The sequence below is a fragment of the Nymphalis io genome, chromosome 6, assembly GCF_905147045.1.
Source record: "Nymphalis io chromosome 6, ilAglIoxx1.1, whole genome shotgun sequence".
Classification (NCBI taxonomy): Eukaryota; Metazoa; Arthropoda; class Insecta; order Lepidoptera; family Nymphalidae; genus Nymphalis; species Nymphalis io.
In genome coordinates, this window is record NC_065893.1 from 4842351 (window position 1) to 5110458 (window position 268108).

Here is a 268108-nt window from a genome sequence, read left to right on the forward strand (position 1 = left end):
ATCTCGGCTTTTTATATAATAAATATAATTAATTGCTTCAAAATTGATTTGTGGTACTTTAAACACACAGGTTGCTTTCTTGAATCATCTTCCTTTTTTTTAACGCTAGAAAAACGCGTTACGCTTTTCCCCCACGGGAACAGTAAGGGGGTATGTGGGGCTCGCCGGTGTCCAAGGCATCGAGTGCGCCCCGAACATCGGAATACTCACTAAAAAACCAGCGGTACCCTTTCCGTCTTAACGAGGAGCGCCACGGGATCGCTTTCGCATGCTACCGTGACTTGAATCAACTTCCTGCTTTAAGTTTTTTTAAGGACATAAGCTTTTTTGGTTGAGCAAAATAGGCATTAAGTTGAATCTATGATTATTTTACACTCTGCAGGCAGGTATCGCTATCGTTAGTTTCTAGTGTATATTGTATTGTGTAGTGTATTTGTTTTTAATTAGAACCATACTTTTTTTAGTACTTAGTTTTCTCTTGGACTACAGTATAGTTCCATATCTTTGCATTTATATAAACAAATGTCAAACAAAACGCTGCTATTCTGTCTAATGTATTTTTCGGATTAGTATCCGTTGATTAGAAAAAAACTTTTTTTAAATTTTTATTTAAAACAATATTACATGCTAATAATAAATATAGTTTTCGCGATGACAACCATTTCAATTAAATAATGTGGATGGGGTAATTTATTGAATTTAATATACAGAAAAAACTATTTCATGTTAACATTCTGTCGGTAATTTAATAGTTAGTTTTAGTTGGGCGATACTTGAATAACTAATTCATTTTAAGCAGTTTAATGATATTTGATATTCATAGCGTCGCCGAAAGATGTTGACGCTTAGTAAGAATTACAAGGAACCTGATCAAAATAGCAAAGAGTTTACAGCGGAGGACGCTACGATTCTTTGATAGGGAGCGAGTGGTGAGGTGGCGAGGGCGGGCGGAGAGGTCGCGGGGCGTGAGGCGTGTCGACCGGCAGTCGGTACCGCGCCGCGCCCGGGCCACCCGCTGCCTCCGCGGCCTTTACGTAACGATGCTCGAGCCCGTGAGCTGATGGCCGCGCTCGTCTGGTGGCTGGCGGCCTGCTGCCTGGTGCGCGCCGTCGCCGCCGGCAACCCCGACGCCAAGCGTCTCTACGATGACCTTCTCTCTAACTATAACAAACTCGTGCGCCCCGTCGTCAACACCACTGACGTCCTTCGTGTCTGCATTAAGCTCAAACTCAGTCAGCTCATCGATGTCGTAAGTCTATAAAAGCAAATGTAAACATACTTTGTTTTCCATTATTAGTCGTGAAATCCCGCTGACCCAAATCGACAGCCGAGGGTGCATTGCGAATGCATTCTTGGTTGCACTTGCGCGCCGCATTTGGAATTTAAATAGACACAAATCACGACTACCGACCCATTTTCTGCAAAACAAAGCGGTATTACACAAATCTTATAAAAGCTTTGAAGTGGGAATATTCAGTAAGTGCCGTCTTCGCGCGTCTTCATATCTCCATTCTCGCAAGACGTCGCGCTGTCTCTCGTTATGTATTTTGAATCCAATTCTATAAATCTTCCGAAGAGAGGGGAACTGCGGTCGTCTTTGGTATCATTTGCATTTCTATAATATAGCAGCAAGAGGACGTATTTGTTGTGTGTTGCGTGAAACCATTTTATATTTTTAAAGTGATCTTCATATAAAGTTTAGTATAAAATTAAATATATATATATATATATATATATATATATTTATTTCATATTAGCTAAGTAATAATCTTCTAATAATAAAGTGATTAGGTCTTCAACATTTTTCTAAAGATATTAAGCAAAAATCTAGTTATCAATAAAATAAATCTTTAAAATGTTATACAGTTTTAATTTAGGCTTTATCTAATTAATTTTTCATTATAATAATTAATCTTAGGTTAACGGGTTGTGTGACGTCACCTCTACCAATCGCTCTAGGCAAACGCTAGACTAGTGCAATGGTTTTTTCGCGCGAACACATAGCTAATTAAATAGCACATAAACATTGATAATTAGGTTATTTTTTCTGTGTGTTCCAAATGAAGAATGAGCCTGGCTTACAGTATAATTACATACATAATGGGACATACCGTTTAGACGCCATGGTTGGGAACGAGGTATTTCTGGCAGTAGCTTCGCTCATTTGATTTCCTAGAATCCATACTAATATTATAAATGTTAAAGTAAGTCTGCTTGTCTGTCTTTCTGTTACGCTTTCAAACTAAACCACTGAATCGATTTGGATGAAATTGTGCTTCAATCCCACGTAAAGACAGAGGCTGCTGAATAGACCTAACACCAGATCTTTCTCCTCTAAAATCTGGGTGAAGGCGCGGACTAAACCTAGTTAATCATAAAACAATAGATTCGATTAATTAATAAGTCGATTGATATCTACTTGATTTTATTTAAAATATATTACATAAATATCTATATTATATTATATATTTAAAAGGAACTAATTTGATTCTATTTAATTGGATCAAAAGTCTGTTTTTTTGAGTTTTTATTAGAATTAAAATGTGGAAATTAAATGTGATAAAGTACAGACACAGTACATAGTAGATGGCAACCTACATCCCATTTCTGAATTTAATACCTACAATTTTATAATTATATTTTGTTACATATTATTTCTCTTATATTTTGTCGATTAGTGTACGAAGGATATGATAAGATCGATACTTTTAATCCGATTATGAAAGTTATTGGCAGATGTCAAAGTTATAAAAAGAAATATATCAACTACAATACATACACAAAGTTGCCAGTTTTTAACAACTCCCTATTAAACTATTCATGTGTATTTCACATTATTTAAAAGCATATATAATACCTTAATGTTGAGACCATTGATTTGTGATCATTGAAAGAGAAGTTTCCTGTATCGTATCGTCCAGATTATAAGCAGCGATTAAACTCCTATCATTTAATGTAAAAATTAGAAAACATTTAATTTAGAGTATCAAAATATTAAAATTACAATACATTTTTTTGCTTATTTTTTATTTTCTTATATAACTTATTGTTGAACGCTAATTCCGCCCTTGTGGAAATCAAATAAAAATATACGCTTCTTTTTTTATTTTTGATAACTATTTCTTCTAGATTGAGTTGATATTAATAATAAAAATATGTATGTATTAAGACAGGTTAGATAATAATGTTTGTATTATATTATTTTTAATTTAAATTAATTTTAATGTATTTGACATTAGGATTATAAAATATCACTGTTTTCTTGTGCTGGATTATACATTCTCGTATTATAATGATTTGTGAAGATTTGATATTGTCAATGTAGTATTCGTAAACTTTAGGATCGGGATACCTTTCATACTTAAATACGTAAATAAATAATTACAAAAGTAAATTTATAGAACAGTCAATATTTTAAATTAATAATTAAATGAAAGTTTTAGATTACATTACATTAGTTCATACAAACATATATTTATCTGTAAATCTACTTGTAATTCATATTCCTAAATGTAATTTAGAATTAAATTACAATTCATACAGTTCACTAGTCTAAAGTGTTCAATCTTAATTCGATTAATATCCGTAGAAGTCGGTTCTCGGTTTGAAATAAGATTAGAAAGCTGAATTCTCTTAGTTTAATTAAGATTACATTTGAGTTAATACATTTCGATAATAATTTTGTACTTAATAGTAAAAATAATAGTTTATACAAATATATGTAGCAAGCAATTATATGACTGAAAATTTAATTTTTATCATTATAATGATTATTTTTAAATTTTGATTAAGAATATTTGTATAATAAATATCTTTACAATAGATTACATCAAATTTGTAATCGACAATAACACATATATAAGTATATATCATCCTAGTTAATTTCCGTTCTGACAGGATATGACAATAATTTTGGAAACTATATTATTCGCTATGATCGACAACAAACAAATGTAAACATTGTTCTACTTTTTATGTAGTTATATTTTCAAATAAATTAAAGTAGCGAGTAAATATTTTTACATTTATTGATGTTGCAATACAAACAAGGAAATAATAATTAAATTATGACACTAGAGAAACCACGAAAGTTTAGCTTGAGCGCTTTGCCCATGAAGAGAAATATTTCTAACTTTCCATTTTGATTTCAGAATTACAAGGTTGTAAAATTCTGGGTTTGAGCTTATGTTTTGATTGTGTGTTTTGAAAATGATTTCATGAAATTTATGAATAGGACCGAGTTTAGAGGAAATCCATAGGCAAGGGAAGACCCAATCTGATATATTTTTATAGATAAGAAAAATATCATCATTTCTAAAGTACTTTTTAAAACATTTTCAATTTATGACTTTTAATTTGTGTAAATAATTGAAAATATGAAAAAAAAATTGCCAAGTTCAACAATTATTGCGGGCCTCCAATTCGTTGTCGTCCCAGGGCTTAAGCTTTTAAATCCGGACCCGTTTGTGAATACGAGTCAGCTCTTTCTTGCCCCGTTGATCTATCGTTGGCGTATCGTTGGATAGTTATAAGACTACGGATCCTGAAGCCCTGTATCCAAATCTAAGATTAGATCATAAAAGATATTGTGTTTTTCTGACAAAAACCACAACAGTGACATGGAGTTTGTAAGTTGGCAGTATTTATCCTTTACTATTAAAGCACGTAAAGTCGTTGGTCCTGGGCGTAAAGCCATTCTGTTCATGTTGCATTTGGCATTAAGAATGGTTCAAAAAACGCAACAGCCATTGAGAATTTTTCAAAATTAGTCATTCGCAAGATCGACCATTATATGTATGCTAATTTTGCCTATCTTGAAAAAAAAAGTACGACATCGAACTTAAACTATATGTAGAATTATCTTTTAAAGTGACTTTATTACTATTTTTTTTGTATATAGATAGTTGGACGGGCAAATGGACCATCTGATGGTAAGTGGTCACCACCACCCATAGACATTTTCACCGTAAGGAATACTAATCATCTCTTATATTTTTAACGTGCCACAAATTTAGGAACTAAGATGTTATCTCCTTTGTGCCTGTAGTTGCACTGGCTCACTCGCTCTTTTAACTGGAACACAATAATAATGAGTAATATACTGTTTGGCGGTAGAATATGAGATGAGTAGGTGGTACCTACCCAGGAGAACTTGCACAAAGCCCTGCTACATATTAAATATATCAAATAGTACAATGGGTATCTGTTTCTAAGGCTTTTAATTATTGCTAATATTCCCAGTTTCTCCCAGAAGTAGGCGTATAGCGTTTGTTAGATGTAAGTATTAAAATATTCTATAAAGGGTCTAGATGTGGGTAGAAGAGGACAGAATCGAACCAGCGAAATTCACGTCGCTTGGCTGTCATCATGTATGTACATGAGATAGTACGAAATGGGTACATTTCAAATTTAATTTATTTCTGTTTAAAATATAAAATACGAGTATATATAAAACTAAAATTTTGTACGTGTTTTAGTACTATAACGATGGAATTCTTAACGTCGCATACGTTGAAATAGTAGACAATTTCGGCTATGGATTTCCGTCATAGTTTCCTCAGAATTTCGGATATACCAAACAAAATTACTGTGGGAATTAAATTAATTCATATCTTCACTCATGACTTTATTATCACATGATAAAAAGTTAAAGGTGTTTGTGTAACAGTGCAAAAGTGTTTCCGGTCCCTCAACAGAGGACACGTCAGAGTTAAACTTTAGAAAGCCGCATTTAAAAAAAAATTAAATCTTATATGTGAGTATTCAATGGAAAAAATAATAATAATAAAATAAAATCAATGTGTGTGTGTGTATTTTTTGTTATCCTATCAAGTTGTTTTGCAAGTGTTTTATTTTTAATAGGCTTCGAAAAAAAGTTCACAACTTCATATCAAGTAGATAAATAATTTATGTTGTACATAAATAAATTTTATTTTGTAAAATATAATATCAACATTTTTCATTTAATATTACCATATAAAAAAAACTACTACAAACAAGCAACATTCATAAAAATATAATTATGCAATTAAGTCGTATCTCGTGTAACTAGTTATTAACATTCAGAGTGAGGCGAAAACTTAAATTTAGATCTAACATACCATCAGACTATAAATCGATGGCCATTATGCAAAACATGTGCCGAATACTTGACCTAATAGCCGCCTCTCTACGATCGTTTGCAATGTATTCTCATCTTCCGGACATGATTTTTCTTTAATTTATCTTATAATTCAAGTTGTCTTTCTAAATTCGACTATATTCATATAATATATTATAATAAACATTTTATAATTAACTGTCTGACATATTCCACAGAGCCTCCATCGGGAGATGTAGCGGCATGAAATCCTTTTTTTATGAAATTCTTATCTCTCCGAAATTAAATAAGAGATGAAAATTTGTATAGAAGATCGTCAGTTTTGAAGTTAGAAATGTGAAATCGTAGCTAATGAATCTTCTTTTTATGAGTAAAATACAGTTTTTACAGCGTTTTAAAGCCCTCTTTAAAGCATGAAATTTCAAAAACCTTTTAGTCGGTTTTTGCCTTTATAAGTTCGCATGAACTAATCTACAGTCGCCTCAAAATAGTGAAAATGTCGTGTACCCAGGGGCTTCTCCAAGACTCCTCAAAAACTCTCAAAAATTTATTTAAAAGAGTCGGTTCATTCCAGCATTTCCAGCTATTATTGGAAAGCCGTTTGCCTGCTGGGAATCAGGCAAACGGCTAGTTTTCAAAAAGATTTTTAGGGATTTTTATTTTATAAATAAATAAGTATATATATTATTACTTTAATTTATATCAAAGTCGCTTAAAATAATATTTTTTATAAATATTTGATAAATTTATGGGAAGTAATCGCTGGAATTTTTACTATACGAATATAATACGAAATGAATATGCAAGTTAAAAATATTAATAGAATACATTAAAAAGATATATGTTTTATTTTACTTGATATAATAAGGTAAAAAGAAAGTAAATTAAAATTGATGCATTATCTAAAACTTTTGACTTTGTATATAACACGCTAAAAGCAAAATAAACTGTATTATCAATTGATTATGTCCCCGCAAATTTTGAGCACCATTAGTCTTAACGACATGGATAAAACGTTGGAAACGAAAGTGGGAAAGTGAAAATCTCTTAGCAGAAAACATTTTCATGAAACGTAATTTTTTTTGCAAAATCTATCTAAAATGAAAGCAAGTAAATACATCACACGGTAAGCAAGGAGCATCATTGAAAGTTGGACTAGGCAATACTAAAACTGTTAAAATTATAATCATTCAGATTCGTCCATAAAAAACATAGAGCAGTACAGTGTTGGTAAATAATATAATTTTGGTTGCATTAGTCTTTCAGAACATAGAATAGCAAAAAAATGGGGCACATTAAAAAACCTGCCAGCGCTTGATTTATATTGAAACACTTAGATAGACACGTAGAATGCTCCGTATTAGCTGGACACAGAAAGTTTCGAACGTGAGAGTACTCCAGCGCGTCGCCAGTAGCCGGAAGTTACTGCAAACCGTCAAGAAGAGAAAAACCGAGTATTTGGGCCACGTCTTGAGACACGAGCGATACCAACTGCTCCAAATTATAATGATGGGCAAAGTAGAGGGCAAACGACGCGCTGGAAGAAGAAAAAAGTCCTGGTTGCGCAACCTCCACTAATGGACAAAAATCGCCAGCGTGGAAAAACTATTTCGCTTGGCGCGAGACCGCGAAAAATTCGCTGAGCTGACGGCCAACCTCCAGTAGTGGAGAGGCACAAGAAGAAGAAGAAGACTTAGATAGTTTGAAAGACAATATACACACTACTACACTTAAAAAAACCTTTATATATATTTTAGAAAATCCTTTCCTAATACTATTTTTATTAAAACCAAGCACAAGTCATTGTGCTACTCGTTTACGTCAGTTCTGTCTAAAGTTACCACTGGTAAGCATTATAAAATCATTTCATTTGACAAGAAAATCAATTTAGACCATTGACAATAATTTAAAAAAAATGTATCGAACTTGATAGATGATATTTGATATTACAAAGGATGGCGATTGGTTAAATGTCTGATCGTTGTGCTTATGATCGATTTAATACAGTGTCCTTAGCATCACGGCCGACATAAAACTTTCACGCATGTTGTAGCGAAGAGGGCGATGAACTATTTCATTGTAATACAATCATCTCTGACCGTAATAATATCTATTTCTTGTTTAGATTAATGAAGCGAAACATATAAGCGATAATGCGGTATATTGGGCGGATACTTGTAGATAACATGTCTCGATCATGCCTTTAAGATAATTGTTGAAGAGATCATCGTTACTATGTCAAAGTCATATCCGGGTACCAAACCCTTGAACAAGCAAGAATACTCACTTAGAAAATGGTTTGTTATTTGCTTTTTGTTTAAAGTATACCCTGGGTATACTTTAAACAAAAAGCAAATAACAAATTATATAATAAGGTATATTAATGTATTCCACAGAAACATAAACAAAAATTATTAAGTGATTTTAAAGTGAATTTTAATTTATTTTTATTTATTTACACTTTATTGTACATCACTAGAAAATAGTATACAAAATTCTTAGATCTAAATAATGTGTAGTACAAGGGGCACATAATACAAGTCCATGTGGTTATTAGAAATTTCTTTCAGCGACCCAACCGCAAAAGATAAATTCAGAATAGTAGTGTGTGATTTCCAAATATATCCAAACTATACGAGAAATGTGACACTTTTTTTATAAATGCACTTTATCGTATGCTTAGTTAACGTTATATTTATAAGTTTCATTAAAGTGAGCCGCCATTCTGAATCAAGATGACGTTTCAATTATACTTTTTTCTTAAATAAGATTAAACTGTAGGTCAATTGTGTTTTTATGGAAATATAAAATTAAAAATAATTTTATACCAGCTCTGATGTTGTAAAACATATGTAGGGATTCTTTCTAAAAAAAATTGCGTATATTGATTATCTGTACCTATATAAAATGTATTGTACGTTATTGTCAAATTATCAAATAAAATTCAATTGATTAATTTATCGTGTAATTTATACGTATAAGCATGTAAGTAATTGATCACTAAATATTAATATTTTTTTTTTTAATAATAAATTAATATGATTAAATTCAGGATGATATGTCGGTAAACGGTGTTTTGATCCACTTTAATAATTATTATAATTCATATTGTTATTGTAGGCTTTAAACATAAGCAAGACATTTATTACAAAACTACCCATACCGTCGGCAGATGCCTTTCGATACAAATTGCTTTACCAGAAGTGCTATCTGACAAGGATTTTGAGAGAGTATGTGACGTATGGTTTATTGGTACAAAAAATGGGTTGGTTTTGTGTACGATTTTCTGCAATATTTATGAGAAATATAATTTAAAAAAATGAATGCGAATTGCTGCTAAATGCTAATACTGAATGTTCAATATTGTTTATTTAAAATCGATAGTAATTTTGGCTATAAGGTAAAATAAGAGTTTTGCGTTGCGAGCTCAGAAACTGAAACTGATTTAAACTTTTGTTTAATAATTGTTTTTATTTTATTTTACCTGCAATATATAATATATAACATATATCTTTTAAAATTAATATAAAATTACGCATAAAAACAAAGAAATATATAATTCCTTACTTTATCGTTCATTCGTTAACCCAATCATTCAGTAATTTACTCCTCACTAGTCTAACTCAAATGTCATGTCATTTCAAGGTCAAAGTTGTTTCTTTACCTTCTTTCCTATTCCCATTTGAATAGACTTGCTCTTTTTATCGAACGCCCTGTAACTATCCTATGTTAAATCTCATCGATATATTATAGTTTGCGTGTACCGTGGGAGATGTTAGTTTGTTTGAGATGTCTATGGAGGATATTCGTAAAACTATTTGTAAAAGTAATAAATGTTGTATGTGGCGATTTCAATGGAAATTTGTTAAAAGTAACTACGTTAAGTTTAAGTTTGCCTACAAATCACACATAAATATTGTGAACCAATCAGGATAGCCAGTCAGACTTCTACATGTATTGACAATGTATTTGATACACTTGTCATTTGTAAACAGTCTTACCTGTACTGTGATAAAAAATATATGTAGTAGATAAAATAATAACTTATTTACATAAAAGTATTTGAAGACCAATATTACAGTTAAAAAATGTTTTGGGGATATCGTGAATTCATAATATTATTAATATGATATTTAAACTAATATATTTGACGTTAGATCGACACAGACACTGCTTCTTCTTATAAATCAATATAAAATGAATTTAGAAATATATTTATAATTAAAACATTTGAAATTGCAAGTTTATAGTTTAAACTCGTTAAAAAGTTTACATGTGTAATCTACATTTTATCATAATAGCGTCTTTCTGAATATATTAATAATAAGCTACATCACATAAACTACATCACATAAACTACATCACATAAGCTACATCACATAAACTGTCATTATGCGGACTTTCTTTCTTAACGGATTAGCCGATATTACGTGAATCTATAACATAGAAAGAAACAATAAAAAAACCCTTTTATTTATATTAGTTTAATTAAATCTAAATCCCCAAGAGCACACTATGCCTGTAATAGAAATTTGTCGACAAAACAGATCTGATTAGAATCAAACGCGTAAAGAAGATACAAGTAGTTTTATCTAGATGGAGTACTCATAAGTTCTCACGTATTTAATAATAATACTTAAGTTGGCAATTGAAGCTCATAGAACGACGCGGCGGCCATTACTGTGGCTAATCATTGAAAAAAGACCGCAATTTGGCTATGAAGAATAAATATTTTCTCAGTCACCCTTTATCTACCCGTATATTTGTAGTACATTAGTTTTAAAAAAATAAATAGGATTTACTTGAAAAGTTTGTAATATAAATGAAATTCCAAAACATTTCATGAAATATATAAACGCACAATTTATTCTTACCAAATGCAATGAATTCCAAATGAAAAGTATATTTAAGCTGCTTTTAAAAGCGACACTTTAGCGTTCACATTTTATTTTTATATGTGTAAAAATAATTCAACTGAAACATTTATTTTCTACAGAAATATTCATTTTTAGAAAAAATCCTTCAATTCAGAGCTGTCGAGCCAGCTTTAAACAACGCAACTCTTTTGTATGATTTTACTCATTTTTACTGAAACTAATATTTTCGTAAAAACAGTTAGAGATTATTAAAATCATTTTTATTAATATTATATTTTTTATTATGGTAAAACTTATAATTTATTATGGTAAAACTTATTAAATATAACAAGCAGGTTTTTTTTTCTTTCTAATGTCGCTTGGTAGATTAGTTAAGCCACGTATAATAATTATGTTTGCTATGTAATGTAGCGTGTGAAAATGTGACCAGCTGCGGTGAGTGAACTCGACCATTATAAAGCATTAATAGCATAAAATAGCACAAGTATATTATGAAACCTTTCTACATGAAACTGAAATTGCCTAACTAATATATTTGTTCATTTTGTAACATTTTTTAAGTAGTTTGTAATTTTCATTGATTATGTTTCAGTGACATTTGTTTAGAATATTTTTTTTGTTTCGAAAAGCATATAAAACGCACTTCTTTATATAACTTTCATTTAGTTCGTTTTTAAGAAGTTTTTTAGATGTTAGAAAACCGTCTTACCGTCTTATCCGTTTACAAGTAAAAGACAATAATTACAATATGGTTTTTGAAAATTCATCACTTAATTTTCGCGAATGAATCTATCTCTAAACAAAACTGTGCTTCCATACCAGTCGAGAAAGAGTCAATTTTCATTAAGATACAACAAAATTAGTCTTTATCTTGCAGCTGCAGCTTATGGAAGTGATCAAACTAATGTCAAAACAAATTTTTATGGTTTTTTCCTACAGTATACACCAAACTTTTAACCCTTTTTATTCGCAAAAAGCTTTAGACGAACGATCTTTAAGAAGAGAATAATAAACGGTTAATGCAGTGTGGGCATTTCAAAAGAACGAAATTGAGACCGTCTTTAGAATTTAAATTGTTTCCTTCGAACAAAAGGTATGAATTTAATAAATTTTATATATTAACTATCTCAATTATTTTATGAAAAATTACTATCATTATTAATTACTTTATACATATGTTTTTTTTTCTATATATATTTGACGGGAAGGCAAATGACTACTCCACCTGATGGTAAGTGGTAGTAGAGTCCAAACGCGACGACGGTCAGTACAGTCGGGAAGAATGTTCTGCACTAGCCGGCCCGCAAGATGCCTCTTCACACCTCATTTGAAAGAACCCGGGTTGTAAGAAGAGAGGTACACGTGAGCTGGTAAAGAATTCCATTTTTTGGAAGTGCGCAAAGAAAGGAGTTGCCAAATATCTTTGTGCGCGATGGAATTGATGTCACAGAAAATGAAAAGAAAATTTGTTAAATAATTACATTACGTAAAACTTCCTTTTGTTTTTATATATTTCGTGGCACGTTATACTTACTTCAATCACGATATACTTGTGTATGTTTTCGTATTATTTATTCGTCTTAGTTTGAAACAAATAATGTCATTTTGAATGTGTTGACAGTCGATTGGACGAAGTCAAAAATTAAGGCGCTAAATACTCGATTGATGGATGTGCTAAGCAAAAATACTTAATTGGTGGTTTTATTCAACTTTGCTAGAACAATATATGAGCTATTAAAAGTAATCGATATTAATTATCAATTTAAAAATGGATAAAAAATATTTTATTTTACATAAATAACAAAGCACTTTGTATTTTTTGCATACATTCGACAATTCCTGAACTTTATATGTAAATAACTGAATTTTATAACAAGAAGTCAAAACATTTAATTGCACATATTTCCCGATCCGGAACTCATAGTCGCTTAACCAATGTACGTAGTTTTTTCGGGTCGAGTGTTATTAAAACTTAACTATAACTGTAGCTCAATATAAAATGTTTTGCTCCCATTTTCACTTTTTGATAACGCATACTCGTAAGTCAAGTTCTGTGTAATTAAGCAATAAAGTAAAAGATTAAGAACCTAATTAAGTAAATTATAACGTAGAAGGTTATATTTAACTAGCTGACCCGTGCCCACTTCGTTAGGCGGCAAACATTTTTACTCGTGATGAAGTTATACTTCATCACAAGTAAAAATGAAGTATAACTTCATCACAAGTAAAAATGTTTGCCGCTCATAAGAGTGTGGTTCGGTTAGGTTAGGTTAGGTTACTGAGTGCTATGATTTATTTCCTGACTGTCAAAAGTCGCGTTGGCCGAACATTAATAAAATTGTATTGCATATTTGATGTATTAAATTATCTCTTAAACTATGCAACCAAAAACATACTGAAAATAACCGAATTTTATCTAAATAAATATTTCCTTGGTGAAGAAGCAATTTATTTCTAAATTGATTGACGTGTTGTATATAAAAAAAACCGTCTAGTAGAAATATCACTCAATTGATTACGACACGGTCGCGGTTCCATACCTATGTCGTAATATCTTTAACCATAACCAAAAAGGAAGAGTCTTTTGTTCTGAACACGTGAGACGATAAGTTTACTTAATTTGATAAGATTTCATAATTGTTGATAATATATGACCAATAAACATGACCAATAAAAATAGCGATTTAAATTATTTTTTTAATACAAAAATACTACTTTTGTGACTTAAATATAAAAGTTAGAAATACGCTGTCGCTGATTTTTTTGTAGGCATCATCATCGTTAAGGTAGCGTTCGTAAGAAACGTTTTCGTTCGACTGTTTTTTCTCCGACTTACTTTGCAAATAATTTTTAAAATCGGTTCAGTAGTTTTAGAGATTACCCCCTACAACCTCACAAACTCACAATACCTTTACCTCTATAATATTAGTATATATTAAAATATGTAAATGAATGTTACTCATGTATATGCATTTCTTTGTTTATATAAAAATCAGGGCATATACTGTATAGCACAAGTACTATTGCTAATTACATACTCTCTAGCACGCACAAGACGTTTCACGAAAAATATATTGCATCCGCCAAGATTTTCTTTAATTGACTGTATTTTATGCTAAGGTAAATTATATAGGCAACGAAAACATGTTAAAATATTAATTTTGAACAGTTTTAAGAACATCATTATAAAATCAACATTATAAAACAAGGCTTAACATAGACTTGAACTTATAAATTAAACTCCGACATTCTAAAGGAATTTTAGACAAACTTGAATGTATTTGTTATTTAATAATTCCGCAATAATTTAACTTTAAAAGATAAAAAGCTTATTTACACTGAAGTTAATTGTTGTTATAATTTACTTTATCGGATCGGTTTAATGTTTCCTTTTCGCCTTAATGTTTTTGAATGTTAAAATAGTTTGGGTATGTCTCACATTTTTATAATAATTAGTAAAAATATTATTTTCAGGCATTCTGCTATAGTATTTGTTGCGAAATACTAATTATAATAAAGGCGATGGCCAAAAATCCTGATATTATCTAGGACAGATAATATCAGGCATTCATTTAATAAATCATAAATTCTTTATAAGAGAAAGCATATAGCCGTGGATTAAAATTATTAAGATTTAAAAATGTTCATTTTGTCATCCCTTTTCGTGATATTACATTAATTTAACTCTTTAAACCAATGGTCGCAAGTATGTTATATAAGTTATTAATATATAATTGCTTCAGGTTATAGGAAATTGTCATATTCAGTAATTTATTTGGTTAAACGATATTCCTTTTTAGCCTCTTACTTAAAAGATTCAATAATTATTTTATGATTTTATACATTCCATCAACAAATCATATTATACATCACCTGATAAAAATACGAAAATAATAGCAGTAGGCCAGAAACGACAATAAACGAATATGACATAACAAAGTGGATAGCTTTAAGAGTAACGGATGTAAGACTGATGGATGTAAGTAATTTTCTTTGTCTATATTTTAATACTACAATATTATTATATATATGTTATACGCTGCTGTGTATTTTATTAATAAATGTGTTATATTTTACGAGATGATCATTGTGAAAATGCAAAAAGTGCTCAATATTTTTGTATAGCTAACGCTCTATATATTTATTAAAGCTATGCCCTCGGCTATGAATTATTATTAACTGTTTGTTATATAACATCATAAAATTGTATCAATGTGATTATAAACGCGGTGATAGAACGCCAGCACAAATTCTCGAAATTGCGCTCTGAATAATTTATAATTTCGCTAACAGTACAGCGTTACTCTGTTGACTGAACGATCATCCCTTCAACCACAAGTTGTACTCGTAATCCATGACATCTACACGTGTATTTAAAATGTACGGGGTTGTGTGTGGATTTGATATGCTTATCAAGAAACGTTTTCGTATTCTACGAGTAATTTACATAGAAATACACAAAAACTAAACAGTTCTATATTAATTGTATCGTTTATCGTAATATACGTCACTTAAGAGCGGATATAAAGAAAAATTGTAAATCTTCTACTTGATTCGGCAGGGATAAAATATTGTATGTATATACTAGTATTATTATTTGAAGGGTTGACATTGATCAAATTATATAGGCAAGAATACCTAAAAGATTTTTTTATCGATAGAAATGACTTAATTTTTGTAAATTGTATGTTAACGTGTAAATTGTAATGCGAAAGTATTTATTTTTCTTTTTTTTTATTATTATATTTATATTTACTCAAAATGTTGCACGTTGTTGAGACCAAAATAAAATAGTTAAACAGTTACACGTAATTTAGGCCTGACATTATCAACTTTTTTAAATCATTTTCATTTATATGCAAAAAAAGCTATTCGTACTTTTTACGTTTTCTTTTCACGAAATATCACATCTGTCGCATGTCACGAAAACTTCAAATAAATGTCTGTTGCTTAAATCTGGCATTACCACTTCACTGAAAGGAGAGGAAAAAATTGTCTGTGATTGCGCTTTGTAATATTTGTTTAAGTAGCCGTACATTTTTTTTTTAATTCACGCGTTTCCTCCACATGAAGTGGGACTCACCTATGAAGTAGTGCTCCTTCCGACGTAGACCATTTCCAACAAGCACGAGCATGGCGTTAATCATGCTCGGCAGAGTAGTTCTCCGCCGACTATAGTCATCAGGGAATACCTCTGGGCACGCAGCACACTCCATCAGGGTGTGATGCGCCGTGTCCAGTGGCATACCTTCCGCCTCGCTATCCCGTGCAGGTACTTAACGAAAGAGCCATGTCGGGTAAGCGCCTGCGTCAGACTATACATTAGTGCACCGCTTTTTCTTGCTACCCAACGACTCAAGTAGGTGTGGATCGACTCCACTGTCGCCAGGACTGCTAGAGCAGCTTATTAAAATAAACATTCTTTACATTACCATAAATGACTATAAATAATAATATAATGAGCAATTATTATTTTTAATCTATAAATAATTAATTTTTAGAATGCAACTGCTTCTATGGCTAAATCAATCGGAAATTTAATCAATTGAGTCTGTTGATATTATGCTTGTCGATGAGCTTAATTGAGCTTATCAATGTAGAAAATTAGATTTAGAAACAACTGTTAATGCGTTATACAATATCAAAACTTGTACAAAATTAATTTTAATTTTATATTTCCATTAGCATACTTGACGTAAATTTATTTAGTAATATCTTATTAAAAAAAAGTTAATTTATGTAGAATTTTCCGCCATCCTGATATCAGAATGGCGGCTCACTTTAATGTAACTTTTTCTAAACGTCATACGGCAAATAACATTTATGAAAAAGTTTAATACATTTACATACATTTCCAATACATTTATTTAGTATAGTTTGGATCTATTTCGAAAGCATGCACACGCTATTCTGACGGACACAAATCAAAGCACAAAACATTCATAGCTTGTTCAATTCTTGAATTAAAATGTTAATACGTAGTATAAATTTAATAGTAGTATATACAACCTCCTGTCAGACTCAGTACTTTAACTACATATCATTGAATTTGTATAATATAAAATAAGAAATAATCATGCCACGACTACTTCAGATATTATATTATACAAATTCAATGTTTGTATAATTTTATGAGTTCATCCCGATAAAGAGTTCTATATTGATTTTATCCTTAGTGCTTAAATGTTTTAAAAATTATGAAAAGTAAATTAGATAAACGGTCCTTGTTTATGAATATCTTCTATTTGTGCTTCTTTTTGAATGCAAACCTCTTTAGAAGGTGACATATAAGTCACCCAGCACTGAACTTAGTTGCGCACGTCTAATTAAAAGTTACCAAATTAAATTTAAGCTATTCAACAAGCTTTGTTTTATTAATTAAGTCGTTTCAAACTTTAGTGATCGTCGAATAAAAACAAAAGTTTGACGTTAGAGACCAAAAATTCTGTCTTTGTTATTCAAAAATATTTCAAGTCTTTTTCTAGCCTTATTCGATTACTAACGTTGTGTAAATAGAGCAAGGTTAAATATAAATATATATTTATGTTCAGAGATTGAAAACTAATAATCGTATTTCAAGTTGCCGTGCAATCGATCCATTTTCTTCTATTAGATTGAGATGCAACGACCGTCTGGATCCAAGTGGTCATTGCCTTCTAGTTCAGAAGATGTGATTTCAATTTCCGTTTACAAGATAGTTTGATATATTTCTATTTGAAATATAAAATTATTTGTATTTAAAAAAAGTTATCTGTCTTTGTGATGTTTCCTCCGACGTGCCGGAGAGAAAATATAACGTTTATTGTATTACTATTAACAATATTGACGTGAGATATTTTAAAGTAACTTACAATGTAAATGGAGATTTAAGTATTTTAAAGTGTGAGAATAACCTTTACTGTTTTTTTTTTCTAATAAAAATTTATTTTGTAAATAGTATTAATATTATACAAATCAAACAGAAAGAGGAACTAAGTACAGATGGTAGATGTTGCATTCAACGTATTTAATTTTGAAATTATAATATCTTGGAATTTAGCATCGCGTCCAAAGAAGAGTCCATTAAAATCATATTTAAAGTATAATTAATTAAACATTCAATCCTACGCTTTCTGCTAAAGATCAGAATATTAAATTTTCTCATTCGGGTTTTACAGCTTAGATATCTTACAATTTCTTTACGGTTCGCTTTTAAATGGAATTTTTTGTAAGCTTTATTAAGCTTAGAGTATAATATCTGACAAATGAATATTATAATAAAAAAATATAAGCAATAATTGTCAAAAAACAGACTTTATTTGGACGTTTGAATAATGTGTACGCAGTGGCCATACTACCCGTTCTTTTCCACTGGTAACGACTTGCCATCAGTTAAACCATTACCCATTATTGCAAAAATATTTAAATATTTATTATATGTTATTATATATTTCGTGCAATATTCAATAAAAACGTTAAAAGTGAGAACACAAGAGTACTCTTCATATTCAAATTTGAGCTGTAAGTACTATATTTGATTATGTGTTGTGATTTGTCACACTTTGTATTTGTTTATTTCCAATCTAATTTCGTGTCGTGTCATGTCGTATCTTTATTTATCTTATTATATTATGTTATTAAATTATTTAAATTATTAAAAAATAGTATTCTTGCAGATCACTGCATTTCATTTTTCTGAAAAATGTTAAAGGTGTGGATGTTTGTCTACAACTAGACTGTTTTATTTGTTTCTAGGTTTGTTGCCTCAAAATAACATCGAACTATATCTTCATCATTACATTGGATCATTCTTTCATTACTATTTGTGTGGTCTATGTATATGTGAGGGGCTAAATGTTCAGTATGAGAAGATTGTCTGAGTGAAAAATCTACAATTCCTCTCTCTGCCTATATTTTATCTGTCACGATCGGCCTGCAGTAACATATTCTTCGAAGGGAACCCGCCTATTCAGTCCTCTATCGTCAATGGTTCGCATGCTGTGACATCTAGCGTCGGCTACAATTTGGATTATTATTATGACACGTTATTCCTCATCTTAATAAATATCGCTAGCGAAAATGTCAACTACACTCGCATAATAACGCGTAGTGTTAATAGGCATAATGACAGTATCAAAGAATTAAAAAATAAATGATTTTATAGAAGAAACTATTTTAAAAAGATTCTAAAAAATGATCCAATTTTAATATACACATTGGGATCAATAATATTTTTAGTAAAATAAAAATATAAAATTCTGCAATCGGCCATTTTATTTGAAACAACAATCAGAGCGAATGACGTCACGCCTCAGTATCTATAACCGATTCTCTTGAACAGTTGTTGTCTTTACGTGTTTCAAAATTAATTTTGCATCATTTAATTAGTTGAGTCGTTGGTTATTCGCATTTTTGTGAAGAAAATAAAACATCCAACATCTATCAATGATGGAACAAGGTTTTGTTAAAGCAAATTCTTCTAATTTGCCCAGGATTTGTTGATGTTAGGAGAGTTTTTTTCATCAAATAAAGACTTTTGCTTATCTGAATTTCGAAATGTGAAAATTTCTTTGTAAGTACATTTTTATTTATCTTTAGTGTTATCATAGGTTTTTTTCTGTTAGCTATATAGTGTTACTCGCATATGAAGAGCCCTAATATTTTTAGCAGTAAGAACTTTTAAGACAATATTTCAATTAGCTCCACTAGTACTGAATTTGTGAATTTACATATTTACGAATAATTTTATATATCTATATATATCATAAATATATAATAAATCTTTATTACTCTCTGCCTCAATTTGCAATTTCTTCAAAATGTTCTGTGACCATACTTTCTTTTAATTGCTTTTCACATTCTTCAAGAACCATCATCTTTCGTTTCTTACTTATATATATGGTCGTTCTGATTCTGTAGATTGTTCTTCGATCTGGTTGGCATTCGAATATATTTTTGCACAGAGAGACCGCACACCACTTGTAAAATTTGGAATTCATTTTAACCTTAGGAAATACGCAATACTTTCTGCCTTTCTTCGTTGAGTATAGACACAATACAACGTTTACTGAGGCGTGACGTCACGTGCAGGCGCCATGACACCTGTAGGTGTTTTCGAGCGAAATTCAAAATAGGTAAATGAAAATGCAATTATTTGCGTAAACAGTTAGTTTATTACAGAAATAAAATTATTTTCAGTAATAATAGACGTGTACCTACATTATAGAAGGTTATTTCAAAATCAGTCATCATGCCTATTATGACAGTTGGATTGTCTATGGTTTATCGAAATAAATTGTTCGTTTTTTATTTTTATTCCTTTATATTGTTAAGAGTGCGAAAAGCGAAAACTAATATTTGATAATTTGACTTGTATTTGAAATTGTGAGAAAATCTGTAAATATAATTTATAATAAAATTAAAAAATACGTAAATTTTTAAGCTATATATAGTCATTTTAATAATTTATAATCTTAAAAAAAAACAATATACGCATTACAAATTTATAGAAACACGTCGACTAAAAGATTCTAAATTAATAAATTGTATTCGATTTTCTGAAACAATTTTTCTCTTAAATTTTTAGTTTATTAACGAAGTCTGGCAAGGAAACATGTCACTAGATGGTAAGTGTTCACCTTTGTCCATAGAGAACGGCATTTAAATATATGTAAAATACTTCTTGCATCAACAATGCACCAAGATGTTATATCCCTTGTACCTAATTACACTGGCTGACTCTTTTTTCATACCAAAAACAGTATTACTTTATAAATGTGTTTACACTACCACTTGTCTATGACATGCAAGTTTTCTGATGTAAGAATTGGCCGAAGAAATTTCGCAACAAAATGATTAATTACTTCTTGTGTTGTGCTTAAATATTCTGTTGAATCACGCTTTGAATATATCATGAGGTCTAAATATGCATCCACGTTTAAATAATATACCATATCAAGTTTGGTATATTATCTTTGTTTCATTTAATTATTATTATCTCAAAAATGTAAAGGTAAATTTTTATTTCTTGTATATAAAGAGTTATTAGTAAGTTTTTAATTTTGTTAATACATTTTATTTGACGAAATAAGGTCATAATAATGTTTTCCTTACCAAAACTTGTCTTCCACAACCAATAATAACAAAAGCCCATGTCCTTCCTTGGGGATCAAGCTTGTTTCATACCAAATTTCATCAAAATCAGTTCAGTGATTTAGTCGTGAAAGCGTTACAGACATACAGACAGATTATATTTACTCAATTCGAGCGTAAGATGGAATTAAAACAATAATTGTAGAATTAGATATTACTGCCAGCGGAATAAAGTTAAATACTTAAATACGTTACCTACCATAAAATACGAGACCCGTTTTGTTACGACATTCATTTTACGCAAAAATAAAGAAATTATAGCTTGAAATAATCCTGAGAACAAAACGCTTTGTTTGAGTTTCGTGTATTACTGGACGGAAGGCAGCTGTGAGACTATGTTCACAGATTTTATACTTTACGGTTATTAATAAAATTTACACACTTTTATGGTTTAAATACGGTTTACATAATATATTATATCCGTGTAATGGTCTCTTTGTTTTGGGAAAGAGTTATAAGTATGATATTCTTGGATTAATATTTCAATATTTTTTGTATTATAAAAATTGTTGATTTACTAGTTCATAAATAATTGTATAAGTAATAAGAATTTCGAACAAGCATATTTCTTGTTTCTTAATTTTCAGAGCGCGATATTTTCCGTAGTCAGGTTTACGATAAACCATAGACAATCCAACTGTCATAATTAACACTACGCGTTACTATGCGAGTGTAGTTGACATTTTAGCTAGCGATATTTATTAAGATAAGGAATAATAATAATAATCCAAAATGGAGCCGACGCTAGATGTCACAGCATGCGAACCATTGACGATAGAGGACTGAATAGGCGGGTTCCCTTCGAAGAATATGTTACTGCAGGCCAATCGTGACAGATAAAATATAGGCAGAGAGAGAAATTGTAGATTTTTCACTCAGACAATCTTCTCATTCTGAACATTTAGCCCCTCACATATATATAGACCACACAAATAGTAATGAAAGAATGATCCAATGTAATGATGATATAGTTCGATGTAATTTTGAGGCAACAAACCTAGAAACAAATAAAACAGTCTAGTTGTAGACAAACATCCACACCTTTAATATTTTTCAAAAAAACGAAATGCAGTGATCTGCAAGAATACTATTTTTCAACCATTTGATAAATACGACAAGACACGACACGAAATTAGATTGGAAATAAACAAATACAAATGGTGACAAATCACAACACATAATCAAATATAGTACTTACAGCTCAAATTACAGCAAACTCGAAACCATTTCATGTATTTATTATTTACATTATTGTAACCTAGCAATAGCAATATCTATCATATTATCAGCATATGCCACTATTTTAACATTGTGTAAAGTAAGTTTAGACGATTAATTTATATAGAGGAAAAAGAACGTTGGACCCAGTATACTTAATTGAGGAACGCTATGTATCAAGGTTTCATCTTGACTTATGCAGTTGCCGATTTTCACACACTATCATTACTTACATATAAAGTTCAGTCAAATTTTTAAACGATTTAATTTTTTCATTTTTTACAATACAGTATTCTTTCAGAACTTGAAGAATCAAATAATGACAACAAATCTGTGGGTGGAGCAGTCGTGGTACGATTACAAGCTGCGTTGGGAGCCGCGAGAGTACGGCGGGGTGCATATGCTGCACGTGCCATCCGACCACATATGGCGACCGGACATTGTGCTCTATAACAAGTGAGATAAAAAACTATTTGTGATTGATAACTAAATTGTTAATTAAAATATAAATTTACATTGTTGGAAAAGCGATCGGTACATCTACAAACCTGCTTTGTTCGGTTGTTCTTACTTCTACTTTTATAAGTGAGTTATTGATAATTATAATTATATGCTTATACAATTAATAGTACAAAGTAAAAAAAAGTTATACACACCTGTTGAAACGCTTTTCATGTTGCGAATACTTTTTCCTATTTTTATTTCTTTTTTTTAATAACTCTAAAGCTCTTCAATAGCTACCGAACAAAAGAAAATCGCTCGAGAAACTCTGGAGAAGAAGGTACTGAACACTTTTGTCTTTGCCTATTTATTTATGTAAAATAATAATATTTTTAACATAAGTTTATTTATTTTAAGTATATATCGATTTTTACTTTATCCTATGATTAAAAACTTTCAACTGAATGTCAAATATTGACTATTATGCAACTTAACTAACCTAACCGAAATATCCTTGTAATTGTTCTTCGCTTAGATCTGTTCAAGCTCTGATCAAATTCTTATAACACTTTGACTTATTTTAGATAACAGTCGTAAGGTAGCGATAACATGCTACATCTGTAATTTTTTTTTTCGGTGAATCAAAGTTTTATAAAACTTCTAGAATTGTTCTAAATAGAAAAAAAAACAAACATAATTATGAAGTGCCGTCACAAGCAATTTAGTATTCTTCGCTCCGGTACGCCGTATCGCTTCTCCATATGCAATTAAAAATATATAATATTTAAACTCGGGTTCCTTCAAACGAGGCTTGAAGAGGCATCTTGCGGGTCAGCAAGGCGGAGGCGGCTAGTACACAACATTCTTCCCGACTGTACTGGCCGTCGTCGCGTTTGGACTCTACTACCACTTACCATACATCAGGTGGAGTAGAGTCATTTGCACCCCTTCAAATATAAAAAAAATATCTCTCATTCTACATTAAACTACTGTTCTAAAATTTTATAGCCATTTTTATTTTGTATTAAGTACCAAAACAAACATAACATTTAACACGCTTTAAGAAACCAGTTCCCTCGTCCATTATTATTAGTATTTTTTTGTAATCCTACAAATTGAAAAAAAAAATACACATATTCTTAATTCGTCATATTCATACACATCGCTACTTAATCGCTACTTAATAATAATAATTTAAAGACACATGTTAAATAACTAAAGTTAAAAGGTTCACATAAATGTAACGCTGGCTTTATATCAAAGTATATTAGAGCTTTCATAGTTCCCGTTATCTGTGCTTGAATGCGTTATTGATCGTTGCGCCATTAGTATAGATACGTCACTTTATTAGACCTTCAGCCTCATTGACGAGGCAGTACAAAAGTCTGATAAATGCTTTTCGACGTACTTTATGCTATTAGATAGATGTTTTTTGAATGAAATACTATAATATACCTTTTTATTCATTAAATATGGTGAAACAGGGCGTGATCAAAATAAACTAGAGTTAATTTTTCAAATTATAAACCTAATGATTATTATTGTAAGCTAAATTTTATTTACTTATACTTTTTCTTATATACTATTTACAATTAAGTTAATTGTTATTACGTATTGTTAATTGGAGCTAAAATTAACTGTTATAATAAACATACATAATTATATAAGCAGTTTCAAACTCGTTAAAAGATAAAAGTTTCCAATCTTAACTAATTTGAAGAAGTTTATAACTTGGTGAGCGATTTCTCATGTAACATTGAACAATAATGAATTTTAGAGTGTTTCTAACACAACTGATTGAAAACTCATTTTAATATGATGTAAGTACTAACCCTTCATTTATAAATGTATAACGTTAAATATTTGTTGTATGTATAACAGCTCGTATCGTATCATGGTTATTCACCAGACGTAAATTATAAGCGCGTCGGTAACACAGTAATTTAAACGTTTTTTAAATATTTACTGTCATGATTCCTATTAGCGTTGTTAATGTCATATACTTTAGTTAAATTGGTAAATTTGATTTCAAAACTAATATATTTGATAGTAATATATTCATGGTTAATACATTTTTATTTATTTTTAGGTCAAAAGTGATCCAACGTTTGTAGACGGTCTTAATTTAATATTCGATAGAGTTAAATATGGAATCAGTAAACTAATTATATATAAATAATTGATACGTGCAAATGACTAAATATGCTATTATGTGTTTTTATTTTATGATTTATAATAGACAAACATTCCAAATTGTGTTATTTATTTCTTGATTAATTTATAATAATGATAGATGATTTCAGTGGAGGTCGATTAGAAATAATTCTGAAGAGGCATTCGATTAGTCTTGTGCCGCATGAAGAGGCGGACTTTGATAAATGACCTCGGCTCATTTCCGGCCGCTCCCTTCTTAGATCATGTATCTTTCAAATGTGATCCTTTAACCCTATTCCTTCAAAACAGTTCCAATTTATTATTATTTTATTTAAATCACGTGATAAACACTAGCAAGCTACGTACAATAAATATATTTTAATAAAATACACGTTACGAGTATATGTTAATAAATATTGAATTTATTATTGTAAATGTAACGGTTTTATCGTTTGTACTTTATATCTACGTATTAATTTTATAATTGTATTATTTTAGTTCACATAATTAAAACATTCTGACACTGTAAACATTTACTAAACTATTATTATTTACTTTACTAAGACGTAGCCACACTTGTACAAACAGAACAATTTCAATTTTTGCGTGTGTAAACAGAAATATTATATTACATTTTGATACTTGTACGTAGGTATCAATTTACACTTTTAAATACATACAAGGATGAAACAACCGATGACGCCACAGATAAACACAGTATCGCGAACCAAAGGGCTAACGCGTGAGGCCCATGCCGGCTTGTGTAATGTGCGTTAATATTGCAGTGCCGACGGCAACTTCGAGGTAACGTTGGCGACCAAGGCAACCATCTATCACCAAGGGCTGGTCGAATGGAAACCGCCTGCTATTTACAAGTCTTCCTGCGAAATAGATGTGGAATATTTTCCCTTCGACGAGCAAACATGCGTTCTTAAGTTCGGTAGCTGGACGTACGACGGATTCAAGGTAATTTACCGGGTCTCCCATCGCTATGGCTGACCACTCTGTTTGTCCGCAGCGCCGACGGAAACTACGAGGTGACACTGATGACCAAGGCCACGGTGTACCACAATGGCATGGTGGTGTGGCAGCCGCCTGCAGTCTATAAGTCCTCCTGCTCAATCGACGTCGAGTTCTTTCCTTACGACGTGCAAACCTGTGTGCTTAAGTTAGGCAGCTGGACGTATGACGGCTTCAAGGTGACGCCCCGCTATACGCCGCTTGGCGCCGCGCGCGCGGGCTGTAGCGTAGGGCCCGCCGCTCCGGCCCATGTCCATGCAGTAGCTTGTTGGCTCGTTTTTCGTCGTGTAATTAATATTACTATTCTGTCTGTGTGGTATGATAATAATGTTAAAACATTGACTTTTCGCGTCGGTGCTAGTGCGAAAGGCGACGAGCGTGCGACGCAAGCCGACGCCCGCTTGCCGCCTATATCTCGCTCTTTAGCATTAACAAGTTGCAAGTTTACATAACATTTGCGATGGTGATGTTTTTAAGTATGTGGAGTAGCAGTTTGTCAACGTGCGTGTCCACGAATGCTCCAGAATATCTCCGATCGGTTCCACTTAGTTCGATCGGCCTTCCTCGCTCGACACGGAAAGGTATAAAATTTTAAATGTCAGGTGATATGGGATGCAACGTCACTTAACTTGATCCCTACCCAATTTCCTTACTTTTACTAAATCATTCCGCTCTAGAGCTTATTTTTGATCTAAAATATTAGATTGACTCGTAGCGTGGAATGATTTTGTTCCGTTTAATCTCTCCAGCTGGCTCCGCTCGCGCCTATACACACTTTCTGAAACACAAACAGCTAACACAAGTGCTTGCTGCATGCCTCCTCTGTGTTACACGGTGCACACACTGCATGTCTCCGGCTTAGTTCCGAACCAATTGCATTCCCGATCACAACGGCCGAGAACCACAAAACGTAACCACGTCTCTTACACAGCTTTACACTAAACTACACGCGGACAACTTAAGCACAACACGACGTCTGAAAAAGATAGCGTCACATTTTGATTCGTTATATTTTGGAGCATTAACGCCCATCTTATTGCATATTTTATACCTTTCCCTATTAGCGACTTTAGTGGCTGTATGAATTCGGTGTCGTTGGTCATTGCATGTAATCATTATTATAACAAAACTATAACAGACTAAAACGATACACAATAAATAAATATATGTCAACATTAGAACGGCCGTTTCGTGGATTGAAGTGTAATATGGACATCGACTTCACTCGACGACACAGTCATGCATGCATTCGCTACACAAGAACAAAGCTCGTGCCTCACAGCAACAACGACCGTGCTTAGTATAGACTATAGAGTCTGCATTGCGTGATACTGATTTGTGTTAGTGATTAGCTGCTGGCCATTGTTGTGGTGAGGCGGGCAACAAATGGATAGCCTCGCGGCTTCGCCTCCACGCGACAGACACACTCGCGGATTCACGCCGTTCCCGCGCGACACACACATGCGCGGCGGAGCCGGTGCTTCCGTTGTCCTTGTTTTTTGACGAGTTATACACAATGGAGTCCACCCTGGTAGATGATGTTACGCTGATGTAAATGAGAATTAAAGAAACATAGGGGTCAGCCTCCATTACGGCTCGTTAAAAACTCAAAGCTCATAAAATTGATCTAGGTGTTGTGTTTCGCGTTGTTACTATTTCGCATGATTCGAGAACTTGTTGCTCAGTGTCTTTCTAAAAAAATGAACTAAAAGCGATTTTATACAGGTACTTGACACACTTTGTGGTATGATTTCAGTAATAACTATCTCGAAAGGCGTCTACAAGGAAGTCGATGTCATAAACTCTTGTTACAGATCACTAATTAATTCTTGGTTTTTAGGTACCTACACATTGTGTGACAGGGAGCATGTATCTGATAAATAAAATAACTAAATAATGAAAAGTGTTATTAATATTTAAATTAAGAAAATATAAATAAAATAACTAAATTTATTAACGCATGAGCAAAAATATAACATATACATTTTGTAGACAATTCGTAATAAAAAATAAGATATCAAGAATAGATTATATTTTTGCTCAACGTAAATATTAAATAACTATAATATGATTTTAAACGCTAATTTCAAATAAATAGTGCTCAAAATTATGCCAGATAGTTAAATGTCAGTATATTTGCTGTGTGTTTTATACTAAGTGGATTATATTTGATGCTTCGAATATTAAAATTAAATGTAATTATTGATTAATTTACAGAATATATAATAATTTATTTATCTCTAAAAGTATTCTCAATTTATAACACATTTTTCAAGTTATTGGTCCTTTTCAAGTTATTAATGCAATTCCGTAAATGTATGTTACTCAAGGAAAAATAAATAGAAAAGGTTTTGAATAATTAGTACCAAACTTCGCTTTCAATACTAGTAAAATTCGCTTAAATTTTGGAATGAGAATGTGTGTACAGGTGGACTTGAGGCACATGGATGAGCAGTCTGGTAGCAACGTGGTGTCCGTCGGTGTAGACCTCTCCGAGTTTTACATGTCAGTCGAATGGGACATACTGGAGGTGCCTGCTGTAAGGTTTGTTATCAATTATTACCCTTTACATATTAGGACGAATCATAGCTAATAAGGCCGAGAATTCCGAAGACCTATACTCAAACTCCGGTTCAGGTCAATAAAAAGTTATTTGGTTTTTTGTCGATAAATTCTTAGTAGCAGGCCAGAATTAAATATCAGTTGAATATGCCGGATATTAGGATATATTGACGCTTATGATTACTGTTCCACTCTATATGAGTACATATAGCCTTTATTTGATTTAGTTATTATAGAAAATATTATGTAATGGGATTTTAAATTCTTGTGATCAACCATTCGATTTTTTAACATGACATAATTTGTTTAGATTCATGGACTTGGTTTAAAAGAACGATAAGTTTTAGCATTTTACATTCATTTATAACATATGAGAAAAATTTAAAAGTGTTACGTCGGCTTATTCAAAGCGGTTTAAGTAAAAAAAAATTTAAAGTTATTATTACCATACCTTCCAGATGAGCATGATTATTTTTGTTCTTTCTTGTTATCATTTGTTTTTTTTTTGTTACCGTGCTTCTTAATATTCCTGTGGTATATAATATTATTTTAATTAAGTTTTAATATTCTTTAGGCGATTTTATTTTATTAAAAGTACCGTTGTTACACAATATTTCCATGTTAACGTAGTAAAATTCATTTTGTGATATACGAAGCAAAGATTCACTTCTCGGCGTAAATGAGATTAGGTTTTATCTCGTCCTGAAAAAACGGCAAAAATTGTAATGAAGCGAAATACGACGACGTATATCATGACAATTTAATTAACTTTAGTAATATATTGTAGTTCTACAAAACAGTAATAATATACACAATATTTTTCATACTATTTTGTATAATTAATTAAATTTTTAATATACTTTTATGGTAAAACTTAAACTATGGTGTAACTTTTTAATAAATAGATGTTAATTGGCTGCAAAAACACAGCCACGCGATAATAATAATTATAAATTATAGTGTTCGTATGGTTGTTTCTCTTTAAGTACTTCCTTAACGCAATATATAAATTGAATACACAATTACGGGATACAAATTACATTTTTGAGAGAGCTGAAACCAATAGTCAGATTTTCTATCACTAGACAGAAAAAATCTTTAAAAAGGTTTCGTATGGCATGTTGTGAGGGTTGCTTAAAAATATATGTTTACATATATGAGCATGCTGCTTTCGTATCAACTAAATTACTTTTGGACTCTGTCAAATCTTAAGCATAAATTTATGAAGAGTAAACAAATTTGGTGTACATTTTATATACAGAAGATAAAAATGCTGATAATGAACCCTTGAAACTTTGCGTACACCAAAACCATCGAACCGTATCGGAAGTGATGCTTGAATTCCCCCCCGCTTTGTTACCTAAAGGCCAATTTAGGAATTTGTTTAAAAAAAAATTTAATTAAATGATCTTCTACACAGATGTTTTCCTTTGAAACGAGGCAAGACATTTGATTATTTATATTTAGAATATATAACATAACGGTAGTTTTTAACAATATACTGCCTTAACTTCATTGTCAAATTCATAGTCAATTTGGATTAAAAAAATATACAAACATCTCAAGTGTTGTTGGATAGTTTTCTGTCTGTTTATTTTTTTTATAATTAATGAAAGGCCTCTTAAGCTTGTTATAGGAGCTGTTATACTGTGTGTTTTACTCTTGCTGTTCTTCATCGATATGATGAATAATGTCTGTATTACAATATCCTCCAATAAGATCCTAATCATACGGCTTCAAAAGTGATCAAACATGTCAACATTGTGGGTATGTAGATTGCACATACTTTTGTCATCCCAATATTATTATATATAATTCACAAAATGATGGTTAGCTTCATTTAATACGTAATTGGTTTCTTTTTTAGGCCTGTTATCTTCTAATACTAATGTTTCAACTATGTCTAACTTCCTCAAGTGTCAAACCTCGAACCTGTTTCAATAAAAAGAATGAAACAATGCATTTTAATTTTTATTAAAATCGGCCCCAAACTATTTTGGGTATGTTCCGATACTATTTATAGCACCGGACTTAGCCATGACATACTGACAAACAATCAGCCTGCATATAATTATTTATACAAAAATCAAATAGTAAATATTAACAGCATTGATGTTTTCTTTTTCATAATTTTCATCGTATATTTCACTTTGTTCATATATATATGCTTGATGGTATAATGTTGCATATTGCTCGCTGCTACAATTGTTACAGTCGTCATATTCAGCAACTTATAATAAATTAAGAGTAAAAGTTGTAACAGAAAATAAACGCACTGTTGCAGTTCTTATTGCATGAAAATACCTTTTTAGATTTTAAAATATGCAACAACGTTTAATTACTTCTCATAGTAGGGGTAAAGCACAATAAAGATAATATATGTTTAAGCATATGTGTATACGTAAGTTTTATAAAGAGTTTTTTATTATTATTTATGTTTTGCTACTCGATCATACCGTAACCGTAACAGCCTGTGAATGTCCCACTTCTGGGCTAAAGGCCTCCTATCCCTTTTTTTGGAGAAGGTTTGGAGCTTATTCTACCGCGCTGCTCCAGTGCGGGTTGGTGGAATACACATGTGGCAGAATTTCAGTGAAAGACACATGCAGGTTTCCTCACGATGTTTTCCTTCATTTACGGTGAACACAAGATGAATTATAATCACAAATTAAGCACATGAAAATTCAGTGGTGCTTGCCCGGGTTTTGAACCCACGATCATCGGTTAAGATTCACGCGTTCTTACCACTGGGCCATCTTGGCTTCACCATAAGTTAATAATTTTTAAATACTGAACGAAAGTATGTATTTTAGTTTGTAAAGATACGAGATCAACAGCATTGTGTTAACTGGACCATAACATTGATGCTAAAATACAAAGCTTGTGATTACAGAACGTTGTATATCCATTACAGTGGCTTTCATCGCACAGCGTTTGTTCATTGTTCATTTCAAATTGTAACACAAAAGTGCTTCAATAATATCTCGCAATATAGACCACATTTCCACCCACCCTTTGTTATGATTTCTTAAGCCCTTATTATATCAGCTTAATGTATCACAGAATATTTGGTAGGGAACAATCTGTACTTTATTAAAAAAATAAATTGGTTTACTCCGCAAATTAGTTTTAACGAAATTAAAAAAATATATTTATCATAAGCATCTTGAATATGAAATTAAAAACCTCTGTATGAGAAATACTACAAAATAAATATTACATATTTTGTTGAAAACATTAACAATGTGGCTGAAAAGATATTAAAGATAATATAAAAAATTAAGCGAGAATCCTAAATAAAATTTAAAAAAAGAAATGAGTTCAATTGGCCTAGTGGATACTAGAAACGCCTACTCACACAATGAAAGAGAGTTCAAATTTTGTGTAAATAAGTTTTAATATTACGTTAAGCTGTTTTACAACTTCATTTAACAAGTATTTAATTTTTCTAAGCATTTTTTTATTCATTCATTTACACATTTTTATTTAACTTCAACTAGTTGATATGTATGTGTCATGTCTTGCTAGTGAATTTTAAACCAGTTCTACCTTACTGATACAACTGAAATTTTTCACATGCTTTTGGTGATGGTGACAATACAGTTTAAGCTAATGTATATATTTTTTTTAACTAAGTCTTATTTTATCCATTTGTAAGAGTGCACCTTACCTTTTTTTGGATTTTAATTTTATTATAACTATGCTACCTTTACACTTGTTTCAATTGTAATAGCACAAAACTGTCTTCCCGCGAGTTTTACTTGACTTGATATTTAAATATAATCATTACACATATGTATAATTGAAACCATTATCAACATGATATTGTCATTGAAGCCGCTGTCAAAATTTTCTTCTCATTTATCAAAAATAAACTACTTTACTTTTTACTTATATCAAAAATATATTCATATCTCAACATAATATTACCTAAAAAGTCGATTAAAAAAATTTATCTCAGTAAAGTATCTCATTCCTCCGTTGTCCCTTGCATGTGTTTCATTATTACAGAGGCTAAAATACAAAGTGACCTCGCTCGCCCTGTATAAACGGCTTAGCATGTTTGTTTTGTTCTCTACTCAACTCTTGTGTTCCAAATTGATTCAAAGTATTTTAAAATGTTGGAGCTTAAAGGCGACTGTGTTTTATCCAAAGAAATAAAATAAAGAAATAAACATCAGTAAAATTTTCCATTTTATTTTTATATTTCACTACCGTCAAAATAAATTTTTCAAAGTTAATTGCTAAATATTATTTTATTATGGTAAGTCTTGATATTTATGTAGACATATATTTGAATTAAAATATATTTTAGTTTAATAACAAAAAAAAGTTAAAAATACATATTATATTTTACTTTTATGTGATTTTTTTTTTGTATTTATATATTTAACCTGAAACTCGATTACGTTGATTTGCATATTTTGAAATTAAAACCTACTTCGTTTTGGCTTGAGAAGCTACGCGGTCTACGTTACGTAGACCGCGTAGCTTCTAGAAGAATTTCAAGATTGTGGTCTGTTTTAATGGTGTGATTGTTGCCTTATTTATAGTCGTCGCACTTTATAAGAAGTGAAAACAAATTTTACTTTAATTTATGTATAAATGCTTTGACAACGGATTTACGTGCTTTCTTAGTCAGTGAAGTGTTAACAATGTTAACTTTTAAGTTCCGCTGCTACAGCGAGGCTGAGCATTTCTTGACAGAAGTAAGTATTTTCGTTGATCCAATTAGTGGTTTCAACCCAGGATCTCGGAAAATATGCCAACGACTAATACTTTTGATATACTGATTCACCACAAGATTTCCGAAATTATAGATACGATACGATATTCGGAAACACATCAACTACTCTTTTAAATGACCCAAAATTAATTGACCTTAAAAGTAATTTTTTTTACCAACATGTGTCCAGAGCTCCAAAATTAAAAAATGTTCTTTCAAAACAATTTATTCCCTTATCAAACCACCAAACAGAAATATTTAGTAGTAGTATGCTGGACACAACATCTTAATTCCCTAGGTTGGTGGCGCATTGGCTAGGTAAGGACACGCTATTGACGCTTAAACTAACTTTAATTAATAACAGCGGATCGTAAATAATATATTAAGGTAGCAACAAATATTTCTTGATTTGTTAATATTTCGTGTGATAAAAAAGTGCGACTTTTATCTCACTTTTGTAAATATTATTTTATGTTGAAACACGCTAATATTCTAAAAAGATAAGTTTTTGATCTTAAAACTATTTATCCGATGGATATGGAACATTCATATTATATCTCCGACTCGGAAAGAAAATTGGTAGTCTAAGCGGCTTCCAAGCGAACTGTGCCAAAACTATAAGATATAAGAAAACTTTGTTTGAAAGATTTGTACATCTCCAAAATGTCTTCAGATAAGTGTGGCCAAATATATACTATAAACTAGTATAAAAATATATTGATTTGACTAGGCACAGTAACCATTTTTATGTTTAAAAATGAGAAAAAAATAAACTATAAACTTATTCAATTTGCTCGACACACGGTTCAAATATTTATCTTTATAAATAACATTTTAATTTCAACTTTTGTTATAAATTCCCAGTTACACTTTGTAATTTGAATCACTAAGTTTAGAGATAGAAGACATTTAAATAAATCTATAACAAAACGTGTGGCATGCGATAAGATGTAAGAAAGTTTATACTAAATAAGGTTATATTAAATAATTACTATACGTTACAATATTTTTTTTAATTATTATTATAATCTTAATTTTACCAGATTAACGTCAGGACATGTAATTAGTGTAATAAATTCGAAATTTTAACGTCTACTTTGCTGTTAAGGATTTATTTTAAGTTCCTTGTAATATTTTTACGAGTCACTCTACAAAATTGCTCTTGCATGCGTATTTATTTTCTCATCATCAAATATAAAATTTACGGTCACCCCGCAACTAAAATTTATGATTGCTATAGCTCGGATACTCTGTAAGTTTATAAAACTATGTACGTTTTCTAGACATAATAATATAGAGGAATATTAATTCGTATATCAACTTTTATATAAACTTCTGTGTAATCTCATATATTATATGAAATGGAACTTAAGAAAATCTTAATCAAGATATGTTTACCTACGCATAAATTAACTTTAACGCTTATCTCTCTTCTCGTATGGTTAATCTTTGATATTTGTAACTTATAATAGTGATGTCTTAATCGATTTCAGTCACAAAAACCATAAATCAGTCAACCTTTGGACTCCAAACAACTCCTAAGAATTTTTCGAAAAAAAACCTGGGCATGAGGTTCGGCCTGCGACTTTTTATGCTAACCAATACATTAAACGAGACACTTAATGAAAAAAAAGTAACTTGCGCTAATAAATACTAAATACTTTTTATGCAGAAATGAGAAGTTCTACACGTGCTGCGATGAACCTTACTTGGACATCACGTTCAATATAACGATGCGAAGAAAAACCCTTTTCTACACCGTCAACATCATCATACCCTGCATGGGAATCTCTTTTCTCACCGTACTCACTTTTTACTTGCCTTCAGACAGCGGCGAAAAGGTAAGACAATCAATACTACTACTAATGCTAATTAGTAATGTTCCGTTTAGTTACATTCAATCTTTTAATATGACGAACTATCCATTTGTTTGCATTTGTGTTGTGTTACTTTTTCGTATCCCAGGTTTAAGATGTTTATTTAAATAGAGACGACACGACACGATAAATAATTGTTCTAATACTCAAGATACATTATTATAACCGTGAGCAATATAAAAAACACAAAATAAAACAACATCACTCCGCGATCTGTGAAATATTAGTTGAATATTTCTGCCTTAGTTTTTATATTTCTATCTCTAAAAGTATAGAGATACTTCTAGATGTACTTAATAAGATAAATATATATTTAAAAAAAACAGTCATATTTCTTTAATATTTGCATGATAAGTATATAACGTTATATAATAACAGAAATCTAAATGTAGTCTCGCTCCTTGCTCGCTAACCGTGAAAGGCTTTGTTGAGAATTTAATGTTTCATTTTATTATTAAACAAATACATAAATTTCTACTTATAATTTATATAACTTGTGTTATTCTAATACCTACATATGTATTCTGTCATGACACGCTTTTATATCATATACAATTGTATAATGTAACAAAATTATGGGCTTCATTTTCTTCAAAGTTTATTTTCTTCTTCTAAATACTCCGAATTTGTGTTTCTTTTTAGAATTTTTAAAAAGTTTAAATAGCTAACATTTGTAATTTCCTTGTGTTTTAATATTAATTTTTTTTTCAAAAGGTAACGCTTTCCATCTCGATTCTCATCAGCCTCCACGTGTTCTTCCTGCTGGTGGTTGAAATCATACCACCGACGTCACTCGTCGTTCCTCTCCTTGGAAAGTATCTTATTTTCGCGATGATATTAGTTTCTATAAGGTAAGATATTTCATACATAATCAAACGGTGTATCTATAATATAATAATCGTCAGATATTTAAATTTAAAAATAACCTACGAAAAGGGAGCTTCTTAAGTTGTATATATTATATAGTATGTATTCTACTGTAGTCATTATACACAAAGACACAAACACCGTCAGGCCTATGAAAAGAACAAGCGATGATTTTTAAGCAACTCTATTTTAGCATTAGTATGTAAGTTTTATTTAGAATTTCTTCGCTGAAGATTCTATATTAAATGGTCAATAGAGCACTTTGGCACTAAACTTTATCAATCGTTTTAGAGATCGCTTAGATGCTTAATCGTGTATTTTGCCAATTGTAGAGACCCTAACTATCGACCAACCGCTTAGCTTAGTTTGTAGCAGACTTTAAGCTTAACTGAGACCTAGACGAGTAATGTTCTCTATGTTAGGTGGCAATCTTCCTCAATTTGAAGTTTTGCTTTCTCCGGGGCCGTTCCAGTAATGTAAGTTCGAGCACATTCGAGGAATTGTAGAAACATATTTGAATATGTCCATAATTTAAACCCCAGAAGAAAAATATTTCACGTATAGGATAAACCCTACTAAGGAACAGAATTAAATCATGGCATATAAATTTTTCTTAGTAAGTATTTTACTTATATATTCTGAAATAGGAACCAGCAGTCAGTAAAATTTCTACATTCTATTGGGGTATTATTGAAATCGTTTTAAACTTAAAACAAACATGAATCTTTAAAATCCCGCAAAGATTCAAAATTTTAGTCTTATGTGCTTTTTAAATGCGCGATATGTGACGTTATATAACGTAACGCAATATATTTGTTTATGGCAACATATGGGTATGCCTCAATTTCGGACTTAGTCGAATCGATGGCATTTGTTGTCATTTGTCATTTTGAACAAGGTTTCCACCTTTGCCTTTAAATTAAATGAATTCATTTTAATAATAATATAATATTTTAAAAATAATAACAAGCAAATTGGGTCACTGTCAGATAGTGTTTATTTTAGTAGTTAATTGTGTAGAATCTAGGGTTTGTTATTCTTGACCCGGGCGTGAAGTTGACTAGGTGACATGATCTTGTAACAAAACAAAGCTATAATAGTGACAGTAGTTAGCTATAATACTAATATTTGACATATATTTATATGTGAAGTTATGGTATTATTATGTAAGAAATAGTAATTTCCTTCAAATGGTAATATAATTGAAAATAAAATAATCCAAAACGGGCATCAGAACGAGTTGGACTTTAACAAAACTGAGCGTAAATTTTACATCTTATGAATTCCTAATCATGTCATGACGACTTAATATCAAACGTGATAGATAACCAATGAAATAATTATTTATCTTAAGTTAATATTGCGTGAATTTAACGGAGTATTTTCACAATAAAAGCTTCGTTTAATTTTAACGCGACAGTAGCTGCGTGCCAACAAAATACCAACGCCAAACGTAACTCCACCGTGTTCGCACAAAACTTATTTAAATACCGATAGCTGAATTCGGAGCTTTAACAGGCCGCAGAATTTCCATATAAATTAGAATTGGACGTTTAAACCAGATATTTGATTGCATAACTTTCTACTCAAAGAAAATGATAATCGCCGAGCCCCTTTTCAACTTTCACTGTAGTTATCTTTTCAAAGAGATTTGAATCTCGGTGATTGTGTTACAAAGATAAACTTCGAATCAGACTTTATTTACAATTCAAATCCACGTTAAGCGCCCATGATAATATTGTATTGATAATAATTAACTCGCTAATAGAACTCTTAATACAATCAAGTTGTGTCGTAACAAGATATCCCTCGTATCGCATACAAGGTAAATAAGTGAACTGCTTACTCAGCCATTCGAGCGGCCCGAACATAATTTTATCCCTACATCTCGTAGGATTAGGGCCATACATCTTGATTAACTGCGACCATTTAGATAGGCTCCTACGCCAAACTGCAGATGGAGATTGGTAGTGTGTTGAAATTGTAATCATTAATATGTAACACGAACATATTCTCCATTTAATATATAAATATCACTTTCATGAAAATAGGTACAGGGACGGACAAATGGGTGCCTCATGGTAAATAGTTACCACCGCCAATAGACATTGGCACCGTAAGAAATTTTAACTATTCTTTGCATCGTCAATGCCGCCAATCTTGAGAATATTATGTCGTTACACTCAAATCAAAATATTTTTTATTCAAATAGGCATAAAAGTACTTATGAATCGTCAAGTGCTACCACCGGTTCGAAATGTGGATTCTACCGAGAAGAACCAGCAAGAAACTCGGTAGTTACTTTTATTTTACAAAAATACAAATTTGTATGAATTATATACACTATTTGAATAAAAAATATTTTGGTTTGAGTTGCTGCACGAGATCCAGCAATCATTCAGTCCACGCATTTTTGTCTGACATAGTCGTTTATTCAGTAACAGTAATAGGTAAACTAATAAGATTATTTTTTATAACTAATTGAAGCCTGTTATGTGCCAACTCAAATAAACTGTGGAATTTCATTAAAAATGCTTATACCTAGCCGATTAATTACCGAGCTATTAATTAACTTTATTAAGACGGAAGCATGAAACGATTATTTTATTTTTATTTCGAGTATTAAATTTATGTATGTCACTTTTCTTTGTATAATGATTAATATTGTTACATATATATAAAATATTTGTATAAATTTACTGTGAATGGCTCACTCACCCTTTTAACCGGAACATAACAAACCTAGACAAGCTTGCACAAGCCCCTACCACCAAGTAAATTGCTTTCCTTTATTGAATTAAGGGGAGTTGAAAGATTACCCAGCATTCCGACATTTTATGACATGTTACTTATCAAATCGTTTGATAAAATGTTGTCATTTAAAATGCTTAGATTTAATTTTTAGCATTATACAATGTGTCGAATAAATAAAAATAAAAAGCTCTGGAATGAGGAAGACTTTCAATTGAATTTATTTTATAACTACGTTATCATAAGATACATATATACCAAAACACGAAAGGAGCAACAAAAGTTCAACATCCATTTTGTTACAGCATATGCGTCACAGTTGTGGTACTAAACGTCCATTTCCGATCGCCGCAGACCCACAGAATGGCTCCGTGGGTGAAACGCGTTTTCATACACATCTTACCGCGGCTACTGTTTATGAAACGACCACAGTATAAGTTCGATACAACGAGGTAAGATAACCTTTCACTTTAAGAACAGTTAAGTGTCCTCGGTCGATCCAATTCTTTTGTCCCGTTTGATCGAATCGTTGAACAAAACGTCATTGTGCTTTTGAAACTGAGTGGACAATTTTTCAAAAGACGATCGGGCAATAGAAATCATAGCCACTACGAAGTTTCTTTACGACTAGTTCTACTTGCGTTTCGAAAACTAGATGCTTATTGAGCTTGAGAGCAAAATAGTTACTTATGGTTTGTATTTGAAAAATATGGGTCGTCTCATGGTTGCCATAAAACGCTTTCAATTGATAGTGCCACGACACACTTGAATTTGCATGTTAAAAACTCCGTGAGGGTCATGTTCAAATTATGAATGTTGTGCCTACGCGACAAACCTAAATTGTTCGATTAAAGGTAATGTTAAGAAAAACTACTGAAAATGTAATTTATTTAGCCTGTGTGTTGTCTCCACATTTTTAATGCGAACTTCCGTCGCTTCGTTTCTTTCAGAAATGTTTAAAAAATATTTTATCATTCATATGTCTATGTTTGAAATAATATTCAGATGACTTATAAAAGCGAAAAAAAACATAGGAAAGATCAAAGCTCAAATGCTCGCCAGCACACCAGGAAAGTCAAGTCGTCATATTTTATAGCTATATTGGTTTAGTTGGGCAAAATTATATTAAATCAATATATTTAAGTTATAATATTAAATATTTATAATTAGTATTAATCTATTTTTATCTTTTTTAATATTTATAGTAATTACACTGTTGCTGTATTTAGTAAAAAGAGCAAATGATTACATGATACACAGCATTTACTGTATAATAATTCTTTATGAGTAGCACATACAATGATACCGTACGTAATTAATTTAATTATAACATGTATTACTTAAATTATTATCATCCCGCATGGTTTTTCTTCTTAGATTTATAGAATTAGTAGAGTAAGGTTGTTAAGTAAAAGATAGTTTTGTTAAAATGACGAAACAATTATAAGCTGACGTAAAGCAATTATCTATTTGAAGACAAAATTGAGTTTATTATTTCAATCGCAATTGCGTTTTTTTTTTATATTTTTTTACAGTTGCGAAATAATTTATTTATGATTTGCGTGTAAAAAAGATGAATCAATGTTTATTCTAGTTTAAAATTAATGTTAATCTTAAATATTGTTATTATACAATAGTAAAAATACATATACAACATGCGATATAAGTTTGTTTGTGTCTAAATTCTAATAACAAAATTAACAGCTACAAGTTAATTACAAGTTGCTGGCGACTGAAGTACGGTAAACTTAAATATTTATCGCCGCACCGGGAAACTTCAACATCTTAACAGTAATAAGCTTAAACCAGCTGGGTTAACACAATTTTCAGGTATGTGAATTAAATTCGGCTTGGAGCTGCTTTAACGTTTTGCCGGTCAAAGTTCAACGATCAAATTAATTAAACAAGTTTTTTACACCAGCTTTATTATCGAATTATATAAGTCTATGATAATATTTCATAACCTATATTTTGCAACCACTCGGTTTTTACTTTTAACGGTGTTATTTTGTCGTATAGTTTAACGTTGTAATTTAAAAGTTAATAATCATTTTATATTAATTAATTTATTGAATATAAACTCCAGATTATTTTCTTTTTCTTGTAAACCAATTTGTGTAATAAGTCCAGCGTTAATAACAGTTATACGAAGCGGGCTGTTTTTTGTAGAAGTGCATCGCACCGCACGTCCTATTTCGCCCATTACGTTCTCTGTTCTTTCAATCTATTGACTCATCGGGTGTGGCTCCAATACGTATTCCATTGCCATCCTCAGCACGTGAAGCACTTTTATTTGCAGTTCTTCAATATCTTCTACATTCTCAGAAATAAATAAGGCAACATTTGCTTAAGAAAAAGTAGAATATAAGTAACAAGCAGACACAGACATATTAAAAAACATAGTCACACCTTCAGCTTACCAGTCTTGAAGATTAAATAAATTTAGGTTTTATTTAACAAGTTATTTAGTAGCCGAGGATAAAGAATGGTTACAATATTGGTTAAAACGCGAGCATGTAAAGAAGCGCTTCTACATCACAGAGACTTACTTTTACTTCATGGAGAAAAGTATCACAATATCTAGCATATAAGCTGTATATGTAAATACATTATTCAGGTTTATTTTTTTGTAACAGATTATATCATGGTTCATTAAATTTCACCCAGTGTTCCACATTCATAGAAAGCAGGCACTTATTTTAGGCTTTTTTCTTTTAACAATTCTTAATTATATATAATGATTAACGATTATTTGACTATTTTGCGATATTGTAAACTGACCGATTTTCGCCATGGCGACCAGTCTAGGTAATATTATAGTGCACAAATGTGTGCGGAAACATAAGTACATTCTCTATTCGCACACTTTATCCGATGAAGCGCTAATCCGCGAGGACCGGAGAGAGTTCACGCACAGCACAGTAGCAACGGCTTGATGGGGATGTAAACATTACCAACTTCGAAACTCCAGGCTGCTACTTAGAACTTCTTGGCAGAAAAAAACTTATACCTAACTGTAACTCTTTATCGACCCAAAATCGCTTTGTAAGCTAGCCACTATACCATAAGGCTTTAATTCATATGTGTATTTAATCATCAAGCTTATTACAATCGATGTTTATATCAGATAATAAATAAATAAAAAAGTCGATTATTATATATTAGATAAAGAATAAAAAAGTAGGATATCGGAACCTATTTTGTTGAGCGCTAAAACTTTAATTGAACTAAACTGATTTTACAACTCACAAACTTACTATCTCTTTTAGCCGACTACTCTAAAAAGTAAAAGAGAGTATAATATATATGTACGTATTTCTATCTATTTCGTTCGGTTCGCTTTGTAACCTAATTGTCTTGACTGATTTTGACAAATGAAGTGTCGTTGGAGTCGTCTTATTTAACTCTACATTTGAGAAGGATATATTAATACACCTGGCAATTTAATTGAGCCTAGCCAATAGATTGTGTACAAGAGAGTTGGTTACATTAAAAAGCGATGATATTTTTAATTGAAGCTTAATTTTAATCTGATTTTGTATCGATATTTATAATTTGATATGTAGTTTTCGATGTTTCAAAAAAATTGTATATCGGTCACTAGCTTTGATATATATTTTAGTGTATATTCCGTTACAAAGTATTAAAAGAACCCTCCCACTATGTATCAACTCTCGAGGCTATTGTCGGCGTTTTTTGTTCACTAAAAGTTTAGGCTTAAATATAACCTACATAGGCATTCGCGTTTTAAAACAACCCCACTTTGACAAATTTTTATAAAATATATTCTAGAGATAAAACAGACCAAATTTATTTTAATTTAAATCTAGGTAACTAATCTTAAAGTGAATATCAAGAATTGATTTATTAAGAAAATAAAAATGAAAGAAATTATTTTTACTATATAAAATAAATATTTATTTTTTAAGATTAAATACGAAACAAATATAGAACAATTATTAAAAAAAAAAGATTGTTTATGTGTAACTTCGCATTCTTATTTTAAACCTGCAGTAGTCATTGTTACGCTAATAGGTTACACAGTTACTAATATTCATTATTATCTGTATTAAGAACAATTCTGCAATATTTTTTCTGCCTGCAATTTACTTCATCAGTCTAATGACTATCTAATATGTCTCCAAATTAAGGAATCCGGGGCTTCAGTACTATATCGGAACAATAAAATTTATAGGCTTTTTTGTCAAGGAACTCTCAGTAGTACACACACACACACAGTAAGCCAGTCCGGGTTATTGTTGCTAGGAAAGTTTCTCCATCGAACGTCCTATCCGATTACGAAATTTCAAAAATAGAGAGTGCATAGCAACAAAAAGATCAGTAATTTGACTTTTCGTTCGTAGAGGTGTTTTTTTTGGAATTGTTGGGTAAATAAAAAAAATATATATCGCATTTGAAAAAACCATTTGTGTTCTAATAAATGGCAGTTGTACGAGTAATTCCATTAAGAATTTCGTCTACTATTATGACGAGAGATACAATAGACAAGTCGGTTGCCACTGCGGCCACAGATCGTTACGTAAATAGCTTTCTGAGGGAGCTTTAAATAAGGTTCAGCCTCTTTAAACAAACATTATGAAACATTCAGCAGAAACATACATAAACAATTTATTATTGCAATGTAATAGAATATAAATATCTTAAACCGTGATATATAAGCCAAAAGAGTAACTAATGCGAAACTTTGTTCTTGTTACTTGTTCATTATTGATTACGAACCAAATAACTAATGTAATTGATATAATATTTAAAAAAACTATTTAGAAAATGAAATGGAAAATATGAATCAAATTTTCAAAGTTTACCAAAATGACGCAGTATAATATATAGAAATAGCCGAGTATAGCTCTTTTCCTAATTACCTGGAAGAATAATAATAATCAAAAGTATTCACTTAAATAGACTCAATAATTATATACTTGTACTTATATAGCGAAATTGTTGTAGTTGTATACTATAATATTATTTATGTAATATTACAATTATATTCATATTGTTGTATGCATTTTATTTAACTTAAATTAATTTAGTGAGAATATATCTTATTTTCCTTTTTTTGCCTATTTATAGTATCGACTTATACAATAAGTCTGTGCTTACTTATCCTTTCGTTCAGGTCGCGCTTCACGCCATGCGGCATGGTGGTACGCTGCGGCGGTGCGGCTCGGCCATTGTATCCGTACCGGCTGGCGGCCGCGGATGACGACTGCTGCGCGCCTGGCGCGTGGCCGCCACCCGCCGTGCCCACACGCCCCCTCACACGCACGCCCAGCAAGGAAGACCTTACACACACGACTTATGTGCAATCGGGGTAAGTACGAGTGTAATACACATATATAAAGTTTATTTGGTACACTTTAACGTATTAACTACACAATCGATCAACTTGAAATTTTGCATACACATTGTCAGGGGTACAGAAAACACCACCCCTCTATACTCATGCGAAGCTGCTGGCGAAATGTAATATATATAAGGAAACGATAAACCACTGACATTACATTACTCAGAGTTACATTTATGTTAGGTAAGGGTTTGTTGTGTTATGAGAAAAGTTTATGCGAGAAAAACAAAGCAGGAGCTCACGCGAACAATATAACCCGATAAGATATTGTCCTTCAGGGAATGGCTGACAAAGTTGATTAATTGCTTTATCGGAGGAAATACATAATATGCTTTGTCTATTATTATACACTTAAAAATAAAAGATGGAAAGATGAGAAATGAATGAAAGGAAAATATCAAGTTTTCTATAAAATGGATGGTGATTATCTTTTGCTCATTTTTCTTTTTCGGTAAGCGAGCCGCTCTGGTCTTCTATCGTCTGTTTTAATAAACGCTAATGAATCTTTAGCCCTCTTTATATTCTGAAAAGTTTTAGCCTGTCACTTTATAAGCGGGACGGCCCGGCCCTATTTTATACTAATAGTGTTCAGGTTTTAAGCGGCACTTTGTTAATCCCCATTTTCAAATTAAAAAAAAACTATAATTCAAATATAACTTTCATAAAATCGTATTGTATGTATGCTTTTACATTTTAACAAAAATTTTTTTCAAATTTTTTATGTGTTATTTCTAGCACACGTTTCTTCCACTTTTATTTGTTATAATGTGAGGAAGAATTCATTTAAATTTTATATTTAAATGAAAACGTTACAAAACTATGTATATGGATTATGTAGATAAAAGACTTCCAACCAACCACCAACGGCTTTACGTGCTTTCCGAGAAATTTCATTACGGAAGTGCACTACTAACATCCTAACTACGCACTAACAAAAAACGAATTTACATTTTATTACCCCTACTAGGGATTGGACTTGGAACTTCAGGCTCCGCCTTTTTAACCAAATTTAAATTTTATTTTTGTCATTTCTTCTTAAAAAGTAACAGGCTAAAATTTTTCAGTAAATAATGATTAAAAAAGTTTTATTCGTTTTTGTTAACGTTATGACCAGCTTTTGAACAAAATACTTTTGCAACATTGGTAAATACAAAGCAATTAAAAGCCTTAATTTTATTTTATTATCCGATTTATGTAACCCAGAGGAATAATAAATACTCTGTTCAATGGCGACAAACAAAAACATAAGAAAACTTTCCTGTAGATCAGAGCCATGTATATTGTACATCTATTAAATATAGTAATACCGCAGGCGATCAAACTACGATGCCTTGCCCAGCAGTTAGAAAAGCCAGGACAATTAATTGAAAGATATATTGCAGATTGGGTGAAAGCAATCGTTTCGGGGGTAGTTGCGTGGTGCATGGCTCCAGCGAGGGCGGTGCGTTAGCCGCGCCCGAGGAGGAGGCATTGAGTCCCGTGCCAGAGCCGCCGCCCGGCTTCAGCCACTCTGCATGCCCACCAGAGGTGCATCGAACTTGCTTTTGTGTTCGCTTCATCGCTGAGCACACGAGGATGCTTGAAGACTCAACTAAGGTACGAGTACTCTTGTATTGAAATTAAATAGTAATTCAGTATAGATATGAAACTTTCCACTTCTACAAACATATCACTTCAGCATATGATAATGTATATAAATAAATGACTAATATATTTAAATATCCATTGGTAGATGATAAATATGTAATCAAAAGTCTATAAAATAAATGGAATGTCTACAATATTACAATGGAAAGGAAGACAAGCAAATTGGCCACACAGTGATATGCGACCTACGAACTTTGTTTTGTAATTTCTTGCAATTCGTTAATAACAATTATATCTACGATGTTATATCCTGTTGCTTGTAACGCTGGCTCATTCGCCCTTCAAATAACAAAACAAAGTATAACTATTTATGTAAGAATAAATGATGAGTGATCCCTTTTACCTAATGGCGCGAAGCCCTCCAGACATTAAAGGAAGTACGGTAAACCTACATTAAAAGTATTTGTTAATGGTCGATGGTGGTTAATGGTCCTGAATAATAGTTGCATAATACATGCTTTTGGAACGCTGCCAGTCTCCAATAAAATGTTATCACGTAGATTCTTCACCGCGAGAGCCAAATTGTATCAGGATTTTCTGTAGTCAAAATCAAATGGAAAATACATTAACAAGAAATAGTAAGATAAGGCTTTGTATTAATGAAAAAACAAAGCATAATTGTTTGTTTGTTGTTTTAATATATTTTATTTCTTTAGCTTTGGAAGTTTTTGTTGAACTCAGGAAAGTCAGTTACCATAAGCTATTTCTATATACATATATTTCGAAAAAATTCTAGCAAAGCCTGTTTATGAGGAATAACTAATTTTCCTAATTACCTCTATATTATATAGTTTTTTATATGTAAGTGCCAGTAAATATTTGTATGAGATAGAATAAATCGACAAAATGTAACAAAAATTAAATTAAGCTTACCAAAATAAATAATTAACTATTAATAAAAATTGTCATTTATACTTTGCAATTAAATAAAAAAATATTTGATTTAGCACTTGATTAGGCAGAGATTGCGTATTACAAGCTGATTTGCTTGTAACAAGCCGATAAATTGAAAATAATATCAGAGCGCAAAACCGTTAAATCCAATGTATCCATGGTAATAAATTGCTAGTAATAAATAATAATAAATTATTTAGACGTGACTTAATATTAAATTATAATATTTTAACGAAATACACATTTATGTTAATTTTACCAATAGTTACCAAGAGGCTGGTTGACCAAACGATTTTTTATATTTTTAAAATTTTAATATTACTAACTTAAAGCCATATAAAAACCTTAGAATATAAAAGTATGGCTTAAAAATATAAACAAAGTTATTCTTTCATTTTCACTGAATTTTCACGTGCTTAATTTGTAATTATAATTTATCTCGTGCTTTACGGTGAAGGAAAACATCGTGAGGAAACCTGCATGTGTCTAATTTCACTGAAATTCTGCCACATGTGTATTCCACCAACCCGAACTGGAGCAGCGTGGTGGAATAAGCTCCAAACCTTCTCCTCAAAAAGGGAGAGGAGGCCTTAGCCCAGCAGTGGGACATTCACAGGCTGTTACGTTATTCTTTCATTTATTGTATTGTTATTACGAATTTTTATATATTTTAAAGATATTTTAAGATAATCCCTTAGACAATTTACTACTTTTTAACTAGTTTGACATATTCCTAACATTTCCCATGTATGTTCTGTTAGCAAGCAAAACCATTACTATATAACTGATTTCTAAAATTCAACTCTTATGGAGGATAATTTTAAAAATAAAGTAAACGTTTTATACCGAAATTATCAAATCGTCATTTTTTAAATATGTGGCGTAGAAAAGCATTGCCCACACAAAAAATGAAAAATAGTAATAGTATAATAATAAAATATAAAATAGTATAGTAAATACCAATACTAACTTTTAAGAATGTGTACAAATTGGCAAATAGCCATATTTACGACTTTCGTTACAATTTATTGAAGCATAATTTATTGTGGAATTAAAACGAACTATACCTACATACATTTGAATTTAAACAGATATAAAATAGTGCATTGGTTATATGTTAAACAAATTACATTTAAATAAGTTAATAACATACAACAACAACAAACATACAATGAAATAAGATCCCTTTTTCGTTGGGTAAATTGTATTGTGAAAGTGTTTGAAATGTATGTCACGTTTTGGCGCAAAATTTAATTAAGGTTTGTTGATACGAATGGATGCAATACTGTGGACTAAAAAACTAGAAAAAGAAAATTGATTCTTTGTTAGTTGAAAAGCCAAATATACTTTGGAAATATTTTCTAGTATATTTTTCTATATAATACATTTACATATTATGTGAAAATCTTGTTTTTAAGAAAAATACAAGAATCACAAAAAAACAAGAGTTTAGACGGCACTGATAATGCTCTCAACGTAAGGTTAGGCCGGCAACGCACCTACAAGCCTTCGGGTGTTGCAGGTGCATGGGTGGTGTTAGTCACTTTCCATCAAGGGAGCCTCCTACTAGTTTGCCCCTTTTAAATAAAAAACAGCACAAGAGAACAAACATTTATATTTAGTATTAAGGCAACATCGTAAATCCAAATAAAGATAATAACCTCCTATTTCAGGTTAAAGAAGATTGGAAATACGTGGCAATGGTGCTTGATCGTCTATTCCTATGGATATTCACGCTTGCCGTCCTAGTCGGGACGGCGGGCATCATCCTGCAGGCTCCCACACTCTACGATGACCGGGTGCCGATAGATAAGCACTTCAATCAAATCGCCACATCGTCCTTAGTCCGATGTCCGCCGCCTTCGTAATGGACAACAGTTGCTACAACTGATCTTATACTGTAATTTGTTTGTAATACAATGGAATGATAAAATTGGTGGTATAAAGTATACCTACGTGCCTATTGTTGACAGACATCAATGTATCACGCTCAATATCATCGAGTAAGTTATTTATTTCACCTTTTATTATGTATTTCATGTAGGTATACATATTAATACGGAAAAATATAATACACTAAAACGGTTCGCTCGAACAACAAACAAATTACAGTCATAAAAGTTGACGGTCACCGCAGCATCGGACCTTAACGCACACCCGTCCTGCCCGGCACCTGTTCTATTCCACGACACGTATTTCACTCTAGGATATGTGTAGTAGTTCTCTTCTATCTTATATCTATATCTTACTTCCGTAGTACCATAATGTCATATTTGATAGTAAAGTAGTATTATATAAATTAACTTACACCCTTGCTTTTGCATCATCAACAAATGATTTATTTATTTTTTTCAAAATATCTCCGATCATATCGTATCATGCTTTACAGTAACTATTTGATTTTATAAAAATAAAAACATAAATAAATTTATTTATTTTTAGAAATTTAAATTTTAATATAACACTGAAAGATTAATGTTTTAAAAGTCGCTCGTTTAAGTAAATAGCTTGTAGATATGGTATTCAATGTGCTTATAATAGCGTATTATTAGAATATATTATATGTCCTTTGAATAATTGTTTGCTAAAATACTTATATTTAAGGTAAAAGCGAAAACCACCAAATTAATACTGTCTGTGTTCAAAAATATACTCGTATTATTAGATAGTCATATCATAGCAGTAGTCGTCATAACACTATCAACAATTAGAATCTTTAAAAGTAATTTCAAGTGACAAATCACTCTCAATTTATTCATTATTTTCTTTTTACTTCTTAATGCTTATCGTCTAGATTAAGAAAATACGTGTTATACCTTTACTATTATGTAATATTGTATTGAATGCGTGAGCCGTAATGTCTTCAACTCTTCTGCGGTGTCAACTTACTTACTATCTTTGTCGTAGAATAGAACATGTACATTGAAAACTTAAATATATCGATTTTATTACTTATAAGGGAATATGAATCAAAAAAATCATACTAACAAAACAGGAATATTGATTAGTTTTTATTTTATGAAATAAATCAATTATCATAATAATATAACATAATATTCTAATTCAATTATGAATATTTGTACCAGTAATTTATACATTAGATTTTTACTTATTTTTTTTTCACTTTAATTAAGAAATATCTTTATGATAATAAGTAGGTACAATATAAAGATTTTATTTAGGTGATAATTGCTCAATTTTGTCAACGAGTGTCTAGATTACAATTAAAATGTTGCACTGTTGTGAGTCCTCACTAGCAAGGAACAAGTCACAAGACAATTCAAGGCTTTCTTTTTTATTTTTAATAAATTATTATGTAATAATATTAATATTTAATATTTTAATACGCTTTAGGCACACAAAAGCCATGTTTCGAAAAGGAATTGAAAAATAAACAATGCATAACTAAAAATGATAACTAAATAATTATGTACAAAAATAAAATCGAATAAAAACCTGATGTTTAAAAGCCTTTTGTGTTTTATGTACTCGTAAGATGTACGACGAATATACACTTATGATATGTACATGATGATGTACATATATATATTATATTCAATGCTCATGCGATCTCTTATCATTATAACATTATATCAAACTTTATATTATTTTAGAATTTTAATGTCACTTATTAATCGACTCAAATCTTGTTTGCATCCTAAAAATTAAAAAATGAGCATTAACTTTAAAAAATAAACTTGGTTGAAATGATTTATATTTAAGTGGATGCATCCAAGAGTCGATTCCTATGTATGTACCTACATATATGGCGGTGCATAGTAAAAATATAGACCCACAGCGGGAATGAAAAAATGACATCGTATATCTAGAGTAAATTATAATAAGCACATTGGACTGCTCGCAGTAGAGTAGCGCAGCTCAATTGTAGAAAAGTAAATTTGTAATTTATCTATTTATATTGTTAATAAAACCGTTATAAGATATGTGGCTGTAATTATTTCTTTTCCGTTAAACCCCATCATCACCTTTTCATTTACATTTTAAGCCTTAATATCATCACTTAAGTAGATGTCCAATATTTCTTGTCTCGCTGCCTCTTTGTTTATTGGCTAAAACACAACGCTCCAGTCTTGATTAAAGTTCAATGACGTTTTTGAAAAGTTAAAATAGAAGTTACGAAGATGACAGTAGAAGATTACATTCCTCATCTCCTGACGGTTAGTCTTTGTGATTGGTCGCCATAAGCGAAATTCGGTCAGGACTAATGATATGTAATATTTAAAATCTAAAGTAATTTAATAATAAATCTTTTTCATAAGTAGGCGCAGCGCTTACTTGCGCTTTTGAATCGTCATTTTTAACTAATAACTTTTAATTGATAAAAGAGCTAACCCCAATTAACCTGTAATATACATTGTAAATTGGGATGCACTACAAAACCAAATTAAAACGTTACCTTACGTATGAAGCTATTTACAAAGTAATAAATTAGATTTAACATTAACCAATAATAAACATATTTTTAATACCGTTTTAAATAATCGTGTTAAACTGAAATATAGTTTCAATTAATATACAATTCAGGATTACTAAATACACTGGAGGTTTCTCGATGTTCATTAAAAAAGTTATTCAATACTTTATCTGTATGTTGGCTGTCTTCAATAATTTTCTTAGCGTCATCTATGGTTTTCTTACTATTATTATCTGTTGTCGAAAATGGTGTAAAATAGTCAAATGTATTCAGATTTAAATTAAATAGGGAATTCCCTGAATATGATGGATTACTTTTAGTATTTTTTATCTCTTGATTAAATACTTTTTTGCTAACGTCTTTAAAAATTTTTGGCGGCATTTTTGTAGACGGTTTCATAAATGTAATGTTTCTGAAATTATCGCTATTGTTTCGGATGGATTTTTCATTACTGTCAGAATATTTTTCTAGTGTTTTTCTTATTTCATTTAAATTATAGCGGCCGAATTGTTTTTTATTTTCAGATTTTAAATGCAACTTATCCACAACCTTATCTAAAATGTTACGTATTTCACTTATCTCTGTGTCATTCATACTTCTCTGTTGAATGTCGTGTAATGTTTTAATTTCATCCCAAGCCGATTCAAAATTAGATTCTTGTCGATCAAAAAGCAATTTTCGTATTTTAAGTCTGATGTTACTCGATATATGTTCCAATTCTTGCTTAAGTATTTTACTTATTTCAGTTAAACGGTTAGTTTCTTCTTTCATCGTCTTAGATACAAGTTTTAAACTGCTATTGGCTTTTTGGTGACCTAGAATATCGTTTATTGTTTTATTAACGTTGGCTATAGACTTTCCCAATTCCATAGATAGTCTTGGTGAGTTACGATAGACCAAGGCACGATTAGAATGTTTCAACCGTTGAAAATCATCAAGCAAACTTCTTTGATCTCGAATTTTCGGTGGCGGGGGTGGTGGTTGAATTGGTTTGCTTACACCTTTACAATTGTAACTATAAGTTTGATCCAAAAGACCGTTTAATACCAAAACTTGTTCAACTGCTGATATGGTACAATGTATAGTATCCTTTACATCTGTTACGACATCCGTTACTAATTTACCAAAACCACTTCCGACGTTAAATACCGCACTTCGGAAATCATCAAGTAGTGATGAAGAAACCTGAAATTATTATTTTTTATTTTTATTTTGGTAACCCTAACTTTATAAATGGAAATTATTTAAAAAAAATACTTACTTGTATGCACAGAGAAGCGAAAACAATTCCAAACAACTTCATAGTTACTTTTTGTTTTTTAATAGACACAACTGTCACTCGTGAATTATTACAAGAAATTGATTTATACGCATCAGTTACTACTAAGGTATATATGTAATAAATGGCGACTATTTACTCAATGTATCCACGGGCCATGATCGAAGAGACACTTGAATCAATATTTGTTCTACATTACGTTAGTTATTCAAAGTAGGCTTCGATAACTAATACAATTTAAAATTTTAAAATAAATAAAACTTCTGTATAAATACAAGTACAGATTATTTATTTAAATATATCTACCCCATACTCTCTTATATCACAAAGGTTAAAATGTTACAAATATTGGGCTTATAATATAATACTAAAATATATTGTAAAAAAAACTGATTTTAATTTTAAATAAAATAATAATTTAGTAGTATACTATAAACTTACACTCAATTTACAAATATGTATAAATTACTAAAACAAGACAGTGGGAACGCACTTACATACCTGACTATGAGATCTTTTAAAAGAAAGTACAATTTAATATGATGAATATAAAATATAATTATTACTATCGCTATTGAATATCATGAAAATATAATACGTTTAAAATGCGTTCTCACTCTCATTTCAAATATTTTAGTACTACTTATCTAGATTTAGTATCAATTACAACAATTTAGGCAGTATATAATAACGTCAGGTTATGACAAGACGGGACAAAATGGAGTGCTTATATACTTTAGAAATCATGATTTATTAGAATTAGACCAAATAAATATGAAATCGATCCTTTAAAGGCTTCTATATCATATATATACTTTCTATGTTTAAATGCGAAAACGGCATGTATGATAATAGGCCGAACTAATATTACTAATCAATGGCCAGGGTGAAAAATAAAGACAGAAGCAATGAAGGAAGAAAGAGAGTTTGAGACATTTAAAATATTATAAAACACGAGTTACAAGTTAAGCCATTCTATCCTCTATAAACGTAATAACGGGTCATTTACAATATATTTTAAAAATGTCACATTGATTGCTATTTTAATAATTAGTCGATTTCATACAATATTATAAAAAAATATATTTTAGATCAGCTTTGCTATCCCTTTTATCATAGATAATTTAAAACAAATAATAATAAATTTTGAATAAAATAAAATATATTCGAGAACGCTTATAAATGTGGGATACCATTTATATGAGTCACAATATTAAAAAAAATATATTAGTCATTACGCCAATCTAATCAACTATAAAGATGTACGGCCTTACTTATATACGTTGTTAAGCGGCTGATTAGTTAAACAATGTTCTGTCTTTATCTTTCGAATGTCGACTCAATATTGACAGAAAGAGAGAAATCCGCGTTTAACTAAAGTCGCTCAGCAACGTTTATAAAAAGTAAAGTCGATATATTTCGATTAAATTTGTTTATTGTTAAATATAATTATTTTAAGTAAAATAAATTGAAATACGATCACATTAAACCGTACATATTAATTTCGAACCAAGATAAAGCCATCTCAAGCTGCTAGTATGAATCACAATTCGATGTTACCGTATTGGCACGTGTTGAGCAACTTCTTATAACTTAAACACACACAATGGGAACAAAATAAAAACTTGCAAATATACGATTAAATAACTCACTTTCAAATATTTAAACTGACATTATTTATATAGAATGATTCCGAATTATTAACAGAAATGCATTAAATAGTAAATTACGTATAACAATATATTATATCAAAAATTATTGACGAATCGTATATGTTTATTGAAACGAACATTATATAATAAACAATATAAAACACATTAAACTTTATGAATAAATTATATTCATCAAATAATTATATTGTTCCCAAAACAACATATATTTATGAATGCTTATAATATTCCAATATCTAATATTTTTATTACATACAAATTAAAAATACGTATTTATTACACTGTGTTTATTGAATCATTACAAGAATAAATTTTTGAACTATTTCATCTTCTTATTTTGAATACTATCCGTTTACGAATTGAAAGTAAGAATATTAAAACGCTTAAAAGAAAACATACTGTAATCTCCCAAACCAAGATTTATCTCTTGAGTATTTCTTACACTGATGTATTTAATGAACATAATAACTTTATTTACTGTTATGTGTTAAAACGAGAAGCGAATTTAATTCAAATAATTTGTTACGAATACATAATTAAAACATGTAAAATAAATTATAAGTAATTTCGGCAATTATTTTAAAATAAAATGATAAAATTTATACAATATAGACAACATTTAAAAAATATTTATATTAAAAAAAACCTGTCAGCTAAAGTATGTGATCAGTGGAATGTAACAGGTGCAATCCATGATATTCATTTAACTTATAATAATTATTCTAAAATTTCATGTTTTTTACATAATTTAAATAATACGATTATCAACAGATTTTTATAATTATTTTTGATTCTTTTATTGTAAATAATTTGGGGATGAACACAAAAATGTTCAGTATCATCTGATGCGAACCGTATTATATTAAAGCGTAACAATGCGATAACCAATCACAATTACTAAATTTGTAGTACGCAATCGCTTAAAATTGTTGTATGACTTAATACTTGATTTGAGAATTTATTAAAATTCCAAAAATAGATGATAAAAATAACATTTTTTTAGCTTTGAAACAAAATAAAATTTATTAATATTATAAAAATAAAAAACGCCCTTTTTCTGACTGATTCGTTAATTTATGTAACCCATACGCACTATTACTAAATAATTGTCTGGCAACAAAAATATATCTTAATACATTTCGAGGTAGAGACGAAACTATGAATATTACGGAATATTCCACGCGATACGAAGAGTCGTGTGTAAATTTGTCTGTTTTCATGGTCAAATTAAGCATATTGTAAAAAAATATTATAAAAAGAATAAACATATTGACTTTGCTCAAGAAGTACTCTTCACACGAGATATTTTATTCTATTTAATTATCGTATGTTCGTTTACATTTAAACGTCGAATAAATCTCGCCGAAAGAATAACGGCGTAAGTTATGTTGAATATATAATCGATATTAATTTTGAATTTCATTATTTATATCTAAAATTAATTCTAGTACTTGAATACGGAACGAAACAATATTTACAATGTAACAAAGATATGTTTAACTGCCCGTTTAATATAAATTCTTATACATGTATGACGTAAAGACATTTTTAACTATTATAACATTTCGTTTTTTTTGTGTCACCTCAAATCGTTATCGGTAAAGTAATTTACATAACATACAACTATTTTACCAACAATATATTCATCCAAAAGGAGCTTTCAAAAGACATATCAAAATATAATTTAATCCGACTAATATATTGTTCAAATCAAAAAAAATCTAATTTAGGATCTCATGGTAAAGTAGCTAGACAGCTACTCCATTTTGGGCGAAAACTCCAATATTGTTTATAGTTTATAGTCGTAAAATCACAACCGCATAATGATAATTTAATTTTAAAACAAAGTTATAATAATGACTAAAAATGAGTTCAGATTCTTCGTAATTTAGAAATATACTGAGTTAAAATGGCTACGAAACGAGAACGAGCCCGCAGCGTCACGGCGCGGGGCCCGCGTCGCGCGGCTCGGCGTCGGCGGGCGCGGCGGGCGCGGCGGGCGCGGGGGGCGCGGGGGGCGAGGCGGGCGGGGGGCGGGGGAGCGGCGAGGCGGGCGCCGCGTGCAGCTTGGGCAGCGGCGGGATGGGGGGCGTGGCCGCGTCGGGGGCGGGCCCGCACACTCCGTTGTTCATCCTCTGGTAGTGCGGCTTCCAGGTGTTCGCCGGCGGAGTGTAGTTTAGGTGGTCATATTCCATTTCTATAAGATAAGACATTTTTTCTGCATCATTATATACATGTTATACTTAATAAATAAATAAAGTAAAGCGATTACTTCACTAAAAAAGCCGAGGTGGCCTAGTGGTTAGAACGTGTATATCTTAACAGATGATCGTGGGTTCAAGCCCGGGCAAGCACCACAATGTGCTTAATTTGTGTTTATAATTCATCTCGTGCTTGGCTGTGAAGGAAAACATCGCGAGGAAACCTGTATGTGTCTAATTTCATTGAAATTCTGCCACATGTGTATTCTACCAACCCGCATTGCAGCGTGATGGAACAAGCTCCAAACCTTCTCCTCAAAAGGGAGAGGAGGCCTAAGCCCAGCAGTGTGATATTAACAGGCTGTTACTGTAGTACAGATTAACTTCTCATTTATAATATAAGCCTGATCAAAACGGAGATAGGCATGAAATACACGCGTTACAATTACGTAAAACGTTTAAACGTTAAATAAAACGTACTCTGTATTATCAGTCAGCGTCAGACCTTTGCCAAATAAATATTTGTGTCGCGCTTGTGCAAAAATTGCTATTTAATTCACTCTCGTACTTATCGTATTTGCTGACTGTATTATCAGTCAGCGACACTGATGACTTCACTCTTAATCTTCCTATACAAACATAGGAAGAATAAATGAAGTATATACATATTTTTTTATAATATGTAATATCAACTTACCGAACCCCTCCTTGTGTTTTATCTCATCATAGACGTGGTCCAACTTATTGTCTTCATCTATGCAATGGTACAAGTTTGGATTAGTTAAATCGGCATCCTTATTCTTGAGTGACATTGGATCATAGCCTAAAAGCATAAGTGATTATTTAACCATGTTTCTCAGAAACGCTTTCATAACGATTATGAATAAACATGTGTATTTGCTATAAGGAAAAATATATTAATCTAGTCAGCCAATGTGGATTTGACTAATGTCATTATTCAATAATTTCATGGTCATTATCATGGTCGGAGGCAGAAGGGGTTTGGGGATTCAAAGATAATAGTCATCGCGGACGATACTTACTTCCGTTCGAGCAAGTCGCTGTCATTCTTAACCTTTCCAGAGTGGCGTTGTTTAGCTTACTGCCGGTGCCCAGGTTGTTGATGATGTGCGTCGCGTTATTGAGTAGCGTCGCAGAGTCTTCGGCGCGCGCGGAGCTTTGGAACGAGTAGACCGGGTTGTCGAAGTGCTGCTGGTCCGGCTGTGAACCGGGGTCGGCGGTGTAGTGCACGTGCGCGATCTCCCGTTTCAGGCTGCGCACGCGCTTGCGGTAGTACAGCAGCAGCAGCACCGCACCCGCCGCGCACGCGCACACCAGCACCACCATCGCCGCCGTCAGCCCCGCGTTGGAGCCGCCTGCCGACATACATGCGACACGTACAGACACAGACTGACACATCAACGAGTTAGCGCGCCGGACGAGTACTGACCGTTGGCGCGGTCGATAACGATGGCGTCGCTGGCGGTCTGGTCGCAGTTCTCGCCGATGAACCCACGGTGACACACGCAGCCCTTCACGGGGTTGCACACCCAGTTGCCCACCGACGAGCAGTTGCACGCTTCCATGCAGTGATCGCCGAAGTAGCCTTCCGGGCAGACTACAGACGGTAACATAAGTACATTATTTATTGTATTAAATTAATTTTATAGGAAGCTTCTGGTTCAACTGCTTTCAACATTGTAGGTGGCTTTACTGGATGAACAAATTATATGATTAATAGTCGCCGTACTCGAATAGGAAAATATTGTCAAAAATTTATAACCTCTGACCCGACTTTCAGGTGTTAAGTTTGATTTCCTTTTTAAAATCATGTTAAATAACGTACTTGCTATAACGGTCAGCGCAAATAATTAGCAATATGTAAATATGAAGATCACTGTAAACCAAACCGAGATTACTTTCAAAGATTCAAGCTCGTTTACCTTTCGTATCACTTGAAAGTGAATCATGGACATAATTTGAAATGATGTCGAATAGGGCATATTACAGAAATAAAGCGGGTACTGACACTGCGTGCAGTAGCTGCCGGTGTAGCCGGGCGGGCAGCGGCAGTAGCCGTCGTTGGGGCGGCAGGCGGCGCCGCGCGCGCAGCGGCACGGCTGCGTGCAGCCCGCGCCCCACCAGCCCGCGCCGCACGCCGCGCCGCACGCCGCGCCGCGCCAGCCCGGCAGGCACTGGCACGCGCCTGCGCGCCGCAGACGATCGTGTTCACATTCATATTATAATTGTCGAATCGTGTACTTTCTAGTGATATATACATATGATAGTGTATATGGTACAGTTACCGGTGACGTGGTGGCAGTCCGCGCCGTTCTTGCAGTTGCACCGCTGGCTGCAGCCCTCCCCGTACGTGCCGAGCGGGCACGGGTACTCGCAGTTGACGCCCGTGAACCCACTCGGACACGAGTACTGGCCCGTCACTGGGTCGCACGTCGAGTTGCCCGCTACGTGGTACGTGATTAATTAGCGGCTGTTTGTAAACAGTATTATGGTGGCTCGACTGTTTGTACGATTATACGTATTGTTCTAGAATATTGACTTAAACAATCTCGATTATTTGAAAACACGAGAGCTAGGATGTCAACGTAAATAATCTACTCGATTGTGTCATTTGTTAGTGCTGCGGAATGCGTAAATGTTTGTTATTCATACAGACTGAGAGCAAAAGATAGATTATATATAGTCTATTTTTCTTATTTTCCTTGATTTTAATGTATGAGAGAAAGATTGTGACCGTTTTACAGATTAATTATGTCTGGTCCAGTAAAAAATCGAATAGAGACCATCCAATCAAAGTGTTATCTTCCTATACTATAAATTTGGTTAATGCAATTGCAGACACGGCAGAATCATCTATTTCTCCGGGACCTGTCCCGGACTTAACGCCTCCCAATATAAAAAAATGTGGACAACATTTCAACGTAAGTATGGCTACGGATATACCCAGCGGATGGTAGGGGCAGGTCTGCTTGCAGGCCACGCCGAAGGTGCCGGGCGCGCAAGGCAGGTCGCAGCGCTCGCCGCGCCAGCCCGCCGCGCACTGGCAGCGCCCGCTGGCGGCGTCGCACGACGAGTTGTTGGCGCACGGGCAGCGCTCCGAGCACTGCGCGCCGAACTGCCCCGCCGCGCACTGCGTCTCGCACCGCACGCCTGCCGACCCGCGCGCCCAGTTTTATATTTGTTACTTATTTGACAATTACTTATCGTCGTTCAAAAAGAAAACTTCTATCCCGATATAATCATATACGAAACCAAAATAACTGAATATTGCTAATTTTAAAACCGAACTCGACTCATCAAAATTGTACATGTTCATATATTAATATTTACACATTACGTGCAATATGTGTATATACATATGTTATGACTTCTAGTAGTAAGGTGTGTTTAACTACAGTGTACATATAAATATAAAATAAAAACAACGGCAAACACTTTCGTATTTACTTTTAATCTATTTAAAACTCTATCTCGAATACAAATGATGGAACTGCACTGATTCATCGTCAATATTGACACTCCACAGAGTTGATATGGCAGCATCAGCGATGACAACAATGGCCTTCGCTTTTTTAATATCCAACATATGAAAAACTTGTCTTAAATCCGAAATGGTCATGTTTGCCATGTATCTGTCTGTATTCATTTCCATGGCGTAACAATTACTTTTAAATATTTTAGAAACATAACTCTTTGAAAAAAAATCTCGAGTTATAGTATTAGCGTCGCTGTTTGTAGATTTTAATATATTGTTCACGATTTCAGTTGCGTTGATGTATTTGCCGCGTCTTTGCATATATGAACCTTGCTCATCGTTTAGTATGTTTTTGGTAATTTCATCGATATCTTCGTAAGATTTCGCTTTAGATTTATCGCATGATGTATCGTAAATGATTGTATTTTGAATAAAATCTGTTGTTAAAAAATAAAAACAAATTAAATATAAGTTGTTTTTTATGTCCTTCATACGTACCAATCCTTCGAGAAAGACCTGCACATGAATATATGATGTAATTATGAATTTATTAGCTAATTTAACACATGATAACATAGCCTATGTGTTGATTCACCGATATTTATCTATCGTAGTAATGTTTTAGCCTACTACTAATGTGCTAACTAATTCATAGGTTTCGAATTCATTATCCCCTAAGCCCCTTATTAATATACAAACTCATGTCCTTAACCAAATCTTAAGCTATCTCCGAATTAAATTTCACGATCGTTTCGAAGTACAGATAAAAGCCGAGATGGCCTAGTGGTTAGAACGCGTGAATCTTAACCGATGATCGTGGGTTCAAACCCGGGTAAGCACCACTGAATTTTCATGTGCTTAATTTGTGATTAAAATTCATCTCGTGCTTGACGGTGAAGGAAAACATCGTGAGGAAACCTGCATGTGTCTAATTTCATTGAAATTATGTCACATGTGTATTCTACCAACCCGCATTGGAGCAGCGTGGTGGAATAAGCTCTAAAACCTTCTCCTCAAAAAGGGAGAGGAGGCCTTAGCCCAGCAGTGGGACATTAACAGGCTGTTACTGTAGTACAGATTAACTTCTCATTTATAATATAAGCCTGATCAAAACGGAGATAGGCATGAAATAAACGCGTTACAATTACGTAAAACGTTTAAAAGTTAAATAAAACGTACTCTGTATTATCAGTCAGCGTCAGACCTTTGCCAAATAAATATTTGTGTCGCGCTTGTGCAAAAATTGCTATTTAATTCACTCTCGTACTTATCGTATTTGCTGACTGTATTATCAGTCAGCGTCAGACCTTTGCTAAATAAATATTTGTGTCGCGCTTGTGTAAAAATTGCTATTTCCTTCACTCTCGTACTCTCGTACGAATCTTATAATACACATGTCGGCAATGGATTGCATCGCGAAAGATTTTTTTTACATCGCAATAATAAAATATTCTATTAGAGCAATCAAACGTGGAACTATCATGTATATAGTCTATTCCATCCACAAAAGGAGTAATACCAAATAAACAGGTATTGGCATTGATTTGACTCGATTCGTTTATTGCTCGAGATCTTGAATAATCTGTGATATTCATCACGTATTAGCTAAAAAATGGGGTTTAGAATGTCGGCGACAGTGTTCTGTTGCATAATATAGCTTTGTTTATCTTTACTCCTTCTTCGATTGTTATAAGCTTAAAATAATAAAATAAAGCTTGAAACTAAATATATACATATATATATATAAATATCGTGGAAAAACAATATTTTTAATTAAAAGTAGCTGAATTGACTATAGTAGTAACGGGTAAACGCGGTGACTTCTTTCGTTGTTGAAGTCACGTGGACAGAGTCGTGTTGGGGAGTGGGGTGACTGTTTATAAAAACACTTGCAATCGAGAAATGGAGACTTGCGTTTGAGAAACCGACCAGTCTACACCTCCAAGGCGAAACTGTCGGTTTACCTATTTAGTACCTAATTATACTTGTGTATTGTGATCTGTAACAATAAATCCTTGTTATACCTACATTAAGTTATTATTGATACAATATCGTGATGGACCCCGTACCACCGAATTGAGAAGAAGACAGCTCTATCGCTCAGCCACCGCTGCCGCCGACATATATATATAAAGAAAATATGTTACCATTATTAATTATTATAATTCCACTGCAAAGGTTTTATAAGTATGCAGTGGAATTATAATAATTAATAATGGTAACATATTTTCTTTATGTACATTATTAGTTTTCAGCCACGTGTGAAGGGGATTATTAATAATAAAAATAACGACTTCCAGACCGATTTCGGTCACGGCGGCCAATCTCAAGAGAGATTAGTTAACTGCGCAGGAGATATTTTAGTGCACAAGTGTGTGCGCAAACACAGGTGCACTCTCTATTCCCTAACTCGCATAACCCGATATAACGGCAATTCGACACGACCGCAAAGAGTACAGGCGCAGAATCAACGGCTTTACGTGCTTTGTATTTTATATGGCAATATATCATGTGGCTTCTAAGCAAACCATACCAGACGATACAAAACGAATTCCTGAATTAACCCTGTCAATTTTTTAATGTCCATTATTTATTACGTGAGTGGTTAAGCGAGTCCAAGGTAAGTCTGAACAAGTAAGTATAACTTAAACTTAGGTTTGGGGAATAGGACAAAAAATACAAAGACTAAGGGTTGATGTTGACTCTGACCTCTCCAGCTGCTTTCACAAATGCAGGCCCCGGTGACGTGGTGACAGCCGACAGCGTTGGCTGAACAGTCGCATGGCAAGGAACAGTTGTGTCCGTAGAACCCGCTTCGGCAGCGATGCTCACAACGAGCGCCTTCGTATCCAGGACTGCATACACACTCGCCTGGGAAAAAATATTCAAGTAAACACCTTGTTTTTATTTTATTTGAGACTCGAGAAAAAGTTTAAACATATTTTTGGTAATATTTGTACCATTATATGTAAAATAAAAACATACCATTGATTGGGTTACATGGAGCGTCGTTTTCACAATCACAAGGCTGTAGACATCTATGGCCAAACGTTTTTCCATTACACGGTCGATCGCATTTCAAGCCATCGAAACTATAAATAAAAAATATCTTTTAGATATAACGACAAAATTTTATATATGTAATACTAATTTTCTCCCGTGGTTTCCCACGTGTTGGAGGGTTACTTTCGCATTTACAATATTAGTACATATAGCCTGGTTTAATAATCTACATTTTAATTATAAATTATATATATTTTTTCATATTAAATTATTTATTCCTACTTAACTCTTCGGTTCACTGGCTAGCCGTACAAGACTGCAGATCATGAGATTTGAATCATGTCAGGTTAACCTCAGTAGTGAGTTAATCAGTTTGTGTTCCAATCCCATGTATCAGAAAGCGCGTAAAGCGGAGTCTTGCAATTTGGCTGATCAATTGATCTGTCTTCGTTCGGCCAGCGTCCCATTGAATCATAAGAGTGAAGGAACAGAGAGTGCAATTGATTTTGCGCACACCCTTCGCCGGCGGCCCATATCAGGCCGGTATAGTTAGCGAACTGACCCGGGCTTGCAGTCGCACTGGCCGGTCTCGTGCGAGCACGTGGCGTTGTTGTGGCAGTCGCACGTGTCGGCGCAGTGGTCGCCGTACAGCGGGAAGGGGCACGGCTCCTCGCAGCGCAGCCCGCGGTAGCCGGGCGCGCACAGGCACGAACCTAACGGGTATTTTACTCCATTAAACTGACGTCTTGATATCTCTGGTCAAGTGAGATATCAAGAAAATATGCCATACATTTTGACGTTTGTTCTAATGAATTCGTTAATCCAAAGTCATATGCTTCAAAGAAAATTCTAAGTAATTTGCTACAAGCTTGATGATCCCTCAGGGTTCAAATTACGTAATCATTTAAATCAAAATAGTGGTCACAGTGCTGGTTATTGGAGCAGAAAGATTATTGCGCAATTCAAACACTCTGAGCCGCCGTACTTGTTACAAATTAATTGACATTTTAGTAAGCAATATAAACAATCCTTGCACCGGCAATGTCCTGCCAATATTATATTCAGGATGTTATGAATGTTGAATACTCAAACAAGTTTGCAATACAAAGAATATCCAATAACAGCTAGTTTACATTTATAATTATATTTAAAAAACACTTTCATTTTTGACTGTAACAATAGATAGACATAAATTATTATCAAAAATGTCTTTAGTCTGAGAGAGTCAGAGCGTCGACTACCGACCGTTGACGGGCGAGCAGTGTCCGCTGTTTTCGCAGCGGCACGTGGCGCGACAGCCCTTCCCGTACGTGAGCAGCGGGCACTGGCGCGTGCAGAACTCGCCCAGCCAGCCCGCCGAGCACTCGCACGCGCCGGTCCACGGGTCGCACCTGCGGACGGACATAGCTCACACACACGCCGAGCAAGAAGAGTATTTACTGATACCCAAACGTTTTAAATCTATTACAACAGGCTACTTGGCGAACGCACTCACTATCCCAATCATTTTCAAGTCGATATAAATTTGATGATCGGCACAATGCACTAAGTCGTTCCCGGTCGTCCTAAATGCAAATAAGAATGTGATTGCAAGTCATCTTGGCAAACGTCAAAAGATCAGCCTTACAAGAGAGCAAGAGATAAATAGTCACATGTCCGTGGTGGAGGGGTTGCACTCGCAGTCGCGGTCGCAGCGCGGGCCCCACGTGTCGTCGGGGCACGCGCGGCGCTCGCACCACGCGCCGCGCCAGCCCGGCCGGCACGCGCACGAGCCGTCGCGCGCCGAGCACTCCCCGCCGTGCAGGCACGCGCACGCGCCCAGGCACTCCACGCCGAACGTGCCCAGCGGACACGCCTCCAGGCACTGCGAGCGGGACGCACTAGATTAATACTAAAGATCACCTCGTCAAACGCTCGGAACATACGTTACACTTAACAACACAATCTAAACTGAATTGTGCTTGCTAAATTTTAATTCGTAATTTCCGTTTAAGATTTCTTTGGTCACCAAAAGAAAGGATATATAACCTCTCCCTACAATGGCCTGGGTCATTTCGGCTTAAATGCTCGGAATCATCAGTTAAGGCGAACAAATATAAAAACACTAAACCTTTTCTCCTGTAAAACCAGCTTCGCACTGGCATTTTCCGGTGACATGATGGCAGCCAGCACCGTTGGCACATTCACAAGTCTTTTCGCACTTATCGCCCCATCTACCTGCGGGACATCTGCACGAAGAAAGTATAATTAATACTGTTTTTTTTTCTTTGTTAAACAAAAAACAGTTTTTTCGTTTATTCATTCATTAAATTATCATCAAAGATTAACACGTAACTTAAGAATAAAAAAATACTTGTAATTAATTACACAAATTACATCGCATATATTGATACAGTACGTACTTGTTAGCGCACACCTCCCCGGTCCAGCCGGCCGTGCACTCACACTCGCCAGTGAAGAAGTTGCACTTCCCATTGTTCTGGCAGCGACATCTCAACGGGCATGGCTCATCGCTCGGACATATTTCATCGCATCTAAAAACAAAAACACAAATATATATTAGGTCGTTTTAAACAAATTGTCTAAGTTTATAATGAGGATAGAAATATTAGAAATTAGCGAGTGGTAAGTCCGACTTGGTCAAGAAATATCCATTAAATTTACTTGTAAAATATAAAAAGTTTCAACTTCATTAATAAATCCTCTACAAATTGATGTTTGAAAAAAATAGTCCGTTTGTTATAACAATTTTCTAATAATATATAACACAAAAAATATGTATACATAGGACATTCATATTGATTAAATTCAATTAATATTATCTGTATATGATCGTAACCTTCTACCGTTCTTACATGCGTTTATTAAGAAAAGACAAAGATCTAAATGAATTGACCAGAACAGAGCTAACAAACAATACAAAGGAATCAATCAATTTATTATACCAGACATCCTATTACAGATGATAAAACCTTCGACGGACGATTGAATTATTTTATTGTTTTACACGGCCTCGACTAATCGCAGAGGTCATGGAGCGTTTGTTTTTATTTTTGTAGAAAGCCTACATTGTACATCTTAACAAGAGGAAATTATAATACAAGAACTATTACATTTCATTTCAATAACATTTCTACGTTATTACGTTAACAAGACAAATGATATGACGTAAACATCCATATCATCACTAAGGGTGATGATATAGTTGTGAATGTTTATGTTACTGGGAATGCGTGTGCGTGTGTGTGTGTGTGTGTGTGTGTGAGAGAGAGAGAGTGTGTGTGAGTGTGTCTGTGTGTGTCTGTGTGTGTGTGTGTGTGTGTGTGTGTGTGTGTGTGTGTGTGTGTGTGTGTGTGTATCATGTAACAGCATTACGTACAATCGACTAGACATATTTGAATGAAAATAAATTGCGTGAACAAATAGATGGTCGGTGTGGTATATTTTTATTTTATTTCATTTAGATATTTATATAATTGGTTAACGAACGTATGGTGGCTGTTGGTTTGTGGTCAGGACTTATATACATTGTCACTAATATGTAGGTATTAATTAAACAGCAAATGCCAAACATGGAAACTAGGATTTAACCGATAATCGTGGGTTCAAACCCGAGCAAGCACCACTGAATTTTGATGTGCTTAATTTGTTTTAATAATTCATCTCGTGCTGACGATGAAGGAAAGCCGTTACTTACTTACTTACTATTCTTAGTGTGTCACAAAATTGACAAAGATAAATAGTATAATACTGACAATATTGCCATAAAAATATTATTTAGAATTAACCTCGATATATGTTTTAAAACAGTTAGTTCCCTAACAATATAACTTATATATAATTAGGGAACTACGTTTTAAAACAAATTTTAAAACTTATAACATCATCAGATCAGGTATCGTTTAAAAAACTTACAAAGCCCCAGTGTAACCATGAATACATTCACAGGCTCCACTAGCAGGATTGCACGTAGCATTGTTCTTGCATTGGCACTTCTGGTCGCAATTGTCACCGAAGGTGGGCGGCGCGCAGGCTTTCTCGCACGCGTCGCCGCGCCAACCGGCCGTGCACGCACACTCGCCCGTTAGTGGCTCGCACGTGCCGCCATTCATACAGCGACACTCATTTTGACAGTTACGACCCCATTTACCGTCGGGGCAAGCTGAAAACGTGTACATACTTCAATACAATACAGCCAAATACAAATTACAATAACATATATATACAGAACACGCTGAACGATCTAGAATATTACTGGAAAAATATAGCGCAAGACCAATTTAAAATAAAATACCAAATACCAAATTAAAATTGTAATATTTAGAATAATGTGATAATAGAAGGATAAATTAATAATTATTATAAAATACATATAAATTAGTATACTATGCAGTAATGCTTTAAACGCCTAATGACGTTTAATGACGTTATAAGCGAGCAGAAAACATGTAACTAAGTATATAGATATATTAATATTATTATATAGTCGTGTTATTGATACTTTGTATTGAATAGTAATTATAACCAACGGAGCCCTTTGTTTCGACACTCGCGCCAGATGATATTATTTTAATATACTTTATTTCTTTGGTCGGGTTAATTTTTTAGTAATAAATTTTTTTAATTGTTTTGCAATATGCGTAAAATGGAAATTATCAAACGCGATGTTTCCTCAATACAAAAATATTTTTTCTATTATTTCAGTTTTAGAAAATATACGCCGTTCATAGTCGCGTCGTAGATCTGCATTATTAAAAAATCAAGCTTATTGTAGTAAGAAGTAAAAATCGCAGCAGTATAAAACAATCTTTTTTGCGACCTCATTTTTGTAAAGGATCAATTGTTTCTGACGATGAATAACGATAATTGACTTAAAAATTGAAGCGAAACTAAAAAAAAATATTACGTACATATATCACACGCGGGTCCCCCATATCCGTGCGAACACGCACACGTATTCGGCGCCACACATTTCCCGTGTACACACGACTCGACGCACACAGGCACACATTGTTTCCCCTCGGAATCCGGCGCGTAACCTTCACAGCATTCTTCGACTGGTCTCTGTTTCACCAGAGTCTGAGTTTTCAACACCTGCTTGAAATTGATCTTGTATTTGGAACATCGTGGGGGTACATTGAAACACCAGGCGTATTCTTTAACTTGATATGGTTTCTGCTCGGATACTCTGATTGTTGTCGTATACCTAAACATATAAAATTGATTTTAATTTACAGTGTCATTCGAGTTTATTGTTCTCACTACTGAATAACTCATACATAGGATTATATTATAACGAAAGGAGATAAGGACACGCAGTAAAAACGTGTAACATGAACTGAAGCATTATCATTTATCGACTAAAATAACAATTATGAACACTGACATTTAATATGAGCTTATAATAAAGTTATAATTATATTACTATCGAAATAAAAGACAGAATCCACTTCTAAAAAAATAGCAAAATACGACGCTTTGAATTTCAACAAAATTATTAAAGAAAAACGATTGGTAGCGCTTTGGCGATGTAAGCACCGTTGCGCTAATGTCTATGGGCGTTAGTGACCACTTACCATAAGGAAGTGGTTGTCGCTTGCCGCCCATAGACATTGGCATTGTAAGAAATATTAACTATCCTTTACCACCATGTAAATCTTAATTTGCTTATTGATTTCGATTGTGTTTATCAACTGTAATGACATCAATTCGGTAAACGATTAAGACGACAATATCATCAGTATATGCGTTGAATATGTTACAGGATTTATATTAAACAAAATATTAGTACATACATTTTATTATACAATTATCTATTTATTAATAAGTGCAAAGATCGATATTACTTGAACATTTATTTAAAATAGCATATAAGCATTACACATAAAAAGTAAAGTAAATTAAAGTAAAGTTCTATAGAAGTCTATAGAAGTTTGATTCAGCGACACAAAACAGTGTTGCTGAGTCAAAATCTTTTATATATTATGTACGAATAGGGAAATTTACCAGAAATCAATTTACTCATTTGTGGTAAACTCGTTTTTAAATCTAGGGACTCAATGGATATCATGCGTTTGTTTGCATTTAAATGACGCAAACAAATCGAATCGGAACAAGTTTAATGGACGAGTAAAAGGAAAACTAAATAAATAATATATTGTACAATAAGAGTGAACATATATAATGCTGCCTGAGATGGCCTAGTGGTTAGAACGAGTGAATCTTAACCGATGATCGTGGGTTCAAACCTGGGCAAGCACCACTAAATTTTATATATATTATGTGCTTAATTTGTGTTTATAATTTATCTCGTGCTTGACGGTGAAGGTAAACATCGTGAGAAAACCTGAAGTGTCTAACTTCATTAAAATTCTGCCACATGTGTATTCTACGAACCCGCATTGGAGCAGCGTGGTGGAATAAGCTCCAAACCTTTTCCTCAAAAGGGAGAGGAGGCCTTAGCCCAGCAGTGGGACATTAACAGGCTGTTACTGTAAAGCTATACATAATCTAGGGTTAAAATTGCGTCGGGCCAATACAACTTATACATTCTGCAATAATATAATAAATTTGTTGTTCGAAATCCACTCAAAGCTTTTTGGGATTAGATTAAATATAAATTATATTTAAACAAATATCTAAAAATTATATTTATATTTTTCGCATAATAGCCTATTTATTTATTTGAAAATGTAAAGACCAAATATATACTTAAAACGTCAATTTTTATTGATAATAATTAGCCTTCTCAATATTTAATATAATTGTTACACGACAATTAACATAGCTAATAAGTATTGAACAATTAATAAATATTATATACTTTATTAATTCTAAAAATAATCTATACATTCTTAGCAATTACATAAAAGTGAATAGTCATCAATGAGCCGAGATAATCTTTGTATAAAACATGTGGGTCGCAGTTACAAATACGGCCAAGCTCCAATGAGGTTTCATACGCTTTATTTGTGTATATAATATAATAAGGAATCGTGAAGAAAACTACCACGTGTTTATTTAACAAATCGATTGGACCAGCAAATGCAATAAGTTCCAAACGAAAATTGGTGGTGCATTGGCGATGTGACCGATAATATTTCTTACAGTGCCAATGGGTCTATGGGCGGTGGTAACCTTACAATCGGGCAGGGTATATTTTGCCTGTCTTACTAACAACTATAAATGAAAAATATTGCAACAATTAATAATCTTTAACATTTAGCAGTTTTATGGTTCACGTATTGCAAACTCCTTAATTTGACTCTTTTATAGTTTCATTTAATTAAACACAACAATAAGGTTTCATTGTTTACATTGATTTTTATAAATACCTTTTTGCGTTCTCAACCTTAAAACAAAGAATCGTAACAGCACGCAATCGAGATCTTTTAGAATTTATGTGGTAATATTTAAACATTTGTAGGCAATAATTTTTGTCAAATAGACAAGACCGAAGACCTAAGAATCGTATTGCTAATTAGTTTACAATAGTCAGTAAAAGACATGAAGAGTAATACTCACGTCTCCTGTCTGGTGCAAACGTTTGGTCCTTCAAGCAGGGCGCTGGCTGTTGCAGCGAGCGACAGCAAAACAACAGTCTTCCACATATCGGCTACCGTTCAAACAACGCTAAACCGCAACTCCATAACAAATGTATTGTTTGCGATCGTTTACGTGACGATATGCATTCAGCGCTTGTTTAGCCTTTCCTCTCGTTGCCTGTTGTGGCAAATTATGAATTGCTTTGTCTAGAACAAAGAAAAAAATAATATGTATAATGAATGGATTCATCGAATAGCATTAATTTTTATAATGAGTGCTCTTAGTTTAGGCAAATGAAGGGAATTTGTTATTTGTTTTATTAATAAATCAATAATTTATACTCCGACATCAAAAACACAATTTATCACTGAACTTTATTTTATTTTTAAACAATAGATAGAGGAGAATGTGTATCTGATGAGAAGAAGTCGCCTCCCGCGAGCATCAGTGTTGTAACGACATAACTCTGGGATTAAATATGTTATATGTCATACCATACCATAATACTGGCTCACTTTAACTTTAAACTGTAATACAAAAGCGATACAGTCTAAATTAACTGCTGTCGTTTGACAGTAGAATATCTAAGAATGGTATTAAGCCAAACAGGCCTACACAAACAAATACTTATTATTATACAAACCTAATGTTTGTTTCTTTAATCGATTGTATCTACGTTTTTATATCACTATAAAGAATGAAAAAGAAATGTTATAGATTATATAACATCACGTTATGACCTATTTACCGTTTAAAGAGCATCTAGCATTACAATTAAATTTGCTGTTTGACAATTATTTACTTATTTAAAATATATTTAAACCGTTATTTTTTTTTTGTATTATGCTTACTTCGTACTGTTTTACAATATTTCTTAAAACTAAAGATCCTAAACACAAGTTACGAAGACTAATTTTAGTTTATAGAAAATGTTTAAAATTACAGTCATGCAATTTTTATAGGAATTAAAACTGTCTTATAAATAAATAATGCCAAAATCAAATATGTATGATACATATGGAAGCGTTTACGACACATGCTATTTATATATACGCTTTCGAAATCTGTCGATCGCGTTAAACTTTTGAAGCCTTACTTATAAACTTTGTTTAGCAAGTGAGTAGTGAAACAATTTCTTCTTCTTCTTTCGAATTTCAAATCAATAATGACAAAAAGAGTAAAAACATTTTTGAGTTTAACTAACATTTATAAGTAAGACCGTTGGTTTTTCTATTACGATTGCACTCACAGTATAGTAAAATAAGGCAAACAAAGCTATATATAATACAGCCGGGAATGTTTTTGAAATTCGAAACAAAACAAATAAACATAATAACTTTACATCATATTATAATAATGTAGTTTATAATATGTAGAATTCTTACCGCACTATCCTATACATAAATAAAAACTTATATTAACAAGTGTCAATTTAATTACCCTATAAAATATTCATTGCACGACATATACGAGCCAAATATATGATTAGTTAAACTAAAATAGAAAACTAATATAATGCTCTGCATACTGATGTTATAAAGTGTCAGTGTTTAATTTAAAATTCTGACAATCTCGTATTCTTCACGTCGTTCGTTTATGTTGACAATTGAGAAAGACGTTTTACTGTCCCCTGTGAACAATTTCAAGCTTCCGGAGTAAAAAGGAGAAATAAATATGTCATACAGACATATTATAATATTAGAATCAAACGACCTTATAAACATGGCCCACATAGAGATACAAATTTTAATATAATTGATAGCGTAACGCAATTTTTAATATAAAAATAAGACAAAAAGTGAAGAAAATCATGAAACGTACTAGTTAAATTTTCATTTGTTATTAATTTTTTTTTACCGTAACAACAGCACGATCGTACTCACATCTGAATTTATCGACCTTAACCTAACACCACCAAGTTGTTTCTATTTATTTATGTCAATCCAATAGACTTTTTTTTTAACCGAAATACTATGCGTCCTCAATAATTATTATTATTTAAATATCTTAATATATGTAGATATCACCTTAGATTTTTTTTTTAATAGAATAGGAAGGTGGACGAGCATATGCTTCAAACCGGAACACAACAATATCAAGTATTGCTGTTTTGCGGTAGAATATCTGATGAGTGGGTGGTACCTACCCAGACGAGCTTGCACAAAGCCCTATCACCAGTAACGTGTAATAATGTGTATGTATATATACTATACTATTTTTTGAGTAGGTACCTACACTAGATACACCTACATTATATACTAGTACTAATAGTTCATATCAAAGGAATTACAGCTCTTTGATTTCATTCGCGTAATTAAAGTTCCGCTAAAACCATTCAAGGTCAGTGAAGTCTGAATAATAATCCGTGACGTAAACTATATACATAGTTACAACGCTACCTTATGTATTAAACTAACGCACAAGTTTAATAAACAGGAATGATTAAAGTATTTTTATCATGACACCTTCAGGAACGTAACATGTGGTGAGGCTTCAGTATCTGACTCTATCCGTCTCTATGATCTCAAAATTCGATTTAATAATCCTCTATTTGTATTTACAAAGGGCAGTCTTGATTGCTTACTTATGCTGAAAATATTGCGATGAGGATGAGGTCTCACAGACGTTATTGGATACAGCGACTCCGCGAACTCAATAACTTCTTAAGCAACTATAGATTTCTCGTGACGTGTACGTTTACCATGTGCGTCTACACCATCGTAAAAGTGGAGCAGAATATTTGCGGGTGAGTAAAGCGATATATATAAGCCCATAAATCTCCGACAGCTATACAACGGACTCCTTTCCTAAAGTTACGCTGATAGAACACGTTGAAAAATAAAATAACATCCGACATAAGCTAATTCATTAACCGTCACCAAACACGATAATGTATATATTATTCGATTATACCAGAGTTATTAAAAATATAATTTACTTATTAATATATTTAATGATATGCAATTCGTTATTTCACTATCGTCAATAACTAGAGCTAACGTCTGCACAGAACGTTTCTAACAGAGTATATGTTTGTTTGTATACACATATTTTTATTTTTTATGTTCTTTTTCATAAATAAAAATGAATAAAGTTCATCCGATTGTGATAAAACTATTGTGAGTTGTTCTACGTACGACCGCGAGGTTCCTGGTCTAAAAAAACGAGTTTTCTTTGTATGTTTGTTCTTCAATATAAACGTTTTATGTAGGGGGATTATGTATTCTACCCGTGCAAAGCCTGGACGGTAAGTTTTATATATAATACTATATTATAAAGATTATAAAGATAACAGATATCACATCGGATACTAGGAAAAATCAAACCGCAAGAAGTAATATAACGGTTGAAATAATTTGCATCGGTATGCACAAACACAAACTGGTTGTTTTATAAAGTGAATAAATTATATGTAGGTAAACGATTCAAATCAAGTTCGTTGAACTTAATATAAATATTACGCAGTGTACGTAATGTACGTGTAAGCATGCTTCTGAATGTAGTTAGCCCATATAACGCCTGAACTTTTTTCGTGTACTTGTCGAAAAACATCTAAATCTTGGCAGTAAAATAAAAAAAAACCGTACATATAGATATTGCTCATGATAAAATATAGCTATTTACTAAATAGATATTTTTATATAAACATTAATATTTAGAACTAAAATAACATTAATATATTGATAGCTTAAAAGCTTCCTCTGCCTGACTATATTGCTATGCCCGACATATTTGCCAAACCGTCCATAATAATCTCATTATTATAAGCTTACCATCTCAGTACACATTGTGGACATATGCATACAGATGGACTATTAGGTATTGCATACAATATATGTGTACTAAAGCGTAAACAATCATTTAATGGATCATTAGTTTGTATCATACTAATAGAAGTATAAAATTTAAAGAAAAATAAAACATATAAACCTATCTTTTTAAAATAATTTTAACGAAATTTATTTATATATATATATATATTACCGCACAATGGAAAACATCAAATATCGGTATATTTACGAATACGAGTTCTATCGTGGCACCAGTGCTGCAGAAACAGCTCGAAGGATTAATTATGTGTACGGTGCTGGTGGAAATTTTGACCTTCAGAACCAACCCCGTGGACGGCCGTAGATCAAAGTGGAAAATGAAGAATTATATGGCTATTGTGGAAGCGTATCCATCACAAAGCACTTCAGAGATTGCTGCAGACTTACATTTACCCCGAGTAAGTGATAAAACTGTATTAATCCAATTGAAGCAAATCGGTAAAGTAAAAAAACTTGAACGATGGGTACCTCATGAATTGAGTGAATCGAACTTGCAAACACGCATCGACTGCTGTGTTACTTTGCTCAACCGACACAATAATTAAGGGATTTTAAATCGAATCATTACTTGTGATGAAAAGTGGATACTGTACGATAATCGGAAGCGCTCGTCGCAATGGCTGAACCCTGGTCCTGCCCTAAACGAAAATTGACTCAGAAAAAGTTACTTGTGAGTGTTAAGTGGACTAGCGCCGGTGTCGTTCACTACAGCTTTCTAAAATCTGGCCAAACGATTACGGCAGATATCTATTGTCAGCAACTGCAAACCATGAAGGAAGAACTAGCTGCTAAACAACCGAGATTGGTCAATCGCTCTAGGTCACTGCTGCTTTACGACAACGCAAGACCACACACTGCACAACAAACAACCACTAAGTTAAATGAGCTACGATTGGAATGTCTGCGACATCCACCGTACTCCCCGGACCTTACTCCAACAGATTAAAATTTTTCCGGAATTTGGACAGCTTCTTACAAGGAAAAAATTCAACTTCGATGCGCAGTCCAATCGGCCTTCAAAGAGCTCATTAATTGTCGCCCCCATGGTTTTTTAGTAAAGGGATCAATGAACTACCTATGAGATGGCAAAAGTGCATAGATAACAACGGTGCATACTTTGATTAATTAAATTTATTTTACAAAAAAAAAATTGACTTTATATTCCTCCCGTTCAAAACGCCAATTTCATATGTAAGAACCTAAAATATATATATATGATTTTTAGGTTCTATCAAACTTTTGTAAATGTTTCAATTGTATGAATACCATTTATTGTATGATAATAAAACTTTGATAAAAGTTACTAGGAAAAACATCGTCATCAGAAAGAAGAAGGAACTGTTCAAATAAACGGAAGGCTACTGGTGGCAGCATCCGCCGCACGCTCGTCCACTCGCAAGTTATTCTTCCGACAAATAACAATGCTTTGTTACATCTGATTCCAAATGGCAGTCATTGTATGACAAAATAACAAATGGTTGTCTTACAAACACTCATTTTCATCTGTTGTTATTTGTATAATCAATTGTTTATTGATTTTGCATTACTTTACTGGTGGTAGGGCTTTGTGCAAGCTCGTCTGGGTAGGTACCACCTACTCATCAGATATTCTACCTCAAAACAGGAGTACTTGGTATTGTTGTGTTCCGGTTTGAAGGGTGAGTGAGCCAGTGTAATTACATACAAGGGATATAAAATCTTAGTTCCCAAGGTTGGTGGCGCATTGGATATGTAAGCGATAGTTGACATTTGTTACAATGCCAATGTCTAAGGGCGTTGGTGACCACTTACCATCAAGTGGTCCATATGCTCGTCCGCCTTCCAATTCTATAAAAAAATATATATTTCCGATGTAAAGGGACCATCTGATAACCAGCGCTATGTTGTCTTTTGCCTCACAACATTATACGTGAAATTTAAATTGTTATTTAGTGTTTCATAATAACAGTAAAATCTTCTTTCTGTAATAGTTCGCGCCGTCCTAACGAAAGGTGAAAAAAACAATAATCCAAATGAAAAATAACCTAGCGTCGTCTTCTCTGTTAAAAAAAGAAAATATATATTAAGAAAACTGACTCATCTTGTCGCATCTTGCTAAGGATTGGTGCTGACTAATGATGAGAGCAAAGATAATTTTTTGTTAACATCATAAAAGGAGTTTCTTAAAACGTAATATGTAATATATTTAGTGATACTAAACCGATTTCGATTTTTCAAACTTACTAAAAAAATAATTAGGTTGAAGTACATTTTTTAGGGCACATGGGCCACGTGATAGTAACTGGCTAACAGGTAGCCACGGCCTATAGCAATTGGCGCCGTAAAGGCCACGATAAGAGTCCAAACATTCCTCGCTCAGCGCTGCGAGCCTTTTTAGCACTAATCACTCAGTGTAGGAATTATTTTCCGATTTTCCGAACCAGTAACCAGTTTCTGATGGTGCACACATGGCGACGCTTACTGTAATTTCTTATTTCATACAACGCCCATACACTTTGTCTTCACTATATTGACGCAATTACCAATATCTCAAAAAATTATCAAGCCATCCGAATTAGTTATGACAACAATAAAAGCATAACCAAAGTAATCATGGTAGTCGTACGAATCGGTACGATTGTTACTGTTCGCTTATGTGGATACATTTTCAACAGTTTTTGTTTCTTATTTATATTTATCTGAAATTTGGTCCAATGGTTTATTAACGGTAAATTAACTGCACAAAGTCTAACGGCTTTTCTTAAAAACGTTGTTTAGCGGGTGATTAGTTAAACAATGTTGTCTTCTTCTATCGAATGTCAAAACAATAATGAGAGAAAAAGAGTAATCAGTGTTTAATCACGTTTAACTAAAAAGCCGTTAAGCAACGATTATAAGTTAATAAATACCATGGCTTTTGAAAAAGCATTAAGCACTTTCATGACCACGAAACACACGTGGTGGTTAGATTTATTTTTTTGAAGCTTAATTTGTATGATAAAAAGAAAATTTTTTAATCGATAATTAATTATTATTTGCATCCTTTTTTAATACATTTCGTATTAAATAATTTTAAAACAGAAGATGCAGTCAAATCAGCTTGTATACGTTTTTGCGTTTGTAGTAGTGAATGGTCAGTAGATAATTATTTTAAACAAAAAGTTTTAGGTTTTTATTATGATACACATTAAACGTCATTTATAATCATGAATTTCTTTAACTCTTGACATTACATATTAATCCTCAACATCAATTTCATCCGATAAATCATTTTAATGATAATTCATTCTAATGTGTACCCTCATCTATACCCTGCAATTTATTTTCCTCTTAAATAGCATAAACATTTCTCCATTCCTTGTCAGTTATGGCAATAAATTTTTCCTTAGCTAGATTAATTTACAGCATTCATATTCATTGCGACATTTTTGCTTTACTTTTTTTCATAGTAAAATTTTGAAATACAAACAATAATTGTAAAAAATTAAACAAAATTGGACACACTTGCCTTTGCTATAAAGACTATTTTATTGCAGTAGTACAGAACGCGTACCTACTTCGAACTGGTTGAGTGGGCTGAATCTAAAAATACTAAGTACAATGTGATTGCAAACAGTTATATCTTAGTTCACTCTAGCTTTTAACCAAATGCCACTTCAACAAAATTATACATATTACTATAACTTTAGAACTTTATGGGCAGTCTGTTTTTTATCATCATCAACATCACAATCATTATAATTAGGTTATATCTAACTAAAATATTCATCTTAATTAGTAATAATTTAATAACATAAAATAAAATCTCTCCATCTTTTCGCTACCACTATTTTGATAAATATTAAAAGTACGAATAAATTAACGAAAAAAGAAATAGGGCGCAAGTTAGGATATAATACAGTTCGGGAAATTAATCGCTTGGCTCGATACTGATTATAATATTTGTTAATATCTCATTATTAACAAGACCGTTGCAAGATGAATTACTAACTTTTTCTCATGCGAAACCAGGATGGATTGCTAATTATATCTTATAATATTACAAACATTCTTGTATAATAAATATATAAGTACTTTATTGTATATTTATTTCGTGTAATTATTTAAATTTTGAATTTAAATAAAGTTTTGCTTTTTAAGTTTAAATGACGCATTTTTTTTATAAACAAAAATAAATAAAATAATTTTTAACTAGTTATTATTAAAACCGCCATCCGCCACTACTATTAATGAAACACGGCAATTTGGTTCAGATAATAGAAATAAATAATATCTAAAAATGAATTATCTTCTGTTTATCTAAAACGTAATATTAATATGAGTGAATTGTTAAAAGCTGTTAGAAATCGTTACTTGAAGTCGGATGCTGCGCATCTATCATCGGTAATGTTCGGAAGCACTGCATGCGATGTGTCATAAAATTATGTTTATATGCTGGTCTTATCATTTTCAATGGTAATTGCGGTGTATGATACATTAAGTAAAAATTTTATTGCTATTTTATTTTCATGTTATTATGAACATACAACAATACACGTAGGGAAAAATATTTGTTTTTATTTCTTGAATATTTTTTTATGCTTAATTAATTGATTTTATAATAAATTCATATACCTAATTTGCCTTTTTACATACATACTTTGATAATTTATTTATTAGTAAGTTTTCACAAATATGATGCTATCCTGACCGATGTCGGACACGACAGCAATTCAATGGAGACTAGCCAACTGCACAAATATTATAGTGCTTAAGTGTGTTCTCACAAATCCCACACATCTAAATCGAAAATAGTTCAGGAGCATAGCCGAAAGCGTAATTAAGACCCAGGGGTGTCAACACTGAAAAGCGACAAATTTCAAATCCGGGGGGAGTATTGAGAGTTATAATATAATCACACAAAACCCCAATTATACTCAACACAAGCGACCCCGGGATTTGAACCCACGATTTCAGAATCTGCAACCTTGTGAAGCAAGCCACTTTTATTTTTAGGAATAACTAGTAAGATGAGCAATTCTAAAACCATTGATAATATAATTTCGGTACTCGCAATTTCATTTCTGAATACAGTTACATGAGACGCCGTTGATTAAATTGCCACTTCGTTCTTTATACTTCTAATTATACTGGCTTCATTCACACTTGAGCACATCTGCACTTACATGTCTATAGGTAAACCTATCAACAATTACGCCTATTACAAAAATCTAGACAATCCTAACAATAATTAACGTTACAAGTAATAATAAATACCTGCAACTCTACATTAGAAAGAATAGTGAAAGCAATATATATAAGTAGGTTACCTCGTTTTACGCCACAAATAGCTACGTAGATCAATAACACTACTAAGTATAGACGCTGTGTCAAATTAATTACGGATATTTGCTGTATATTTGTTTAAAAAAATCTACATGAAGCCGAATGTTAGCGAAAAAATTAAACGAAAAAAATTAAATATATGGTTATCATTGCTTACGTTACATTGCAAATAAAAATCGGTTCATCTCATCCCAACATTTCCCTTAGAATAGTAACGGCTATTGGGCTTGATAAACGCTCTTCTGGGGTGGTATTGTACCATCCCAGACTGCATCGCTTTGTACTAGATAGTGGATTTAAGTCTAAGCGCAAGCAGTGTAACATTTATGGCTATCAAGTGTCGCCTTACAATTACTGAACTTCTTTTGCCGGTTCTTATCAGATTTTGATGATTCATTTTCCGTCTTTGAACCGGTGGTAGTTATTACTTCAATTAGTAAATCCTATTGTAGTTTTAAGTTGGTTGCCAATTTTCTAGAAAAATATAACAACTATACGGTTGAAATATGAACGTTAAATTATGTGTACGACAAAAAGTGTTCATTTTATTAATAGCGTTACTTTGCGTTATAATCAACAATTTAAAGTACCTAGCTCTATTGCACTAATAATTATTTCGTTAGACACATTGAAGATGACCTATTCAGTTTAAAGAGGTCACTTACTGGCTGATTCTTTTAATCGGAGTATGTGTATTGTAAACATAAACATATTAAACAGAAACGCTTCTCGTGTTCCATCCAATTGTCACGTATATTGACAAAACACCAGACGGTAGTGAAGAGCTAAACAATTATGACCGTTATGAGCTAAACAGGTCACTACGTGTGGGTATGGCACTGACTAACCTCTTTAACATGCGTTACATTAGTATTCGCGATATTTCTTTACATGTCTATGAGTAAGATTCGTTACAAATAACTAATTAATATAAAATAAATAAAAAATATCTATTTTACTTGAATTATCTAACAGTAGTATCTGGCATGAGTTGTTCGCCTCTAACTTATTTAAATGAGCGCAGTAAAAATTGCCCGTAAGGTTGTAACTTATCTTGTGAGAACGTGCAGACAACGGACGAATAACGCTGACACGTCAACCATCTCATCCCGGATGCAACAATGATAAAACATTCAATTACCAGGAAAAAAGAAATGTTTGAGCGCAGTCTGTTCGAATTACGATATACAACGTTGCTAGGAGTAAATAAATGGTAGTTTAAATAAACATCTGAAATGTATTGTTGATACGAATTTTGTTTTAACCTTCAATATTTTTTCCTATATGTTTGCGTATAGAATTCTCGCATTTCTTAAAACAACATTATGTTTAACAATGACTAAACTTGAATTAAAATTTATTTTGTGCTTGGCTCTCCTATGCTGACGACACCAATAATTTCCCTTTTATCGCCTTTATACGAAACAGACCTGATGCATACTTTAAATATTTTTTATTAACAACTGCTTTAGTTAATATTTTGAAATAACTTTACTGCCTTGTCTAGTGAAGATTTAATAATTATCCTAATGCAGATTTTCTCCGACACAAAGGTAATATGGTTTAATTGTGTCGTCAGCGTATTTTTTTAAACTTACTCGGAAATTACGTCAATAATGTAAACAAGCCCATAATATAATAATAAAAAATCTTATTTCTTTTTATTATTACTATTCCTTTGCATTATATGTCGACACTAATCTACATATATAAATAATGACAAACAATGGTAATATGAAAGTTCTCCTAAAATCGGGTTCGTTTTTTTTTATTTCAAACAATTAAACAGGCAACACTTTATATACTGTTGAGTATGATTGAATTGTAACACTGCAAAGTATATTATTGCCTTGTTGTGTGGAATATTGTGTATCCACAATGTGGGACACATTGGAACAGTGTATATAATGTTAATCATCCAAAATTGTAGGCAGAACAGTAACATAACAATATAACATTAAAATTACTGGAATTTTCATCAATAATGAATATTATTTCATTATAATAAAATTTCATAAAGAAGTTAAATACACTGGAAAAAATATATACCATTTTATTCATAACATATGTTATGAAGTATGTAGAGATTACATTTAAGACTAATTTTCAAACATTTCACTTTTAACTATACTTAATGTTTACTGCGGTAAATATTATGTAATGTTAAAAGTGAACATATGAACAAAATTTTATGCTAAAATATCTATGAATGCTTCATAGAAATCTGGTCACCATATGTGGAATAAATTACTCATAAGTTCCAGTAAACTGATGTATTATAATTTTTAAGTTGAATAGGTAATTAGTACATGTGGTATTATTTATATTTATATAACAGTGATAGTATGACTAATGTAACCTATGATCAAAAGTCAACAGATTGTTTTATTAAAATTCATACATTTTATAATTACGTGTTTATAGTAAGATACTATTATTGTTATAAATGACACAGAACCTACATTTGATTATTTTTTTTACAAAATTATCTACATAATATTATGACTAATACTCATTTGAATTTTAAAACATCAAAAATGAAAGTAATGTAAGTAGAATTTCTGAGATAAATAAATTAATCTTTTATTTATTCATTTTTTAATTAAATTTTATATTTATTCATTACAATTTAATATAAAAGCTTACATAATTATTTATTATTAACAAAATAGATATTACATAAAGAAAACTAGCCTTATCTCTTGTAAATATAATTTCTAATGGCTACTATTTATTATGTAGTATCTTTTAACTATCTTGTTGTAGATAAAGGACTTTGTTGAAGTAAATGTCACATACTGATATAAATATGACATTAATAATTATTTATTACCTAACAACTACCTTACAATACAAACATAAAAATGCAATATTTTTTATATAGAGTAGTATCATGTATGTAGAAATTGTTGATTTTTTTTTATTAAAGAAAAAACTATTTTAATAAAACCTTGAATATAGTATCATTGAAATATAACAGTTTTAATATAATATTGTTTTTTTTATTAAATATTTGATTGTTTATAGTATGATAGAGATTATATAATTACAAATTTCACATAGACTGCATTTGTAGATCAAGAAATGGACAATATTTAATAATCTTTTTAAATGAGATATAATTTAATTAATTTACAAAAAAACATCTGAGTGGCCAACAAAATAATTAATCACAAGAAAAGAAGTTAATTAAAATTTTATGACATAGTATCCTTAAATTTTACACTACTATAACAACAAATGTTTAAAAATGGGTCAGTAAAAGAATCAAATAAGAAACTTTTAACTATGTTAACTAAAAAAAATACTTGTATGACAGAAACGTAGAAAAGGTCATTTAAACTCAAAGTTCATAATATGACCTAATTTTTCTATCTTTTATAGCCATCTAGGCAAAATGTCAATCAAGTTTTAGATGTTATAGATAAATGTTAAATAAACTCTTGAATTATAAAAACTATATAAAAACATTGTTACTGACAATTCTTTTTATGTAAAACAAAAATTTAAGCGGTTTACAAATGGTGTATTATATACATTGTTGGGCACAAGCTTATGAAATTTATTAGTAAGCGAAAGCTACCAAATACCAAGATAAAATTTAATATTATCCTTTATCTCTTACCGGAAACTGCAAATTAGCTAATTGTCTGAAGATATCACCACAATGATTCACAATTCACACTTGAAAACCTACATTACAGTAGCAATAAATTACACTTATAAAATTTTGCAATTAAAAACAAAAATAACCAACAACTATGACCACCGTTCCTTATAAAAAATAGATATACATAACATAAAAATCAAATAAGACCTCAGTCCACTTCCATTCCCTTTTCATAATAAGTAATAGAAAATGCAAGAACAATAAACATTAAATGATATCAAACTTCAAACTCGACCTGAAAGCACAGATAAAATACAATCATCAGTACTGCCAAGGTATATTTTGTTATTCCTCGATGAAATACGTAAACGTTGTCGTTTTTCCCCGCTTTACTACACTGCGATCTTTTTTCGATGATCCATAAAATCATCCATAATAATCTGTGGAATTTTGATGAAAATAAATAATTATTTTCATGATAAAAGTCAAACAAAAAATATTGGAGACACATTAAATAGAAACTTATTTTCAATTCAATAAACATTTTTTTTGTTAAAGCCAAATTTTGGGCAATCGAAAAAAATTTATACGCCTAGATGAGATGGATTGAAAAATTAGTTTTGATTGTTACTAAAAATATAGTTTTATCTTCTGAAAGTGATCTATAAATTATTAATTAAAAATAGATTTATAAATATATTGACCATATTAAAAAAAATTATGTTCGACTATGAACCGCTTCCTTGCTTCGTCGTTGAAATGTATATAGATTTTCGAAGCTATTTTGGTTAAAAGCAATTCGCGTAAATTATAATTCTGTAGCCACATTATCGAATATTCGTGTCAAACATCAGCGATGAAATCTTCATATTCGGTCAACAACGATGTGTCTATCCATATTTAATGTGCCATTTTGATGTGCGCCAACATATATGTCACAATAACACATCTTCGCCGCATCCCGTTAATACTGGCAACGAAGTAATTTCCTGAACTTATTTCAAGTATCAATTGTCAAAATCAACCATAGTGTGCAATTATATCATTAGGTAATTATGTCATAATTGTCAAATGTCATATGCACTTGTGTCAGTAAGCGGGAAGAAAAATTTAATTTATTAATAGCCAAATAATTATTTACGACTCAATTTATTCTTTGATATTTTTTAAGTCTTATAAGCCCATGTTGGATATGCCCTTTTATATGTTATTAAATTAATTCTGAAGATATTTAAATTATGACTTCATTAAAAAGAATGGTAATGTTATAATCGGTAAAAACTTACTTATAGAAATGTAGTTGGGATTTTGAAACGTACATTTTACATTTCTTTCTTGTCTTGTAACGTTTGTATTTGAAATAAAGGAAAACATGAAAATATAAGATATCTAAGTATTATCGAAGCTAATATCTTATCATTACATTAGGCAAAAAATTACATTAGGAGACTATTATTTAAAATATTTTTTTTAGGTACTCAAAAGCTTTAAACAATTACATCGCACTAGATTAAGAGTTTTTGATGGAGATGAACGTGCCTTAAATGCAGCTAGGTTGAGGATCAATGATGAATATCATAAAAATAGAAATGTTGAAAATGAAGAAGCAATAAAAGCGGTAAGCTTATGGAATACATTTTGAATTTTTGTAATGTAATTGGATAACAAGGATACAATTACTTTCACAAAAAGATCAAATTAAGCAAGTTCATGATAATTTTTGAGGTAACTTTTGCACAAAATCTATGTTTATATTTCACAACAAATGTGTTTTATGTAATGATGACTGATTGATAATGAATGATTTAGTTTCCTTTTGTATTAAATATAAAAAACATTTCACATTTGCAATTTCGTACCATATTTTATTTTTATACAGATGATTAAATTTGGAGAAGATGTGGAAAGGGAACTGAGAACTCAAGTTATTCAAGCAAAACAAGTCAAACCAGGCATATTTGGTAAGGAACTATTAGCCCTAGCATATTTTTATTTCACAAATTTTAATTTGATGATGAATAATTATAATGATTAATTAAATAATAAGTTAAGTTTAAGTTATATAATTTTTGGAATTGTCATAATGGTTTGATTATTGTAGGTTTTATTTGCATTAGTGTTTATAGTGAAATCATCTCTTGTTTATTCTTCCACACAAAGTTACTCTTTATCACTTTCTAGCCCATAAAAAAACAAGTAAACCTTATAGAAGGTGGAACCAACAAATATACTTTCATGTAATATGCAATATCATATTAATATCTCTATAAATATAAAATATATAACAGCTCAGTCTGCATGGAATCTTTTGCAAAGGTGCTCAAAACTGACCCTGTGTGTGAATAAATATGTTTTAATGTAATCATATCTTCAAGCTCCCGTCATTGTATCCATACATAAATGAATACCTTTAAGCTTAAGTTATAAACTTTTGAACATAAAAAGCTTTTAATGTTAAAATCAATCTAGTAATTTGTTTCGATAAACATATAGTATAGACAAAAGTTTCAGTCATTCCAGTAACGTCTTAAAAAGTATTGCTTTTAAAGTACCTATAAATAATATATTTTCGTGTAAGCCTACTTCTACTAATCTAACATTACTTATGGGCAATGGACAGTTCAAGTATATTTCGTATATTTGTCTCATATCTTATATTTGAATGAATATGAACTACAAAATGATAATTTAGAAGTTTATATTTTTCTATTCCAGAGGCTAAAATCACAGAAGACACAATTAAGCTTGACAATATTCCATACAATGATGCGGCAATAATAAATGATGGTATAAGTGGAGGCCAACCCTGTTGTCAAGATCAAGCTAATAAAAAATAAATATATGCAGCTATTTAAAACTGTTGTATGTAGTATAGTGTATAGTCATTAGATAAGCTTAAAATATTTTGTTTAATAATAATATTTATTTGTAATTATTATTTATTATTTTCTTGCCTTTTTTAACCTTCAAAAATATTTTTACTGGCATTCAAATCTATACTAATATTATAAAGAGGTAAAGTTTGTGAGGTTGTAGGGGGTAATCTCTGGATCTACTGAACCAATTATGAAAATTCGTTTACCAATACAGAGCCACATCATTTGTGAGTGTCATAGGCTATATATTAACATTGAAAAATGAAAAAATTGAAAAGACTCGTGGTAGTGGGATTTGCAAAGTAAGTCGGTTATGAATTTTTATCAAAATAAGTAAACTTATCGTCTCAAGTGTTTAAAACAAAAGGCTTTTCCCTTTTACTGCATATAATTTGGACAAATGGGTAAAGTGATAATACGACATAGGTATTATTGAGTAATATTTCTATTAGACGTTTTTTTTTCATATACAGCAATCAATCAATCTATTTAGAAATAAATTGCTTTATTACCAAGGAAAATTTTATTTAAATATAGTTTGTTTTTTGGTTGCATAGTTCTAGAGATAATTTAAAATATCAAACTCGCGAGATAACTTTATTAATGTTCAGCCAATCAATCACTAGTAAAAATGTTTACCACCCAACGAAGTGGACACTGGTCAGCTAGTATTTTATAATTACATCATCCAGGGTATACATTACTTTTTCACGACACAAGTTTTAAGATCCCTATGTGTAGGGGCATGGAATCTGATACTAACAAAAGAGAATAGAAACATGATTCTAACCATAACCACTGTTTAAGGTAGCTAATTGTTATGTTAATTGCAATATTTTCCCTTAAATAAATATTGTAATACACAAATCATATCTTATACTAGCGGTTGTGTAGTAGAAAATAAGGTATAGCAATATAATGTCAAATGTTAAATAACTGGTTTAATGTAAATTAAAACTTTATCATTGTAATACAAAAACAATGATTCAGGTAGTTAGTATACATCTTTGAATAGTAATATTAACCTAAGCGGTATAACTTTTAACGTTTTTTTGCGTACCTACCTATCTAAAAAAAAAATGCTATCGATATGTCATAATGTCACTGTCAGTCAGCTGTCTTCTAACAGCTATAAATTCCGTATTTTCAGATTTATCAACCTAAAAAAATCCTAACACAAAACTAAATATTAATTTTACATAAAATGTTGGGACGCACGCTTCTAACAAGGGCTTTATTTACAAAAGCATTGAAAGATGCTGCTTCCAACATAAAACAAGTCAAAAGAAATGGAAGCCATGGGTTAGTATTATATCGTGATCAGTTGTTATGTCATTAGATGCTATATTTTACGATATCAAGAAATTTGTTTTTATAAGATATATATATCGATCTCATAAATTATATATACATGTTATATAACAGAATAACTTTCCTTTAAATTGTGTATAAATGCTTTATACAAAGTTCTGTAATTCAAACCACTTGTACTAAAAAAAAATGATTTTACATTAAACAGTTAGTCATAGTTTATAATAAGATATTTCTTTATGAAAATCAAAAAAATATATCTACTTTAAGTGTTTGGACCTACCGAGTGCCTCCTCCTCCAGCATCAAAGAAAATAGTTTATTTAGCTGAAGTCCTCGGAGGAATTTGTTGGTGGTGGATCCTGTACCATATTGCTACTGAACCAGAACATATTTATGTAAGTTATCTATGGCTTACATGTAGAAAAGAAGCAGTTATTTTATATTACATAGTTGCTGAATACTCCCAATGTTGATATAAGTTCTATTTAATTATATATAAATTACATTTACTTTAAAGTAGTATATTATTAAAATATTTTTTTTAATTTTCAGGGTGAATGGCCATACATAGACCCAAGCACTTGGTCAGATGAAGAATTAGGAATTCCTCCAGATTCCAATGGCCCATTAAAAAATTAAATTAAAATTAAATTATGTTTGATGCTAGTAGTGTAATATAATTTGTGAATAAACCTTGTTAATAATATATAGAGTTATTTAAATACTCAGGAATTCTGCAAGAAAACAAGAAATACTGTTCAAAATAGGGATGGTTTTCCATTTTGAGAAGAACTAAAACTATACAAATTATTTCTTTGACATAATTTTAGTTACACAGTTAATAATTATACAATTTTTAGTGCACAATTTATACATTAATTTATAAATTTCTTTTATTTTCATATTGATATGACTAAAACATGTGATTCTTATAGCCCAAGCTTTTATTACTATAATTATCTATTTTCTTCAGTCATCAATAAATAGCGTGTATATTGTCTTAGTTAAATTTTTAAAGTTTTGTGTTCCCTTTTATCTTCCTTACAACACAATAGATTTTGATGTGGTTTTTGCCATAGTATGGGTAATTTCTTCATATTAAATCGAAAAATTAAGACAAGAAATTTTGTCAATCATCACCAGATGTTACTTAAATATCGCAATCAATAAAATGATATCCTGATTAGATTGCGATGGAATAATTTTTATTATTATTAAATTGTATACCTATACTCCATCTGCTGTAATTTGTGGAACAGGATACCAACTCCTGATCTTGACGCTTAAACTGAAACTTAAAGCGGATCGAATTATCAGTAATTTTCATTAATTGTCAGTAATTTAATAAAACTAAAATTTCAATATATTATATAATTATGTTTATCAATATTCACGCAATTGTTTTCGCAATTAGCGAAGTACTGAAGTATGATATTTTTTTAAGGAGCCGTGACTGTTGATCGTTCGCATAGTCAAATCTAGAGAAATAGTTTTATCTACTTGTAATTATCGAATTGAGATGTTTCCTTCCTTTCTTGTCTGGTGTGGGAACTATAAATTTTATGCTTTTTAATGCTACTATATAATTATATTTTCCATAGAACGAGAGAAAAAGGCAATCATGTGTCGGGGAAGATTATATTATACAAAAATAAAGATTATAGAAATGAAAATTGGAAACATATTTATTTTGTATTAATTTCTATCTTTCTTCACTCTTCCACTTTATTTATAAATTATACCTAAGCCCTAATCTGTTAGGACATCACTTGAACAAAAAATATTTTCTGTCTTTAAATATAAATTTAGTTAGATTAGTTTTTTTATATTGTCTGGGATGGAAAATGACCACCTAATGATAAGTAATAGTAGAGTCCAAACGCGACGACAGCCAGTAGTTAGTATAGTCGGGAAGAATGTTCTGCACTAGTCGCCCTCGCCTTGCCGGCCCGCAAAATGCTTCACGCTTTGGTTGAAGGAATTTAGGCTGTAAGAGGAGGGAAATACGTAAGCTGGTAAATAATTCAATTTTTTGGAAGTTGTGACAAGGAAAGGAGTTGCAAATTTTTTTTTTTTTGCGAGCGATGGAATTGATGACACAGTTAGGCGATGACATTGAGAGCCGGCCCGCGTAGACTTATGAAGGAAAGGGAAAGCAGGTATTAGAGAGAATAATTCCTCAGAGCACTCGCTGTGATACAGTCGATAGAAAGCGCTTAGCGCTGCTGTCTCGACGTAATTGTAAAGGCTCTAGGGCAGTGTTTCCCAACCTTTTTTAGGCCATGCCCCACCTTAACATTTCTAAAATTTTTATGCCCCCCATACATAATTTTAACCTTTAAAAATTGTTTTGTTCCCTTAAGAAATATAAATAATAAGTTTTAGGAAGAAATCACTATAAAATTGTTATCAAAACATCGTAAGTAAAATTTCAAAACATATAATGAAAAACTGTAATTCAAAATAATTTTAATATTGATTTTTCTATATTCATTTAATGCGATCCTTTCGCTTGATGCTTGCTGCACAGAGATTTTATATCAGGTTCCAATTTAATTAGCTTTAATCTCAAGTCTCCACGTTATATTATATCAAGTCGATTTATTTTTTTATCAGTAAATCACTGTAAATGATTTACGAAAGGGTTAAAGTCGTGTCGAGTCCATTTTTAAATCGCCCCCCTTAACTATCAAATTGCCCCTTTGTCCCCACAGGGACCACGTGGGCCCCACGTTGGGAAACACTGCTCTACGGTGTTTGTGACTTTTACATCGCCAATAATGCGAGCCACACGTCGCTGCAAGCGATCCAAGGGCTCCGCTAAATAGGTACTTAGCGGAGCCATCCCAAAGGTGCGAGCAATATTCAACGCAAGACCGTACTTGTGTTTTGTACACACCAGACACAGTTGTTGTGGCTTGAAAAAACGCCGCACCTTTTGTTCGTAACTCCAAGTTTCCATGAGGCTGTTTTTATAACAGTCTTGACATAATCCCTTGGGTTAAAGTCGCACCGAAAGTCAACCCCGGTATGGCGATTTTGCTTTGTATCTCCAGCGTAGTGCCTCAGAAGAAGAAGGAAGAGGGGAAAATGGTGAATTTTTTGCTGTGAGGACGCATACCGTGTTTTCTTGGCATTAAACTCAACAAGATTATCAGAGCCCCATTTGGCAATGAGTTCTAACGTTCTAACAAAATCTCTTCGCCTCTCCTCAATTTTCGCTCGCTCGACTACTGCGCGTCCGTGGTATCTCCCATGTACTGTATTATCATCTGTATAGCAATGTATGTTCCCAAGAGAGAGCATATCATTGATGTGTAAAAGAAAGAGTGTGGGAGATAATACAGATCCCTGAGGGATCCCAGTATTTACTACTTGGAATTGTGAAGTGCAACCATCAACTATAACACGGAGCCTACGCTTATGTTAGCTATCCAGGTGCAGAGCTGAACAGGCAGACCGTATGCAGCTTGGAGAAAAGACTTTTGTGCCAGATTCTGTCGAAAGCCTTGGAGATATCGAAGCTGACAGCCAATAATTCCCTATGCTTATCGAAAGCTTCACCCCAGAGGTGTGTTTTGGTTTTGGTCGAAACCAGTACCGACGAAAATGATGATGAAGATGTAGTATGTGATGACCAGTGTTTTATTTTAACGTCTTAGTTGGTACAGTTTTTGTATTTACACAGCAGTATTTTAATTTATTATTGTCACTGATCACGCTCGTCGTCGATGAGCGACATATAGCAAAACGTCACAATTGGGACGTTGTTGAGTCTGCAATTTGCGCGCGCTAGTATCTGCTTCTTTAACAACATGTATAATATTATAGTTATTATAGTTATAGCACATATAATTATATGTGCTGACTATAATATTGTACAATACTAATAAACATAATAAAGAGTATTTTATATAATGTAATGGGCGGATTGAATATGAATATTATGATGTACGATTTTACACTCTGGCAACTTTGGGATTATATGTGTGTGTTGGGTTCTCAAATGTGATTTGACGTGAGCCGTGAATCGAAAATATTTCGTAGTCGCCCTCGTTTGATTGTAATAAAATTTATTTGAACCATAGTTTCGTGCATGTGATATAAGAAGATTGTTGAAGAAATGAGATGATGTGATTTTAAACATATATTTTTGAAATGGAGTCTATAGCTAATCAAAAGGGTGAGTATCCGTCATCAGTCCTAGTAGGTAATGCTTAGGTCTTGTTTGTATATGAATAACTGTAACTTTGACATGATTTAGGTAGTAGTACGATACCTGCTTTAATATTATTTTAGCATTTTTGTGTCATATATATATATAGTAATATACATGCAAGTCAATCACCTACTCTTTTACGAAAGTTCATGCGTTTCATTGAGTAGCCAGTGTATTTCATTACTTAGTGTATTTTAACATATACATACAAAAGATACTTGAAAAACATACGTGTGTTCTTGAGTATTGCCAAGTTTGTCGTATGGTATGAATCATTTCATGGCATTGTGATGTCATATGCATGCTAATGTTAATAAACAAACCATATGACATTTCTTTACGATTTTACTCACACACAATATTTTTAATATATTAAAAATAGCATTGAATTTGTTGATTTAAATAACTATTTCAAATGTGTGGTGCTTTTTTAAAGATTTTTTATTTTATTTTTATATATGTTTTATTTACAATGTTATTGGTCTATGTTTTTAAATTTACATAAATAAAAATATCAATTGTGTACCACTGATAAATTTTCATTGATTGTCTTTATCAGTTATTATTTGCCTGAATATATATATATATACAATATAAAAAGGATGTAAAAATAAACTTAATATATATAAGGATAAAGCTTTAACTTCTTCTTTATTAATAATTATATAAATTAATATATTTAATAGATGCATTGTAAGCACTCTTGCAATTTATTATTTTACATATTAAACTAAAGAACTGTATTTTGATCAGTTAAAATACTATTTACAAGGACATACTTTGTTGTTAGTTGCATTGAATATTATAAATCTTGCAAAAAAATGTAATCATTAAAAGTGGCTTTTGTAGATCTTATTATATGTTTTTTTTAATTATGCAAATCACAATAAATATATATATATATATATATATATATATATATATATAGTAACTTTCAGTGCCACAAGTCTCAAAATTGTGATATTATTATATTTAGTTAAAATTATAAAGAGGTCTGAAATTAAGTATTTTCTTTTAGTGTCGTGTATAGTCAACTTTGCATATGATGCATTAGAACCAGATGAGTTGACTGTGAGACCCGGTGATATATTAAGAGAAGTAGAAAGACTGCCAGGTGGCTGGTGGAAAGGAGAATTGAAAGGAAGACGTGGAATGTTTCCTGATAACTTTGTTTCCGTCCTAACTGAACATAATAATGCAAGGTTTGTTTTTTCTGTATAATATTCTCACAATTTTAAGATTGGAGGGAATTTATAGAAAAAAAATGACAGTTTTTGGTAATAGTAATAGTGCATGGGAATCCGTTAATAAAAATCATAGTGATGATGTAACACTACTTGTATAATAAAATTTAGCATATATAAAAAAAAATCTACTGAATTTTTGTTTTGACAAGATTAACGAACAGGATTAAGAGATATTTTAAACTCAAATACTACCAATTAATTTAATTGAATTGTAGTGACTAGTTCTTAAATATCTCCCGATTAATAGAATAATAATGATTGTGCATGTTATCTTATCAATTTAGATAAGATTTTGATAATGTTTGCAAGCTATGTTAGTCAAGTTTGTTAGTTCTTTTAATACTTGTCTGTTGATAAATTATAAGCTTAAAACAAGTTAACTAAGCTAGTATTTAAAAGCAGGTCCATATTTTTCTTTTTTCGTAACATTAGATGCCAACAGTAAATGTGTTTTTTTATTATCCTAATAAAGTCTATAAATTTATTATATTATAAGGTCTTACATATAACCTGTTATATATATAATTGCTTAGTGAGTGATTAGTTAAACAATGCTGTGTCTTTTTCTTTCGAATGCCAAGTCAATAATGACAGAAAGAGATAAATCAGTGAATATCACATTCACTGATTTAGATATAGTATATAGTAATAAATTCAGATAATGTTATTTCCTAAAAAGTAAATTGATTAAAAACTAGGACAATTAGTTAACTTAAAGATTGATAGAATTTGTTTTAGAGTTTAAAATGAATTGTGTTGTGTATAGATCGGGTGTAGTGCCAGGGCGTTGTCGGGCAGTGTTTAGTTACCAACCTGCTAACCCTGATGAGTTACCTCTTTGTGTGGGGGACGTGTTGGAAGTACTAGGAGAGGTATGTATTGTTATTATAACATAACAAAATATTTTCAATCATTGGTGCTTTCCATATATAATACATATTATTGTATGCATATTGTATAAATAATATCAAACAAGATTCCTGTTTAGATACTTTTCTTGTTAACTCAGGTCTTAGGTGTGGTTATGTTTATAAATGTTTTTTTTTTAAAACACTATGTTAGTATAATTATATACTTGTTCTTGCTCTCATCGTTTTTAATATAAATAAAATAATAAATGGATGCCTGGTAACATAGTGCCTTTTATCTGCAGAAATGAAAAGTTGTAAGAAAAAAATTGTATCTCCATCAGTCATATTGAATGGTTCATGTATTGCAGCAGAGATTATGTGATAAATAGAATTCAATGTGTCGGGCACAGGTAGAGGAGGGGTGGTGGCAGGGGCGGCGCGCGGGGCGGTCGGGCGTGTTCCCGTCCAACTTCGTGGTGATGCTGGAGCCGCCGCCCGCGCAACCCGCGCCGCCCGCACCCGTCGAGCCAGCGCCGGCGTTGCCGCCCAAGCCGGGTGAGTTACGTATAGGATTTACGTATTCATTAATGACCGATTTCGGCCACGGCGGCCAATGTTGAGGGAAATTTTAATATTTCATTGAAATTTTTCCCAAATACAATGATTGAAAATACAATAAAATACAAACAATTTTGTAATATCACAACTGTTTTATAAAAAAACCAGAATATTCTTGACAGTTTTTAAAGTCGCTTTATGATTTTTGTGAGACAAATGAAAATGTAATATTCGACTGACGATAATTTAGTAAACATGTTTTTTCATTTTCTTAAAATTATATGAATATACATAATAGGTATATTATATTTGGGCGACTTCGAAATTTACGAAGCTATTTGTTTATGGACGTTTTTGAGTTACGCCACGAAGACAATTCTACTGTCTGTATTTAAAACGAAATCGTGGAATAATAAAAAACAATTTCATTTTTTTTTTAAGTCAATGAATTGGTATTTAAATAAAGACTTCTTATGACGTCATATTAGATAGTCCACAACAATGGCACTTAAGAATCGACAAAATCCATTAATGTTAAGTAAAATAGCTAATTGTATTATCATTACCGTTTACCGTGACAAACTATCGTTCACTTCAATTTCGTAAAATCAGCTGGTCATATTATTGACTTTTGTTTGTGGTCTAATACACGTCTTAGGTACTCGTAATTATTGGTAAAACAAAAAAAGCTTGAAGAATTTATTCTCTATAATTCTACATGGTTACAATTTTTCTTAGAATTTCTTATCTGATATGACTAAAAAGAACGATGATAAATCACTTAGTTTTCTTTTATTAACTCGTTTTGCTTAAATAAACTACATTCCTTTTCACGAGATAGTCAATCTTAATATTTATTTATTTTTTCGCTGGAAAAACGCATTTACGTGTTTCCCCCACAATAGGGTATGTGGGACTCGCCGGCGCTGAAGGTGTCGGAATACCCACTAAAAAACCAGCGGTACCACAGCGGTACAGCGGTTAAGTATAAACTTAGTGTTTGTCACTTTCTCTTCTACTTACTGAAATTGTTATATATCAAATTATAATACTTTATTTAAAATACAAACATTACACTTATTGATAATCAAATTAGGAAATACCACCGGTTCGTAATAGAAATACTCTGACCTGAGATCTGGCTCAATTTGGTGAAAAATATAGGACACACCACAAATAAAGAAATGTACATTTTTATATATGACTAGTTCATGTAATAGCTACCCGCCCCGGCTTTGCGCGATTAGAATAAAAGGGCATACGTAAAAACTTATATAATCTTTCATAAATGTATATAGAATGTTGGCTTGTCACATTGGTCAAAATGGTATAGTGCTTTATATTAAGCCAATATTATACATTGATCAGCTCAGTGGTTAGTCGCTATGAGGTAACAAACGTACAAACAGAGGAACTTTAATTTGTTTTTCTTTTTTCTTTCTTATGTTTGAGGACTTGTCGTTTTATTCGTTGTTGCTGTATGTATTTATATCATATAATTGTAATTTTGTATGTACTGATAATATAATTTATTCATTGATATATAATATGTGTACTTTATATTTACATTTATTTATTGGTTTTCTTTTAATTAAATATTAATATTATTTTAATCGTACCACCACCTACCTCATATCCTATCAGTAATTACTTACACCGTTGGTTGCCTGGAAGAGATCGCTATGTAGCGATAAGGTCGCCATAATTTGTACATTTATTTAGACAGTATACATGTTTTGTATTTTTCTCTTTGTGGTGTGGTGTACAATAAAGTATAAAGTAAAGTAAAGTAACTTTCGCGTTTATAATATTAGTATAGATAACGTTCGGACCAAATTCAAGAGCGTAATAATCTCAATTCAATTCAGTCGGGTTAATGTACTTGCGTGGTATGAAACGACAGTCGTTGGTGTTACTAATACAAATTGATTCAATGACTAAACAGGAACATAATTCAGTTCATTCAGTCTGCTACATGTTTATTGCTTGTATTAAGATAATGTGTCAACATTCAACATTGACTCATCCCTCGGTGTATAATAATGACGCGAAGCCTCGATAGCGCAATGGCTTACGGGCTGCCTAGGGATGTAAACTCGTAGGTTCTATCAAAGTTATATGACGTAGACACATTATATAACTTTGTTATTTAATGTATATTGGTATTAAAAAATGAGATGCGTAAATACTAATAGAAATGTCCGTTTTTAAAGAATTACTAATATTCCCATTTACCCATCAAATTATGCGTAAAGTTTATTAACACTCCTAGTGTTTGGCAACAATAGACAATTGACGCTTAAACATTTGCTTTTAAAGAACAAAATTACATGTCAGTTGTCACAGATAGTTCTTGAGTAGCCGCAGACGCTGCTTATTCGCTGACACCCATAGTAAAATCGAGTTGGAGACGTTTTTGCGTTTTGGTAGTGCACCGTCAGACTCGGCAGTCAGCCTTTCTGAAGCCGATCTGTCTTTCGAATGTTTTTGCTGGAGGGTTTTCGAGGCGCTTAGTGCAAGCATTTGCACTTAATGCAAAACAAAGCATTAGTCGGCTCTTAAGACACCCGCCCTTCAAGATCGTCTGTTTTATACTCTGCGGAAAACCGCACGCCTTACTTTGTTACGTTATGATAAAAAATGTTTTATAGATTTTGTTATTATAACTGTTAAAAATTTTATGATATACGAAGTTAATTAAAAAAAAACCGGTAATTAACGCTATTATTTATAATAATTCATCGTTTATAATTATTAAAATGGCCTTTAGGTGTTCTATTTTAATGTGTGTGATTTTTGAAGGATAATTTATACATGAATATTTTTTGTTATAATAATAATGTCCTCCAGACCGATATCGGCCACGGCGGGCAATCTCAAGAGAGATTAGCCAACTACGCAGGAGATATTATAGTGCACAAGTGTGTGCGCAAACACAGGTGCACTCTCTATTCCCTAACTCTTATAATCCGATGAGACGGCAATCCGACACGATCGGAAAGTGTTCAGGCGCAGGACCAACGGCTTTACGTGCTTTTCGAGGCACGGGAGTGTACACAATTCCAACTTCCAGACTCCGGGCTGCCACTGAGAATGCCCAGTGGTAAGAACGCGTGAATCTTAACCGATGATCGTGGGTTCAAACCCGGGCAAGCACCACTGAATTTTCATGTGCTTAATTTGTGATTATAATTCATCTTGTGCTTTACGGTGAAGGAAAACATCGTGAGGAATCCTGCATGTGTCTAATTTCACTGAAATTCTGCCACATGTGTATTCCACCAACCCGCATTGGAGCAGCGTGGTGGAATAAGCTCCAAACCTTCTTCTCAAAAAGTGGAGAGGAGGCCTTTAGCCCAGCAGTGGGACATTCACAGGCTGTTACGGAACTTTTTACTGGCCCGACTTGGGAATTGAACCCAGGACCTCCGGATCTGCGGCCTTACATCAAGCCACAAGACCAACGAGGCAGTTATTTTTTGTTATATTAGTTTAAATAAATGTGGTGTCTTGCCATTGTGGTGTAAGAGTTTTCAATGCACATAGAACTACTTAGTTAACTTTTGTTCTCGGTTTTGTCTTACATTTCTAAATATATATTTTTTCAATTACATTCTCGATCAAATTGAAAGCAATCTTTTGTTTACTATATAGTTAGACGAAATTGTAAAACAACTGTTTTCTTTTGCCAAAATTGTATTATTAAATGTTATTTTGTGAGTTAATTTTATATGAATAACCTTATTAGAAATTTGAATTATAGTATATACTATAGAGGATTATAGTGAATGTTACTTCTACTAAATATGTTGTATTGATCTCAGCCTTATAAATAGAACTCGTAACATGAACAGAGTATAACCTGAAAAGTTGTACTCTATTCAATCATTCATAAAGTGAAGTAATGTCTAAAATAATATATAAATAAGTTGTCACAAATAATATAAATATAATTTAAAAAACAAAAACTAACATTGCAGTACCTAGTTAGCTGGTAACTCAAGTTTTTATAAAAAAAGAAATCAAATTATAAGTGTCGTGTGTATCCATGTGAGGTCACCACTACCCATAGACATTAGCGACGCCAATGCGCCACCGACCTTGGGAACTAAGACGCAAAGTCCCAGGTGCCTATTTTTTTTACATAAACAATTGTTACAGTAAAGGAGCAATGTCGCGTACTATTCCCTTACTCGGCGGTGAACGATGATGAGCTGACGCTGTCGGAGGGCGACATAGTGAACATCGTGTCGAAGGACGCGCCGGACCGCGGCTGGTGGAAGGGCGAGCTGCACGGGCGAGTGGGACTGTTTCCGGATAACTTCGTGCAGTTGTTACCGGCTGGTAAGTTCACATTTATTCATCCATGCAATACTTAAAGCGGCAGCAGAAGTTTATCCAGCTATTAGACAAATTTGTCTATTTACATATACACATGTTCGGCCACATATCACATAACGATACCACGGTATTAGAACCCAAGGCAAGCAAAAGCTGGCCTATGATGTCGATTCAGGCTAACTACGATTTAGGCAACTCGTTTGAAAAGACAGATCGCATAAAAGATTGGAGTATCTATTAAGATAGTTTTGAATGTTCCCTCTGAACATTGTAGTGGGATTTACGAGGACGAGGTCAAAGCCATAAACAGGACTATCACTGGTGATGGAAATTAGGCTCATCAGTATGTACCTGAATCAAAACAGGGTTCATAATCGAGACATTTGTCTCAATAATTTAATTATTTATTTAATTATTTGTTTGCTACGTTTTAACTATTAAATCGATCGGTTGTCATGGTTACAGAAAACGGTATAAGGTACCTAATCGTCACGCAGACGCAGTTGCGAGTGAAAAAGAGTACAATAAACAACAACATTATAAACCTATCAAGCGGTTAATCATTCCGCATTGGGCTAAGACATCTTACCGTACGCACCATGTCTTTCGAAAAGCTTTAGAATTTAACTTTTTAGTATTCGGTTTTTTTTTTAATTTTTGTCAAATTATGAAACTGAAACTTTTAACCGTTTGAACTGAAAATTTATATATTCTTATGCTGCTAGTATAAGATAATATAGTAACATGTAAATAAAACATACTATGTAGGTATTATATATATGGCAATTTCTTCCAAATATAGTTAATATAAATTTTTAATTAAATATTTTGTAATTCGATTTCTTTTACTGACTGACTGAAAATAAGAAAATTAACTGCCAAAAAATAAATAATAAAAAAAGAAGCATTCAATCCGTGACCGATTAGTCGGTAGCTTGCGTAAAAGTTGTTACAATAATGTGTCGTCACAAGGTTAGCTGCAAGTGTGACAACTTCGATAAACGTTCGCTATAAGTCACACTTGGAATGTATCAGTGTTAATCTTTTGTTTATCAAATTATAAATATTTTTACGGCAAATATTTTATTATCGTGATAAATAAAATTTGTTGTCATAACTCTTTGCAGTGTACTTAACTCGGGTAACTAATACTAGGTTTCACCTTAATATTCAAGTTGTATGAGAAACTTAGCTTGTATTAAATATTTGCATTTGCATCCTAAGCTTAAGCAATGGGAAATATGTTTGCGCAAACATTTGTGAGGATGAGAAGTGTCTAAAAATAAAACGGCCTTTTACTTTTTCAGGTAGGATCTTTATTATTAAGTTTACAAGTCTTCAAATTTAATTTAATTTAATTTAATTTTGGCTAGCTTTTTTTTAGAGTATAGGTAGGCGAACGAGCATATGGGCCACCTGATGGTAAGAGGCCACCAATGCCCATAGGCATTAGCATCATAAGGAACGTTAACCATCGCCCACATCACCAATGCGCCACTAACCTTGGGAACTAAGATGTTATGTCCCTTGTACCTGTAATTACACTGGCTCACTCACCCTTCAAACCGGAATACCAAGTACTGCTTTTGCGGTAGAATATCTGATGAGTGGGTAGTACCACCTACCAGTAAAGCTAGATAACCTATAACTTCACAATGGCTATAAAAACACCGCACTGTTTGAGGACAAAGTTATCACGTCATCTTAAGTGCAAGCATTACAAAGATAAAAACACGTAAAAGTTATTGAGATAGTTATTTATTATGAATAGTATTGCAGCCATGCAATTATGTAAATAAATAAATTATGTATAACAAATTTTATTAATAATAAGACGTCGCTATATAAGATCAACGCGTATAATACAAAAAGGCACGAACGAGTGAGTCTGTTGGAAAAGAGATAAATATTATTTAAAAATATATAATGAAAAATCGATTTCGGAGACTTTACAAATAAGCAAATTATTAAAAACGATAAAATTGAGTCATATAAGTACATTTTGTATCGTATGTTTAATTTATCGATAAAAGTGAATATTATTATCGTTTTCAAAAGATTAATGCAGCAAAGTACATTTAAGTTATTAAGCGTAGGACGACAAAGGGCATAGCCGTTGTGGACGTTAATGTTAGTTAGTGAATATATATATTTTTTCTATTTATCTGTAAATCTAAATACCTACATGTATGTAACTAATATGATATTCTTATAATTATGACAAGATATGTAAACTAGCTATTTTTTAATTTTGACTTGAGGTATATAGTAATTTAAGACCTCGATGTAAATAATTCTTATGTTAATACAGTATATTGTTTACTCAGACAGAGCCGAGATGGCCCAGTGGTAGGAATGCGTGAATCTTAACCGATGATCGTGGGTTCAAACTCGGGCAAACACCACTGAATTTTCGTGTGCTTAATTTGTGATTATAATTCATCTCGTGCGTGTTTCAATTCACTGAAATTCTGCCACATATGTATTCCACCAACCCGCATTGGAGTAGCGTGGTTGAATAAGCTCCAAACCTTCTCAAAAAGAGGAGAAAAGGCCTTTAGCCCAGCTGTGGGACATTCACAGGCTGTTACGGTTACGGTTACTGACATAGAAATCCTACTGATATTATAAACGAGAAAGTTTTTGAGGAAGAATGGATGGATCTTTGTTATTCTTTTACTCAAAAACTATTAAACGGATGTGGCTGGAATTTGGAATAGAGATAGTTTATATCTTGACTTAGCACATAGCATACCTAACATCTGCCTCACTCCCGTCACACGCAAGCGTAGCCGCGGGCGAAAGTTAATTTCGATGATATTCGTTCTATATTATCGTATAACGTAGAATATATGATACACTTTTTGCCGCTCAAAGTAAAATGGTTAAAGAACTTTAATCAAACTGCTTATCAATTAGATGTAAATGATAATGTAAACAGTTCTTGAATATCCTACTGCGATACAGCAACGGCATCGTCTTTGTTGTAAAAAAATAATTCGTTGTTTAACCCAATTAAAGCCATAATAGTGCGTGCATTGTGTCTCACGTGTTACGCGTAGATTATATTAGCAGTGGCCGCCCACACGGATAACACACGATGCTATTGACATTTCTTATGAAGGTTGCGACTCGAGAGTGGACGAAGTCGTGATTTTGCGTAACCTTACCTCATCGTGTCGTGGCTTAGCGCTGTATTTTAGTATTTTAATAGTGTCGAGTGAACGTTGAAGCAATATTCAATTCATTTCATAGTTTGTTTTAGTTTTAATTTTACCAACCAAAAATGGGCACCGAAAGTGAGTTGTTTATTGTGTTTATATATTTTTCATAAAAACGATACAAAATATATCTATAACGTTAAAACTCCTGAATTAATCATGATTATTGTTGTCTAAGTAATGGGATTTAAATGTTATCAATCGTAAAGTGTGTACGCGTAAGTAATCGCTTGCGAACGCTAATTTGTGTTTACATTGTAATTATCAATAGTTTTTGCCGTCTTCTCTTCATTGTTAGGTTTATTTTTAAGAATGAGTTAATGAATTTTATGAATACGAAACGATAGACGTACGCACTAGTTTGGTTTCGGCGATTAAATACCAATATTTTTTATATTTTGTTAACTAATTGATAGATACTAACAGATAGTTGATAATATTGCAATAGTTTTTCGCGCAAACTATTGTAATAATACATTATATTTATTTTCAAAAGGCACACCTATGCTATATAATACATACTACAATAATTTATGTTTAACAAATATGAACGAAATAGTATTAAAATGAATTATATTTAAGAAGTAAACATGTTAAATAATATATATTAAAAATATTTCTTGTAAATAATGATTACGGGTTTTCTTATTGTTTTTTATACAAACTATATTAAACTTAACAGTATTTTGCATTGTTATAATTACACAAAACATTAATTACGCCTTATTAATTACGATTTTAAGTAAATTCGAAAGTACGTAGTAACTGATAGTCCTATTACAAATTGTTTGGTTAACTTTATACTTGACGCCTAATATTAAATACACACTTAAAAAAATCCCTGGCATTAATATAGGTATTTTTATATTTACTTTCTTTATATTCGCGTAGAGTAAAACCTAGATCGCACGATAAAAAAATTTGATGAACCTTAGCAATAGCTGGGTGGTCGGGCGTGTTCGGGCGTCAACGACATACAAGGGAGAAATTTAAAATCTATTTATTTAAAAAAAAACCATATCCTTGAAATAGTACCCAAATACATATGCTATATTTGCATAAATATATGTTAGTTTTTTTACTGTTTTTTCTACATATTTTGATAACCCCAATATTATATATTATATATTTGACAAGCCGGTTGGCGTGGTTGGTAGATACTTGCCTTTCACGCCGAAGGTTATGGGTTCGATTCCCACCCAGGACAGACATTTGTGTGCATGAACATGTCTGTTTGTCCTGAGTCTTAGTGTAATTATCTATATAAGTATGTATTTACAAAAGAAAAGTAGTATATGTAGTATATCAGTTTTCTGGTTTCCATAGCACAAGCTTAATTTGGGATCAGATAACCGTGTGTGAAAAATGTCCCAGGATATTATTATTATTATATATATTCATTAAATGAGCAGGTCACTGCGAAAAGCGCCAACACCCAGATTTATATATAGATATTTATTTCCTTAAAACTTATTTTAGTTTTTATAAAGTTCGTTGAAATGAACTTATTGTTGAAATGTAAACAACCACAACAATAAAAAGAATTATTAACCGATAAAAGATATCGATTTTATAAAATAATTGAACTTGTCAATACTTTGTATAAAATAGATTATTGTAGAAGGATATTTTACTTAAAATTTAAATACAATTTTTAATAACATAATATTTGTAATGATGTCATAATATATTTGTTTTACTTTGATTCTTTAATTAAATAAAAGCAAAAACCAAAATTTGTTTTTATATTTGAAATTGGTTTGATTAAATATTTGAATAAATATTTTGTAACTATACAATTGGGCATGTCTTTTGATATACATATTTAATCTATAAAAATATCTGCAGTGTTGTAACCTGTCTGTGGACAAATATTTTGCAACTTTTTCTATAATATAGTATAATAATTTTGTGTCAACGTAATAATTAGAGGAATGTATTTAAATAAATTAATATTATATTTGAATTATACAATAGAGGAGTTTCGTATGAGTATAGAATTTTTATGCATGAAATGTTAATATAATGTTTTTTAGTTAGTTTATTACATTACTTTATTAACGATAACCCAAATTCACTCACTAATGGTGTCGTACATATATTTAATCTTGAAAGTGAACGGCGTTTCTTCCTTTTAGGTTCAAACAACGAGCGCTTGTATTTAATGCCCTTAAAATAAATTTAATGTATTGTTTTGTTATGTTACAAAAATTACTGTTGCCGATAATTCGTTCATTCGTAACTGATCAGATAAATCAATATTTATTCCTATTTAATACTTTCATTCATTTTTAAAACATTTTTAATATAAAATTAAGAGGGATCTCATTTGCTTATGCTGCATAATTCGTTGCGTGCGTAGTTTATCAATATTAATACACTTTTATTAATTTATAATTTCAATGTTTAGGTTATTGGTGACACCCTGTAATGAAACCTAATGATTGCGTAGGACGTCATACAAGATATTGTAATCTCTTATTTGACGTCGTACGCATATATTGTCTTGTGGAAAAAAATTTAGGAAATGTAAATCGGATTAACGCGTGCGAGCTGGTGTTCAGTTTTTGAAATCAATATGATATCAGATTCACATTATTATCAATGGATGCATTAAATGCTTTACAGAGCTCTTTATGTGCGCCGTGCTTGTAATTATGTCTTACGATACTTTTTTAAAATAAATAAAATAAGAATCAATTAACTTGTATTTGTACGTGGTTTTAAATGTAAGGTTACGATGTATCTATAGACTGTATATAATTGTTCCAGTCGCCCAAGAGGTCGAAGAAAAGAAACCAGATCGGCCGCCTGCGAAGACAAGCCCGCTGTATCCCGTACTCAACAAGTACAGCGAGAAAACCGCCTCCGTCAAAGAACTGACTACTTCTAAAGTAAGGTATGTTAAAAAACTTTCCTAGAAAAATATTAAAAAATTGTATGTAGCAGCAGCAGCAGCAGTTGGAAAGTCCAACGATGTTGAAGTTGGCATTCTCGCACTCCTGTGTTGCGACAAACATTTAAATAAGTGAACTTTCACAATTATATATGTGTATAACAAAAAAAAAAAACTTTTACACTCAACGCATACATAAGATAACCAAGAAGTCTGGAAACGCCTATTACCATCAAAAATAATCGAACGCATATTTTTTGTGTACGAACAATTCGTTTGATACTAGTCTCATATCGGTGTTGATGTTTACGATATTTCTAGGAACATTATCTATTAATGCAATCCGAATACAAAACTTAATCATGGATAAGTTGAATATATTTTCTCACTGTATAATAAAAACAGCAGTACTTGGTATTGTTGTGTTCCGGTTTGAAGGGTGAGTGAGCCAGTGTTATTTCAGGCACAAGGGACATATCTTAGTTCCCATTGGTGATGTAAGCGATGGTTAACATTTCTTACAATGCCAATGTCTATGAGTGTTGGTGACCACTTAACATCAGGTGGCCTACATGCTCGTCTTCCTATTCTATATAAAAAAAAAAAACAAATAAATGCAATTTTTAAATTTGTTTTAGACATATTATGGATTTAAATTATATTATTTTTGTTTCGTTCCAGCATGCACAAGGAAAATACATTAAGCAAAGAAAGCAGCGCACAAAGTACAGTCACGCACACAAATAAGAGTGAATCGGAAAAAGTTATACAAAGTGAAACGGTTACAGATGGAACGCTTGAACATGTGAGTTTATCATTATATATTATTAAGCTATTGTAATAATACAAAAAATAGAACAAATTATTTATATTAATATATAAAAATAATGTTTTATTAAAAATCACAAATTCACTAAACCACTTAGTAGTTGCCAAACAACGAGTTAGTTTGCTCTGTACTGGTTTGAATAACAGAGAGCCAGTGTAATAACTGACGCCAGGGACACGACAGGATCCCTAGTTAGCTACTTGATAACGATTACACTATTGTCTATGGGATGAAGTTGAGCAGTTATATTCACACTCGTTAATTATACTATATTTTCAGAAACAAATATATATATATGTGAGTCAAATAAATATATATACAATGTAAGTTTTGTAAAACTGTCTGTTTATAGATAAAGAAACCTCCAGTGCCATTAAAGAAAAGTCCTACTCCCACCTCAGGCGTGGGCGGGTTGTTCAGCGGATTGAAGAGCAAAATTATTCCATCATCAGAGAAGACGTGAGTTGTATTCAAACTATCTTTTATTAATCATCATATATTCCACGTTTATTTTTCTCATATTGTGATCGACATGTTTACTCCAAATATATATACTTTATTTCTATCCAATTTCAATAACTGAACATAAATTAATTAATTGTAAATATTAGTATAACGTATTTTATATACATCAAAACATTTTTTTCAAAATATCAATTGTAAAATTGTTGATTTACAGGGAAAAATCATCAACAACAGTGTCAAGTGGAAGCAGCAATAGCGGCGAGTGGGACCGCACCGACGGCAGTGCGGCCAGCAAGTCCAGCGCCAACGCCAACGCCAACGCCAACGCCAACGCCAGCGCCAACTCCAACAGCAATACCAATACCAATGTGAACGCAGCCAACAATACGTTCGATCACATCGAAAGGAATTCAATTTTGAACGATCCAAGGGCTGGCAGGTGAGACCCGACTCGTGTATTGATACGATAAAGACTTTTAGATTTAGAGGACTCGAGTTATTCAATTTATGTGTGTTTTTATGCTTTTGATTCGTTTTTTTATTGGCCGAGCAATATTTACATATAGTAGTTTTAAACATGTTCTGTTTATATATTGTAAATATTGTAATGTAAACAAACCTGATAGGATAATGAACGTGCCATAATAGGCAACCAAGTGAATTGGTTTTGAATGGGTTAGTGATATTTTTGCTGCCTGTGTTCTGTTACAAGAATAGTCAACATGTTTTTGTGGTGTAATAATATAGTATATATAGTATAACGAGGTGTGACGTAACGTGTGTGTGTGTCAGGGTGAAGGCGCCGCGCCGCCGCCCGCCCAGCCAGGCGCTGCGCGACGACGCGCCGCTCGGCCTCACCAACGGACACGAGGGTAGGCCGCCCTTGCGCTATATCCCCACCACTATTTGGAGCAGGAACTCCGTGTGAGCTGCTACAGCCCGTCTGCCTGACGCCGACGTTCTTAATATGAATTTTTAGAAAAAAAAAAATGCTAGTCGATTTTCTTTCTGCCACCATATATGTATACTGAGTTGCTTATGTGCTCGTTTGATGGATACAATTAAGAAAAAATCCTAGGTCGGTTCTCACGACGATTCCAGATTAGTCTCTGTTCCACTCAGCTAGAGCAAAATATAAAGTTTGCTTGTAAAGAAAACCAAACGTAATTATTATTATACATTGACAAAAATTATGCAATCTAAACGACTTACTTTTTCGAAATGACATTATTGGTCGCCTGCTGTACGTATCTTTGTTTCTGCATTAAAGTAAATAAGTTTATTTAAATGTTTAAATTAATCTCCAGTTCCGTCAGAAAAACCAGCGCCTGAAAAGGCGGAGGAGATTAAACCTCGAACTCGTGAATGGGAAAAACACAAAGCACCCTGGATGGAGGAGTTGAAGTTGAACCAAGCGAAGAAGACGAGCTTCGGGTCTGAAGGGAAATCTAGATCGGTGTCAACTTCTTCTGAAGCTAGCGGTATTGCCAGTAAAGCGGGCGGCGGTAGCACTGACAGGTAATAATAAAAAACGGTATATTCTATAACTTAATACATACTGCGAAATAGTCAAATAATTAAAAAAAAAAAAAAAAACGAAAAAATCTATCCAGAACGGAAATCAAATCTTTGATACTTGTATGAATTTCCGCTACTGCGCCAGGATGGATTTATACATAATCAGAACTACTTTGATAGAGATTAGTCATTAAACCATGACACAATATCTTATAGGTAATATCGCCATTATAATTATATACATTTTTTTACAAGGTCATCGTTAAATGATTCAATCGTGATGTAATTGTTCGTTTTATGAGAATAGAAAAAAAAAAAATCTTATTAAGAAGTGAACCGTTACTAGGAATTAATCTAAGAATTGGTTTTGAGTGAATTTTCTAACATTTTGTTTTCATAATTTACAGAATTCTGGAATGTGGTCTAGAGGAGAAGCGTTCATCTCATTCCATGGAAATGTCAAAGAGTACTTCATCGATAAGCAATAGAATATCTGTGCTAGAGACTTTGGAGCTCAGTATAGAGGTAAATTATTTATTATTTTTAATTACTTCTTCTGATATTTTAATAAACATATAGATTGCTGCTTTTTTATTATTTTTAACGATAAGCATATTCGTTTTGTCCATTCATATATATTTTTTTAATTATTCTTACATTACAGTGATATTTTAATAATTAATTATCTGTTCATGTAATCAGTTAAAATGTTTATTGATATGATTATCGCAAAATTAAAGAGTGTTATTGATACACATAGTTGTCAACTTGTTGTTTCCATGATTGTACTTTTAGACGAAATCGCGCCAATCTACTGAACCTAAGAAAGACGTCCCACCGGAGCTTCCGACGAGCAAACCGCCCACGCTGCAGTCTCCCACCGCCGCCGGTACCTTTGCTACTTATATTAAGAATTTTAGATTTGATTTGACATGAAACTTCCAATAATATTTTCCTTTAATTAAGTTTAGTAACCAATCTTAAAGTCTATCTATTTCCACAAACACAGATGTACCTTATGGCATAGTAATAAAAGCTTTACGTGCTTTACGAGAGTGTAAAACTGCCATCTTCGTTACTATGGTTTTCTACTGAGATTCTTTTGTCAATAAAACGAACGAAACAATTTTAATCTCTTAATGTATATATGATGTTTCAGGTCGAACGATAATCTCGATGTTAGACGAGATCAAGAAACCTCCCGCGCCGGCCCCGCCCAGCGCGTCGAGTCGCACCACCAACGACAACTCCGACAAGTTTCCGAACGTCAAGCCCGACAAGCCCGATAGGCAGTCCATCGTCGACAAACAGAGTGAAACCACTTCGATTAATAAGTTCGGTATCGAGAAGTCGACTGCCGGGGCGATGGAGTCGAGTGAAAGGATTGAAGATAGAACCATGAGCTCGAGCACCCTGGAGAGGCGGTTCCATTCGCTGAAAACTGATAAGGCTGAGGGGTCAGAAGTGTTAATAGCTCAGCTCAATGACAGGGTAAGTTGTTTTCGTAGATTACATCCGTAAAATATATACTTACAAAAATTGTTTAAAATTATCAAAAAATCTTTTAAAACTAACAAACTTAAAACTAAAAAAATAAAAAAAAAAATACAAAGTATACATTCTTATAACTCTTTATATATATTTTCAGATATTAAACCTAGAGAAGCTATTAGAAGTACAAAATGCTAAATTTAACGCTGCAATTGAAGATCTAACACATAAATTAAAACAGGAGTCTGATAAGCGTCAAGCGTTGCAGTCGGAAATAGAAAAACTTGCTCATTGCGTCACACAAGTGTAATGTAAGTGTTGCAAATAGTGAACTTCTTGCGAAGTGGATTAAAATTAGGGGTAAAACGACAATTAAGTAAAAGCGGATGTATCCGACATGAAACCTAATAATAAATGTTAGAATTATTAGTAATGCGATAAATATTACAAGCACCGCAAAATTGCATTCGTGTAGCAAAATAATTAGAACGATTGCATGTCACTGTAGTGTCAATTTATGCTAAGTATCGGTTTTTTCTTTGAACACATCAGTACCACGCAGGCGTGAGAATCCCGCAATTTTTTACTAATTGACGAAATATGATAATAATTTGACTGTTTAAAAATTGTACCTTATTAATCAGTGACAATTCTTTGTGTACTTTATGCAGTTGATACATAATATTCAGTTTAATGACGTCATTATACAATAATTGTTAATATTTATAAACGCTTGTGATATAATAAATTCCTTGACGGTTAAATGAGATAGCTGTACTTAAGTCCGCATGTACATTATAGAAGGGTTAAGGGCTTTAGATAAGATTATTGTAGGGTAATTCAATTTTTAATATTATGTGAGATGTTGTTGAGAATGTTTTTATTTTTAATATTACTCTTTAATTTGTTTTGTTTTTTAAGTGCTAATATTTATACGTACGTAGTCTGAATTTTATACAAGAGATTATGACGTCAGGCTGTAGGTTAGGCGAATATAACTCTGTATCTCGCATCCTTGTCTTCGCGGCCAAACTAGCGAATAAAATATATTTTATTGTGCAACTATCTCGGCTATAATTTGGTCGCTCATATGTAAACGAACTTTAAATATGATCTAACGCTCAACATAAATAAGAAACCGTTCAGCGAGAGATAAAACTTAATATTCAAATGTTAAAATTCACATGATTTGCGGCGTTTTAAATGAAATTATTTGGAAGAATATGTTTGCTACATCGTGGTAGTGTGAGTATGGAATAGTATGCCTTGTTGTCTCGTATGAAGTTTGAATTTGAGCTCTATGAAAATATAAAATAATGAAATGTTCGACACTAAACGGTTTCTTACTAAATGTACTTATAACCGTAGGGTTTCGTAAATTTGTGAAGCAAGTCGTTCAAAATTAAGTTTCAGCAGTCAATTTTGATTACAAAAAAAAAGTGCCATTTTATTTTGCTTTTCGCAAGTGTAAATTGAATTAGTCATCTATAGAGATGTTAAAAAGATTGTGATTAAATAGGTGGTACCATCATGGTGATCATCTATTGTGATTTGCACATTCCATGTTCGTAAGCAAAGTGTACATATTTATGGCATATAAGGCCAAATGTGCACAACGCACATTGCGGTTATCAATTAGTATTGATCTTTAATTTTATATATAAATTGTTATATTACTCATATGTAATAAGACATGAATAAACTTTCAATGTAATAAAAAAATAATTAAAATTAAAGTTCAATATTAAATATAGTATTTGTTATTCTCTTATAATAATGCGCTTTCAATATGAATAGGTAAAGTTTGTTATTGACTAACCACTGCTCCCTTGTAATACGAAGGGTACGCGTAATTATTGCGAAGGCCATATTTTACATGTAGTTAATATATTTTTATATTTGTACAAACATACATGTCCATATGTTTTCATATAACCTCATATTTGTACCTTTTCTTCAAACATATCTTTGTATTTATTTCATGTAGATTATAAATAATTAATATTTACATCCAGTACAGATGAACATACATTATAAAGGAAATGTAATGATAGCGTATATGTAACATGAACTTGTAAGGTTGTGTTGTACCATCCATTATTTATATAAATGTGACCATGATTTGTGTTTTCCAATCACATTTTTGATGTTTATTTAATTCTTCAGTTGTAATTTACTAAATTAATGTCATAAAAATCTACTTATAATATTATACGATAAATTATGTTTTATAATAATAATAAGTAGTGCCTAATTAACTATTTAGCGTCAAAGTTTTACAGACAGCCGGTTAAATTATTAATATCAGATGGTTTCTATCAATATATATAACAGTGGATATCCGGTTGGGTCGTTATAAATCGCTTAGTATCGCTTTAGAGTATGTAGTTTTGGTTATATTGTGATAAATATTGCCTAACGCATATACTAAAATTAATATGTAAATTGTTTCAATGGCTTTAATAGTGCACAAATATGTCACATAATAAACATTTATAGAATTTTTATTACGCAAAACTTTAACGTATAGAAACTGAATATTCACATTTATTATAACATAGGTAGTACAAAATTTAATAGCGTCAATGTGACAGTATTGGATATTTGTAAATTTAATTGTAGACTTGTTTTATGAAAACTATTCAAACTGTCGTTATTATATAGTTCGTATGTATTGAATTGGAAATGTATTGTTAACATATTGTTCGCCCTCGTCTTATTTGTAAACATTTAATTTAAATTTGAAGTGTATGGCAGAGTTTACTTCGTAAACTCATGATTTTAATACTTTTCATATTATTTTTGTGATAAATATTTCATATTCTGTAAACTTATCTATTTTTTACGGTCCTTATCACTTTGCTGATTTTAAAATAGAAATTTGAATATTTTAAAATACAAAAAAAAATGTTTTTTTTTTTTTTTGCGTATTATTTGACAAAATTATTTAACGAATGTGGTTTTTTAAAAGCACTTGAATAAATATCAAAGATTAAAAACGAATTTGTTTTTATTTAATTCGGAACGATCATGTTTCAACATTATTAGAAACAGTTAGCGTTGCGAAACAGATTATAAGGTTAAAGGTTAACAAACGAGGCTATGGACTGAATATATGACTCATTTTGCTCTGTAACCTCGGAGCATTGTGAAATATGACAAAAACATTCAAAATATGTAACAGAATTGTATATTATTTAAAAACAAAACAATAACTACTACTATTTGGCGAAACACTATTTATTCATATAACTGTCGAGTGTTTAAGTCGATTGAAATACGTGTACCTGACATTTTTATATTGTTACATTAGATATGCGAGGTCGCCGCTCGCGTAAAATATTTCTTTACGTTCTTTTTCTTCTTTGAAATATATTGTTTGAATTTCTTAAAAAAAAAAAACAAATTCAAATTACAGATTAAATTAGATTTAAACAAAATCGGGATTGATGATTTGACATGAATGATATAATTATGTACTACTGCTAAAAACTAGGACTAGGCCTAGAATGAGGTAAATGCAAAAACCTTTTATTGTATGAAGTCATAACTCAATTCATATCAATTCTTGTCATGCGAAATTTAGAGGCGGTTGATTATTCACGTCAATAATTGCATTTATTAACTCTCCATGTATATACGTATAAATATTTTGTAGATGTTTTAAATGTACATAAAGTTGTCGGGAAAACGAAATATCACACTTAGGTTTATAAGATAAACCAGAGTTTATGTTGTATGATAAAGAACATTTTTAGTACTTAATTTATGTTACAGACATTGTCCCGTTCCATTGCATTCCTAAGTTTTACGAATATTCGTATTATGATAAATAAATTTATGATTGTACCTTTATGTTTTTTCTTTTATTCCTTCAGATATATAAAATAAAATATTTTTAGGGTTTTCCACAGATCAATAAATATGAGACATGTAACAACAACGCTTTTTGCAGATTACTCCAACAGGTGTATCTTTCATTGAATGAACACTCTTTGTCGTATCAGTGCGCGGATTTTCGTCCTTCGCTATGAAGTCTGCGCAGGCTTTTATTGTTTATTATTTGAGCGGTTCAGACATAAATACTATTTATTTTTATCTGTAATCACACGATAAGGTGTTGGATTCTATGATTACATTAAATCATAAAAATAGATAATAAATTACATGGATATGTAGATCTAGAACACACCATTGTATTTGCTCAAAATTGTGTTCATTTATTTAAAGTCATGAACTAGACATTAAGATTAATATTTTTGGAAATCAATTATCCATAACCTTTATAGAATTTTCAAATTAGTACAAAATAATAAGTTACATTTTTAATATTTTATTACAACACTTTTACTAATAATATTTAAAAAATCACATTGACAATGCACTGCTTACGTAGCACGTATAAGGATTTAATGATGAATTTGGATTCAGCCTGTTTTAAGGATTAATATGTAAAAATAAAACAAACAATAATTGTTTCACTCAACTTTAATATTATATATCGGCGATCACAGTTATAATGGCAGTTTTAGAGATAAAATTTAAGTAAAATTTAAATACTCTACATTTGAACAAAATGTGCGCTTTTGAGTAAAAACACAACAAAATATCAATACAATATTAAATTGAAAATAAGTTCAACAAAAAGTATAACATTTTTGGTGACATTGACCTAAGAATGTTAGCAATGTAGTATTTCTACAACAAAAATGTGTATTGTATTTTAGGAGCTGGGAGCGTATATATATATATAGTTGTTTAAAACGTTTACATATATATATATAAACGTTTTATATAGACCCCTATTCTACTGATAGCTAGTTGTAAATAAAAATATATGATGTAGATAATTTGAAATTTTTAGAATTCACATGTCCACTGCCCAGTATTATGTTAACATTATAAGCAGGAAGCATTATATAAGTTTCAAATTTGTACAAATGGAATTGAAATAAGTAAATATATATATGACACTGCTGCGTGTGTAGCAGTGTGATATATCATTATAATTATACAAATATCTATTACCATCTTACCAACGACATGGCATGACATCTCATAAATCACTATTGACTATAAACCTGTTACCCTCTGAATGCTTGCCCGTATATTTATAAAGGCATTTTCCATATGCACCTAAAACAGAGAAAAAAATTATTTGACTTAGCATTCTCTAGTTTTCGATTACTTTTCCCAGTGGGCCTCTTATGAAGTCAAAGTCAAAGAGAAGATAACAACAGTTTAATAAATAAGTCTCTCAAAATAACAGATTTAAAAAATTAGAAGTGACAATATTAGAACAAATAATATATAACCTTTATGTTTCCCTAATGCATTTAGGTCCACAGGTAAGGGCCTCATAGTGCTGCCTGTAGGTGATATCACGGAGGATTTTGTGTCGCATGCAGGCCTGCGCACGCGCATAAACTCGCCGCGCGTGGCCGCCTCTCTTCTTTCTGCCGTTGAAACTCGCTTTGAATCCAAAAACCGTAAATTTGGCAGTTTGTAAAGTACGAAATATCTAAAAAATGTAATGATTGACATTGTAGATTATTATAATGTATTTTAGCTTGATAAAAGCGCTATTACACAGGCTACAAAAAAAATCTTGCAGTAATTATTTTTAGAAATGATCTTTCGATGATGATGATGAGATCTTTGTTTTCAAAGTGATAAATAATCGAGTTGTATTTACTTCACCTGTATCTTTGGTAGTCTGCGTCGTCTTTATCATTATCAGAAAGCTGGTTCGGACATGCCTTATTACTTAAAAGACTCAGGTATGAAAGTGAAGGAAAATTCTTATGTATTTCATTTATTAATCTATCTAAATCTGCTATCTGAAAATATATTAATTATTGCTTTAGATAAACCATTTTGTAAGGAAGTTCTAGTATTAACTATACACGTTAACCAATCCTGCAAATTGTATGACACAAGCATGTGTCATACAATTTGCCGGATGTGTATCCAACTCTAACGCGGGTATTCCCCGAGTGGCACAGCTAGGTATCAGGTAAAATGAGACATTCTAATATTATGATTTTATTTCTAGTTTATGCTAAAGTAAAGTGGTAAGTTTTACCTGATTCTTATTTATCGATAAAGTCCTTAATTTAGGTAAGTGTGGAAAAATAACAGTGTCGCCTAATTTATTGTTATCTAATATTAATTCTTCCAATCCTCTGAAATTTTCCAGACCTTTTAAAGTTTCAATATTATTGTAACTGTAAATAACAATATCATACATAGAATATAAAACATTAATTATTTTTCTGTAGCATAGTATATCATATTTAATATGATATTTAGTTAATTATACTTACGAGTTTTATATAAAAAAATGTAATATTTCGTTTTAAAAATATTTGTTTGATCACTGCGAGATCAGATAAGCGCGAAAAAAGGAACGTTGTCTAATGTTACTTTGCAGTTTTACCATTTCATATTTGAAGCATTGGGAATGAAAAAAAAATGAATGGATTTTAATTATCAGAATAAAGAAACAAAAATTACAAATTAAAAGTCAACAGTCTCTCGACCCCGTTTCCGCTAAATTACTAATTGTTATATTAATTTAAAAAAAACGTCATTATTAAATCATGCGCTTAAACTCGTAGGAACCCAACATCTTAGTAGATAGGTCAGGTTATTAGTTTTATATTTATTTTATAGAATTTGACATAAATTTAAATGTTGTTCCGTTGAATTTAATCAAATAAATGCAGTATCCCGCTGTCCTGCCAGCAGGATAATTTTTCAATATACTAATAAAAATAATAATTTTACCTGAGGTCAAGATAATTTACTTTAGTTCCATACATATTCCACAAAGATGGCGGTATCCTTTGACAATCTTGGCCGCAATAGCTCAACTGAAACATAAGACGCTTATTTTAATAATGTATAAGGACCGAGATGGCCCAGTGGATATAACTCATAGATCTTAAGCTACATGCACAACATAAGGGTGGTCGTTTAATCTGGACGAGCACTGTTTTGTTTTTTAATACGTAAGACATGTATAATTTATTAGAATGTTTATCAAAATTACAAAGTAGTTGCATATTTTAATTTTCACCCATTCAAGGCAAAGGCACCTGTCACCTGGCAAAACTATCAACTGTCGTGTGTGAAGTAATTTGAGTCACACAAAGTAGTCTTGTAGCTTTTAAAGTAGATAGATGAAACTGTGATTACAGCCGGAAAAGAACTATGATTATCAACTACTTTTTAAAACAACAAATTAATTCTGTGTAGACAAAATTGTTATTTTTTATAATTGGGTGGTAAAGCGGTTGGGCAAACGGGCTAATGGGCCAGAATAACATACGTCAGGCGCCCTAAGCAATATTAAACATCCCTTACATAGTCGGCGCCAGCAACCTCATACTATAACTAATATGTTATGTCTGTTGTGCCTGTAGTTACTTTGGCTCACTCTTCCAAACCAAAAGAACACAAAGATATACTATACCTAAACATAGTTGTTTGGCGGTAGAATGTCTGATGATAGGGATATCTATCCAGACGGGGTTTCAAAAAGCCTACCTAGGTGATATAATAATTTAAATAGTTCTAATCCTCTACGTAGATAATTGCTGGCTGGGACAATTACTACGAACGATGGCACCGTTAGTACTTTAATACAGACTGCATAGAATGGCACTCAATTTCAATCACTACTACTAAGTAAACTAAAGTAGTATCTCCATGTAATTTTGTATTTAAATTATTTATTTAACAGAATAACAACGTTTTCAATTAATTCAATGAATTGAAAACATTATTTTTGTTTGTTGATTTGACAAATGAATTTACGCCTAATTTAGCGGAGGGCAGTAGTCGTACAACTCAACAGAATATAACAAGTCAAGCATATAATAAACTCTTTCGCCTCGCGAAGAACAAGAAGGAAAGCTGACTGCCAACCTACACTACTCAGAGTGGCACTCGAAGAAGAAGAAGCATATAATGAAAATGAAAATCTTTAGCTAATTGGTTTTACACAATGAGACAATTGAGTTAACCCTCAAACTGTTGACTTTTCCTTTGGCTAATCGACTTTGTGCTGTTTGATTTTAAAATGACATAATACCGTAACCGTAACAGCCTGTGAATGTCCCACTGCTGGGCTAAAGGCCTCCTCTCCTCTTTTTGATGAGAAGGTTTGGAGCTTATTCCACCACGCTGCTCCAATGCGGGTTGGTAGAATTCACATGTGGCAGAATTTCAGTGAAATTAGACACATGCAGGTTTCCTCACGATGTTTTCCTTCACCGTAAAGCACGAGATGAATTATAATCACAAATTAAGCACATGAAAATTCAGTGGTGCTTGCCCGGGTTTGAACCCACGATCATCGGTTAAGATTCACGCGTTCTTACCACTGGGCCATCTCGGCTTTTTGACATAATAACTCCATTACAATTTAATAATAGTTTGTAAATTGAAATTATGTAGAGTTACGATATTACAATAATTAAAAGATTGTATTCATATTCGTTATGATACTAAAATTCGGTCTTTATTCCTCATTTATCGATTCCCCCGACGGATACGATGAATGTGTATGGTTTTAGTGTAGTTTCCCCATGAAAGAGGCATTAGAGGTAGTAATCCGATCATATTTGTCGTTCAGAATGTGCAGGTCGCCTAAGCCGACTCAAAAGGTTCCAGAAGGTTTTCTATGAGGGAGGTATAACAGCAGGCCGATACCTGGCTCTCAAAAGCGAGCGCGTTTTGAGGTGTGATCGAATCGATGTGGAATATTTACGAAGGTCGATGTTACGAATATACTACAGCGAGAATGCAACGTAAGAAACAGTTTTGGATCATTTGATTGAACGATTTTTATACAATATACTTACATAAATTTTATATAATTACATATATTAATTACACTACTCTATGCGTTTTTTTGCGATATTATTTGTGTTTTAGAAACAAACCTGTATATACTTTAATCGTTGTCTTATTATTTTCATGAAAAAATATTATTACAATCAACTTGTGCAGTTTAAATATTCGCGCTACATGATGGCCAAAATAAGGAGTTCCACAAGTAAAAGAAGCGACACGTGTATCACTAATTATATTTTATGCTAAAGCTAGCCTACCTACTTAGGATGGATGACAGATTTGTCGTATAAGATGTGCCGTAATTTATCTTTAATAAACAATTAATTATATGTATTGTAAATTCATTGCAATATTGTACTGTATAGTGTAATATATAATAGTGAAAGGCAATCAATAATTTAACTAAATCAGTTTTTTAAATTATTTATTTAATTAGCACGGACTTTATTCAATTACAATAATTATACCTAATTATGTTTATTACTAATTATAAGAAGTACAAATACTGATCATTAAGGCAAAAATAGAATTATGACACAATAGAAATAGAATAACTAATATGATATAACGACACACACACACCCAAAGATAAAATGAAATTGATTTAAAATACTTAACTGAATTATCAACAATTAATAATTATTCGATATTCGTAATAGAAATCATTATTTTACTGTCAGATCGTTCTTTTTGATAAATTGATAAAAGAAAATTGTAATATTATGTATTTTAATATAATAATAATCAACTCATTAGACGTAGAGTCACGGACATGAAGTTTTAAGTCGCAAAATACTTTTGTTAAAGTGCTCGCTCATACTAAGGTTTCAATTTACTATCTTAAATTACATTCTTCTTTTTTATTTATGTTCGCACCATAATTGTTCAATGACAGATTGAATGGGAATAATTATATTTACTTAATGTGATCTGAAAACCAACCACAGCCGCAGATTAAAAAACAATAATGTCATAGCTAAAAATTAAGATTAGGTACATTTAATATTTTCAACTGTTAGACTTAATATCTTACAAAATTAGATAGAAAAGTTTAATCAGAAAAATTAAAATATAAACTATTTTGCCGTCCATAATAAAATGTTTGTCCAGACATAAAAATAAAAAGAGTTGTAAGATACGGCCGTTTAGTGCCGGTAGATTTATTTACATATATACTTTAGTCGCCTTTTGGTCGTAAAGCTTTAAGTAGCCTTATGGTTACATGGTTATATGTTATCGGATTCTAATAAACGTTCATGTTTTGTATTACGTTTGTAGCAACAATTTAATTAGACGTAAAGAAGGTAATTTGCGGGAATCTGTCGTATGCGGTGTTCATAAAACTTAACTACACTCTCTCAAGTTTTTATATCGCGTTCAACGTTATCGTCGCCGTATTCTTACAATTTATTTTGGTATTCGTTGTTTACAAAAAATATTTTTTTTAAACAAACAAGTTGTTTATTGCTCTTGTTGTTTCACTGCTCATTACCTCCTTAAATGATTAAGGAGGTAATGAGCAGTGTCTCTCGGAATTATAATCAAAATGATTCACGGTTCTAATGATGGCCATTTTTCGCAATAGAGCCGACATGGGTCTGTCGAGTTTGTTGTGATCTGCGGTTCGAGGTGCCAGCCTCATAGCGCCCTCACTGGTCACCTGTCTGACGCAGTCTTGATCACTTCCATCCTCAACCATTATTTGCGATGTTTCTGGTCTACTGCCTTTTTTCGTTTAATTCGAGGGCGGCACCCACCCATCAAGGTAAACCCACCACATATCAAAGTGCATCTTTATCAATTATAAGTTAGTTACTCGAAACACCAATCACAACGAAACATTCAAGTCGATATCTTTATCATGTTGTACGTAACTGGGTTTGATTATCTTTTAAATATACTTATTGATTCATAATAAGTACAAGGAGGCAATTAATTAAGAATACTCTTATCTTATTTGTATTTAATTATCAATGCACTTTGACGTCTATCAATATTTAACATCGGATCATATGAGAGTTTATTTAAACAGCAATAAAAAGATGCCTTTGCACACCTCTTTTGAAGGAACCCAAGTAATATGAGGATGGGAATATGTGTGCTGGTAAAGAATTCCATTTTTTGGAAGAGTGACACAGAAAAGTGTCAAGTAAAATTTCTTCTTCTACAGTACAGTAAATGTTGTGTTGGTGAATTGTCTAATTTATAAGGCTGTAGTCGTAATGTAAATGTGTTACAGATTGAGTTTGGATGCTGCCCAATTTACATAGACATACAAATAACATACTTCCTAATAATTATTGTAGAATACTTAAAACAGCGGTTTCCTCTTTAGCTAAAAGTTATAAATAGATGGAAATAGTCATTATGTTAATTTTATACACCATCAAGGTTATTCCTATGTTCAGTTAATTTGAAATAAAATGTTTTGTCTGAGAAAATTAACATAAAATACAATTTACATAATAAAAAACATAAATATAGAAGACATTCAAATCAATAAAATAAATTGACAAAACATTTAAAGTTAAGTTGAAACATATAAATTTTAAATTGCATGAAATTTATAATTAACTGAATAAATAATTACTTGCTACTGTGGCAACTTGCAATGAGTCTATACTTGTTTATTTAAATATTAATGTCAAGATTAAATTAAAAATTAAAATCGACATAAAAAAAAGTTAAAAATTATTTTGATTATTTTTAAGATTTATTGTAAAAGACAGGATTGAAAATTCAATAAATTATACAAAAAATATAGTGGAAAAAAAAGTTTAGGCGAATAACTAATAGTTAAAATAATAAATTATTACATGCTTGATAATAATTATATCACATGCATTTAGAATATTTTTTTTTTACTTACTCGATTTTTTTCGAAAAACAATGCAAAGGCATTAATGTGTGAGGGTTCCATCATCGATGCAAACTCTATCAAAAATTTGAAATTCAAATAAAACTAAAGCAAACAATTTCACACAATCATTTAAATAAATAATACTTTAGAGTTTAGACTCATGTCAAGACATTCTGATCAAAACAAGTCCTTATTAGTATTTAGTTGTCATAATTGTAGATAAACAAGAAAAAAAGAAAAACGTCACAACAGAATATCGATATCTCAAAATAACGATATATCGATTTTGTATTGTTTTTGATTTTCTTGTTTAATTCGCAATGGTGTGCATTTCTATTTAAATTTAATATTCCTGTGTTGTATAATATCTGTAGATCTAACAATTTTTCGTAATGAGCATTTTAAAATGAGTGCCTTAGTAGTGAAATTTGTCGTATTTATAAGTTTTTAGTTTTAGAATCAAACATTTAATTTTTACAGACTAGTTATAGGTATTCGTTTAATACAAACAATTCAGAATTTCAGAATGTTCGTAATAACGGCCTTGATACGTTGAATACCGATAGTGTTGTCATAAGTTTGTATCGATGAATAATGCATTTCAATGTTAATCTTAGGTTTATTGTTAATCTTGAAGATGATTGTGATATGATGATTTGTGAACAACGCCGTGTCGGCAATGATACAAGTTGAAAAAATCAATAATGACTGTCACCCATTGAAATTGAATTTTACCATATTATGTTTCTTTGAAAGTTAAATACGTTGTCTAAGTATATTACATATGATACAAATGCCATTCAAATAGGCTTATAAGGAGACTTTTGAATTGCCATGTTACAGTATATAATTAAACGTAAAGCTGCCACCTACTCTGCTTCTTCTGTATTGTGACATGACATGTGCAAATTAGCATCATTCAATGTTGGTAGACGACAGAACTGTAGACGCCTTATATACCGGTCGCGCTAATATTTGACGGAAACACGTCGATGAGTATAAACTTGTGTCTGAAATAACAAATTTTTAATAAACAAAGCCTGAGATTGGGGCCAACCACACTTGGTACAACTCAACCCCAATACGACACAAGTTAGCGCGATGACTTCTAAAATGACACCTTTTGACCGCGATGACTTCTAAAATGACCATCCCCTCATTTTGAGAATACCGTCTCGCTACCAAGTCCAGCATCAGGAGCATTATTTTCCGCGGTCTATTGGAAGGTAAAGCCAAATTAGTCTCTAAAAGCTATGTGTGCTCAACAAGGTAAGTCAGTACTTCACGTCTACACTCCTGGCTTAAAATTCGAAAAGGCTAAAAATCAGCGCCACATGGAGTACTGCTGTCATTTCTGGGCGGGAAAGATGTCATGTCATTATTACTCTGCATCTCCTATCGCATCTTTTACGGGAGCCAACTACGTGGGCTCCCGGGCCCGCAATTGCGACAAGAGTGAGCCCACTACGTGGGTTCCTGGCATTTCATGAGTAAAAAAATATATATTACTACCCTCATAATTATAATAAGTATTGGCTAAGCAATGATTGTGTTGATGTTGATGTAAACGGATATAAACTCTCTAATTTGTGCAATGGTAATGCAAAGCGAGGCCATGTAGCAGGGTTGTAAGCAATTTTTTTAATAGTATAGGTAGGCGGACGAGCATATGGACTTGCATGTAGAGCTTTGTGCAAGCTCGTCTGGGTAGGTACCACCCAATTATCAGATATTCTACCGCAAAACAGCAGTACTTGTTATTGTTGTGTTCCGGTTTGAAGGGTGAGTGAGCCAGTGTAATTACAGGCACAAGGGACATAACATCTTAGTTCCCAAGGTTGGTGGCGCATTGACAATCTAAGCAATGGTTAACATTTCTTACAATGCCAATGTCTGGGCGTTGGTGACTTACCATCATTTACTATCAGGTGGCCCATATGCTCGTCCGCCTACCTATTATATATAAAAAAACTTACTGTGGCGTAGGGTTAAAGGTAGTTGAGAGTTTATTAGCCTTTTCCATTTCTTTTACGTACAGCTTCTCTCCTTCTGTCAGTTCTAGGTTTTCCGCCCTTCTTTTACGATCTCCATACTCTTTCCCTTTTTCCTTATGTAGCTTGTCTCGTTCTCTAACTTCCGTGTCATCTGACTCATTTATATTTTTAACATAGGGATTTTGTCCCTGTTCAACCTTTTGTAGAAAAGTTCTGAGGGCGACTTTCCTGTGACTGAATGAGGAGTGGAGTTGTACATCATTAAATATTCATATAGTGTATCTCTCATATCTCTTTTTTCACTAGAACCTATTTTAAGTCGTTTTACTATGCCTCGGTTTTGACGCTCCACTTCTCCATTCATTTGCGGCCAATATGGCACCGTATTAAAAAGTTTAATGTTACAATTACGACAGATTTTTTTTGAATTCCTCACTAACGAATTGCCGCCCGTTATCAGCAGTAATCGATAGCAGGTAGCCCAGTCGACTAAAAAGTTCTATTAAAATCTTTATTATTTGCGAGCTCGTTATGGTTCTGGTAATCTTGATTTCTTTATATCGACTGTAATAGTCAATGACTACTAGGATATAATCATTATTCGGTAAGTGATCCATAGCAATATCAACCCAAGTTTCAGATGAAAGTTCTCGACGTTTCATTGGTGCTGGAGGGTTTGGTAAGCTCACTAGGGTGCATCCTTTGCAGCTTTTACCATCAATTCGACGTCTTTATCCATTCTAGGCCACCAAACCTTAGAACGAAGGCGATTCTTCATGGCAACGATCCCCGTGTGTCCCTCATGAGTTGCTAGTAAAACCTGTTTCCTGAGGTTCTGAGGAATAACTACCCTATTTCCTCTCAAAAGGATATTTTCATAAAAACACAATTCGTCCGAAAATATTTATATGATTTCACAGACTCATCCAGCACTGGTCACTGTAAATTCCATTCTTAACATTGTTGATTTCCTGATAGCTTGCTGATTCTTTTATTTCTTGCATTGAAGTTGCACAGGGTCTGGCGAGTTCGACTATTTGGTGGACATAATTCTCTTCCGGTTTATATTTTACGTTGTAACGATAAGCCTGGAGTCGCAAATCCCATCTTTCAACACGGGCGCATGGTTTTGATTTCGGAACAGAAATTCCAATGGCTTGTGATCTGTTATTAAACCAAATTCTTTACCAAATAGAAACGTATTAAAATGCCCATAACAGCACAAGAGCCTCTTTTTCTGTTTGGCTATATTTTCGCTCATATTGACTGAATGTCCTATTTCCGTATGCAATAATTCTTGGTCCTTTACTGTCAATCTGCACTAAGACTGCTCCTAGTCCTACAGGGCTTGCGTCCGCTATTACTTGCATCTTATCTTTGATATCGTAATATCCCAAAGTTTCTATTTTAGATAACATCTCCTTTAGCTTCTCAAATGCTTCATTGTGATCCTCCTTCCAATATTTTTCTGTTTGCCTTTTTTCCAAGTTTCTGTCTTAATATTTATTTTAGTGGTTCTGTTGTCGTGGCCAAATTCGGGATCCATTTGTTTATATAGTTAACTAGACCTAAAAAACTTTGCAATTCTTCTATTGTTTTTGCCAATCTAAATTCAGTTATACTTTTTATACATTTTAGCAGCGGTTTTTATTCCTTCCGGTTTAAGTTCATGCCCTAAGACATTTCTTATTGTACTTTGTAAATACATTTCTCTTGATTCAACAAAACATTATTTTGCTTCAACACCTACATCACTCTGGAAAGTCGATATTTCGTTGCTCCCCCAAATTAATATGTCATCAATAAAATTACCATAAAATTTGTATTGTACTTCTGCATTATCCAGGGAATTTACAGTTGTTTCAATTCGTTGTCGCTCGTTACAGTCTTTTTGTTGATATTGTGCGAGTTTACGCTTTTGTCGAAATGATTTAGTTTTGCAGCTTATCTTTGATAGTAGCCTAATTTACCACTTCTGTTACATTTCTTGTCTTTGGCTGGGCAAGGAAGACCTTGGGCGATATGCGAAATATTTCCACACCTGGTACACTTTGGCGTCTTTTCCTCTTCACTAAACTCTTTTCTTTGTTTAGTCCCTCTTGAATTATCTTTGTTCCTAATTTTTATTGCGTTAATCTCATTTGTCTTTTTGTTCGTAAAAAGTAAGCAATCCAATTGATAATTCACATTTTCTAAGGTATTAGCTACAGTAAGCACTTTATCTAATGTAATTTCAACCTCCATTGTTAGCATTTCTTTCTTAACTTTTATTTTTCTAGTATTTGGTCGATTATATGGTCATCAAGTTTCTCGAATTTACATTTCGCCGCTTGATTTCTTACCTTGATAAGGAAAGTTTAAAAACTTTCCCCTCCTCTTGTTTGATAAGACGAAAAATGTGCCGTTCAAAAGTCTTATTTTGTTTAAGGAGGATATAGTCATCTAGTTCACTAAGAGCTATTCTGAAAATATCAACATTCTCCTTAGGTTCCATTTCCATTTTTCCCATCTCAGGCCAACTGAAGCACTGTCACCCTCAGTATCTAATTTTTTAGGTGGCGGTAACTGATTTCCCATGATTAATTGTATCAGAGCGACCTCTTATTTACAATACTCTTATTTAAAAGATGTCCAATATGTTCTAAATTCAATTTAATGAACTTCTTTTTTCTAATTTAATGGAAATCTAAATTTAAAGTTTATTTTCAATTGAATGAAAATCTAGAATTGATTTGAAATTTTCTAAATTAAATTTAATGAACTTCTTGTTTCCAATTTAATGGAAATCTAAATTTAAAGTTTATTTTCAATTGAATGAAAATCTAAACTCGGACCACAATAAATACTATACCTAATAATTCCTTATTTTATTCACTTCGACACGCTAAGTATGTTCCTTTCAATAAAACATAGTTAGTTAATAATTATCAAATGTATTGAATTTAAGCTTGTAACCTCTATGTAAGTATATTGTGGTTGATTAAATACATAAAACTTGTAGAAAATAAAACGTTATCAAAAAAATCAAATCACCAATAAATGTTCAAACAGGTATTTAATATTTTATTTGGATTACCTACTTATGAACAAAGTGTTAATTAGGTTACAAGAAGAAATTATTGTAAGAAACATACACAGTGTCTAACACCAGACTGCTTGATTGACACCTACCCTCTCCACTCGTGTACATGAGACAATGTATTGTATCTATTGCATAGATACAAACACTACACTTACGTTAAATAAAATGCGATTATATGATGTATGTGTATGTCTCATACATCTCTGTGTGTGTCTCATAGCGCAATGAAGTCAAAAACACGATAAGAGTTATCTTAAACTTAAATTTTCTGATTAACATTTTAATAAGTTGCTGAGGTTTGTGGATAGAATACGTGAACATATATTTTTGTGTAATGTCTCCAAAAATTAAATTTACAAAGGTAAGTGAAATATTTTGTATAATTATAAATATTAAAGGATAGATAAGATAGGCTGAAGATTCTCTTATTTTCATAATTCGGGAAAATCGAAAGATGATGATATTCGTATCATGATATTAATCCTAATACAATTAAATTACTTTGTAATAAAGGTTGATTATATACGTGTTCCCCTTCTTTTACAAACCGGGTTACTTCAAACGAGGCAAGACAGGCATCTTGCGGGCCCGCAAGGCGGGGGCGGCTAGTCCAGAACATTCTTCCCTACTGTACTGGCCGTCGTCGCGTTTGGACTCTACTACTACTTACTATCAGGTGGAGTAAAGTCATTTGCCCTCTCGGAAATATAAAAAAAAATATGTAAATTCCTCTTTAAATTATTCAAATCGGACCTTTCGTTAAGAAGTTAGGACTGGTATAATAACACAAAAAGTAAGAAAAATTGCCACGGTGTGAGCGAACAACGGATAACAGGAGCGAACAGTACTACGCTTGGTCTATTATTCTTTTTAGTATCTGTGAAGTATAAATAGTCAAATAGTACGTCTTTAATTTTTATGTTTTTTATTATTTAAAACTTTATAAAGCTATACAAAAAAATTATCAGACGCGGTGCCCTTTCAAACTTTGAACTTTGGCTTAATAACCAATTTAAACTATATACTTAATTTAAAATAATATTTTAGGATTTACGGCAAAATTAAAATTCACTCGCAAGAAAAAACACGATGGTGGTCAACAATGCGGCGGTGAAGTAGCCGGCGCAATGATTTCGTATGTTCCGTTGTTCGTGTTCCGTATGATTAAGTGTCATAACAATTAAGTTCCCAAGGTTAGTGGCGTATTGGCGAACGGCCACGGCGGCCAATCTCAAGAGAGATTTGTCAACTGCGCAGTATAGTGCACAAGTGTGTGTGCAAATACAGGTGCATCAGGGCGGATGTTTGTTTTCACCGATTGCGCTGCTTGGAGGACCCCTCCTTCTCCATGTTGGTGGTACGTGTGGACCTGGTTCGTCAGAGTCGAGTCTACGTGTGCCTCTACAGATCCCACAATGGTGACTTGGAGACAAGCCGATTATTTGACCATCTTAGTCGGGTGGCAGATGCTGCGCAAGAGCAGTTTCCTAACGCGGAATTGGTGTTTTTGGGGGATTTTAATGCTCACCATGAATCATGGTTGAAATCCCTCAAAACTGACCATGCTGGAAGAACTGCTCATGCTTTTGCTCTCACACACGACTTGACCCAACTGGTTGATCAGCCCACCAGGATCCTAGACATTGATGGGCAAGCGCCTTCTCTATCTTCTGCTGACTTCTCACCCGGTAGAATATCAGGTTGTGGTTCAAGTTCCACTTGGTTCTTCGGATCACGGCCTTATATCTACCAAAGTGCCACAGGCCAAGCTGCCGCCATCAGCGGTATGCAAACGTCGCGTTTGGCACTATAAGTCGGCAGATTGGGACGGTATGCGCGATTACTATGCGTCAGTCCCTTGGAAGGAACGTTGCTTCAGTGGGAATGACCCGACTAGGCGAGTGCCGCTGTTGTTGCTGATGAGATCATGTTAATAATGGAATACCACATTCCTAGCTCAGATCTCATCAATAGGAGTACGCGTAACCGTTGGTTCACTCGTGAATGTGCCGACGCTGTATCATCTAAGCAGGCGACATATCGCGCGTGGATCAACGGCTGCATTAGCGGGGCATCTAACATTGACTCACTGAAAGCAAACTACAATAAAAATTCCAAGTCCTGTAGGAAGGCATACACGAGAGTGGATGCACAGCGCATTGTACAGATTGGTCATGACCTTATTTCGCATCCTACGGGCTCCCGTAGCTTCTGGCGTCTGACTAAGTCTGTGCAAAACAATTTCTGCCAACCTTCGCTGCCACCGCTCAGAAATCCGGACGGATCGCTAGCTCACAGTCCGCAGGAGAAAGCCGACCTCCTGGCTAAACTCTTTGCCGACAACTCTGTGATCGATGATTGTAGTGCGCAGCCACCAACAATACCTTCATGTGGCCACACGATGCCTGACATCAAAATCAGGCAACGTGATATGCGTGCGGAGCTGCAATCACTTGATATACGGAAAGCTAGCGGTCCCGATGGAATACCAGCCATAGTGCTGAAGAAGTGCGCGGCGGAGCTGTCTCCTGCGTTAACGCGCCTGTTCCAACTTTCTCTCTCTTCGGGATGTGTGCCGGAGGCTTGGAGAAGAGCTAATGTGCAAGCGGTTCCCAAAAAAGGGGATCGGTCTGACCCGGCAAATTATCGGCCAATATATCACCCCAGTACTTTGTAAGGTGACTGAGGTCAGCTATGCACCTGGATTGCCAGCTTCCTACACGAGCGTAGCCTTCGTGTTTTAGTAGATGGTTGCGCTTCACAATTCTATGTAGTGAATGCTGGGGTCCCCCAGGGATCTTTGCTATCTCCCATACTCTTTCTTTTGCATATCAATAATATGCTCTCTCTTGGGAACATACATTGCTATGCAGATGATAGTACAGTGCATGGTGGATACCACGGACGCGCAGTGGCTGGGCGGGCGGAAACTGAGGAGAGGCTGGAGAATCTTGTCATTGAACTCGATAGGACGTTAGAGCTCATCGCCAAATGGGGTTCTGATAATCTTGTTGAGTTTAATGAAATAAAAACACAGGTATGCACTCTCACAGCGAAAAAGTCATCATTTTACCCTCATCCCTCCCTCTGTGGCACACCGCTGATGATACAAAGCAAAATCGCTATGCTGGGGATGGACGTTCGCTGCGACCTTAGTCCAAGGGATTACATCGAGGCTATTATAAAAACAGCTTCACGGAAACTCGGAGTTCTGAACAAGGTGCGGCGTTTTTTCACGCCACAACAACTGTGCCTGTTATACAAAACACAGGTATGGTCTTGCATTGAATATTGCTCGCACCTTTGGTATGGCTCCGCTAAGTACCTACTGGAGGCCTTGGACCGGTTGCAGCGACGTGCAGTACGCATTATTGGCGACGGAAAGGTCACAAACACCCTTGAACCTTTGCAATTGCGTCGCGAGATAGCAGCACTGAGCGCTTTCTATCGACTGTATCACGGCAAGTGCTCTGAGGAATTATTCTCTCTAATTCCTGCTTCCCCCTTACTTCTTAAGTCCACGCGAGCTGGTTCTCGATGTCACCGCCTAACTGTGACATCAATTCCATCGCGCACAAAGAAATTTGGCAACTCCTTTCTTTGTCGCACTACCAAAAAATGGAATTCCTTACCAGCTCACGTGTTCCCCTCCTCTTACAAGGTGGAGTAGAGTCATTTGCCATCCCGGCGCATATAAAAAAAAAGCACTCTCTATTCCCTAACTCTCACAATCCGATGGGGTGGCAATGGGACACGACTGGAAACTGGGCAAACGCAGGATTTTATTGGCCCGACCAGGGATTTGAACCCAGAATCTCGGGGTCTGCAGCCTTATATCTAGCCACTAGACCAATAAGACAGTCACTTAGCACTTTACTGTATGGGCGAATAGATTGATTGGCGAATTTTTATATCCATACGAAGTTGGGGCGGGCAGCTAGTTACATTTTAAATGTTTATGTTGTTTATAAATTATAATTTAAATGTTGTTGTAATTACCGGTAGTCTCAGCATGCACTATCACATTACACAATAAATATTAGCTTAACAGTAAACATTAATTAATCACGTAGATCTCAATATAAGAACATTGAAGTTGGAAGAGATAAAATTTGGTACAAGCATTAAGAATTAAAATATAAGTTAGACATAATAAAGTGATCAGAGATGGTCAATTATTTTTTTTTAAACTTAAATAAATATAAATATTAATTAAAAATAATAAACTATAATCAACAGGTACAGATGAACATCAATAAAATTATTAATATTTTACTAATCAAGATGTACAACAATGATAGCCTTATAATGATGGAATTTCTGCTACTTATGTTCTAGATAGTTTAGTATAAACAAAGTTGCTCATAAAATATCGACAGTAAACCCAACAATCATATTTATGCTTTGTTTATGAGCATGTGTTTATATGTATACATAGTCAGATACCTCAGTCTAGGTGCGGAAGCGCTTAACCCGATTGCTTTTAAATGTTTTATATTTCTAATTTCATTTAAACTTTTGTAGCAAGTAATTTTAGACACTGTACAACGGTGTATTAGTGTTACGTTGAAAACCCACTTACGGTGATACGCTATGTTGATAAATGATGCGTGTATCATTTATATGTTATAATTATTTAAATGATTATATTTAAAAAAAATGATGAACGATGATCGTTGGCTTAAATCCTGGGAAGCACCAATTAGTGTATGGCAGGTATAATTACCGTAATTAAACAAAAACGAGCTAAACTCTAAAGAATATATGACACTCATATATTCTTAGTTTAGATTATTTTATTCCTATATTAGAGCAAATATACAATTAACTTTGCTAGTACAGCCAAAGAGCTTGATATTTGATTCTATTTTATTTATTTTTTATTTTATTTATTTTAAGGACCACTAGTAGCTACTACATGTTTTAATGACAAATGTAAAACAATTTAGTGAAAATAGCTAACATGTGAAGCTTTTTAAAGTAGCCACAACAATTACAATATTTGTTTTAAAAATACATTAACACATAATTATAGCAACATGAGTAGAAAGATTAAAAAAAAAAAAGTCCAAATTGGTACAAATTAAAGATCATAAAAAAATAAACATGCACTTAATAAAATTAAAATTAATAACACAAATAGTTTGAAATTGATATAGGTACAAATTAAAATTTAAATAATTCATTAAATTCATGCAAAGTTTACGTTACAAAAAAAAAATACTAAAAATATACTAATTAATACAAAATAAAATTAAGATAACATTATTTATTATTTATTTATTTATTATTTATTTGCATCTCTCAACAATTCTAGCGCCCGTTTACGATAAATCATGGCAGAGTCATTAAAAATATCTAGATCTTGACAAAAACCATTGTACAACCGTGATGATCTAGGCATTGGTGCATTACATCCTAATTTCGTTTTTGATATTCTGACATCAAAAGTGCCCAGAAAACTACGAACATTGCGCCTTGGAATACGATAGTATATCTTTTCAAGTAAGTAAGTACAGTCGATCTCGTTACGAATTATCTTAAATAGGAAAGAGAGATCTAATAATTGTCTGCGTACAGAGAGACTATCCATATTAAAGTCTTTCAAGAGATTGCTGTAATTTTTATTAGATTTATTGTATGAGGTTTTTTTGTTTCTGGATAGATGATATACAAATCGCTTCTGTATTCTCTCTATACGCAGACGATGTACATTGTAACAAGGATTCCACACAACACTACCGTACTCCAGTACACTACGCACGTAAGCGTTATAGATTATTTTTTTCGTGTTATTCGTGAAGTGTTTACCATTTCTAATTAAAAATCCTAACGTTTTGGAACTTTTCGTAATTATTTTATTGAAGTGCGGGACAAAAGTAAGCTTGTCATCAAAAATGACACCCAAATCACTTATTTCAAAAACTTCCTCCAACTTGATGTTATCAATGCTATATATTGTTTTGATTATATTGAGATTTCGCGTAAATTTTATATGCTTGCATTTACTGACGTTTAATTTCATTTTATTATTTTTACACCAATTATATATAGCATTAATATCCACCTGTAAGAGCTCTGAGTCAGCTAAGTTGTTTATTACTTTTGTTAATTTTAAATCGTCCGCAAATAAAAATACTCTACTATAATGTACCGTATCGCAAATATCATTAATGAAGATATTAAAGAGCCAAGGTCCTAAGTGTGACCCTTGAGGAACCCCGGAGCAGGCTTTATATAGACTCGAGCTAAAACCTTTTAAGACAACAAATTGTTGTCTATTGTATAAATATGATTTGAACCACTCAAGCATATTACCATTGAATCCGTACTTACTTAGTTTTAAGAGTAAAATATCGTGCGAAACTTTGTCGAAAGCCTTTGTTAAATCGGTATAAATTGCGTCAACTTGCTTGTGGTTATCAATAGCTGGCACAATGAATTCACTGTACGAAACAAGATTTGATGTTGTAGATCGACCCTTTATAAAGCCATGCTGGTTATTATTATTCATTTGCTTTACATGACATTCTAGATATGGGTAAACTATTGCTTCAAATACTTTGGCAAAAGTGGAAAGTATGGAAATCGGTCTATAATTCTCAATGCACTCACTACCCTTGGACTTATATACTGGTACGATCCTAGCTATTTTCCACTTATCGGGAAAAACACCTGAGCGAAGTGATTCGTTGTATAATAAATTTAAAGGGAAACTTAGTACCCATACACATTTAGAAATAAATATAGGAGGGATATTATCATAACCTGTCCCTTTAGTTGTATCAAGTCTTTTTAAGAATTGATAAATCTGTCTTCGCGATATTACAAAATTAGTGAACGCTCCAAAGTCATGTTTACATTGATTACTATAAGATGGTAATGTATATGAACTTTGAGATTGTGTGTAAACAGAAGCAAAATACAAGGCAAATTCGTTACAAATTTCTGATCCCGATTTCATTACTTTTTGTTTGTAAGTCATTATGCCTGGGAGTGCGGTACTATTATCTTGTTTGCCCTTAAGGTATGACCAAAAATATTTAGGATTTCTACTAATATTTTCTTCAACAATCTTAATGTAATTATTGTAGCAAATTTTCGATAAATCTGCACAACGTTTGCTCAAAAGACGTAATGAAATTTCATCAAGTGGGTTTTTATATATTTTGTATTTATTTAAAAAAACTTGTTTCTCTTTATATAAATTTATCATTTCCTTAGTGAACCATGGAGGATATTGTTTACCTTTTTGTTTCTTTTTTGGTACATATTTTTCGATCAATTTGTTCAAAATTTTATAAAATTTATCGATCATTAGGTTTATTGACTTACAATTACAAAATTCGCTTAACCAATTGATATTATTTAATTCTGAAATTATACTTACGTAGTCAGCTTTAAAATAGTTCTTCTTATCACCAATAACATTACTTTTTAAAGAAGTTCTTGATGAATAAGAAACTAATATATCTAAGGGAGGATGGTGGTGATCTGGAGGCACTATTGGCAAAATAGACTTACTAATTTTTATGTTATTATGATTACTGAATATTAAGTCTAATATTTTATTATTGTTATTACTAATGTTATTATGTTGAACTAAATTATTGAGAGATGCAAAATCAACAAGCAAATTTCCTAAGGAACTATTAGAAATAACATTATCATCAGTAGCGAACCAATTGATATTACTTAAATTAAAATCACCCACGAGCATAACATTTTGTCTATTCTCTGCAATTCTACTATTAAAATTATTGATAAAATTAGATAGCATATTACGGCTGACGGGAGGAGGCAAATAAACTGCACATAATGCAATTGAGTTACACTCATCGTGACAATTTTCTCGTTCAATATTTATCCAAAGATCTTCACACTGACTTTCACAAAAACTGAGTCGCATTGATTTCAGTTTATTTGAGACCGCCACTAAAACTCCACCACCATCTTTTTTACAATGTAAAAGTAAACTATCACGATCTCTTCTGTATACTGTATAACGGTTGTCGAATACTTCATGGTTCTCTATTTTATTATTAAGCCACGTTTCTGTTAATATAATAACATCATAATTTGTACACGATAAATTGCAGATGAAGTCATGAGTTTTAGTACGGAGACCTCGGACGTTCTGGTAGTATATATTAAGACCGTTGAATTTTATAACATGAAACACTAAAATGATCTATGAGTTTAGAGAGCAAAGCAATTTACTGGATATTATTCAAAACAGTATGATTTTTTACATAAATACATTCTGAATGTTCTGTCTTTCTCATAAATACCTTGCCCTGTCTAACCCACACAAATCTGTATTTTTTTTCTTTAGATTTTATTCGAGCTGCTGCATGTAAAGACTTAATAGCCGGTGACAAGTGTTCCATAACATATATTGGCTGCTTATCTACTGCAATACCTATGTGACTTGTGTTAAGTTTATCGTCAGGATGCGATTTATTGTAATTGATGACACATGCTAGCATCGTGTCTCTCATTCGTGGTGTGGATAGCTTTACAATCACAGATCTTGGTCTTTTGTCGCTGTTGTTCAATTTTGCAACTCTAGTACAGTGATGTATATCAGACTCCTTTAGATCACATGATATTGCTTTACTCAGTTGCATTACTGCACTAATTAAATTTTCATTTTTATGCTCAGGAATCATTTGTATTTCAATGTTATTTGATCGATTATACTGCTCCATAGTATGTATTCGTTGTTGCAAATCAGATGTTACATTTTTTAGTGCATTTTTCTCTCTTTCCATTTCCGCAATTTTATCGTCGTAACTTGCAATTATTTTTTTAGTAGATTCGTATTCTTCGCTCAAAAAAGTCATCGAGTTTTCAATAGTAGATATTTGCTCTTTTATAGGTTTAAGATTTTCTTGAACCATTTTGTTTAACATGTTAGTGATATCATCCAATAGTAAATTTTTAAAGGCTTTACGAATGATTTGTTCAACGTCTTGTTTAGTAAGTTGTTCTGATGCAGGCGACCACTTTTCAGACTGTTTGCTTTTTTGCCGATTTGTCACATTGTAAGATTCTGGAGAAGTATTATTTCTTGTTGTTATTATTTTTTTCTGTGGAATCATTCTTACTTAGTAACGACTATAACAGCAACTTCTTAACAGAAAAATAAATAAATTGAAATAGGTCACCAACAACTTGGGTTTGAACCCGTATCGCTCGTGCGTGGAAGTATGGTTCACACCGTTGGGCCAACGATATGATTATCGTTCAAGTAAAAATTGCGAACTGTATGTACAATATTATAATCTGCGCCTGGAGATTTTATTAAACACCCGCTACAAAAAAAGTTATTCTCTTTGTATCTACTCACTTCACTGTATATTTTTTAAAGTATTTCTTTGTTTTAAAATAAATTACTAGAACTTTAGGTGTTTCTTAAAATCGTTTTATAAAGCATTTATTTTTATTAATACACTACTTTCTTAACTTATTTTGCTCGTAAAATAAGTCACTGCCCTCAGTAAAAGTACCTATATTATATAATTATCGTTTCACCTTTTTGCGTATTAAACTTATTCAAACAATAATGTTTTTATATAGATCACACACTGTCTTTGTTATTTACACATATCTACGTTTTATGATTTCAAAACACAGTCCTTATATTTTTAAAACAATTTTTTTACGGAGCTATATAGTTCCGTGCGCTTACGTCGATGACACGATTTTATATTCTAAAGATTTTATATTTTATATTCTAAAGTATTTAATCTATTTATTTAAAAAAAATACTTTTATGTTTATATGTAGATCTTCATTGACAACCAGTGGGTCGATGCTGTAAGCGGGAAGTCGTTTGAAACTTTCAATCCACACAACGGTTCTATCATAGCGAATGTTTCTGAAGGAGACAAGTTAAGTATACTCAATACAATTTAATTTTTACTAGTATATGGCATTCATCTTTACGACTACCATTAAATGACAATTCTATTACGATAGTGTAGTATCATAGTTACATAAGATGCTATTCTAAATACGTTCACGGAACAAATATTTTATGGCAACTCGATTGAGGACATACAGAGTTCTAGATATGGGCATGGCATATTAAAAGTGTGAAAATTAAGTTCGATTGTTTGCCCTGATTTTACGCCTTAAAACTTCAAACCGTTATGATATACCGGACGGCGAATTGGAATAACGTATACGGTAATCGATTAACAACAGTACAAAAAATCAAGGCTTTAATTTATCTTATTAATAGCAATAATAAAATAATTAAATTAAACTTAAATAAAATCCTTAACAAGACAAAGACGTAACATATTATGATCTTCCTTTATAATGTAATAAAATAATGTTAAAATTATTTATAAGTAGTGTTCACCTGCGTTTAGGAGGATCAGGTGTAAAATATAAAAAAATATAAATAAAGTCTAGGTCTTTTTAGATGTGAAAGTGTAACAGATACAGAACAGATAGACAAAATTACGTTCGCATTTATAATATTAGTATAGACAATTTAACAGGAGGATATAGATGCAGCAGTCCAGGCAGCGAAACGGGCCTTTCATCGCAAATCAGTCTGGCGTTTGACAAGTCCGAGCCGACGGGCTGAGTTGCTCTACAAATTCGCAGCGCTTGTACAAAGGGATTTAGAGTATCTGGCCCATCTAGAGACATATAACAATGGCATGATTATAAGAAACAGTCGGAGATTTGTCAAATTAGCTGTGGATTATATAAAGTATAATGCAAGTTTAGCTGATAAAGTTCATGGCAAAACAATGCCTATTGGTAAGATATTTATATATTTTTTTACATATTACTCTTCTTCTGCCTAGCGTTTTCCCGGCCTAGTAACGCCAGTGTCCGCTTTCCTGCATCTATGCCTCCACTTTGCCCGATCTAAAGTGTCCTCCTTAGTGAGATCGTGCTCTCTCATATCGTCCCTCACAACATCGAGCCAGCGCTTTTTGGGCCTGCCGCGGGATCTAGGGCCTTCGACGACAAAGTCCAGGCATCGGTTCCCGACATAGTCTGGTGGTCTGCGGCTAATGTGGCCAAACCAACGCAGACGGCTTTCCTGCAACTTATCCGCTACATCGCAAACTCCAAGGCTACCACGGATGTGCTCGTTACGAATGCGATCTAGTCGCGTAACGCCACATATCCACCGCAGCATCTTCATTTCCGCGACGTGAAGTTGCTGAACGTGTCTCGCGAGAGCTGGCCACGTCTCGCTGCCGTACAATAAGACTGGTCGGATGATGCACTTTTACAAAAGGCCCTTTAATTTCACCGGTATCCTGCGATCACAGATTACCCCGGTGACTTCCCGCCATTTGGCCCAGGCTGCGCTTATTCGAGCTCTGACGTCGTGGTCGATTGTACTAGACTCGTGCAGTACGGACCCTAGGTATTTAAACTTTTCCGTCTTGATAACGGATTCTCCGCCTATCTTTATGGGTTCGGGGTCCGTACTGCCACAGGCCATATACATTTTTTTACATATTACTGATAAACAAAAATTCAACCATTATCATTATTCAACGAAGAATGTAATCTATACTGATAAATGATTAAGCGTTTTTTTGTAACAAAAGCAACTACTAAATATACATAAAACTATACCAGAAGATAAAATTAGTTACTTTGGTTTAATTTTTGTAATAATTTTATAGGTGGTTTGTTCTCCTACACCGTAAAGCAACCAGTGGGTGTATGTGGCATAATTTTGCCCTGGAACGTCCCTCTCTTAGTATTTGCCGGAAAAGTGGCAAGTGCTTTGGCAGCAGGTAATAAAATAACAACGCAAATGTTATTGCACTTGAGAGTATTTTAATTAATCGGTCTTGTTTTAAATTTTTTTATATATTTTGTTTTAGAAACCCTTACTTCATATTGTTGTAAGCTTTTTTTAGCAGTTCCAGCCGTTTGACTCAGATAAAATTTTCTACACAATTTTGGCTTTGGTGCTGAATATAATTCTATATTACATTTTATTCGTTTTAGTACAGGTTTTAAATAATTTTTTTCTTACTAAATTAAGTATCTATAGTTTACTTTTTGAAACTAACAAAGCTAAATTTATTAATTAATCGATTAATTTCGAAAAAAAACTTCTTTCACATATTTTCTAAACAATTTAATTTGTAATATTTAGGTTGTACAGTTATCGTAAAGCCTGCCGAACAGTCTCCTTTGACTTCGCTAGCATTGGCTGCACTACTCGCTGAAGCGGGAGCACCACCAGGTGTGGTAAATGTTGTGCCAGGCTATGGCGAGACCGCTGGTGATGCCCTCGCTCATCATCTAGATGTCGCAATGATTTCTTTCGCTGGCTCATTAGAAGTAGGTCACGTTTTAGTCGTATATTCGTTTTATATATAATATGTTACGCTACTGATTGTCTCCATCTTTGGTGTTGCCGACAGGTGACTCAGAAAGCAAATAATTATTAAAAGTTATGAATATTAAACAATAAATTGCGAATAATAATTAATCATTCATCTTTGATGGGTAATTCAAATGCAAGCCAAGTATTTGGTTAGACTGAAATAAATTGTGTAATTTAACATACAACTTAATATTTTTATTAATTATTAATAATGAATTCCTCCTGAAAATATATGTTTACTAAATACTATGTATATAATTATAGGAGTATAAAAAATAAATCTTAGAACTTTTTAGGTAGGAAAATTGATTCAACAGGCAGCTGGAGCAAACAACTTAAAGAGAGTTGCACTGGAGCTCGGCGGCAAGAGTCCACTTGTTATTATGAATGATGCAGATCGTAAGTTATTTTATGTAAAATCCATATTTATATATTATAATGTCTTCCGGACCGATTTCGACCACGACGGCCAAGAGAGATTAGCCAGGACATATTATACTTTTGAGATTGGCCGCCGTGGCCGAAGTCGGTCCGAAGAACATTATTTTATTTGTTATATCTTATATATTTTGACTGAAGAAAACCATCGCTTGTGGATGAAATATATTTTAAAAGACGTATGTATTTATTATTTTGGTTGTATTTAAATTATTTATATTTAGCCCATATTAATCCACTGCTGGTCATAGGCCTCCCCACCGGCTCGCCAATTCTCCCGGTCCTGTGCTATTCGCATCCATTGAGCACCCGCTACTTTTCCAATTTCCAATAAAATATGATATAGTTATATATAGTGATATAGTCATTGTTTAGAAATATAATGGCTTACATAGAGGAAAACTTTACTATAATTTATTTACAAATTATTATAGACTTCTCTTGCTTTTGTAAATCGTTATCGTTACGATAAATAGCTTTATATAATAATTCATATTTGAATATATAATATTATATGTTTTATATTAAAATGAAGGAAATTAATTTAATTTCATTGATTATACAAATATAAATCAAAAAACACATAGAAAATTCCTGCGGTACACCGTTGTAAGTACTTGACTGACTACGCTGACTACAACGAAAAACTAATTCGTTAATTAAATAATAAATAATTAAATTGCAGTGAATATCGCTGTACCGTTTGCTGCATTGGGCGTCTTTACTCATCAAGGGCAAATTTGCATCGCTGCTTCACGTCTCTACGTTCAATCAGGCGTTTATAACGAATTTGTAAAAAGAGCCGTGGAATTTGCCCAGTCATTGACACACGGAGATCCCAGTGATGAGGACACACAGTACGGTCCACAGGTAATATTTATTTTCATAATTGATTTTTTTGCATTAATACCGCGATTCTCAACCTGTGGTATACATACTCGTTACTAACTATATTGCTAAAGGTAAATTGATCTGAGTATTGATTATAGTAGTAGTAACAGCCTGTGAATGTCCCACTGCTGGGCTAAGGCCTCCTTTCCCTTTTTTTAAGAAGAAGATTTTGAGCTTATTCCACCACGCTGCTCCAATGCGGGTTTGTGGAATACACACGTGGTTGAATTTCAGTGAAATTAGAAACATGCAGGTTTCCTCACGATGTTTTCCTTCGCCGTCAAGCTCAAGATGAATTATAATCACAAATTAAGCACTTGAAAATACAGTGGTGTTCAAACCCGGGCAGGCCCATTTGAACCCATGATCATCGGTTAAGTATTAATTAAATATGTTTATTAAATAAAATGTTATAAATAAAACAAAATAATAAATATTATAAATATTGATTAAATAAGTTTAAAGTAATAATAAGTTTAAAGTTTAATATCCTGAAATTATTATAAATAGACTGATTTTTTAATGTATCAGATCAAAAATCAAATCATTTTTGTCGAAATTAATTGCAAAACCCTGTACAACTGCTATAAGAATATCCTTGAAACAATAAATAAATAATAAAATTTTGCTGATGTACATTAATCGACTCTTACAGTAACTCTCTATAGATCACATGTCTCTAAAGACTTAGACTTAGGTGTATTTCAAAATTAAAATTGACAATAGATAGACCTTAATAGAAACGAGACACATTTTTAGGAGTAGGCATGGAGTTAAACTCATATATGTATGAGGTGTACTCATAAATGAAAAGTTTTAGTAAGGGTACGGGAACGAAAAAAGGAAGGAAAAAGCGCTGTATCACTAGTATAATATATAGTCAGAGATGTTGAGATATAATATAAAGGCTAAGAACAACGACAGTTGCAATCAGTTTATTTAGAGAGAAATGCAATCAAACATTTGAATTCTTTAAATGTTAACTATTTAAACAATTTTATAATTTGATATATCACATAAAAATTAATTGACGAATAAATTGTTCTATTACATTTAATAATTTTATATTTATAATTTAAGAAGTCCTTTTAGCTACAAAATCAGACCACCCTCCACACATCACAATGACAATCAGAAACCCAACGACTACAGACTAAAACACTCGATAACCATTGATTTGCCATTTCTATTTGAAGTACATATTAGATTTCAAACAACGAAGACTTACTAGATATAACTTAATCTATTTCGTTTTGTGCTAGGAATCACTTATTTTATTTGACTATATTGTATTTTATGAACATAGCTTTGTCAGGAATATTTGTTTGTTTTACATGTTAACGAATATTCTAGAATGAAAGTGTCATAATTGGGAATAATATTTTCGTTAAGTTACTTCCATTAGAATTTAAAAATGCTAGAAGTTACATTATTACAGTTAAAGTATGTCATATGCTTTATATTTTATATACTCAAATATCAATACATTATATAATATACATTATATAATATTTGCAAGTATTTTATTTAAGAAAAAAAAATAGTGTTTTTGTTTAGTTATTTGCGAGATAATATTATGTATGTGTTAAAAATGAATAGATTAGAGAAATTGATAGATTGACTGATGATAACAGCTATTTTTTTTTAATTCTATACTTACAGATTGATGAACTCTTGACGACGCATATCCTAAAATGTATAGATTCGGGTAAATTAGAAGGTGCAAAGTTACTGACTGGAGGCAAACGGATTAACAGCACAGGCTTTTACATCGAACCGACTGTGTTTGCTGACGTCACTGATGAAATGACTATAGCTAAGGAAGAGGTAAGACGTAACCCTGTGTATATGATGCATCTATTTATTTAAGGCGAAATTGGCAAGATTGCAGACTCCGTAATTTAGTTGGGTATAATACCAAAAAATAAATTGCATTGTAAATGATTTTGGCACAAACATATTTTTCATGATAAATAATAATATTTATAAAATATTATTTTTTGTGAGTAGTATATGTATATTCGATGATTATTTATTTTATAGGGTTTTTATTTTTCTTATCGGAAGAAAAAATCTGGATAGCAGAAGATGAAAAAATTGAATATTTGCGGTAATTTAAAATTTTATAGACGACATACATAAATCGCAACACAATTTTGTGTTGAGTAATATTGTATTCCAAGAAATTCCGTCGCTACGCAATTACGTTGCTCGTTAATGTGGCTACTCGGTTTTTAGATGTGACAAGAAATCTTTACCAAAGTCTGAGTCGATCGTGTGTTTCTACCTAAGAGTGAATTAGACATTAAACTGTTATTCCAATTTAATATCAAAGTCAAAAATCTTTATTCATTATAGAAGCGTTACACTTACTTATTGATTGTCATAAATTTACCACCGGTTTGGAAATAAACCCCTTAGATCTGAGGTGATGAAATCGGATATTGACTAGTCATAAGTAATTAGATATATAAATGATTCTAGCTTTATAATAAAACATTCAACATCAAAGATATCGATAATAATAAAGATAAAATTAACGCACATGTCATAATTAGAATAACTAAATATAAAATCAAATGATAAAGCTAAATAATAATGAAATTAACAATCAAAACTTATACAATGAAAAAAACACATAAATAGCGATCGTTATTTGTTTTTTTTTTTTTGAGTTCATCGAGGCAGATAGCAATTGTTTAATAGGTGCTCGATTCCAATTTATTTCATTTCATTTTGTGCGGGTCGATTAATAATAATTAGCTATGCGTACAGATTAAATATTTAATTTATTTAATAGTTTTACTTGGAGCATTAAATATATCCAGATTTCTTTCTGCGTAGACAATAAACCAAATTATTAAGTGAGATGGTTAAAATAGGAAGCAAATAATTAAGATAAAGTCGGGACAGATGGCTGACCCAACAGTTTTTCATCGCATTCTGTCGACGCGTGCTTGTCTTCGTTCCAGGTTTAAGGTTCCTAATATACCTTATTTCTTTGTAAACGTATATTATAATCTTAAATGTTATTATTTAATTCATTATTATATATGACGAGATAAGCGACATTTTTGTATTTTTTTGGCATAATATTTACGTATTTATAAATAAAGGCACTTTCTTTGTTTTTCTGCCAATATAAGTTATGCGAAAAATAACCGTAACTAGTACTTTACTCATATTTTGGTCGTTTTTAATTCCTTTTTTTATTTAAGAATGTTATTCTTCTGTAAATAAAATATTTTTTAAAAATAAAGTGTAAGAATAGCAACAATAACCTTTTTTCATTTGATTCCGGCTCCGATATGGATACGGAAGTCAGAGCAGCGGCTAAATGTAGCAGTGCTCGTCTGGGGAAGCTTTTTTCAAGAAGACGCGTAAGCTTCGCTCAGGCTAAGGCCGAGCTTAAGGCGAAGGCTGAAGAGGCCAGGGAGGAGGCTTTCGAGCGCTCACTCCGGAGTAGCGCGTTCCGAAGGGCGCTCCAAAAGTTGTTCTGGACCCCGAAGGGACCGCATCGGATGCCACGGGAGATCCCACGACGTTGGGCGTGGAGGAACTTCGCACGTAAGCTGGCCGTAACGCAGCCCTTATTTTAGAGATGGCGCATAAATCCTCCAACTTGTGTTGACATTGAGGGTTCCACGGCCTCCCTCTAGAGTATTGTTGATGCACCGGCTTCCAGGACGGAAAGAGAGGAGACCCAACGGCTTCACGCAGATAACGGCCGCCTTGTGCTAAATGGTTCCAATGGCACCTCAAGCTCCCATAGCAACAATAACCTGTCAAAATTAATACTTAATATATATACAATATGCAGTATTTGTAGCTTAAGATATTATAACATAATTACTTTATAATATAATAATAATATCCTGGGACATTATTCACACCATCTGATCCCAAATTAAGCAGAGCTTGTACAATGGAATCCAAACAACTGATATACTACATCTACTACTTTTCTTTTGTAAATACATAGTTATATAGATAAAAATTACACCCAACTTTACAACGGTGGGTCTGAAGAAATAATTTGACTTAACATTTTCGAACTTTTTAAATTACCTTAATATTAATATAATTGTATTGGTATTATTGCCATTTTACATTGTATTATGTTATTGTGAACATAAGATAACCTTCTCCTCTTAAAGGGAGAGGAGGCCTTAGCCTAGCAGTAGGACATTTACAGGCTGTTACCTTACCATACCAAGACAAGCGACATGCAATACGAAATTATTGTAGATTTTTTGCCAACAATAAGGATGTGTAATGCTTTCTAATTAGAGTATTTGATTTGCAATTTATGATTATTTTACAATATAACAAGTCTATTTTCATAAAATGTTAATATTATTGTATTCATAACAAATAATAAAAAAAAATTATTTATAGATTTTTGGACCGGTGCAAAGTATCCTGAAGTTTGAAACTTTAGAGGAAGTAATAGATCGTGCGAACGCTACTAACTACGGGCTTGCAGCTGGCATATTTACAACTTCTTTAGAAAATGCTATGCAATTTAGTACACATATCGAGGCTGGAATGGTTTGGTATGTACTTTATTTTATTTAAAAAAAACAGTTTTAATAAAATAATAATAATTTTAATTTGGTACCCTTATTGTATGTACCCGAACTTTAAGGTTGGTACAGAAATGTAAGTTCGTTTTTTATGGGCAGTCTGGACATCCATGCCCAGGTTGTGAATGTCCTGAGCGTGTCACTAAACTAGTTATAACCAAATTAATTTAACTTTCGAAGTTCCGATTACAACTTCGCGGACATAGGGAATATCATAGATTATTCAAGATCTCGATCAATGATATCGCGTCAATTGATATCGGTGACCATTTTTTTTTTTTTTTTTTTTTTTTTTTTTTTTTTTTTTTTTTTTTTTTCGGGGAGGAAAGGCATTTACGCCTGCCGCCCGGTCCGGGGGGACCGGGACGGGTATGTGGGACTCACGGGGCAGACGGCCCCGTCCTACCCACTAAAACCTCCCCGGATTTCCGCCTCTCCGCAATGCGGCGGGGTCACGGGAACGTTGTGACTTACAACCGCAACCCCGCCAGCGGTCGTCGCCATAAGGCGACCCATCTCGGAAAACGCGCCAGGATGTTAGGGCGCGCCTCCCTCCTCTCTGTGCCTCCATCCTGTTACGTGACGGACTCCCCCGAGTCCGCCACTGGAGGCTGGGCGTCAGGGCTTGAAGCCCCGCGGCGGATCAACAGACTGGCTCCGCCGCCAACCACACCTTAACTCTGCGGCAGCGTCCGGCCTGCGAAGGCACGTCGCCGTCGAAGAGGTCTCCTTCTTCGTTGCGGGAGCGAGTCCACGTCGTCCTCCCGCTCCCGCTCTGCCTCCTCCTTTTGCGACATGACGCATGCGCTGAACCGGGACACTGCCGCCCAGATCTTTTCGCTTCCGGCCATCTTCTCGACGACGGCCGGAAGCGACAGGTCTCCACCTACGGCCGTGGATAGGACCGCGCGAGGCTCCGCCCAAGCCGGGCACTCTACGCGCGTGTGTTCCGCCGTATCCACGGCTCCTCCGCCACAATGGTGGCACTCCACCGTCGGCTCCCTACCGACCATCTCACACAGGTACCGGCCAAAACAACCGTGGCGGGTCAAAAGCTGTGTGAGGTGATACGTGGGTGGGCCATGCTTGCGCTCGACCCACTTCCTGAGCACCGGCCGAATGGCCGCAACGAGGTCCCTGCTAGCACCCGGGACACCCAGTCTCTCCGACCACTCGGCGAATACCTTCTCGCGGGCCTCCTCCCGCCACATCCGAACCTCACGTGGGTGGCGCCGGTTCTCCCCCTCCGCTCTCACTGCCGCCTTGATCCGCCAATAGACCCTCGAATTAGCTTCGGCCTCGAGGTCCCATGGCGGGCTTCCAGCGAGCAGGCACGCCGCGGTGTACGACACCGTGCGGTACGCCCGAGCCGCTCTGAGCGCCATCGCTCGCTGTGGACGTCGCAGCGAGGCGACGTTGCGGGCGCTCAGAGCGTCCGCCCATATCGGCGCCCCGTAGAGCGCCATCGAGCGCACGACGCGGGTGTACAGGCGCCTGCAGGAGCCTCCTGGCCCACCCACGTTCGGGAGGATTCTCCCTAGCGCCCCGGCTGCAGCCACCAACTTTGGGGCCAAGCGCCGGAAGTGCTCTTCGAACTTCCACCTGCCGTCGAGTACGAGTCCCAGGTACTTCATCGTCGACCCGACGGCGATGGAAGTTCCGCCCACCGTTATCGCCGCCCCCGGAGGTGGCGCATTCCGAGGCCCGTGAAAGACGAGGGCCTCGGATTTGTGTAGGGCCACCTCGAGGCCGAACGCGCGGATTCGGTGGACCACGTGCGCCACCCCAGCCGTGGCGCGATAGGCCGCCTCCCGGTATGAACTGCCGCGGGCCGACACGAGGGTGTCGTCAGCGTAGCACGTGACGCTGACCCCCCGCAACGTGGCCCCGCGCAGCACCCAGTCGTAGCCGATGCACCACAGGAGCGGTCCTAGTACTGACCCCTGCGGAACACCGCACGACAACGACCTGACGGCCCATCCGTCCGCAGTCGGGAAGGCCACCGCCCTGCCCGAGAAGTAATCGGCCACGGTACGCCGCAGGTAGCCCGGCACACCGTGGAACCGCAGGGCCTCCATCACCGTTTCCCAGGGCAGGGTGTTGAAGGCATTGGAAATATCCAGCGACACTGCCAACACAACCCCGCCCCGAGACACCTCCTCCTCGGCCAGGCCCCTCACCCTGGCGATCGCGTCGAGCGTCGAGCGGCCGGGACGGAACCCGTATTGCCGCTCGTCGAGTCCCGGCTCCATACTGCCGACGAGACGGGCAGCGAGCACCCGCTCGAAGAGCTTGCTCACCTCGTCGAGCAACACGATCGGGCGGTAGGCTGACGGCTGATCGGACGGACGCCCGTCCTTGCGGATCAGAACGAGCGTGCCCGTTTTCCACCGTCGCGGGAACCTACCCTGAGCCAGGCATGCGGTGAAGAGGCGCCGCATGCTCTCGCCGAGCTCCTCCGACGCGATCTTCAGGGCTCGACCGGGGATTCCGTCGGGCCCAGGGGCTGTCTTTTTCGACCCTAGTCTGATGACAGCCGTCTGCAGTTCCGCCTCGGTGATCGGAGTCACCGGTGACCCGTCGTCCTCCTCTTGGGGCCTGCTCGCGGGCGGCACCATGGCCGGTGGCACGAACTCTCCCCGCTCGGGGAAGAGCGTGTCCACAACCCTCGCCAAGAGCTGCGGCTGGAGACTGCTGGTCAGCGGAGGAGCCCAGGGTCGGAGCTTTTGTCTCACGACCCGATACGGACGCCCCCACGGATCGCCGTTTAGCGTCTCCAGCCATTCCTCCCACGCCGCCTCTTTGGCCTGTGCTATGGCCTTCTGTAGGGCCTGACAGGCGGTCCTATATCCGGTGTAGAAGACCTCCTCCGCGTCGTCATCACGGACCCTTCGCCTCCTACACCGAACGTAACGGCGCCGTGCCGCCACGCACGCCTTGCGCAGCCGACGGAGCTCCGGACGCCACCAGTACACCCACCGACGTTGCGGGCGTGGCTTAGCCCTCGGCATCGCCGCGTCGCACACCCGGGACAGGGCGCCGTCGATCCGGTCGGCCTCCTGGTCGATCCGGAGGACCGGGTCGGAACCGGCCCCCCAAGCTTCGACGATGGCCGCCTCCTTCGCCAACTGTCCGTCGAGGCGACCCAGGCACCAACGCGGACGACTTTCCGTTCTTCCGTCAACAGTGGGCCGAACATCCCAACGAGCCGACGCAGAGACATCGAACCGAATATATCGGTGATCCGACAGTGTCTCCACGCCAGTCTCGACCCTCCAGTTTTGAGCACGGCGGGCCAGGGCGTTGGACGCGAACGTAACGTCCACGATCGATTCGCCCTGTCGCCGCACGCACGTGCTCTCCGACCCACTGTTGAGGACCGCCAGCCCCAACGAGACCGCCCACTCCTCGAGCACCTCACCCCGGGCATTGGCCACAGGAGAACCCCAAGCCGTTGATTTGGCGTTGAAGTCCCCCGCGACCAACACCGGTGCGGGCGCCGCTTGCCCGATCAGAGTCCCGACCTCTGCCAGCATCTGCTCAAACTCGGCGAGACTCCGACTGGGCGAGGCGTAGACGGCGACGACCGTCACACCGCCGACGACGGCCAGCACGCACCCCCTGCCCCTGGCCACACCCTCGATGGCCGGAGCGCCAGCGACCGCAGGGGCGACGATCGCCACGACCCGTTCGTGGTCGGAGACCCAGTCGTCCCGCGAGGGAACGAAGTAGGGCTCCGATACCACCGCCACGTTGATCTGCCACTCTGCCATGCTTTGGACTAGGAGGTCCTGGGCCCTGGCTGAGTGGTTGATATTGGCCTGGAGACAGCGCAGGGCCATCACTGCGCGGTCTCCATTGGCTCCGCCTCTATACGTGGAGACGCGGCTACCGGGCCTTTCGTCGCCACCTTCCCTGTCTTCTTTCTCTGCGCGGCGCCCTTTCCGCCCTGGCACGACTTGCTGCAGGCGGCATGGGCAGCTGGCTTACCGGCCGCAGTGCAGACCACGCAGCTGGCTACGGTGGCGGAGCACTCCCGAGCCTTATGACCGGGCTGACCACAGCGGAAGCACAGACGGCTTCGGTCGACGTCCCGGTCACACTTTGCCCCCATGTGCCCCCGCTCGAGGCACCGGAAACAGCGGTCTGGGGTCGAGCAGCATGACTCGCGCCGACACCCACCCGACCCTTATGCGACCTACCTCCACGACCTTCTTTGCGGCCGAAACGGGGCAGCTCAGCCACAGAGAGCCCGAGCCGCTCGAGCCGCGAGCGATGATGCCCGCTTTAATGGCCCCGGTAGGGCAGCCGCCTTGTTCAGCGACCGCCGCCACGGCTTCCGCCACCGTCACGGAGTCGTCTAGGTCTAGTACCCTTAGTTCGACACACTTTGTGGGTCGATGGATCTGGACGATCTCCGGGCTGAGGGCCTCGCGGAGCTTTTCCGCCAGGGCATGCGCCGCCTTCTCGGCCTCGTTGGTGCCCGGCGGCACCTCGAGCATCCGCGCTCCCGTCGCCGCGGTCCGGAACCGTACCGCCGTCAAGCCGACCTCCCGGAGGCTGATCCGGCTTTTGGCCAGGGCCAGAGCCTTCTCGTAGCTCCACCCCTTTTCCTCAGCACCGGGCTTCAGCGTCAGCGTTATCGCTGCGGTGCGAGGGGGGCGGAGTTTCCTCGTAACCGGGACCTTTTTGGTGGCCCCGGAAGAAGTCGGCTTCGCCGCCGCTGGCTTGGCGCCCGGCTTCTCTGCCTTCTTTGGCCTGTTCCTAGCGACCACGGCGCTCCACGTGGCCGGAGTGGCGGCCGGCTCTGCTGACGACTGAGGAGCCACCCTCCTGGCTGCCGCCTCTTGGGCAGCCATACTTCTCTTAGGCCGCTTCGGCCTGACAGCAGCAGGCTTGGCGGCGCTGGCCTCGACGCCCTCCGTTGCGTGGGAGGCGGCTGGAGCCTCCTTTCCCGCCGCGGCTACGGCCGCTGCCTGCGCTACCCTACGGTCAGCGGCGAGTGGAGGCCGTAGCCGAGGCTCCGGAAGGAGGCGGCCCTCGAGGCCCTCGAGGCGAGCGTTCAGCATCGTGCTGAACTGCTCGCGGTTCGCGCGCAGCGCCTCCTCCATGACGTTTTGGAGGTTCGCCTCCGTCGCCGCCACCGGCCGCTGGCGCATTTCGGCGACTTCCCGGCGCAACTCGGCCAGTTGGCCGGAGAGTCGCGTGTTAGCCGCCTCCAGTCGCGCCACCTCCTCCGTCACCGTGAGGGCCCTTAGATCCGCCACCGCACCTTTAATGGTGACGGCGGCGGACTTCAGGCCCCGAACGAACGTACCCTTCAGGTTGCCCGACCTGTCGGCAACCTGCAGAACGACGTCGAGCGCCTCCTTCACCGCCGCGTCCAGCGCGGCAGACGTCTGCGGCACGTCCACGGTCGCGCCGGGTTGGCGTTTCTCTGCTCGGGCCGCCCTTTCTTCAGTGGCCACCTTGGCCGCCGCACTGTACGCGGCCAGTGCGTCCTCCGCCTCGTACCGCCGCTCCTTTGCCTTAGCGGCTTTTAGCTCCTCGCGGGAGCGCCCGAGGCCGACGTATTCGCCCGTCGTGGGCGGTCGACCACGCCCCCTTTTGGGGGAGGGCTTCAGCTATTTGCTGATGCCTGACCCCGAGAAGCCGCCTTCGCTCATACCCGCGTCGCTCTCGGAGCCGGAGTAGCTCTCCGGCCCAGGACGGGGCCGCTTCTCGCCCTTCCGCCGACGACAGGCGGGGTCTCTTGAAGAGACCATCACCATGCTGGTGGCCGACGAGTCGGACTCTGAGAGTCGTTCCAGTCGGACCACCAGTTTTTTGGACACGAGAGTGTCTTTGGTTTCGGCGCGCGCTATTGGGGCGCCCGCCTCCACCGCCATGTTATCGTTGTCCATATGATCGCCGAGTCCGTTGTTTTTAAATGTTTTGTTTTGTTTATTCATGTATAATCCCACGAGTATGGGGGAAATAAAAAGTCCACCAAGGCAGTGCCCCCTGTACCTTGGTAACCCTATATACACCGTGAGGTCGGGTGGTATCACGGGATCTACAAACTAATGTTTTTTATTGAGGTTGTCTCCTCTTGGCCCAGCCGGTTAAGGCAAGGCCCTCGGTCCCACCACGGGCTGCGCGACATGTCCACAACACCCGGATGGGGAAACGAGTTTGAGAGGCGGTGACCTTTTAGTCTGTCCACCCAGCATCGATACCGACACTGGGCGAACCCGCCTCTCCCACCTCCTTTCTCCGGCAGCCCAAAAAGACCCCGGAGACCAACTCTAACTCGACTAACTCCACCATTGGGAGTAACCTCCAATAAATAAATAGAAGACAGGAAAGAAAAAAAAAGAAGAAAATAAAACAAAACAAAATTAACAAAAAATGAAACAGAAGAAAAGAAAACGAAACGAAACAAAACGGAAGAAGAACAAAACAAAACAAAGAAAGAAAGCAGAGAGCTTCTTCCTTCCACCTTCAATTTGCCACAAAGCCGCTCGCACAGTCCAGTCTGCTGAACAGAAAAGTACCAGGAACGGCCCGTGGCATTACCGTCGCGTCAGTCTCAGCCGCGGTCGACAGGCACTCCGAGAAAACATCGGATTACTTGTCGACCCCGTTGCCCAGGGTGCACCACGTGGAGGTGACTGACATGCACCCCTGATATCGGTGACCAATGATATCGGTGTCGATGTTGTTTATTTGAGTTTACTCCTCTTGTGGTTGGAATAGGCTACAGTATTTTTATCAAATTTTTTGCGTCATTTTCAGGGTTAACACATATTTGGAGTTCAGGCCCGATGTCCCGTTCGGTGGATTTAAGGATTCTGGTATCGGAAGAGAAAAGTAAGTCAATTTATTTTAATAATCGTGAATAAGTTATTTGTTGCTAACTATTTTATACATTTCCAGCGGCACGGATGGCGTCGACATTTTTTTGGAAGTTAAAACTGTAACGATGGCATTATCAAAAGACTTTTAACGAATTTATTATGCTGACATTTTAATAAAGTTTTTAGACTTTTTTTGAGTTTTAATTAAAAATAGATCGAACCTTGAACAGGTTCGATGCTGACATGCTCACAGGCACAATTTCGTTATTTTGTTGGATTTGTTCGTCTGTTCTTTCTGCTCTATGATTACGCACGCTTGATGCTTTATTAGTTCGACGGCCCAAACAGGCCCCCTTGTGTCTTGCTGGCATTTTTCACTGTAACACACACACAAATAGACCAAATTGTTTAATTTACTGATAAAAACGTTATACCGATAATGTATTTGATGTTTTAGTATTTTACAAACCTTTTCAATATCATAAAACACGTTTATATTTCTTATCAATTTAAATAAATCGTTAAATATTTTGCAAATTTTTAAATGTCAAAATGACGCGACGCTTCTTCTGAATGACGTGACGAAAGCTCGATGAGATTTACTATAAGTAGTTATTTTGATATTGTTCATACAAAAATACTAAAATCGTGATTACAAAATGGGATGATGGGTTAGGACGCTGAAAATTTGGGGTTGTATGTATTTTTTAAATAATATCAAAAAATTTGAAAAAAACATCTGGATAGGGACACCCTTAACACCTAGCGGTATGAAATATACTTTACGACCGATTCTCATACCTCCCAAATACACATAACAAATTCCATAAAAATTGGCCGTTTCGGAGGAGTTCGACCACAAACACCGTGACACGAGATTTTATAAAAATAATGTCAAAAAATTTGAAAAAAACTACTGGATAGGGACACCCTTAACACCTAGCGGTATGAAATATACTTTACGACCGACCGATTCTCATATCTCCCAAATACACATAACAAATTCCATAAAAATCGGCCGTTTCGGAGGAGTTCGACCACAAACACCGTGACACGAGATTTTATAAAAATATTAGATAATAAATTAGATAATATTAGGTCCTTACATATGAAATTGGCGTTTTGTACAGGAGGAATATAAAGTCATTTTTTTTTGTAAAATATATTTAATTAATCAAAGTATGTACCGTTGTTATCTATGCACTTTTGCCATCTCATAGGTAGTTCATCGATCCCTTTACTAAAAAACCATGGGGGCGAGAATCAATAAACTCTTTGAAGGCGGTTTGGACTGCCGCATCGGAGTTGAATTTTTTTCCTTGTAAGAAGTTGTCCAAATTCCGGAAAAAATGGTAATCTGTTGGAGCAAGGTCCGGGGAGTACGGTGGATGTCGCAGACATTCCAATTGTAACTCATTTAACTTAATGGTTATTTGTTGTGCAGTGTGTGGTCTTGCGTTGTCGTAAAGCAGTAGTGACCTAGAGCGATTGACCAATCTCGGTTGTTTAGCAGCTAGTTCTTCCTTCATGGTTTGCAGTTGCTGACAATAGATATCTGCCGTAATCGTTTGGATAGATTTTAGAAAGCTGTAGTGAACGACACCGGCCTTAGTCCACCAAACACTCACAAGTAACTTTTTCTGAGTCAATTTAATCTAATATAATTATTTTTTATATCAAACCAAATATTTTTAAATTACCATTAATATTTAAAATAATTGTATATATATGTCGCGGATTCAAGTGATACAAAATGCCAATTTCATATGTAAGGACCTGATATTTTGATTTATTGATTTATTATAATGAAACGAGGATATCGTCGAGCAATTCCTAATTCGGGTGCGTGCATAAATACTTCAATGAGTATATGAATTGTTTTCATGAATAATGCATTTAAAGTTTGGCATTATAATAATGTAGGTTAAATTCGTACCTGCTGTCATGAATTATAATAGTATTTTATGTACAAAGGTGAAATTATTATTATTTAAATTCCTTTTATGAAAACGTTAAACATTAAAACTGTTGTGTGAATAATAGAAACGAAATGTGATTAAAAAACCATCGTAATCAACTCAATGGCGAACGAACTCATTTCAGTTTAATTGAGTGAAAATATTCATAAGCTTATCAATTAGCATAGTCTTAAGTAAACACAGTACAACATTGAGTCAAACCCTAATTATTTAAAAAGAGGTGTTTTTCATTCATAATATTATGTTACACTAAATAAGGTTAACTATATTTGAAATCCTACTTTGTTCCTGGCTTTACGAAATTTTACATTTCTTCAGAAAATAAATTGTGTCCACCACTATAATATAAGTACAACGTGAATTTGATAACAGTAAAATATTCGAATAACTCTTATGTAACTTCTTTACGGTCCAACAATAAAAATATTAACGACAACTGTTCGTACCTATATGTAAAGGCTTGTGTTCCCAAAATAAACACGATGTACTTATGGCGTTGTAGTATCCTACGTGGCGACAACCGTCCTAGTGCGCTTTCCGTCTTTAGCCTAAGCGAGATCCTATCAGCAGACCAGCGTCCTCCAGCAGAACGAAAGCACCCCTTTTCTGAGTGCGTGAATTAAAGCGGCGGTAACAGTTAAAGCTCCGAATGGTTCGAGCGCGTCGGTGATGCTCTACAGAGAATCAGCGTGAAGGCCGCAGCCTCCTTCTGTGAAATCACCATGGGCCAGGAGACAGCGGTGCAGGATCGGGAAAGGGTTGTTTCGCTTAGCATGGATAAGAGTCAGAAGATTGTATCACACACACATATATATCACATAACCATCTATGTAGGTGAACATGATGTCACTAATACATACTATAGATCTGAAATATTCATTTTATAATTATAATATTAAAATATTAGTTTCCATCCCTTGATTTCACATGAACTACGTGTTTCACGTATGCATGTACTATAATTTATGTATAATGTATACAATACAGCGATACTTCGTATTGTTGTGTTCCGCTTTAAAAGGTGAGTAAGCCAATGTAACTCCAGTCATAAAGGACATATCGTGTTAGTTCTCAAAGTGGCGCATAACGATGTAAGGGATGATAAATATTTCTTACAAGATTATGTCTATAGTAGGCATGGGCGATACAATATCTATATATCGGTACAAAATCTAATATCTAGATATCGAAGCGCACGCACAGTATTTATAATATTCGGATATCCACCGATATCGGTCTTGTATACTCTGCATACGGTATATCCGATATCGAATATCGTTGTAAATTTGTAAATATCAATTGTCAAACGAGTAGGCGCGAACGCGAGTAGGATTGTTGGTGAAATATCGATATATCGAACTTATTATTTAGAAATATCTATATTTAATACTATTTACTATTATTATGTTATTTATGTTTATTATAATTATGTAATATTTTTGAACGACATATCGATAGTTTATATTGAAGTATAAATATTAAAGTTTTTTATATTTTTTAAATAAGTTTTTATTAGAATTAATCTTTTAGTGTCTAATAATCGCCGAACATATAACATAACAAGTATTTTTTAAAATCTCACTGAAAAATATTGGTACACATAATTGTCTTATTTAAATTAAAAAGTATAAATTTGGAAATTATAGTACAATAATTGCGTCACAGCTATTTTTGAGTATATTTGTAATATGGTTTTTTATTATGTGACGTCTGGTAGCACTATCACCGAGCTCAATAACAAATAGCTTCTTACATTTGTTTACTTCGTCCTGTTCTGGCTCTGAGCGAGATATAAAAGAATGATATATATCTTAGAGCGAAAAGATATATATCTCTTTTTTCTTCTTAATGATATAGTTTGTGCAAGTCTAATATTTAATAATTACATATTTCTATATTGTATTTGATTTAATAAAAATAAAATAGGTTACAGAACGATTCATAAATACGACTCACGCTTAGGTTACTGTTGATATTTTTTTAAATATCGGATATTCGATATCTACGTAGACCGAGAAACAAAGTTTAGTTATGGATATCTAGATATTTTAACCGTTAAGGATATTATGATATTTTTACTGGTATCGGTTGTTTGACCTTGGGTGTCAATTTAGAAATTGCTATTATTTTTATGATCTATTTTATTTGTGTTTTGTTTTCGCGGTCGCGTAGTTAGCTTTGTAATTTAATAACTCGCTTTTTTTCTAAATTTTAGGTGTTTTTCGTAACTCATGTATTTTTTCTTGTTTAGGTAGATGTATATAATAATTTATGATGTGTGTAAAATAATGTACATATTGTTTTGAACATTTCAAGGAAATGAGGTATTTAGGGCAAGTGTTAATATTCATTAAATGTAATTTTAAAGAATGGTTTTCAGTTAGATTAATGTTTGTGTTAAATACAATGAAGAATTGTCTCGTCCCAATTTTGCGGGCCGGCAAGGCGAAGGCGGCTAGTGCAGAGCGTTTTTCCCGTCTGTACTGGCCGTCGTCGCGTTTGGACTCTACTACCACTTACCATCAGGTGGAGTAGAGTCATTTGCCATCCCGGCGATATAAAAAAAAAAAAAGAGCGTAATTTTCGATAAATTCAACTAAATATGCAATAGGCAAAAAAGACAAGGGCTCTACAGATATTTTTAAAAGTTAAATTAGATCAAAAGAGATACGAGTTATTACTCTTTCGTCAACAGTTAAAAGAGATGTATAAACGAAGAAATGAACTTTTAAATACGCCGGCATTATTCATTTCATATTCTATATAGATAATAAATAAATAGAAAAACATCGCATACGCAGTCAGTCATAAGCCTGAAAAAAGTATGAAGGAAAGTTCATTTCACTGATTTTCAAATTCGGAACTGCAACATATCTATTAATAAACGAATATTTACTTATTTAACCATGTTATTATCAATAACAAAAATAAACCAATACATAATATATGCGATAAACACAAATATTTATTAATATTAATCTGATATCATCTGGTACTGATTCGATTTCCGACTACCATAGACTCGACACAATATCTAGATATTAAAATATATAGATACGATATCCCATATTCAAAACCGATATCTAGATACGATACGATATCGCTTCAAAGCGATATTACCCATGCGTAGTCTATAGGTCGATTGCGATTACTATGCGTCGGTCCCTTGGAAGGAACGTTGCTTCAGTGGGAATGACCCGTCAGCTAGTGCCGCTGCTGTTGCTGGCGAGATCATGCTGGGAATGGAATACTACATTCCTAGCTCAGATCTCGTCAGTAGGAGTACGCGTAACCGTTGGTTCACTCGTGAATGTGCCGATGCTGTATCATCTAAGCAGGCGGCATATCGCAAGTGGATCAACGGCTGCATAACCGGGGCATCTAACATTGACTCACTGAAAGCAAACTATAATAAAAATTCCAAGTCCTGTAGAAAGGCATACACGAGAGCGGATGCACAGCGCATTGTACAGATTGGTCATGACCTTGTTTCGCATCCTAGGGGCTCCCGTAGCTTCTGGCGTCTGACCAAGTCTGTGCAAAACAATTTCTGCCAACCTTCGCTGCCACCGCTCAGAAATCCGGACGGATCGCTAGCTCACAGTCCGCAAGAGCAAGCTGATCTCCTGGCTAAACTCTTTGCCGACAATTCCGTCATCGATGATTGTAGTGCACTGCCACCTACAATACCTGCATGTGGCCATACGATGCCTGACATCAAAATCAGGCAACGTGATGTGCGTGCGGAGCTGCAATCACTTGATGTACGGAAAGCTAGCGGTCCCGATGGATTACCAGCCATAGTGCTGAAGAAGTGCGCAGCGGAGATGTCTCCTGTGTTAACGCGCCTGTTCCAACTTTCTCTCTCTTCGGGAAGTGTGCCGGAGGCTTGGAGAAGAGCTAATGTGCAAGCGGTTCCCAAAAAAGGGGATCGGTCTGACCCGGCAAATTATCGGCCAATAGCTATCACCTCAGTACTTTGTAAGGTGATGGAACGGATTTTAAACAACCAACTGATCCATTACCTAGAAGATCACTCTTTAATTAATGATCGTCAATACGGGTTTCGACCAAAACGGTCCACAGGTGATCTTCTAGCGTACGTAACGCACCTCTGGGGTGAAGCTATCGACAAGCATGGAGAATCGTTGGCTGTCAGCCTCGATGTCTCCAAGGCTTTCGACAGGGTCTGGCACAGAAGTCTTCTCTCCAAGCTGCCGGCATATGGTCTGCCTGCTCAGCTATGCACCTGGATTGCCAGCTTCCTACACAAGCGTAGCCTTCGTGTTTTAGTTGATGGTTGCGCTTCACAATTCTATGTAGTGAATGCTGGGGTCCCCCAGGGATCTGTGCTATCTCCCACACTCTTTCTTTTGCATATCAATGATATGCTCTCTCTTGGGAACATACATTGCTATGCAGACGATAGTACAGTGCATGGTGGATACCACGGACGTGCAGTGGCTGGGCAAGCGGAAATTGAGGAGAGGCGGAAGAATCTTGTCATTGAACTCGATAGGACGTTAGAGCTCATCGCCAAATGGGGCTCTGATAATCTTGTTGAGTTTAATGCCAAGAAAACACAGGTATGCGCTCTCACGGCGAAAAAGTCAACATTTTCCCCTCTTCCCTCCCTCTGTGGTACTCCGCTGGTGATGCAAAGCAAAATCGCCATGCTGGGGATTGACGTTCGCTGCGACCTTAGTCCAAGGGATTACATCGAGGCTGTTATAAAAACAGCCTCACGGAAACTCGGAGTTCTGAACAAGGTGCGGCGCTTTTTCACGCCACAACAACTGTGCTTGCTGTATAAAACACAGGTACGGTCTTGCGTGGAATATTGCTCGCACCTATGGGATGGCTCCGCTAAGTACCTACTTGAGGCCTTGGACCGGTTGCAGCGACGTGCCGTACGCATTATTGGCGACGTAAAGGTCACAAACACCCTTAAACCTACAATTACAATTGCGTCGTGAGATAGCAGCACTGAGCGCTTTCTATCGACTGTATCACGGCGAGTGCTCTGAGGAATTATTCTCTCTAATTCCTGCTTCCCCCTTCCTTCTTAAGTCCACGCGAGCTGGTTCTCGATGTCACCGCCTAACTGTGACATCAATTCCATCGCGAACAAAGAAATTTGGCAACTCCTTTCTTTGTCGCACTTCCAAAAAATGGAATTCCTTACCAGCTCACGTGTTCCCCTCCTCTTACAACCCGGGTTCCTTCAAACGAGGCGTGAAGAGGCATCTTGCGGGCCGGCAGGGCGAAGGCGGCTAGTGCAGAACGTTTTTCCCGTCTGTACTGGCCGTCGTCGCGTTTGGACTCTACTACCACTTACCATCAGGTGGAGTAGAGTCATTTGCCCTCCCGGCGAATATAAAAAAAAAAAAAAGGTGGTGGTGGTCTTTATCATGAGATCCAAGTTTACCTACCAGTTTATTTATTATTTTAATTTGTAAGATTACCCCAGTAAAACAATCCTTCACATTTACTTTTAACATTTTATTGTCTTCCACACGTATCTTGTTATATAATTTATTACTAATTAATATTTTACAATTTTTCCAATCACTCTGGCCACCATCGAACGAGTCTATCTTTTGGTGTTTTGTTTCTTTTTTATATATCGCGTAGTTTTTTCGCTCAATAATTTCCAACCAGTGTTAATTTAGTTGAAAATATTACCATTATATTCTAAAAAATCTCATGTCTATGGGCGGTGGTGCTCTTTATCACGAGATGACCGATTTGAATTTGTATTCTAAAAAACTCATGTCTATAGTAGGCAATTTTCAAATTAATATAAAACTCACCGGAAATACCAAAATATTTAAAACAGCAGTAATTGGTTGTGTTACGGTTTGTAGGGTGAGTGAGCCAGTGTAATTAAAGGCACAAGGGACATAACATCTTACTTCCCAAGGTTGGTGGCGCATTGGTAATGTAAGCGATGGTTAACATTTCTAACAATGCCAATGTCTATGGGCGTTGTTGACCACTTACCATCAGGTAGCCCATATGCTCGTCCGCCTTCCTATTCTAAAAAAAACATAAACTCCTAACTTCAAATATTTCAGTGCATATTAATAATACATATTACAATAGAATATTCGATTCATCCAATAATAATTCAATTATGTATATATAATGAGAGGACGAACGTGTAATATATAGTAAGTAATTATGTAACAACCTGTGAATGTCCCACTGCTGGGCTAAGGCCTTCTCTCCTTTTTTTGAGGAGAAATAGAAGAGAATGTGGCTGAATTTAAGTGAAATTAGACACATGCAAGTTTCCTCACTGTGTTCGCTCTCACCATCAAGCACAAAATGAATTATAAACAAAAATTAAGCGCATGAAAATTAAGTGGCGCTTGCCTGGGTTTGAACGCACAATCAACGGTTAAGATTCAAACGTTCTAACCACTACGCCATTTCGGCTTGTAATATAATATTTATACTATATCCAAACTTACACGGCTAACAGGGCAATGGTAACCCACTAACATGAAGACACTAATTTTTGTCTCTGTGTCCGTATTTACCCGCATCACGCAAAAACTACTGCACGGAATTGAATGCGGTTGTATAACGAAACGTATTTCTTGTACCTTACTAGGAGATATTTTCCTTGAGACATTGCGTATTTTGCAATTTATTATTTGCGCCCAGAAATATGTATATGAAGTTTTTTAGCGAATATGTATAAACAAACATACTAATCAACAACATTGATAAAGGCACAACAACAACATTGATAAAAATCCCATACGTTTGGACGGAATTTCCCAAACTATATAAAACATGTTTATCAATTTATTCAAGAAACACAAACAGTAAATTTCACAGATTAGACTACTTTTTATTCTAGTGTTTTCATCCCATTTCAATTGTTTGGGGTAGAATTCTCAAAAATGACTAAATACGTACGCATTTAGTTTTGCTCAGAAGCTTTAATATTGAATTTCATTCTTGTATCTTCAAAAATGATAGACTCCCCATACATACTTTCAACCCCTATTTCACCCTCTTTGTCAAAATCACTGAAATGCATATTTATGTATTTCTAAGACTGTATATAAAATTCCATGCTTCTAAATTTGAAAATGACCGATTTCCATACAAACGTTCATCCCTTATTTCACCCTTTTAGTGGTGGAATGTCCAAAAATTCTTTCTTAGTGCGTGTTTTCATTATACAATGCATTATCTGTCAAAATTTCAAGTTTCTAACCCTTGTAGTTTAGGCTTTGCGTTGATGAGTCAGTCAGGACAAGTCAATTTATATATATAAAAATTGACATTGATATTGAGTGTATATACCAGTTTATATATATATATATATAAACTGGTATATACTGGTATATATTTATATATATATATAATTATTTAATCGGGCATGCGCCAATGGGCGGCGCCTGTCGAGCTGCATATAGTTGAAGGAGGAACGACAAGCGAAACGGCCCATAAATTTTACTGCAAGCATTACGAGAACTTGCTAGGTACAAACATCTAGTCAAAAACATTTCAGATTATCGCAATATAAAGACAAAGGTTTTGTAGAGTAACAGTGTAGTGATAAAATTTGGTTAAACCGCTTATATTTCTCTTGTTTATATCTAAAGCTTGTGAAAATTTATGCGAATGAAACAGTTTTGTGACTTTGAAGAAGTTTTCATTGCATGGATATTGCTTCAGAATTAAGTAAGTCCTTACGATATAGTTTAAAATATAAGTATTGTTTAAGTAAACTGCATTAAAAAAGTAGTAAAATTATGATACATATAAACATATATTAATTATATATTTATTACCTAACAAGTACTTGTTTACAACAATTATATTTCATGGAAATTGCATGTTGTATTTACGTATAAAAAGAAATACAATAATTTTGTGTGTTTAATTATTATGTTTATTATAATCAATAAATACTATAATAATTATTTAATTTATAACAAATATAAAGTTAAGTTATTCGGGGTATCCGTCAGCAGGGATTGGATTTCAATTACGAATATAAACATTTTTATTTATCACTTTAATCGTATGTAACTTGTAATGAGAGTAGTGATGGAGAGGGCGATAATTTTAAAAGATCAGTTTTGATTAAATTTAATTTAAAATTATATCATCATAATTCAAAACAGATCAATAAATTTTCATTTCTAAAAACAAAAGTGCTTTTTAAAACGGTTGTGAAACAGTTCACGGCTAAAGTTGTCAATACAAATATTCTATACTAATAAATGCGAAACTGTTTATCTTTTACTCTTTAAGGTTAAACCACTGAACCGATTTTTTTAAATTTGGTATGGATCAAGCTTGGGTCCCAAGCTTCTTCCCTTATAACACGCGGGCGAAACCGTCGGCGTTTACTAGTATGTAATATTATAATGAAATTTAACACAGAACTATTCTTATTTTATGCTTCATCTTTAGAAATTATCATACATATCTAAGAAATTATAAAACTAAAAGGTTAAGAATTTGTAACATTCACACGGCTGATGTCGTTCTGACAAATTTTGCCCAACTCGGGGTTCGAATTCAGGACATCGGGATCTGCTGCCTTTTAGGCCAGCTATTATTTCACCTAGCTTATACTTCACCAACGAGGCAGGGAACTAATAATATTATGTTATATACCTAAATATCAATATAAATGATTATAAGCTTAGTTTCATTACGAGTTCAATTCCTGGAAACCCGCTCGCTCGATCAATTTCATTTGATCATGTCATTCTCTGAAACACAATAATACAAAACAAGTTAATTCATTTATGTTTTTGCAAATCCGCGAATTGAATCAATCCACCCGGTCGAACTGTTAAACTTTTTTTTATTTTTTATTTATAAGAACTTAGTCACCATTTGTGATTATGACGCTCTGTAAGTTATACAATACACTTATTTCCTTAATCGTAGACATTTGTTAGTTAATTTGTATAATATTTTCGCCTCATTGCTTTTAGGAAATGCCATAAAAGTTATACATTTATCAATAGTTAACGTAGTTTTAAAATACTGATTAAGATTCTGCCTAAGTGACTCGCTCCGAACACATTCCAGTAATATATGATATATGTCTCCAGTTACACCACATTCGCTACAATTGGCAGTTGTTACTTTTTTAAGTAAATACGCAAGTTTAATGGAAGTCTCAAAGCCGTAATAAGGTCTTGACGACTAAGGTCACATTTGTCTATCCATGGCTCATTCCAAGGTTGTGGTTGCATTGTTTTATACCATATGCCCTTTTCTTATAACGTTCATCAAAATATTCTTTCCACCAGAACCTACATTTTTCTTTATACATCCAAATAAGATCAGAGAAATATGGGTCCACAGGTATTGTTCTACCTTATTTTATTTTCGCGCGAGAATTTTAATTTTGCCGTGACTCCTAAGATAATTATTAATTAATCCTTTTATAATTCCAGAGACTCAACCGCGACTTTTTGTTGCCTTTCAATCTATTCAATTATTAGCAACTAACAGTTTCTATTAAAATAGACAAATTGAATTACTGCTAAATATGTTTTAAAATATAGTTTAATATTTTACACAACTCGAGATGATTTATTCCACACAACCTATATAAACAAAAATAGTCTGTTCAAAGGTGGCGCTGCTAACAGAATTCAAATGAAATTTACTTTTACTTATTGCATTAGGGGCATAGTGAACAGCCCAGGCAAAGCGGATACCCTCCATTATTTCAAAATAACGCGCCCAAGTGCGCTTCCGTCGCGTCACGAGGTGCTTCCCGCGCCCTTCAGTTCAGTAAACAAATTAGCTCGAGTCAAGAGTCCTTTGCGAAAAAAATAATAAAAATTAAAAAGTGAACATTGCTTACGACTTTTCAAGGTACTATATTCTGTAATTACTCATGTTTATATCGAAGGCAGCAAAGTAGATACGGAATCTACATAATAGCATTTTTTCAGGAGAGCGCATTAAGTAAAAAATAGTTACCATTTCGACATTTATGTATCAATAACTTGAAATTTTCCGTGATGATTTAAAACAACATTTTTTATTTATTGTATAAGGGGTTTTATCGCTATTTCGCTGTTTTTCTGAAATAATGTAGATGTATTTTTTTACTTTTAAAGACTCAACGTAAAAGAAGACATCTGCCTGATATCCGTTTATTCGTTGTAATCAAAATAGAGCTCATTCTAATTAAAGTATTTAATAAATTAAGGTAATAACCTCCAGAAGTATTTTTAAGGATATTTAAAGAAATCTAAGTGACATAAAAACAGTATTTAACATTTTTAGACTAAAATTTTGTAGATGTCTTCATTTACTTTGCATATAACAATTCACATAGCTTCATCTACGTCTCTCAGTTAAACTCATTTAATTTCCTAAACCACATAAATGTTTTGTTTTAATAAAAATATAGTGCATATAAAATAATAGTGCATATGCAATAATACTGGTTTATTTCTAATTATAATAAATAATGGTCATTGATTTTTTTTCTTTCGATAGTTTTTTTGACGCCTAGCATATGATTATACTATCATTTCTCTGATTATACTGTCAATAGTAAACACTCGTATTATGTGTATATAAGTATGTATGTCATGTATGTATACTTGAATTTATTTATTTTTCAAGATTGCATTATTCACACTTGCTACAATTTCGGTTTTTTGACTTTCCTCCATAAAATTACGATGAAGACACGATATAAGACCCGTGTAAATTAAAACAATAACAAAAAAACAATGTACTGTTAGGGAAGAAGAGAGCCGGGGAGGAAAGAAGTTCTTTGCGATATGTTTTCGTGTGCGAATGGACTTCAGGAACAGCCTTGCTACTGGATACGTGCCGATGAGCTAACCGTTCAATGCTGACATGCTCACAGGCACAATTTCGTTATTTTGTTGGATTTGTTCGTCTGTTCTTTCTGCTCTATGATTACGCACGCTTGATGCTTTATTAGTTCGACGGCCCAAACGAGCCCCTTGTGTCTTGCTGGCATTTTTCACTGTAACACACACACAAATAGACCAAATTGTTTAATTTACTGATAAAAACGGTATACCGATAATGTATTTGATGTTTTAGTATTTTACAAACCTTTTCAATATCATAAAACACGTTTATATTTATTATCAATTTAAATAAATCGTTAAATATTTTGCAAATTTTTAAATGTCAAAATGACGCGACACTTCTTCTGAATGACGTGACGAAAGCTCGATGAGATTTACATAAGTAGTTATTTTGATATTGTTCATACAAAAATACTAAAATCGTGATTACAAAATGAGATGATGGGTTAGGACGCTGAAAATTTGGGGTTGTTTGTATTTTTTTATGCTAAATCTAAGTAAAATACAAAATAAAAATAATGTCAAAAAATTTGAAAAAAATATCTGGATAGGGACACCCTTAACACCTAGCGGTATGAAATATACTTTACGACAGATTCTCATACCTACCAAATACACATAACAAATTTCATAAAAATCGGCCGTTTCGGAGGAGTTCGACCACAAACACCGTGACACGAGATTTTATAAAAATATTAGATAATAAATTAGATAATATTAGGTCCTTACATATGAAATTGGCGTTTTGTACAGGAGGAATATAAAGTCATTTTTTTTGTAAAATATATTTAATTAATCAAAGTATGCACCGTTGTTATCTATGCACTTTTGCCATCTCATAGGTAGTTCATCGATCCCTTTACTAAAAAAACCATGGGGGCGAGAATCAATAAACTCTTTGAAGGCGGTTTGGACTGCCGCTTCGGAGTTGAATTTTTTTCCTTGTAAGAAGTTGTCCAAATTCCGGAAAAAATGGTAATCTGTTGGAGCAAGGTCCGGGGAGTACGGTGGATGTCGCAGACATTCCAATTGTAACTCATTTAACTTAATGGTTATTTGTTGTGCAGTGTGTGGTCTTGCGTTGTCGTAAAGCAGTAGTGACCTAGAGCGATTGACCAATCTCGGTTGTTTAGCAGCTAGTTCTTCCTTCATGGTTTGCAGTTGCTGACAATAGATATCTGCCGTAATCGTTTGGATAGATTTTAGAAAGCTGTAGTGAACGACACCGGCCTTAGTCCACCAAACACTCACAAGTAACTTTTTCTGAGTCAATTTAATCTAATATAATTATTTTTTATATCAAACCAAATATTTTTAAATTACCATTAATATTTAAAATAATTGTATATATATGTCGCGGATTCAAGTGATACAAAATGCCAATTTCATATGTAAGGACCTGATATTTTGATTTATTGATTTATTATAATGAAACGAGGATATCGTCGAGCAATTCCTAATTCGGGTGCGTGTATAAATACTTCAATGAGTATATGAATTGTTTTCATGAATAATGCATTTAAAGTTTGGCATTATAATAATGTAGGTTAATTTTGTACCTGCTGTCATGAATTATAATAGTATTTTATGTACAAAGGTGAAATTATTATTATTTAAATTCCTTTTATGGTAACGTTAAACATTAAAACTGTTGTGTGAATAATAGAAACGAAATGTGATTAAAAAACCATCGTAATAAACCCAATGGCGAACGAACTCATTTCAGTTTAATTGAGTGAAAATATTCATAAGCTTATCAATTAGCATAGTCTTAAGTAAACACAGTACAACATTGAGTCAAACCCTAATTATTTAAAAAGAGGTGTTTTTCATTCATAATATTATGTTACACTAAATAAGGTTAACTATATTTGAAATCCTACTTTGTTCCTGGCTTTACGAAATTTTACATTTCTTCAGAAAATAAATTGTGTCCACCACTATAATATAAGTACAACGTGAATTTGATAACAGTAAAATATTCGAATAACTCTTATGTAACTTCTTTACGGTCCAACAATAAAAATATTAACGACAACTGTTCGTACCTATATGTAAAGGCTTGTGTTCCCAAAATAAACACGATGTACTTATGGCGTTGTAGTATCCTACGTGGCGACAACCGTCCTAGTGCGCTTTCCGTCTTTAGCCTAAGCGAGATCCTATCAGCAGACCAGCGTCCTCCAGCAGAACGAAAGCACCCCTTTTCTGAGTGCGTGAATTAAAGCGGCGGTAACAGTTAAAGCTCCGAATGGTTCGAGCGCGTCGGTGATGCTCTACAGAGAATCAGCGTGAAGGCCGCAGCCTCCTTCTGTGAAATCACCATGGGCCAGGAGACAGCGGTGCAGGATCGGGAAAGGGTTGTTTCGCTTAGCATGGATAAGAGTCAGAAGATTGTATCACACACACATATATATCACATAACCATCTATGTAGGTGAACATGATGTCACTAATACATACTATAGATCTGAAATATTCATTTTATAATTATAATATTAAAATATTAGTTTCCATCCCTTGATTTCACATGAACTACGTGTTTCACGTATGCATGTACTATAATTTATGTATAATGTATACAATACAGCGATACTTCGTATTGTTGTGTTCCGCTTTAAAAGGTGAGTAAGCCAATGTAACTCCAGTCATAAAGGACATATCGTGTTAGTTCTCAAAGTGGCGCATGACGATGTAAGGGATGATAAATATTTCTTACAAGATTATGTCTATAGTAGGCATGGGCGATACAATATCTATATATCGGTACAAAATCTAATATCTAGATATCGAAGCGCACGCACAGTATTTATAATATTCGGATATCCACCGATATCGGTCTTGTATACTCTGCATACGGTATATCCGATATCGAATATCGTTGTAAATTTGTAAATATCAATTGTCAAACGAGTAGGCGCGAACGCGAGTAGGATTGTTGGTGAAATATAGATATATCGAACTTATTATTTAGAAATATCTATATTTAATACTATTTACTATTATTATGTTATTTATGTTTATTATAATTATGTAATATTTTTGAACGACATATCGATAGTTTATATTGAAGTATAAATATTAAAGTTTTTTATATTTTTTAAATAAGTTTTTATTAGAATTAATCTTTTAGTGTCTAATAATCGCCGAACATATAACACAACGAGTATTTTTAAAATCTCACTGAAAAATATTGGTACACATAATTGTCTTATTTAAATTAAAAAGTATAAATTTGGAAATTATAGTACAATAATTGCGTCACAGCTATTTTTGAGTATATTTGTAATATGGTTTTTTATTATGTGACGTCTGGTAGCACTATCACCGAGCTCAATAACAAATAGCTTCTTACATTTGTTTACTTCGTCCTGTTCTGGCTCTGAGCGAGATATAAAAGAATGATATATATCTTAGAGCGAAAAGATATATATCTCTTTTTTCTTCTTAATGATATAGTTTGTGCAAGTCTAATATTTAATAATTACATATTTCTATATTGTATTTGATTTAATAAAAATAAAATAGGTTACAGAACGATTCATAAATACGACTCACGCTTAGGTTACTGTTGATATTTTTTTAAATATCGGATATTCGATATCTACGTAGACCGAGAAACAAAGTTTAGTTATGGATATCTAGATATTTTAACCGTTAAGGATATTATGATATTTTTACTGGTATCGGTTGTTTGACCTTGGGTGTCAATTTAGAAATTGCTATTATTTTTATGATCTATTTTATTTGTGTTTTGTTTTCGCGGTCGCGTAGTTAGCTTTGTAATTTAATAACTCGCTTTTTTTCTAAATTTTAGGTGTTTTTCGTAACTCATGTATTTTTTCTTGTTTAGGTAGATGTATATAATAATTTATGATGTGTGTAAAATAATGTACATATTGTTTTGAACATTTCAAGGAAATGAGGTATTTAGGGCAAGTGTTAATATTCATTAAATGTAATTTTAAAGAATGGTTTTCAGTTAGATTAATGTTTGTGTTAAATACAATGAAGAATTGTCTCGTCCCAATTTTGCGGGCCGGCAAGGCGAAGGCGGCTAGTGCAGAGCGTTTTTCCCGTCTGTACTGGCCGTCGTCGCGTTTGGACTCTACTACCACTTACCATCAGGTGGAGTAGAGTCATTTGCCATCCCGGCGATATAAAAAAAAAAAAGAGCGTAATTTTCGATAAATTCAACTAAATATGCAATAGGCAAAAAAGACAAGGGCTCTTCAGGCATTTTACAGATATTTTTAAAAGTTAAATTAGATCAAAAGAGATACGAGTTATTACTCTTTCGTCAACAGTTAAAAGAGATGTATAAACGAAGAAATGAACTTTTAAATACGCCGGCATTATTCATTTCATATTCTATATAGATAATAAATAAATAGAAAAACATCGCATACGCAGTCAGTCATAAGCCTGAAAAAAGTATGAAGGAAAGTTCATTTCACTGATTTTCAAATTCGGAACTGCAACATATCTATTAATAAACGAATATTTACTTATTTAACCATGTTATTATCAATAACAAAAATAAACCAATACATAATATATGCGATAAACACAAATATTTATTAATATTAATCTGATATCATCTGGTACTGATTCGATTTCCGACTACCATAGACTCGACACAATATCTAGATATTAAAATATATAGATACGATATCCCATATTCAAAACCGATATCTAGATACGATACGATATCGCTTCAAAGCGATATTACCCATGCGTAGTCTATAGGTCGATTGCGATTACTATGCGTCGGTCCCTTGGAAGGAACGTTGCTTCAGTGGGAATGACCCGTCAGCTAGTGCCGCTGCTGTTGCTGGCGAGATCATGCTGGGAATGGAATACTACATTCCTAGCTCAGATCTCGTCAGTAGGAGTACGCGTAACCGTTGGTTCACTCGTGAATGTGCCGATGCTGTATCATCTAAGCAGGCGGCATATCGCAAGTGGATCAACGGCTGCATAACCGGGGCATCTAACATTGACTCACTGAAAGCAAACTATAATAAAAATTCCAAGTCCTGTAGAAAGGCATACACGAGAGCGGATGCACAGCGCATTGTACAGATTGGTCATGACCTTGTTTCACATCCTAGGGGCTCCCGTAGCTTCTGGCGTCTGACCAAGTCTGTGCAAAACAATTTCTGCCAACCTTCGCTGCCACCGCTCAGAAATCCGGACGGATCGCTAGCTCACAGTCCGCAAGAGCAAGCTGATCTCCTGGCTAAACTCTTTGCCGACAATTCCGTCATCGATGATTGTAGTGCACTGCCACCTACAATACCTGCATGTGGCCATACGATGCCTGACATCAAAATCAGGCAACGTGATGTGCGTGCGGAGCTGCAATCACTTGATGTACGGAAAGCTAGCGGTCCCGATGGATTACCAGCCATAGTGCTGAAGAAGTGCGCAGCGGAGATGTCTCCTGTGTTAACGCGCCTGTTCCAACTTTCTCTCTCTTCGGGAAGTGTGCCGGAGGCTTGGAGAAGAGCTAATGTGCAAGCGGTTCCCAAAAAAGGGGATCGGTCTGACCCGGCAAATTATCGGCCAATAGCTATCACCTCAGTACTTTGTAAGGTGATGGAACGGATTTTAAACAACCAACTGATCCATTACCTAGAAGATCACTCTTTAATTAATGATCGTCAATACGGGTTTCGACCAAAACGGTCCACAGGTGATCTTCTAGCGTACGTAACGCACCTCTGGGGTGAAGCTATCGACAAGCATGGAGAATCGTTGGCTGTCAGCCTCGATGTCTCCAAGGCTTTCGACAGGGTCTGGCACAGAAGTCTTCTCTCCAAGCTGCCGGCATATGGTCTGCCTGCTCAGCTATGCACCTGGATTGCCAGCTTCCTACACAAGCGTAGCCTTCGTGTTTTAGTTGATGGTTGCGCTTCACAATTCTATGTAGTGAATGCTGGGGTCCCCCAGGGATCTGTGCTATCTCCCACACTCTTTCTTTTGCATATCAATGATATGCTCTCTCTTGGGAACATACATTGCTATGCAGACGATAGTACAGTGCATGGTGGATACCACGGACGTGCAGTGGCTGGGCAAGCGGAAATTGAGGAGAGGCGGAAGAATCTTGTCATTGAACTCGATAGGACGTTAGAGCTCATCGCCAAATGGGGCTCTGATAATCTTGTTGAGTTTAATGCCAAGAAAACACAGGTATGCGCTCTCACGGCGAAAAAGTCAACATTTTCCCCTCTTCCCTCCCTCTGTGGTACTCCGCTGGTGATGCAAAGCAAAATCGCCATGCTGGGGATTGACGTTCGCTGCGACCTTAGTCCAAGGGATTACATCGAGGCTGTTATAAAAACAGCCTCACGGAAACTCGGAGTTCTGAACAAGGTGCGGCGCTTTTTCACGCCACAACAACTGTGCTTGCTGTATAAAACACAGGTACGGTCTTGCGTGGAATATTGCTCGCACCTATGGGATGGCTCCGCTAAGTACCTACTTGAGGCCTTGGACCGGTTGCAGCGACGTGCCGTACGCATTATTGGCGACGTAAAGGTCACAAACACCCTTAAACCTACAATTACAATTGCGTCGTGAGATAGCAGCACTGAGCGCTTTCTATCGACTGTATCACGGCGAGTGCTCTGAGGAATTATTCTCTCTAATTCCTGCTTCCCCCTTCCTTCTTAAGTCCACGCGAGCTGGTTCTCGATGTCACCGCCTAACTGTGACATCAATTCCATCGCGAACAAAGAAATTTGGCAACTCCTTTCTTTGTCGCACTTCCAAAAAATGGAATTCCTTACCAGCTCACGTGTTCCCCTCCTCTTACAACCCGGGTTCCTTCAAACGAGGCGTGAAGAGGCATCTTGCGGGCCGGCAGGGCGAAGGCGGCTAGTGCAGAACGTTTTTCCCGTCTGTACTGGCCGTCGTCGCGTTTGGACTCTACTACCACTTACCATCAGGTGGAGTAGAGTCATTTGCCCTCCCGGCGAATATAAAAAAAAAAAAAAGGTGGTGGTGGTCTTTATCATGAGATCCAAGTTTACCTACCAGTTTATTTATTATTTTAATTTGTAAGATTACCCCAGTAAAACAATCCTTCACATTTACTTTTAACATTTTATTGTCTTCCACACGTATCTTGTTATATAATTTATTACTAATTAATATTTTACAATTTTTCCAATCACTCTGGCCACCATCGAACGAGTCTATCTTTTGGTGTTTTGTTTCTTTTTTATATATCGCGTAGTTTTTTCGCTCAATAATTTCCAACCAGTGTTAATTTAGTTGAAAATATTACCATTATATTCTAAAAAATCTCATGTCTATGGGCGGTGGTGCTCTTTATCACGAGATGACCGATTTGAATTTGTATTCTAAAAAACTCATGTCTATAGTAGGCAATTTTCAAATTAATATAAAACTCACCGGAAATACCAAAATATTTAAAACAGCAGTAATTGGTTGTGTTACGGTTTGTAGGGTGAGTGAGCCAGTGTAATTAAAGGCACAAGGGACATAACATCTTACTTCCCAAGGTTGGTGGCGCATTGGTAATGTAAGCGATGGTTAACATTTCTAACAATGCCAATGTCTATGGGCGTTGTTGACCACTTACCATCAGGTAGCCCATATGCTCGTCCGCCTTCCTATTCTAAAAAAAACATAAACTCCTAACTTCAAATATTTCAGTGCATATTAATAATACATATTACAATAGAATATTCGATTCATCCAATAATAATTCAATTATGTATATATAATGAGAGGACGAACGTGTAATATATAGTAAGTAATTATGTAACAACCTGTGAATGTCCCACTGCTGGGCTAAGGCCTTCTCTCCTTTTTTTGAGGAGAAATAGAAGAGAATGTGGCTGAATTTAAGTGAAATTAGACACATGCAAGTTTCCTCACTGTGTTCGCTCTCACCATCAAGCACAAAATGAATTATAAACAAAAATTAAGCGCATGAAAATTAAGTGGCGCTTGCCTGGGTTTGAACGCACAATCAACGGTTAAGATTCAAACGTTCTAACCACTACGCCATTTCGGCTTGTAATATAATATTTATACTATATCCAAACTTACACGGCTAACAGGGCAATGGTAACCCACTAACATGAAGACACTAATTTTTGTCTCTGTGTCCGTATTTACCCGCATCACGCAAAAACTACTGCACGGAATTGAATGCGGTTGTATAACGAAACGTATTTCTTGTACCTTACTAGGAGATATTTTCCTTGAGACATTGCGTATTTTGCAATTTATTATTTGCGCCCAGAAATATGTATATGAAGTTTTTTAGCGAATATGTATAAACAAACATACTAATCAACAACATTGATAAAGGCACAACAACAACATTGATAAAAATCCCATACGTTTGGACGGAATTTCCCAAACTATATAAAACATGTTTATCAATTTATTCAAGAAACACAAACAGTAAATTTCACAGATTAGACTACTTTTTATTCTAGTGTTTTCATCCCATTTCAATTGTTTGGGGTAGAATTCTCAAAAATGACTAAATACGTACGCATTTAGTTTTGCTCAGAAGCTTTAATATTGAATTTCATTCTTGTATCTTCAAAAATGATAGACTCCCCATACATACTTTCAACCCCTATTTCACCCTCTTTGTCAAAATCACTGAAATGCATATTTATGTATTTCTAAGACTGTATATAAAATTCCATGCTTCTAAATTTGAAAATGACCGATTTCCATACAAACGTTCATCCCTTATTTCACCCTTTTAGTGGTGGAATGTCCAAAAATTCTTTCTTAGTGCGTGTTTTCATTATACAATGCATTATCTGTCAAAATTTCAAGTTTCTAACCCTTGTAGTTTAGGCTTTGCGTTGATGAGTCAGTCAGGACAAGTCAATTTATATATATAAAAATTGACATTGATATTGAGTGTATATACCAGTTTATATATATATATATATAAACTGGTATATACTGGTATATATTTATATATATATATAATTATTTAATCGGGCATGCGCCAATGGGCGGCGCCTGTCGAGCTGCATATAGTTGAAGGAGGAACGACAAGCGAAACGGCCCATAAATTTTACTGCAAGCATTACGAGAACTTGCTAGGTACAAACATCTAGTCAAAAACATTTCAGATTATCGCAATATAAAGACAAAGGTTTTGTAGAGTAACAGTGTAGTGATAAAATTTGGTTAAACCGCTTATATTTCTCTTGTTTATATCTAAAGCTTGTGAAAATTTATGCGAATGAAACAGTTTTGTGACTTTGAAGAAGTTTTCATTGCATGGATATTGCTTCAGAATTAAGTAAGTCCTTACGATATAGTTTAAAATATAAGTATTGTTTAAGTAAACTGCATTAAAAAAGTAGTAAAATTATGATACATATAAACATATATTAATTATATATTTATTACCTAACAAGTACTTGTTTACAACAATTATATTTCATGGAAATTGCATGTTGTATTTACGTATAAAAAGAAATACAATAATTTTGTGTGTTTAATTATTATGTTTATTATAATCAATAAATACTATAATAATTATTTAATTTATAACAAATATAAAGTTAAGTTATTCGGGGTATCCGTCAGCAGGGATTGGATTTCAATTACGAATATAAACATTTTTATTTATCACTTTAATCGTATGTAACTTGTAATGAGAGTAGTGATGGAGAGGGCGATAATTTTAAAAGATCAGTTTTGATTAAATTTAATTTAAAATTATATCATCATAATTCAAAACAGATCAATAAATTTTCATTTCTAAAAACAAAAGTGCTTTTTAAAACGGTTGTGAAACAGTTCACGGCTAAAGTTGTCAATACAAATATTCTATACTAATAAATGCGAAACTGTTTATCTTTTACTCTTTAAGGTTAAACCACTGAACCGATTTTTTTAAATTTGGTATGGATCAAGCTTGGGTCCCAAGCTTCTTCCCTTATAACACGCGGGCGAAACCGTCGGCGTTTACTAGTATGTAATATTATAATGAAATTTAACACAGAACTATTCTTATTTTATGCTTCATCTTTAGAAATTATCATACATATCTAAGAAATTATAAAACTAAAAGGTTAAGAATTTGTAACATTCACACGGCTGATGTCGTTCTGACAAATTTTGCCCAACTCGGGGTTCGAATTCAGGACATCGGGATCTGCTGCCTTTTAGGCCAGCTATTATTTCACCTAGCTTATACTTCACCAACGAGGCAGGGAACTAATAATATTATGTTATATACCTAAATATCAATATAAATGATTATAAGCTTAGTTTCATTACGAGTTCAATTCCTGGAAACCCGCTCGCTCGATCAATTTCATTTGATCATGTCATTCTCTGAAACACAATAATACAAAACAAGTTAATTCATTTATGTTTTTGCAAATCCGCGAATTGAATCAATCCACCCGGTCGAACTGTTAAACTTTTTTTTATTTTTTATTTATAAGAACTTAGTCACCATTTGTGATTATGACGCTCTGTAAGTTATACAATACACTTATTTCCTTAATCGTAGACATTTGTTAGTTAATTTGTATAATATTTTCGCCTCATTGCTTTTAGGAAATGCCATAAAAGTTATACATTTATCAATAGTTAACGTAGTTTTAAAATACTGATTAAGATTCTGCCTAAGTGACTCGCTCCGAACACATTCCAGTAATATATGATATATGTCTCCAGTTACACCACATTCGCTACAATTGGCAGTTGTTACTTTTTTAAGTAAATACGCAAGTTTAATGGAAGTCTCAAAGCCGTAATAAGGTCTTGACGACTAAGGTCACATTTGTCTATCCATGGCTCATTCCAAGGTTGTGGTTGCATTGTTTTATACCATATGCCCTTTTCTTATAACGTTCATCAAAATATTCTTTCCACCAGAACCTACATTTTTCTTTATACATCCAAATAAGATCAGAGAAATATGGGTCCACAGGTATTGTTCTACCTTATTTTATTTTCGCGCGAGAATTTTAATTTTGCCGTGACTCCTAAGATAATTATTAATTAATCCTTTTATAATTCCAGAGACTCAACCGCGACTTTTTGTTGCCTTTCAATCTATTCAATTATTAGCAACTAACAGTTTCTATTAAAATAGACAAATTGAATTACTGCTAAATATGTTTTAAAATATAGTTTAATATTTTACACAACTCGAGATGATTTATTCCACACAACCTATATAAACAAAAATAGTCTGTTCAAAGGTGGCGCTGCTAACAGAATTCAAATGAAATTTACTTTTACTTATTGCATTAGGGGCATAGTGAACAGCCCAGGCAAAGCGGATACCCTCCATTATTTCAAAATAACGCGCCCAAGTGCGCTTCCGTCGCGTCACGAGGTGCTTCCCGCGCCCTTCAGTTCAGTAAACAAATTAGCTCGAGTCAAGAGTCCTTTGCGAAAAAAATAATAAAAATTAAAAAGTGAACATTGCTTACGACTTTTCAAGGTACTATATTCTGTAATTACTCATGTTTATATCGAAGGCAGCAAAGTAGATACGGAATCTACATAATAGCATTTTTTCAGGAGAGCGCATTAAGTAAAAAATAGTTACCATTTCGACATTTATGTATCAATAACTTGAAATTTTCCGTGATGATTTAAAACAACATTTTTTATTTATTGTATAAGGGGTTTTATCGCTATTTCGCTGTTTTTCTGAAATAATGTAGATGTATTTTTTTACTTTTAAAGACTCAACGTAAAAGAAGACATCTGCCTGATATCCGTTTATTCGTTGTAATCAAAATAGAGCTCATTCTAATTAAAGTATTTAATAAATTAAGGTAATAACCTCCAGAAGTATTTTTAAGGATATTTAAAGAAATCTAAGTGACATAAAAACAGTATTTAACATTTTTAGACTAAAATTTTGTAGATGTCTTCATTTACTTTGCATATAACAATTCACATAGCTTCATCTACGTCTCTCAGTTAAACTCATTTAATTTCCTAAACCACATAAATGTTTTGTTTTAATAAAAATATAGTGCATATAAAATAATAGTGCATATGCAATAATACTGGTTTATTTCTAACTATAATAAATAATGGTCATTGATTTTTTTTCTTTCGATAGTTTTTTTGACGCCTAGCATATGATTATACTATCATTTCTCTGATTATACTGTCAATAGTAAACACTCGTATTATGTGTATATAAGTATGTATGTCATGTATGTATACTTGAATTTATTTATTTTTCAAGATTGCATTATTCACACTTGCTACAATTTCAGTTTTTTGACTTTCCTCCATAAAATTACGATGAAGACACGATATAAGACCCGTGTAAATTAAAACAATAACAAAAAAACAATGTACTGTTAGGGAAGAAGAGAGCCGGGGAGGAAAGAAGTTCTTTGCGATATGTTTTCGTGTGCGAATGGACTTCAGGAACAGCCTTGCTACTGGATACGTGCCGATGAGCTAACCGTTCAATGCTGACATGCTCACAGGCACAATTTCGTTATTTTGTTGGATTTGTTCGTCTGTTCTTTCTGCTCTATGATTACGCACGCTTGATGCTTTATTAGTTCGACGGCCCAAACGAGCCCCTTGTGTCTTGCTGGCATTTTTCACTGTAACACACACACAAATAGACCAAATTGTTTAATTTACTGATAAAAACGGTATACCGATAATGTATTTGATGTTTTAGTATTTTACAAACCTTTTCAATATCATAAAACACGTTTATATTTATTATCAATTTAAATAAATCGTTAAATATTTTGCAAATTTTTAAATGTCAAAATGACGCGACACTTCTTCTGAATGACGTGACGAAAGCTCGATGAGATTTACATAAGTAGTTATTTTGATATTGTTCATACAAAAATACTAAAATCGTGATTACAAAATGAGATGATGGGTTAGGACGCTGAAAATTTGGGGTTGTTTGTATTTTTTTATGCTAAATCTAAGTAAAATACAAAATAAAAATAATGTCAAAAAATTTGAAAAAAATATCTGGATAGGGACACCCTTAACACCTAGCGGTATGAAATATACTTTACGACAGATTCTCATACCTACCAAATACACATAACAAATTTCATAAAAATCGGCCGTTTCGGAGGAGTTCGACCACAAACACCGTGACACGAGATTTTATAAAAATATTAGATAATAAATTAGATAATATTAGGTCCTTACATATGAAATTGGCGTTTTGTACAGGAGGAATATAAAGTCATTTTTTTTGTAAAATATATTTAATTAATCAAAGTATGCACCGTTGTTATCTATGCACTTTTGCCATCTCATAGGTAGTTCATCGATCCCTTTACTAAAAAAACCATGGGGGCGAGAATCAATAAACTCTTTGAAGGCGGTTTGGACTGCCGCTTCGGAGTTGAATTTTTTTCCTTGTAAGAAGTTGTCCAAATTCCGGAAAAAATGGTAATCTGTTGGAGCAAGGTCCGGGGAGTGTCGCAGACATTCCAATTGTAACTCATTTAACTTAATGGTTATTTGTTGTGCAGTGTGTGGTCTTGCGTTGTCGTAAAGCAGTAGTGACCTAGAGCGATTGACCAATCTCGGTTGTTTAGCAGCTAGTTCTTCCTTCATGGTTTGCAGTTGCTGACAATAGATATCTGCCGTAATCGTTTGGATAGATTTTAGAAAGCTGTAGTGAACGACACCGGCCTTAGTCCACCAAACACTCACAAGTAACTTTTTCTGAGTCAATTTAATCTAATATAATTATTTTTTATATCAAACCAAATATTTTTAAATTACCATTAATATTTAAAATAATTGTATATATATGTCGCGGATTCAAGTGATACAAAATGCCAATTTCATATGTAAGGACCTGATATTTTGATTTATTATAATGAAACGAGGATATCGTCGAGCAATTCCTAATTCGGGTGCGTGTATAAATACTTCAATGAGTATATGAATTGTTTTCATGAATAATGCATTTAAAGTTTGGCATTATAATAATGTAGGTTAATTTTGTACCTGCTGTCATGAATTATAATAGTATTTTATGTACAAAGGTGAAATTATTATTATTTAAATTCCTTTTATGGTAACGTTAAACATTAAAACTGTTGTGTGAATAATAGAAACGAAATGTGATTAAAAAACCATCGTAATAAACCCAATGGCGAACGAACTCATTTCAGTTTAATTGAGTGAAAATATTCATAAGCTTATCAATTAGCATAGTCTTAAGTAAACACAGTACAACATTGAGTCAAACCCTAATTATTTAAAAAGAGGTGTTTTTCATTCATAATATTATGTTACACTAAATAAGGTTAACTATATTTGAAATCCTACTTTGTTCCTGGCTTTACGAAATTTTACATTTCTTCAGAAAATAAATTGTGTCCACCACTATAATATAAGTACAACGTGAATTTGATAACAGTAAAATATTCGAATAACTCTTATGTAACTTCTTTACGGTCCAACAATAAAAATATTAACGACAACTGTTCGTACCTATATGTAAAGGCTTGTGTTCCCAAAATAAACACGATGTACTTATGGCGTTGTAGTATCCTACGTGGCGACAACCGTCCTAGTGCGCTTTCCGTCTTTAGCCTAAGCGAGATCCTATCAGCAGACCAGCGTCCTCCAGCAGAACGAAAGCACCCCTTTTCTGAGTGCGTGAATTAAAGCGGCGGTAACAGTTAAAGCTCCGAATGGTTCGAGCGCGTCGGTGATGCTCTACAGAGAATCAGCGTGAAGGCCGCAGCCTCCTTCTGTGAAATCACCATGGGCCAGGAGACAGCGGTGCAGGATCGGGAAAGGGTTGTTTCGCTTAGCATGGATAAGAGTCAGAAGATTGTATCACACACACATATATATCACATAACCATCTATGTAGGTGAACATGATGTCACTAATACATACTATAGATCTGAAATATTCATTTTATAATTATAATATTAAAATATTAGTTTCCATCCCTTGATTTCACATGAACTACGTGTTTCACGTATGCATGTACTATAATTTATGTATAATGTATACAATACAGCGATACTTCGTATTGTTGTGTTCCGCTTTAAAAGGTGAGTAAGCCAATGTAACTCCAGTCATGAAGGACATATCGTGTTAGTTCTCAAAGTGGCGCATGACGATGTAAGGGATGATAAATATTTCTTACAAGATTATGTCTATAGTAGGCATGGGCGATACAATATCTATATATCGGTACAAAATCTAATATCTAGATATCGAAGCGCACGCACAGTATTTATAATATTCGGATATCCACCGATATCGGTCTTGTATACTCTGCATACGGTATATCCGATATCGAATATCGTTGTAAATTTGTAAATATCAATTGTCAAACGAGTAGGCGCGAACGCGAGTAGGATTGTTGGTGAAATATAGATATATCGAACTTATTATTTAGAAATATCTATATTTAATACTATTTACTATTATTATGTTATTTATGTTTATTATAATTATGTAATATTTTTGAACGACATATCGATAGTTTATATTGAAGTATAAATATTAAAGTTTTTTATATTTTTTAAATAAGTTTTTATTAGAATTAATCTTTTAGTGTCTAATAATCGCCGAACATATAACATAACAAGTATTTTTTAAAATCTCACTGAAAAATATTGGTACACATAATTGTCTTATTTAAATTAAAAAGTATAAATTTGGAAATTATAGTACAATAATTGCGTCACAGCTATTTTTGAGTATATTTGTAATATGGTTTTTTATTATGTGACGTCTGGTAGCACTATCACCGAGCTCAATAACAAATAGCTTCTTACATTTGTTTACTTCGTCCTGTTCTGGCTCTGAGCGAGATATAAAAGAATGATATATATCTTAGAGCGAAAAGATATATATCTCTTTTTTCTTCTTAATGATATAGTTTGTGCAAGTCTAATATTTAATAATTACATATTTCTATATTGTATTTGATTTAATAAAAATAAAATCGGTTACAGAACGATTCATAAATACGACTCACGCTTAGGTTATCTGTTGATATTTTTTTAAATATCGGATATTCGATATCTACGTAGACCGAGAAACAAAGTTTAGTTATGGATATCTAGATATTTTAACCGTTAAGGATATTATGATATTTTTACTGGTATCGGTTGTTTGACCTTGGGTGTCAATTTAGAAATTGCTATTATTTTTCTGATCTATTTTATTTGTGTTTTGTTTTCGCAGTCGCGTAGTTAGCTTTGTAATTTAATAACTCGCTTTTTTTCTAAATTTTAGGTGTTTTTCGTAACTCATGTATTTTTTCTTGTTTAGGTAGATGTATATAATAATTTATGATGTGTGTAAAATAATGTACATATTGTTTTGAACATTTCAAGGAAATGAGGTATTTAGGGCAAGTGTTAATATTCATTAAATGTAATTTTAAAGAATGATTTTCAGTTAGATTAATGTTTGTGTTAAATACAATGAAGAATTGTCTCGTCCCAATACGAGCGTAATTTTCGATAAATTCAACTAAATATGCAATAGGCAAAAAAGACAAGGGCTCTTCAGGCATTTTACAGATATTTTTAAAAGTTAAATTAGTTCAAAAGAGATACGAGTTATTACTCTTTCGTCAACAGTTAAAAGAGATGTATAAACGAAGAAATGAACTTTTAAATACGCCGGCATTACTTATTTTATATTCTATATAGATAATAAATAAATAGAAAAACATCGCTATTACGCAGTCAGTCATAAGCCTGAAAAAAGTATGAAGGAAAGTTCATTTCACTGATTTTCAAATTCGGAACTGCAACATATCTATTAATAAACGAATATTTACTTATTTAACCATGTTATTATCAATAACAAAAATAAACCAATACATAATATATGCGATAAACACAAATATTTATTAATATTAATCTGATATCATCTGGTACTGATTCGATTTCCGACTACCATAGACTCGACACAATATCTAGATATTAAAATATATAGATACGATATCCCATATTCAAAACCGATATCTAGATACGATACGGTATCGCTTCAAAGCGATATTACCCATGCCTAGTCTATAGGTGGTGGTGGTCTTTATCATGAGATCCAAGTTTACCTACCAGTTTATTTATTATTTAAATTTGTAAGATTACCCCAGTAAAACAATCCTTCACATTTACTTTTAACATTTTATTGTCTTCCACACGTATCTTGTTATATAATTTATTACTAATTAATATTTTACAATTTTTCCAATCACTCTGGCCACCATCGAACGAGTCCATCTTTTCGTGTTTTGTTTCTTTTTTATATATCGCGTAGTTTTTTGCTCAATAATTTCCAACCAGTGTTAATTTAGTTGAAAATATTACCATTATATTCTAAAAATCTCATGTTTATGGGCGGTGGTGCTCTTTATCATGAGATGACCAATTTGAATTTGTATATATATGTATATATATATATCATATTGAGTGTATTTATATATATACATACCAGTTTATATGTAAATTGACTTGTCCTGACTGACTCATCAACGCAAAGCCTAAACTACAAGGGTTAGAAACTTGAAATTTTGACAGATAATGCATTGTATAATGAAAACACGCACTAAGAAAGAATTTTTGGAAATTCCACCTCTAAAAGGGTGAAATAAGGGATGAACGTTTGTATGGAAATCCGTCATTTTTAAATTTAAAAGCATGAGATTCCAGGCTTAGAAATAAATAAATATGCATTTTAGTGTTTTTGACAAAGAGGGTGAAATAGGGGTTGAAAGTATGTATGGGAAGTCTATCATTTTTGAAGATACAAGAATGAAATTCAATATTAAAGCTTCTGAGCAAAACTAAATGCGTACGTATTTAGTCATTTTTGAGAATTCTACCCCAAACAATTGAAATAGGGTAAAAACACTAGAATAAAAAGTAGTCTAATCTGTTTGAAATTTACTGTTTGTGTTTCTTGAATAAATTGATAAACATGTTTTATATAGTTTGGGAAATTCCATCCTAACGTATGGGATTTTTATCAATGTTAAGAAGGATTAGTATGTTTGTTTATACATATTCGCTAAAAAACTTCATATACATATTTCTGGGCGCAAATAATAAATTGCAAAATACACAATGTCCCAAGGTAAATATCTCCTAGTAAGGTACAAGAAATACGTTTCGTTATACAACCGCATTCAATTCCGTGCAGTAGTTTTTGCGTGATGTGGGTAAATATAGACAGACAGACAAAAATTAGTGTCTTCATGTTAGTGGGTTACCATTGCCCTGTTAGCCGTGTAAGTTTGGATATAGTATAAATATTATATTACAAGCCGAAATGGCGTAGTGGTTAGAACGTGTGAATCTTAACCGATGATTGTGGGTTCAAACCCAGGCAAGCGCCACTTAGCCCAGAGAGAAGGCCTTAGCCCAGCAGTAGGTCATTCACAGGTTGTTACATAATTACTTACTATATATTACACGTTCGCCATCTCATTATATATACATAATTGAATTATTATTGGATGAATCGAATATTCTATTGTAATATGTATTATTAATAAGCATTGAAATATTTGAAGTTAGGAGTTTATGTTTTTTTTAGAATAGGAAGGCGGACGAGCATATGGGCTACCTGATGGTAAGTGGTCACCAACGCCCATAGACATTGGCATTGTTAGAAATGTTAATCATCGCTTACATTACCAATGCGCCACCAACCTTGGGAACTAAGATGTTATGTCCCTTGTGCATTTAATTACACTGGCTCACTCACCTTACAAACCGGAACACAATACCAAGTACTGTTGTTTTAAATATTTTAAATATTTTGGTATTTCCATTGCGTTTATATTAATTTGAAGATTGCCTTCAGAAACTCGGGCATGCGCCGCTGGGCGCCCGTCGAACTGCATATAGTTGAAGTAGGAACGACAAGCCAAACGGGTAATAAATTTCGCTGCAAGCATTACGATAACTTGTTGGTAAAACAACTAGTCAAAATTTTTTTAGATTTTTGCAATATAAAGACAAAGGTTTGGTAGAGTAAAAGTGTAGTGATAAAATTTGGTGAAACCGCTTAGATTTCTCTTATTTATTTGTAAAGCTTGTGAAAATTTATGTGAATGAAACAGTTTTGTGACTTTGAAAAAGTTTTCATTGCATAGATATTGCTTGAGAATTAAGTAAGTCCTTACGATATAGTTTAAAATATAAGTATTGTTTAAATAAACTGCATTAAAAAATTAGTAAAATTATGATACATATAAACATATATTAAGTATATATTTATTACCTAACAACTTGTTTACAACAATTATATTGCATGTTGTATTTACGTTTAAAAAGAAATACAATAATTGTGTGTGTTTAATTATTATGTTTATTATAAATAATAAATACTATAATAATTATTTAATTTATAACAAATATAAAGTTAAGTTATTCGGGTCTTACGTCAGCAGGGATTGGATTTTAATTACGAATATAAACATTTTTATTTATCACTTTAATCGTATGTAACTTGTAATGAGAGTAGTGATGGAGAGGGCGATAATTTTAAAAGATCAGTTTTGATTAAATTTAATTTAAAATTATATCATCATAATTCAAAACAGATCAATAAATTTTCATTTCTAAAAACAAAAGTGCTTTTTAAAACGGTTGTGAAACAGTTCACGGCTAAAGTTGTCTATACAAATATTCTATACTAATAAATGATAAACTGTTTATCTCTTACCCTTTAAGGTTAAACCACTGAACCGATTTTTTAAAATTTGGTATGGAGCAAACTTGGGTCCCAAGCTTCTTCCCTTAACACGCGGGCGAAACCGTCGGCGTTTACTAGTATGTTATATTATAATAAAATTTAACACAGAATTATTCTTATTTTATGCTTTATCTTTAGAAATTATCGTACATATCTAAGAAATTATAAAACTAAAAGGTTAAGAATTTAAGAGTAACATTCACACGGCTGATGTCGTTCTGACAAATTTTGCAATGGCCCAACTCGGGGTTCGAATTCAGGACATCGGGATCTGCAGCCTTTTAGGCTAGCTATTATTTCACCTAGCTTATACTTCACCAACGAGGCAGGGAACTAATAATATTATATAATATACCTAAATATCCATATAAATTATTATAAGCTTAGTTTTATTTCGAGTTCAATTCCTGGAAATTCTCTGGAATGACATGATCAAATAAAATAATCGTGTGAGAGAGTTTCCAGGAATATTGTGTTTCAGAAAACAAAATAAAACAAAAAAATTCATTTACATTTTTACAAATCCACGAATTGAATCGATCCACCCGGTCCGGAACGAAGTCTCAAAGCCGTAATAAGGTCTTGACGACTAAGGTCACATTTGTCTATCCATGGCTCATTCCAAGGTTGTGGTTGCATTGTTTTATACCATATGCCCTTTTCTTATAACGTTCATCAAAATATTCTTTCCACCAGAACCTACATTTTTCTTTATACATCCAAATAAGATCAGAGAAATATGGGTCCACAGGTATTGTTATACCATCGAAACTAGCCTGTTTTGCCAGGTGGTCCGCTATCTCATTCCCAGTTATTTCAACGTGTGATGGTATCCACTGAAGAGACACAGATTTTGTGGTTTTATTTAATTTATCAATTTGATCTAGGATAGTGTAGGCTATTGAAGTACCCCGATAACTGGTGGTGCATTTTGTCAAATGCTGAAGAGCACTCTTGGAGTCTGTTAAAATTACGAAATTCAGAGATTCTATAGAATCAATATATGACAGTTTTACTGGTGGTAGGGCTTTGTGCAAGCTCGTCTGGGTAGGTACCACCCACTCATCAGATATTCTACCGCAAAACAGCAATACTTGATATTGTTGTGTTCCGGTTTGAAGGGTGAGTGAGCCAGTGTAATTACAGGCACAAGGGACATAAAATATTAGTTCCCAAGGTTGGTGGCGCATTGGGTATGTAAGCGATGGTTGACATTTCTTACAATGCCAATGTCTAAGAGCGTTGGTGATCACTTACCATCAGGTGGCCCATATGCTCGTCCGCCTTCCTATTCTATAAAAAAAAAAAAAAGTGCCTCCGAAATTGCGTGTAATTCTATGAACATAATACAATGGTATTTACTAAGTTGAAATTTGAAATGATTTTTAGTTTGCGCATCATATAAGGCTCCACCTTAAGCGTTTTTATCTTTTGATCCGTTTGTAAGTATTTGATAATGATTTTTGTATGTATTGTTAATGAATTGGTTAACTAATGTTTTAATTTCTATTAAGCTATATTTATTTTTTGAATTTTTCAATGGCATAAGGTTACATTTAACAATGTTATTTATATCAATATTGCTAACCCAAGTTTTTAAGGGGAACATGTCTAACTGAACTGTTAACCTTATTAAAACAAATAAACTTGTTTATTTGTATGAGTATGAGATGACCTAGTGGTAAGAACACGTGAATCTTAACCGATGATTGTGGGTTCAAACCCTGCCCGGGTCTTCTATCGCATCTTTTACGGGGAATGCTCTGAGAAACTGTTAAGATTACTATTACTATTATTTACATAATCTCAGGCGCTGAATTTCACCACCGGACATCGCATCTAAATTCTAAATTCCATCCTACCATCTCGATGTTTGGAAATCCACTATTACAACTCTATTGTTAAAGCATTTCCTGCCTCGCATAGCCTCTCTGTGGAACCATATTTCCCGGGGACTTATTGAACCGTTATAACATAAAAACCTTCAAGAAAAGAGCCTACTCATTCCTCACGTTTTTACCTAGTGGTAAAAAACGCGTGAATCTTAACCGATGATCGTGGGTTCAAACCCGGATTTATATATATATGGTTTATAATTTACGATCACATTTGTGATGACCGTCTAAAAGTCTTTTATCTTAAGATAGCCGATAATAAAACACGGTAGCCGATTTTTATGCTGATATTAAATCGATTTTTAGTTATTACGATTTATACGATTAGTTAAGTTACGTTATTTTTTTTATTTTTTTTATATTCGCCGGGAGGGCAAATGACTCTACTCCACCTGATGGTAAGTGGTAGTAGAGTCCAAACGCGACGACGGCCAGTACAGACGGGAAAAACGTTCTGCACTAGCCGCCTTCGCCTTGCCGGCCCGCAAGATGCCTCTTCACGCCTCGTTTGAAGGAACCCGGGTTGTAAGAGGAGGGGAACACGTGAGCTGGTAAGGAATTCCATTTTTTGGAAGTGCGACAAAGAAAGGAGTTGCCAAATTTCTTTGTTCGCGATGGAATTGATGTCACAGTTAGGCGGTGACATCGAGAACCAGCTCGCGTGGACTTAAGAAGGAAGGGGGGAGCAGGAATTAGAGAGAATAATTCCTCAGAGCACTCGCCGTGATACAGTCGATAGAAAGCGCTCAGTGCTGCTATCTCACGACGCAATTGTAAAGGTTCAAGGGTGTTTGTGACCTTTACGTCGCCAATAATGCGTACGGCACGTCGCTGCAACCGGTCCAAGGCCTCAAGTAGGTACTTAGCGGAGCCATCCCAAAGGTGCGAGCAATATTCCACGCAAGACCGTACCTGTGTTTTGTACAGCAGGCACAGTTGTTGTGGCGTGAAAAAGCGCCGCACCTTGTTCAGAACTCCGAGTTTCCGTGAAGCTGTTTTTATAACAGCCTCGATGTAATTGCCCCTTGGACTAAGGTCGCAGTGAACGTCAATCCCCAGCATGGCGATTTTGTTTTGCATCACCAGCGGAGTACCACAGAGGGAGGGAAGAGGGGAAAATGTTGACTTTTTCGCCGTGAGAGCGCATACCTGTGTTTTCTTGGCATTAAACTCAACAAGATTATCAGAGCCCCATTTAGCGATGAGCTCTAACGTCCTATCGAGTTCAATGACAAGATTCTCCCGCCTCTCCTCATATATTAAGATTCAATGGTTTTTATCGAGACAATAGACAATTTTGTATAATTACCTACTATTGAATTCTAATGAATAGAAAAGTTCCATAGGACTAGCTTATTGTTATTAAATTAATGAATAAATAGCTGCATATGCTAAACTAAATTCTGGTAACCAGGATGTTGTACACGGATTGTGTATAGCCAATAATCGGGCCCCCTACCGTGCTGTGCACCGCTCGGATCCCGCGTAGAACACTCCACTAGCAATATCCGGATTACTGTGTTCCAACCAATCACATCACTCACTCAATCACAGCTTAAATTTTAAATATCTAATTAATATTATGATTAAGTTAAGATTAAGTTTTAACCGCGGCTTCACACTCGTGTACATTTTTGGGATACAAAGTGTCAATGATGTCTTAACTCATGCATTATATAGTAAAATTCTTGCTATACTACCTTATTCACATATTAGACACTACCATTATTTTTTTTAAAACGAATATGTTAAAAACGGACTTAAGTACGGAGTTAAAAATCACTATACACGGTACGTTGACAGTCAAAGATATGAGTTTCGTCAGGGAGATTTTGTTTCGATTTAGCCAAAACTCGTTAAAGTGATTATTTAGTATAGCAGAAATTTGGGTGCGATGTTACCCAGGGCCTATCACAAATTTTTGATCGATGTTATTGAACTACCAAATGACAGATTAAAATATTCCTGTAAACTATGATAATAATAAATGAGCAATCTAAATTGAATGATTTCTATTCAGTTACATTATTTAATTATGTAAATAGCGCCTTTTACAAAAAATTACAAAATATTATTCAAGAAAAAAAAAAAAAGATACAGCATCCAATTAGGCAGGTGGTAGTTTTACTCTTGTACAATTATCAATCATGACATTTTAAATACAATTTTATAAGCCAAATTAAATAAATAATATATACTAGCTGACTCGGCAAACGTTGTTTTTCCATATAAATTATATTTACCGAATATTTTGGATTTTAAATAAAAAGTAACAAATTTATTGTAAGTGTGTGGGGATGGGATCTATGACAGAAAAAGGAAAGGAGTGCTGTAGACGATAACTGCCAATAAAAACAAAGAAACACCAACCATTCATTCTCTCAATTCAATATATTTCATTAATGTAATGGACATATTCATTGTTTGATTAAAAGTTAAATGTAAAGTGAAAAAAATAATATATTTTTATCCTAAAGCAGTTATTAATTTCGAAAAGTAATTGAGTGTTCGATATTTTTTGTCAGTCCGTCTTTAGCCAACACAAATTAGCTCGATGGTTTGCCCACCCGAGAACACGCCACAGGTACTTGTCCGTGTAGTAAACATGGTTTGCCCAAATCTAAGCCACAAACGGACATCGTTTGATCTTGCGACTTATTGATTGTCCTTATACATATATGCATAAAGCAACACCCTGCGAATTTTTTCATGCGTTTATTTATTATTATATATTATTATTGTTTACTTAGATTATGTCTACGGATTTTGTGCGTGAGTGGTGAACCACCATATCATACATTCGTCCCACATTATGAGACAGAACTTTTGAAAAAGGTGGTCCGTTATTTGTTTTCTTTATAATATTGGTAAATGGTCACCCCACCCATATACGTTGGCACTATAAAAATATTAACCATAAATCGCGAATGCGCCACAACCTTGGGAACTAAATTGTCCCTTGTTCCTGTAGTTACACTGGCTCCATCGCCCTTTAAGCCGGATCACAACAATACTAAATATTGCTATTTGGCGGTAGAATATGGGATAAACATGGTACATACGAATGGAACATAATCTTTGCGCTTGCTATTTCGCTGTCGCATCGTTGGCCATCACCATAAATTTTCTTTTCGCGCGAGAATTTTAATTTTGCCGTGACTCTTAAGATAATTATTTAAATTATTCCTTTTATAATTCCAGAGACTCAACCGCGACTTTTTGTTGCCTTTCAATCGATTCAATTATTAGCAACTAACAGTTTCTATTAAAACAGACAAATTGATTTACTGCTAAATATGTTTTGAAATATAGTTTAATATTTTACATAACTCGACATGATTTATTCCACACAACCAATATAAACAAAAATAGTCTGTTCAAAGGTGGCACTGCTAACAGAATTCAAATGAAATTAAGTTTTACTTATTGCATTAGGGGCATAGTGAACAGCCCAGGCAAAGCGGATACCCTCCATTATTTCAAAATAACGCGCCCAAGTGCGCTGCCGTCGCGTCACGAGGTGCTCCCCGCGCCCTTCAGTTCAGTAAACAAATTAGCCGGAGTCATGAGTCCTTTGCGAAAAAAATAATAAAAATTAAAAAGTGAACATTGCTTACGACTTTTCAAGGTACTATATTCTGTAATTACTCATGTTTATATCGAAGGCAGCAAAGTAGATACGGAATCTACATAATAGTATTTTTTCAGGAGAGCACATTAAGTAAAATGGTAACTCCATTTCGACATTTATGTATCAATAACTTGAAATTTTCCATGATGATTTAAAATAACAGTTTTTATTTATTGTATAAGGGGTTTTATCTCTATTTCGTTGTTTTTCTGAAATAATGTAGATGTATTTTTTTACTTTGTAAAAGCCTCAACGTAAAAGAAGATATCTGCCTGATATCCGTTTATTCGTTGTAATCAAAATAGAACTCATTCTAATTAAAATATTTAATAAATTAAGGTAACAACCTCCAGAAGTATTTTCCAGAAGGATATTTAAAGAAATCTAAGTGACATAAAAACAGTATTAACATTTTTAGACTAAAATTTTGTAGATGTCTTCATTTACTTTACATATAACAATTCACATAGCTTCATCTACGTCTCTCAGTTAAACTCATTTAATTTCCTAAACCACATAAATGTTTTGTTTTAATAATAGTGCATATGCAATAATACTGGTTTATTTCTAATTATAATAAATAATGGTCATTGATTTTTTTTTTCTTTCGATAGTTTTTTGACGCCGAGCATATGATTATACTATCATTTCTCTGATTATACTGTCAATAGTAAACACTCGAATCATGTGTATATAAGTATGTATGTAATGTATGTATACTTGCATTAATTTACATGATTTATTAATTTATTTTTCAAGATTGCATTATTCACACTTGCTACAATTTCGGTTTTTTTACTTTCCTCCATAAAATTACGATGAAGACACGATATAAGACCCGTGTAAATTAAAACAATAACAAAAAAACAATGTACGGTTAGGGAAGAAGAGAGCCGGAAGAAAAGAAGTTCTTTGCGATATGTTTTCGTGTGCGAATGGACTTCAGGAACAGCCTTGCTACTGGATACGTGCCGATGAGCTAACCGTTCAATGCTGACATGCTCACAGGCACAATTTCGTTATTTTGTTGGATTTGTTCGTCTGGTCTTTCTGCTCTATGATTACGCACGCTTGATGCTTTATTAGTTCGACGGCCCAAACGGGCCCCCTTGTGTCTTGCTGGCATTTTTCACTGTAACACACACACAAATAGACCAAATTGTTTAATTTACTGATAAAAACGGTATACCGATAATGTATTTGATGTTTTAGTATTTTACAAACCTTTTCAATATCATAAAACACGTTTATATTTCTTATCAATTTAAATAAATCGTTAAATATTTTGCAAATTTTATATGTCAAAATGACGCGACGCTTCTTCTGAATGACGTGACGAAAGCTCGATGAGATTTACTATAAGTAGTTATTTTGATATTGTTCATACAAAAATACTAAAATCGTGATTACAAAATGGGATGATGGGTTAGGACGCTGAAAATTTGGGGTTGTATGTATTTTTTAAATAATGTCAAAAAATTTGAAAAAAACATCTGGATAGGGACCTAGCGGTATGAAATATATTTTACGACCGATTCTCATACCTCCCAAATACACATAACAAATTCCATAGAAATCGACCGTTTCGGAGGAGTTCGACCACAAACACCGTGACACGAGATTTTATAAAAATATTAGATAATAAATTAGATAATATTAGGTCCTTACATATGAAATTAGCGTTTTGTACGGGAGGAATATAAAGTCAATTTTTTTTGTAAAATGTATTTAATTGATCAAAGTATGCACCGTTGTTATCTATGCACTTTTGCCATCTCATAGGTAGTTCATTGATCCCTTTACTAAAAAAAAACCATAGGGGCGAGAATCAATAAACTCTTTGAAGGCGGTCTGGACTGCCGCATCGGAGTTGAATTTTTTTCCTTGTAAGAAGTTGTCCAAATTCCGGAATAAATGGTAATCTGTTGGAGCAAGGTCCGGGGAGTACGGTAGATGTCGCAGACATTCCAATTGTAGTTCATCTAACTTAGTGGTTGTTTGTTATGCAGTGTGTGGTCTTGCGTTGTCGTGAAGCAGTAGTGGCCTAGAGCAATTGACCAATCTCGGTTGTTTAGCAGCTAGTTCTTCCTTCATGGTTTGCAGTTGCTGACAATAGATATCTGCCGTAATCGTTTGGCCAGATTTTAGAAAGCTGTAGTGAACGACACTGGCGCTAGTCGACCAAACACTCACAAGTAACTTTTTCTGAGTCAATTTTCGTTTAAGGCAGGATTTGGCTGGGTCTCCAGGGTTAAGCCACGACGACGACGACGACGACGAGCGCTTCCGATTACCGTACAGTATCCATTTTTCATCACAAGTGATGAATCGATTTAAAATCCCTTCATTATTGTATCATACCTTCATTGATATTATATATATATTTATAACATAACGAGAGCGTTTAGCAAACCTCAAGTGTCCGATGTCAAATCATTAACAACTCATAATTCATTAACTGTCAAGTGGGCACTCTGAATTCCTGTATCGACCTTACTCAAACGTACTACTTGACGTTTCCGACAACAGGTCATAGACGGAGTGGTACTTAATTTATGGCGTCTTATCTTTGATTTGATTTATCTTTGATTCTATATATATGATAAGTTGTATCCCACACAAGAACACGTCCCATCACGTCTCTTGCCATCATCTCTGCATAAACCATTTGGTTTCAAAGTAGCAGGAATCGATGCTGTGGCAAAAGTCCGACAAAGAATGTCATTAAGAGATCCATGGCGATTTGCACGGCCAGTGCTTTTGCCGCAGCTAAGTCCATGGCGTCCGAAATTATCCACCAGGGTACCATGTGTGAGACTCGCACATCTTTAAACCTAAGCAAAAGGCATACGGCCTTTTAGAAGGGAGAGCCTGAAGCCATTTTGCATGGTCTGTATCTGAAGTACACTGGGACAAGAGGAAATTGTGTATAAGTTTAATACGGGGTGAATCCCAGTGCTTCTGATAGGATATATATATATAATGTTGATTTTGATTTATACGTTAAAAAGTAATTTCTTAACCATGTTTTTTTTTTAAATTAAAACGATAATTGCTTGAAATACTTTCTTATTAACTTGACGACAATATCAAATTGATGCTATCGTGGTTCCCGATAAATATAATAATTATTACTTCATTCACAAAGGTTAGAAACTTGAACTAGAAGAAGGGTTGAAATTTTGTTTAAGGATTTCGTCATTTTTGATTTAAGAAAAATGATATTTAATATATCTATTAAGGATATTTAATATTATGTATTTCGTCGTTTTTAAAAATTCAACCCCTGATCTACTTGAAATTTGCTTTTTGTGTTTCTTATTTGAATAGATAAACATTTATTGCAAAGCTTTTAGAACCTACTGGTGGTAGGGCTTTGTGCAAGCTCGTCTGGGTAGGTACCACCCACTCATCAGATATTCTACCGCAAAACAGCAATACTTGATATTGTTGTGTTCCGGTTTGAAGGGTGAGTGAGCCAGTGTAATTATAGGCACAAGGGACATAAAATCTTGGTTCCCAAGGTTGGTGGCGCATTGGCTATGTAAGCGATGGTTGACATTTGTTACAATGCCAATGTCTAAGGGCGTTTGGTGACCACTTACCATCAGGTGGCCCATATGCTCGTCCACCTTCTTATTCTATAAAAAAAAAATTCACAAACTGGTGTCAACAAATACCAGAAGTTGGCTTCCGGACGGTCAAATGGACCACCTGATATTAAGTGATCACCATTGCCTATAGACTCGATTATTCATTACTACGACGCGACATAATCAAAAATCCAATTAAACGAGATAAAAAGGCCAAAATATGTTATGTTATATTTTAGCTGTGATAAGGCTTGAAAAAGTAACAAATAATCACAACACACGACCTTTTGTATTTATGATATGAGTGTTGTTTTGGTTCGGTAACTCGCAAATAGCCATATTAATTTTAAAAGAGGCAGTTATTTTGAAATCACAGGCCTTTAATTTTTCATTTTCCACTTTAGTCTCCGGCCGTCCACAGGTTTGATTCTGAATGTCGAAATTTCCAGAACGAAAACGTTGAAACCAAAAACGTACTGTGCTTGTACCAGCGCCGTACATAACATTAATCCTTCGAGCTGTTTCTGCAGCACTGCTGCCACGGTAGGATGTACCAGCTAAATGAATTTATAAATTTAAATTTGGAATTCTGAACCAAAGAGGCGATATTTCAGATCAAAGTGATCAGTACGACAAAACGCTAATTTCAGTCAGTTGTAATGCAAGTATATTATATTAATTAATTCATCAAATACATAAAATTAAAGCAAGTATGCAGCATTTTCACGTGTAACTCATGCCAAAGTTGTCGTTGTCCAAGCAAATGGAAACAGTACATGTAACATATAACATTTATATATACAAAATTAACACATTACAAACCTTGCCGCAAAGCGTACATAATATATATATATATATATATATATATATATATATATATATATATATATATTAATATGTATATATATATATATAGATTAATGGCACACACCGATTAATAATAGTTTCATTGAGTTGAATTGTTTTGTTTAATGTGAGTTTGATAGAATAAAAAAATATATTCGTATGTTTGCTCATTTACAGTATTAACTAAACATTACATATACTAACTGCCTCGTTGGTCGTGTGGCTAGATATAAGGCCGCTAACCCGGAGGTTCCTGGGTTCAATTCCCAGGTTGGGCCAATAAAAAGTTATTGGATTTTTCTGTCAGAAAATTCTCAGTGGTAGCCCGGGGTCTGGACACTGGAGGTCATACTCCCGTGCCTCGGAAAGCACGTAAAGCCGTTGATCCTGCGACTGAACTCTTTCGAATCTTCAGGATTGCATAAAACCACGGTAGCGAAACAGTATAAATTTTACTTTGGTTAACGGAGTCGCGTTGATGAATATTGGAATGTGAAAAGACAAAGCGCCAAAAGATTTCTTTATAATATGTGTAACAAAAATACTCCAATGTCAGGCCTGCATTATGAGTAAATTCAATCAATTTTCAAGTTTTGGTCTCAATAAACTAAAGCATTTAATAAATATCACTGATCCATAACTATGACACATTTAGGGTCACTTCGTATTTTTTTTATCGAGAAAAAATCACTTAATACAGTACAGTAACAGCCTATAAATGCAAGATTTATCAAGTGTTTAACGAAGTATTGGTTTAGGTAGAGGTTAGTTTTACCAATCTTATGTTCGTAGTCAAGAATAATCCTAAAACTTCCGATGCTTAATATTCTCCCAGTCTGCGATATCTTTATCTCACACAATATATATATTTTTTATGTTATTAACCCTAACCGTAAAATCTATGGTATTTTTACTTTGTTTTAAATCTGATACAATTAACGTAATTAAAATTGTGTTGTAACAAATTACAAACAGTCATAATAAATGAGTAAAACACGGAGACTTTTATTCAACAAATATATGAATTTAAAAAAAATTAGGATATCAGAGATAGAGATAGATAAGAGTATACAAAAACTTTTGATAATATTGTCAAAATAAAGTTTACATCTGGCTTTACCAAATCATAGCGTGCGACCTATGAAAGAGACAGAAAAAACTATCACTTTCGTAGGTCGTACGCTATTTTTTTTTTACTTTCATCCGATAAAATCGGTGGCAGATACAGCATTTCCCATAGTGTATGATGCGTCAAGTTCCAATTATTATTCTATCTGTTTAGAATTAAATCAAAATTATTTTATTATAAAATAAATTTTAAAATAATATTATTTTTTCACATTCACACCCATGTAGTAAAAATTTGTACTGTATATTTTATCATTCAAAATGCGTTGTCACAGAGTATTTTTTTTTTCCAGATAAAACCAAGTCAAAATTAGCATCGAAGAAAAGCTTCAGACCAGAACAGAAAAAAAACAGATCAAAATGAATCAACCGAATAATGTAACAGAGAATGTTGTATCTGTATTTGGATGTTCGCAGGCTGGATGTGAAAATAACGGATACGAATCAATGAATGGATCTGAGATCGTTTGCATTTTAGAACCACAACCGGATGATTATTTATCGACATGGGTTTTGCCTTGCGTTTACAGTATTATTTTTCTATTAGCCCTCATAGGTAATGGATTAGTCTGTTTTGTGGTACTCTCGTCACCGCGCATGAAAACAGTGACGAACTTTTTTATAATGAGCTTGGCAGTGGGTGATATATTAATGACTTTATTCTGTATACCATTTACTTTTGTGTCAACGCTTATCTTACGTTACTGGCCGTTTGGTGAATTAATGTGTACGTTAGTGACCTATTCGCAAGCAGTATCAGTGTTAGTTAGTGCATACACACTCTCAACAATATCAGTTGATAGATGTTTTGTGATAACCCGACCTTTGAAGCCAAGAATAGAGAAAAAGACAGCTAAGCTAGTGATATATACAGTTTGGGGTGGGGCTTTAGCGACGGCTGCGCCTATATTAATAGTATCTCAACTGGAGAAACCTTCTTTATGGCATCAAGTTTGCGATTTGTAAGTATAACAGCAACATTTTAAATTTATCAATAAAATTCTACAATGAAAGCGACGGCGAGGGCAGAATGAGGATTTATTTCTAAGTAAGGCTCCAGCGGGGATAAAACTTTTGTGATCAACAATAAGCTACAACAATTTAGGTCAAGACTTTAAATTGAACATTCAAATAACTTTTATTAAGCACAGTATCATTTTTCCTTCTTAAAATTTCCATCATTAGAGTGGCTGTGCTTGTATTAAGCTAAATTACAGAAAGTATAAAAAAACAGGCAGTCATAAGGACTATCGATTATGTAGTGCTTAGTAATGCATAAATCACAACGGACTAACATTTGGAACTTAGCGCTATAGCAATTTTTATTCAGCTTAAAAATACCCTGTACGATGATTGTAATACAATGTATTACACGTCGCTATAGGAGGGTGGGACCCCGGACCAGAGTTCATGCAAATCCTAGCATCATCCTTATCATTATTATCGTCATTAATTTTCACAATACTTAAGTTGCTTGAACCTTCAACGATTTCATTATATTAACATTAGCATTTACTACATGCTACGTGCAAACTTGTGCTATTCCTCTCATTGTATTTGATCTGCAACAACGATTCATTCTTTCGAGAGATCTTGATTGTAAATAAATGCATGTCGTCGCACTTACTCAGCTATAAATTGTCAGTTACAGTGTCAATTAAAGATATTTTAGAATTAATTCTACACGTTATAAAAAAATATTTATGATAAGAACATTTTACGATAAAAAACATTTAAAGTAAAATAAATAAAGTTTTTTTTTTCAATAATTCTCGAATAACACATTATATATAATTTTTCATCAATCAATCAATCAATCAACAGCCAATCGTTGTCCACTGCTGAACATAGGCCTCTCCCAAGGTGCGCCAAAGCTCCCTGTCCTCCGCCTCCCGCATCCAGTTGGTGCCCGCCACCTTCTTAAGGTCGTCGGTCCACCTGGCTGGAGGGCGCCCTACGCTGCGCTTGCCGATTCGCGGTCTCCACTCTAGGACTCGTCTGCTCCAACGGCCATCGGTCCTACGACATACGTCACCAGCCCACTGCCACTTCAGCCTGCTAATTTTGCAAGCTATGTCGGTGACTCCGGTTCTTTTCCGGATAATCTCATTTCTGATCTTATTCTTCAAAGATACTCCGAGCATAGCTCGCTCCATAGCACGCTGAGCGACTTTGAATTTGTGGACTAGTCCCGCAGTTAGTATCCACGTTTCGGCACCGTATGTCATGGCAGGTAAGACGCATTGGTTGAAGACTTTCGTCTTCAAACATTGCGGTATAGACGACTTGAGGACTTGACGAAGGTTGCCAAATGCTGCCCATCCCAAGCGAATTCTTCGATCGGCTTCCTTCTCGAAGTTGTTCCTACCTACTTGTATTATCTGTCCTAGGTAGGTATATTCACTAACAACTTCGAGAGGTTTCCCCTCGACGTATATCGGTCCCGGCACGACATGCCTATTGAACATGACCTTGGTCTTGTCCAAGTTCATACCGAGACCGACACACCGGGAAGACTCGCCTAGGCTACGCAGCATTTCGGTGAGTTGTTCCAGCGACTCTGCTATGATGACGATATCGTCGGCAAATCGAAGGTGTGAGATGTACTCGCCGTTTACATTGACTCCATACCTAGTCCAATCCAGCGTTTTGAAAACGTCTTCCAACGCGTTGGTGAACAGTTTCGGGGATATTACATCCCCCTGTCTCACCCCTCTGCGCAGTTGGATCGCCTTCGTCTTACAGTCCTGGATGTGGACAGTCATTGTAGCGGCGTTGTACAGACTTCTCAGTACCTCGATATATCTCCAATCGATATGACATCTCTGCAATGAGTCGAGCACTGCCCAGGTTTCGATGGAGTCGAAGGCTTTCTCGTAGTCCACAAATGCCATACACAGCGGCTGATTGTACTCTTCGGTCTTCTGCACAATCTGCCGAACAGTATGGATGTGGTCCACGGTGCTGTAGCCTGATCGAAAGCCGGCTTGCTCTGGGGGCTGGAACTCGTCAAGTCGTCTGGCGAGACGGTTCATGACGACTCTTGAGAACAGCTTATACACGTGACTCAGGAGGGAGATTGGTCTGTAGTTTTTCAAGAGGGTTTTATCACCTTTCTTGAAAAACAGTACCACCTCACTCCCGCTCCACGTTTCCGGGGTCTTGCCATGTTGGATGACGGAATTAAAGAGGCTTGCTAGCTCTTTCAGGACCGGAGTCCCGCCTGCCTTAAGCAACTCTGTTGTGATTCCGTCATCTCCCGGAGCTTTGTTGTTTTTAAGCTGTTCTAGAGCCGCCCTAATCTCTCCTTGGTCAACGACCGGGAGCTCCTCGGAGTAATGGCGCATAAGAGGGGCGCGCTGGTCATCAATACTGATTCCCACGGGTTTATCCGATCTTGAAGAGAACAACTGCCCATAAAACCTCTCTACTTCTCCGATAATCTCAGGCCTAGAGTTAACGACCCCACCATTTTCAGTTTTAAGTTTTGTCAGACGCGGCCTCCCAAACTTGCGAGCGAACACTTTCGATCCCCGATTTTGCTCAATCGCAGCCTTGATGGCACGGGTATTGGAGCGTCGGAGATCGCGTCGCGTCAGCGTTTTTATTGTTCGGTTTAAGGCCTTATCTGACAAAAACGATGGTAGTTCTCGTCGTTTTCTCATGAGCTCGAGTGTCTCAGCAGAGAGTTTTGGTGCGTTGTCTCTTCTCTGTGGCGGAAAACACTTGCGGGATGTGTTTTGCAGTATTTTGACCAGCGTGTCGGTTCTCTCATCAATGCTGCTTATGGTTTCCAACGCGGTGAATTGATTTTGAAGTTCCATTTGGAACTTTTCGGAGCCTTGAGCAACTTGGAGCATGGTAGGTCGGAGAGTAGACCTCATCATTCTCGATCTTTCGGCTTTTAAGTTGATATTTAGAGTGCCTCGAACCAAGTGGTGATCACTTCCGGTATTAAACTTGTTGATCACTGAAACATCTCTAAATATGTGCCTTTTATTCGAAATGATAAAGTCTATCTCGTTCCTTGTCACGTTATCGGGGCTTCGCCAGGTCCACCTCCTCTGAGGCTTTTTTTGAAAGAAAGAATTCATCAAAAAAAGCCCCTGCGCTTCGAGAAAGTTTACCAGCATTTGCCCCCTGTGATTTCTGCAGCCCAAGCCGTAAGGTCCGACTTTCGATTCACCGCTATCTTGTACTCCCACTTTAGCATTAAAGTCTCCCATAACAACATTGTAGTGGGCCCTCGAGGTGTCGTTGAGGGCCTTTGCGATGTCCTCGTACATCGCTTCGACCACATCATCAGAGTATGTCGAAGTTGGCGCATATACCTGTACAACCTTCAGGGAGTACCTGTCGGAAAGTTTTAGGACAAGGTACGCTACCCGGTTCGACACACTACTGATTTCCACAATGCTGCTAATGAGATCCTTTTTGACTAGAAAACCGATACCACCCTGGGAGAGGTTATCACCTTCGCGGAAGTAGAGTAAGTTACCGGACTCTAGAGTTATCGTGTCCTCCCCCTGTCTTCGGACTTCAGATAACCCCAGTATATGCCAGTTTATATGACTTAACTCTACTTCTAATTCGGCGAGGTGATGGTCCAGCCTCATCGAGCGTCCATTATACGTTGCCATTTTCAGTCGTTTTATACGGTAGCCTGCCGTGAACCGGTGATTCTTAGCACCCCCTGCCCTGCCGATACCGCGACCGCTACCTTGGTCGGGCCTAGCGGGCTTGCCGGTAACTGGGGGCCTATTTTTTGGGCGCATCTGCCATTAAGGGAGGGGTTTGCCCATACTCGCCGCGCTGGGCAGGCGTGTTGGCGAGCGCAGTAGGGGGTAAGATGTTTATGGGAGGGGGGACGCTGCTGCCCATCCCCCCTTTTCCCCGTCCCTCAGTCGCCTCTTACGACACCCACGGGATGAGATTGGGGAAGTACTATTCTAAGCCGGTACTCCACGGTTTTCATATGACGGTAATAAGCCGTCTAAGGGTCATAAAATTTCACTTGATACGAGGGTTCCATATGACTGTAATAAATGCCATAATAGACACCATCCATCTAAATGATGCATACAAACCGAAAATAATCGTTACTTAGTGTAACATCTAGACATTTATTAATCGACATTATGTACCGTAGTGACGTTAAACCCAATCATTATAAATTAGTCTAACGTCAATCTATCAGTTTTTATAGACGCGAATAACGATGTTGATCTGAATTTTATACGTAACGTACGTACGTGAAATACATATCATGATTGTTAACTAATAGATTTTTTGGATTAGGCTCCAATGGGAGATGAATTTAAAATTCTAGATGAAATTCAATAAATTAAGTATTCTTAAATTCTGAAGATGAGAAGTGTGTTGATTCTTTTATTTAGATAATTATTACAACAATAACAAATAATGTAAAACAAAATATAAAACGTAATTTTAATGACATGATGATTGCAGCAATATCTCAATAACAATAATATTTGTTATGTTTAGAAACTGTCTCACTGCTGGGCAGGATCAGTCAGGAAATGTAGTCCACGAAACAAAACCGGCAATGGAAAATCCTTGTCAGTGATAAAAGATTAAACCTAGGCATGTTGAAAATAACAAATCTTATTATTTGACTACGACATACATGTTCTCATCTTAGTATCAGATTTATACGAAACATATAATATTATTTTTAGAGATTCTTTGTTTAACTAATTATAAATATAATATTTTTTAATCTTGTAAAAATAAATTTAAATATCCTTATATATAAATTTACTTTAATTTTTAGTTGTACTTGGCTGCTCCTGTCAGGTCACGTGTATAAAAGTCTTAGTTGCTTTCCTTTTTTTATTATTTATGTAACATATTACCATCAATAGATTTTATATTTAGGTACATTTGTTATCTTATTTTTTATTTTTTTATTTTAGGTATGTTTGCAGCGAGAAATGGACTTATCCTGGACAGAATGAACACTACACCTGCGCATTACTGATTCTCCAATTCGCACTGCCGCTGACAACACTCATTTTTTCGTACGGTTGTATGGCTTATAAAGTGTGCAATGAGCGGCCGCCTGGCGAGGCGGATATTGTAAGGGATATGCGAATACATCAGTCTAAGCGAAAGGTAAGCGTTTCAATAAAAAAACTTAGTCGACAAAAATTATAGAAATTACTATGATCATGTGATTTAGTTTACGCGTATGCGTTATATTAACACGATCCCGCAGCCTGTCCGATCCGTGCTGAGGACGGCCATCGCAGTGGTTTTAGTGGGTAAGAATCCCACATAACCTGGATCCACCCCAATGGGACCCGGGTACTTTTCTGAAAGTTTCCACTGCGAGAAAAAAAAAGTGGTCTAAGTCATCTTTACATTTTATTAAACGTATGATTCCACACAACACCCTTAAGCTTATAAAACGTAGACAATATTATATACATAAACTTTAACTTTGTTACTGATATATTTACTGATTTCAATTATAATTTATATACTTAAATAAAATGTTTAAATAAAGGTATAAAAATAATTATACAAATACTTTGCATTCATAATTTGCTTATATCCTATGAAGCTAGTTCTAAAGTCTTGCTCAAACGCGTCTATGGTGAACTCAGTGTAAAGAAAAAAATATATTAAATCCAGTATTATAAAAAAACGAACAAGTGAAGAGTAATATTTAATTAACATTATTGAGTGCCGCATATAAATATACTAAAGATCGAAAATAGCCACAAAGGTGGTAATAAAATTCATCTAAAATATTATAAATAATATTTAAAAGAACATTCAATTTGTAAAGAACCTTTTTTAATAAGTAAACAAAATTTTCATTGTTTTATTGATCTTATATTTTTTTTTTAATAATTAGGCGGTTATATATATAGCAAATTGGCCACCTGATAGTAAGTGGCCACCATATCATAAGTATTGGACACTGTAAGAAATATTAACCGTCTCTTGCATTTCCAATGCGCTACCAACCTTGGGAACTAAGATTGTTGTCCCTTGCGCGTGTAGTTACACTGGCTCACCTATCCTTCAAACCGAAACGCAACTATATTAAGTTTTTTGTTTGGCGGCAGAATATGTAATGAGTCAGTGGTCCCTACCCTGACGGGTTGATGGTTTTCACATAGCCTGTATGGCTTTGCGAAAACCTTCAAATAACAGTTGTGTCTTCATTCGATTTACCAGTTAAGCACACGATTGTTTATACTATACAAAAACACTTGGTCGGCTTAGTTATGGCTTAGCAATACGCTGGCTGCGTACTTAGGACTATCTGTATCAGGAAAAAAAATATTATAATAATATTTTATTAATTAAGTTAAATAATTGTAGTGGTTGTAAAGTTGTTGTGTGATTACTCTCGTCAGTCTGAATACGATATATATATATATATATATATATATATATATATATATATATATATATATATATATATATATTGTATTTATACTGACGAGATTAGACGATTATATAAAGACGTAAATATAATAAATTGAAATGCTACATTATGCATGTTAAGTTTCAAATATTTTTTTATTAAAATTTCGTATGTGTGTTTCAAATGTTCACTTCATGAACATTTGAAACAGATTCGTACTAATTGACAGTTAATTTATGATATATTTTGTTTTACAAATGCGTTTCCAATACTAAATTGTTTTCATATCGTCATAGTGGGTACGAAAACAATTTTTATTCATACAATTTGATTCTATTTATTTCTACATTTGAGACGGTCTGCCCCGACCATGGCCGGGTTGAACAATTATTACACCTATATCTTTTTTACGCCAATAACGATTTTTATAGGGACGAAATTGATACCTTGTATTACATTACTGCAATTTTCTTGTGAATTTTTTTGAAAATAGAATATAAGCCGAGATGGCCCAGTGGTAAGAAAGCGTGAATCTTAACCGATGATCGTGGGTTCAAACCCGGGCAAGCACCACTGAATTTTCATGTGCTTAATTTGTGATTATAATTCATCTCGTGCTTTACGGTGAAGGAAAACATCGTGAGGAAACCTGCATGTGTCTAATTTCACTGAAATTCTGCCACATGAGTATTCTACCAACTCGCATTGGAGCAGCGTGGTGGAATAAGCTCCAAACCTTCTCCTCAAAAAGGGAGAGGAGGCCTTAGCCCAGCAGTGGGACATTTACAGGCTGTTACTTACTTACTTACTTTTTAGAATATAGCCAATATTACTCACTGTTAATGTAACGTGATGTAGCTTTTAATAAGTGAAATAAATTTTAAAATATTAAATTTTGAATTTTTCCATTACAAAGAAACAAAAAAAATCAAATATTTTGTCTTATATTAGCATTGTATAAATACGGCAAAAGTTTCAGTCAAACATGATGTCTATAATTTAAAAAAATATGTATCTTACACTTTTTTCAGATGATTAAAATGATGATAACCATTGTGGTCATATTCGCGGTGTGTTGGCTACCACTTAATATCTTTAACGTAAGTATATATATTCGTAACTGATTTATATTATGTAGTTTACATTACATTTTTTTTTAAATGTGACAACCTAAAAATGTTGTTTAAGAAGTAATAAGTGAAACAAAGATGAGTATTATTATGACAAAAAAGAGAAATCAATGTTAAACTAAATACCTGTTAACATCTAATTTAAAAATAATGATTTTAAATCTTGACCGCATCTTACTGTAGTAAAATGTTATTTTCAAAATACTATTAAAATCCTTGGATTAAAAAATCAAAAGGCAGGTTGAACAGTAATATAAAAATTTTACCTTCCAATAAAATTTGTATTATGTTTCCTAAGACGTCCGAAGTCCATTATGAGAGTACATCGTCTGATTTCCGCTGCAGGTCGCACAATTCGCTACTTCCGTTTCAGGCTTTGTCAGGGAAATAGCTTTGAGTATATGTTTCACTATTGGGCTCGATGCTATTTTTATATCCGATAGTTTCGCAAACGGATGCAACCAATTTATGAACAAACATGGTTCGATAGGAGTAAAGGAAAACATCGTTAACCTTGGACGAACGACCCGCATTGGAGCAGTGTGGGAACGGGAATAAACTCAAACCTTCTCCTGAAAAAAGGAGAAGAGGCCGTAACCTAGCTGTGTAGATTTCTTTGGCACACAATCGATGATGGAGCCCATCTGCCTTTCGTTTCATAATCTATGTTAATATGGGGATCACTAAAATGTATAAATCATTTTAAAAAGATATTTTTTCATAAATAGTAAACATTATTCTGAATATATAAATGAAAAAATATTTTTGTTTTAATTCCAAAGATAAATATGTTTTTTTTGTAATATTGTTCCCATGTTCAACTCACTAAATTAATTTGCAAATAGTTGCTTTTACGAATGTTGTATGGCAAATGTTATGTTTATTGACATGCGTTTGTGATTTATTAACCTGTAGTGAAAATAGGATATTTTGGCAATTCAATGACATTGACAGGTTGTTGTAGCTCAAGGATTACCAGTTCTCCGTACTTTAAAGGAATACTTCGATGCTTATTATTAGAATTTTGTCTAATTGATGGAAATCAATAATAGTGTCCGAAAAAAGAATTAAGTAGAGGTCTTATAAGTAATCATCATTCGTAATATTTAGTACTTTCTATCAAATTAAATATATTTTACTATTGTTAACCTTGTTTATTGGCCGCCAGACTAGGTTTATTATTTATCTAATATCCAAAAGGTATTAGTGTATTTTTGTACTAATATTTTATAACCATCTTTCATGTTGTCGCTGCTTAGACTATTATATAAATAATTGTACGATTTAATTTTGTTTTCTTTATTAAACAAATCGTTATTGAACCAATTTTTGAGTTGAAGGTGAATATCCGCTCCTATAAGTTCTTACGTTACGTAAATGCGACTGCGAAACTTACGAAATATATTAATTGGGACGCTTTTGAATTACGCATAATCAAAATAAATTGTTTCATCAATACTTTAATCGGACACAATTATGTTATCACTATTCAGATCGTATTTTATTGCTATAGACCAATAGTGAATTATATTATTATAACGTTTTTATTTTTTATAAACAGTTATTATACAAGGCACACGAATATGACGACTACAGGGGCAGAAGACCGCGAATGCCGTACGGTTGGTTCATAAGCCACTGCTTGGCCATGTCGCATTCCTGCTTCAATCCAATAATATACTGCTACATGAACGAGAGATACCGCAGGGAATTTGTACAGGTACTATTTGATATATTTTTATTTTTTATCTTCTATAGTTTATTCTTCCACGTAGTTTTTAAATTCGGTGTAGTAGGCTAAAATTATGTTAACGCTCGATATTAAATAAAAATCGAACTAAATGAGATGCGCTTTAATTATTCTATTGTACACATAATTAAAAAAGAAAAAAAGGATCTTTAAGTGTAAAACAATTCTTTTTATATGACGCAGAAAAAAAACATGGACCAATCGTAGTAAGATGTAATTTGGTTGCGTTTTGTTTCTGCTGGAATATCCTCTAAATGTCGTACTACTGGGTTGAGCCCTCCTCATACATCTATCTTTTAAGGTTGACTCACTTAAACCATTTTTATGGAAATCAAATTTATTCTAAAATAAAGCATTAATTCTTGAGTAATATATCGAAATGAGATCATAGACAATTTTGTTTTACTTTTTATTGTTTTGGTTGTTTGAAAATACTCATACTTAAGTATTTGTTTTCGGTTTGTAAATAACTTTGTTAAAGCTAAGTCGAAGTTTATAGATTAGGTCTTCGGTCACTTAATGGTTAGGTAGATTTTTCAATTCGTCATCGCATAGATTTTTTTCTCATTGTTTTGTTAAATTTATACTTAGTCAGTTTTTTAATGGTAACTTGATACTAAGTATTTATTTTTTTAATACAGGTTTACTTTTCAGTTTTGAAGTTGTGCAACTTCCGTATAAGATATTCAAGTATAGTCGGAATAGATTTAAGGGAATGCTGTATTTTATATTGCCTTATCTAGATAACTATCATGATTTTTACAAAAATATCAAACACAGTAGCGTAGAAGAATCAATATCAGTTGACGACGCAGAATTTAAAGAATAACTTGGTTTTTTATTTCATACTTGGTAACTAATCTTTACTATTATTATAAAGCTAAAGATTGTTTGGTTTAACGCGCTAATCTCAAGACATATCATTTATCATGTTAGTGTCCCATTTATCAAAGAAAGCTATAGGCTATTATATTTAACATCAAGCTACAACCAATAAGAGCTAAGCATCAATAAAAAATGTTGCAGAAACGGGGAAAATGTATTCTTTTTGAGAGTTTCCGTTGCGTGCGCTGCCTAAACGGTTAAAGTTAAGCAACAATCACGTATGTCAGAATTGTTTTTCTTAAAAGATAAAAAAGCGTCAACGATATCATATGTGTATCATTTAAGGATGACTCACTATAACTTTTTTTTATGGTAATCAAATTAGTTCTAAAATAAGCCATTATTTGCAAATTTGTTTTTATAAAATATTAATTCTTATGAAAGTTATCGAGTTAAGACCGAAAATATCTATCGCATGGGCGAGTTAACCAACGTACAACAGTATAAGCTGAACCCTATTTAATATGATTGATCGTATAGATCTGAGTTCAACTTAAATTGGAAGTACTAAATCTTTGAAACTGTCCATTTTTTTACTTTGTTTTGTTCCTATAAACTTTCAATCATTGTCATTTTACAGACTATCATTTATAGGTAGCTAAGGTTTCAACCAATTCAACTGAACAGTTATTTTATAGCAATATTATCGAATAAATGTTCAACGTGATTCTTTTAATGTACATAACTCTATTATTTATGAATAATAATGTAGAGACAGCGATCAGTTACAGATTTATTATATGTATAGATATAGTAATAATTTATTTTTGTTTAATATTTAACAATTAATTATTTTAAGTAAACTTACTAAGCAACGGTTTCGCAGTTTTACTGTAATTAGTTTTTATTATAAACAAAACAAAAAATCAAATGCCTATCTACGCAATTCAAATAAAAACTAAATAACTTGTTGTCAGTGTAACTAACCACAAAAAAACATTCCCTATTAAATTACATACAAGTATAGTGCGTCTTTAACAAATCGCTAGGGCCTTGAATATCGCAAAACAAACACAACCATCAACGACGTCTGCCCTCACGCATAGCACCGAGCGGCGGGCGCTCACATTGTCATCGTCAACTTTTAAAATATTTGTCCATCATCAGAAGTGATAAAAGTATTTGTTTCGATAAGAATCAATATGTTAATACAAAATATGCATTTTGGAAATAAGTATTAAATTTTATTGTATTTTCGATTCACTATTTTAGCGATAATGGCTTACACGTAAAAAATATTTATGCTGTCGCGAACTTTTTTGTAAGAGATACATTTCCACTATACATTATATTCGTATAACTCTTACGGTTTTGCAGCGAACGCCAGAATGGCTCGCAGATAGGAGATTTTTTCCGACTTACGTAACACTTATTGTTATATGTTCGCCAATTTAATCAATAGCTGTATAAATTATAGCCTATATGTTATTATGATGTATGAGCTCTATTATTGTAAAGTTTCATTAAAATCCATTCAGTAGGTTTTGCGTGAAAGAGTAACAAACATCCATACAAACTTTCGCGTTTATAATATATAGAAGATTATTTATTACTAAAACATAACATTAGCGTTGTTTAGGAATTTAAATGAGTTTAACTGAGAGACGTAGATGATGACCTATATGCAAAGTAAATGAAGACATCTACAAAATTTTAGTCTAAAATTGTTAAATTTTGTTTTTATGTCGCTTAAATTTCTTTAATTTATTAAATATTTTAATTAGAATTAGCACTATTTTGATTACAAAGAATAAATGGTTATTATAAGGATATCTTCTTTTACGTTGAGGCTTTTACAAAGTAAAAAAATACATCTTCATTGTTTCAGAAAAACAACGACAAAGCGATAAAACCCGTTATACAATAAATAAAAAAAATATTTTATTACTTACATCAACTGCTCTTATCATTTTTCCGCTGACGACTTGCAGCTCTATAGTCAAACCAGGCTGGATGATATAAGTGATGCTGTTGCAACTATTAATAACAATCTGGCTAGTGTAAATACTTGGTCTCAAATTAGAATAAAGGTCAATCCATCTTAATGTCAAGCGATCGTTATTGGTTGCTCACGCCTTGGCACTAAACCTGGGCTTAACATCTTTGCCTCCCGTTCTGTTCAATGACATCGATATTCCTTACCGCCATCATGTAAAAGATCTTGGTCTTCATATTGATTCCACATTAAGCTAGTCTTTGCATATATCTGAAATCAGCCGCTCAGTCACAGCCACGTTAAGGTGTCTCAATCGACTTCGAAATTTCCTTCCCATCAAGACTAAGATATTACATTATTATTCATATGTACATATAATTAATAAAAAAAATATACATACATACAAATATATATAAAAAACAGAGCTATAATATATATTATATATATATATATATATATATATATATATATATATATATATAAAAAATATACATACATACAAATATAACAACAACAATTGTTATATTTGTATGTATGTATATTTTTTTTATCAATTACCGCCTTCACGAATTTCTGCTTAGCCTAAAGGTTGACTGGTAGAGAATGCCTGTAGGCGTTAAGTCCGCCTTTTGTCCTACTACACAGTGTATGGTGGTCAAAACAGTATTTAAATAAATAAATAAAAAAAAATCATGTTAATTGGTACATAAATCTCGAAATGTACTATTATTTACTTAATGTGATCTGAAAAATTGCTATTATGTAGATGTTTGTATCTACCTTGCTGCCATCGAATACGTCTTCAGAGTTTAAACTTGAATCACACCAGAGATAAAATAGTAAAATAATTAAAAAATTCTACGATATATATTTTATATTTTTCTGTTAAGGTTTGCTTCCTAAATAAAGTGCGCATTAATTTCGATTATCAAGCAACACTTTTTGTTTCCGTCAGGTACTTCGCAAACTCGTGTGTTTGAAAAATACCAGTACAGACAACCGCTTGTGTCATCGTATGAGAAGATGTGAGAGAATTCCACTATCAGGTAAATTTTATTATATCGTTTACTTTTGGATATGGGGTATATGATAGTGCACAAGTATGTACGCAAAAAGAAGTGCACTAACTTTGGTAATACAAAAACTTTTTTTCACGACCCGAATTTGAGCTCAGGACTCCCGAGGCTTGCTTACTATTATCAAATATAATCACTATTATACTAGAAATATTGTTTAAAAAAACTAATTTAATTAATTACTATATTATATATTAGGTCCTTACATATGAAATTGGCGCTTTGTACGGGAGCAACATGGGGGCGAGAATCAATAAACTCTTTGAAGGCGGTTTGGACTCGCATCGAAGTTGTCCAAATTCCGGAATAAATGGTAATCTGTTGGAGCAAGGTCCGGGGAGTACGGTGGATGTCGCAGACATTCAATTTGTAGCTCATCTAACTTAGTGGTTGTTTGTTGTGCAGTGTGTGGTCTTGCGTTGTCGTGAAGCAGCAGTGGTCTAGAGCGATTGACCAATCTCAGTTGTTTAGCAGTTCTTCCGTCATGGTTTGCAGTTGTTGACAATAGATATCTGCCGTAATCGTTTGGTCAGATTTTAGAAAGCTGTAGTGAACGACACCGGCGCTAGTCCACCAAACACTCACAAGTAACTTTTTCTGAGTAAATGTTCGTTTTGGGCAGGATTTGGCTGGGTCTCCAAGGTTCAGGCATTGCGACGAGCGCTTCCGATTATCGTACAGTATCTACTTATCATCACAAGCAATGATTCGATTTAAAACCCCTTCATTATTGTGTTGGTTGAGCGAAGTAACACAGCAGTCGACGCGTGTTTGCAAGTTCGATTCACTCAATTCATGAGGTACCCATCGTTCAAATTTTTTACTTTTCCGATTTGCTTCAAGTAGATTAAAACAGTTTTATCATTTACTCCGAAGCCTGCAACTATCTCTGAAGTTCTTTGTGATGGATCCGCTTCCACAATAGCCTTTAATTCTTCATTTTTCACTTTGGTCTTCGGACATCCACGGAGTTAGTTCTGAAGGTCGAAATTTCCAGAACGAAAACGTTGAAACCAAAAACGTACCATGCTTTCTTTTGCGACACCAGCACCGTACACGTCATTAATCCTTCGAGCTGTTTCTGCAGCACTGGTGCCACGGTAGAACTCGTACTCGTAATTATACCGATATTTCATGTTTTCCATTATGCGGTAGTAAACGACGCCAAAGAAAAAAATAATGAGGAAAAAACAAATGAGTGACTGTTTTTAAAACTCAAATATACCAGTTAAATGAATTTATAAATTTGAATTTGAAATTCTTAACCAAAGACGAGATATTTCAGATCAAAGTGTTTAGTACAACAAAACGCTAATTTCATATCTAAGGACCTAATACTTAATAGTAAAGGACAATCCCCGAAACACGATACGATTTTAAAAAAATAAATAAATCTAGACGCCCTTTGAACTTGCAATTTTTATTTTATGCTAATCTAAAAGTAATAATAATGATTTGGTTAGAAATTTGGAGAGGTTGGAAATTTAAAGTACTTAATAATAATTTATTTCGTAGATATAAATAGACTTCCATCACAAAGAAGATTCTCCAGCTGCAAATGTAAGATCAACCGAGAAGGTACAAATGATATCGAGTTAAATAGAAAATGTTCTTCGTTACGAGAAACATCGTCTACACCATCAGCACGCGCTACTACACGCGCTGTTTCGTTTCATTCGTATTTCGGCTAGTGCACTAAAAATAACAGTCATTTTTATTTTATTTTCCGACAAACAAATATGGAATCAGATAAACAGGAACAGAAATTCGTTAATAAAATGTATTTTTCTTATCATCGAGGTACATTACATTACATACATTACAAATTTACACAACAAGTGCCGTGACCGTGCGAATGTGAAAAAGCACTAACGGCATAAGAAAGCGTCATTTCAAAAGGTTTCGATATTTTAAAATATTATTATATTATCTTTTATTTTAATTTTATATATTATAAAAATGACTGTAAATAATTTATATAATATTAATGTTGTATCACCTACATATATACTAGGTATATGTACATTTTCCATTGATGTGACCTTAAAAAGCCGGTGTTGTTTTAGAAAGTTATAACCGTTCTCATATATTAAATATATTATTGTAATTAAAAAAATATATTCATTTAATAGTTCTGTGCTTTTATCAATGTTAAACAAGAATGTTAGTTAGACATATATTAATAAATTAATTTAAGAAATACATACGATGTTTGGTGTTCATTCAATATGCTCATTTACGCTAAAAGGTTAACTTTGTACGGTTACGGTATTTCAGTAATAGGTGTCTTTAATGTTTTAATATAAATAAGTGGATATGTTTATAAGTAGGCATGTAAGATTTTATGATAATATCCTGGGACATTAATAATATCCTGGGACATTTTTCACACAAGGCCATCTGATCCCAAATTAAGCTTGTTTATTATCTAATTATCTTTTATTTTAATTTTATATATTATAAAAATGACTGTAAATAATTTATATAATATTAATGTTGTATCACCTACATATATACTAGGTATATGTACATTTTCCATTGATGTGACCTTAAAAAGCCGGTGTTGTTTTAGAAAGTTATAACCGTTCTCATATATTAAATATATTATTGTAATTAAAAAAATATATTCATTTAATAGTTCTGTGCTTTTATCAATGTTAAACAAGAATGTTAGTTAGACATATATTAATAAATTAATTTAAGAAATACATACGATGTTTGGTGTTCATTCAATATGCTCATTTACGCTAAAAGGTTAACTTTGTACGGTTACGGTATTTCAGTAATAGGTGTCTTTAATGTTTTAATATAAATAAGTGGATATGTTTATAAGTAGGCATGTAAGATTTTATGATAATATCCTGGGACATTAATAATATCCTGGGACATTTTTCACACAAGGCCATCTGATCCCAAATTAAGCTTGTACAAAGCTTGTGCTATGGGAACCAGACAACTGAAATACTACATATACTACCTTTATTTTGTAAATACATAATTATATAGAAAACTACACCCAGACTCAGGACAAACAGACATGTTCATGCACACAAATGTCTGTCCTGGGTGGGAATCGAACCCACAACCTTCGGCGTGAAAAGGCAAGTATCTACCAACCACGCCAACCGGCTCTCTTACTACTATACTATATGATACTTATGAATATTATATCATTTTATGAAATTGAAACTTTATTCTATAAAACATGTTTGTTTATAATATTTAAGTATACATACTATGTATAATATATATTTTTGAACACATATGTTCTAGTACCCTTAATCTAAGGTTTTAAAAGATTGTAAATGTTAATGTGTCATATTTTCTTAACAAATATTAATGTTAATATAAATGAATAAAGTGAAAACATCTGGCAGTGCAGTTTAATTTGAAGACTTATTTATTAATTTTCACGTTTTCAGATTAAGAACTGACATTGCATAAATTCATGTTAATGATGCTATTATTGTCAAATGTGCATAAAGCCAATAAAATTGCAGATTTCACCATACACGCCATACAGTAATCCTGAGCATTGATTATTTCTAATTACTTCTTCATTCGTCTTTCGTTCATAGGAACATTTTACTTAGAGTATCGATGACGGCTCAGTTATTCCAGTAATATCTAGAACACATATGCAAGTTTATATGAATGTCTTTAGATATTTATCAAATACTTGTTGTTCAGTTTACTAAAAGAATTGTATTATATAAATTATCTATATATATATATATATATATATATATATATAATAAAAATGTAATTGATTGCTATTTGTACATGGAAGATATTGGAGTAAGTTGAGCTAAGATCTATATGCTCAATCATAATAAGTAGGGTTCAGCTTATGCTAGCATACGTCGGTTAACGCGTCAACAAAAAGACAACAGAAAGAAAAAGAGATGAAATAGTAAAAAACAAAAACAAAAGTTATTTAATTGATCTTAAAATCACACATCACATCAGGTAGCGCACTAGAATATTATAATGAGTATACTGATTACAATATTCTACCGCCATCCTGGATACCCATACGGGCTTGCACAAAGCCCTACCACATAATAAATAACATAACGATATCTACCTAACATTTGGGATATGAACGGTTTTGTGTACGTTTTTACATATTGCATAATTATGTTAAGTCTATAAACAGAATTTGCAATAAAAAGTATTTAAAAGCATAGATTTATTCATGCAAAATCAAATAACAGACTAGCATTATTGCTTTAGGTAAGCTCTTAATAAACTTAATTGTATGCGTAGATATAAATTATGGTTAATAAAGACTAGGGAAGACTCAAAAATATTATATTTTATCAAGATAATATATATAGATAGATAATATTGCAATCACTGAATGGGTTTACGGTATCATTAATTATCAAGATATTTTAACAGACCATAAGAAAATTGCTTTTGTTACATTAACTTAAAATAGCTGTACTAAGACGAAGGTTTGTATTTTTATTTCTTTCCTGTTAATGCCTTGCCATGTGGTCGCTTTGACAGAAACAAGAAAATATGACGTCGGATTTTTTTTTTTCAAAGGAAATTTAAGATTATTTCTTCCTTCTTATTATTATTTTTTGTTTGTTGACCGAACATTTTTTCTGAAATTAATGTTTTTACTTCCATTTGATAAAATTTAATAATCCAGTGGTTTAGCCGTGAAAGCGTAACAGACAGGCAGAGCGACTTGCGCACTTATAATATGAATATAGATTACGCTACGGCCCACGAGAGCGAAGAAGGAACGTTGATAGTGGTTAAAAGCCGCTCGGATCAGCTAGTTAATTTATAATATATTTATTAAAGGTTATGCTATTCGCGCATGTACGCCAGATTATCTTGTCGAAAGTGGGATTATAGCTCAAGATAATAGAAATCGCGATCACTTTTTATAGGTGAGTAGAGATTGTAAAGAACCCACACTCAATAGACCTTCTAAATAAGCAGCTTAATTGAATAAGCTTATCATTACAAAATCTCATAAAAAATATATATCTCAGCTCAGAAAATATTAATTATAATTAGTAATTAGAGAACATATTTATATAATTTACAATAACAAATACATAAATATAATTAAAATATTACTCAGTAAAATAAAATGTTCGTGTTGTCAAATTTTCAAGTAAATTTATGTAATTTTAAAACGATACTAAATGTTTTGTGTAGATGCTGAATCATTCGAAGCGACTGTCACATTATTGACGCATGTAAATTACTGATACTTATGTTATTCTTAAAAATTCTTTTCTTTTTAAAAAATCTTCTTTCAAATAAAAACTAATAGTAAAAGTTTGAATTTTACCCAAATAAATTTTGAATAATAAATGGTAACGAATTTAATAACAAAAATCAGTGTTTTAGTAATCCAGATAAAAATAAATCGAAAAAACGATTGCATAATATAAATAATGTTAAATAAATTATTTCAGTTCGGTAATAATCATATCGTTAGCTCAATTTACCGACGAACTTACGTAATTAATTTTAATCCAAAGTAGATATTTTACATATAAGTATGTATTTTTTCGAAAAGAAATCCTTTATTTATACAATATGCAAAATATATTAAGCTACATTACCAAAAATATATTATAAATATATTCATATTATAAATGAAATATATTTTTATTACGGGTTTTCGATTGAATAGCCAATTTACACAATAGGTGTAAAAGGAAAAAAAGGAAACCCATACAATCTGTTCGCCGTTCCAACTTTTACAGGAAAACATATTATGATGTGCTTCAATATTCAATAATGTACGACTGTAATAATTCTTTCATGAAGCTATAACGGTGAACGTGTAGATTCAAATAACTCTCCACGAATTTGTGAAATTTAATCTGAAGCATATCTTCAATTTTGTAATAAAACCTGTGTCAGGAGTTCTGGTTCATCCTTTAATATATATATATATATATATATATATACTAAGACAGACAAACAGACAGACAAATATATATAAAGACAGACAGACAAATATATATATATATATATATACACGATTTATTTAAAATAATATTATAATAATAATAATAATATTTATTTCAAGTATCATGGACTCATTTTGTTAGTAATACAAAAAACTTAAATGTCTATGTTAGTACTTAACCTAAGGCTATCTAAAAAATATGAATATTTAGATATGTGAGTCACATAATTCATTTTCCAATTTAATCTACTGCCTTATATTTAATATATATACTTTAAAAAAGTAAATATTATGCACTTATTAAATCTATTATATAATAATATTATATAATAGGCTAACTGTCCGCCGACTTCGTACGGATAAAAAAAGGATTTTATCCCGTGCATTTTTTATATATTAAGGTATAAACATGCACCAATCGATCTATACAGTAAGGTCCTAAATGCTTATTATATATTTATATGCATAAAGCGTATTTTTTAATGCGTTTGTTTGTTATTGTTTTATTATTGTCTACGGCATACAGTGAATGGTGACTCATCGTACAGTCATCATCATTCGCATTGCCGTGGTGATGGTGGCCCGTGTGAACCAACCATGTGAAGTAAGTTGTTATGTCCCTTGTGCCTGTAGTTACGCTGGCCGCGCAATTTTTATATAGTGGTAAGTATAGTCCAGTCAGTAAGGATAATAATGGTCCTTTGGCTCGCAAAAGATGGTTAGTTACAATTTTGAAATATGTGGTTTAGGGTCGTACTTTAAAGAAAAATCCAAATTTGTGACCTTGGGGTGTTGCCACTCGCGCCACTATCTTTGATGAAAGGTGCCAAAATCTGTTTTTTTTTAATACCTAACGGTTGATCATACGTTTAAAAACATTTAATTCAATAAATAAAATTTCACACATATTTTTTTTGTAAATTGCATATACCGAGTTATAGCAGCGTAAAGATGAAAAATTGTTAACAAAATCGTCACATTCGTTTTTCTTGGTAAATTTCAAAAGAACTAACACCACCTACCACTTACCCACAACTACAACAAGGTACTACTACTGCTACTGTTCCTACTGTTACTGTACCTACTGTTCGCACCCGATATCCGCGGTTCGTTTACACTTCTTCTTACATTTTGCATTATTACACCATTCCTAACTTCTAAACGAAAGATCGGATTCAAATAATTTGTTGCGGAGATATTTTGAAACTGTGATATCTCCTAAGATATGCATTGAAATCAAATTATGAAATGAAAATTTTATTCATAATTAAATACTTAAACGTAAACTTACAGGCATTTCTTTCTTTTATCATATACTTATTTTACAATTACAATACATTTTATTATTTTATAATAATCAATTGCCGTGCGTTAGTCTCGCAAAAACTTTAAAATGAATTGAAATTGGAATAACACTTGTCCAATCACTCAGCGTGGTAGAATAATTTCCAAACCTTCTCTTGAAATGGAGATAAGACCTTGGCCCAGAATATTTAAAGGCTATTATTTTACGTTTTTATTTAAACAGTTAACTTTGTGTTGCTTGCATCGTTTCATAATTAATAACATGTGAGAAATAAAACTATTCACAACATAACTTTACTTACCTTATATTAAGTACTAACTGTTCCGTTACTGCATACTGCATAGTATGCGCAAACTCTGGTTAATTTTTACATATAAATGTATTTAAACTGATAAAGGTTACAATATAAAAACTATATTTATAGTTAACCTAAATTTATAGTCTATATTTCGTTCTCAATGGGTAACTGAAGAACTTTTTTTTAATTTAACTAAAAGTTTAGCGCGTTCGAACGAACAGTTTTGGTACAGATATATGTATTTTTTTTTTAATTTAAATAATAAAAATAATAGATTAAGCGAATGAGAATTTTACAGTTCATGATATGCCAGTTTTGATATTTTCAATGTAAAAGAAACATTATTTTATGGTCGATGATGATGTTGATGGTTTGTTGATATTTCTGAATATTATGATTAGTAATCAACCAATAGAAGATTGACAGACGACAATCCGGGAAAATCCAGCGAATTTAAATATTTGGTTGAATAGTTGTTAACATCGTTAAGGCTATTAACGGAATATACCAAGTACTTCATTTATTGCTTTTTAAATTATGAAATTTGATTCGTGGACATTACGTTATATTATTTCGCAACCATTATAGCACGTTCGTTTAACCAATCATGATTTGAATTGATGATGGGAATACCTTTATCATGAAGTCGATCTTGATTTTAGGAACGGGCCAAAATCCGCAGGATTTATAATACAGCCAGTCCTAATGTCAAATATCTGACAATGTGTGAAAATAATCGACCAGAATCATTCGGTCTAATGTTTACAAAGATTTTTAGGCACCATTGTTAATTTGCACATTTTTTTGAAAAATAAATAACTGTTGTTGGAAGTTGGAATTTCATTGATATGTATATATTCAAAGGCAACTTGGTTACTAAATTACAAGAACTTTGTGCAAGCTGGTCTGGGTAGGTACCATCCACTCATCAGATATTCTACCGCAAAACAGCAGTACTTGGTATTGTTGTGTTCCGGTTGGAAGGGTGAGTGAGCAAGTGTAATTACAGGCACAAGAGACATAACATCTTCGTTCCCAAGCTTGGTGGCGCATTGGTGATGTAAGCGATGGTTAACATTTCTTACAACGCCAATGTCTATGGGCGTTGGTGACCACTTACCATCAGGTGGCCCATATGCTCGTCCGCCTACCTATTCTATAAAAAAAAATATAAATAAATAAATGAGCAGTTCGCTCACCTATCAATAACGTTGCTGCGATTACAAATGAACCAAACTACAAATTGCCAATATCAATACGATATTGTTTTTCACTTTCAACTGAAGCATTCAAGAATAAAATTCCTCTTGATTCATCGTTCACAATCGACGATCGATCGTTTACTTAACTTTTTCAATAAATATCAATGCGTCGTGTGATTTACTTAACTGTAACAAATCTGGATTTGATGTTCTAGTACGCATCCGATGCAAAATATCTTCCGATGCAAATATCAACATACTTCCCGTATGTTGAGATAATTATCGAAAATAAATTTCTAATTTGATAAGCACTTGAAGAAATTACACTCTGGCACTGTACGTTGGAATGATGTTGGGTTTTGAACGTAGACTTGAAGCAAATAAGCAAACGCAAATAAATAAACTCGTCGTTACTTGGATGGACTCGCAATTACATTAAGGTGAAAATATATGTGGTTTACCTGGAACAGGATTTTTTTTTAAATAAAATATCGAATATCAATTCTTCATTTTCTAGTTTTACGTAATATTCCGTATTCATTTTCCAATTACTTTTTATCAACAAAACAAAAAAAGGATTACTCATATACATCGTTTAAATCGTGTGTAATCTTTAGTTCAAAGAAAAGTACCATGATAAAGATTTACCATTAAAAATTTCATATTTTATGCAGAAGCATAACGTATATGGAACAATCTCATTTTCTCGTTTAAACTTTTAGCTTTTTGAGATCCGAAGTTTATTCTTCGTATGGCCTTAATGGCTTTCCAATCTAATATTTATAAAGCTTTTTGATATTCTAAAAAGCCGGATTATATCAGTATAGTAAGACTTATTAAGATTGGAAGTCGCTAATCCGATTTAAATAATTATTTATGAATGTGTTTCTAACACACATACAAACAGTCTTTTCTGCCGACGTTTAAAACTTGTAAGTGTTTATTTCTTCTTTTCGCATAAAGGTTTCAGTTTCGCATTAGTTTCAGAATTTCGAGAGTCGTAGTCATATTTATTTTGTGGTTTAAAGTGATTTTTGAGCTGATGAAATAATTAGTCGGAGCTTAAATCGTCACATATTGTGCGCAGGAATTTAAAATTATGTATAAATAATAGGTGGACGTCTACGGAGTTTCATAGCTGAGTGTATTCAAAATCCAACTAGTGCTAAACGAAGGATACAGTGTTGTCCCCTTATACATTAGAGCTATCCTCGAAACATCCCGGAAATATGGTCATGTACCCTCTTGTTTTATAAAAGCAACCCTCATAGCCTTTACCGTCCTGGCGAACGGTGTACTAATTATTAATAATAAAATCATAGCATCGTCAGTGACGTCTAAGTAATGATTTTCCGCCCGTGGCTTCGGCCGTGTCATTATCGAAAATCTTATTATACAAGACCAATATAAGGCTAAAACAATCTAATTAAACAAGGCCAAAATATGTTAATTGTCATATTTTGGCTGTGATAAAGCTTGAAGAAGTAACTTATATTCATAATACACACAACCTTTCTTATTTATGATATAAGTGCGATTATTATTATTCTAGTAATTAAGGGAAAATGGCTATACCGAATTATAGTAATCCTGGGACATTTTTCACACACGGCCATCTGATCCCAAATTAAGCTTGTACAAAGCTTGTGTTATGGGAACCAGACAACTGATATACTACATATACTACCTTTATTTTGTAAATACATAATTATATAGAAAACTACACCCAGACTCAGGACAAACAGACATGTTCAAGCACACATATGTCTGTCCTGGGTGGGAATCGAACCCACAACCTTCGGCGTGAAAAGGCAAGTATCTACCAACCACGCCAACCGGCTCGTCGTAATGCCTCCATATATACTATATTAGATGTTGTACTTCCATTTGCTAGGACAACAATATCTTTTTCATGATTTACATGTAAAAATCTTACATGGTAAGCCATAAGTATAGCAGTAAGTAATAGAACAAAATATACAACCGTTTTAGTCAAATTAAACTGTAAATAGGATAAAACAAAAAAAAATGCAAAATTTATTAAAATTAAAGGGACACGTGTTGTATTACTCTATGACAAACTTGTTGTAGCGGCCGGTCAGTTAGCCATTGTTACGCTGGGTTCGTAGATGCACGCGTGGGAATTAACTCAAATTGCATAGCATATCACTACTGGTGGTAGGGCTTTGTGCAAGCTCGTCTGGGTAGGTACCACCCACTCATCAGATATTCTACCGCAAAACAGCAGTACTTGTTATTGTTGTGTTCCGGTTTGAAGGGTGAGTGAGCCAGTGTAATTACAGGCACAAGGGACATAAAATCTTAGTTCCCAAGGTTGGTGGCGCATTGGCTATGTAAGCGATGGTTGACATTTCTTACAATGCCAATGTCTAAGGGCGTTTGGTGACCACTTACCATCAGGTGGCCCATATGCTCATCCGTATTCATAAAAAAAAAATCATATTCTATAAAAAAAAAAATCATCTATTATTTTATCCGAGACATACCCATACAACAAACACATAGTATAGCAAACACTTTACAAAACCATACAAATAAGAAATAGGTTAACTTAAAAATAAAAACAAAAGTAATAATGTATAAAATCCAAAACAAAAATATTAACTTAAGAAGTCTAATAGAGCAAAATTACGACCAAGTTAATAATTGCAACCTAAAGCCACAAAGTATTTAATATTATTATCAATGAAATAATGAAATTAATGAAAAAACCTAAAACAATCTAACAAAACAACAACGACACAAATTTGAACAAAACGCGAATCCTAATATGTATGGCAGATGGTCACTACTCGAGAAAATCTAGACAATTCAGAAATTGAAAAACCGATTTTGATAATACGTATACGTTTATTAGTGATGTACACGGAACTAGGAGATGGTTAGATCATTGTATAGTAACTAAAACGGCTGAGAACTCAGTAGTTAATACTTATGTAAGATATGATGTATTATGGTCTGATCATTTTCCATTAGTAATTCAATGCAATTTAGATTATATTATTAACATTAAAAAACAAAATGTCAAATGTAATAGTCCAATAATTTGGAGTGAAATGTCTTCGGAACAAGTTCGTGCTTACAAAAACAAATGTCGTGAAAAATTACGACTTATTGATTTCCCAGATGACTTTAGAATTTGTAGTGATTATGAATGTAAAAAAGCCGAGATGGCCCAGTGGTAAGAACATGTGAATCTTAACCGATGATCGTGGGTTCAAACCCGGGCAAGCACCACTGAATTTTCATGTGCTTAATTTGTGATTATAATTCATCTCGTGCTTTACGGTGAAGGAAAACATCGTGAAGAAACCTGCATGTGTCTAATTTCACTGAAATTCTGCCACATGTGTATTCCACCAACCCGCATTGGAGCAGCGTGGTGGAATAAGCTCCAAACCTTCTCCTCAAAAAGAGGAGAGGAGGCCTTTAGCCCAGCAGTGGGACATTCACAGGCTGTTACGGTACGGTACGGTATGAATGTAATAAATTAAACCATAGACTAGTCATAGATAAAATGTACAATGATGTTATTAGTTCTATAAGCGAGTTGATCATTCAATGTCGGGAAATAAAAACATTTGAAAAACATAAAAAAGTTATTGGCTGGAACAGGCGTGTATGCGACCCGCATTGTGAAGCCCGGAAACAATTCTTACTACGGATAAATAGTAGAAAGCCTGTTGCGGGTCGTTTATATGAACAAACGTGTGAAGCTAGGAGAATATTTAAATTACGTCTGAAATGATGTCAAGATCATCAAAATCAAATTAAGATGGATATTTTAGCTTCACATCATTCCAGCAAAGACTTCCACACTTTTTGGAAACACTCAAATAATCTAAATAATAAACCTGACATTCGTTGCGTGAGCGTTGATGGCGTTATTGATTCTACTGAGATAGCAAATATTTTTGTATATCACTTTTCTGTTAAATCGCGTCTAGGTTCTGCAAAGTCTACACTTAATTCTCAGTCTGGAGATAAAATTAGAATAAGAGTTACCGCCTTTGACATTGCACAGACAATAAATAGTTTAGCTAGAGCTAGATCTCCTGGTCATGATGGTTTCAACGTTGAGCATTTACAACATGCTGGTGCTCATTTGCCCAGAATCTTGGCAATGTTATTTTCCTTTTGTCTATCTCATGCATATTTGCCAAGTAATATGATAAAAACAATAGTGATACCTATTATAAAAAATAAAACGGATGATAGTTCAGATAAGAATAATTATAGGCCTATATCACTAGCTACGATAATTTCCAAAGGTTTTGACAGTGTACTCAACAATCAAATTAATATATATTTTAAGCCACATGATAATCAGTTTGGTTTTCGATCTGGTCTCTCGACTGAAACTGCAATATTAAGTTTAAAGCAAACTGTAAAATACTATACGGACCGTATAATACCTATTTATGCATGTTTTCTCCATCTGTCGAGCATTTGATTTGGTTGCCTATGATATCCTTTGGACAAAGCTGGAACAGACACAAATACCACCAGAGGTTACGAAAAATTTAAAACATTGGTATAGCAATCAAATTAACAATGTCAAATGGGATGGAGCGCTATCTCGATCATATAGTTTGAAATGTGGGGTAAGGCAAGGAGGGCTAAGCTCACCTACGCTCTTCAATCTTTATATTAACGAGCTCATTGATATACTCAGTAACCAGCATGTTGGTTGCCATATTGATTTTTCGGTAAAAATTAATAATATGAGCTGGACTCAAGTTTTCCAATTTAAATACCTAGGACATATACTAACCACCAGTCTCAAGGATAATAATGACATTGAAAGAGAGAGGAGAGCATTGTCAATAAAAGCTAACATGATTGTCAGAAGATTTGCGCGTGCTTCAAGGGCTGTAAAAAAACATTATTCCGCGCTTACTGTACCTCTTTTTATACATGTAGTTTGTGGGCTAATTATACATTAAAATCATACAATGCTCTTCATGTCCAGTACAATAACGCCTTCAGATTACTGATGGGTTTGCCTCGCTTCTGTAGTGCTTCAGGGATGTTCGCTGAGTTGAATATAGACTGTTTTTACGCATTAATGCGAAAAAAGTTTGCTGCCTTGGTTCACAGAGTGCGGGCCAGCTCAAACAAAATTCTAATCATGGTAGCTAACAGACTAGACTGTATATTTATAAACCGCTGTTGTAAAGTTTCAGCTGCACCAGTAAATTGTATAAGTAGTAGATAGTGTGTTTATTTTATCTTTTTGTAATTTTGTATATAAAACAATTGAATAGAAACGTAGTTCGATAAGACTCCCAGATATAGATATAGTCACGTCATTAATGGGGGAACACAAAATGGTGATGCAAAAAACCTGGACACGCTATTATAGAAATAAAATAAAAAATATCCGATTTCTAGTATGATAAGACTGCCAAGTTTCGTTAGTTCCTCGAAACAGGGGATGTATACGAAAATACAGTGCTGCAAGCCCTCCTCATTGGTCTTATCAGTGGCAGCATGATAAGCGACGCCTCATACCAAGGTATCCGGTATGATCAACCTAGTCAAAAAATCAAATCTCGTCTGAAAGAGCATCAATTTCTGTGTACGAAAAACCACTGCTGCATTTTCCAAACAGTGAAGAAAGTTGTTGCTGCAGCGATTGAACGTCGCTTTTTGCGCAGCTAGATTCGTCGTTTCAATTCAGTTTTGTCAGCAATCACCCGGTTCCTTTCGATTTGTTCTGATTGAATACGCGTGCCACCATTACGTATGTCACGTGTCGTTGATCGTTTAAACAAATAATTGTTAAATTCAAATAAAAATACATTTGGATGAGGGCAATGAAGAAAGAAGATTGGTTATTCAAACAATTTGATCATTTTATCAATATATCTTTTATTTTACTTTTATGTCAATTTAAATAATCACGTCAAACATTTATTCGATAAAAATTGTTTAATATAACTGTTCAGTTGAATTGGCTGAAACTTTAGCTAAGTTTATATTTTTTTTACTTTAGAGTGATTTATTTAAGTGATAAAATAAAACTATCCCTGAAATGTAGTTATTTATTTTTTACCCTCTTTATAATTTATATATTCTTGTATTGAGTATAGCTTTCTCTACATTTTATTTTGTATTCGAATTAATATATGATAATTATGTATAAATATATATCTAATAACTAACCGTGTACCTATATAAATTACATTACAATTAATTACTTATATAAATTACATATATTTTAGTATAAATCGTTACTTTACGTGACGCGTCACTTACTCGAGCAAGTGATAGCTGCCAATGTGCGGCTGTGAGGCGGGGGAAAAATTCAAGCTGGACTAGTAAGGACTCTTAATTCATGTTTCTGATCAATCATGCTCAAGTTGTAAGACTTTTTTATAGTTCTTCGATGTATGGGACTACAGAAAGGTAAGCATGGAAAGCAAGAAGAATTTTAAGCCAAGATTTTATTGAATTCTTTATTAATTTCATTTTATTCATTTTACAAATATGTCTTAATCTCAATTAAACAATAGTAATCATATCGTACGTTTTATTTCTACAATATAAGAGAGATTACATTGACGACTGTACTAATGTAAACTGTGTCACAATAGACAGCATCTTCCACCCTAATTAAATGGAACACAATTCATTGTTTTAAATATAATAGAGATAAATATTGGCATCAATGTATATAATATATATTTATATAGAAAGGATACAAAATATCACTAATAATGAAAAGTAATTTAGTAATTTACAAATATACTAAGTGACAAAAGGAATTACAATATAAGGGAAAAATAAGCTAATAATAATCAATTCTTATATCTTAATCATTTCAAGAGAATAACATTAAGGTAACCTTTGGTATTTATGTAATAGGTACCGTGTTTTATATAAATTATTATTTAACTGTTACAACTGGAATTGTCTACGACAGCGCTTGTATTGGAGGTGTTGAGGCGATGAAGTGTCTGGACGAGAGATTGTTATCAGAGCTCCCGCTGCGATGAGATACACGCTGCAAACGACCCGAACCGCTGCTTATTTCTCGACGGATGCCGTTGACACCCATGAGTTCTAAATACAATAAAAATATATATTTTTTTATAGAATAGGAAGGCGAACGAGCATATGGGCCACCTGATGGTAAGTGGTAACCATCGCTTACATCACCAATGCACCACCAACCTTTGACGAGCCGGTTGGCGTGGTTGGTAGAACACTTGCCTTTCACGCCGAAGATAGTGGGTTCGATTCCCACCCAGGACAGACATTTGTGTGCATGAACATGTCATGTCCTTAGTCTGGGTGTAATTATCTATATAAGTATGTATTTACAAAAGAAAAGTAGTATATGTAGTATATCAGTTGTCTGGTTTCCATAGCAGAAGCTTTGTACAAGCTTAATTTGGGATCAGATGGCCGTGTGTGAAAAATGTCCCAGGATATTATTATTATTATTACCTTGGGAACTAAGATGTTATGTCCCTTGTGCCTGTAATTACACTGGCTCACTCACCCTTCAAACCGGAACACAATACTACCAAGTACTGCTGTTTTGCGTTAGAATATCTGATGAGTGGGTAGTGCCTACCCAGACGGGCTTGCGCAAAGCTCTACCACCAGTAGATAAATATAATTATATACTATGAAACAATAGGTTTATGGAAACTTAATATGTTATTATACTTTTGAAACCAAGATGGCCTAGCGGTTAGAACGCGTGAATCTTAACCGATGATCGTGGGTTCGAATCCGGGCACCACTGACTGACTGCTGCCTTTTTCAGCTTTTTAATTAAGCCTCCCTTCAGGTTTGACGACTTTGTGGTCACTTCCAGTACAGTCCTGCGTCCAGCCAATGCGCGCAGTTCGTCTGCGCCCATGGACGACGAGTCTTCAGTTTCTATTGTCCTCGAGGTGGTCTGCTCCTCTGGGACCATTTTAGTAAGCACTTTAATGAAACTGCGAACTGCCTTCGCGAAGGCAACCCCTCTGTCTTCCGCCTTTTTCTTCTTCAATTGGGCTTTTGTGCATGCCCGCTGATAATTTTGAGCACATATGCAGTCATCAAGTCACAGAAGCGTCTGACGCTGTCGCCATTTCCGTATCAGTGTTCATACGGTAAGCCGCTTAAAAGCGGCTATTCTCCGTGAGTACTTGCGGATAAATATTTTTAAATTAATTTTTGACCTCCTATAGTATATATACATAGGTATAAGGCGGGTCGGGCGGTTTTTTTCAGTTTTTGTTGTTTTTCTTTAGAGTGGGGAGTCCGTTCCGGGAGCTCAACAGACTGCCGAACAACAAATTTACCAAAAATAACAAATGTGGGTGAAACAGTTTTACTTTCTTGGCTGTTGGCTGATTACTTACCGAACCTGCCATCTCAAATATGGTCTCCAAACGTTGGAGAATCAAATTTATAGAGCCACTGTGTCTGTCGTAAAAAAAGTGTAACGCACACAGGCCCTAGCGAAAGCCCACGATAATATTTTCGATAATATTTATTGATTATTTGGATGTGACGCTATAATTGTATAACTTGCTATAGTGATTTAGTTTAAGATACTGGATAATAAACTACAAATTAGATAGTCACCCCCAAAACCACATAGCTATCACAGGCTTCCAATCTACCCGCCCTACTTACTTAGAAAGGGTTCCAATCAGCCCTAAAGGCAAACATAACAATTTCCTTGGTGTCCTTGTTTTTTTTTAATTTACCGTACCAAATTGATTTGCAAGAGCGCAAATGATATGTAACCGTACTTCCTTTAACATAATTAATTTATTAAATAAATATATTATTCAAATCTATGAAACTAACAAAATAAATAAATATCCTGGGACATTATTTACACATGGCCATCTGATCCCAAACTAAGCAGAGCTTGTACTATGGAAACCAGACAACTGATATTATACTACTTTTTTTTGTAAATACATACTTATATAGATAATTACACCCAGAATCAGGACAAACAAACATGTTCATGCACACAAATGTCTTTCCTGAGTGGGTCGAACCCACAACCATTCGGCGTGAAAAGCAAGTATCTACCAACCAGGCTAACTGGCCCGTCTAAAACTGCTGTAAATTATTTTTAATAACGTAATTTACCTGATAGGCAAGCATAAATTTTTTCCACAAAAAACATAACCAAAAAATTATATAAATAAATTAACCTTAACCACCTTATTACAACTAATCTTATTTCTGGCATTTTAAGTCTACAAAATTGCAGATTTTAAAATATACCCATTGATTACGAAATTTGGAAGGACTTTACTAGTTCACTTTTAAGCAGCAATACTGTATTATAGAATATTGTTGTGTTCCGGTGGTGAGGGGGAGTGAGCCGGTGCTTCTTCAGTCACAAGGGACAGAACATCTTAGTTCCCAAAGTTTGTGGCGAATTGACAATGTAAATATTCTTATACCGAAAACATGTATGGGCGGTAATTATCACTTAACATCAGGTAGCCCATTTGCCAATCAGTCGTGGTAGCATTACTAATTAAAAAAATACCTGATAAGGGTATGACATCACAGGTGCTGGTACGTCGAGCCGACCGCGATGTCTGATGTAAACGAGTGGGCATCAAGCTACCTAATATCTATAAATGAAAATGTCACTTATGATAAAATCAAATTAAATCCAAATTTCTAGTTTAGCTCATCGACATCAAATAAAACATCAATAACAATATTTCGAGTGTCCAATGATCATGATGATGATAAATTGATATTATTATTAATATAAGCCTTAATATTATTTTATATGTAAAAATGAGTTTGTGTTTTACGCCTTCACGTCTTAATTACTCAATTGCAAAATTTTGCATATACCTTATCAGGGGTATAGGAAAGCACATATGTTACCGTAGCCTGTTATCACACTGGCTCACTCAGTGTTATATACATATTGCTGCTTGGCGGTAAAATGTAGTCATAATCAAAAATCGATTTCTATGTATTTTCTTAAAAAACGAATAACGAAATAACAGGGCGTTATTATGAATATACAATCGGCAAATATTTTGTACAAAGTTTTATTTACCTGTTTAAATCCTCGACGGTATCTTACGTTCATATAGCTGTATATGATTGGATTATAACAACAGTGTGACATAGCCAGCCAGTGGGCTACGAACCACACGTATGGCATGCCTGGCCATGTTGCCCAAGCGTCATCGGTCTCGTGGAGAGTCCATAGAATCTAAATTATATTAAATAATATATATTAAATTGATTGATTGAAACTTATCGTGCCAGTTTTAACAGTCAGAGTTTGCTATGCTACGCTACCAAATCCTAACGAAGCCATCAAACACACACACACACACTACACACACTGACGTTATGTAGTTATCATATTGAGCTTGATTATGAATGGAAAACTAGTGGACAAGATGTATTTCTGGTGAATTGAACTAAAATATACATAGCTTAATATATATTTGCATTAGTTTAATTAAATAAACATAAATCAACAACACCAATCACTTCAGAGCCCTGTATTTTATACACACTTGATGTTTATAAAAAAATTAAAAATATACATCATATAAAGAAAACTATAAAAATACTTGCAATAAATATATTGAGAGGGAGCCAGCAGATAGTAAATACAATAACCACCGTCACCATCATCTTAATCATCTGAAAAAAATCCACATATAAATTATTAATAAAAATTGTTGGAGTTATTTTTATAAGATCTGTATACATATTTTGGACATTTGACCTGATTTTCTATAGCAGTAAATATAGCGGAATGATTAATATAGTGAAAAGTCGAATAGCTAGCAAACTCTAAGTGTAAAGATTTATGGTTTCTTTTAAGTTGTATCGTTAATAAGTTTTACTTGGTGCTATGTGTGATGTTTATTCATCACATACTCCACCACCAAACAGTAATATTTAGTAATGTCGTGTTCCGGTTGGAGGGGTGAATGAGCGAATGTTATTACAGGCACAAGGGACATAACATCTTAGTTCCCAAAGTTATTGGTGCATTAGAGTTGTAAGTTTTTTATATTTTGTACAGCGCCAATGTCTATGGGTAGTACAGCTGAAGTTTTATACATATATCTCGTCGAATCCATCTTACCTGGCAAGAGTAATAAGATAATGAAATATATGGGGAAAAGTGAAAACTTACGTAGCAACAAATATGTATGCTATAATGACATTAGTTGTAGAGAAATTGAGAAATATTTGTCGACATTCTATTGAATAGAAAAATAAATTTCAGGGTAGCGACGAGGATGACGAGGAAGAATGATGGATCGAATAAAAGCGAGGATGAGAACGAACGAAATTTCTAAAGTTGTAGAAATTAATGATTATAAAAAATTATAAAATATGACACGTATTTGTTTATTTCAAAATCTTTAGCTGTACCTACACAAGCCAAATTTTTTGTAAAAGGCTAACGAACCTAAAAAGAATAACAGATCCTTTTTATTGCCATATCTAATTCAAGATTCCACACTGTCTCTGTTACAACGAAATTGTAATAATACAATCTCGATGAAATCAAGCTATATTGACAATTATTTTATGCGATCTAGTATTTATTATGGTGACTATAAAAGCATAGTTTGATAATATAATCTGTTACTATTAACTATTTATTCTATTTAGTCTAGAAAAGATAAGACATGTAAATAGAAAACACTGAGCAAATTGTAAACGCGTATTGTCAATATTACTTACGCTTAATAATACTCCACATCACTGTATCCTAAAATAGATGAATAATTATATAAATATATTTTTTTTTTATTTTTTTTTTTATTTTAGAACTACCAACAAAAGATACAATAATTCGATAAAATAAAAAAAATATATATATATAATTTTTTTTTTTTATAGAATAGGAAGGTGGACGAGCATATGGGCCACCTGATGGTAAGTGGTCACCAAACGCCCTTAGACATTGGCATTCTAAGAAATGTCAACCATCGCTTATAGCCAATGCGCCACCATCCTTGGGAACTAAGATTTTATGTCCCTTGAGCCTGTAATTACACTGGCTCACTCACCCTTCAAACCGGAACACAACAATATCAAGTATTGCTGTTTTGCGGTAGAATATCTGATGAGTGGGTGGTACCTACCCAGACGAGCTTGCACAAAGCCCTACCACCAGTAATATAATAATAAGTAATATCAATTGCTATTTAGATTTTTAAAAGTAATTGGATAAGTAATTTATATTAGTTTGTCTTGTAGTCGTTTGGATTGGGGGGTTCTATTTTAAAAAAGATCAATTCCAGGATTTTTATAAAATCACTTTCATCTTGAGATGCTAAATATAGCTTGTGTTTACTTTGTACGACAAATTTTTAAATCGTTTTTTTTTATTATTACCGTATTAGATTGCCGACAAATTTTCCTTTTGCATTTCGTTGTTACGTCCGTAAACACTTAAGTGATATAAATTATATTTATATGATATAAATGCGGTTATGTAATATAAATTTGATCGAACTCATTATCATTATCTGATTATTTATTTTACATACATTCATAGATTTGAGAAATATTTTAGAAACGGAAAGGCTAATTTTCTCTAAGTGTACAACCAGTTAGCTAAGTAAACTTAAGTTTCTCAACTCACAATCAAGATATTATGTATTTATTTTACTTGAAATATAAATAATAATGCAGAGAATGCGGTCGAAAAGACGTAAAGACTTAGAGAAACCGAACGTTATTCGTAATTTAAAAACGATGGATTGGATACTGATGTATACCAATTACTCGTTAAATTGAGGAACCGGATATTAACTCACAAAACTTATTAAAAGCCTATTTTTTAACAAAAGATAAATGTAAGGAATGACAAAATAAACCTCTTGTCACTAAATATGTGATCTGATCTTGTACCAGGAAACAAAAAACAAAAACAGATGTAAGAAATTATAACTAATGTAAAAACACGTTTAAACCTTTCGTTTCGAATGCTGGATTCGGGTGTCTCTTGCTGTTTGCGCTTCACCCGGTGGTCGAACTCCCCATACGACGTGTGCAATTCGCGCATATGTGCATACAAGCGCTGTAAGTGGCAATCCGAATTGTAGAACTAATAGTGCACACGAGTATTGTTCGTTTTGTTCGACAAACTCCCATTTTTCAAGACAGATGTCTCTGTAACCAACGAAAATAACACAGAATATTTGTAAATAATTAAATTAAAATACATTATATAGTGTATTAAGATAGATTATAATATGTTATGTGTCGATATACGCTGATATTTAAATCGTTACCATACAACCAACTTTATAAGACTGAAGTAAGAAATATACAGTTATTTTTTATAATATATAACATTAAAATTTAAAAAAAAAACAAAATACACATTACAAATTTATAGCAAAAACACGCCGTCTAAAAGATGGTCCTGCGACATTGTACCCAATCAACAGCTAGATGTGAAATATGTTTTTTTTTTATAATATAGGTAGGCGGATGCCCAAATGTGGTCACGATCGCCATTGGCGATGTAAGAAATATTAAACACACTTTCCATCACTAATGCCCCACCAACTTTGGGATCGAAGATGTCATGTCCCTTGTGCCTATAGTTGGCTCACTAACCCTTCAAACCGGAACTGTAATAAAACTGAACTCTATTTAATATGATTGATCATGTAGATCTGAGTTCAACTTACATTGGAAGTACAGTTATTTTATAGCAATTGTATCGAATAAATGTTCGTTGTGATTCTTAAAATTGACATAACTTTAGTATTTATAAACCGATTGAAACAAAACAAACAATAAATTTTAAGTGAAGTTAGCCATAATACATTAGTGCACTTAAATACGTTAAGTCTTTTCTAAGATTAGCGTGCACAAACGCACAGATAAACAGATAAACAGACAGAGATAAATTCTAAGAATGTTTTTTTGGGTTCTATTGCGTTAATAAAGGCCCGGTAATAGTTTTACTCATATATCTTCCATGTACGGACGGAAGATGTCGAATATTCTGATCTAATTTATCTTATTACTGAAAACATCTAGTAATATTATATAACACTATCTGCGTAATATAATAAGACAAGTATTAATTGTTTTTTAAACTAGGCAATTGTCAAACGCAGCTACCGCATGAAGCGCGGCCCCATTGCCTTGTGTAACAATGCACTTATCGTTAGTGTGCTCGTAAGACCGATAAGATCTCGTAGAGTCGGGAATTAGTTTTTATAACGAACGTCAACAAATGTTTTAAAATTTATGATTTTATGCTAGAAAGTAAACAAATTCAGAAGACTATGGAATAATATTTGTTGATTTGACTGATGTCTGTTGACTTGATGTAAACATGTAAATAATACTCTAACTTGTACTTGTGCGAAATAAGAAGTACTTTTAAAAGTACTTTACTCTTAAAAGTACTTTTAAAAATAAAGCTTAAAACTGTATCGAGAGAGATACTTCAAGCTAATGGCTTTATATAAAATATTCTTCTAAGGAATTCGAGAAAACAGAAAATAGTGGCTGTTACATTTAAATTTTTCCTGTAAAACTAATTTTAATATACTATATATACTACACAACTTGAAAATTACAAGTAATTAATTATAGACAGCTTAAAGATCAAAATAAGTACCGATAAATCAGTTTGAAGACGATTTCGTATTTTCAGTAGTGTAATAGAAATAAAAGAGTGTTTTTTTGTCTGCATGCTATTAAAGTGAATAGAAAATTCATGGCGGTGTCGAGGCATAAGATACAATATCAGAACAATAATTAACATAAATGATTTACCGGATAAAAGCGAGGATAACAACGACTACGAAATGTCTGGAGTTGATGAAATTCATTATTAAAAATATCATACGTGTAATATATGTATTAAGTACTTATCTAAGCAAATATTAAAAGTATTTATTTATTTATTTGCTGACTGCACTATAATTTCTACTACTTGCGTTTTTAGTAGTGCATTTAAAACGTCTTCGAGCTGATTTCGCAGTAATGTTCTGAAACACTTACGTTTTACAGTATTGATGCCATTCAGTCGGTCTCTGTATTTGTGAAACTATAATGATAGGTGCTGCAGTCGCTAATGCTCCTCCCCACACCGCTGCCACTATAAATTTAGCAGCAGTTTTACCTAATCTCGGCTGCAAAGGTCTCATAATTGCCATATAACGATCAATAGAAATAGCCAAAAGTGTATAAGCACTAACTAGCACGGAAACAGCTTGAGAATAATTCACTATTTTACACATAACTATACCAAAGGGCCAGTACCTTAGAACTAACATTGACACAAATGAAAACGGCACACAAAATATTGTCATCAAAATATCACCAATAGCCAGGTTCATTATGAAATAATTTGTTACGGTCTTCATTCGAGGTGAACTTTGCACAACGAAGCACACTAGTCCATTCCCTATTAAAGCAACTATAAATATAGTACAGTACATAAAGAATACACAAAATTGAAAAATGGGAGTAGAAAGCAAACTTCCTGCAGAAAAAGGTGAGCAAAATTCTTCATTTGTCCATACTGTGGTTAAGTTAGTATCGTTGTAGTTTTCAATGTTCGTGTCATTGGTGAATGATTCAAAATTATTATACGAATCCAACATTCTGCATCACATTTTCTGGTTTTCGATAATTATTAAAAACATAATTTTCATTAAGACTTCATAAAAATCTTCAAGTGTCATGACTAACTGCAACAATAGGAATAAATATATGAGATTAATATGTAAATAATTTAAATTCAATAACGATCTACTGTCTTATTATTAAAGAGCTGTATTCTAATTTAACTACGTCTTAAATTAATTTAATTTATAATGCTAAAACGTCTTAAATTAATGAATTGATCCTTGATATCCCACTTAGTTAACGAATCAAAAAATAGTTTTTGTGCTTATGTTAAAATAGCTTTAGGGTATTTTATTGATTCGCAATAGACGTGTGGTGTAAACAATGTGAGCCAAAACAGTCGTAATTCTTCTTTTTTATAGAGATTGGAACAGCGTTATAAAACTATACGTCCTTATCGTGCTACTTTCTTGGAATAGTAAGTTTCTGTAAAGAAAAAGTATTTCAACGTTCTATAAAATTTTAATTCATAATATATTTACATTTAAGTATTATAGATGTAATTAAATTATATAATTGTTATAAACAAATACTGTCAATTTTCAAAAATTAAAAAAAATATATATTTAATTCACTAACTTAACAATATGTGATACGTTTTAGGCAGAAATATTCTTTTAAGTTAAGGAGGAGTAAACCTGTATCAGAACAGTTCTAGCTTCCATTAAAACAATTTCATTAGAAATAAACGTAAACATAGAACGTAAACGTAATAGTACGTATAACATATTATAGCATATACATAATAAATTTATATTGACCAAACATACAGATGTAGTAGTACTACTTCTGTATCTGCCACTCACTTTTGGCCCGAAATTATAATAAAGAATCAACTACCATAGTTATTCCTTTACCCACCCACCCAGTGCATTGGATAGATAAGTAGTCGCAGGACTTTAATTTTCGCTTGTTACACCTTAACGCGCTTAAAGATTCACGTGATTAAGTTGCTCCTATAACTAAGGATTACCTTGTTACCTGTTTGCGTCATTAATTATACGTTTATTTTTTAAAAGAAATAAACTTTTTTTTATTAAATTTTCGTGAATTTATTTTACTTGATTAATTAATATTTGCCTTGCTTAAAGCAAACCAAACAAATATTTCCAAAAATCTTGCAATAATACTATTCAAAATACATATTATGCAAAAACATTTGTAAGCAAAAAACGACATTTACCTATACGCTAAACTATTAGGAACATTTTAAAAACAATTAAACGTTTTATTTTGAATTAAATAGGTTTTAAATAAACAATCAGCTTGCAATAAATATTTCTAATAACAGAAACTATACACTATTCCTGTCCAACAAGCAGAAATGTTATAATTTTTGCATACTTTTTCTAAATATTGTTACTCTTTAGTTGTCTTTTTTTTCTTTTCGTTGCGTGTAGTAAGAAATTTATTATGATTAATTCCAGGACCTAGTTGCATAGCATATAATAATTTTATAAAGAATATTATAATTGATACTACTAGTAACAACTTGCTACTAGAAGCAGTTATTTCAGTTTCCCTTATACTATTACAATTACTACACCAAAAGTTAAGACCCAATGAATGTTGTTATAATGTAGGTTCGTAAAACCTTTTCCCTAAAACATCCTTTTTTCGATTTTTTTTTTTAAACGAAGGATTTTTTCCATCGAATACGTTTTTACATTTAGGTCTGAAATACATTATAATTATTGTTGTTAGTGGAATTGATGAATAAGAAAATAAAGCATATAGTATATCGCCGCAGATATATTATGTACTTTGGTTTTGTTATAAAAAAAATATCATAATTTCATTACAAATTCATTAATCATTATCAACATAAATAGAGGTTTTATGTTTAATAATAAATAGCTTGAAATTTTATTACTCATGAATTTGACTACTTTATGAGGCGCGAAATTTATTATTGTAACGTTTTAATTAATTGTAAAATGATTTAGATAAAACTTATGTGATTTTAGAATTATGTTAAGTAAATAACAGCATCCATAATTATATTAAAATATAAAGATATAACGTTTGCTTTTGGTAGGGCAAGCGAAAGCATAAAGTCGGTGAATTGAGCGCAGTGCTCAGTCTGCCGCCGACTTTTGAAGAGAACACATTGTAAGTAAAAACTATGTCCATTTGATTAAATATTGCTAGTCTATCATCTTAAACTTTAATTATTTGTTAATTTCCTTTTGTTCAAATAAAATACTTATAAACTTGAGTATGTAATTATTTAACTACCTTTTAACTTAACTCCTTTACCTTGCTTCAAATAGTTAAAGCAGAACCGATGACGCTAATGGGTCAGTGGTTCTACGTTTATTTTTTATTATAACCACTTCGATATTCGACATATATAATTTTTTTAGGAAACAAAATAAATTACAAGTGTAATTCATCGATCGATATCGTATAATCTCCCTTGAAAGGTTTAGTTTTGAAATGATTGTTTTCGCGTATTACTGGGATTACATAGATTAATTACACCTCCGTAACAGCCTGTGAATGTCCCACTGCTGGGCTAAAGGCCTCCTCTCCTCTTTTTGAGGAGAAGGTTTGGAGCTTATTCCACCACGCTGCTCCAATGCGGGTTGGTAGAATTCACATGTGGCAGAATTTCAGTGAAATTAGACACATGCAGGTTTCCTCACGATGTTTTCCTTCACCGTAAAGCACGAGATGAATTATAATCACAAATTAAGCACATCATCATAATTAATTACACCTCGCTTAATAGTAAAAAGTAGTAAGTAAACTTATAATAAATATTTATCTTCTTTACTTTCATCCATTTATGATTTTAAATTCCTTAACTGGAAGAGAAACTTATTAAATAAATCTGTGTGGAAGATACAACAAAGGCTCAGATGAGATATCTGTGGAGACTTGTATATCTGTGTCATGAGTAATACATGTTTTTTTAATGAAAATAACGTATTGAATCACAGCAGTCGAACCGATTTCGTCGAATATTTAAGAATAACATACCCAACATTTATAAAAGCTTCAAAAGAAAAAAGGGAAGACATGATTTAAAACAGACATCAATTAGACAGATGGACAGTCAGACAAGCTGATTATATGCGTAATAACGCAAATATTTAAAAAAAACTATATAAACCAGCTCACTCAAAATCTTACAAAGTTCTGAGTTTCAACCTTACATAACAAAATACTAAATAATTCGCTCTTTTGAAAATAATATAGTATAATATGTACAAGCAATGGAAGATAAAAAAATACCATATTGTTAAATTAGAACTAGACTGCGCTAAAGTATTTTTTTTTATATGCGCCGTGATGGCAAATGACTACTCCACCTGATGGTAAGTGGTAGGCAGTATGCTACTGCAGCTTTGAATGAACTCTATCTATAGCCCTAAAAATAGATATATAATGTTTTGTTGTGAAGCAACACACGTTAGACGGCACCTGCAGTCTAAAGATAATAAAATCAAACAGGCGTTGAAGAGTGTTTTCATTAACATAATAAGTTTTCAATATGATAAATAATTCCTGAGATTACAAATCTGGTAAATTCGTATCCCACCTTAAATATTTAGTTGTGAAATACTTAGGATGTTAGATTGATGAATGTTTAACAAATAATCCCTAAATCGATTCGTATTATTTAATGGGTAGCTTTATACTACTCTATCGAAAACACACAGCAAAAATACAAATCTTTAGTGTTGGCAAGTTTATTTTACTAGAAAACCCAGACCCTTCTCTCTACACGACTCTTGTGTGCTTTTGATTTGTAAACATTTTTATGTTAAATCAAATTGAGCGCCGTTGAAAGGTGTTCCTTCGTCCGCTGAAAGATTTAATCCGACATTAGATGAAAAAAAAGACGACGCTATTACTGTGCATTTTCCTGTCATAAATAAATATCGAGTTCACAGTAATTATTTTCGTTACCCCGTTAAATTATCTCTAAAAAATATTTTCAATATAAAAAATAATACAGGCTCTATTTTCATGTTACTTTCAGTTTAAATCTTTTTATCGTAGCACATTAATGTAAGAATTTAAGTAAATTTGAATTATACTTTATTTTAACACACTGAGTTCCAATAAAATGTGAAATGTAAATAATACATACGCCTCGCGGGGCGATCTAATTTTTAAACCTATTTTTTCTAACTACAGACAAGCACTATTGTATTCAATTTTTTTTCTGTTGCACATATTTTACAAATAATTCTAAAGAATATGCTACAGTTCTTATAACCACTATTACTCGATGCGAGTCGATTGACGCGAAGGCTTTGTAAAAGCCCGTCTAAAAAGGTAACACCCACTCATCATATATTCTAACCGCTAAGCAGCAAACCTGGAACAATTTCCGCCTTCTAATTCGCCCGCATTGTCAAATATTACGTACCATATGTTTGTCTTTTATTGAGTTAAGATGTGAAATTGTAACAAACCAAAAAAACTAACTTTCGCATTTAAATATCATTATAATTCTAATCTTATTTTAAATATTCTACCGCAAAACAGCAGTACTTGGTATTGTTGTGTTCCGGTTGGAAGGGTGATTGAGCTAGTGTAATTACAGGCACAAGGGACATAACATCTTAGTTCCCAAGGTTGGTGGCGCATTAGCGATGTAAGCGATAATTAACATTTCTTACAATGCCAATGTATATGGCGCGTTGGTGGCCACTTACCATTAGGGGACCCATATGCGTGTTCACCTACCTATTCAATACTAAAATAATAAAATAGGATTTTCGAGTTACGAGTAACGAACTGATAAAGTCAATTTCATAAATTTTCACATCACGTCATATACTTGCTAATTCGATTCTTACGAAACGTATTTTATAGGGACTCTTCTGAATGCGAATTTAGAAGAGTCCCTATAAAATAAACTCGTAAACAATTCTACCAAAAATTAATCGTATCATTTTTGAAAATTGTATCCAGATGCCATTTCTATAGCCAGATTTGATATCAAATCTTTAACCTATCTAACTATATATTTGTAAGTACCTTTATAGTTTACTTTTTCATAGAGTATAAACAGTATATTTGTAGATCAGTGTAATATTTTTAAATTTTATTCGCTTTGACCAACAACCATTTCATTGTAACATTTCATTCATCTTAATTTGCATGTTGTTCTCTTTTTGACGTCATTCTTACTTCTTTTTACTTCAGTTAGCAATTGCTTAGTAACGCCTTATATTTAAATCGCGTATATAATTTATTCTTTGAAGTTTTCGTAAAAAAATAACTCAAATATTATTTAAAAGTTTAAGCAAACAGTGAAAATTAAGTAAATGAAATGGACAATATAATTGTTTGCAAATTCAACAATTTTAAAAATAATATTGTTTTGTGTATGTAGGGAGAACTTTAGCAAATAAAAACCAACCATTTTCCATTAGTATGAATATTTATAATGCTCTAATACGCTAGGCAATATTCTTATTAACAAATTACTACGAAATTGACATAAGCTATAATAGGTAAATCTCTAGTTGTGATTTAAAAGCCTTAAATACATCGCCGATTCAAGTTTTTAATTTCTTTTATAATCTTTTCATATAACTGTAACTGATCGCTGTCTTTACAAAGAATATATATGAGTAAAACAATTACCGGGGACCTTTATCAACACAATAGAACCCAAAACAATGATTGTTATAATTTTTGTCTGTGCGTTTGTGTGAATGAAGAAAAAGGAATGATGTTTTTGTCATGGCCAATTGTATATTGGCTGCCTTATCTAGATGCAGTGCGAACCCAGAAATACTAATATCAAAAGAAAAAAAAATTAAAATATTGGATATAGTGAAATATTATAAGTCTGCTCTTAGTGATTTCTTTATGTTATAATCGGGTGAAACCGCGGGTACAGCTAGTATATTATATATATCTAATTAGTAAAATGATGTTTTACATGTAACTTATAGTGTCATAATGTTGAGCCTAAAGCAATAAATCATATCTTAAGCCAACTCCGAATAATCATTATTAACTACGTATACGGATTTTATGGATAAGATAATGTTTGTTGACAGAATTTTATCGATGTCATTAATAATATCAAATTATATCCATAGGTTATTTTGTAGCACTCTCCTTACACTTAATATTTAGTAAACCTAAAAGTAGCTAAAACCCTTAATCTTTATGACTGGATACGGAGGGCGGAGAACCGACAGCTTTGTCGCACCTCAGGAGACGCCTATGTGTAACAGTGAATTGTGATAACGATAAAAACTTAACTCAATATTTCTACATTTATAAATAATTCATATTCATTCATTAATCAATTGACCGAAAGTTTGACCATTGTGTTAGGTGGAGTTTTTTAGTCACGTTATTTATTATGTAAATTATAAAAAAATTAAGATTTTTGTTATATATCATACTTAAATCTTGAAATCAAATCAATTTATAATATATTTTTTTCAAGACAAGCAGACTAGACTACTACTGGTAGAGCTTTGTGTAAGCCACAATAATAATAATGTTCTCCAGACACACAGTGTACAGTGTATTCACGATAGATTCAGAATCGTGGGCCATCGAGGCCGCAACAAAAGCTTCTTTAGAAAAGTGGTGTTGGCGTGAAGTTTAGATAATAATCTTAAGCAATGATTGTGGGTATACCCGGGCAAGCAACACTGAATTTTAATATACTTAATTTGTTCATCTCAACGTCGTGAGAAAACTTACACGTGCTGGGTGAAATTTTGCCACATGTGTATTCGATAACCCAAATTGGAGCTGCGTGGTGGAATAAGGTCCAAACCTTTTCAAGAAAAGGGAAAGCCATAGCTCAGAAGTGGCGCATATCCACTTCCAACTTCCTGACTCCGGGCTGCTACTGAGAATTTTCTGACAGAAAATCCCAATAACTTTTTTTTAAATATAGTATAGGTACTTATAACGGGCGGACATTGGCATTGTAAGAAATATTAACCATGGCTTACATCGCCAATGCGCCACCAACCTTGGGAACTAAGATGTTATGTCCCTTGTGCCTGTAATTACAGTGGCTAACTCACCCTTCAACCGGAACACAGCAATACTAAGTATTACTGTTTGGCGGCACTACCACCAAGTAAACTTTTCAGACCCTAGTATTATATTATAAAAATATATTATTGCTGTCTTTTCCATATTGTACTTCTAGAATCTACTTGATGAAAGAGAATATTTCAACTGATAATTATAAACAACTAGTCTCCGCCCGTGGCTTCGCCTGCGTATAAAGGAGGAACGAGGTGTTAAGTGCTTGGTATCCTATATCCTTTTCTTTACCCCTGACACACATTGTCAATTGCAATTTTTTTTGAGCGTAACAAGCAAACAAATAAATTCACTTTCACATTTATAATATTAGTAAGGTTGCTAGAATATTGTTTAAAATGAAATGTAAGTATATAGTTCGTGAAGATGTTTACAATTTCATTTTGGATACACATCAAAGTGATTTATAGCCCTGATATGTAAATATTATTATAATAGTCGCTTCAAAGGACGTCAGAATAATTTCATTCGCATTTTGTCAAAACAAAAGTAAAATTGTAAAGAAAGTAAGCTAACAATCTACAAATACCCGCCACTTCTGAGCTATGGCTTCCCCTTTTCTTGAAAAGGTTTGGACCTTATTCCACCACGCAGCTCCAATTTGGGTTATCGAATACACATGTGGCAAAATTTCACCCAGCACGTGTAAGTTTTCTCACGACGTTGAGATGAACAAATTAAGTATATTAAAATTCAGTGTTGCCTTGCCCGGGTATACCCACAATCATGGCCTAAGATTATTATCTAAACTTCATGCCAACACCACTTTTCTAAAGAAGCTTTTGTTGCGGCCTCGATGGTCCACGATTCTGAATCTATCGTGAATATGACGAAGACAAATATATGTACCATGTGGACTTTTGTGCGTTTTGTCAGGTTCAATATCTTCATATTTTATCAAGTTCACGATCTCAACTATCTTTGTTGTTAACGACTGACGAGAAATATCGAAACTTTTCCAGAGTCTCATAGACGTTGAGTGGATTAGTTTGCTTGACCGACTCTTTCAAGTTTGGTTCTTATACCATTGATCGCAATTCTTATTTATACAAACTTTTTTATATTTTTACAAAAAATACCCTTAGGACGTTCATCTTTCTGAACCGTCGTGTAGGCTCATTTTTCTTGGCTGAGTTTCAGTACTCGTTTAAAGAAACGTGACATTGTCAAGGCCAGTAGGGCCAATACATACATATATTCTCGGCTTACTCCAACCACAGTTCAAAAACCTATTACATATTGGTGATGACACGTCACATATTTTCCCCTTTTATACAATTAAAAGCACTGGTTATCTTTAAAGCACGTAATGGACGTTACATTAAATTCAATCTTTGATTTGACAAAATATTATTGAAATTATGTAAGCTCCATGCTAGCGTGAGATATGAGGGTTATAATTGGATAAATAATACAATTTCTCACCGATATGGTGCAGTCGGATAGACGAATGCTCCTAATCTAAAGGCCATTAACACTAATTTTTTTTTTTTTTTTTTTTTTTTTTTTTTTTTTTTTTTTTTTTTTTTTTTTTTTTTTTTAAAAAGGCCCTTAGCCCAGGCCTTTAGCCCAGCAGTGGGACATTCACAGGCTGTTACGGTAACACTATTTTCTTATTGCGTTAGTTATGTTAAACAATTATCCGAAATAATATAACAATTAACATCTGCTGTGTTACTCTGTAAGAACTCATTTCATTACTCACCCGTGAAATGTTGACAACCGAGTTATGGAGATACACTATTTTGATGCGTGTATTCTTCAAATGTTATAATTATAATGGTCAAATGTCGCATATCACTTTATGACATTTCACCACCGATTTATATAATATAAATAGCAATTTAATATAAATACCGATTTATATTATATAATATAACTAATTCAATAATCTCCTTTCCTTTACTACTCTTGGTACCTTAATACCCTTGGTATAGTTGAATTAAGTATATCAAAATAAAATAATTGGTTTATAAGAAAATTTGTATTATTACTTTGATATAAATTGTGTTGATAAATCCATAATAATGTGACAAAATATAAACGTATTAAATTTACAAAAAACAAAAATAAAAAACCGACAATATTATATATTTTTATATAACATAAACGGGGAAATATTTAAGGAGGTAGAATTTATTCAGGACCTGGGTATTAATTAATAATTAATAATCAAAACCCTAAATTCGATTCGAAATTCGAACATATTGCAATTTTAGCCCTTTAGGCATCACAAAAATACTGGGATTTTTAATAAGAGAATCTAAGAATTTCAAGCAACCGACTACGAAAATTGTTATGTACAACACATTGGTGAGAAGTAATTTAGAATTCTGTAGCGTAGTTTCGTCTCCTAGCTATAAGAATCGCAGCGATAGACTTGAGTCCATTCAGAAAAAAATTATTAGACATTTAACTTTTAAATGCAAGCTCAGCAAATTATTCATATCTTACGAATAACATTTTAAATATTTCAAACTTACTCCACTGTCAAAACGTAGAAGTCGGTTTCACTTAATATTTCTAAGTAGAATCGTTACTGGATCGATTATTAATTCAAACTTATTACAAAAGCTTATTTTTATTTTTCCCACTAGATTAAGCCTAGCCTACACCTAGGTCAAATAATTTACAATTACTTAGTAAAGCACAAAAATTATACACTTAAATTACATAGCCCAATATCACAAATGTATAATATTTATGATGAGTATCAAAAGAGTGTCGATCTAAATGCAACGTCCATTGCGATAAGCTGATCCATGCTTTTTCATATATATATGAATATATATATTATTGTATATATTTATTTATGTATATACATATATATTTTATAGTAGTTTTAAATATAAGCTAAATAACAGGTTAGGATGTTGATATGCTTTCTTTTTGTGCATGCTGTGTTCTTCTTTAAGTAATTGTGACACTTAGAATAGAATTTACTATTGTTATATTATTTTATTTTTACAATGTACACATTGTTGAAGAACCAAATAAAATAAATAAATTAATAAAAATATGTTTTTCTAAGATGATTATCGTTACTTTATAACTCGACGCGTTGTCAGATTGTGGTCTACTAAATACTAATAAAGCGTTGTTATTTTAATATCCCATATCAAAATCCGTACATAAACGATAGGGATTAATATTTTCTCTCTATGCAAGCTTTACACAATTACGAGATAATAGCTAATGCCGGTCAACATTAGTAATAAAACAATTAAACTCCTACGATATCGACGCAACTCGACATATAGAAGAGCTTCACTCTTATATTATTGTTATAGAAATAACTTGGTCTGATTGTATATATCCCAGAGCCAAAAGGTCTACATTACCTACTCTTATTACCATTGTTTGTTTTTATTCACTTCTCCACTTTTAATTATAGATAAAATAATATCTACCTATTGTAGTATATGTAGTATAGTAACATCTTCGAATAAAAAATATGGATATTATTGAATTGACAGTCACAAAATATATGTAGGTCTAAACAATGCTATACATTTTATTTATAAACTACACATTATTATTCTATAAATCTTAAAACGTATAATAACAAAAATTCCATTATGATTATGTTTTGTACTTAACTAAACGTACAGCGTAGAACATTGTAAAATAAAGAAGTTTGTAAACCAAAATGATATAAAAATTTCTTCTTACCTTAATTTAAAATAAAAATATTTTATAAATTATCAAACAACATAATTTAAGACACTCGCACATTTTTGTTTCTGTTCGTAATTTCACCGATATTTTCGCGATTTAACTAAAATCTATTATTTTTAAATTTGTATATACACTGTAAATTAATTCCGTAATAATAAAATAAACTTGTCAAACGCTTTAGAAATTGAGAGTTAACCGGCAACTACAAGAAGCGGGCAGTCGCCACGCGGCTGGACAGAAACTCCGAATATTTCGCACCCAAGGACCCAAATTACGCCTTATGGACGGACGTCACGACTCACACCGTAATATCAAACTAGTTTTACATTATTTAAGAATGGATGGTATATATAGATAATAATAATAATAATATTTTATTTCTTTCTTCACAAAAAGTTTACAAATTAACATATAACATTTAAATATCAACTAAATAATGTGAAGACTGGTGCTTGCAATAGATAAACTGGTCTACAAGACACCAGGCCTCCATTCAAAAAAACAAAAATAAATGTATAAAGTAAGAAATTAAAAAAATATAAAATGGAACAAGTATGATCCGTCCATGCTTATGCGAGCGTGAGTACGCGTGAGCGCACGCGCGCGCGTATGTGTGTTGTGTGTGTGTGTGTGTGTGTGTGAGTATGTGTTGCATTTAATTAAATTTTAAGGGTCTAAATAAACTATTTATAATTGTATCATTTAGTTCCAAAAGATACTTAAAGATGAATTGCTTTAGTTGTCTGTTTGTGTATTTCGTAAGGTTAAGCTTAGCATGTAATATGTTATATATTCTAGGAGCCAGATAATTGTATGATCTTTGGTCAAATCTTGTCCTAAAAAAGGGAAAAGGACATTTATTTAGTCTTTTATCAGTAATCTGAGTTAATAAACCTTCGCTACTATGAAATCTGCGTGTTATTCGGTATATGAATAACTTACGTACATTCAAAACTTGAGCTGTATCATACAATAATATGGTTGAGTGGCGAATTGGAAGTGTCATATGTACCTTTAATACGGCGCTTTCTAGCTTGGTTAAGTGCACTTGTGCGACACCTCAACAAGCACATATGCAATAACTTATTAGTGATTCTCCCAGTGCTTTGTATATTTTAATAAGTAAGGAAAAATTAGCCACTGTGCATAGGTTTTTGAAAACAAAAAATAGTTTTCTAATACGACTAGAGATAAGAGCAATATGAGAATCCCATTTTAAATGTTCATCAGTTGCAATTAGGTGGAGCGTCAGAATGAAGATTACAAGGAAATGTGTGTGTATTTAAGATGAATGAAGTGTTTGGGCTACCAAGATCGTTTATGGAAAAACATATATATTTAGTTTTAAGTGATAATAATGAATTTTTTAGTCATGCAGTAACCTTAGCCCATGCCTTTTTCAGCATTTCTTTTGACATTTTCCCAAGATGATCCATGAAAGATTAGGACGGTGTCGTCAGCAAACATCATTAATTCGCCATTATTTAAGAGGGTTTTACAGAGATCATTAATATATGTTAAAAATAGCGTTGGACCCAAGTACTGCCCTGAGGAATGCCGTAATTACAGGACATAGAATCACTCGTTATTCCATTCACCCTAACAATCTGACTACAATTATTTATATAATCTTTGAACCAATTTAGTGCCACTCCACGGATACCTAGCTTTTCAAGACGACACTAAGAACACCCCAATACACCTCTTTCTCGTATCAAGATGGTTAAATATTTTCGAAGTTAGTGCCAACACTGCATCTTCAGTACAACGTGGACCAAAGTGGAAAATGAAGAATTAAAGGCTATTGTGAAAGCGGATCCATTACAAAGCACTTCAGAGATAGCTGCAGGCTTCGGGGTAAGTGATAAAACTGTATTAATCCACTTGAAGCAAATCGGGAAAGTAAAAAACCTTGAACGATGGGTACCTTATAAATTGAGTGAATTGAACTTGCAAACACGCGTCGACTGCTGTGTTATTTTGCTCAACCGACACAATAATGAAGGGATTTTAAATCAAATCATTACTTGTGATTAAAAGTGGATACTGTACGATAATCGGAAGCGCTCGTCGCAATGGCTTAACCCTGGAGACCCAGCCAAGTCCTGTCCTAAACGAAAATTGACTCAGAAAAAGTTACTTGTGAGTGTTTGGTGGACTAGCGCCGGTGTCGTTTACTACAGCTTTCTAAAATCTGGCCAAACGATAACGGCAGATATCTATTGTCAGCAACTGCAAACCATGAAGGAAGAACTAGCTGCTAAACAACCGAGATTGGTCAATTACTCTAGGCCACTGCTGCTTCACGACAACGCAAGACCACACACTGCATAACAAACAACCAATAAGTTAGATGACCTACAATTGTAACGTCTGCAACATCCACCGTAATCCCCGGACCTTGCTCCAACAGATTGCTATTTTTTCCGGAATTTGGACAACTTAATTTACTTTATAAAAAAAATTGGCTTTATATTCCTCCCGTACAAAACGCTAATTTCATATGTAAGGACCTAATAAAATTAAAAGAACATTAATTTCAGTTATAGAATTGCGAGTTTATCTTAATTAGTTTATCTAATTCTACTAGTATTATAAAAGCAAAAGTTTAAAGTTGTAAATAATTTAATTTTGTAGTAGCGCTTTGTGCCTGTTAATTATCGCTATAATAATATAATGTAGGTACCTAACCAAAAAATAGTATAGTATATATACATGTATATTATCTAAGACGATATCTACATATATAAAGACATAAATAAATAGAAACAACTTGGTGGTGTTAGGTTAAGGTCGATAAATTCAGGTGTGAGTACAATCGTACTGTTGTTGTGGTAAATGTAATTAATAACAAATTTTTATTTATAGAATAGGAAGGCGGCCTTAACTTAAGCCGAGATGGCCTAGTGGTAAGAACGCGTGAATCTTAACCGATGATCGTGGGTTCAAACCCGGGCAAGCACCACTGAATTTTCATGTGCTTAATTTGTGTTCATAATTCATCTCGTGCTTAACGGTGAAGAAAAACATCGTGTGGAAACCTGTATGTGTCTAATTTCATTGAAATTCTGCCACATGTGAATTCTACCAACCCGCATTGGAGCAGCGTGGTGGAATAAGCTCTAAACCTTCTCCTCAAAAGGGAGAGGAGGCCTTAGCCCAGCAGTGGGATATTAACAGGCTGTTACTGTAAGGCGGCCTAGCATATAGGCCACCTGATGGTAAGTGATCACCAACGCCCATAGAAATTTTCATTGTAAGAAATGTGACCCCATCGCTTACATCACCAATTTGCCGCCACCCTTCGAAACTAATATGTTATGTCTCTTGTGCCTGTAATTACACTGGCTCACACACCCTTCAAACCGGAACACATCAATACCAAGTATTGCTGTTTTGCGGTAGAATATCTGATGAGTGGGTGGTACCTTCTTTTTTTCTTTTTTTTTCACGCTATGGAAATAATCAGAAAAGTACCCAGCTCCCTTGGGGGAGGAATGGGTTATGTGGGATTCTTACCCACTAAAACCACTGCGATGGCCGTCCTCGGCACGGAGGCTGCGGGGTCGTGTTGATATAACTCATCTGCGGCCTCTCCCGTGCTTTGCTCCATTCGTAGCTCGGCGGAGCTTTCCTCAGGGGGCAAAGGTAATACCGCCCCCCACCCCGCACTCCCCGCTAGTGTGTACGGCTGCGCGAAGCCATCCCGGCTGCCGTCTTCCTTAGGGCCGTCTGAAATAAGACACGCGAGGCCCCCACCTCACGCATCCACGGCTCCAGGGTTACGCCCTATTTTTTAAGCCCCGGGCGTCGGGGCTATGGGAGGGCCGAGACGACGCCAACGTCATCTCCGCCGAGCAGGAAAGGCCCTTTCACGTTCCCGCTCCGCGGTCTCCTTCTGGACCATGACGGTCTCACAGAAGGAGGCTACGGCCCTCCACACCGATTCCCTACGGAGCATCGCCGACACGATTGCTCGCAGGGATAGGTCTTGTCCGACTTCGCGGACCAGGATCTCCCTCTGCGCATTCCACGCGGGGCACGCCTCCAGCGTATGCTGAGAGGTGTCCGGTCCACACCGCAGTGACGGCACATCGCCGACGATTCACGTCCGATCTTACACAGGTATTCTCCGAAACAACCGTGACCGGTCATTACCTGCGTAAGTCGGAAAGTGACTCGTCGCTTTCGTCTCATCCAGGCTTCGAAGGCTGGCAGGAACGCTCCAACGACGCGTTTGCGGGCGTACCGTTCTTCGCAGAGACGGTCGTGCCACATCGCAAGAGCCCTGCAGTATTCCTGCCGCTTTAACGCTTCGAGCGCACTCGGAGGGGGCACGTTTCCACCATTCTGACGGAGGATGCGGGTCTGGTGATAGACCCTTGCATCCATATCCGCCAGAATATCCAAGGGCGGAAAGCGCGCTAGGATGGTTGCCGCCTCATAGGATATCGTGCGATATCCCCGCACTATCCGAATGGCCACTCTCCGCTGCGAACTTTGGATCTTAGTCCTGCAGCGGCGGACGCCCGATAGTCTATGAGACCAAACGGGTGTCCATCTATCCATCCATCATGTCAGGCTGCTATGCAGACGATGCTGACACCGTCAGGAAGAGGGACACAGAGGACTGTGTCGTAAGCGAGACTCCACAACAGAGGCCCCAAAACTGATCCCTGTGGAGCCCCACAGCAAACCTCACGTACCGTCTTGCTCCATATACGAAACGTGTCTGTCGCGCAAGTAGCCACCGACGATCGCCTTTAATTTGCCAATATGTCTACATATGTTAACTTAATATATTTATACAGAAACTAATGTATAGAATAATATTTTTAATAATATATATATAATAGAAGTAAAATAGTTATTTACTTCATAAAGCGAGTCTGTATAATTATCCCTAATTTTAATGATGATGATGATGATGTTTTTGTTTGAATATTTAAATTACCAATTTCTTTGATGATTCGCCAGGTTTTTTTTTATTTTTGCAACTGTTATTGATAGTATTCTTGTTTAAGTGATTTAACGATTTTAGTGCACCAGTTTCGATAAATTATATATAATGTTTTGAAATGAGCACTATTTTGTTTTTTAAACTGCTTATGTATTCTGTCTCTTTTGCGCAATGACCTGATTACTCCCTGGGTAATCCAGGGCTTGAGTGGTTTTTTTCCGTTTAGCAACTTTTTTATAAACCGTGTATGTATTTAACGTGTATTGTATCCGATTGATTAGAAAGTTTACATCAAGACTGGTAATAATCATCCCATGAACAATCTTTAAGGTAGGATAGTATAGCTATATAATCAACATTGAGCTTAATCTGAGGTTTGTTATCTAACTCTATGTAGTGTACCATGCTTGAATAAAATAAAATGGGCAAGTGATCTGTTATATTTGTTTCTTTAAAAACGACAGTTTGCCATGAGAAATGGCATTTTGCCATGAAATGATCGAGAAAAGTATTAGATGCTGTACGTGTAGCCACATTAATGCCATGTATAAGGCCATGTGAAGCCAATAATTAAAAATCGTTAGTATCATTAGAATTAAGATTAAGGGTATCAATGTTAACATCCGCTGTGAGTACAATGTTTAGCCTTAATTGACTGTAAAAGCTCTAAAAAAAAGTCTAGAAATTTATTGATTCTATTTACTTTTAGTTTATTTACTAAATTTAAAAAATAAAAGCCGACTGGCAAATAGGCCTCGAGAAACGGCGCCAACTAATAACTAATATGATTTTCCAGTCTGCATGTAAACGATAGAAGAAGTAATAAATGGGCGTTAACATTCCTCAATACAAAAGATTAAATATGCTATGAATGCTATGTGTTTTTATTAAATAGAGTTTCATAGAATGAAACAGGAAATTGCTTTGTAAAATCGAGTACTTCTATTTGTAAACCTTTCAATCTAAGCATATTTGCCTACGCAAAAATATTTTAGAATGCTATTTTTTTGTTAACATCGCATACTCGAACTCGACTGAATTAAACCGAGGTCGTGTTTATATGCATGATGATATTCGTAAAGTCCTTTATAGTCTATTCCAATCACAATAGAAGGAACTAAAACCAAACCATAAATTTAAATAATCCAAGTGATTTTTAATTGGTTAATATATCTTTATTTGTAATGTAGCAATATTCCACTTAACTACTTAATTCCACTTTTAATTTATTCCGAAAACAGTTTTGCCGACATTCAAGACTCCATTTTTTGATGAACTGACAATGATTTTTAAGATCTCGACCAAGAAGGTACGCTAAACGAATGGAGAACGAATGAATTTATATAATTAAAAAATACCTTATTTTAGTTTCGTCACAGTTATAGATATATAGTGTTATTATTATGTAAAGTAAGAAGCCGAAAAAAATAATTAATTTTATTAACAATTTTGTTAACAAAACACTCAAAATACAGATTACTTTTATGAATAACACAACTCAATTTTTTGTTTAGAACATAATACAAGAGTAAGACAATCATCTCTGATCTTTCGTATAATGTGCACGGGTGATTATTCGGAATTATCAAAAGTTTCCATTTACGACCTGGCTTGGTTTAAACGGACAGTGATTAAAACTGATTTTGTATTTAAAAGTTAGCGTAGGCTGTAATTTTTAATTACATATATTTAAAAAAAGTGAATGTTAAAATAATATATTTCAATATTGTTTATTACTGTATACTTTATACGTTTATTTAAAGTTGATAGTCATTTTGGCTGCAATGTAAAATAAGAGTTTTGCGTTGAGAGCTCCGAAACGGTTTCAGATTAAATTTTTGTGTAATAATTGTTTTTATTTATTTTATCTGCAATCTTACTTCCCAAGGTTGGAGGCGCATTGGCGATGTAAGCTATGGTTAACATTTCTGACAATGCCAATTAGCATCAGGTGCTCCATTTGCTCGTCCACTTACCTGTACAATAAAAAAAAAGTATTTAGAACTCCCCGCTGCCAATTAGTACAATCGTCACAGTTACGTTTGTCTAGAGAAAATAACAAGTGACATGGGTCGATTAAAGGAATTTGATGATTTCATTACGTATACATTTGTCTATTTGTCTTAAAACGTAACGTTAATTGTTTCAAGTGCTAAAAAAAGATCGGTTGAGTTGAATATTAAAAATATGCTACGCGTTTCATTACGCATTTTACCTCTTATTAATAGAAGTTAAATAACGATCATATGTATAAATGCATAAATACTTCACGGAAGTGTTAAAATAAACTGTAAAAAGTGTAAACTCAATCGGATGAACGGAATGTGAATGCATAAAAAACGCATTATTTTCATATACAAGATGTCCGCCCTGCAACTATAAACTATCATATATAATATGAAAGTTCAATATTGATATGATTAATATTTTTTCAGTGAATTCGAAAACACAAACAAACTAAACAACTACAACTACATTTTTCTACAGTAAAAAATAAATTTATATACTGAAAACTGTTTCATGTAAATACTATTTTAAATAGCAATAAAAATTTCTCAGTTTACAGTCCGATGAAAACTTAATTTTATTTTTTTTTAATTCCGTCTCAATCTTCTCCTTTTATACTCGTACTAAGCTTTTTAAAATTCAAGTCAAGGGCTTTAGCTGGCTTGGCTGTGTTTGTGTAGATATATACTTACACATATATGTATAAATTGTTACAAATATTTATACTAATATATGACGCGATATATATATATTATATTTCCAAGTAAATGTACATTAATTAATTTAATTTTATAAAGTTTACATATTAGATAGCCCATTTGCCAGTCTACCTATTAAAAAAAAGGAATCTCCTTATCGCATTATCCATTCATCATCCAATCTCATTAATCTCGTGTAATTAGGTTATGGAATTCATAAAGTCCTTACAAAAACGAATAATCTAATAACATTTTATTTATCTATAATAGGCAGTCCAACTGTAAGTAAGTGATCACCACCGCCAATACACATTGACGCTGTAAAAAAATATTAGTGCGCCCCCGATCTTGTTTACTAAAGTTATGCCCCTTGTGCCTGTAAGGACACTGGTTCACTCAATCTCTATACCACAGGACACCAATTCTTATAGTGCTGTTTACCGCAAGAATATCTGATAAGAGGGTGCTACCTACCAAGAAGGCACGTAAATTCAAAACTTCAGCTCAAAATCATTTCAAGTTAAAAAAAATCATAAATAATTTTTTTTAATTAAATTTAATAATTTTTCCTATCAATATTTCAAAATCATTGAAAATATTCGAAGTCTATGTGGTAATTCGTATTTGTATAGATTATATCATTTTACGACGTTCCGATCTATTTCTGGCATGGTTGATGTAGTGTCGATTTAAGATTTATTCGTTCGATATATTTTATTTATATTTAAAGCGCTGTAAGATTGTTTAAATAAATTTTGATTTAAAGGCCGGGAGTATGCTTACACATTAGGCTATACTAGTCAGGGTTATATTAAATACTTGATTACGTAATCATTATCTACTATGTGTATTAAATATACTTATAATAATAATAATCTATACTAATGTTATAAATTCAAAAGTATCTCTGTCGGTCGGTCTTTCTGTTACCCTCCGCGGTAAGACACTAAACTGATTTTGATGTGACACCTGCCCCATGCCTAACACGCGAGCGAAGACGCGGGCGAAGCCGCAGGCGTAAACTAGTTAATAATAATTCATCAGCATATCACCGGCAAATCGTTGTTTTCGCCATTACTGAACTTGCACGGTATATTTCTTAACACACTAAATTCGTTCTTTTTTTCATTTTCACACAAATACAAATGTAGCATAACTTTAACCACATTAGCTTTGTTGTTTATGGTCCGATTGACGTGAAAATAAGAAACGTATTATTTGAAGGTTAGTCTTTTCAAAAAACGAACTGAATTAGATATTTCTCATGCCATTAATATGGCATGCGTATATAATATGGCATATGTGTGATACGATACGATGATGATGTGATACGATGTGTTTGAAACGTACAAAAACCGTTTTTATTGTCTGTTTGCTTATTGATTTCCCCTCCCTCTCATTGGATTCAAATCTAATTACTGAAAATTATGAACTTTAAGAATAAAGAGAAAGTAACATTAAGTGTGTTTTTATAAAGATCAAAAGATATTCAATTAGCCAACATTAGCAACACGTTTTCTATGTTACGGGACGGTATGTCGGAGCCGGGGAGGAGCGTGCAAACAAATATTATGTATATATAACATTTGTTTGCGTTTGAATCCATATATATATATATTCATTTCGGATTCAAATGGTTGCCATGTCAATGGCCGCCATTCAATTTGTTGATTTTATTAAATCAGTCAGTGCGCACGTCCGGCGCTGGCGCTGTCCTAAAAGCAAGAAACCAAGAGGCCAAGGAAGTCGCTCGACAAACGATCACACGCGCTACTAACAGATATAGCTTTATATTTTATATTTCATCAGTCGGCTGCATAATCAAATACCCGTCATATATTTTCATAACTTGACGTCTGACAACCGACCAACCTATATGACATACATCACGTTGTGTGGTGTTGCTATTCTAATAAGTGACGTCGTCTACCCGCTTAAATTTAATATTTCTGACACAGCCATTTTGCATTTCAACGCGCTTTTGCGTTGCTTCTCGACGTCACGTCTAGCCTAGATGGCACAGCGCATGGCACGCACGTAGGCAAAGCGTTCACAGACAGCTTTCAACCTCTCACAAAGCAAAGCGTAAAGGCTTTCCACACGTTACAGCTCTAGCGTATAGCAAAGCGTTCGGGCTTTCAGCATTGCTCAGAAGTTGAACTTGGATCACGTTGCAAAGCGTTACAGCTTTCAGCATCAACCTTTTCACTGGTGGTTGGGCTTTGTGCAAGCTGGCTGGTGGTGGCTGAGTGGGTGGTACCTACCCAGACAGGGTAGGTACCATATCAGCACCCCAAATCTATACATATAATAAATCTGCAACCGATCTCCGCATGTACGTATGATGTGCATGTAAGACATATGTGTAAATGAACAATATAACCCAAAACAATTATTGCTAGAATTTTGTCCGTTTATCTGTGTGTCTTCGTAACTTCCCTCATAGCCCTCTCCCTAGCTTGCTTGCAGCTGTCAGTGTCTACGCCTCGGCACCGTAAGTCATAACCGGTAAGACGCACTCGTTGAAGACTAGTAGTTAGTAGAAGAAGCATTTCGGTATTCGTGACAAAAAGACTTGACCAAGTTTCCTATACGATGCCCAGCCCAGCTGTATCCTTTCTACGTGCTCTCTTCTCAAAGTTTTTTCAACCCAACTTCAAAGTTTTCCCAAAGTATACATACTCCTGAACAACTTCAAAAGGAACTTCGTTAAGAGTTATCGATTCCGGGTTGACGTTTTCATTGAACATTATCTTGGTTTTATCCAAGTTCATCCGCAGATCAATTCGAACAGAAGAATCAGCCAGGCTGCTCAGCATATACTGCATGTCCGGCACGGTATCTGCCACGATGATATCGTCATCGTGGCAGATCGTATCGTCTGTAAATCTTAAGTGTGAAAGGTACTCGGCGTTTATTTTTGTGCCTCGCCCTTCTTAGTGCAGCATCTTAAACGTATCCTCTAATGCATTAGTGAACAATTTCGGGGAAATGAAATCCTCTTGTCTCACTCCTCGATGTATGAAGATAGTCAGAATGCTGATTTTGTACTTTGACAGTCATAACAGCAGCGTCATGTAGCAACGTCAGCACTTGGATGTATCAGAGCCAATCGATTTGGCATCGTTATAAGGACTCCAGAAAAGTACTCCTTTTGTATGGTAATCAAATTTGCAGTCGTTTTTATATAATATTAATTCTCATGCTGTCATAATATATGAATAATATCGAGATAAGACCATAGACCGTTTTTAGCACTATTTATACTTTTGACATATTATTACAACGGGTAGTTGAGTAGGTTATTTGAAAATACTTATACATATATACGAGTTTATTTTCTGTTTGTAAATAACTTTGTAAGTAAAAAATTTATAGAATAGATAGGTACCTCATTTCTTTCATATATATATATTTTTTCATGGTTTTGTCAAATTTTTTACTTTGTCGGTTAGTTTGACAAAAAAAAATTAAAAAAGTTTTCTCTGGGCGAATAATAAGTACTTATTTAAAATAAACAGTTTAAGTTCTAAAAGGACACACTTTCCTGTGAAGGTATCGTTTGTAACAATTAAAGCACAGGGAAACACTTTCAAGTATGTCGGAACAGATTCAAAGAAATGATGTTTTTCTCATGTATGATTCCAATTGTATGTTACCCCATCTAGATCCGGGAGCAATCGGGTGAAATCCAATAAATACTAATATCCCACGAAAATAAAACCAAAAATATCTGTCTCTAAGTGATCTCTACAAGTTACACGCGGGTAAAACCACGGGCACAGCTAGTTAATCAATAAATTTGCTCCGTAATCAAATAAAACTAACCCATGGATCCTACCTTTCTGATCTTTCGGCTGTACCTGACCTTGACTGATAATGCAACCTAAGAGTTATATATTGGTTGCTAAAAAGGCTTCTTTAAATTAATAGAGAAACCCGCATCTATCAAAATTTGGAGCGACTTGGGACACAATATCAACGCATTCGTTAGCAGTGGCTAATGAAAGTTTTCCACTAACAGTGACTTGATAAACCGTCAACGCTAAAGACTAACTTGTAAAGCTAGTACTTTACAGTACTTCCCTTATACTCTTAATCGAAGAGCGCAATACACACTTCGGAACACTACTCTTTGTGCCAGGTTCTAGCACGGGTCGTGTTCAGACAATTACAAATGCGAGAAAAACACTTATTTAATTACTTATTTAATTATTGGCTTTAAATTTTAGCACTATCTACCTCTTCGCATTATGCTCGAAATTGGAATTGAAAAATTAGTTGGATCTCACCATAGTATTGATAGATCGTATCCCATCAGATCGTATGGCAGCACTCAAGTAACGCCCTGGCGAAGACAATGCCGTAGAGTCCCGATGCTCCACCATAGTCACAATCATTACTCACGGTCGCGGCATCCCTCGTGGAGGTAAACGATTTATTCCTCCAACGACGTTAATCGATTTCTGGAACGTGAGTCACGGTCACGCTAGTATTCATTTCTTTTACCTTTTTTTACGCTTATGGCTGTTATTAGGCATATTTTTAGCTATTATTGCGCAAGATCAGGTTTAATTAATAATACAAAAAGCAGAGTAACTGAATAAAGAAATTATCGCAATGTAGGTATAAGCTAACTTGTGAAGTTACTAAGAAACTTATAAAGTACGACACACAGTAAGACACAGTGTCTATCGCTTTTAAACAAATTGGAACGTACTCACCAGATCTTTTTCCTCGTATAATACGTTACCACATATTATCTCCACTCACTAAATAATAATACTTCAATAAGGCAATAAACTAAATCGTAACTGCTTTGATTTAATTTCCTTATCCAACGTTCGTGTATCCACGTCACGTTGTGTGGTGTTGTTAATTCTTTCTATTCTAATAAGTGACGTCGTATACCCGCTTAAATTTATTTTCTCTGACATATATATGTCGCAATCGTATCATCTCTGGAACGCTAGCGCCATCTGTCGGCGCTCGACGGAGTCAATGATTCACCGACTGAGCGGCGCATACGACACTTCTGGTGCAGCAGCCGGCCAGTGCGGTCGAATGTTGGAACCGACGCGCATTCCTAGATATAGTGCTGAGTGATTAAACATTAAAAACGAATTCATTTATCTACTGTGTTTCGTTGCTCCAACATTACCCATCGACGCCCGCAAATTAGCATTTAGAAACTATGGACCGTACTGATGAAGCTGAGGCTCATCTTCCGTCATCAGAAGTGGGATCTCTGTTGGTGCAAAATGAAGAAAAAAACGAAGCGGGTATTTGGCGTGCCTTGTTTGAACAACAAAACCAGAACATGCGAGCACTAATCGAAGCCCTGCAAGCGCCAAAACCAGTCTACCGCGACTGTCTACCTACGTTCGACCCTGACAATCAAGATACCGATGCGAGATCGTGGTGTGCAACAACAAATTTGTGTTTTTCTGAAAATCCACCACGTGGCGGTCAACTTATACTAGCCGTCAGCAAGGCGCTCAAGGGTGAAGCATCGACGTGGCTGTCTCAAATAGCATACGAAGGAATCACATGGCCTGAATTTAAGGTACTTTTCACCTCGAGGTTTATTTCGACGGAAACATTGGCGGTTTTTTTTTTTCAGCCTTTTGCCGTCCACTGCTGGACGAAAGCCTCCCCCATAGATCGCCAACCATCCCGATCTTGGGCAGTCCGCATCCATCCCGAACCTGCCACCTTTTTTAAATCGTCGGCCCATCTTGTCACAGGGCGTCCTACACTACGTTTGCCTAAGCGTGGTCTCCAATCCAACACGTGTCGGCTCCATCGGCCATCAATGCGCCTGGAGACATGACCAACCCACTTCCACTTCAGCGAGCTAATTCTAAGCACGATGTCGGTGACTTTAGTTCTCTGGCGAATGTCCTCATTTCGGATTCTATCTGCCAGAGAAACCCCAAGCATCGCGCGTTCCATTGCTCGCTGAGCGACCCTAAATTGGTGGACCAATCCTACGGTAAGTGTCCACGTTTCGGCACCGTAACTCATTACGGGTAGGACGCACTGATTGAAGACCCTGGTCTTAAGCGACTGTGGGATCGACGATTCAAAAATATGACGTAACCTCCCGAATGCCGCCCAGCCCAAACGTATTCTTCTTTTAGCCTTCTTCTCAAAGTTGTGCCGGCCAAGTTGTATAGTTTGGCCCAGGTAAATATATTCCTGCACAACTTCAAGTGGAGATCCATTTACGACCACTGGTCTCGGGGATACATGACGGTTTGCCATAATTTTGGTCTTTTCAATGTTCATCCTGAGACCTACTTGTCTTGAAGAATCGCTCAGGCTGTTTAGCATCTCTTCCAAATCCTGCAGAGTCTCCGCCATGATGACAATGTCGTCGGCAAATCGCAAATGTGTAATGTGTTGGCCATTTATATTAATGCCACGTCCGTTCCAATCGAGCGTGTTGAAGACGTCCTCCAATGCATTGGTAAAGAGTTTCGGTGATATTACATCTCCCTGTCTTACCCCGCGATGCAATTGGATTGGCGGGTACCCTCATAAAATTAAATGAAGAAAAACCGAGCGAAAAAGAATCACTACCCTTATATGCAAGTCGATTAATAGCCTCTTTGACTAATCGCTGGAAGGATGTGAACAAAGAAGAGATCGCCGTAGCTACTGTACTCGCTCACTTATCGCAGTTTAACCCGCGTATTCAACGTTTGGCGTTTACTACGAACATCAATTCGCGAGAAAAACTACAACAAGAACTGAACGCATTCTCGCAATTAAAACGTAAGATGAATACCACTGGAGAGTCGTTGAATGTACCCGATTTCAAACGTGCAAAGTTAACTGCTATCAAGTGCTTCAATTGCGGAAAGACGGGGCATAAGCGAGCGGATTGTCGAAGCAAGACGAACGACGTGAAAGGACGAGCTACAATTGCGAACCCAGGGGCGCAGCAGCCAGCACCAAGGCCTTTGATGTGCTACAAATGCGGGAAACCGAGCCACATTGCCGTCCGGTGTACTAGCGGCGGCGGCGGCAGCAGTCAGTCAGGCGACGGCGGCGCTGGCGCAGCACGTGGCGAGCGACGCATTGATGTCTGCGTTGTTCAACCTCCATCCGGTACATTAGAACACAAAGGTGAACTGATTCGTTTTACTTATGATTCTGGCGCTGAATGCTCGTTAGTTAAAGAAAGCTTTGCAGCCAAGTTTAGTGGCAAGCGTTTTAATAATGTTGTTGCTATGACCGGTATTGGTCAAACACGAGTATTCAGTACGGAACAGATTCTGTCTTGTATTGTGATTAACGATTGCTGTCTCGAAGTGTTATTACATGTTTTGCCCGATAGTTACTTACGAAGTGACGTCAAGGTCGCGAGATTTTAAATCAGGGTTTCGCTATGAATATGACGGCGACGGAGCTTTGCTTAACAAAGACTTTTTGTGTAAATTCGGTGAACAATGACAACGCGCGGAAACCGGATTTAACCGCTATTGCCACAGATATAGAAGGCAGGTAGAGCGCGTTATGTCAGTCTTAAAATCGATGCTAACTGCGGTAGAGACTAGCAATAACAAATCGTGGCAAGACGCTATAGGCGAGATTCAGTTAGCGATAAATTGTACGATGAATCGAGTGACCAAAGCTTCGCCTCTAGACCTTTTCATCGGTAAAGTCGCGAGACCTTTGTCGATGATGTGTAGTGAGGTAGAGATCGATGTTGATGATATTGATAAGATTCGTGAAAGAGCGTCTGAGAATATCATGAAGTGTGCGGCTTATAAAAAATTTATAGAATAGATAGGTACCTCATTTCTTTCATATATATATATTTTTTCATGGTTTTGTCAAATTTTTTACTTTGTCGGTTAGTTTGACAAAAAAAAATTAAAAAAGTTTTCTCTGGGCGAATAATAAGTACTTATTTAAAATAAACAGTTTAAGTTCTAAAAGGACACACTTTCCTGTGAAGGTATCGTTTGTAACAATTAAAGCACAGGGAAACACTTTCAAGTATGTCGGAACAGATTCAAAGAAATGATGTTTTTCTCATGTATGATTCCAATTGTATGTTACCCCATCTAGATCCGGGAGCAATCGGGTGAAATCCAATAAATACTAATATCCCACGAAAATAAAACCAAAAATATCTGTCTCTAAGTGATCTCTACAAGTTACACGCGGGTAAAACCACGGGCACAGCTAGTTAATCAATAAATTTGCTCCGTAATCAAATAAAACTAACCCATGGATCCTACCTTTCTGATCTTTCGGCTGTACCTGACCTTGACTGATAATGCAACCTAAGAGTTATATATTGGTTGCTAAAAAGGCTTCTTTAAATTAATAGAGAAACCCGCATCTATCAAAATTTGGAGCGACTTGGGACACAATATCAACGCATTCGTTAGCAGTGGCTAATGAAAGTTTTCCACTAACAGTGACTTGATAAACCGTCAACGCTAAAGACTAACTTGTAAAGCTAGTACTTTACAGTACTTCCCTTATACTCTTAATCGAAGAGCGCAATACACACTTCGGAACACTACTCTTTGTGCCAGGTTCTAGCACGGGTCGTGTTCAGACAATTACAAATGCGAGAAAAACACTTATTTAATTACTTATTTAATTATTGGCTTTAAATTTTAGCACTATCTACCTCTTCGCATTATGCTCGAAATTGGAATTGAAAAATTAGTTGGATCTCACCATAGTATTGATAGATCGTATCCCATCAGATCGTATGGCAGCACTCAAGTAACGCCCTGGCGAAGACAATGCCGTAGAGTCCCGATGCTCCACCATAGTCACAATCATTACTCACGGTCGCGGCATCCCTCGTGGAGGTAAACGATTTATTCCTCCAACGACGTTAATCGATTTCTGGAACGTGAGTCACGGTCACGCTAGTATTCATTTCTTTTACCTTTTTTTACGCTTATGGCTGTTATTAGGCATATTTTTAGCTATTATTGCGCAAGATCAGGTTTAATTAATAATACAAAAAGCAGAGTAACTGAATAAAGAAATTATCGCAATGTAGGTATAAGCTAACTTGTGAAGTTACTAAGAAACTTATAAAGTACGACACACAGTAAGACACAGTGTCTATCGCTTTTAAACAAATTGGAACGTACTCACCAGATCTTTTTCCTCGTATAATACGTTACCACATATTATCTCCACTCACTAAATAATAATACTTCAATAAGGCAATAAACTAAATCGTAACTGCTTTGATTTAATTTCCTTATCCAACGTTCGTGTATCCACGTCACGTTGTGTGGTGTTGTTAATTCTTTCTATTCTAATAAGTGACGTCGTATACCCGCTTAAATTTATTTTCTCTGACATATATATGTCGCAATCGTATCATCTCTGGAACGCTAGCGCCATCTGTCGGCGCTCGACGGAGTCAATGATTCACCGACTGAGCGGCGCATACGACACTTCTGGTGCAGCAGCCGGCCAGTGCGGTCGAATGTTGGAACCGACGCGCATTCCTAGATATAGTGCTGAGTGATTAAACATTAAAAACGAATTCATTTATCTACTGTGTTTCGTTGCTCCAACATTACCCATCGACGCCCGCAAATTAGCATTTAGAAACTATGGACCGTACTGATGAAGCTGAGGCTCATCTTCCGTCATCAGAAGTGGGATCTCTGTTGGTGCAAAATGAAGAAAAAAACGAAGCGGGTATTTGGCGTGCCTTGTTTGAACAACAAAACCAGAACATGCGAGCACTAATCGAAGCCCTGCAAGCGCCAAAACCAGTCTACCGCGACTGTCTACCTACGTTCGACCCTGACAATCAAGATACCGATGCGAGATCGTGGTGTGCAACAACAAATTTGTGTTTTTCTGAAAATCCACCACGTGGCGGTCAACTTATACTAGCCGTCAGCAAGGCGCTCAAGGGTGAAGCATCGACGTGGCTGTCTCAAATAGCATACGAAGGAATCACATGGCCTGAATTTAAGGTACTTTTCACCTCGAGGTTTATTTCGACGGAAACATTGGCGGTTTTTTTTTTTCAGCCTTTTGCCGTCCACTGCTGGACGAAAGCCTCCCCCATAGATCGCCAACCATCCCGATCTTGGGCAGTCCGCATCCATCCCGAACCTGCCACCTTTTTTAAATCGTCGGCCCATCTTGTCACAGGGCGTCCTACACTACGTTTGCCTAAGCGTGGTCTCCAATCCAACACGTGTCGGCTCCATCGGCCATCAATGCGCCTGGAGACATGACCAACCCACTTCCACTTCAGCGAGCTAATTCTAAGCACGATGTCGGTGACTTTAGTTCTCTGGCGAATGTCCTCATTTCGGATTCTATCTGCCAGAGAAACCCCAAGCATCGCGCGTTCCATTGCTCGCTGAGCGACCCTAAATTGGTGGACCAATCCTACGGTAAGTGTCCACGTTTCGGCACCGTAACTCATTACGGGTAGGACGCACTGATTGAAGACCCTGGTCTTAAGCGACTGTGGGATCGACGATTCAAAAATATGACGTAACCTCCCGAATGCCGCCCAGCCCAAACGTATTCTTCTTTTAGCCTTCTTCTCAAAGTTGTGCCGGCCAAGTTGTATAGTTTGGCCCAGGTAAATATATTCCTGCACAACTTCAAGTGGAGATCCATTTACGACCACTGGTCTCGGGGATACATGACGGTTTGCCATAATTTTGGTCTTTTCAATGTTCATCCTGAGACCTACTTGTCTTGAAGAATCGCTCAGGCTGTTTAGCATCTCTTCCAAATCCTGCAGAGTCTCCGCCATGATGACAATGTCGTCGGCAAATCGCAAATGTGTAATGTGTTGGCCATTTATATTAATGCCACGTCCGTTCCAATCGAGCGTGTTGAAGACGTCCTCCAATGCATTGGTAAAGAGTTTCGGTGATATTACATCTCCCTGTCTTACCCCGCGATGCAATTGGATTGGCGGGTACCCTCATAAAATTAAATGAAGAAAAACCGAGCGAAAAAGAATCACTACCCTTATATGCAAGTCGATTAATAGCCTCTTTGACTAATCGCTGGAAGGATGTGAACAAAGAAGAGATCGCCGTAGCTACTGTACTCGCTCACTTATCGCAGTTTAACCCGCGTATTCAACGTTTGGCGTTTACTACGAACATCAATTCGCGAGAAAAACTACAACAAGAACTGAACGCATTCTCGCAATTAAAACGTAAGATGAATACCACTGGAGAGTCGTTGAATGTACCCGATTTCAAACGTGCAAAGTTAACTGCTATCAAGTGCTTCAATTGCGGAAAGACGGGGCATAAGCGAGCGGATTGTCGAAGCAAGACGAACGACGTGAAAGGACGAGCTACAATTGCGAACCCAGGGGCGCAGCAGCCAGCACCAAGGCCTTTGATGTGCTACAAATGCGGGAAACCGAGCCACATTGCCGTCCGGTGTACTAGCGGCGGCGGCGGCAGCAGTCAGTCAGGCGACGGCGGCGCTGGCGCAGCACGTGGCGAGCGACGCATTGATGTCTGCGTTGTTCAACCTCCATCCGGTACATTAGAACACAAAGGTGAACTGATTCGTTTTACTTATGATTCTGGCGCTGAATGCTCGTTAGTTAAAGAAAGCTTTGCAGCCAAGTTTAGTGGCAAGCGTTTTAATAATGTTGTTGCTATGACCGGTATTGGTCAAACACGAGTATTCAGTACGGAACAGATTCTGTCTTGTATTGTGATTAACGATTGCTGTCTCGAAGTGTTATTACATGTTTTGCCCGATAGTTACTTACGAAGTGACGTCAAGGTCGCGAGATTTTAAATCAGGGTTTCGCTATGAATATGACGGCGACGGAGCTTTGCTTAACAAAGACTTTTTGTGTAAATTCGGTGAACAATGACAACGCGCGGAAACCGGATTTAACCGCTATTGCCACAGATATAGAAGGCAGGTAGAGCGCGTTATGTCAGTCTTAAAATCGATGCTAACTGCGGTAGAGACTAGCAATAACAAATCGTGGCAAGACGCTATAGGCGAGATTCAGTTAGCGATAAATTGTACGATGAATCGAGTGACCAAAGCTTCGCCTCTAGACCTTTTCATCGGTAAAGTCGCGAGACCTTTGTCGATGATGTGTAGTGAGGTAGAGATCGATGTTGATGATATTGATAAGATTCGTGAAAGAGCGTCTGAGAATATCATGAAGTGTGCGGCTTATGATAAGTCTCGTTTTGACAAAACAAAGGCGAAAATCAAAAAAAAATTCGGTTGGTGACTTTGTGTTATTAAAAATAACACAAATCAAAGTAATCAAACGAAATTAGATCCGAAATTTAAAGGGCCGTTTAAAGTAGTAGAGGTATTGGAGGGTGATCGTTACACACTGCAAGCTCTGAATTCAAATCGTTCTTACAAATACGCGCATGATAGGCTAAGAGAAATGCCAGCAGGTCACGTATCAGTCGAGGTTGATGTAGATGATGTTAATGATGAAGATCAAATTTAAGTTGTGGTAGAAACTCGAGTAAGGCCCTTAGAGTCCTCTAGGGGCCATAGTAAGTTGAGTTGTGTTCGACCGTACCAGTAGCTATTACGTAGTCGTAGCCCGGTAGAAATCGGTATCTCTTGAGGCAACTTAAGTAGTCCGTGGGTGCGCGATGCGCGTTTAGCTCTGGCGGAGGTCGGGGTCTGTAGAGACCATACGTGTGGTCACCAGGGGGTGACACACGGGCGATCCAAGGGATCTGATCCATGCGCTGGATGTGAGCAATGCGATTGCTGGTCGGCTGGACAGCCGGGGCGCTAGATGTCTTACTCGGGAGTTTCTAGTCTGGATACTGTGAAAGTTGTACAGAGTCGTTTTGTAATTTGATTGGAACGACTATGATATATGTGGCTCTAGCTGTTAGTATAATAAATTTTGTATCGCCTATCTGTCTTGTATTTTAATTTTGTTAAAAATTAAAAACACAGATACGTTTTGATGTCTTTGTACTTTAACCCTAAAAAGGTAGTGTGGTCAGGAGTGACCGAGTGGAACAAGGTATTCTCGTGGATATTTTATTGCAGATTAACCGTCACACTGGGACGTGTGCAGTAGGATGGCCGTGTCGCAATCGTATCATCTCTAGAACGCTAGCGCCATCTGTCGGCGCTCGACGGAGTCAATGATTCACCGGAGCAATCGTATCATCTCTGGAACGCTAGCGTCATCTGTCGGCGCTCGACGGAGTCAATGATTCACCGGCTGAGCGGCGCATACGACACTTCTGGTGCAGCAGCCGGCCAGTGCGGTCGAATATTGGAACCGACGCGCATTCCTAGATATAGTGCTGAGTGATTGAACATTAAAAACGAATTCATTTATCTACTGTGTTTCGTTGCTCCAACATTACCCATCGACGCCCGCAAATTAGCATTTAGAAACTATGGACCGTACTGATGAAGCTGAGGCTCATCCTCCGTCATATATATATTGTTAGACATAGTTTTTTTTAGTTTAGTAGCAGCTCGACCAGCGAGTTTTTTTTTATTTTTCTTGTATTTGTATCTCCAGAAACGTGTGGTCGGTGCCTTTGATGTATTTTATCTTTAATTCACACGTTTCAGGATTAAAAAAATCGATATATGGTATAAAGTAATTAGATTTTGCTTTTTGTGTTTGCGCTGGTTAGAATTTGGAATCATCGGATAATAATTTAAGATTGATAACTTCTAACTATCACTAAGCTATCACGGCTCCTCGGTATCCAGCTCTTTAGGTTGTCCAGCTCTCCACTGTAAGACGCGAATGCGTCGTGAGATGACATTGTAAAAAGTGAAAAGTACCTCCATTATAATATTATTATTTTTTTGAAATTTTTATTTTAAAGAACTTTAAATGTCTTAAATTGTTTCCATTTGTATCGTGTTCAGCAGGATATGATATAGGGATTGCAAGTCAAGTAATATGTTTGTTATTTTTACTGCTTATGTGATTTTTGCAGTCAAACCTGGAAAATAATCTATATTCATTGATGAAAAAGATTATAAACAATTAATGTGACTATAAAATTTAATATCCAAAAGTGAAACTGATTTTGAACTCAAATTCAACTCAAAGAACTCGAATTGATCTAAATTATAAAAATCATATAAATTAATGTAAGTAACTCACTCAAAAAGTTAAATCTAAATAACACATAATTGAACACATTCAACAAATAACAAGTAGCATCAATAATGAGTTAATTACTTTAACTTTCTGTCCACCAACAAAATGGCGATTTTAAAATGAGGATGCCTAGTTTTTTTGTAATAACGCTATTGTACAGATCAAACAACCTTTTAACTATATTACTTGGTATTTTTCCAACATATCATACGCATATCAGTTATTTCCCGAAACCAATATAATCCGCGTTCACACAAATTATGAAAGCGGATTACATTCTGCACACCCCATTTCATGTTAAAAACGTACCCATTTAAAAAATTATGCGAATTCCAAACGAATTTCGAAAACAAATTGTATAATATTTAATCTCAGAATAATTTTGAGATAGTTCACGCGCTCTGTCGCATTATCATTATTTACAAACGCATCAGTAATTTAGTACGCATTTATAATCATAATACAAATAAATCTTTTATGATTCACAAGACTAAAAAAAGTCAAGACTAAAAACAGTCAAGTATGATTCACAAGACTAAAAGAATTTTGAAGTTACTTTATTATCAATCGAAAAATTATACTCCTAAACCTTCCTCGTGAATCACTCCGTCCATTGGTAAAAGTATAAGAATCGTTTGGTTCTTTTTTTAGTTTACCGCGGTCAGACGGAGAGACAGATGCAGCGGTCACCCGCCGCTCAAATGTTAATGTAATGTCATTGCAGATTCTTTGTTATGCACTGTGTTTGTGTTTCGGCGTTTAACTTCTAATAATTTTGTTAAATCTCCGCTTATCTCTACAAACTGATACCTTCTCCCACTCGATTACGTTGATTTTAACTCTGGTGACGACTCTGATTTGCATTATGTTTCGGATTTGATTTGTGAAGCATTATGAAGTGCAACTGCGGCATAGCCTTGGAATTCACTTTTTCTATGTTTTATTTGACACTGAACATCGTGATTCCATCTTGGAATCATGTTAGGACAATAATCTGGTACCTTGGTTCGCTAAGACACCAAAACATGATTCAAGCTACAGCAGAATTCTTAGACAACATTTATTTATTTATTTATTTAACACTTTTTGCACAACATATACATAAAATGAGAGAAGCAGGAAACAATCAAAGAAAAAGAAAATAAAAAATGGTGCGCAAAGGCGGTCTTATCGCTTATAGCGATCTCTAACAGACAACCTTTGGCGAAAGAATTTTGTAAGAGAACAGGTAAGTGCATTTACATATAAAAAGGAGATACTAAATATACTACACATATCTACATCCCACTAATCACATATAATAATACATACATACATACAGATATATATATATATATATATAATCATTATATAGCATATACATATTACATATAATTTATAGAGTATACAATTATATATAGATAAATTATAAACTACATACTATTTCATACATACATACATACCTTATTTGGAAATGGACAAATAATAGCTTTTCAAGCGGTATTTAAAAATACACAATGAATTCGAGTGCAGAATATCTGTAGGTAGTGCATTCCAAAGTTAGATGGTTTTTGCAGTAAAAGAGTTACTGTAGGTTTGTGTCCGGCTGCAGGGGGTAACTAGTTTATTATCATCCGAAGAACGCAGGTTGTGTGCGCTATCGCAACCAAGAAATTTAAAGCGCTCTTTAAGGTAAGATGGTGTGTGATCGATATAAAGAATAGAGTAGAGAAGAGATAAGGCGTGTAAATTTCTTCGTAGTCTGATTGGCAGCCACTTTAACTGAGACCTATACTCGAGACATGATCAAACTTTCGCAGACCAAAAATAAATCTTATGGCCATATTTTGCAGCCGTTCTAATTTATTTAGGAGGTCTTTAGTTAAATCCATGTAGCAGACATCAGCATAGTCCAGTATTGGTAAGAGGAACGTATTAGCTAAGCTGATCTTTGCCTTGATAGGCAATAGGTTTTTCCATCGCCTTAAAAAACCAATGATAGTGAAAATCTTACGACTCATTTCAGCAATTTGAGGAACCCAGGAAAAGAAAGCATCAAGAAGTAGTCCAAGAGTTCTAACAGTCTCTTGCATGTGTAATATTTGGCCCTTAAATAAGATTGGAGGTAGATGTTTATCTTGGACCCTCGTCAGAAGCTTATGACTGCCAAATATAGCCACTTGCGACTTGCTCGGGTTCACTTTGAGACCGTAAGATTTACACCATTCAGATATCTTTAACAAATCATGATTCAAGGTTGCAGCTGCCTCATCGATACTGTCTAAAGGAGCGGTAACGTAAATTTGTAGATCATCAGCATATAGATGATAAGAGGAGGAAATAAGTGAAGAGAGAGTATTAATGAATATAGAAAAGAGAAGTGGAGAGAGCACACCACCCTGCGGGACACCGGAAGGAATATCTAGATAGGATGAATATTTTTTATTAGCCATTATGCATTGCTGTAGGTTAAACAGATAAGAGCGGAACCATTGAATGACAGTAGAATCCATGTTTAGCGATCTTAGGATTATACCTAGATACCTATAACTATATATATAGATAACCATATCCTAGATGT

General features: G+C 34.2%; 9 protein-coding genes across 18 annotated transcripts; 6 read left to right on the top strand and 3 right to left on the bottom strand.

The window, feature by feature from the left end:
- Positions 1-1008: 1008 nt before the first annotated feature.
- LOC126769272 (acetylcholine receptor subunit alpha-like) lies at positions 1009-49603 on the top strand. Of its 2 annotated transcripts, none has more exons than XM_050487947.1 (10): positions 1009-1249; positions 22628-22782; positions 25707-25887; positions 28370-28485; positions 34902-35070; positions 35821-35957; positions 39030-39176; positions 43862-44056; positions 45472-45685; positions 48304-49603. In XM_050487947.1, exons 1-10 carry the CDS (start codon positions 1061-1063, stop codon positions 48496-48498), a joined length of 1698 nt encoding a protein of 565 aa, XP_050343904.1. In that variant the 5' UTR covers positions 1009-1060; the 3' UTR covers positions 48499-49603. The 2 variants fall into 2 exon arrangements, with proteins under 2 accessions (XP_050343904.1, XP_050343905.1); XM_050487948.1 differs by lacking the exon at positions 25707-25887 and adding an exon at positions 25940-26120.
- Positions 49604-52601: 2998 nt separating this feature from the next.
- Positions 52602-83290, bottom strand: LOC126769260 (protein draper). Of its 2 annotated transcripts, none has more exons than XM_050487921.1 (18): positions 83019-83290; positions 70239-70465; positions 67625-67920; positions 66630-66876; positions 65117-65248; positions 64825-64942; positions 64367-64578; positions 63960-64105; positions 63277-63427; positions 62697-62803; positions 62421-62582; positions 59180-59386; positions 58522-58680; positions 58245-58421; positions 57666-57833; positions 57259-57591; positions 56913-56969; positions 52602-56211 (listed from the first exon to the last, which is right to left on the bottom strand). In XM_050487921.1, the coding sequence occupies exons 2-18, from the start codon at positions 70322-70324 to the stop codon at positions 55955-55957; spliced, it is 3015 nt and encodes a 1004-aa protein (XP_050343878.1). In that variant the 5' UTR covers positions 70325-70465; positions 83019-83290; the 3' UTR covers positions 52602-55954. The 2 variants fall into 2 exon arrangements, with proteins under 2 accessions (XP_050343878.1, XP_050343877.1); XM_050487920.1 differs by having other exon boundaries at positions 52603-56211; positions 56913-57038.
- A 788-nt stretch (positions 83291-84078) lies between these two features.
- Positions 84079-85935, top strand: LOC126769301 (complex III assembly factor LYRM7). The gene is made up of 4 exons (XM_050487994.1): positions 84079-84262; positions 84478-84621; positions 84883-84964; positions 85719-85935. The coding sequence occupies exons 1-4, from the start codon at positions 84242-84244 to the stop codon at positions 85838-85840; spliced, it is 369 nt and encodes a 122-aa protein (XP_050343951.1). The 5' UTR covers positions 84079-84241; the 3' UTR covers positions 85841-85935.
- A 1050-nt stretch (positions 85936-86985) lies between these two features.
- On the top strand, positions 86986-87898 carry LOC126769304 (NADH dehydrogenase [ubiquinone] 1 beta subcomplex subunit 2, mitochondrial-like). The gene is made up of 3 exons (XM_050487996.1): positions 86986-87181; positions 87461-87587; positions 87745-87898. Exons 1-3 carry the CDS (start codon positions 87084-87086, stop codon positions 87829-87831), a joined length of 312 nt encoding a protein of 103 aa, XP_050343953.1. The 5' UTR covers positions 86986-87083; the 3' UTR covers positions 87832-87898.
- Positions 87899-91172: 3274 nt separating this feature from the next.
- LOC126769267 (SH3 domain-containing kinase-binding protein 1) lies at positions 91173-112683 on the top strand. Of its 3 annotated transcripts, XM_050487939.1 has the most exons (15): positions 91173-91375; positions 92430-92613; positions 93425-93530; positions 93920-94064; positions 98229-98411; positions 104402-104528; positions 105207-105330; positions 105707-105813; positions 106034-106258; positions 106612-106691; positions 107127-107337; positions 107745-107862; positions 108133-108226; positions 108497-108828; positions 108986-112683. In XM_050487939.1, the coding sequence occupies exons 1-15, from the start codon at positions 91351-91353 to the stop codon at positions 109136-109138; spliced, it is 2214 nt and encodes a 737-aa protein (XP_050343896.1). In that variant the 5' UTR covers positions 91173-91350; the 3' UTR covers positions 109139-112683. The 3 variants fall into 3 exon arrangements, with proteins under 3 accessions (XP_050343896.1, XP_050343898.1, XP_050343897.1); XM_050487941.1 differs by lacking the exon at positions 92430-92613 and having other exon boundaries at positions 91200-91375; XM_050487940.1 differs by lacking the exons at positions 91173-91375; positions 92430-92613 and adding an exon at positions 92963-93060.
- A 617-nt stretch (positions 112684-113300) lies between these two features.
- LOC126769293 (leucine-rich melanocyte differentiation-associated protein-like) lies at positions 113301-120747 on the bottom strand. Of its 2 annotated transcripts, none has more exons than XM_050487984.1 (6): positions 120560-120747; positions 115618-115703; positions 114914-115013; positions 114529-114668; positions 114144-114349; positions 113301-113964 (listed from the first exon to the last, which is right to left on the bottom strand). In XM_050487984.1, exons 1-6 carry the CDS (start codon positions 120611-120613, stop codon positions 113885-113887), a joined length of 666 nt encoding a protein of 221 aa, XP_050343941.1. In that variant the 5' UTR covers positions 120614-120747; the 3' UTR covers positions 113301-113884. The 2 variants fall into 2 exon arrangements, with proteins under 2 accessions (XP_050343941.1, XP_050343940.1); XM_050487983.1 differs by having other exon boundaries at positions 114914-115055.
- A 5069-nt stretch (positions 120748-125816) lies between these two features.
- Positions 125817-150956, top strand: LOC126769274 (aldehyde dehydrogenase, cytosolic 1-like). 4 transcript variants are annotated; one of them, XM_050487950.1, is made up of 11 exons: positions 125817-125987; positions 135419-135521; positions 136139-136408; positions 137296-137409; positions 137778-137965; positions 138308-138410; positions 139135-139319; positions 141003-141167; positions 143739-143896; positions 150704-150778; positions 150845-150956. In XM_050487950.1, the coding sequence occupies exons 1-11, from the start codon at positions 125961-125963 to the stop codon at positions 150912-150914; spliced, it is 1458 nt and encodes a 485-aa protein (XP_050343907.1). In that variant the 5' UTR covers positions 125817-125960; the 3' UTR covers positions 150915-150956. The 4 variants fall into 4 exon arrangements, with proteins under 4 accessions (XP_050343907.1, XP_050343908.1, XP_050343909.1 ...); XM_050487951.1 differs by lacking the exon at positions 135419-135521 and having other exon boundaries at positions 125818-125987; positions 136141-136408; XM_050487952.1 differs by lacking the exon at positions 125817-125987 and having other exon boundaries at positions 135419-135522; positions 136129-136408.
- Positions 150957-194792: 43836 nt separating this feature from the next.
- On the top strand, positions 194793-207466 carry LOC126769211 (RYamide receptor-like). Its single transcript, XM_050487850.1, has 5 exons — positions 194793-195394; positions 200369-200567; positions 202866-202934; positions 204526-204684; positions 207428-207466. The coding sequence occupies exons 1-5, from the start codon at positions 194793-194795 to the stop codon at positions 207464-207466; spliced, it is 1068 nt and encodes a 355-aa protein (XP_050343807.1).
- A 16429-nt stretch (positions 207467-223895) lies between these two features.
- LOC126769277 (RYamide receptor-like) lies at positions 223896-233059 on the bottom strand. 2 transcript variants are annotated; one of them, XM_050487958.1, is made up of 6 exons: positions 232398-233059; positions 230342-230540; positions 227976-228044; positions 227443-227601; positions 226912-226999; positions 223896-224456 (listed from the first exon to the last, which is right to left on the bottom strand). In XM_050487958.1, the coding sequence occupies exons 1-6, from the start codon at positions 233000-233002 to the stop codon at positions 224308-224310; spliced, it is 1269 nt and encodes a 422-aa protein (XP_050343915.1). In that variant the 5' UTR covers positions 233003-233059; the 3' UTR covers positions 223896-224307. The 2 variants fall into 2 exon arrangements, with proteins under 2 accessions (XP_050343915.1, XP_050343916.1); XM_050487959.1 differs by lacking the exon at positions 226912-226999 and having other exon boundaries at positions 224293-224456.
- Positions 233060-268108: the final 35049 nt, after the last annotated feature.

Bases quoted from the DNA above. Each gene is read 5' to 3' on its own strand.
- LOC126769272 (XM_050487947.1), top strand. From the start codon at position 1,061: ATGGCCGCGCTCGTCTGGTGGCTGGCGGCCTGCTGCCTGGTGCGCGCC. The intron at 22,783-25,706 runs GTGAGATAAAAA...TTAATATTGCAG, and splicing joins GACATTGTGCTCTATAACAA to TGCCGACGGCAACTTCGAGG. The intron at 35,958-39,029 runs GTAAGATATTTC...ATTTTGTTACAG, and splicing joins ATGATATTAGTTTCTATAAG to CATATGCGTCACAGTTGTGG.
- LOC126769260 (XM_050487920.1), bottom strand. From the start codon at position 70,324: ATGTGGAAGACTGTTGTTTTGCTGTCGCTCGCTGCAACAGCCAGCGCC. The intron at 57,834-58,244 runs GTCAGTACCCGC...TACCGTCTGTAG, and splicing joins CGGCAGCTACTGCACGCAGT to TCTGCCCGGAAGGCTACTTC. The intron at 56,212-56,912 runs GTAAGTTGATAT...CTTATCTTATAG, and splicing joins AAAACACAAGGAGGGGTTCG to AAATGGAATATGACCACCTA.
- LOC126769301 (XM_050487994.1), top strand. From the start codon at position 84,242: ATGACTTCATTAAAAAGAATG. The intron at 84,263-84,477 runs GTAATGTTATAA...TATTTTTTTTAG, and splicing joins TGACTTCATTAAAAAGAATG to GTACTCAAAAGCTTTAAACA. The intron at 84,622-84,882 runs GTAAGCTTATGG...ATTTTTATACAG, and splicing joins ATGAAGAAGCAATAAAAGCG to ATGATTAAATTTGGAGAAGA.
- LOC126769304 (XM_050487996.1), top strand. From the start codon at position 87,084: ATGTTGGGACGCACGCTTCTAACAAGGGCTTTATTTACAAAAGCATTG. The intron at 87,182-87,460 runs GTTAGTATTATA...ATCTACTTTAAG, and splicing joins AAAAGAAATGGAAGCCATGG to TGTTTGGACCTACCGAGTGC. The intron at 87,588-87,744 runs GTAAGTTATCTA...TTTAATTTTCAG, and splicing joins CTGAACCAGAACATATTTAT to GGTGAATGGCCATACATAGA.
- LOC126769267 (XM_050487939.1), top strand. From the start codon at position 91,351: ATGGAGTCTATAGCTAATCAAAAGG. The intron at 92,614-93,424 runs GTTTGTTTTTTC...TGTTGTGTATAG, and splicing joins ACTGAACATAATAATGCAAG to ATCGGGTGTAGTGCCAGGGC. The intron at 106,259-106,611 runs GTGAGACCCGAC...TGTGTGTGTCAG, and splicing joins AACGATCCAAGGGCTGGCAG to GGTGAAGGCGCCGCGCCGCC.
- LOC126769293 (XM_050487983.1), bottom strand. From the start codon at position 120,613: ATGATGGAACCCTCACACATTAATGCCTTTGCATTGTTTTTCGAAAAA. The intron at 114,669-114,913 runs GTAAAACTTACC...ATATATTTTCAG, and splicing joins TATCGATAAATAAGAATCAG to ATAGCAGATTTAGATAGATT. The intron at 114,350-114,528 runs GTGAAGTAAATA...TACATTTTTTAG, and splicing joins GCAGACTACCAAAGATACAG to ATATTTCGTACTTTACAAAC.
- LOC126769274 (XM_050487950.1), top strand. From the start codon at position 125,961: ATGTCTCCAAAAATTAAATTTACAAAG. The intron at 135,522-136,138 runs AGTTAAGTATAC...AGACAATTTAAC, and splicing joins GAATGTTTCTGAAGGAGACA to AGGAGGATATAGATGCAGCA. The intron at 136,409-137,295 runs GTAAGATATTTA...ATAATTTTATAG, and splicing joins TGGCAAAACAATGCCTATTG to GTGGTTTGTTCTCCTACACC.
- LOC126769211 (XM_050487850.1), top strand. From the start codon at position 194,793: ATGAATCAACCGAATAATGTAACAGAGAATGTTGTATCTGTATTTGGA. The intron at 202,935-204,525 runs GTAAGTATATAT...TTTTATAAACAG, and splicing joins TACCACTTAATATCTTTAAC to TTATTATACAAGGCACACGA. The intron at 204,685-207,427 runs GTACTATTTGAT...TCATTGTTTCAG, and splicing joins ACCGCAGGGAATTTGTACAG to AAAAACAACGACAAAGCGAT.
- LOC126769277 (XM_050487958.1), bottom strand. From the start codon at position 233,002: ATGTTGGATTCGTATAATAATTTTGAATCATTCACCAATGACACGAAC. The intron at 228,045-230,341 runs GTTTAAACGTGT...GATTTTTTTCAG, and splicing joins TCCAGCATTCGAAACGAAAG to ATGATTAAGATGATGGTGAC. The intron at 227,000-227,442 runs GTAAATAAAACT...TTTCATTTATAG, and splicing joins ACCGTCGAGGATTTAAACAG to ATATTAGGTAGCTTGATGCC.